Source organism: Brachyistius frenatus, unplaced genomic scaffold (genome assembly GCF_029030835.1).
Source record: "Brachyistius frenatus isolate BFR_SWC_R1_liver_20210118 unplaced genomic scaffold, ASM2903083v1 Contig_194, whole genome shotgun sequence".
Classification (NCBI taxonomy): Eukaryota; Metazoa; Chordata; class Actinopteri; family Embiotocidae; genus Brachyistius; species Brachyistius frenatus.
Genome location: NW_027210793.1, coordinates 170,001 through 452,500, shown reverse-complemented (window position 1 = coordinate 452,500; position 282,500 = coordinate 170,001). Strand labels below are relative to the sequence as shown.

At 42.6% G+C, this 282,500-nt stretch overlaps 2 protein-coding genes across 2 annotated transcripts in view; one reads left to right on the top strand and one right to left on the bottom strand.

Moving 5' to 3' along the window:
* The first annotated feature begins 46,249 nt into the window (after positions 1-46,249).
* ntrk3a (neurotrophic tyrosine kinase, receptor, type 3a) lies at positions 46,250-205,882 on the top strand. Its single transcript, XM_069718611.1, has 18 exons — positions 46,250-47,135; positions 77,817-77,891; positions 80,679-80,750; positions 103,060-103,131; positions 120,131-120,285; positions 121,286-121,425; positions 123,967-124,111; positions 130,402-130,514; positions 131,697-131,880; positions 133,818-133,838; positions 135,160-135,206; positions 136,857-136,959; positions 172,074-172,262; positions 180,557-180,687; positions 186,456-186,628; positions 192,910-193,153; positions 195,380-195,538; positions 200,754-205,882. Exons 1-18 carry the CDS (start codon positions 46,858-46,860, stop codon positions 200,937-200,939), a joined length of 2,487 nt encoding a protein of 828 aa, XP_069574712.1. The 5' UTR covers positions 46,250-46,857; the 3' UTR covers positions 200,940-205,882.
* Positions 205,883-230,441: 24,559 nt separating this feature from the next.
* The window catches only part of LOC138632784 (cytosolic carboxypeptidase 4), a 90,960-nt gene continuing 38,901 nt past the window's right edge, over positions 230,442-282,500 (bottom strand). Inside the window, 18 exon segments of the mRNA XM_069718605.1 lie at positions 230,442-233,216; positions 244,519-244,688; positions 246,778-246,891; positions 247,040-247,102; positions 247,232-247,363; positions 250,393-250,522; positions 252,719-252,899; positions 256,754-256,907; positions 257,711-257,843; positions 258,202-258,289; positions 261,675-261,823; positions 262,095-262,175; positions 262,331-262,414; positions 268,598-268,864; positions 271,004-271,091; positions 273,416-273,533; positions 273,535-273,615; positions 279,005-279,121. Of these exon segments, the coding sequence (XP_069574706.1) occupies positions 232,907-233,216; positions 244,519-244,688; positions 246,778-246,891; positions 247,040-247,102; positions 247,232-247,363; positions 250,393-250,522; positions 252,719-252,899; positions 256,754-256,907; positions 257,711-257,843; positions 258,202-258,289; positions 261,675-261,823; positions 262,095-262,175; positions 262,331-262,414; positions 268,598-268,864; positions 271,004-271,091; positions 273,416-273,533; positions 273,535-273,615; positions 279,005-279,121 (2,460 nt within the window). The 3' untranslated portion in view covers positions 230,442-232,906.

Below are 282,500 nucleotides of genomic sequence, written 5' to 3'. Positions count from 1 at the left end.
TCCACATTATTAAGCAGCAACAGTTCCCCTTCGATATGGAGAGGAAGAGACCTTTCTGAAGAAAAACAAAATAGAACAGTGCAATGTCTCGCAAGAGGCACGAAAACAACCAGAGATCATTAAACTGTCACAATATTTGACAAATCAAACAAATAAACAGTTTTAATAGAGCTGATGTAAGAAACGTCACTTTTGAGCAGCAAACTGAGAACCTCTGACCTGAGATAGTTCCAACTCACAACAACAACAACAAGGATCTTTAAATAGGAATATGCTGCAGTATGCAGGTGTGTATGGCATCATTTACAACACACACACACACACACACACACACACACACACACACACACACACACACACACACACACACACACACACACACACACACACACACACACACACACACACACACACACACACACACACACACACACACACACACACACACACAAAAACAGTTAACAGTCGTGCAGCTCTTTATGAGACAGTTGCTCGTTTGCTGCTTAAAAAATCAGATGCATAACTTATGAAGTGAGGTTAAAAGATGTTTTAAAGAGTTTTGTATGTGTGTGTCTGTGTGTGAGTGTGAGTGAGAAGGAAAAAGAGAGCGCACTAACACTAAGACTGACCAACCTAATCAATTATGAAGTTCACAGACCACATCTGGTGATATTGTATGTGTGTGTGTGTGTGTGTGTGTGTGTGTGTGTGTGTGTGTGTGTGTGTGTGTGTGTGTGTGTGTGTGTGTGTGTGTGTGTGTGTGTGTGTGTGTGTGTATCCCCTTCTTGGTCCAGGTCAATTGACTTTAGAGAGGACATGCGAAGTGAGACGAAGCTCAGTACAGTAGAGACGTCCTGCAGTCTCAGGTCAGCAGCAGTATTAGATGTCCGTCTCCAGCATGAGGAAGAGGACTAACTGCTGGGACTTCATGTATCGACAGTGTAGAAAACCACCAGCTGCTGCTGAGCAGGAGGTCAGTGATCCTCACGGATGCTGACTGGAACACTCGATGATTTTTGTCTCTCCTGGTTTATCTCCATCTCACAGTCAGTCGCTGTCTGGAGGCTCCAAGGATGATGTTTCTTCAGTCCTGAGCTGAGCTGTCCTCAAGTGTGTCAAACATTCATACATATTACCTTCATCTAATCATGTTATTTTATTTACATATATTTATATATCACGTCATCCGCCAAAATATCTGCAGCTTTAATTATTCTATCCAGAAATCAACGTGTTTTTGTGTCCTCTGTTTAACACACTGAATAAACACACTGATTCTTCTGTCCAGCAGCAACAGTGAAAAATAAATGATTTTGTGTTCAGGAACAGCTGCAGCTTCCTCAGATGCCTTAATTTGAAAATCCTTTACTCTGTTGGCCCCGCCCCCTTCCTCTACATAGCCAAGATGGCGACCGTTTAGGGTGGAAAGTGTCCAGAGTTTCACACTTCTCTTTTGGACCGTTTTGAGTGCATCATCCTGGTACTTGTAGTGTATTGATGTTTCTATACTGGACAGTGTGAAAGCACTGATGCACTCAAAATAGTGAGAGTTAGTACACAAGTAGAACATTTTGAACACAGCACGAGTCTAGTTTTAAAACTAGATTAAAGGTTATGACGAGAGAGTTCATGTTATGAGGTGGTGGTTGTAAACTGACCCAAGCGCATACACGCACAGCAGAATATTCCAACCAGGAACATTTATTCTCTCCTGAATCGAGACAATGAATGACTACCACACAGAATGTTTGAGTTCACAGGTGGTGAGGCACCAATAGTCTTTGATAGTCTTTCTCTCTCCTCCTGAGTCGAGGGAAAGCTTGACTGAACTCTCACCGGGAGGAAAACCGGCTGGTGCGGCCACATGAGCCGGAGACGCATCCCCGCTCTCAGCTCTGGTCCGGGCAGGATCAGGGGGGGCTGTGAACACTGCGGACAGGCAGGCAGGCAGGCAGGCAGGCAGGCAGGCAGGCAGGCAGGCAGGCAGGCAGGCAGGCAGACAGACAGGTCCTACGTAAGTAGGAGCAGGTCTGTTGTGTGGTTTCCCGAGGTCCGACACAGGGACATCAGGCTGGATCGACTGTGTGGAAATCCTGAGGTCCGTCAGAGGATAGCGAGGCAGGGTCGATTGTGTGGCAACCCGAGGATCGACACAGGAAAGCCGTCTTCCACTTGTCCCCCCCACGTATCCGAACCAAGTGACAGGCATTGCGAAGGTCCAACTTCGTGAAGATGGTGGCCCCGGCTAGGGACTCGAAGACAGAGCTAACTTCAGGCAATGAGAGTGACAGGCGGGACTCCAGCCGGTGATTCTACCCCCGGCCCAATCGATCTGAGGGTTGTGTTCCATGAGCCAGGGGTGGCCCAGAACCAGGGGTGTCTGGGGTGTAGGGAAAACCTAAAAACGAATCTCATGTTGATGATTGCCGGACACGAGCAGGGAAATGGGTCAGGTCCGGTGGGAAATCCTGGCCAGTGAGCTGCCATCCAATGCGCTCACCAACAGAGAGCCTTAACGGGGATCTTATGTTCAGCAACAAAAGTTGAGTCCAAAATGTTCTGTTCCACACCAGAGTCTATGAGTACCGATACGGGTAGAGGACCTGATGGTAGACACAGAGTCTCCGGAAACATCAGGCGAGACTTGGGACGGGGAAAACCTTCAGAATCACTCGCCAGTATTCCCACTCTTACTGGAGAGCTCCTTCTTTTGGCCAAATGGGGCAAACAGGAAGACAGGCAGACAGACAGAGAGGTCCTACTTGAGTAGGAGTAGGTCCGCTGTGTGGTTCGACACAGGGACAGCGGGCTGGAGTGACTTGTGTGGATTGCCGAGGTCTGACACAGGGGGCCAGCTGGGTCACTGTGTGGTAACCCGAGGACCGACACAGGATTGCCAAGACATCAACAGGAGTACACAGAGGAACGATACTGGATGTCTTCTTTGTGCTGGTGAAATCCAAGGCTCAACATTGGACGGCAGTTAAGCAGGAGACAGACAGGGAGTCAGAACCAGAACTTCTCACTGAATGAACAAACAAACTTACGAGGACTTGGGACCAGGCCGGTAAACGGACGGAGTATATACAGTGGGTATGGAAAGTATTCAGACCCCTTTAAATTTTTCACTCTTTGTTTCATTGCAGCCATTTGCTAAAATCAAAAAAGTTCATTTTATTTCTCATTAATGTACACTCAGCACCCCATCTTGACAGAAAAAAACAAATGTAGAAATTTGTGCAAATTTACTAAAAAAGAAAAACTGAAATATCACATGGTCATAAGTATTCAGACCCTTTGCTGTGACACTCATATTTAACTCACATGCTGTCCATTTCTTCTGATCCTCCTTGAGATGGTTCTACTCCTTCATTGGAGTCCAGCTGTGTTTAATTAAACTGATTGGACTTGATTAGGAAAGGCACACACCTGTCTATATAAGACCTTACAACTCACAGTGCATGTCAGAGCAAATGAGAATCATGAGGTCGAAGGAACTGTCCAAGGAGCTCAGAGACAGAGTTGTGGCAAGGCACAGATCTGGCCAAGGTTACAAAATAATTTCTGCAGCACTCAAGGTTCCTAAGAGCACAGTGGCCTCCATAATCCTTAAATGGAAGAAGTTTGGGACGACCAGAACTCTTCCTAGACCTGGCCGTCCAGCTAAACTGAGCAATCGTGGGAGAAGAGCCTTGGTGAGAGAGGTAAAGAAGAACCCAAAGATCACTGTGGCTGAGCTCCAGAGATGCAGTAGGGAGATGGGAGAAAGTTCCACAAGTCAACTATCACTGCAGCCCTCCACCAGTCGGGGCTTTATGGCAGAGTGGCCCGACGGAAGCCTCTCCTCAGTGCAAGACATATGAAAGCCTGCATAGAGTTTGACAAAAAACACATGAAGGACTCCCAGACTATGAGAAATAAGATTCTCTGGTCTGATGAGACCAAGATTGAACTTTTTGGCGTTAATTCTAAGTGGTATGTGTGGAGAAAACCAGGCACTGCTCATCACCTGCCCAATACAATCCCAACAGTGAAACATGGTGGTGGCAGCATCATGCTATGGGGGTGTTTTTCAGCTGCAGGGACAGGACGACCGGTTGCAATTGAAGGAAAGATGAATGCGGCCAAGTACAGAGATATCCTGGAAGAAAACCTCTTCCAGAGTGCTCTGGACCTCAGACTGGGCCGAAGGTTCACCTTTCAACAAGACAATGACCCTAAGCACACAGCTAAAATAACAAAGGAGTGGCTTCGGAACAACTCTGTGACCATTCTTGACTGGCCCAGCCAGAGCCCTGACCTAAACCCAATTGAGCATCTCTGGAGAGACCTGAAAATGGCTGTCCACCAACGTTCACCATCCAACCTGACGGAACTGGAGAGGATCTGCAAGGAAGAATGGCAGAGGATCCCCAAATCCAGGTGTGGAAAGCTTGTTGCATCATTCCCAAGAAGACTCATGGCTGTACGAGCTCAAAAGGGTGCTTCTACTCAATACTGAGCAAAGGGTCTGAATACTTATGACCATGTGATATTTCAGTTTTTCTTTTTTAATAAATTTGCACAAATTTCTACATTTCTGTTTTTTTCTGTCAAGATGGGGTGCTGAGTGTACTCTAAGATGGCGCCGCGCTAGCGGCAGCCTGTCGCAGCAGCTCCCCTCCCCTTGTTATTAGTATTTTAAACCTTTCTTCTCTCTTCGGAGTTGTTTTTGTTTTTTTCTTTCTCTCGTGTTCAGTTAACGGACCGTAATGGACCGTAATTTTTCCACGTTTCTGGCTGGGGGCTCTGTTATTGTTTACTCGCGTGATCAGCTGATCGTGCTAAGTAGCCCTCGACTGCTGCTGCCCGGAGCGAGGCCTGAGATCCCCGTTGAACTTCGGAGAAGACGGCGGGGTTGCAGAGCCGGAGCTAAGCTAAAGGCGGAAAGGAGGAAATACAAGCCAGCGGTACCGGCGATCTTAACGGGGAACGTGAGGTCGTTGGTCTGATACGGTGGTCAGTGGTACTGGAGCTCCTCAGGGAACTGTTCTGTCTCCCTTTCTGTTCACCTTGTACACAACTGACTTCCAGTACAACTCAGAGTCCTGCCATCTGCAGAAGTTCTCTGATGACTCTGCAGTGGTCGGATGTATAAGGGACGGACGGGAGGATGAATACAGGGCAGTAGTGGAGGACTTTGTGGAGTGGGCGGGAAGAAATCACCTGCTCCTGAACGTGGCCAAGACCAGAGAGATGGTGGTCGACTTCAGGAGGAAGACGACGGCTCCACAACCGCTGAGAGTTCTGGGAGAGGAGGTGGACATGGTGGAGGAGTACAAGTACCTGGGTGTGTCCATCGACAACAGACTGAAATGGAAGACCAACATTAACGCTGTCTACAAGAAGGTGATGAGTCGACTCTTTTTTCTGAGGAAACTTCGATCCTTCAATGTGTGCAGCATGATGCTGGAGATGTTCTACCATCTGTTGTGGCCAGTGCTTTGTACTTCGCTGGGGTCTGCTGGGGGAGCAGCATTGGAGCTGGTGACACCAACAAACTCAACAAGCTGGTTAAGAAGGCCGGCTCCATCATCGGCTACAAACTAGATAGTCTGGAAAAGGTGGTGGAGAGGAGGACGCTGAACAAACTATTGTCCATCTTGGATAATCCTGTCCACCCTCTCCACCACCTGCTGCAGGGACAGCGGAGCACTTTCTCTAAAAGATTCCTCCAGCTCCGCTGTCACAAGGACAGATACAGGAGATCATTCCTGCCCACTGCAATAAGACTGTACAATAACTCACCTCTGGCAAAATCCATCACAGTACAATAACACTGTTGACTGTGTTTCTTGGTTTCTTGCTTGTATATTATATGTATATTATATATATAGATATATACTGTACCGTATGTATATATATATATATATATATATATGTTGACTGTGTTTATTGGTTTGTTGTATATAATATATATAGATATTTAATGTACTGTATATATACTGTATGTACTGTGCATTTTATATTTTATATTTATATTTTTTATTTTATTGCTTTTCTATTATATTATTCTATTTTATTATTATTTTATTATTATTTTATTCTATTGTTTCTATTATTGCTCCTGTATGTATGCTGTTGTGGTGAAAAAAATTTCCCCTCGGGGATTAATAAAGTATATACCTACCTACCTACCTACCTAATGAGAAATAAAATGAACTTTTTTGATTTTAGCAAATGGCTGCAATGAAACAAAGAGTGAAAAATTTAAAGGGGTCTGAATACTTTCCGTACCCACTGTATACCAGGTGGCGGTGATCACAGGAATGCGAATCAGCCACGCCTACAGCGAGGGCGTGGCGGTGAAGCGAAATCTGAGGGGGGTACTGCAAGGAGACAGGGCCCAACAATAACAGACAGGGGAACGACAAAACCCATGAGGAGAGGTGATCGGGGGAAAACAGAAGTAAAACACACCAGGGTCAGACAGAGATCCTAACAGTTCACGTCGCAACAAAAAAAGTGATATTAAATGGTTGTTAATTCTAATAAAGTGATGAACCATATTATTCTCAAATGTCATGGCGGCATCAGTCAGTCATGAATGAGCGTGACACATCTCTTCCCTTCATCCCTCAGCCTACGCTGACAGTGATGAATCCCCTCCCTGTACCTTCACTGTGGTCCAGTCTGCTCTCAGCGGTGGATCTCCATGTTGAAACAGGATAGCTGAAACCCAGCGCTCCCCGACAGATGATGAAGGTCAAGGGCTGGGGGTTCCCATGTGAAAGCAGTACTTGTATCAGTGAGCTGATGCTCCTTCGGTGATCTGACTACGGCGCCAGCAGCCGCCCTGGCAGATGCTGGAGGTCAAGGCTGTCAGGACTCTTGTCTGTCTACATGTGACCTGCGATCTCTGAGGCTGCTGGTAGACTTTGCATGCATTTGCCAGTTTATTCAGTACCTTAGATAATACTAATCCAGTCTATTACGACTGTCTTTTAGTAAATCTTCCCTTCATCAGTGTTAACATGCTCAGTTTGTGTTGAAACAGTTGTAGAAACGTGTTTGTCTGCAGAGTCGTACATATAATAAATAATCAGAAAATATCCAAAGATGGACAACGTTCTGTGTTACGTGCATAATGTTAACAGAGTGATTTTCACACATGCACTCCCATTAAGAGAAGGAGTACTGTGCATGTCTTTTTCAGGGGATCTGGTGTCTCCATCTGGACCAACAGGCAGCTGAGACCATCTGCTGCTGCTGACCTGGAGAACCTGCTCCGTTAAAGACACAATAAAAAGGACCACAGGCTGTAATGTGGAAGGGAGCTGAGGTCACTGATCAATACCTGCGACTCAGGACTTATTTATCTGACTTTAGAAATTCTTCTTTCAACAGAAATGTTGATAAACGAGGTCATCAACACCTTTTTGTGTGTTTTGATGGTGGCGAAGATGATGTCTGACATGTTCCTCAGAAATCTGCCCTCATCAGGGGTTTCTAAAAAAAACATTGAACACACTGGGGTCATTTTGTTGTGAAGGTTCTTTTGTAACAGAATACACAGAAGTCAATCAAACTACCCTGACAGAAAAATTACATGAAGTTTACACGTGCAAAAGCACATGTGATCACATATGATCACATACTCACGTGATTGTGCACATGTGAAATATTTTAGAGCATATGTTAAACATGTATTTTACCCATGGGAAATGTGGTTTTGGAACATTTTCATGGAGTAATGTGGGAAGTCCTTTCCATGTGAAACCTATGGGATTACATGCAGGAACACAATAATATCATGTAAAACGCATACATGCACACATGTAAAACCCCATGGATTATATGTGAAACCCAGTTAAGTGCCAGAGAAAGAAGCTGGTGATGGGCAGAGTGGTGCCGAGGTGTTCTGGTCCAAAGAAGTTTCCAGCTGAACTGAGTGAGCAGGGATCCAAAAGTGTGTGAAGGGCAGCGGGGGAGGGAGACGAGGGAGGGAGACGAGGCAGGGCGCAGTCAGGGAGGACATGACTATAGGAGGAGACGAAGAATCAATTAGGTCGCAGAAAGGTCAGAAACAAGAGCAGAAACACTGAGCATGTATCAGGCTGGACGTAGTAGCACTAACTGTGATGCATTAATGGCCTGGCAGTGTGGAGAGGGCAGTATGTATAGGTCTTGATTATTGTGATTAGGTGCAGCTGGTGGCTCCGCCCCCTCTGACCACAACATACCTGCAGACCCATCACGCAAACAACTGCTCTGAGGGGGACCTGAGGTTACTGCGGGTCAGAAGAAGAGGGCAAAAAGACTCAACTGTTTCTGTTGAGCCATGATCCATGTGTGATATTAGAGTGATGTCATGCAGCGATACTTCTTTGATCTTTGAGTACAGACAGCAGACGACCAAATGAAAATCTGCGAACCTTAATGTTTCATACTCTAAAGTGGTGGGCTGGGCATTGGCTGCTGTGAGGCTGATTCAAAAATATATGTTGACAGAAATTTGAAGATTTGCTGCACACTTTTTATGGCATGAATTCTAATACTGGGGCTCAGTCCAACAAACTCTCAAACCTGAATGACTTTACAGCTGGTTTGTCCCTTTGTCTGAATACGTCCCATAGGATCATACCATTGGCTGGAGATATGCCACAGAAAAACTTTTAAAAACCACTGTTGAAAAATGAGTAATTAACCGTTTAATAATGTAAGAAGGTAACAAGGTTTGGTTAGATCCAACTAGGTTAGGTTTAGGTAAAGATCAGGGTTTGGGTTAAAATTTGTAAGATTTAAAAAAATAAATTTTATTGTTAGGGCTACAATAATAAATAAATAAACATCAATCAAAAGTTTTATAGACCCATCTCTCAACCCCAACCTCCTCCCTGTGCTGGATTTATGTCAGTTTAACAACCCCTCTGTTCCAAATCGCATACTATTTATTTTATTTTTAATACATACCAAAGCTACCTTTAAAAAAGATGTACTGTTGCATGTAGTATGTTTACATAATGCACCTTGAACTCTTTGACCCACTCAGTCATATCCATCAGATCTGTAGCGCAACATTTGAAAAAGAAAAAGGAGGCGTTTTGGAACAAATAGGCTTCCTTTTAATGTCTTCTTCTTCTTCTTCTTCTTCTTCTTCTTCTTCTTCTTCTTCTTCTTCTTCTTCTTCTTCTTCTTCTTCTTCTTCTTCTTCTTCCTTCTGTGGGCAGAGCATTAGCACCACCAACTGTCTCGGAGGCTCAGTCGAGGTGACTTATCTTCCGCCACGCAGAGGCTTGTGGGTCAGAACGGCCGGAGTAGCATGCTGGGCTGCAGACTGCCAAATACGACCTGATGTAGTAGAACATCCTGATACTTTTGGCATCCTACATTTAACAATGTATATATTGGGACATATTATCTATTTGTGGCATACTAACTAGCGTGGTAGTGTGGATGTTGAAATGCAGGGAAGGTCACCTATCTGCCTCCTACGCCCCTCAGAGTGATTAGTATGGCGAGTAGAGGGTGCTATCATGTGAATGTTAATATACCGTATGTCGTTTCAGTGTCATGTGACTTCCGACTGCGTTGTCCCAGTGCTCTTTCTGCTGTAACAACCAGTGTCGATCCAGTCCTACACATCAATCACTGACAACTTCCCTCATCCGTTACAGTCAGTCGCGGCTCCTCCTCCTGGAGGGCGCCAGCTGCAGCTGAGACGTTTATGATACATAACAGCGTCAGAGAGGAGAAAAGGCTTACTATCAGCTACACTGGTCCATACAGTGTCCTGTGGGACACCCCGTCTCTGTCTCTGAAAGATGCAGCTCCTTACTGAGGACACTGAACTCTCGTCTCAGGGATGTGGGACTTCTTCTTTAGGTTTACAGTTTAAATTAAAGACATGTTGGCTGCCAGAAATATCCCTCTCATTAAGTCCAAACCATGTCAGTGAGTTTCCGGATTAATCCTGAGAAGAGTGTCGTGTCTGTGTTTATAAAACCTCCTCTCATCTACGTGCTGCCAGTTGTCCTGAAGAGAGTGAACAAGAAGCCTGCGTGTGTGTTGTATTCCAAATAATACATCCTTCTATTACTGTGAGCAGGATATGTCATTGTGATGACTTTATTAAGGGACAAAGCCCTGTGGCTTTTCCATTAACCACACACACACACACACACACACACACACACACACACACACACACACACACACACACACACACACACACACACACACACACACACACACACACACACACACACACACACACACACACACACACACACACAGATGTGATGCGTGCAGCAGAGAAGGTGGCCTTTAGTGTTGTAATTTATCTAAAATCTCTCTCTCTCTCTTATTTTGTGTCTCTGGCTCTTCATTCATTGTGGCATTAATCCTCCTCTGTCACCATCACTCGCTACATCTCTCGTTCCCTCTCTATTTTTGGCTTCTCTCTTATTTGTTTAACCCACGTATTAAGGACCTGAAGGTATTGGACTTAGCTGTCATTGTGTTTACTAATCTCGCAGGGGGCAGCTGGGGCCTCGGTGGCGTACTGAACGGCTGCTGGTTCAATTCCTGGAACCGGTGATTTTGTTTGGCCACGTGGGGGCAGCAGAAACAAGTTGTAAACACAGACTTCACAACATCAACTCTGAAGATGATGAAGCAAACCTTTTAACAAACAGTTGCAGCAGTTTATATAAAAATATTATCATTTAATAGTTTATTTCTGTTAAACCTGCTCAACAACTCAGTAAAAGGTGTCTCTGTAGAATCGCCTCCATGAAAAACACCTTTCTCGTTGTTATTTGGCAATTTAAATAATAAAATACTGATTTACTTTAAGGTCTGAGAGGATCCAAATCATAAAATATATAAGATAATCAACAAGCACAAGATTGCCGAAGAGCTGTTCAAGTAGCTCCAGGGTATTTTCTTCCATTTAAAGTGAGTGACTGCAGTGATTGTTGGTGTCTGAGCACTTTGAAAATGCCGGTGACCTATAGCTCAGTATACTGAGCCTGAAGGCCTCCTGTAAAGATACAGATAGCTCAAGAATCAAACGAGTGACTCATCGGGTGACCGTTTCACAAAACATGAAATAGCCACGCTTTGGCCTGTCGAGGTGTGACAGTTACACGTTTTCCTGCAGTGGACGAAAATGAAACCTACTCCATGCGTAGAGCCATGTGATTTACAGAAAAATGAAACTTATAGCTACAACACATGGTTGGGGTTAGGAAACAAAAAAGAACTCAACAAAAACATTGTCACCCCTTAGATTCGAACTTCATCATCTCACATAGCAGTCTGTGACTAAAGCCACCAAGCAACCCTTCCTACCTCCTAATCCTGGCAAAAAATGTCCTTTATTGCCTCTGTTGTGGGTCACATGATCCCGTGTCACATGACATTTACATCTGTATAAGTTTCACGCTTTAAAAATGTGTAACTGTCATGCCCAGACAGGCCAAAGCGTGTCTATTTCACATTTTGCTGTGATACAGGGTTGGTTTACATCTGGATTCTTTTCCATCACGTGTCCAAAGAATCCTGGCTGTTTTCACAGCTGCTCATCTCCTGCTCTAAGGTCTTCTGTTAGTACTTGAGCACTCTGATAACAGCGGTGGGACATTTCTGTTTTAATAAAATGAAGGCAACATCAGACCAAAAAAAAAAGAAGAGACTTGTTCACTGCAGATGATATGAGTTGGTATTTTCTTACTCACGCACAGTAGAGTAGCTCTGTTCTGTCATAGGACTTGAACTGCATCTACGCCAACTGAACATTTGGTAAATAGTGTTTTCAGAAGCCAGCTGTTTTGGTGACTGCATTTATGATGCTAATAGGTTGTAGCATCCACAGGAACAATAACGGGGCTGTCGGAGGCATTTGCTGGCCCATCAGCAGAATTTGACACCCATCACTGGATGTCTGAAGGGCTCTGAGCAGCTGCCCATCCCTCATGCTGACCACGATGGAGGTAAAAAAATCTAATATCTGACAATGAGTGACCACACATGCGAACACTGTTGCTGTGTTCCAGATGTTGTACTTATTACACTCACTATTTTGAGTGCATCAGTGTGTTCACACTGTCCAGTACAGAAATGTGCAGTACACTACAAGTACCAGGATGATGCACTCAAAACATCCCAAAAAGAAGTGTGAAACATTGGACACATTCCATCCTAAATGGGCACCATCTTGGCTGTGTAGAAGAAGGGGCGGGGTCACCGGTGCTACGAATTTTCAAATCAAGGCGTCTGAGGAAGTTGCAGCTGTTCCTGAATGCAAAAGTTGTCTGTTGTTTTTTTTCACGACTGCCGTTGGCAAAACAAATCTGTGTGATTATTGAATGTGTTAAACAGAGGAAACAAAAACATGTTGATTTCTGGGTAAAATAATTAAAGCTGCAGATATTTTGGAGGGTGATGTGTTCACATGTAGAGGTTATTTGCGGTCAGTGCAGAACAGCAGTGTGTGATCTAAAACAACACTACTTCCTGAACTACACAAGGAAGAGTCCTGACATGGAAGAGCACTATTTATTAGTGTACTGAGGGAAGTATGTCATCTGGAACACAGCAGTAACTGTTTTGTTTTTGGAATTTTATTTCTGTTGCTCAGCATAATCTGGTTCTTCGAAGTAAACTTTCCATTTATTTAATATATTAACATTTCAGTTCTTTTTGTTCCAGGAATACATTTCAAAAAATACGCCCTGAAACAGGCATTTGAAATAGGCCACTTTATCTACCAGCAGCAGAATGATGCAGAGTGCAGTTTGAAAAATTATTTTTAATTTTCTTTATTCAGAAGTGTAGCTGTTAATTAAAGTATCTGCGAAGATGTTTGTATTGATAATTTTTCCAGCTTCTTTTTATACACCGTACAACACAATTACAGCATGGAAGAGATCAGAAGGGAGCAACTAAGAAAATAACCTTAATGCAGGTTTAATAGAGACATAGACTCTAAAATAACTTCAGATTGGAGTCATTTCCCTCAAATTTATTTCTTTTAATTCCTGAATTCTAAAGAAAATGTCTCCTCTTACTTCAGAGAAGGATGACATGACTACACTTTTAAAAAGGGAATTACATTTCTATTTATAACAGAACCTATGGACAAATATCTGTTTATCATTAAAATAATAACAGGAAGAAAATCAGTCCATAGAAAATATATTATAATGGTAGCCTTCAGAAAGCACTGCAGTCACAGAAGCAGACAGAGTGACACGTTCAGAGAGCTCCAGGGTTCCAGGTGATGGTCTGCATGGTGTAATAATGTGAAATTGTGACCAGTGCATTAGCGGTGGTTTGGGATGTGAAATGTGCGGTGAGACTCAGAGTCTTACACGGTGACTGTGGAATGCTACTTTGGTGCCATGAAGTCACAATGACCCACCAGAAACAGGCTCTAATGCCACTTAGTGGGCCATTGTGTGTGTCTGTGTGTGTGTGTGAGGAGGGGGTTGTTGTGCTGAGGGCTGCTGACTCGTGGGCTTTTGTGGTGAAGGAGCATTAGTAAATTGATGGGAAGCATTAGAGTGAACAGTTAGAAGTTCACAGTGGGATTTAAAACAGCGCTGGATCTGCGGTCGGCCTCCATTAACGGGGCTGAACGGGGAGAGGTGAGTTATAAAGTTGGTTTGGGAGCGTGTATGCTATGAGACATTGGTGGGTATGAAATGTGTGTGTGTGTGTGTGTGTGTGTGTGTGTGTGTGTGTGTGTGTGTGTGTGTGTGTGTGTGTGTGTGTCTTCGGTTGAGGCACAACATAACACGCCGCCTTGTTCTAACCAACAACAACCACAGGGATACAAGGCCTTATTGCCGACTTAAAAGATAAAGTTACCACAGATAATCAGGTTATCTGGGATTGATTTACGCCTCCATCTGCACTTTGGGCAATTTTGCAAAAAACAAAACATAAAAAGATCAATTTATTTCAAAACTGCTGGCTAATATATTTGAAAATCAGCAAGAAACTGAATACAGTACATTACTGGTTTCAAATTAGTGCGTAGTTATCCTTTAATGTGTTGAGATTGAGCGTAAAATCCATTAGAAGAGAGCAACATTGAGCTTTAAAATTAGCTGACATCGTCAGGTTTGAGGAAATGGTTGTTTCTGAACTCAGAGGTGATGAGAAACCGCCTACAGTGATTGAAGTGACTCAAAACATGTGAAAACAACGAGAAAAAGGGAGAAATGAGGCATTTAATGTCATTTTTAAGTCTGATGAAGTTCTCCCACTGAGAAGCTTTAAATGGCAGACAGTATAACAATAATCTACGAAGGCTAACAAAAATGTTAGCATTGTGAACACGAATATGACAGGTGTGAAAGCATTGTAGCTGGTCAGAGCATGGCAAGAACGAGAGTAGAGGTGAAACAAGTTCAAAGTTTTCAAAGGATTACATTTGCCACAGCAGCAAAGAGAGTGCAGCGAAGCCAACGAGTACACCGATAACAATTGTTTGATTGGATAGATAATGTGCTCCACACATCACTGATGTTGTGGTGTTAATAAATGAACTACATTGGGAGCGTTGAGTGAATAATTTACTTTCCAATCATTAGTTAAATGACCTTAAGCTGCTGTGTGTAAACTGCTTTCACCATTTGTGAGTAAATGACAGTGTCACCCTCTGTGCTCTGACACAGCTGGTAGATTATTAAACCAGATGAGTGGATGAAAAGAATTGTTACGCCTTTATGTATAATTTAATTACAGTTCATTTGTAGTTAAGATGAGTGTCTTTTATATTTTATGGCAGAGATTGGCTGCTGCATCATGATTTTTCACATGATTAACTGAATCAGAAGTTTGCATAAAAAAAAAAAAAAAAAATGTATGTAAATGGGATTAAATACGTAGAACATCCACCAAAAATGTCGGTATGATTTTGGATAGGTCTGTTGAAAATAGCTCGGTCAGTTGTACTGAACTTAGACCCCATGTTGCACCGTCCTGCCATCTCAGCGCTATCAGGTGACGTTGAACTACAAAAACCTCAACTTGGCTCAAGGGTGCAAAAAAAACAAATGCCAAAACGCCTGGATGTGCACTGCACTTGCGATGTGCGGGGTAAAGTTCCTGAAATGTAATGCAGTAAGAAGAGAAGATCACATGTCGAGTACGCCACCATAACATCATTTACTTAAAAATCGTTACTGGCCCAGTGAGTTTGGTTCACCTCTGACATGATGGACATGGTACAGTTTGATTGATTACATATTTACTGCAGAGTGGATCAATACACAGACCATGATGGAGTTGATTGATTACATATCAATTGCGCAAAGAATCTTTATCATATGTGGGAGGGCCTCAACATGAACTGATTTTTGGCAACAGTTCGACAATGGCCAGTGTGAATTTTACTGTGAATTATTACTATTATTATTATAATTAGTTTAATTTTTAATAGTAGTAGTAGTAGTAGTAGTAGCATTATCTTTAGTATTAATAGTAGTAGGATAGTGTTCCCTTTCAGTGAAGTCCCTCATTGCATGAATTGCTTGAAAGCCCTGTAAATTCTTTATCTCTGATAATAATGAAATTCACTTTAACAGTGAAAGAAGACAAGAAGTCCCTACGAGTCTGTGTCCAAAGTGACAATCCGACTGTAATTGGCTGTTTTGTGAATTTTGGGGATAAAGTGCCTATAAGGACTCGACAACGACAGCCCTCTTTAAATCCTCTGCAGCATGTATCACTGATTCCCCTCTTTATGGTCTAAGAGCCACATTGATGTCTCTGTGTGTCACATCTGAGATGACCCCTGGGAGTATTCAGACTGCAAACCATGGGCCAGTTTTATTACTGTGTTTGTGAGGACCTGCCAATGACTATATTTCTCCATTCACTGAAGCAACCTGCAGTGTGCAAAAAATGCAAAGCATATATAAGCATGTATTTTAATGATGACATTTAAGCTCTTAAATATTATCTGTGGGATTAGTACTGGCAGTAAGAGAGTGTTATTTATAAGACATCCACTGTGCTATTTCCTGACAGTTTTTATTCCACCAATAGAACCTGCCAAATTTCTACACAGCCACCATAGCAGCAACTGAATATGTTCACACTGATATGATATGAATGGCTCACCCACAGCCAGGCCAGGTGAAGCCAGAGAGCAGCTCTGATGGAGAGGAAGCTGGAAGCTGCAGCACACAAAGGTGCCACACAGTTGGGCTCAAAAACAGATAAAAACATGGCAGATGAGTGAGCTTGATGTCATGTTAAAAAATCTTAGATATTTATGCAGAGAGGCTTAACGTTTGCTCATTGCTGAAAGGAAACCAGGTGTAAAAAACAATATAGTTCTCAGATGCTTTCTATAGTTGCGAAAGTATTTTTCTTTTATTAAAGCAAAAATAACAAAGACTAATGTTAGAGCCCTGGACAGTTCCTGGTGGTGCAGCTCATCAGGAGTGTGGAGGCTCCACCCGCAGCTCATCAGGAGTGTGGAGGCTCCACCTGCAGCTGCTTCTTGGCACAGCTGACCCTCTCTCCAGTGATCAACACTACAGTAAATCTACGTCTTATCCAAAACGCCACCTTTCGTTCAAAATTCCTTGGTGGCAGATTGACTCAATTTTTGCATGAACTATTTACCTGTGTTCCAGACTCAGTCGGTGTGCGCCAGTCTGCAGTGTCAGTCTCCATTCAACTGTGTCTTCATCAACAGATCTGTACTGCCCAGCCCGTCCAGCCCAGCTACAATCACTGGTGACCACCCCTCCCCCCTCAGCGAGCCCCTGCCTGTTATCTTTCCTTCGGTTTTCAGTAAATCTCTAAGCTTTTCCCTGTTGTCTGCATGCTGCATTTTGGTCCGCTCGACTGCACTCATAACAACCAGATGCTAAAATAATAAGAAATAACAATTAAAACATAATGAATAAATGTATAAAAAGCAATCGATATCCAAAACAAGAAGTCTTTGTGTCTCTCATGGGAAAAAATGTGAATGATTGTGAACAAAATAAATACAAATAAAATGGAAACTAACAGAGAGATTAAACGCTACATATATTGTAATAGTTTAGACTTTGGGAAGATACTAGTGTTGAAGACATCCAGAAATTCAGTACAGATATGTAGGTATAAACACAAACATTAATTTAGAATACTCAGCCTGAATAGTAATTATACAACAAAAGTAAGGCACGCTTAAACCCAATAAAGTCCAGATTGTTCAGTAAAACAACATTCAGGCAGGAGACAGACGGACAGACTGGACCGTCAGCACAAATGAGAGCTGACTGTGGCTGGAAATGCCAATCTTGTTATGAGGCTTAGTTAATCCAGGTGACAAGAAGAAACTAATCAGTCCTGCAAGCCTGATGCACGGATGAAAAAATGAAACGCTTTTCCCTTTGGGATATCCAGTCTCACGGGATCAAAAAGATTATGCTGCTCAATACGATTATTGATGACGGCAGACATTTCAGGATGAACGGTTCTGGTTGGGGAGACATTTACAGACACACAGTCTCCTCCTCTGATTATTGAAAGACTATCAACAAATGGAAAGAAGAAGAATCGAGTCGTCAGAGCGGTAAAATGTCACTATTGTGACACGGAACTTAGAGGAAACCAGACTTATGAAAGACTTTATCAATAAATTGTAGAAATTGTGACTCAGTGACATCTCTCTCTGTTCCTACCTCGTAATACTCCAAAAGTTTCTTTTCAACACATATGTGTTCATAGAGATGACCTCACATATCATGTGCTGCTTAAGAAGACTGAGCATGTCCTCAGAATTAAGGCTACTCAGTAAGAAGATGCAGTGAAGCAGAATTTATCAGGATGGTGAGACGTTCGTCAGCAGACACTTAACAAACCACAACAGCGGTGGAGGGAAGTTTGGAAATTCTGAAAGATAAAACTGAATTTGTCTGTGAATGTAAATTTAGACGATTTGTCAAAATTCTTACCTTTTAGCAAAAGTTAGGAGTAAGTCCATCAGTCACCGACATCTTCATCACATTCACATCAGACTAATTAAAAGCTGTCAGTTAAATGATCAGTAGCGTCTATTAATTAGAGAGATAACAGCTGGCCTTGTCCTGAGCAGCAGTTTGACGCCTACAGGCCTGTAATATGGTGTTCTCATGGAAACATCAGGCTCCGGGTTTCAGGACCCAAATGTAGTCGAAAACATCTCTTTTAGTGTGCGCGCGCGCGTGTGTGTCTTAATGAAATAGATGCTGACCCAGGCTCCAGAAAAAGCTCCCACAGGAAGGAAATTGATCTTAATGGGAAGAGAAGAACATTTACTGGGAAAAAATATTCTTGATTATGGGTATAGGGCAGCCGGCACAGCCACCGCTTTATAAATCAAGCTGACCGACAGACACAGAGCTCATGTCTACTGCATGGACAAAAACATGATATCAATGAGATTAGGAAACTATGGCGGTGGCTGACTTTTTCAGTACTGGCTCTTATTTTTCTTATTTAAGCTTTATTATACTTGATTGTATTGTTTTCTCTTACAAAATATATTCATATATATGTTTATTTATTTAAAATGACTGCAATTATTTCACAAATTCGTGTCATTTCTTTGTCACTCAAAACCCTCAACTGTCTTTAACAATGTTCTGTTGTCAAAATGTTAAAAAGGATAAAAGGTTTTATTATTCGTCCGTGACAGTCACAGCCGGCAAAAACACTCACTTGGTACCAATAATGAACTGAAAAGAGTTTGGTGGTCAAAGGTCAGTGTTACCTCACATTGACACATGCTTGCGAACACAATGTTATTTCTTTGAATTTGTAACCATACTTACTGTTATAATTTTGTGATACAAATAATCAGAATAATGAAACAGAATCATTTAAATTCCCAAGAGACCATGAGTCATTTTTTTTTTCTACTTCTGAGACATTCTACAAAACAAGTTTGGATCAGAGTGTTCCTAGTTAAAGAGTAATGATAACTCAAGGTAATTCAATGTTTTTTGATCTCCACTTCAAGGAAAGTTCTGAAACATTAGTGTTTCAGATTGTTCGAGCTCCAAGGTCAGATGACGCAGGCGGAACCCTGTGCAAGGGCTTCATGGCCAAAATCACAAAGGCAGGTCTGTAACTGATGGAAGATGATTCTGAGAAGTTGGGAAACAAGAGTAAGGCCAAAACCTTTTGGAAGCATACTTGGCTCTTCATGGACCACAAAGGTAGTGTTGCCAGACTCTTAGTACAGCAAGGCTGTGTTCACAGACAGTGGTTTCAGGAAGTGTTTCTGAGCCCATGCAGTGATCTCCACCACATAATTATGTCTGTTTTGATTTCAGTGCCACCTGAGGGCCCAGAGATCTCAGCCATCCAATATTGGCTTTCAGCCTTGTCCCTTTCTCCAGATTCTCTGAATCTTTTAATGATTTGATGTACTGTGGATGATAAAACCCCCAAATTCTTGGGGGGATTGTTGCACTATTTTCCCCTGCAGTCTTTCACAGAGTGATGAACCTCTCACCATCTTCACTGCTGAGACTCTGCCTCTCTAGGATGCTCACGTTATACCCAATCATGTTACTGACCTGTTGCCAGTTAACCTGATTAGTTTTTAGATGTTCAATCAGGTGTTAATTTTTAGCGTTAAACAACTTTTCCAGTCTTTTGTTGCCTCTGTCCCAACTTTTTGGAAACATGTTACTGCCATCAAATTCAAAATAAGCATATATTTTTCATAAAACAATAAAAGTTCCCAGTTTCAATATTTGATATGCTGTCTTTGGTCTATTTTCAAATAAATATGGGTTTACGTGATTTGCAAATCTTCACACTCTATTTTTATTTACATTTTGCAACTTTTAAACTTTTTTGGAAACGGATTTGTAAAAGAAATAAAATCACTAAATCTGATAGATAGCAGGTAAAGACTGAAAGTATTTTTTTCTTTCAGGCAGGGGTTTCCGGTAAGTCCATCGCTGTATTTTGTGTCCAGTAACCTGCAAATGAGCCGTGTCCTCCAAATTCACTTCCAGCTCTGTCCCTGCTGCTGTCGTCTTTTCCCGTCCTCTGTCCTCCCTCACAGTGCCGCTGCTGCCTGGAAAGAATTAAAGAAACAAACGCCATAGGGAGCCCGACACTGGCTCCTAGCCTTCCCTGCACCCATCCATCACCTCTCTATACTTAGACCGCGGCTGGACAGCTTGCCCCGACCGTCCAAAACGTATGCAGCTCAGCTGGGCGGGTGTAACTTGGCCTCAGGTCTCGGCTCTGTGCCTCGATCTGTCTGCACCACTCGTGTTTTGCCCGGGAAGATCTCAACACAGGAGTGCTGCATTTTACTGAGAGCGGTGGCCAAGTCCAACATGCAAAAACAACTTTACACAACACACGCGAATTAAACACAATACGAGCCAAACAAAGTAACTAAGAACAAACTCAAATACAAGAAATCCTCTTTTCTTGTGTAACCGACCAAGCAAACACGTGATTGTTAATTCAACAGCGCTGCGAGCTCCCGTGTCCTCTCACAAATTATTTTGTGATCGAATTGCTTGCTTTGACGTTACGGCCGGAAACAGCCTGAGGGAGGAGTGCAAAAAGAGGAGGAGGAGGATGAAGGAAGGGCGATATAGATGAAGATGAAAAAATAAATAAATAAAGTTAACCTGCTGTGAATCCAGGATTGGAAGAGATAGGCATCTGGATGATGAAGATGATGATAATTAGGAGATGTAGGAGGAAGAGGAGAGACTCTGCGGAGGAAGGAGGAGAAAAAAACAAAGGAGAGAAGTCAAGTCAAATCAGAGAAGTTTTAAAACCAACATGTTGACCAAAGTGCTCTGCACATATGAATCAGATTATTTAATTACAGTCCAACACATACAGACATAATAAAGAGGATATTAATAAATACAAAAATAAAATGAAACATCTCCATAAAATCATGTGAATGATACGGTGGCCCTGAGGGTCAAACACACATTTTGTTTTGTTTGTTCTGTGAAATGTTTGCGTTCTGTGAAATGCTTTTTGTGTTTGACCTCCAGGTCCACCATATGAATGATGATGTGTAATTAAAAACAAAACGATGAAAACCATCCACGAGGACTACTGAAAGGCTGCAGTGGGTCTTAGTTGGTTTTAAAGTAAACTCCTGGAGGTTTTCACAGAGGACTGTGAGGAGTGTTGCTCCAGCATTTGAAGCTGCTGCATGTGTGATGAAGTAAGACTGAAGACAGACGCGAAGTAGTCGAGGCAAGATGGAATAAAAGGCTGAACTATGGTCTCCAAGTCCTTTTTATTCAAATTAGATTTTAAATGCAAGCGATCTAAGATAGACGGAGCTGCTTTTGAAGAGCAGATTTGATTTCACTGAGGTTTTTATGAGGGAATTTACATTCGGTGACAAAGGAGTTCTGCAGGGTTGAAGATTAGGACCTCCAGGAATCTACATCCTCAGTGCAGCTCAGGAGGGAGTTCAAACGGGTTGGATCAGAGTCTCACCAGGAGGTGTCCTCTGTGGAATAATGGTAGGAGAAATTATACGAAGAGGACAGAAGAAAGATGTGTGTGTGATTTTTTAGAGATCTCTGCTTGGTGGTCTGGTCCATAAAAACCCTGTTAATGGCTAAAGGCTGATGGGTTTTACCGCCAGGGGCACAGCACACTCAGTAATAGTGTTAAAAGTGTGTGTGTTTCTTTGTGCTACTGTGTGTGTGTGTGTGTGTGTGTGCTCTTTTTGACAGAACAAATCACAACAAGCATAAGGGCATTACGCCCTAAATGGACTCATCTGTCCCCCCAGCTCCTCACTCTCAGATAGAGAGTGAAATAATCCAATAGGCTGGATATAAATATATTTGTTTGGGCTAAAAGTATGAAGAAAGCTAACCAGATAGCAGAGAGATGCTCTGGCTTTATCTCACTCCAGACTCTCAGTGGTCACGGGCTCAGGGAAACACAGTTTGTACTTTGTGCTTTTATCCAGGACCATTTTAGGAGGAAGATGTTGGCCATCTTCATCAGAGACACAGATGGAGATCCATATCAGCTCTGTGTGTCCAGGAGATCAACAGATGGACAACAGAGTGTGTTTAGCTTAGCTTAGCATTAAGCCTAGAAGCAGCGCAGCGCCATCAGAAATTTGAAATACTTTATTGTGTATTGAACATGCAGAAATGAGTGACATTGATGTTTTATGTATATAAATGATGAACTTTGGAACTGTTTATATGCTTTACTACAACAAAAACTCTGATATACTGATCCCTCCAGCAGTTCTATTAGATCTTTCCGAGGGACCCTTTTATTTTCTGATAGCTTTAATATCTTAAACTATTTTAAAGTAGTTTAAAAACACATCATGTGTGTAACTGAGGTCAACTATTTTGCTCTTATAAAACATGTATGAAGTTTATTTTTATTTTTTAAACTGTGCATTGTTTATATTCACGGCTTCTTCTTCTCTGTCTCTGCAGGGGATCCGTGGAAACCTCAGGGATAATCTCTATCATCAGATCTCTGCCTGAATCCAGGATGTGTCGGCTGCTGGACAACATCTGGGCACCAGGAACACTCTAGTTTTTGTTTTTGAATCCACTTGTAGTTTGAGGAGTTTTTAAAACGTACTTTTAAAACTTGATCTGTGTTCATGTACAGACATCAGTTTGTAGAGATCAGTCATGCCTTCGTTCTTACATCCGGACAGATTCTATGTACCTACTGGCACATGACAGAGGAAGTTTCGGCCCGGACGTCCGTTATCCAGATATCTGACAGCCCGTTCTGTTTCATTCAGTCTTAAATCAGCTGTGAGTCAATGATTCCTTTGATCAGCATTAAAAAAAAAAGTCCTCCTTCCATCCATGATATCCACACACACTGTAATCTGTAACACTCGGCTTCCCCTGTCCTGCTGTTAATACACATGTTTGGACTCTGATCCAAATTTGAATTCACCTGCAACCTTCAGCTTCACCTTCAGCTAACAGCTACAGTTACTGGTTATACTGCATCTAAATATCGCTTAGCAGTTGCTAATGTTAACACTGCTTGTCAAGCTACTGTAGGAGTTCAGCGAAGAAGTCTCCCTCATAAAATAAGACAAAACATAAAAAACATAAATAGGACTTTATTAATTCGGCATTGTGGAAATGTAATCGTCGCAGCAGTTCAGGAATACAGGTAGGTAAGTATACTATAAGAGAAAAAAATACAATTCACACACAATAAAAATATAATTGATAAAAGTAAACCATGTATGAAGTTTAAAGTCAGACTTTATAATGCCAGCATATCATAATGTAGCTCTGTATGTCACAGACCAAAGGTGTTTATTTTTTTTATACGATGCTTTTATCGTATCATAGACTGATGTTGGGACAAACGAGGGTGCTGCTGCTGAAGGAGCTGCTCATACCTCTCAGACGTGTTACTCAACATCGTGGTGAGCAAAGTCAGTTTCCTTCTCAGGTTACTCTTCATCCATTTGTCAGTAAGAACAGCTCGTCTGTTAATGCCTCTGAATAATCAAACTAATCTGTTTGTTCGCCTCCTCCTAAATCTGTCAGATACACAGCAGACGTCACATTGATTTTCAGGGTGCTGCATCCCCTGTAACCACGGGTTACGGTGTTCAGCCTCCAGCCAAACTCGAGTCATCTCACCCTGATCAACTCAGCTGCACTCCGATGTCCTCTGATCGGATTTAAAAGGTGCCAGGACTGAATTGACCTTCACTACGAACGAATCGGCTACCTTTAAAGATCACCAAACAGCGACCACAGCTAAAGATACTTCCCTCCACTTCTCTCCGCCTGGTTATCACACACACGCAGGTACAGCAGGCAGCAGAAGCACAGCTCCACTCACACCAGCAGTAATTGACTGCCACAAACAGAGCAGCTGACAGGCAGTGGAGCACACACAGCGCCCAGTGTGGCGGCAGTGGAGTGCCACAGAGCGGCCTTCTCTGTCTGCGAGTGTGTTTGTTGTAACAATGAGGCTGCCCGCTGCTCGCAACACTCCTGCACCATCTGCTGTACAGCAACACGCCAGAAGAACATGGCTTCTCTCCCGGCCGCCGTTTATCCTCCTCCTTCGTCCGGAGGCTGCGGGTTCCACATGAATCTCATTCTTTAGTCTGTTCCACAGTTCGGTGCACCCTCCTCTTCATCATTCACCAGCAGTAAACATATTTACAGACCTCTTTTCTGTTTCATACGTCTGCAGTGATCATCATCGGTTCATCATCCACATGTCGTCACCCCGCCGGGTGATTGTAGCTCCACAACCTGGCAGGGTGAGGCTCTGTACAGGAACTGGCTGTGTGACAAAGGGGGAGCACACTGTTGATGTACAGTCACACCAAAATAAGACCAGTAAACAATTCCTGCCTCAAGTGGAGATGAGACAAGGGCGGCTGCACTGAAATAGTCTCTCTTGTTTGGCTGATATTGACGAAGCCGACTGTCCACCTGCACGGAAACTCTGCTCCACACACCTGCCACTTATTTTGGTACCTGTTCCCGGGCACAGATAACATGGATGGTGGATTCGATGTGTGTGAACACAGCCGTGAAGACTGTATAAGATTTATGATTGCTGCGGCCACACGGTTCTGCACACAAACCAGGCAGCACTCTGCCTCTGCATATAATTAAGTATGCAGTACGCAAGCGTGCCGATAATGACGTTAAAGCGCACCCTCTGGTGTAATATTATGATTATACAAGTTACCGACTAAATAAAATATGTAATCTAAATGTATTCATATTGTTGGGCAATTCGCTCTCAAAAAATGAAACTTTTTGTTAGTGCTATCTCCGTTTCCACGGCAACACTTGTAAGCCTAAGAACTGGAAAACTAATAGTCTCGACTCAATCTCAGTAGACTCTTATATAATGTGTGCAATGTTTACTACTCCAGGAAGTAAGGCCGACCCTTAACAACGACCCTAGCAACGGAGATGATTTATAGTCCGTTTTATTACTGAAAAAAGACATCAATGGACTCATTTGTTTTTAAGATTTTAGCACCATGTCATGTGTTAAAACCAAACCGGTCCAGCTAGCCGCCGCTAGGATTTGAAGTGCACGATTGTCCGTGGTGTTACGGTTCGGGTGCTCGGAGGGACAAAAACTAGGTCATATTTAATAGACCTATCACAAGTAAAAACAACATTATATTTATTATTATATGAAATTCAATTCTAATTATATATTACCATTGAGGAGACGGGGTGACATTTCCAGTGATGAGCAGGATGTGATGTCATGATGATTTGAGCACGTTTCAAATGTCCTGTCGACCAATCAGATCTCTGGGTCTGAACCACTTGTTGTATAATAAATGAGGTATCACTGATATTTGTTCTGTGCTCTCTGGTTTCTCTGTGACGCGGTCCGAACCCACCTCACACTGTGATGAGTGGATGACAGTCTGAATACAGCCCATGTTTTTCACTCCCTGCAGTGTTATGTGAGTGTGTGTGTGTGTGTGTGTGTGTGTGTGTGTGTGTGTGTGTGTGTGTGTGTGTGTGTGTGTGTGTGTGTGTGTGTGTGTGTGTGTGTTAATGCAGTCATGTGTGTACAGTTTGTGTGCTAGGGGGTTTATATTTAGACCGGTGTAGCTGCTGTGTAGCCTGCTAAGCACTGGTTGATGGAGTAAGAAGGGCATCAGTGGGAAGTGCAGATACTCGGCTACCTCTCCTCCGTTTACTGCTGAGAAGTGTCACGTTTTGCATCGTCATGAATCCGATTGAATTTTTCATATTGTTGACATTTGATCTGTGATCGCATGAAACAGTTGGACAGATGATTAGCTCAACGACAGACAAATGTAATGTGCTCGTGTGTCGGCTTTCATCCATCTGTCATGAAGGTTGGTTTGGTTTTAATTTCTGTGCGGAGGATCACAGGTGATTATCACCACTGAAAGAGTGCAACAGCAAACAGATCATCTACTCCTGCATTGATCACAGGTACATTGTGACCCAAATCAACAACAAACTGGAATGATCGACCAATTCACATGTCTTCATAAATGCATATAAGTAAACAAATCAAGTTACTAAGTTTCTGTCCTGTTTAAGTTCATCGCTGAGGCCTTTTGTCCACAGCTGTATATTTCCTTTAGTTCACTTACATGTTGGTACCACAGACTGTATGTAAAAGTGGACGTTGTTTTCGGAAAAATGAGGCTGCTGCAGAAGCGCCTTAAGCTGCAATACCATCGAGTGCCACTAGAGGTTGGCTCCAAAAAGCCTCTGGCGCAATAGACTCCCATTCAACTAGTCTCAATAAAATGATTCCTTGAGTTATCTCGGTGCTATTAGCTAAAATCACTCCTTCTTATTAGTTTTCTTGAGGTCCATCCGAAAATAATCCATCAGTAATTAGAAAAAAAGGCTTTAAAAAGATGTGTTTTTAGAGGGAGGTCTGTTTGATTGACAGGCCTGTGGTGCAGTCAGGTTACGGCTATTGGTGGGCGGGACGTAGAATCGGTGGGTTTCCAATCAGATTAATCCTTTGTCATTCTCCATGCAGCCAACAGATGCCCTCCGACCAGTCATCTGACGTCCGCCTCCACCGGCTCACCTGTTCTTCGTTCTCCAAGCAGCCCTTGAGCCCTTAAACCCGTCATTTTCCACCTGTTTTTAATCAACCTGTATTTCTGTCTGTTTGTTTTGAACCAATTTGTTTTGTTCTATTTCTGAACTCGCCTGAAAGCCTGAAAGTCATTTTTCTCATCATTAAAGTCACCGAACTCATCTGGGTCCACCATTCTGCACTTTTTCTGCTCTCATCACATTTCAAACTTTTATAAAACACCTGCTCAGACTGATTTAACTCAGTGTGATCAACAGGGACAGGACTAGGGCCCGTTTTGTTGTTCGGTCTCAGTCTTTCATTGAGCTTGTTTTAATTTGGTCTTTAATCAATCCTAAACTACTCTGACTTGTCTTGGACTTGTGCCGACCACTTCGGTTGTGTTCAGATTTGTTTCTCCAATCAGATCTTTAGAACAGACTGTCCACACTGTTATTTGCAAGTGAGCAGATCAGATTTGGTGTGTCCAGACGTTGCCAGCCTATCTGCATGGGTTGCTGTGGCAACGACGTACGCGCAACTACACTGGTGACGCAGCTTTCCAAACACAGAAGCTGCCGGCAAAGAAGTGCTAGCAGACAGTTTATCTCGGCTTCTGTCCGGAGAGTGTTGTTATCGTTGTCAACTATAGCGTGAAAATCAACACTTTCAATACCGCTCTGCTAGCGTCAGCATAGATTCTGTCACACTGTTTCTCTGAAAATGGCATCATCGTGCGTCGCGTTGTGACGCAAGAAATCTGATCTGAGCCAGCAGAGTGTCCAGACTGAGATGCATCTGTAGAAATCTGCCTGGAATCATATTTCAAACCTCCTCCAGATGAGGTTTGGACCTCGATTGACAAAATTACATTTTATGTTGTTTTTTTGCTATTCAGACTTTCAAAAAAAAAAAAAAAAATCAATCTAGATATGGCAAAGATCAGATTTGGGTTGACAGTCTGAATGAGGACTTCCCGTCCTGACATCACTTTGTTGTAAAGGCTCTTCACAGCAGGAGTTTCAGCTGGTCTTCAGTCGTTCTTGTTGTGTAGGACTGATGGAAGTGTGAGACGCTGGTCTGGTGCAGATCAACACAAACGGTTACATGTCTAGCAGATGAATGAAAGAATAAACCTGTTTCATGACATATTTCATGTGATGCAGCTGTGTTTTTTTCTGTCTTTTAAAAACGTTGTCACACTAAAGTCAAAGTATTTAAAACAAGTGTTTGTTCGAGCCGTTTTAAACTCAGACGACTGAATTCTTTTTAAAACTCAAAACGCACTCTAAAGCTGTCACAACCAGCTTTTAAGAAATAGCACTTCTAAAGCAGAACCAATGTGATTTTTATTTCTTTTTTAATGGGAGGCAAAACTAATTTAACACCTTATTATACGGGTCGCCCATTTTAGGCTATTACCTGCAGTCCGGGTGTTTGTTGGCTTATCTGCTATTACACAGACTCAGGAAGGCTTTGGGAGCATTAAATGGATGATTTCTTCGTGTAACCTGCTCCGGAACGGGATGCCTGTGGCGCCTATTTTTGACCCATGACTGACTAGAAATCAGAAAAAGGAGAGACACAGCAGAGGTGTTTCCCTTCACGACACAGCCTGAGCAGTAAATACTGTTGGATTGATAACATGTAAACTTTAAACCACGACTCGGACTGATTCAAAAGTCCATTTTTGACACCACATTCGTCAGCAGTTTGGACCATAAACACACGGCAGAGTGCAGAAGGAACGCTTCAACGACAATGGTCATCTCATGACGTAGTGGTGAGTCTCCACCACAGAAACCTAATTAAGACTAATTATGAGAGATTTACGGAAACATTTCATTTGCAGCCAAAATGAAATGCAAACAATTATCCTACAAAACATATCAAAATCCAATTAAATGATGAGATTTTAAGATTCAAGTTTTTAATGATGTTTTTTCAGTGCACATCGATTTTTTTCCCCCCAGTACAAAGTGTTTTAATGCAAATTATTAATTATTTTCAGTTTCAGGTTTTGTTTTTCAATGCTGGACTTTAATGTCACTGTTCGAGCCCCATATTTCTCTGCCTGTTTAAAACACTTGAAAAGCGACAGTCATGGAGCTGAGTCCATTCATCATCAGCAGCACTACAGGAAACAGTCAGTAAAATATTAATAGTGTCGATGCCTCGTGACTTTTGGTAAACAGCAGAGTCTATAAACTGCATGAACAACAGAGTTACATCATCCACGGTGAAATAAAAGAAATGGAATGAGCTCTGCACTTTAGAGGAGAGCGTTTTACACCGTGACCCACTGCACATTAAACCAGTTCTGCATCAAAGACGGTGGTTTTAAATGCATGTGGTTTCTGTCCACGCCCTGATGTGGTTCTTTTTAGCATGCCACAGTCCATTGGCACAGAACCACAGAGGACCCCGAGGACAGATGGAGGGCCCGGGACAGGCAGGAAGCTCATGTTTTACTACCCCTTTAAAAGGGAATAGACCTCCATTAAAAAAAAATTGTGTGCGTGTGTGTGTGTGTGTGTGTGTGTGTGTGTGTGTGTGTGTGTGTGTGTGTGTGTGTGTGTGTGTGTGTGTGTGTGTGTGTGGTTTCTATAGAAATAGTGAGCTCGTATCTTCCACTCTTAAAAGAAAAAACAAATTCTTTAGAGCTTTTTGACACAAGAAATTAATAATAAATGTGTAGTTCTTTGGTTATTTAATGTCAAATGTACCATTTTAATAAAACATAAGGGAATGAAGAAACATCAGCTGCTAAGTTGCTTAAACTAGTTTCCCTGAGAATAATGTTGAGTAGTAGATATCAATAAATGTAGAAATATTGAAGTCTATATCCAAACAGAAGCAGAACTTTCCATTTGTGTTATCACAGTGACTACACTTTAACAATAGTTGATATAAATCAGTGCCATAATGAATAAAAACAACATTTTAACATCAGGGATTTATCTGCACGATTAGTTTAAGTTGTGAAATAAAATGTGATCAAATTTAGTTTTGTCCAAAAATGTAATTACTGTGGGTACAAAAGAGCAGATACGTTTGTTTATGTACTAATATATGAATGCAATAATCATGATGGGTTATCATGGTTTCATCTGTTTTAATAGATATTTCATCCACATTAGAATTATGGTAATGGTAACCATTGATGGTCATGTTTTTTTCTTAATTAAACTGCGGAGGCTAAAACGTTCTGAATCCAGTTTATCTGAAACACACTGATTGTGTTGATGCTAATAAATTAAATAATCACATTCATTACACAGATTTCATCATCCTTCATCGGAACATTCATAGCCTGAAACAGAACTGTTCCTTTTGTCTTCCTTTCCTTATGAATTTTCAGCTTCAGCTCTTACAGTCACCGGGATCAGTGATGTTATCTTTCATTCTGAAATTCACAAAGGAAAGAACCAGTGGAGCATCTAATTTTATTCCTAGTATTTCAGTGCAGTGGGAGTTGTTCTTAATTTTGATCGTAAAGAATTCCTTCATATGCTGCATTTGTGGACCTCCACATAAATACTGTGATTTTCAACAATAGTCTCGACTGTATCATGTGGTTTTGCAGATGCAACCTTGTGAGGAATCATGCCATTGATTATTTGGGGCTAACTCCTGGCTACATGAGTCACGAGGTCAAGCTCACTCACTGAGGAAGTGTTACTGTGCAGGTTCGGACGCGATGAGTGAGAGCTCAGTGGGAACTGTGAAGGGAATGAATCATCACGACATAGCACCATCGTCCGATCGTCCTCGGGGAGTTGAAATATGTACAACCCAGTAAAACGTCTGTAACTCAGCTCGACTCAGAAACAATCAGCCGGGTTTTAGTCACACTCCAAAAAAATCCAATCCACAGAAGGAGAACTCGTTCAGTGGTGATCGGGCCGTGAAGTCCAGCTGGGCCGTTTGCCATCCTGGGGGCCCGACTCAACAGGGCCTCATCAAGTCCTTATGAAGTGAAGGATGGCAGGTTTTTAAAGTTTCAAACATGAGAATGAAGCTTTTGCTACATCCGCCACTCTAACGGTTATCATCATAAGAGCTGACAAAGACAAACGAGCCCACAGGAGCGACACCTGTGATGGAAGAACGGCTCGTGGTGACTCAGAAAAGACAACCGACACACGGGAAGACATGTAGGGTCAATTTTCTGAACATTTAAAACACTTGGAAATAATAATTTGAAGAAAATACTATGTTGGTGAATGTCAGCTGGAGTCGAAGAGGACTCAAAAGAAGAAGCTCGACTGAGTGCAGCCCCCCTTTTCTGTCCTTTCCCTGTAGATACATGGATCTGAACCACCATCTGGACCGGAGATATGCTTGCGCAGACTACACAGAGTCTGGCAGGACTAACAGTGAAGTGAATGAATGATTTCCTCCCAGCGTGGTGACTGTAAACGGCCTGTCTGTATTCATCACACAACTCATGCTGCAGGCTATTACTTCGTGTTGGTTTAATTCATTTTTAAATATAATTCTTCCGGGTTGTGTCACAATGCTGAATTTAATTGTTTGATTGAATTAGTGAAAGTCATTCATTGTTTATCATTGTTTTCGCCGACAGTACATCAGCAAATAAAAGCTGGTCGTGAAATACTGGCTGAGGTTCAAAGAAATGAATAAAGGACAAGTTAAAAAAAAAAAGGGATAGCAGGTGGAATCACCTGGATTTCAGTGTCTCTTCAGGTAAACTCAGTGTAATGTAACAGTCCTGTCATACCCCCAACCCCTCCCCCTGCTGTGACAGATGAAACTCCAACAATTAAAGACCAACCAGCTGACATGAAAAGGACCACGATATGTCCTCAAGTGCTTTACAGTCTCTGACGGGTGACGTCTCGACAAAAAGCACCCATAAACAAAACAGAGCGTCTCGGAGACAACACAACCAACCGACTCACTGACATCTCTCCCTCCCAGCCTGTAATACGTGATTCCATAGCAAAAAAACATAAAAGTCAAAAAGTAACTTTTGTTAATTAAAGTAAGATTATGTTTGGAAACAATGATTACTCAGTCATTCTTACAATTTATAGCTAACGGGACGAAACTTTTACAACAACAGAGAAACAAAAGCGATGTAGTTAAAGAGGCTCACACAGTTTGTAGATATCACTTTAATTCCCATCCCGGATTCATTTTTAACCTGAATAGTTTGTTTCTGAGCAGAGTATTGGTCTTGTGTCACTTCATGTCATTTTAACTGGTTTTGATCACAAAACCTTCTGTCTCTTCAGCAATCCACTGGACAGAGGATCGTCTGCTGATTGAACAGATCCCAATTTCTGATCAATGATAGTGGATGATCAGTCATGGTCAGCAGGCCAGGCACTCATTTAAAGCAACAGCCTGTTGGGCCGGGCAGGCGGGCGTCGCGACAGCTGGTCTGTCAGTCAGTCCTACAATTTAAATCATAATGATGGCAGTGAATCTGAGAGGACACTGCTCACATTTCATCCAAATAATGTGACATTGGTCTATTTTTAATTGAAACAGGCCAGGTTGAAATAGAGTACAAAGACAACCTATTGAATAATGAAACTGATACAATTATATTGTTTTATGAAAAATATCGGCTCATTTTGAACATGATGCCAGCAGCATGTTTCAAAAAAGTTAACGCTAAATAACAGCTGGTGGAACATCTCACACCTAATCAGGTTAGCTGGCAACAGATCAGTAACATGATTGTGTATAAAAAGAGCATCCCAGAGAGGCAGAGTCTCTCAGCAGTGAAGATGGAAAGAGGTTCACCACTCTGGGAAAAGACTGTGTGGGAAAATATAGCAACAATTTAAGAATAATGTTCCTCAATTTAAAACGGCAAAGAATTTGTGGATTTCATCATCAACGGTACATAATATTATTAAAATATTTAGAAAGTCTGGAAAAAAACTCTGTACGCAAGGGATAAGGCTGAACACCAATTTTGGATGGTGGTGATCTTCGGGCCCTCGGGAAGCACTGCATTAAAAACAGACACAATTCTGTCCTGGAAATCACTGCATGGGCTCAGGAACATTTATGCAAACCATTGTCTGTGAACACAGTCCATCGCTGCTGGTTAGAATCTTATGTAAACATGATCCAGAAATACCGCTGCCTTTTCTGGGCCCGCGCTCATTTAAGATGGACTGAGGCCAAGTGGAAAACTCTCCTGTGCTCTGACAAATCCAAATTTGAAATGCTTTTTGAAAATCACAGATGCTGCATCCGCCGGGCTTAAGAGGAGAGGGACCATCCAGCTTGTAATCAGCGCTCAATTCAAAAGCCAGCATCTGTGACGGTACACGGAGGCATTAGTGCACATGGTGTGGGTAGCTCGCACATCTGGGAAGGAACCATGAAAGGAAGCATTAATGCTGAACGATATATTCAGGTTTTCGAGTAAAATATGTGCCATCCAGACAACGTCTTTTTCAGGGAAGAAGTTGCTTATTTCACGTAAAACAATGCCAAACTACATTCTGCTCGTGTTACAACAGCGTGGCTCTGTAGCAGACTGAACTGGCCTGCCTGCAGTCCAGATCTGTCACCCATTTAAAGAATTTGATGCATTCTGACGCGGAAAAAACGACAAAGACCGTGAAATGTTGAGCACCTGAAATCTTATATCAGGCAAAAATGGGACAACATTTCACTTTCAAATCTCCAGCAACTGGTTCCCAAACGTTTACAGAGTGTTGTTAAAAGAAGAAGTGATGCAACACAGTGGTAAAAATGCTCCTGTCCCAACTCTTTGAGATGTGTTGGTGCCATCAAATTCAAAATGAGCATATATTTTTAATAAAACAATACAATTTCTCAGTTTCAACATTTGATATGTTGTCTTTTGTCTATTTTCTATTGAATATGGGTTTGCATGACTTCCAAATTGTCACATTTTGTTTTTATTAACATTTAACTTTTTTAGAGATGGTGTTGTAATATTTTTAAGAGAAATCTACAAACCCTCATTCATTTAAATCATGAAGCTACGATCAGCTGTCAGTTAGCATAACGACCGGTAAAAGGGGGAAATACTAATCTTTGTTGAAGGATGAAACATATACCAGCTTGTCTGAAGGTCACTGACTAGCACATCTTGTTAAATTTATCTGCACAGATATTGAAGATTAAAACTGACACCGTGTTGGTTTATCAGGGGCTTTTTTCTGGACTAGGACCAGTGTCTTCCTCAAGTCTTTCTGTCACCATGATGATCCAAGCGAAGAGGTTTTCCCTTCTGGACAATTTCAGCCAGCTGTTTCCTCTGTTTCCAGTCCTTCTGGCTGCAGCTTCAAATTTAACAGGCAGACATGAGAGTGGTATTAAATAATAAAAAAAGAGCATATTTCCCATTTTCCCAAGATGACTATTCCTTTAAATGGGCCAGCTGCTGCTGCTCCAGTGTCTTCGGTATGATACCAAAATGAGCACCAAGAATGGACTGAGCCATCTGATGTGAACGCAGTGTCTCAGTACGGTTGGTTCAGCATTACCTTCAGAGCTACGGATGGCTTCATAATGTTCTAATAAAACATCTGAAAACTGATGCACCCCACAACTGGAAATGACACTTATTTATGAACTCATTAGGTCATGATTTCATGCAAAGAGTTAAAGAGTGTAAAGCACCAGTATCCTCCCCTCTCTGCACCACTGCTGTGGATAGTTCATGTATGTTTGTCCTTGTTTTCTGTGTCCTCGTTCTGCGGTGTCACTTAAGGAGACCCAGGGATCCTCCAGGATTTGATGGTGACACTTAATTTACTTCCTCCTGGTCAAGCCCAGCTGAGACTGATGCCAAATCAGTTTATGCAAGCTGACTTCAGCCAGCAGCAGTGTGAATAACATCAGAGGCGTGCAGCACTGAGGAATGTGCCTCTGAAGTTTCAAGGCCACAGCATCAATTCACACCGAACGCTCTAACAAGAATGCAGCCCGAGTGCGACTTTACTCTCCAGGTACGAGCCGAGACGTGACAAGCGAGCGCGGACCGGCCTCCGCCAGTTAGTTAGCACTGCAGCCGCGCTGAAGGAGAATATTTTGGGGTGCGATCACACTCTGAGATGAATACACGTGTAGGAGTGACGGAAAACCAACTTGACCAGCTGTCAGGAGATGAAAACCTTTCACTTAACACAAGGCAAAGGACAAAAGAAATGCTTCTCGCAGACCGTCTCGTCTCAATGCTGATTCTACTGAAAACAGTGCTGCGTGTCGAGGGAAAGAAATCAAAGCAGCTGGCTAATGTGTGCTGAGTACAACTGCTGGTTCAGAATAAAAGATTCAAATGTGATTTTGTAGGGAAGAGAAATCTTGACTTCCACACCTGAATTTAACTAAATAAATTCACTGATCACTTTGTGTTTTCAGTGCAGAGACTCAGACCGCATTGTGACTGGGCTCTTTGTCGTTTCCATACTTTGAATCCTGACTTCCATGTTTTGCACCATCTTGCAACAGCAGTCGTGCCTCAGTCTCACCAAAGGCTTCAGCTGTCACGTTGTCCTGCTGTGAAATAATAGAGCGCCGTATTCTTTATGGTGCTCTGAAGCTATTTTATTCAACTTTGCAACTAATGACAGAGTGTGCGTTGTTGTCTCCGCCCCCCTCCCTCTCACAGGCAGCTGTGTTTCCACCCCGGCACTTGTCCATCATCCTTGATGAGCTGTCAGCTTCGCTAAGGATGCAGCGAGCAGCCGGGTACAGTGAAGCATCCGCAGGTTGGACAACACCAGTCGTCTCTCATTCTGTTGCTTGTGTGTTTAACTTTGAGCAGGATCAGTCGGCCTCAGTGCCATGTCCCCTCAGCTCTCTCCATCTCTCTCCGTGTCTCACTCTGTCCTCTATTGTCATGGTAACCACACCGGCATGAAGCTGTCGGAGAGTGAGAGCTGATTTTGTTGACAGCGAGCATCCTCGTTCACAACTGCCATCGATCACACGGTCTCTATAACGACCGGTCTTTTCTCTGCTCATCACTGTCATGCTGTCTCACACACACACACACACACACACACACACACACACACACACACACACACACACACACACACACACACACACACACACACACACACACACACACACACACTGGGAGTGTTACAGCACACATTATTTTTATGCTTTGTTTTACACCTCGTCTCATCAGACATGGTAATTATGACTGAACAGAGGAGTCGGCTTTACTCTGTTTGTGGCAATTTGATTAAACTCAAATTTATTTCAGAATATACTCTGTAGAGCATGCAGCTGAAATATTAAATTTATTAAAGTAGTTTTACATGATAAAGTACACCAACATCGTAGAATAATAGAGACACTTTAAAGAACTAATCATTTCAGATTTTATTGTTCCTTATTGCAATCCACCCATAATGGGCCCATAAAGGTCTTTGTAGCAGTTTCATGTATTGGTGGCACTAGGGAATCAGGCATGGGGAATTAGGAGGGGGGAGGGGGCTTGTACATTAAAGTCCCAGCTCCCTGCTGGCCAGTCCGACTGGGGTTTTACCACAGACTGTATGTAAAAGTGGACATAGATTCCAGGTCTGAAAAATGAGGCCAATGTGGAAGCGCCTTGAACTGCAATACCACTGAGGGTCACAAGGGGTTGGTCTCTGGCTCCATAGACTACCATTCACTTCACTCATGAAATACAAAGGTATATATTGTTTCCACAAGTCATGGTGTCAGTCACTAACATCCTTCTTAGTTTTCTGGTGGTCCATCTGAAAATAATCCATCATTAATTAAATATTAGGCCTCAAAAAAGCATGTGTGTTTGATTGACAGGCCCATGGTGCAGTCAGATTTCTGCTATCTGTGGGCAGGGCGTAGTGTTCTCAGAGATCGAGTCATCGCTCCTCCTCTCCAGTTTGTCTAAATATGGTCACTTCTGGCTCCAAAACGGCAACAAAATCCAAACTCGAGGCTTCGCAAAGCTCACAAACCAACAGGTGACGTCACTGTTCGTTGCCGCTTGGGTTTAACACACAGCCACAATTACAAAGAAGACTCTTCTCATCTTGGTAAAACTCTGTCAACCGTATTTGACTCGATAATTACAATCAACTTTCCCATGAGGCCGACATGTTATTGTCACTGCTGTAGTCAGACTGGGATGTGCAGCAGAATAATGTGTGATTAGAGTAAAACCAGCAGAAAAAGATCAAAACAAACACGTCACAGGACTAACAGTGACTCCTTCACATCGAGCTTTAGCTCCTGTGTGCTATGGAACGGAACTGACGCAGGTGGCATGGGTGACCATCTATCAATATAAAAAGTGTATCGGTAATATCTGAGTTTTTGTGTATTGTATACTGCCCAGAAAAATAACAATTTTGTTTGTGATTATATTTTTTAAGGCAACCTTCCCCGGGCCTCTAATTAGCGCTGCTCATGTTTTATGCCACATGCATCCAATTTTGTTGAAAAGTCAACAAAAACAACAGCTGCGTTAGTCAGGCTGTCAGTCAAGCATGCTCCAAAAGTGCCTCATAAAATTAAAGAGGAGGAATTTAAAACTCAGTAGAAATTAAATTAATCGATCTCGATAAAGTGAGAATCTGGTGACTGTAACAGAACTCTCTGCATCAGCTTCTATTCAGTCCTCGTGTTTGACTCACGTAACAAAGGTCCTACTGCACATTCAGAGGGTTTACGGACTGTTATTTCCTCGTGTAGCGATCTGATACTGAACATCTAAGACCTTTACACTTAAGGTGGAAAAAAATGAATTGAATTAAACTACATTTAGAGACTGATGCTGTTTACAAACTGCAGTGAACTTTGTGTATTCATAGACCTGCTCATGGATTATTTGCAGTGTACTCAAGGATCCCATATTCCAGCCTCTCTCCTTCTCTGTCTTTTGCCTCTGGAACACATTTCCTCACTATTTCTCTGTTTGTTAGGTGACATCATCCAACACTACTGGGTTCAAGGGAAAAACAGCAAATATACACTATCGTCAATGTCAAGTCTTATGTTTTTAAAGTCGATACATTTCAGCTACCTGTTACTTCCTGGTTTGATCCATGGGAATCAGCATATCCAAACATTCATAACAGTATATGTTATCTTCTGCCTTTCTAATCTGTTTACCTGAATCTGTCTGTTGTAGTATAGTTTGTTGTTTGTTTGCAGCCTCAGTGATGCTCCAACAGTTTTCCTCTCCTGTTTATTGTGTCTCTGAGAGTTAGTCTTCTCTAACGAATTCCTGAGAGCTCACGTAAAGTGTTTTACAGTCACAGAGGAAATACATTTCTAAAAACAGAGAACCAGTTCAAAATCAGTCCTCTATTTTTCTTTTTTTCAGAATAAATCAACGAGGTATTATCTTAGTATATTTTACTGGATCAGAGTATCGGGCCAACAGGACATCCAACAATCTTTGTACCCACACTCGTGCTGAGAGGTTGAAAACGTAGCCGGTATAAATGTCAGTAATGAACTGCAGGAGGCCAGTACAAAGCAAACAAACAACGAAACAACACAGTAACCTTTCAGAGGGAATTACAATCCAAATTGGATATACAGGGTTGTGTGTGTCTGTGGACTTGTACAGCTTTGTTTGTGATGACCTGTTTGAGTTTTAGACAATCGAAGTGAGAACATTTTAGACCTGTCGTCTCTTTCTGAAACATCTTTCGAAGGGTTAAGACTAGTTTTTTTAGGCTTAAGTTAGAATTTCGGTTTGGTTTAGGTTGACAGTTGAATGCATTATGTCAGTGAATGTCCTCGCAAAGACATATAAATGTGTGTGTGTGTGTGGGGGGGGGGTGGGGGTGGGGGTAGGGGGGGGAAGAGACACAGAAAGAGAGGCTCGTTTCTATCCATCTATCATGAAACCACAGCCCAGTCACATGCAGTACATTAACTCACCATTAGGAATCAATGGTTCATCCATAATGCATTATGGTCATAGGTACATTAAGAAGTCATGACATTAACATCTGATTGATGTTCTCTGAATGGGTGGGACCAAACCCTTTTAGCCCAAAAGCTCGGTGGAATAAATATAGCTGCAGCGGCGGTGCGGAGATTTACAGTCAGGACGAAGTGAGAAAGAAACAGGAGCGCCAGTTTAAACACAATATGGTGATAAGATGACGCTCATTCATACACGACTGTCACTGTTTTCAAATCTTCTGTCTTTTTATTTTCCAAAGGTGTCTAAAAAAAGGCCCTGCATCCCAACTAGGGCAGTTCTAGCACCATTACTACACTGGAGTTCTTGCAGTTTTTGACTGTATTTCTGAAGACATTTCTCATCGTGTCTTCTGTCTTGTCCTCAGTGTTTAGCTTTTGTCTGTCTGCCTTTTAGGTTTTTCATGTTCATTTCCTGTTTTATTTTGGCGACTCACCTCTTGTCTTATTTGTTTTGTCTTCTCATATTTTCCCACCTCTGTGATTGTCTCCCCCGCCCTGGTTGTCTCCACCTGTGTGTAATGAGTAATGCCGCGCCCTGGTGTGTATAAAGTCTGCGTGCGCCTTACTTCCTGTGTCAGATCGTTGTTGTGTCAAACGTTGTTGCAGTGGTCTTTCTTGAGTTTTGTGAGTTTGTGTTTTGCTTCCTGGACTTTGTTTCTTTGACATGTCCTCTTGTGCCTCTGTGGTCTCTGTTCTTCTGCCTTATAGATTCTGGACTGCTTGTGGACTGCCCTTATTGATTTTGGTTTGTTTTTTTGCATCTCTTATCAGTAAAAGAGTGAACTTGTGTCGTACACTTAAGTCCCATTTCCTGAATCCCTACAAGGCGAAGTTAAACAGAACAAAGACCTCAGTCAGTCAAATGTTTCATTTTTCATGTTTCACAATGGGAATTTAAAGTGGTGCAATATAAAAGAGGAGGCGGCGGTCACTGTGACCGAGTTCATTACCTCAGATCAGCGTGACCTGTCACACATCTGAATTGTAAGTTTCCTCATTTGGCTCAAGTCTCAGATTTCTGAGCTCCTCACGGCGCTTGAATGCTCCATGACACCACAGAATAAAGATTCTCCTTGTCGACTAATAGTTGTTGGTTTAAAACAATAGTCGGCTCATCATCAGAGATTTATGATACTTATTTAAATATATATTTTGGGGGCTTCAGAAAATGGTTTAGGTTGCAGGGCTTTAATATAGTTAACAGTGTGCGACATTAGAGAGAAAAACAACACTGTAATAATGAGCAATAATGAGCATTGTGTGCCACAGGCTGTTGAACACAATGAGCTTCCTCTTCAGACCTGCAGCCTCTGACTCGTACAGAGTTGGGAGGATTTGTATGTGCAGCATGACAAATGTGCACCTGCAGATTTATACCCACAACACCAGTTCTGGACTTAAAAGTTTGACTTTGTATTTTTCTTGATTTGAGCAACAGTGCACCATTGTCAAAGTAGATTTTTACACCAGTTATTTTACAGTTCTATTCCAGGGGTTGAGAATATGTTAAATTACAATACAAACAATTTTTTTTATTTTTTTTACCACCTTGACAGAGAAATGCAGACTGACACGTTGAAATTTGTATTCTTATTAACTTCTTTCCTGATCATAGCTATGACTCGGACATTAATGTAAATGTTATTTACAAGATGGACACAGGTCATGACAGTAATATGATGGGAACGGAGGTTTTCTTACAGAAATAAAATGACCCTGATGACATCACTCTGACATAATCACAATTATTTTCTCTTTTGACAAAGTGACATGAAAGTTTCAGATGGCATCGCTTTCACCGGCTGAGGACTTGTTGTGATTGAGTACGCTGCCTTGATGCCGATGATTGGTGGAGTTTCCCTTTAAAAGGACCTCATGTCACACTCCACATATAGAGTCGTCAGTCTTACAGAACTGAAGACGGAGATGTGCTGTAAAGTGTCACAGACCGACAGTAAACAAACCTGCTGGGCCTCCTCTTCCTGCGGCGCGCCTCTGATGAAACAGCTCCCGCGGGAGCACCGGTGGGTGTTCCACAGGAGGAGGCAGCTCCCTTTTTCCTTACATCAAATCCTCTGAAGGAGCTTAAACACTCAGCTTGCCGTGAAGCTGCTACTGAAACACAGTTAGGGTTGAGTCATGTGACAGCTTGGGTTTTGAAGCAGTGTTTTTTGTCTAGTTTTAAAACCTTAAAGAATTTTTTTTTCTTGAATCATATTTTCAGACCCAAACAAACCAATCAGTCTTCTTCCTGTGTGCCACAGAGCTCCAGACGCACACATTGTGACTCGGACTGACGGACACCGTCCTGCTGCCCAAAACAATCCACAGAGCACCGAATAAAGATGAATCATGCTTCTGGAAGTAGTCTCAAATAAATTCACTATTTCCTGTTGTATCGGTAACATTTGTTAGTTGGAGCAGATGATGCAGCAGTTTGTTACAGAGGCTAAAAGCTTTGTGCCGCAGCAGAGGAGGAGGACACGTTTCTAGTATTTTGGGACCAGCAGTAACTTCCACATCACACAATTAATTGAATCAATGCTAATATCAAAATATTTATTGTATCAATTGAACCAAAGTTTAGACCAGGACCTTACGCTGACCTCAGCACAGTGTCCGTTGACTTGCATCACCATACTGTAGTTCTTTGTACACCTACTGAGGCAAGAGGTTATTTTAACAACACTGAGAATAAATGTTCTTATGGATTGTAAGACAGGATTTTACAGAGTTGTGTAGAAGTCTGCCATACTCTCACTATGCATCCTTCTACACAACCTCATCATCCTGAACAATATAAAACCATGACTGCCATTAGTCCGCCAGCAAGACATCTATTACTATGGTCCAAATGCATGCTACATAAAACCTGCAAATATTTTATTTATTCATTTTCTGTTTGTTATTGTTGAGCAGTTTCGTACAAAAGGACTCGAGCTTTGCAATCCAGTTTTTATGGTCGTGTTGAGAGTTTGAGTAAATTCTTCATGAGGATAAACAGCACACTAACATAGTCTAAATTTAATCACATTTCTATTTCACTGTGAACACCAAACTATCAGGGCCAGGGGATGCAATGCAACACAAAGTAATCAATACATGTAAAGACAAGCAGAAAAGCAAAGGTAGCTGATGTAATGTTTACTCCTGCTCTGTATGCCGTTTCTCTGTCAAATAGAAAAATGAAACTTGGGAACGTTTCATTTTGTTAGGAAGAACCTGATTTTTTCTCCTGAAGGTGAGGAACACACAGAGTGAATGTTTGAGGTTTATTGTCTCACCTAAAGAGCGAGACTCAGACGTGGTCTTCTACACTATTATATTCTATATTTGAACTGTGTAACTCTGACGATATGCAAGTTACACGCAAGCTGCAGTGTTGATGTTAATGTGATGTAACAAGAGAATCGAGTTGCAGTGAGAACAACTGAGTTGAAATTATGTTTGCTTCAAAAGACAAATGAGAACCAATCATTTAAAATCTGAACGTGTCACCACATCAATACAGCAACATCTTAGACTTAAGGTGACAGCTTTCACACAGATCCAATGCTCGTGTTTGGGCTCTGGTGTATCTGATATTCAGTAGAATTGTCTTAGTAGTCGTGTATCAAGGCTCTAGTTAAAAAAAACATTTCCCAAAAAGTTGGGATGCTGTGTAAAATGTAAACAAAACAAAAAATGCAATGATTTGTAAATCATGCAAACCCATATTTACTCAAAAATAGACCAAAGACAACACATCAAATACTGAGAAATTGTATTGCCAACAAAAGACTGGAGAAGTTGTGTAACACAAAAAAAAAACACATGGTGGAACATTTCACAACTAATTATGTTAACTGGCAGCAGATCAGTAACATTAGTGGGTACAAAAAGAGCAGCTTCACCTGTGGAGATAGTGATAGGTTCACCACTTTGTGAAAGACTACGTGGGCAAATAGTGCAACAAATAAGAATAATGTTCCTCAGCATAAAACTGCAAAAGATTTGTGGTTTTCCTCATCTACGGTTCATAATATCATGAAAAGATTCAGAAAATCTGGAGAAATCTCTGCACACATGGGACAAGGCCGAAAACCAATTTTGGATGGCTGTAATCTTCAGGCCCTGAGGAAGCACTGCATTAAAAGCAGACACGATTCTGTAGGGGAAATCACTGCATGGGCTCAGGAACACTTCTGAAAACCATTGTCTGTGAACACAGTTCATCGCTGCATCCATAAATGGACAAACTCGACCATGCAGAGACGAAACCATACATAAACATGATACAGAAGCACCACCGCCTTGTCTGGGCCAGAGCTCTTCTCAGACGAAGTGGAAACTGTCCTCTTGTCCGACAAATCTAAATCTTTGATTCTTTTTGGAAATCATGGACTCTGCATCTTCTGGGCAAGAGGAAAGGGACCATCCTGCTTGTTCTCAGCACACAGTTCAAAAGCCATCATCGGTGATGGTATGATGGTGCTTTAATGCACACAGCATGGGTAGTTTGCCCATCTGGAAGGCACCATTACCATGGTGAACGATATGTACAGGTTTTGAAGCAAAATATGCTCCCATTTGTACAATGACTTTTTAAGGGAGGGTCTTGTTTATTTCAGCAAAGCCAAATCACATTCAGCATTTTAATCTTGATTTTTCTATTTTTATTGTGTGAACTGATTTGAAATCTCTATACTGTGTGGTCACACATTATTACATAGACAGATTTCCAGTTGAGTTTCATACCACATGGAAATGAAATGCAACAATGGTTGCTGATGGGTAGAACATGATGTGATGGTTGTAAATAAGTTAACATTCAGATGTGATTTATTATAAAATGATAGACCAAAGGCACTGAATAGGGTCTGATGTGAGTTCATTTTCTCATACATTGAGTTCCAAGCAGTTCCAAGGCTGTAAGCCAAGCTCAAAGTGTGTGTGTGTGTGTGTGTGTGTGTGTGTGTGTGTGTGTGTGTGTGTGTGTGTGTGTGTGTGTGTGTGTGTGTGTGTGTGTGTGTGTGTGTGTGTGTGTTTAGTGTCTCCCTTCCTTAAACTGAACATCAATCTGTTTGCTGAGCCTACAGGTGCACTGTGCTCACAGTGCTGTGTAGTGGGGAGGAGTTTACTTTTATGCTTAGTTTAAGTGGAGCTTTTAAACAGCAGCAGCATCCTGACGAGAGAAACACACACAGGGAGATGAAAAGAAGAGGGAGTGACTCAGGTTTCTCTATGTTTTTTTCTGTTTTATGGGGGTGGGTGTTTGAAGTTACAGGTCTGTCGTGTTCACAGTTTGGTCCGTTGCCCCCAGGTGGACAAAAACATCCATTACTTCTGCTATGACATGTATCCATTGAGGACCAGGAATACACAGTGAAAGATAAACCATCATCAACTTGTCGACCAGAATGCGACATCAGGACCAGTCCTCCCATTAAACTGAGCCTTTTGGCTGTTTGGGTATCTATAAATGCTGCTGTAGCTAAACATTTTTCCCTTGGGGATTAATAAAGTAAGTATCTATCTATCTATCTATCTATCTATCTATCTATCTATCTATCTATCTATCTATCTATCTATCTATCTATCTATCTATCTATCTATCTATCTATCTATCTATCTATCTATCTATCTATCTATCTATCTATCTATCTATCTATCTATCTATCTATCTATCTATCTATCTATCTATCTATCTATCTATCTATCTATCTATCTATCTATCTATCTATCTATCTATCTATCTATCTATCTATCTATCTATCTATCTATCTATCTATCTATCTATCTATCCATCCATCCATCCATCCATCCATCTATCCATCCATCTATCTATCCATCCATCTATCCATCCATCTATCTATCTATCTATCATCCATCCATCCATCCATCCATCCATCCATCCATCCATCCATCCATCCATCCATCCATCCATCCATCCATCCATCCATCCATCCATCTATCTATCTATCTATCTATCTATCTATCTATCTATCTATCTATCTATCTATCTATCTATCTATCTATCTATCTATCTATCTATCTAACAGCTTGCTGGCCTATGAACTGCAGTTATGTTCTGTTGTTAAGATATATCTAGTGGTCAAACCTCAAAAACAATATGTGTTCTAGGAGACAAGATCCTCTCATGGCCATATTATCTGTGAGGCAACTAAAGAGGAAGTCAGGAGGTTGAAGTGGACAGACGATCTGATAAAATACTTGGCTTTTACATGAGAGACCACAGTTTGTTTCCCATTTCAATTAACTGCAATTTCATTATTTACATGTTCAGGAAGAAAAATCAAAGTACTTATTTTAACCCAAACCAGATCCCAACCTAACCTAGCCCTAACTTAATCCAACCAAAATTAGCCTAACCTGAACTAACCTAATTTAACCCAACCTAACATAACTTAACCTAACCCAACCTAACCCAACCTAACCTAAGCTAACCTAGCCCAACCTAACCCAGCCCAACCCGACCTAACCTAGCCCAACCCGACCAAACCTAAAATAACCTAACCTAAAATAACCAAACAAAACCAAACCTAACCTACCCTATCCTAACTTAATCGAACCTAACGCAACCTCACCTAACACAACCTAACCTAACGCAAACTAACCTAACCTAATGCAACCTAACCTGATCTAACGCAACTTAATCTAAAATAACCTGACCTAATGCAACCTAACACAACCTAACGCAAACTAACCTAACCTAATGCAACCTAACCTGATCTAACGCAACCTAATCTAAAATAACCTGACCTAACGCAACCCAACCTAATCTAATCTAACCCAGCCTAACCCAACCTAATTTAACATAAAATAAACAAAACAAACCTAACCTACACTAACGTTACCTAAAATAACCTAACCTAACCTAACCTAACCTAACCTAACCTAACCTAACCTAACACAATCTAATCTAATCTAATCTAATCTAATCTAATCTAATCTAATCTAATCTAATCTAATCTAATCTAATCTAATCTAATCTAATCTAATTTAACCTAAAATAACCAAACCAAACCTAACCTAATATAACCTAGCCTAAACTAACGTTACCTAAAATAACCTAACCTGACATAACTTACCCTAACGTAACGTAACTTGACCTACCTAACCTAACCATGTTGTTTTTCTGCCGATAACAAACCTTTAAGGTTTCCAGCCGTCTCATCATGAAGCCGTTAGTTCTTCATGTTTACTCTGATGGAAGGCCGATATGATGGTTTGACGAGACTGAACCTCGTGTTTCATGTGTGAGAGTTCGCTCAAAGTAATTTGACAAAAAGTCACCAATAACTTGTTAGCTGTCATATTCTGTGAACAAAGCCTGTCAAAAAACAAGACAGTTCAACACAACTTGTATTTAAGCCTCATCGATATGCCGGCAACCAGTTCTTATCTGGTGAACTATGGCGTTTGGAGCTCCGGGAGGTGTGTGGCCCCCAGGATCTCTTATTTAAACAAAAATGATGTAAAATACTCGTGTGTGTGTGTGTGTGTGTGTGTGTGTGTGTGTGTGTGTGTGTGTGTGTGTGTGTGTGTGTGTGTGTGTGTGTGTGTGTGTGTGTTAGTTTCCAGTGTGCCCAGTAGGGGGACCTGAAGCTAGGAGGATGCAATCTTTCTCTCTCTCTCTCTGCCTCCCAGTGTGTCTTTACGTCTCTCCACCACTCCCAACGCCTGGTGGCAGCAACAGCGGGAGAGAGGGAGAAAGAGGGGGGGGGGGGAGAGAGAGAGAGAGAGAGAGAGAGAGAGAGAGAGAGAGAGAGAGAGAGAGAGAGAGAGAGAGAGAGAGAGAGAGAGAGAGAGAGAGAGAGAGAGAGAGAGAGAGAGAGAGAGAGAGAGAGAGAGGTGACATAAAACGATGCAGAGAGAGGATGAGGAGGAGGAGAGGAAGAGAACAGGATTGCGCGCACTGAGACCCCTTCATGTCACCTGGAATATTTTCGGGATTATTCCTTTTTTGTTCCTTCAGGCGGTGTGTGTGTGTGTCTTTTCTTTCTCACCGAGAAGGAGGACCGTGACTGGCATCATTAAAACCCTCTGACACCCCCTCACACACACAAACACACACACACACACACACACACACACACACACACACACACACACACACACACACACACACACACGCTCACACACATACACGGACATAAAGGAGAGATGCTGTCTTATCCTAACATTTGGACTGCTCTGACAGAGACACGGTGAAGACACCGGTCCTCCACCCACGGACGCGCGGAGCGGACTTTGAACCGGAGGATCTGACTCATTTTTTTGTATTTTTTTTTGCTGCTGCTGCGCCTCGAAGTTGCGAACAAACCTGGGGACTTGAGTCGTGACAGCATGGATGTACCGGGAGCGTTATTTGGCGCATTCGGCGTGCGTCGCCCGCTCAGGATATGGTGCTGCTGGAGGGTTCTCCTTCTGCTCAGCGTTTTCTTTCACAACTACCTGAGCTCTTTGCTGGACTGTCCGCCCACCTGCACCTGCTCGCCCACGGAGATCTACTGCAATACGTCCGACAAGAACAAATTCTCCCCGCTGCTGTCCTTCCAGGGCACCGGGAGCGCGGGGAATAGCACCAGGAGCATCGAGGACCTTTTCCAGAACATCACCTCCATGTAAGTGCTGCTGGAGATCACAGCTCATTGAGTCGATGGTTTTTAACTGCAGCTGTTTTTGTCTGCTCAGATGAGGTTACCGTGATTTAGCTACATGCACTGGATTTTATTATCATCAGTTTTTAGGCGGTGAGAACCTTCACATTTTTTTTAATCTGCAGAACAGTAAGAACCCTTCATGAGAAAATGAAGAAATGAGATCCCTTTGGTTCAAAATGTGCTTTTTTTTTTTTTTTTTTTTTACAATTTTATTAACATTTTTAACTAATGTACAAAATGTTGTGGAGTGAGGTGGTCTCAACAGGGCCGTACTTTGATTTAAAATAACTATGACATTACAATAATGAGAATTATGGTCATATACTTGATGAAAATGTGGGATGCCGTCCAAGAACACCTGAAAATAATTAAATTATTGGAGGTCGCTGGTAAATATTGTGTATTTACCAACTTCTGATGAGGCAGCTGTCCTCCATCTTAATCTCCTCACCAAACTTCAGTGTTGTGTTTCTAAATGCAGCTCAGTGAGCCCAGTCAGGGGTTAAATCATTATTTGGGGGAACAAACAGTGCAGACTAGTCTTTTAATTTTGATGATTTTTATCTTCTTAAATCCACTCTCACGAATTCTCTGTGAATTTCATGAAACATCTGAGGAGGTCTGAGAAGATGAAGGATTCTGTTAGTCAGGTTTAGACTTCAGAGCCGGTCTCACCTGAACAGTAAACAGCAGTAAATTGAGACTGAGGCTGTAAATACGAACACAGGAAGAACACAATATCTGTTTTGGTTTCCATGAAATGATTTCTTCTGTTTAAAAGCACTCAACACTGAGGATATATTGTGAGTATACTGTATATATATACTGTATATATTGTGAAGCTCAAACAATAGCTGAACTCTTTAGGAGGAGGGTTTACTTCTGTCTACATTCCTGCTAATAATATCTTTCTTGAATGTTCAAACATCTGCATCACTAAATCAATCCATTCATAACACATTGAAAATCTGAAAAGCAGCCGGAGGATGATCTGAAAGGCCCCAAAACACACACACACACACACACACACACACACACACACACACACACACACACACACACACACACACACACACACACACACACACACACACACACACACACACACACACACACACACAAATCCAGATTTTGTCCCTTCAGTTGTGATTATTTGTCCCCCAGCACCCGCTGCAGTATATTCCTAAACAGCTCACTGATGGCAGAGAGCTGCTCAGCCTGAGAGGTAATAAACCCAGACATCCCCAAATAGCTATTTTCACTGGATGATAAAAGCAGTTATGACTCAGTTCCTCATAAGCACAAATCTCAGTCTGAATGTCAGTTTTTTGGGGGGGATGAGCAACTAACAGTCCTCCAAATATCCATGACAGACGGATATTCTCTAACTGGGTCTTGAATAAAAAAAAATACCAAAGACCCAGTTCAGTTTCATATCCTCTTTTCTGTGAGAGCTGAAGGTCTCCAGAAATCCCTCTTCCTTTGGATGAGATGCACAAAGAATCTGAACCTGAAGCCCGAAGGCTTCGATCAAACCGATGTCCGCCTCGTGAGGCCGTGTGTGCGTGTTTGATGCATCTTTGTGACACCTGCTCATCTACAGTACAATGTTGTGTCACATTTGAACCCATTAAGTAACACTGAATCTTTAACTGCCTGCTCAGAAAAACTGATGCAGGATTTAGGTTTAAAGGGTCAAACTGGGGAATATTTTTTCATCTTATATATTATCTTCTTCTTCACCTGCTGCTGCTTAGAAATCCCTCTACAGCGGTCAATTTATTAAATCTGATTGTTGGCAGAAATCAGTTTAAAGATCAGAAGCGGTTGTAACATCAACGTGAGAAGGTTCAACACTGCAGTAAATGTGGTGATTTTATCATGTAATGTTTGACCTGATGCTGCTGCTGTTTCCTTCCTATTCAAGAACTGTGGAGCTGATGCAGTTTGTGTCATTGTTCCAGATATCAGAGCTGTTTTTTCAAACTGAATATTTAGGGTGGAGCTAGTGGACATCCGGCTCAGGGAGTGGCACCGCGGTCGCTCCGATCAGAACATACACAACCATTGTGATGAACCTAAACATCAAGTCTCCACTCTGACACGTGATAACGCAAGTTAGAGTCTTCCTGAAGGTTTTCTTCCTCATTTAGTTTCAATATGTTCTGCTAAAATGAGCGTTGGGCTGTCAGACAGATGAAACTGCATCTTATTGTTGTGCGCTGGATTATTCCTGATGTTTTGTGTCTCTGCTCCATTGCTCAGCAGGTAAACTGAGGGAGTTTCATCCTCAAACTTGAACTGGAGATGAACTCTTGATTTGACTGTTGGTAAAGAATGAGGACGATGATTTGATACTCTGTAGGGACCCGTAGTTACCCTGTGGAAAGATATACGGCGTGTGAAGGTTGGATTCACGATGGACTTGAAATAAATCTGAACTTATCCTTCAGTTATAATCAAGAATAATCCCGTCATTAATTAGAAAATAAGCTTCCAAATGTTTTTGACGGCGTGTCTGTTTGATTGACAGGCCTGTGGTGCAGTCAGGTTACGGCTATCGGTGGGCGGGACGAAGTATTGCCAGGTTTCCAATCAGATCAAGTCAGGTCCCCCACTATCCCCCCCGGACCTCCCCCCCCCAAATCTCACCCAAATATGGGCAAGATAGTGCCGGCCAAAATCCGAGCTCGAGGCTTCATAACGGGCGTTCACAAACCAACGGGTGACGTCACCACTTGCCGCTTGGGTTTCACTGTATCTCATTAAAAGCTGCGTGTTGTCTGGCGTTGGGTTCAGGGACCTGCTGTTTCTGTGCAGCTCTGACTCACTGAGCTGAGCTGTGGTGGCGTCAAAGTAGAAAGCAATGTTGACAGAGTGTCGAGACAAAAGATCAACATTTTACATGAATTTCCTTTCGCCACCTTGTAGTAGCGTGTGTGTGTGTGTGTGTGTGTGTGTGTGTGTGTGTGTGTGTGTGTGTGTGTGTGTGTGTGTGTGTGTGTGTGTGTGTGTGTGTGTGTGTGTGTGTGTGTGTGTGTTTGTGCTTGGAGGGCTTTGCTACATTTTACCCAGCAGCACTCTGCAGTCCATCAGATCCTTGTTGTGGAAAGAAGTGGAAATGGCTGCTGTTGTGTTCTTGTGCTCTCTGCTCCACACTCTCTTATTTAGGCTGCAGAACACACACACACACACACACACACACACACACACACACACACACACACACACACACACACACACACACACACACACACACACACACACACACACACACACACACACACACACACACACACACACACACACACACACACACACACACACACACACACACACACACACACACACACACACACACACACACACAGGCAGCCTCCACTCGTCTCGTTGGTTTTCCATCTCCCGCTGCATTCTGCATCTCAATAGGACCAGCGGTCTCAGTGTGAGTTGCTTTAGATGTCAGCCGCCACTGCTTCCATGAAAAGCAAAAGTCCTGTGTGTATTGGAGTCGGACCTTCTCTCACATAATCTTTCCTGAGTGTGGATTCAGACTTGTTGCTGTTCACAGAGAAATGAATGTCCTGCTTCTACATGGTGATTCAAAACAGAGCGGTTTCATCGAGGGGCCGGCAACATGTGCTCAGATACGGAGTGCACACAAAACTAGCATTTAAAAACATCATGTCGGGCTGATTGACATATTTCACTCTTTTTTTTGTTTGATACATCTTTTTATTACTTTCAAACTTCCAGAAAATGGTACAGACATAAGATAAAGATAAAAAAAAAAAACTAATAATGACAGTACAATAACAAAAACATAAACAGGTCATAAACTACGATACATAAATAAAGTGCCTAATGCAATAGCTTAAGATGTATGAGGCTGAATCGGGCACAAGATGTGCTTTTACATTTTAGAGATGATGTCACTTTTGTGTAGATTTAAAGAAAGCAGATGGACCTGTGGTTGTCGTGCTGGGGATGAGGGAAAGATAGAAAAAAATTGTGTTTTATTTGAAACTATCTGAAGGGATATGATGGTGGTTCATATGTAGATGGTAAATGAGAGAAACTGGAGAACACCTCATCTACAAACACATCTTGAAAACCCTTAATACCATTTCTGTACCGCTGAAAAATGTTTCACTCTTGATGAAAACATCATCATGTGATGAGATAAAATATTAATGTTATCTGCTGCAGAGCTCTACAGAAAAAGGCTAATTTAAGGGATATATCATATCTGTATCAGATTATTTTGATTTTTTTTTTAAATTCCTAATAATTGACATCAGCATCAGGTTAAACAAAGATGGTGTCTACATTAATAATACAATTATTACAACAGTGATACCTTTGACAGTGAGCAGTAGCCTAAATGTAACCATGTTGGATTGGCTTTCTCAAGAAAGAATATTAATAAGAATGAACTAATTAACCTGGTGTGGGGCTTTTCTGGCACAGCAGCCTTTAGTAAAGAGGGAACACCGAGGTCAGTGTGGACCTTTGCATACATCATCGGTCCATATGTAAACTGGCCGTGTGAATCTGTGCTAGCAGCTTTACAGTGTAGTTGTTAAGAGATTTTTTGGACGGTAAACTGAGATGATTTTCGTGGCTCCTGCTGTCCTCCTCAGTGTTCCTCTCTGCTGCTGCTGACTGAAGCCTCTGAGTCACATCGCAGTGCATCAGCATCACACCGCACGGGAGCAACTGCAAATAAAAAAAACAGCAATTACTGTCAATTCAAAACCTGTGCACTGAAAACGAGATCAGTTTCATTATCGATACGACTTTACAAGAAGGAAAACAGAGAAATCAGAGAAACGGTGTGACAGACGGAGACTATTTTCAGAACGAAACCTCACTTCATTATTGATCTGTTTTGCTGCTGAGAGAAAAAAAAAGCTGCTCGAGCAGTGAATCCCGACTCCGGTGTCCGTCCGGAGAGCCGAGCGGTGCTGCTTGTTTCTCACACCGGGCAGAATTCAGAGAAAGGAGTGCAAAAACCTGGAAAATGAGAGTAAGCTTTGTTATTTAATGTCTGCTGATGCTGCTGGATATCATAGAAGAGAAGGACATATGAGATATGAAAAGAGGGAGTGGAATAAAGCTGGAAAAGCACCTGTTTGAAGTCGTTCCCCCAGGACAACGGGACTGAGGGGAATTTGGTTTGTGATCCTTCAATTATTGCAAAATACATTTGACCTTGTTGCGGACACTTTGACTGGAGCGATGTTCTACTGAAGGAAAGCTACACGCAACAGAGAGCTCCCCATAAGTCACACAGCTGTTGAGTTATTTCTTATATTCTTTTTGCATAATTCACATCCTTTGTTCGGCAGCAGACGTCTCCAAAACTTCATGAAATAAAAAGTTTGCATTCAGTGTTTCTCTGTCAGTAATGCTTTAACACTGAAGACAGTTCAGCTCAGGAAGTTTCACATCATGTGTGATCATGTGAAGATGTGCGTTCAACAGGATGTTCAGATACACTTTTCACGTGGTGTTGTGTTGTTGCTATGGTAATTGTTGCCATGATAAAAATTCGGTGGTAAAAGGTTGACTTGGATCCTCACCACCTCCCAGTCACCGTGTGTGAGTGTAGATGATGAAGTCAGCCTGGCGGAGCATGAAAGCCTCATAAACTGTTACATAATTCAGGTTTATGATAATAAACACGGTGGGTGTTCAGTGTTTCAGTCACCTTGGCTTTGTTAAAAAAATAAATGTTTGTGGTTGTTGTCGTTGTTGCCTTGGGGCACAAACAGAATCAATGAGCCACTCTGCTCAGTAAATGTTAAAATATCCAATAACATTATCGGCCATTATGTAGAACGTCAATGTGACAGCCCACATTGTGTGTGTGTGTGTGTGTGTGTGTGTGTGTGTGTGTGTGTGTGTGTGTGTGTGTGTGTGTGTGTGTGTGTGTGTGTGTGTGTGTGTGTGTGTGTGTGTGTGTGTGTGTGTCTGTATGTGAAGGATTAGACAGTGAACAGAAGACTGAAATATATAAAAAGACATTTTGCAATTGTGTAAACCATTTGTGTCATTCTTATTTAATTTTTCATTCAAGTTGGAAATAAAAATGAGAACAATTCTATCACCACTTTGTGACTTTAGTTAAGACGTACCAGTTAAACTACATGTGAATGTGTTTTAGCCATCAGACCAGTCCCTCCTGATGTATGCTGGGATATGCTCCAGCTCTGTGTGACCCTGAACAGAATAAATTAGAGATGGAGGGAAGCTCGGTTTCCTAAATGACCCCTATCTGATTCGAGATGATGGCAGGTGTTGCTGCTGCTGTGTCACTGGGTCGCTGCATTGATGCTAATCGGCGACAAGCAGCTGGTGGAGCAGGAGGCTGCAGTACTGAGACCGACCACCAGGGGCTGAAAAAAGTGCAGGTCTGACTGCTGTGTGCTGCCCTTTAAAAAAAAAAAATGCAGTCCTTCAAAGGTGCTTAATTCAAGTGATCACCTTCAGGACTATTAAATAACTATTGGTCATGTGATGTGTCAGAATGCCCTTTTAACTCCGCCCACTGGTGGTTTATTTGTGATTTTGTTGTGGATGTTTCTTCTCAGATAGATATGTTGGTTCAACAGCTGGATGAAAGGCTCAATATCATTCTGGAGTCTGAAACCTAAAGACCCCGGCGGGTCATGAGTGATGCCACAGAATCAGTTTGCAGTGTTTATGGTCAAACTACCAGGGTGTCTGATCATCTTTAAACCTGGCCCGTCCTCAACCAGCCCAAGAATCTCCATCAGGGGGACCGTCAGCTCCATTCAGAGATCCAACCGCAAGCTTTTTTTTTTTTTTTTTTAACTGCGATGCCTTTAAAATGTGTCATTGGTGGTTAAATGACCACAGCTGCTGGCTCCAAACTTCCTCTCCAATGGATCCTGGGTAAAGGATTCTAACTACAGGGGTTGTTGTTATTTTCCATCACTGCCTCTCCGAGTGGGGACGTGGTAATTTGCTGCCTTCCTTGGATGTGGTCGCTGTTTCTCAGACTGACTCAAAGACATTCATCCTCACCTTAACAGAGCCGTCTTCAAAGAAAACGGTGCAAACACCAAATATTATTATCTTTAGGTTTTTTTATTTACTGCAATGAAGACAACTGATACATTTAAATTAATATATACAGGAAAAACCTTATGAAACATCAGAAATGATAAAGATCCCCATCAAAACTGCCCCTATTGGTAGACCCGTGGGTTATATTAACCCCTCCCACCCTGGAGCTTCCTGTACTGGGACCATTTATTCAAATCTTTCTTTCTTTTGCATCAGATTTGTAGCTTTTTTTTTTAGAACAGGTTTATTAATATCAGTGTTGGCTGACTCATTGGCATTTACTCTGTAATTTACCATTTTCATTATACATCATTTTCATGTGGATTGTGCTGACAGGTCATCATTGTAAATGAGAATTGGTTCTCAATTGATTTTACCTGGTTAAATAAAGGTCATATATACAGAAATGAAAATGTCACCTTTTGCTGGACTTCTTCAAATCTCACTGAGCTTGTGAGATCATGTGTCTGTGATCCACTGAGCTCAAAGTGTTCATTTTGGCCCCCTGAATCTTTGGATGCTTTTTCAGGTGCAACTTAGAAAAAAAAAATGCAAAAACAAAAAATGTCTGTTATAAACAACACAGAAATTAAGACACTAATACGATGAGTCTGTTTTTAGGTCAGTTACAGTCACTGTGTTGGATGTGAAAGAAGAAGAAAACAAAGACAAACTGAAAGGGAGATGATGATGGTGAGAGAGAGCACGACAGTGAGGAACCAGAACAATTTGAACATTCATCATTTCCTGAGAGCAAACCAACACGTGTCAAACAGCAGCTCTTCATCTGTTCAACAAGGCCAAACATTAAACACATGACCGTGTCCTCTTTTTCAGCCTTATGTGTCTAATAGAGCTGTTTATGAAATGCATCATGACAGAACATCAATAAGTGACAATCAGTACTGGGCTGATGTCGATATTAAAATGCTGTCAATTATGACAATGGAAGAGAAGTCGATATTGTCTTCAGTAATGCATGGCTGCTGTCTGAGGATGTCAATAATATCTAGGCGTATTGATCACACACAGGTCAGAGGGATGTCTGATGTTTCAGTGGTTACAGGGCCGACAGCACAGCCTGCGACACAAGGTGGGCTTTCACTCCAATCACCTGGTTTTAATAGATGAGCAGCTTTTAAATAACCTTTTAAAATTACAGGCAAATTTGGCTAAAAAGCCTCGTCAAGACTCTGACTCTGAGGCTTTACTGGTGAGTTATGTCAACACTGTATACATTGTTTTTTTTTGGTGGTGGTCAGACGAAGCTGTTTACTGAACCTGCTGTGGTGGTTGTATCTTGAAGTTGGTTTACATTAATCGAATCACAAGAATCTCAGCTTTCTACAGACATCTCACATGAGTTAACTGTAGACGAGAAAACTGAGGAGAATAAAACTCCTAACGGCCCATGAGCGGGTCGTCAGAGGGTAAGAAAGAACTGCCTACTGACCAATCAATTCTCTCGGAATGATGTCATCACCAATCGGAGAAGATCCGGTGGAGCTTGGTACGCCTACTTATGAGATCTGACAATAGACCTACATCTCACTTTGAATTATTATTTTTTTTTAAATGTATTTCTTATTTGCTCCTCAGTCCGTTTGACACCTCAGGGGCTGCAGGTGAAATGATAAAACTAAAACATTCATACACATCATGAGAATAAATCTAATAATAGGAAATTAATTTAATGAAATATGCAAATTAGACCAATCTTCCTGTGCCTTTATGGTAAGGTGATACTTCGGCTACACATTCACACAGGTGGTGATTTTTTTTTTTGCACATCCTTCCATCATTCAGCAGCTGCAAATGAGCTGCTTTCAGTGTGGATGATGTGTTTAACTTCATGATGTTTTTTTTTTTTTATTATAGTTTGCTCCTTGTTTAAAAAAATATGTGGCTCTGCTGTTAGTTCGCTTGCCCAGGTTTGGGATTGGTCAGATGCTGCATGTGAACGCGCTGAGAGCTGAAACCGGAAAGCATGTTAACGGAGAAAGTTGATAACTACAGTTGAATAAAAGCACTATACAGAGCTGATCGTGTGTATCGGTGTCTGTATGTATCAGTGTGTATCAATGGGTATCAGTGTGTATCTGTATGTATCAGTGTGTATCTGTGTGTATCAGTGTGTATCTGTATGTATCAGTGTGTATCTGTATGTATCAGTGTGTATATCTGTGTATCACTGTGTATCTGTGTGTATCTGTGCGTATCAGTATGTATCTGTGTATCTGTGTGTATCTGTGTGTATCAGTGTGTATCAGTGTGTATCAGCATGTATCTGTGTGCATCTGTGTGTATCAGTGTGTATATGTGTGTATTTGTGTATCTGTGTGTATCAGTGTGTATATGTGTGTATTTGTGTATCTGTGTGCATCTGTGTGTAACTGTGTGTATCAGTGTGTATCTGTGTGTATATGTGTGTATATGTGTGTATTTGTGTATCTGTGTGCATCTGTGTGTATCTGTGTGTATCAGTGTGCATCTGTGTGTATATGTGTGCATATGTGTGTATCTGTGTATCAGTGTGTATCAGTGTGCATCTGTGTGTATATGTGTGTATATGTGTGTATCTGTGTATCAGTGTGTATAAGTGTGTATCAGTGTGTATCTGTGTGTATCAGTGTGCATCTGTGTGTATATGTGTGTATATGTGTGTATCTGTGTATCAGTGTGTATAAGTGTGTATCAGTGTGTATCTTTGTGTATCAGTGTGCATCTGTGTGTATATGTTTGTATATGTGTGTATCTGTGTATCTGTGTGTATCTGCTCTCAGGTCCTTCGGTGCACAATTGTGAGCACACTGTGTTTGTGTAAGAAGTACAAGTTGGTCTGGTGTCTTCGTGATCACCAGTTTCACTAGTGTATGTGTGTGCAGAAGGTTATGATGTTTATTGTGTGTGTGTGTGTGTGTGTGTGTGTGTGTGTGTGTGTGTGTGTGTGTGTGTGTGTGTGTGTGTGTGTGTGTGTGTGTGTGTGTGTGTGTGTGTGTGTGTGTGTGTGTGTGTGTGTGTGTATGACTGAGACAGTTTGAGCAGGTTACTCTGATGTATTCCTTGTGGTTCTTGGCAATTAATCACTTCCTGTTGCAGCCCACACATAATGAAGTCACACACACACACACACACACACACACACACACACACACACACACACACACACACACACACACACACACACACACACACACACACACACACACACACACACACACACACACACTGTACCGGTGCAGAGACATTGATTACGGTGCTCTGGTCTGTGCTATCAAGTCAGTGTTAATAATGGAGGACAGTGACAGCGCTGTGATGTAAAGTGAACCATAAAGCTTCCATTATCCAGCCGGTCGGTGTTCTCTGTTTGTTCCACTGGGACGATATAGATTCTCCTGCTCTGGAGATGTGTGATGTGTTAGTGGGACGGAGCGCCTGCTGCTGGTGAGGACTGACACTCAGGAATGAACCAGCGGCCACCAAGAAACTAACGTTTCTAATGTGATACGTGTCTGTTCTCACGTTCTGGATCAGGTTTGTGTTTCACGATGATCTTTTGAAACTGTAATTTTCAGAATTTCTGGCCTGAAACTGGTCACACCATGATAATAATGATCTTTTCATAATCCTAAACTCTCAGTGATTACAAGATGGTGTATCATAACTGCTTTGTCTCTGCTGGTCGAATGTCACACTGCTGTGATGCTTTCATAGACCACTCAGGCGTTAACTGACCACAAACATATCGGTGTGTGTGTGTGTGTGTGTGTGTATGTATGTGTGTGATGTGCACATACATTCACATATTGTGTCCTTGGAGGGCCCTTCATGACGGAGAGAATGAGGCTGGTGGAGGCTCTGATTGCCAACACATCATCTTAACAGTGTGTGTGTATGAGTGTGAGAATGTGTGTGTGTGTGTGTGTGTGTGTGTGTGTGTGTGTGTGTGTGTGTGTGTGTGTGTGTGTGTGTGTGTGTGTGTGTGTGTGTGTGTGCAGTCTAATCACAGCGAACAGAGAAGGCAATTTGTTCAGCCAGAGCCCCCGTTGTGTTGATAAACTGGTCACCCCCCAACCCCTATCATCCCCCCACCCCCCCACACACACCCTCCACACCCCTCACCCTGTCTGTCTGTCACCCATCTGAGCTTCCACTGTCTTCTGTTCCAGTGTGTTTGGTTCCACTCTGTTTGGTTCCGTTGTGTTTGGTTCCAGTGTGTTTGGTTCCTGTGTGTTTGGTTCCAGTGTGTTTAGTTCCTGTGTGTTTGATTCCTGTGTGTTTGGTTCCTGTGTGTTTGGTTCCTGTGTGTTTGGTTCCAGTGTGTTTGGTTCCTGTGTGTTTAGTTCCTGTATGTTTAGTTCCAGTGTGTTTGGTTCCTGTGTGTTTGGTTCCTGTGTGTTTGGTTCCTGTGTGTTTAGTTCCTGTGTGTTTAATTCCTGGGTGTTTGGTTCCTGTGTGTTTGGTTCCTGTGTGTTTGGTTCCAGTGTGTTTGGTTCCTGTGTGTTTGGTTCCTGTGTGTTTGGTTCCTGTGTGTTTAGTTCCTGTGTGTTTAATTCCTGTGTGTTTGGTTCCTGTGTGTTTGGTTCCTGTGTGTTTGGTTCCAGTGTGTTTGGTTCCTGTGTATTTGGTTCCTGTGTGTTTGGTTCCTGTGTGTTTGGTTCCTGTGTGTTTGGTTCCTGTGTATTTGGTTCCTCTGTGTTTGGTTCCTGTGTGTTTGGTTCCAGTGTGTTTGGTTCCTCTGTGTTTGGTTCCTCTGTGTTTGGTTCCACTGTGTTTGGTTCCAGGCTGAACATGGCTGCAGAACTGCTGAGTCAGCCTGCAGCTTCCAAACACATGCATCACTGTAGAGAATTGATTTCCTGTGTATCTGCTTCATGCTAGTTTGATGACTTTGGATTTGACCACTTCACGGTTGAAGACCGGTATCTCCGTAGTAACGCTGCTAAAGCTGAACCTGTGTAAACTGAGCAGCGGGTCTTGAAGTCTGTTGTCTGCCGCGCTCACAGTTTCTGACACTTCAACTCCTCTCAACTGTCACACAAACTGTCACCGAACAGTCAGCTCAGCATTTTAACGTGAACGGACTTGTTTGAAACTCGCACTTCATTTCCTTTCAGTGCTTCAGCAACATGGACGCTTCCTCTCTCACCTCCACCAACGATCCAGATGACTGATCAGCTCCTTTCAACACATTCACCTGACACTTTGCAAATCTGATTTGCCAGTTAACTTTATTTAAATGCCACTTTCATTCCTTTCAGTGGTGCAGCTACAACTTTAATTCCTCTCAGTGTGTCAGCGTCTTTTAAAATTTCCACCTCATCAGGCATTTTTACTTAAACTGCAACTTCAGCCTCTCACATGGCTTCAGCTTTGACGACTTCCATTATTTAGGTTTAAACTTTCACTTGTTTTTCTTAAGTTGATCAAAATCAGGGGAGAATTTAGGAACACTGCTTCCGTCTATTATTTCCACACTCACAACAAATATCCACCATGTCTCTGGTGATGTTTTGACTTCCTGTTTTGAGCTCTCTCAGGAGGTGACTCTGTTTTGGTCTCCTTTCGTGAAGACTTCTCCTCCGCCTGCTCTGACAGGAATCTTAAACCTTTCTGCTACAGTGATTCAGCATTTTCCAGCATGTGGCCTGTCTTCCCCCCACTCCCCCCCCGCCCCTCCCTCCCAGCCACAGGAGATTCTTGTTTTATTCAACTGTGTTTTTTAATTTGGGCTCATTAAGGGACGTCTTTGCTTCGCTCTGAGCGCGAGCGTGGTCCAATTACACTCCTATTGTTCTGTTTTAGCATCCTGAGCTGTCTGCAGTTCATCCTGCCGTTTGTCATCTGTGCCCATGCTAAACGTATTTGAACAGAGAACAGGCTCTGGTGTGTCATCTTTAAAACTGTACTTTCCTTTTTTTCTTTTCACTTCCTCTGAACATTGAGTGGAAACAGAAGAATATCTCAGCAGAGTTCTTTCATGTAATCCAAACCAGCATCATAAATCCTGCACTTCTATCAGTTTAGAGCTCATGAATCAACTTCTGATCAGTTTCTCAGGACACTGTCCCCAATAAAGCCCTTCGTGGTGTGATACCTCAGGAACCAGCTTCTCCGTTCACTCACAGGAATCAGGATCAGTGAACTATAGCTTGTTTGTATGCTGCGCAGGTTCATCTCCTCTTTGAGCCTCCTCAAAGATGTTTTTATATCTTTAATTCTAGTTTAAAGCTGCATTAACAACCATCGGAATGTGCCGTTTTCATTTACATCGTATAACCCTGGTCACACGTCACATCCTCTGACCAAACAAAGATTTACTTGTGTTAGGAGGACCGTTGCTGCGTCGAGGGTTTCTGTTGACGATTCCCAGAGTTTGACACAAACTTTGATGTGATCTCTCGGAGAAATCACAGACACACCCGCTCATAAAAGCGTGTGTGACTTTGATCAAGCGATGAAACTTGAAGTACTTACTGTATTCGCGCAGGTTGCAGCTTGTCACGTCCAGGAACAGGAGCCGTATTTGAACTTTTTCTTCCTCCTTTGTAATTGGTGTGTAATTTGTCCTGAATGACTTATTAGGAGAAACTACTCCATTCCAGGTTTGGTTCCTGCCGCTGTCAGTCACTTCCTACCGTAAAGGCTGTTTCACGCTCGGTACTCCGTGCAGTACTCGATTACATCTGAGCCCAAAGTCCGGTATGTTTGGTAAATTTGAACTTCACCATACACATGCAAGGTACAATCTGTTTGGACGAGGTGGACTCGGGTCTCTGAAGTCACTCCCGTCCTCTTCCTGATAGGACACCTGGGGTTTGAAGACAGACGAGTGTGTCCTCCTTACATTTTAATGGTGCCTGCAGTGGAGCTGACTTCAAACACTGCAGCTAATGAAGAGTTCACAGTCGAGTTTGTCGGTTTGTTGGCAACACTGAGCGAATTCTTCACAAATAGGGAATATGATTTCAGTCTGTGGATGCACGGCTGTCTGTACAGCAGCAGATAAAGACAGTTCCTTGTTGCTTGAAGATCAAGTTGACTTAGTTGAAACCTTTTCTGCTTCCTCAAATCTATTTGTGCATCGGTTCAGTGTTTCTGTGTCCAGCTGCACTTTTCCACTGGATTTTGTCAGCAACTGTGCTGCTTCTACACTGACATTAATCATCGTAACAGCACGTTCACAGCTTTACCAATTCTAAAGGATTCCAATATCAAATCCTCCGGGAGCCACAAACGGCCCCGGCAAAGGCCACGGTCATCTGATGAATCGCTGCGGAGATAAATTGCTCTGCACCCTTGAAAGACGATCAGTGTTTTTATGGCTAAAATAATCACATTCAGGAGGGATAATATAATATATAACACATTTATCTCTCAGCCATTCAGAGTGAGACGCAGAGAAAAGTCCAACTTTGTATCAGCAGTCTTTCAGCATCATGTCAGACATCTGAGGGAGAAGTGTAGTAAATCTGTACCAGGCTGTAAAGAAAATAGTTGTAGATACGGAGACATGTTGGTGTCTGAGCAGGTTGACGTCCCGGAACGAGACGAGGAGCCTCCGAGCTTCAGCTGCTGACATAAAGACACGTTAAGAATTCAAAACAGCGTGTCCTCCATCATTAACGCAACAACGTGTAGGCTGTCTTTTATGGACTCCTCCGAACATCTGTAAACACACACACACACACACACACACACACACACACACACACACACACACACACACACACACACACACACACACACACACACACACACACACACACACACACACACACACACACACACTGCTTCACAGCTGAAGCAGATCAGATCACATTCAGAGTATTTGTCAGCTACACAACAGATTAAAGGGGAAATTTTGAGATTTTCTGTATTTTTGTAAAAGTCAAGAAATCCCAATAAAAGAGCAACAATGAATGTACAGTGTTAGCAGAGGTTCTTCTGTATCAGAACTCCATCACTGTCCAAAAGCTACGGAAGACACCTCAGTGAGTCACTCTGCTGCAGTGACACGGTCCTTCAGTATAGAAAATATATGAGCACTATAGTTTATTTAGAAACGGCTTCATTGATGAATACCAGCTGTCACTGTCACAGCACCGGAGAGGGACGTCCTCACCGCAGCTGCACGGGATGTGTTCATATCATACAATAAAAAAAGGATTTTATTCAAACGAGATTCATGAATTTAAATTAAGGCAATGACAAAATCATTCATCGATCATCTTGATTTTTGTGATTATGATATACATCACCAAATTCTGCAGGCACAATTCACAAATCAAGAAGACATCTTTTTTCACTTAATAATGAATGGATTCATCCAGCAGGGCCACGGATCCTTTGAAAAGAGGAGACCGATGAGACGCTGACATACCCTAATGTCTCCTGCTGCAGGAGCATGTCTGCTCCGAGGTCTCTGAAGACCGATGTGAGGGATCCTTCTCTCATTACTGCTCATTTACATGCGTGACGCCTCGGGCGCTCCCTGTAACATGTAACATGGCGCTGACCCGCCTCTGTGTCTGCTGAGCTCAGACACTTCTTACCCTTTTAATGGATTTTGAAGTACTGTTGAACAGTCGCTGCAGGATTTTGTGGAGTTTTTTTGTGATTGTTGAGATCAAAAATGTTTGATTTTTGTGGCGGACTTTCCTTAAAAATTGCGATTGAGTTTGTTTGCGTAAAATTGCGGGAGTTAGAAAAAAATTGAAAGTCGAGAAAGACAAATGCAATTTTTATGGTATAAATATGTAATCGCTTTATTATACACAGAAATATTTTAGTTCTAATATTTATTTATTTTTAAATAAGAATGCTGTTTAATTCATGTTAATTCAACACATAAGTCTGCTGTAATACTTTCAGCCAAGCTTCTGCTGACGAAAGTTTTTGCGTAAAAACTGCGTGAATTTTGTAAAAATTGCAACCTCCCGCAAATATTGCAGACCTTGCTTTGTGTTTATTATTGTGTTGGAGTTTCTTGGAAGAACTTATTAAACTATTAGAATAAGACGACGGCTGATGTTTGAATTCATGTGTGTGTGTCAGATGGATCTTCCGTGGATGTACTGAGTTCAGTGGATTTTGGAATAAGGCAGAATATCAGACACACAAAGGAGCTAAGCACGATATATAATTCATATTATTCTGTGTGCATCATTATAAACCATATAATTCATATTTCTTAAACACTGGTTTGTGTAGAAACTGGTTAGAGGACGGTGAAATGCTGTAGATAGGATTTTTAAGGCTTAAAAGATGCCTCCTAAGATTCCCAGCATCCTCTCGTCATCCTCGGCCTTCCAGCTAGCTCGGCTTCTCTCTTCTGGAGTTGTTATTTCAGAGCTGCGTCCCGGAGGGAGCTGTGATTTTGATTTCAGTTTTTCCCCTCACTTCTGCCCACCGGCTGCTACAAGATAAATTAGTTGCTCTTAAAAGTCCTTTTCCTCGTGATTAAGGCTGTGAGTCTGTAGTCGTAGCTAAAGTCCAATTCATCACAAGTTCACTGCAGTTGCAGTTTACTGCTCGTCTGGTTAATCTATAATTATACTGAAGGTATACTTTTAGGACTTTAAAGATACACAGAGCAGCAGGGAGTGGATTGATAGAGAGGAAGAGGAGGGAGGAAGAGGAGGGAGTGGGGCAGCTGAGGATGAGAGAGAGATGGACAGAGATGTGAGGGAGGTGAGGCGATGGAGGAGTTCAGGTTAAAGAGATAAAGGTGACAGCGAGCCGGAGCGAAGGAAGTGAGCCCTTAAATTGGACTGTAACTTTGAATTACTGATTTAAATGTTTTAAAAGCTCCTGAATGGAGCTAAAATCTGCCGCTATTACATTGAAGACTTGTGGCAATTATATTTTTAGAGCCCTAGTGATTATAGTGCAATCACAGTCATAGGGCTGCACACACACACACGGATGAAACTTAGAGGGCACACACACATTTCAGCCTCGTCCTGCCGGCTCTGTGTGGACTGTGGAGAGACTTTATCCAAGTCAGGAAGTGAACCCTAGCTTGGTTCGGCCGACTGTCGCTCACAGCTTCAGTTTTCTCCACTGTGATCACAGTCCAGTGAATCGGCTTGGTTCGGCTACGGCAAACGATTTTCTATAGAGGGCGACCACACCCATATTCACGCAGTGAAATTGGGTACTTTATTACTTTATTCAGTGTATCATTCATCATCAGTGTTACATTTAGACCAAAGACTGCACCTTGACTTTACAAAGAGTTTAATCTGCAGGATGACAGATTCGATGAGTTACGGACGTGCGAGTCATCAGCTGTGTACCTCTAACAACACTCAGCTGTTACTAAAGTAATCAGAAAAACCAAAGTCAAACCAGGACACACACACACACATCACATACATGTTAGTGGAAGCAGCTCCACTTCCTCTTTCAGCCTCAGCAGAGTGTCGAAGGTTTGTTATTTATGTCCACTGTGTCCATCCGTCCAACACGTCAGTCCTGAGCAGAGATTAAAATGTGTGTGTGTGGTGGGGGGGGGGGGGGTATCTGAACCGCAGGTACCAAACTGATTTACACAGTTCTTCTATGTCTCGCACAACACAGATTCAACAAAAGCCCAGAGAGCATACAGTGCCAACACATTTAGAAATGTGTTATACAGTTATGGTCAGGAGAATATCTCAGTAAATCAACTTTAATTAAGGGTTAAGATAGGGAACAAATACATTTTGGTTAAAATAAGCTGTTAGTACCTTTGTCAAGTCAAAGTTTCCAGTTCAGAACAGAATTATGTAATAAGTATATTACTGTTAAATTTACTGAGCACATTGGACACATTAGACCTCTGATTTCTCAGAGGTACTCCAAGTAAAATCGCTGATCTGCAACATCCACCCTGAGCCTGTTGATTGTCCCGCTGGAGTTCGTTCTGTGTATGTGGAGTAGAAATGTATTCAGAATTATTATAATGCTCATAACACATTAACAGGTTTCTCAGAATGACAAAGCTCCAGATGGTCAATGAGCGTAATTAAAATCACACGAGTTTCACAAACTCTGCGAGCCAGTAAATATGTTACTGTGTGAGTGTGCAGGAATATTTAACTGCATTTATTTTGGTCTGGGCGTGTGTGTGTGTGTGTGTGTGTGTGTGTGTGTGTGTGTGTGTGTGTGTGTGTGTGTGTGTGTGTGTGTGTGTGTGTGTGTGTGTGTGTGTGTGTGTGTGTGTGTGTGTGTGTGTGTGTGTGTGTTCCTCATACTAAAACATTACAGCTCGGTCGATCAATAATGTTTTGCATTTGAGCGTTGAATATTCAGAACATGCAGCTGTTGACTTCTTTCATGTTGAACTCCCAAATGAGACGCGTGTGAAGAAGATGTGGGAAGACCGATTGTTACTTTAATGTTAAGAGCTGCTTAAAAATCTGTGTGTGTGTGTGTGTGTGTGTGTGTGTGTGTGTGTGTGTGTGTGTGTGTGTGTGTGTGTGTGTGTGTGTGTGTGTGTGTGTGTGTGTGTGTGTGTGTGTGTGTGAAGACTAGAAGAGTTTTTAATAAGCGGAAATGTAAAAAGCACATGTGGAGCCCACTCAGACATCCACTGACACATGCTGCAGACAATAGAATAACCATTATACTCTGAAACAGGTGTCGACCTGGTGGTGAATTGCAAGTCACTTAAAATAATGTTTTAGAAAACAAGAGCCAGTAGCAAACCAGCATCACGGCAAATATGCACGCCAGTCCACTGCAGCAAAACGTGGAATAGCAACAGCTACACGTTTTGAAAGCGTGAAACTTAAATGCATGTAAATGTCATGTGATGCAGCATCATGTAAACAAGATCCAGCAACAAAGGGCATTTTTTTGGCGGTATTAGGAAGAAGAAGGGGTGATTAGGTGACATTAGTCGACGATGAGGTTCAAGTCCAGGAGGTGACAAACATTTTGTTGAGCTGTTTTTGTTTCCTAACCCCAACCACGTGTTTTCCCTTTAAGTTGAATTCTTCTGTAAATCACATGTCTCTAAACATGCAGTAGGTTTCATTTTCATCCACTACAGTAAAACACAGTAACTTTCACGCCTTGACAAGCTGAAATGTGCTTATTTCACGTGTTGCTGTGGTGGACTGGCGTGTCTATTTCACGTTTTGACATGATAGCGCCTTGGATATAGTCATACATACACACATACAGTGGACTCAGTGAATGACATACTGACATGTTTTGAATCTTTATTTTTGATATCTTTTTCCATTTTTTTTATGTTGAATTTTATCTTGAATTTTGTATGTATTCTCTCTTTGTAAAGCACTTGGGTGAGCGCCTGCCTTGCCTTGAAATGTAGCTATCATTAGAGTGCCTCGCTTCACCCTTCAGGTCCTTCTTAACGTGATCTGACTTTCGGTTTCCACCACTGTCACGGCCACACGGAATGTTTCTTAAAAACAGGAGTCTCTGACTGAGATCAGGTGATTTTAGCTGAGAAAGAAAGTTCAGCTATGTTCTTATGTAACAATGTTTACAGAGATATTTTTTTTTAGGCCACCCTAAAAAAAAAAAAAAAAAAATTGAAAAAAATGGCATCAGTTGTTTCAGAAAGTCCTCAAAACTTTGACTCCCGAGAGTATACAGTGTGATGTTTTTTTTTTCTGGACGACATACAGTACGTGTATGTCTTTGGTTAAACTTCCTTTTGTTGTGAATTTGATTGCAGTAGAACTGAAATAGTGTATCTGATGACACATGATCCCAGTTTGACAGTATATCACAACATTCACCCAAGTAATTATACAAATGTGAATGATTATTGAAATGAAAAGTCTGATGATGTTCTACATATCTTGTGGTCATTAGTATAAATCCAATGACTCAAAGCAACAAGTCAATTTTATTCAGGTGATCCAATTAAAGGAAACCATTGTTAATGTCATAGTATACTGCACATCTGTGCTTCTTCTGCTGTGTGAAGTGTAAAGGTCAGCTGAAACAGAACCCGACAAACAAATGTACCAAGCGTGAGTCTCAGTGCCAAGAACATCTGACTCATCGGTACCATAGAGCTCCTCTGCTGTCCAAAAACTATCAACGCATCGGAGAGCCCCAATATTCCTCTGGTTCACATGTTCATTAACAAAATCAATCAAAATAGTCCTGAGTACAGATTAAGGTTGAGTTTTTTTTTTAAGGCCTCATCCTTTAACTGAGCTATGCATCTTTTGGACAAACATGTTCGGACTTCTGGTACTTTTTTTTTTTTTTTTTGGTTGCTTGAGGAATGACGGAGGCTTCATCTCTCCCGTTCAGTTAACGTCCTTAAGAAATCTGTTTGACAGAAACTCAAAGAACGGGAACAGTGAAGTCTCTCTGTGTGGAAGCTGTGTGGGTGTCAGGTGGTTATCCCGAGAGAGCCAACTGAAAGAGTTAATGAAGCCAGCGATCGCTGAGTGGTCATGAATAATGAACCATCAGCTTCATTACTACAGCAGACCTGTCTGTGTCTGCCTGTGTGCATTTAGACAAAAGCGAAGAAGGTCTGAACAGTGATGATGATGATGATGATGTGCAGTTTTATCTGGACGTTAGGGCCTGCTGGTTTTTCTCTCAGTTGGTCTCTGCTCATATCATCACACCCTTCAGTGAAGTGCCAGTTCCACCGCTCTGTACCGGTCTGTTCCTGTTGCTATGCAGTGATTTGGTTACTTTTACTGTGGAATCGAGGGCTCATCCTGCAGAAATGAGCAGAGGCTGCTTCAGCACTGGACAGCTCCCCCGGCTACGTCTCTGCTGCTGAATACAAAGTAACTGTGGAGAACAGCTCAGGAGATGTTTACGTGGGTGCGTAATGGTTGCCATGGATACCCCAGCTTCAGCCCGTGCATTTGTCCGACTCTACTTTACACCGAATCCCGGTTGTTATCCTGTTGTTTCTTCTGATAGGCTGTTTATTGAGCCCTCATTCATGCATGATGCATCTGACCTGTTGGGTTGTTGTCGTCTCTCTGTGAGCAGACTCCACTGTCAGTTCGGTTTGAGAATGAGGAGTGAATATAAATCACAACACCTTTTCAGGCATGAACATTTGTTTGTAACCAGCTGTAAACTAGGGATGGGACTTCATTTTAAAATAGTCTTTATAATATAAAAAAAAAATCACTTGGTATGACCAACTATCGTTCTTCCTTATTTCCCCTGTTTTTACCGTCGCCTTGTTGTAATGCGTTACTCCCGTCAGAAGGTGGCGGTAATATGCCTAAAAGCTGTCTGCCATTAAACAACACAAGAAGAAGAGCACGTTGCTGCCAGTCTCCAGAGCTTTGCAGGTAAAACTGTTTCACGGTGCGAACAGGAGAAACACACAAAGACGACAGCAGCCGTCAGAAAGTTCTCAGGAGCTCCTTCAAAGAAATAAACGAAGACAAGGGGCAGAGTATCTCATGGCGTCCAGTCTAATCTATTAAAACAAATGTTTAGAAGAAAATAAATCCTGTTGTCTATGGATGTCCAGTCTACAACGAGTGGAGGAAACCTCGTACTCTTAAGCACTGAAAGTAGGGATGTAAACATCCCGACTGTAAACATCACCCTTCACTCATCAGCTTTCTGAGCGAGGCATCGACACGTTCAGACATTTCCCTGCGTTTGGTGTCGTCCACGTTTAAACAGGAATCATTTATTCTTTCTTTTCTCTTTGAAATAAGTTGGACTCGTCTGGAATGTTTGTGTTCAGCAGTGTGACTGCTTGTCCTCTCGACTCGACAGACTCATTTCTAGTGGTGTCACTGTGCTCCCAAGATCTAAGCTGCTAACGAGGTCAGTCCAATGTTAGAACAGCTGATACAACAAACTCTGAATTCAAACTTGTCTGCAGAGTTCACAGACGTGCTGCCGCCCGCTGTGAACTCCAGCTTCAGAGATCTCAGGAGGATGTGAGCCTCCTGATAACTGCTGAGTGTCTCTGGCGTTATTCAGCGCCCTCGTGTGAACAGGAACTGGTTTACCCCCGTTTAGAGAAGCAGACAGCGAGCGCCAGTGTGGTTCCAGGAAGAGATGGAATCACACAGCTGCACTGCAGAGATGCTGCTGGCCTCATTCTCTCGGCCGCTCTCCCTCACACACACTTCCCCAACATCTCACCTCCGTGTGCTTACACTCTGCAGAAGGAACACATCCTGCCTGTGTGTGTGTGTGTGTGTGTGTGTGTGAGAGAGTGTGAGTGTGAGAGTGTGTGTGAGTGTGAGAGAGTGTGTGTGTGTGTGTGTGTGTGTGTGTGTGTGTGTGTGTGTGTGTGTGTGTGTGTGTGTGTGTGTGTGTGTGTGTGTGTGTGTGTGTGTGTTGCCTCCAGCCCTCTGTCTTCCTCCCACTTCACCTATTTCTTCTAAATTAAAGCTTTTCATTATTAATTGAGACGATTGCTGGAAGCATCAACCTCCTGTTCTTTTACATATATCTTTTTCTTTTATTTTTACATATTTTCAGTTTTTTTCTCAACATTTTGAATAATTAATAGTTTCAGTCACCAATGGGACCTAAGTTTAGCCCAGTGTAGTGAGGTGGCTGTGTGTGTGTGTATGTTTCTTGTCATGGTATTTAAGCCTCTCCACCCTGGATGTCCCTGGACCAGGCATGTGGCAACCAACAGTGACATCATCGGTTGGTTTGTGAACGGTTGTTCCAGTTCAGATCCTGTCCGTCACCATCTTGCTAGTTCTGATCGATTTGGAGCAGGAAGTGACCATATTTGGACGAGCTGGGAGAGGAGCGAGATTTGACACCTTTGATTGACAGGCCTGTCAATCAAACAGACATGCCCCCAAAAACACAGCTTTTTGAGGCTTATTTTATAATTAATGAGGGATTCTTTTCAGATGGACCTCCAGAAAATGAATAAGAAGGAGTAAATTTAGCTAACAACAACGAGATAACTCGTGGAGAAAATGTATTGACTGAGAATTTTATGAAACAAGTGGAATGGGAGTCTACGGAGACAGAGGCTTTTTGGAGCCGACCTCTGGTGGCACTTCTGCATCGGCCTCATTTTTCATCCACTTTTATATACAGTCTGTGGGACCAGGACAAAACCTGCTGCCATGTTGAGAAGGTTACAGAAGTGAGCACATTCAGTGCAGAGGACTTATTTTCTGTGGCATTTCTGTTGCAGGTTCAACAAAATCAGAGTCACTGACTCATTGTTAGGAGGATATGATTCACCCCCTCAGTTTTTCAGATGTCGCCCTGACCTGCTGATGAGGACGAGGAGACTTTATGTGTTTAAAAATTCTCCCAAGTCCATTGGCTTTTGAGCAATTACTGAGTGAAGGTGTTTTTTTTTCTGGTGTATATTGAACAAGAAAATAGCCTCAGGCTTAAAGGGTTAATGTATAAACTGTGTAATGTGGAGCGGTGAAGAGAGGAAACACACAGATGGGATTTGGAATGTAAAAATGTTATACTTATAATCTGCAATATAACATCAACAGGTAAAGTGTCATTTCTGATACATTTTCATCCTCTGTTTGAGTTGAGGGAGGATCATGAATGAATGCCCTGCCAGTGCAGCTCATCGTCACAGCTCTTCAGACACCTGACCCTTCATCATTAGTACCTCTAACCTCACCAAACTCAGTCTATTTAAATGAAGAAAAAAAAGATCAGTCACATGAATGGCGTGCATTCATTACACCTTTAAATCCATCAGATCAGAATCAGGGTTCAAGATCAGGTTCCAGTGATCAGAACCTCCTTATTGATTGACAGGTGGAAAGTATCTGATTCAAACCTCTGACATCGAGGCTCTGCTGTTCTCTGTGCTGTTGAAGTGTGCGATGTCATCGTGCTGAGATCTAAAGAGCTCTGAGGCCTTCAGAGAAAAAGTCGTGGATGTCTGCGAGTCTGTCGGAGATTTAAAAAGATCTCCAGGTGATTAGAAATAAATCGTTCCACTGTGAGCAGCATCATCTACAGCCGTGTAGGTTTCAGTAGACTGACTGCTGCAGCAGATTCAGACCAGAGCAGACGCTTCGACTCACAAAGACGCTCCAAGAAGACAAAACGTTATCCAGGATCTGCAGGGAACTCTGCAGCCGTTGGTGTTAGTGTCTCTAATCAGAGAGAGATCGTGCTGATCTGACCTGCAGGGATGCGGGACAGGAAACAGACTTTCAAAGTAAAACTGCAGTCTGTCAGGGAACATCCAGACAAAGAGCCTTTAGAAATATTGTCTTCTGACGGATGGATGATGGATTGAGGCGTTTGTCCACAGCAACAGGAGACAAGTTGTTGGTGTTTCCAGGAGAAGAAACTCAGACCAGCTGTGAAGCACGGTGGTGGTAGTATTATGGTCTGTTGTTGCTTTGCTTTGAAAAGCCCACAGATCTGTCTTAGAGCTCTGCGGTAATAACGGGCTCTTCTGAGGGCTCCATCTGTTCTGATGGGAAATCACGTTCCCCTCGATTCTTCACTCTCGTGTCACGCAAACCCATCAAAGACAAATTAATAGTCAAACACTCTGTCTGTTTTCCACACACACAAACACACACACACTGATTTGTTGGTCTCTTTAGCGAGTGGAGTGTCATGAATGTTTAATGTGCTTGAAACTAAACACGGCGATCAATTGAAGCCATCACACATCAGACACACAGAACAGCAGAAAACACACGGACAATCACGACTTCTATCTCTGCCAATTTTTTTTTCTTCTTCCACATTTCTGTCGATCCTTTCTTTCTCTTTTCTATCTCTCTCTGCGAGCACCTCTGTCTGTTTGAATGTAAATAGCATGTGATGGCTGAAGATGGTGGAAGCAGCTCGTTGGCCCCAGGAGGCCCTTCTTCCTCTTAATGACAGGTTGGTTTTCAGAAAGCATGAATACATTAGTGGAGAGTGGTGTGTATGTGTGTATATATATGTGTGTGTGTGTGTGTGTGTGTGTGTGTGTGTGTGTGTGTGTGTGTGTGTGTGTGTGTGTGTGTGTGTGTGTGTGTGTGTGTGTGTGTGTGTGTGTGTGTGTGTGTGTGTGTGTGTATGTGTGTTTGCAGACATACAGAGAGAAACAGGATGAGACCAAATCTGAAAAGGGTTTCTGAAGGACACATACAGAACATATTGATGTAAAGAGCAGCGGCTGCAGTGGATACCGACTCAGATCCGACAAATTCACCCTGACTTCTAAAGACCAAGGATGAACGTAGCAGAGCAGGAAGTCACAGTTTTTGTATTGTACATAAAATGTAAAAGAAAAATGTACAAGTAATTCAATTTAAGAAATAAGCTTCCTGCCACTCTGAACACAGAGTTCACAATTAGCTGACGCATTGCTGCTTCAGAAACAATTTAGTCCGTCCTCTGACTTTTGTTCTGTGTCCCAGATGACATACTTCTCGAACAAGTAGTGCTCTTACATGTCAGGACTCTTACTTGTGTGGAGCAGGAGTTTTGATAGAGTATTGTTGTTTCAAATCGCACACTGTTGTTCTGCACTGACCGGAAATAACCCCAACATGTGAACACATCACCCTCCAAAATATCTGCAGCTTTAATTATTTTACCCAGAAATCAACGTGTTTTTGTGTCCTCTGTTTAACACTCAATAAACACACTGATTCTTCTGTCCAGCAGCAGCAGTGGAAAAGAAACACTTTTGTGTTGAGGAACAGCTGCAGCTTTCTCAGATACTTTTAATTTGAAAATTATTTACATCAGTGGGTCCGCCCCCTTCCTCTACAGAGCCAAGATGGCGACTGTTTATGGTGGAAAGTGTCCAATGTTTCACACTTCTTTGTTTTTTGACTGTTTTGAGTGCATCATCCTGGTACTTGTAGTGCACTGCATACCCACCAGAGGTCCCCAGTGTGTCTCTGTTCGTCCAGCCTGCCCCGCCCACCTCACCTGCAGCCACTCTGCAATCAGCTGCCTCAGGTGTTCCTAGTTCCTCATTTAACTTCCTGTCTCTGGTTGTCTTGTCTACTTTAAGTTTGAAGTAAAGTTTGCTTTTGATTTTACAACCTACATGTAGATCCTCCTCCATGTGTGAGTATCTCAGCAACATATCAGCTGTTCTTTGCAGCCCTGACAGACATACATGTTGTGTAGCTCTCATGCTGTTGTTTTGCTTTGACATACAGAGTGTGGGGGAGGAAAAACTTTGGCTTTTATTTTTTTGTGGACGTTATAAAAAGGGTAGCTGTGAGGTTTGCTTTACATTTACAGGCCATGAATGTGTGTTATAGCTGTCAGACCGGCCTCAGGTGGAGAAACCCACCGTGGATTCAGATGTTGTGCAGTTAGGCAGGTCTTCTTGTTGTGTGTCTGCTACAAGCGGCAACCAACAGTGACGTCACCCGTTGGTTTGTTAACGGCCGTTATGAAACCTCGAGTTCGGATTTTGGCCAACACCATCTTGGTAGTTCAGAGCGGTTTGGAGCAGGAAGTGACCATATTTGGGAGAGCTGGGCGGAGCGAGCGGTCGATCTAACTGATCTGATTGCAAACCCGGCGATACTACGTCCTGCCCACCGATAGCTGTAACCTGACTTGTCAAAGGTCTGTCAATCAAACAGACACGCCCCCAAAAACACTGATCTTTGAGGCTTATTTTCAAATTAATGAGGGATTATTTTCAGATGGACCTTTCGAAAACTAATAAGAAGGAGTGACTTTAGATAATAACAGAGACAACTGGTGGAGACATTTTATTGACTGAGAATTTTATGAGAAGTTGAATGGGTAAGTTTTTGGAGCTTACCTCTAGTGGCACTCGGTGGTATTGCAGCTGAAGGGACTTCTGCATCGGTCTAATTTTTCAGTCTGTGGTCTGGAATGGTAGTTGATTTGTTGAATGTGTAGATGCAGTCGTTAAACACTTTGCAAACTTTTGCGTTGCTACAATACATTTAAAAATAGTTAATTATTAGATGGTTGTTTGTCCAGTAATGTTTACAGTGACCAGGTGATAAAATCTTATTCCAGTCTGATAATAGCAATGAGATCACAGCAGCGCTACAGGAACTGATCGCTTTTCCTTCTCTGTGAGGTTGTGCAGTTAAAAACCACCTGCGAGCATCTCCCTCGGTCCTCAGTTCTATTTTTTCTCTGTCAGCATCGCCGCTTCCCTCACTTCACCTCCGTCTCTCCGGCTCTTCACACTTTGGAGGCAGAGTGCGTAGGAGGCTGCTGTAATGTTGCCGTTCCCTCTCTGTCCTGGCAGGCAAACATTGATGGTTTGTGTGGGTTAGAGGTCTGAGTCTTCACACTCTGCCAAGACGAGGAAATAAAGAGAAGAGAGGCAGTGGGAGGGAGGGAAGGAGGGAGGTGAGGACAAAGGCGGTGCTGGCCATTAAAACACGTCTCCACGTAACGGCTGGGATTTCATTGAGGAACAACCTTGTTGGGTGTTGTGGTACCGATCGTGTCTGTTGTTGGTCTCCACTAACTTCTTGGAAAAAAAAATCTCTTCAGATGATAAACCTGCACGTTCACCAGCTCCCGTCGGACTGTGGACTCCAGCTGTTTCACCACAAACAGCTGGAAACAGAGAACTGCGGTACTGAACGCAAACACAAGCCATGTGTCAAAAACGAGAAATTCTTCATAGATCAATCCACGTAGCTTAATCACTACGAGAACATCACACTTAACGTTAATTGATCCATAATTTATTTGGAAAACATGAAGTTGAGCTCTGAGTGATGGTCGACTCCTCTCGTAGGACTACATGGAAATACTCGGTGGTCCGACTAGCTGTTGCTTTTGAACTTCATTTTCTTGATAATAGCAAAATAACAACACCCTTTTGGATGATTAGTCGTTTTATTTTCACAATTTTCCCACGAAGTCACAATGTTCAGGAATCTGTGAGATTAGAGGGCTGCAGGCCGTCCTCTGCTCGCTGCTGCTCTCCTTCTCTGCAGAATCACAGAGGCTAGATGCACAATTTAGATGCTCAGACTGCCTGTTAGGACAGGCGAGATGCTTCCGAACAGGAGCAGCTTTATTGAAGTTTTATTCAATGGAAGGAAGTTTTAATATTTTTCTGCTCTGGGACACTTCCAGACAGAATATTTTACAGTTTAAAGGGTCTGTTTTTTTTCTTGGGTATTTTCATGGGTTCATTTGAAAGATGAGGTTTATACTGATGGATTTTATTGAACTCAACATCAAGAAGAGTTTTAATGTTTATGTCCCTTGTACTGTCAAGGACAAGTGATTGAGTTTACTTTTTACAAATGCTGGCTGGGACAGATGATCAGTGATGATCAGTGTTTCGGGCTGTTTGTGATCGGGGCTTTCAATGCTCTTTGTTTTTAACGACCCAGCGGCAGATTACAAAGACTTGAAAGCACTATTCAGTTGTTTGTCAGCTGATTGATGTTGTTCACACTGACAAATATGGACTTATGACAATAGTTGATGTACTATGATTGAGAAAATTCTGAATAACTACATAAATAGGAAGTGATCTTGTCGATTCTTCATTGTAAAGGGTCAGTTCAAACATTTTGTCACCTAAAAGAAGTGGTACAGTCTTACCAGCGTTCTCTGATGTGAACAAATCTCAGATGGATCTGGTTTCATCTGGAGTACTTGTTAAAGTACTGATTGTAGAGATCTTCTGCGTGTCGGGTTAAACATGTGTGAAGCATCGTTTGCTGCCATGGCAACATTTGTGTTCTATCAGTCAGCTTCATTGGAGTCATATATTTTATGAGTCTGACAGACATGGATGGAGACTGACAGCTGACTAGTTGGAGGTGACATGAACCCACGACCAGGTGATTCCAAACAAAATCTCTAGTTGGGTTTTAAAACATGAGAAGGATGTTTTGTTTTTCTTTATTAGAAAAAAAAATCTCTTTCTCAGCATGAATTTGATTGGCTGCAGTCAAAGCTGCCTTTTAGTGCGAGCTGTATACCAGAAGGCTGCAGTGTGTTCGTTCCAGCCTGTAATCTGTGCTAAAAAGGCAACTTTGTAGCTTCAAGCAAGAAGGATTTAATTTATTACCAAGCAAAGCTCCTTTTTTTGACACTGGCCGTTCTATAAGTGAGTGATTTCATATTCAGAGATGAAAAGCTGCTTCACAGAGCCACGCAGGGAGAAGTCATGGAGGACCTGTTGAATTTTAAATGTTTGTGTCTACGGATGGGGTGTGTATCTCTGTGTGTGTCCGGGGACCACTAACTAGTTAGTTACTGCCTGTTTAGACTTTGAATTGGAGATTTGATGGTTCGTTTTTTTGAGTAGATCGGCAGACTTCAGACGGTCTTCCAGGTAAAAATGAGCTCAGCCAATAGATGTGCAGCTCTGACTGCGTCTGACAGTCGTCATCCTCCATCACAGGCTGCTGTCGTCCACATCTGGATGTCACTGTGTGCTGAGAGCATAAAGTGATCGTATGAACGCCAAACAGTGAGACACTGATGAAAAGAGTTATTGCGCAACGACTGGCAAAATGTCTCAAACAAATTTCACAATTCAGATGTCCTCTGAAAAGTTGGGCTGAACTTCTCTTCCTGTGTGCTCCAAATATCTTTCTCGTGATTTAGCGCAGCAGGGAGCAGCGGTGCCCTCAACGCCACCGCTGTACAACATGGTGGCCTAAAAAAACACAATGCAGCGGGGCTCAGTCAGAAACAACAGGTGGACTGATGGGAGAAAATCATTAAAGAGGTTTCTGATATTTTTAGGGTCATAGTCCTTTAAATGTGGCTCCTGCACTGGGACACAGCTTGTGGATACGAGTGTGTGTGCGTGTGCGTGCGTGTGTGTGCACATGTGCATGTGGTCTTGTACTGAATGATTAATACTGCGGTAGTGTTCTGGATGTTTGGAGATTGTTGCTGCTATGTGGTGTGCAGGTCTGTTTTTGTGCTGATGTGTTGAATGATGAACAAAAGCAAGCAAACATGCAAAGGTATTCTGGCGATGAAAAAAAAACATCACATCTCCCTGATCTTACCATGCATGCCTTTGTCATCACACACACACACACACACACACACACAGTGGGAGGGGCTCTCAGGGGTAAACAGATGTTCAGTGCGATGTGATTTGCGCGTTTTGATTCGCTGCCATCCGCTGCTGGATCCAAAATGGGCCACTGTGCTGTTTGTGCTGCGGGGCTCCCACAAGGCCGTGCTGCAAACTTTCACGGCCAACAAGCCTCAGCGGCCGGTGAATTCAGAGCAGGTCTGCAGGAGCCGAGAGCTGTGAGGGGCCACAGTGAGGTGTGATGAAGCACTGTTTGCAGTGTTTACTGTCAATGAAGAAGTGTTTCTGAAGAATAAAAATGAACTTGTTTCAAAAGAAAAGTTAGTCTCTGGTTTGATTCTAATAACTGGAGTAATGAATGCTGTATTAGTATTAAATGTCAGTGACACTGAACAGGGTTGAAATGTTCTTTCTTTACATCATGTTACATGAAATGTTTTAGGGTTTGGACAATCAATCAGACAAAACATTTGATGACATCACTGAGATGGACATTTTCTGTCATTTTAAACATCTTATCGATAATTTAAAAAAAAAATCGTAAGTTACTGTTGTACTAACGTGTGTGTCTTTCTTTCCAGACACATTGAGAACTGGACCGGCCTGCAGACGTTGAGGGATGTCGACATGGAGCTCTTCACCGGCTTACAGAGGCTGTAAGTAGAAAGGAAGTCCGTCGTGTGTCTGTTTGTTCGTGTATCATCATTAAAATGTCTCGCTGACAAGAATATTTTCCTCCATTCCCGCAGATCAGACTAATGCCCGGAACACATTTCTGTCACAGCAGTATAAACATAAAGAAAGAAACAACCTTCATCACAAAAACAGAGTAAAATTTATGAGCTATTACCAAATAAAGGTGCTACAGTGTGTGAGTTCATATGTGCAAAACTAAGTTCAAGTTTTTAACCCCTTTTTTTGGTTCAGTGATAAACAGTGATGCCCCCCCCCCCCCCTCAACACTGCACTGTTGAGGGGGGGCATTAGTGCACATGGCATGGTTAGCTTATTTCAGCAAATCAATGTTAAACCACAATCTGCACGTATTCCAACAGCATGGCTCTGTAGTAGAAGAGTCTGGGCGCTAAACTCCTCTTTAAACTCCTCCTGCAGTCCCGACCTGTCACCCATTTAAATCATTTGGAGCATGATGAAACAAAAAATATGAAAAAGGAGACCCTGAACTGTTGAGCAGCTGAACTCCTATATCAGGCAAGAATGGGATAACATTTCACTTTCAAAACTTCAGAAACTGGTCTCCTCAGTTCCCAAATGTTTACAGAGTGTTGTTAAAAGAAGTGATGCAACACAGTGGTAAACTTGCCCCTGTCCCAACTGTTTTCAGATGTTTTGCTGGCATCAAATTCAAAATGAGCATGTATTTTTCGCAAAACAATAAAATATCTGTTTCAACATTTAACTTGTCTTCGGTCTAATTTTTTATTAAACATGGGTTTTTACATGAATTCCAAATCATTAACTTCTGTTTTTGTTTACATTTACACAGCATCCCAACTTTTTGGGAAATGTGGCTGTACAACCAGAGGACTGAAACCGAGCTGCAGCTTATTTTTCTGAATGTATTTAAATTTGATGCCAGTGGTTTGATTTTGGTTTTCCAGCTAACAAATAAAGCAAAGATCCCATAAATTAAGAACAGAACAAATTTACAACACTTGTAGAATCCAAAAATCCAATCTGGTGAATAGGGAGTAAGAAACTATAGAAAACTGCTGGTGAGTGGACTGTCAAAGTGATCTACTTCCTCTCCTACCTCCCATTTTCTCTTTTTGTCCTCTGCAGCTGATTTCTTTTCAGCACATTGTGCATGTGTCCTTCAGCTCCATCCAGCTGTAATGACATTCAGGAGGAGGGTGGGGTGGGGTGTAGATTTTAATTGAATTTGATTTGATAGGGTTAACATTCAAACTGCAGAGTTGGCTGCAAGGAATGAAATCCATTCTATCCTGCAGTGAGTTTCAGCCAAGCAGCAACCCTGACCTAAGTTCCTCTATTATGCACTTCCTCTAACAGCCACTAGATGGTGTCTCCAAAAAAACCTTTTCATATGCAAAGAATTGTTTTTCCAATAGAAGTTAGTGGTTGAAATACCAAGTCCTCAAAGTGTGAGTGAGCGGTGGATTGTAAAGATTCCCCCTGCAATGTAGTTTTAAACATCCTTCACAGGTTAAACAAAAGGAACAGATAGAAGTGAAGCAACTGATTTGGGAGTATTCAGACTTTTAGCCCCCAATACAGCCAACTTGAAACCATTGACATTTCCCAACATTTTTACCTCTCCCTGTCTACTAAACCAGGAGGGGCGTGTCTGTGTTGATTGACAAGGAATCTCTGTATTTATTTATGTATAAATGTGTGTTTGTCCCTCGCATATCTCGACAACCATTTGTCAAATCTGCTTCAAACTTGTGTGCTGCTGGGGACATGGGGAGGTGGGTTGTCAGATTTAGTGCGTTTTGGTCACGTAGCAGATTTAAATTAATAACCATATATTAATACATTTTCAGAAAAAGGCACTCTAAGCCGCATCGGTGGTTTTCTCCTGTGAGGAAAAAGTGTTGTGAAAAATGAGGAGGACATTTTTGTAATTTTTTTTTAATAACAACAAATTCTGCTTTGTAGTTCAGACTTCTGCTCTTAAATTCTAGATACTGGATTAAAGGATAAAACAAAGCACCACCTACTGATTAATCAATTCCCTTTATGTCTCCATGTTTGTGATTGGTCAGATACTGTGAACCCCGCCCCTTTTATGTTAGTGAGCTCATCGCTGAATTGGGAAACCCTTTAGGTTTAGTTTAACCAGATAACATATAATTGTCTCAGTCTATTGCAATGCTGCAATCCATAATTTTAGTCACCCATAATTTTAACTGAAATATTCTCTTCAGTAGTCAAGTATCTAAGGCATTTTTCCTGATACAGCAGAAAAATAATTAGTTATTTCTGTACTTCTGAAAAAAAGTGTTGTGTAAACGGTAACCAATGCTTCAGCTTAAAGGTCTGTACGCTGATTACTTTTCTTAGGTTTCTGAACCCTAGAAAAGGTTCATGTCAGCAGGTTGTATGTTGCCAAAACACTTGCTTGTACTGTTAGCGACAGACAGGAGTGAGTTTTGATGTTCATTTGTAATATTTCTCCAGAATTTATCAACATTTTTGTGTACGTAGTTTTAAAAATAAATGCGGTTTCTCTCCTCATCCCTGTCGTGCAGTTTTATCTCATATTTCTGGGTTCATTTCCTATCTCGTGTCGCTTTATCTATTTCCAATCTTTCTCTCTTAGTGACTTTCACTCCTTTTTACACATTAAATTGTCTTCTTTGATAATTGTTCCAATCTTCTCCCCTGAACTGACTGTAATTCAGAGCGGTGAAGCTGAAAGGTATTTGATGTTCTTTTTGTCTTTGTGTGTGTTATAGAACCATCACACGGAGCAACTTGTACTCCATCCAGACTCGTGTTTTCTCCAAGAACCCCCACCTGCGCTACATGTGAGTACCGATCCGAAAGCGGTTTCGCTTCCCGAGATGATATTTCTTCATAATCCTATGATATAAAGAGATGAGTGACTGTAGGTGGAGGATGTGGTGGTAGAGTCGCTGATGAACTGAACTGCTGGGATGCAGCGTGATTGGATGTTTGTGACCAATTTTCTCAGTGAGAGGGAGATGGGTTCAGCTGTGTTGTGTGTAATAGAGAAGCATCGCTGTGAGGAAAAATCTGTCTTCACGAGTTCCACTTATTTAACGTAACATCTCATCAGCTATTTTTTTTGCTTTTGACAACCTGGTGATCATGTTTGGTTTATGTGAAGCCGACTCTGAAGAGGAAGGTTGAAGGTTTAAAACTGTGGTATTTATTGTTGTATTACATAGCACAGGTGTTAAAAACATTATTTTGAGTTGGCAATAATATATTCAGTGCTTTTAATGTAACATATATTATAATAGTGCCGGATGATTGGTTGATTGAAATATCTTTTAGACATAATTTAAAGCCACAGCAATAAAAAAAAAAAAAAAAAAATCATCATATTCTATGTAGTGAAAGCTGACGTTGGTCAGAGGTCGTAGATGTTCTCGTGGATCTACTTGACTTGTGTGTTTCCTGTCTGTCTTCTGTGTAACATGAATCCAATATGGCTGCCAGCCTGTATCTGTCATTTTGAAACTTTAGTAAGCATACTGTTTCGGTGAAGTCTGCTGCTCAGTGAAAGTCTTTTACTCGGAGAAGCAATATGTCAGTAAGGCTCGACATGTAAGGACACTATTTTAAGCAGGTTTGTTTAAATCAGCATTAAATGAATGTGCTCCAGGATCTCTGGTAAACATCTGTAACAGGATTCTGTCAGTATCGGTTGTCCTCAGCTGCTTTGTTCTGTATGAGAACTTCGGTTTATGAAACCGCTAGAGTCTGAAGGCAGCAGGACACACGCTGGTAATCCTGCAGCATCACACATGACTGTCCAGTGTTTACCTTCATAAATCACGCACACACTCACATAGCTCCAACCGCATCAGACGAGTTGTTCTCTGATCTGTCAGCATGTCATTGGTTTGGTTGCAGTTCTGTTTTCTGCTGCACACGCTTCACAGTGCCGTGACTGTGTTGAATATCCAGCCTCGTGTGCAGTATGGGACCTGGGAAGGTCAGAGGTCAAGTTCATCTGCAGTACAAACGTGCAGTGAGAGAGCTGATAAAGTATCTTGCTCAAGGACACTTCAGTACGTGGATACTTAGTGCCGTGAGCGTTTAAACGCCGCGTGAAGGATGGTCTCGCTAACGACGAGGCTAACCTGCAGCACCTACATACATGTGTGGCGTTACACTCTCTTTGTGTTTGTGTGCTGCACAGATTCATGGTCCCCTCCACTTACCTGTAGAGCAGGCAGCGGTAACGTTCGTCAGGGCCGCCCTTGTGTCGAAGTAAAGAAGCCTTGTTGAAGGTGAGGTGGCCCATACGCCGGGACTTAATCTGCTGTGTCAGTGCTGTGGAGGAGCTTTAATGGAGCGCTGCAGCCGGGAGTCACTGGAGGGATGTCCGGGATACACGTATACATAATGAACTGGTGTCGATGCGTCAGCTGCAAAATGTACACGCTGAGAGGCAGAAGAGGCATCTTCATCACAGATTCAGAATCAGCTAAAGTCCTGTCATAGAGGGCTGTCAGGTAGTGGTCTCAGGACGAGCAGCGTCTCTACTCCACCTCTCAGGAGGGTAAACCCGTCAGGGGGAGGGCGGAGACATTTCAGTGAAAGACGGAGAAAAGTCAAATTTACTGCTGAAACCCAGTCAGAGACGAGTGTCACTGATCCAAAACGGCACCTCGAAGCCGAAGTACTAAACCCTCACGGACTTCACTGACATCACAGCACAGCTGCAGAGTGTGTGTGTGTGTGTGTGTGTGTGTGTGTGTGTGTGTGTGTGTGTGTGTGTGTGTGTGTGTGTGTGTGTGTGTGTGTATATATATATGTTTGAATTGAATTACAAACGCGTAATAAATAATGCTCTCAGTGCTCTCACTGCTTCTGAGTGGATTTCTTCTCCACCATCCGTGCTTGGTTTGTTCACATTTTGTGGGGGGCGGGGCAACCTCATGGCCATGTTTTATAGGCTTTGTTACCAGTTACCCTATGAACTATGGGAAAGTCCCTCAGGAAAGTCTGCAGATATGCAGATTCACAGAAGTGTGCGTAGAGGTGCCAGAAAGTCTGCGTGGACTTTAAGACTTGACATTGGGACAGCAGCCCTAAACGCTCGCAGGTTTACCGCGAATGCAACTCGAAGTTGGCGAGTCCGTGAGCGTGTGGTTTGTGATTGGGCCAGATATCTTCTGGTAACACTACAGCTACACACCATCGTTACGAATGTCTGTTATGCAATATCGTATTTTACCGTGTCATGTTCCAGTCTGGCTGTAATGTGCAGAAGACAGCTACACATCGGGTCCATCATATAAAGCAGAGACAGCCTGTGATGGTGGGTGAACACACAGAATCCACTGCAGATGGAAGTCCTCAGAAAAAGTACACATCTTATTAAAGCTGCTTCCCTGTGAGCAGTGTCTGGGTCAGCTCTGTGTGCAGAGAGAAAACTCCATTATGAAACACTTGTGGAAGAAATATTAAAAAGTGTCGACTCATTAATATTGTAAAGAGGAGGCTGTGTGGTGGAATCAAAGTGCAACCGAGAACAGTAATGATTTGTCTCTTTTCATTAGTGCTGCTGTCATACATACAGCGTGGAGACAAACAGACACACCAGACATTATTAATCATTTAACACACTGTAACATCACACACACACACACACACACACACACACACACACACACACACACACACACACACACACACACACACACACACACACACACACACACACACACACACACACACACACACACACACACACACACACTACATCAGATATATAATGTGCATCGCTCTGTGCTGTGCATGTCTATGTTTCTAAAAGATAACTGTAATAAAGACTGAATATTCATGTTGTGAGAAAGACTGAGCAGACTGAAACTAATCATTCTCAGTCTCTCCAGACAATCTTGCCATCGCAATAATGAACGCAAATTCAAGCTAACTGCGTTATTTGCGGGAGCTTGCAATTTTACGAAATTTGCGCACCTTTTTTTTTTTCTGCAAAAAACATCATCGGCAGAAGCTGTGCTGAAAGTATTTAATGCATGAAGTAAGTCTTTTTAAACAAAACTCATTTTGTTAACAAAAATAGCTCATTTACAATCAGAAAGGCTCCACTCCTGTTGCTCCAGACCGTCTGTTCTGTAAAGCTACATCACTTTTATGATCATTTGTTTTGTTGTTGTAACTTTTAGCCCAGTGGTTTTCTAAGTAAATAAATAAATACAAAATTTGAACTAAAATATTTATGCGATGTGCAGCAGGATTATTATCACAGGAAGTGATAATTAGGCAGTGCTCAAAACACATCACATTTTACTTTCTAAACTTACAATTTTATTGTAATTCCTGCAAATTTATGCAAAAAAACCTCACTTAAAACTGCAAATTATATCCCAATTTATGAGAACACCTGCAGCAAAATAGAACATTTTTGATTGCAACAATCAGAAAAAAACTCTACTGATGAATTTATGAAGCTTTGCATGTGGATAACTTCCCTTTAAAAGACATAATTAGATGTCAGAGTCAGACTTGGAGACGGATGGACAGAGAGACGGATGGACAGACATACTGATAGATCTGTCTGTACAGTAAAGTATGTTGTTCTGACACTCAAGTCATGATGCATGTAAAATACTACATCTACTGAGCACACAACTGCTGTGAGAAAATCAATAGCCGCTCCTCTTTCCACGACTTGGCAGCTTGTATCTTTTGGCATAGCAACTGTCTCCAAGGAGGAAATAGTGGCCAATCAGGGCTACAGCCGGCTCTACATGGGGGCGGCCATCTTAGTGCTGCTGAGACTTCCTGAACAGCAGGAAGTGGGCAGATGGTGTTTGTTTCTCTGTGTGTGTGTGTGTGTGTGTGGGGGGGGGGGTATGTGGACGTGTGTGGATTTGTAAATTTGTGTGTGTGTGTGTGTGTGTGTGTGTGCTTCTTTGTGTTGCTAGGAAACTTGGACCTTTCTCAGTCCTCCACATTCGTCTACAAACAAGGACCTGCTTCATGAATTTAACTGAAATGATGTTAATGACGGCGAACCGGAGAAGAATCTGACCCCTGATTGAATTAATCATGACTTCATTAAAAATGTATTTAATCTTTAGATTTTGATGTTTTTTGTTGTAAAAAGAAGACATCGTGCTGTTGAGGAAATATGAAGTGAAATATGAATGAAAGTGTTCGCTGTGAGTTTAATGGCCTGACTGTTACGTCGTTGAGTGACTCGATCAGACACTGCAGGGAGCTGTGGTGTGGACTAGCTTGCTGTAGTGCCAGTGTGGTTTCATCACGTTAATATTCCTCATTACATATTCTCAGACTACCACTCTGCTTAATCGTATGCATATTACCTTTTTTTATTCATGAGTCTGCTCCAGAAAGACGTCCTCTTGTTTTCCCACCTGCTCCTCTTCTTCGTGCTGTCAGAGAAGTTTTAAAGCATCTTCCTCATAAGAAGAATGTATTTTAAAGCAGCTGCAATCAATATTTTATATAACCCATACCGTACTACATGCATGTGATCGTAGAAACACGCCCACAGAGAATTCGCAGCTGATACCAGACTCTTCTGGTTTTCCAGACTAAAACTTCTCCGCGTGGATTCAGTGTCGCGGCTCTCACAGTGTCTCTTAGCTGCGGCAGCAAACGTCTTCAGACAGAAGCAGCAACAACAGACCGTCAGAGACGAGCCGGTGAACAGAGCAGCTTTAAGCAGCTCCAGAAGCCAGAAGATTCTCTTTAGTGAATGTTGGGGGTCCATTCATCAGGTGGACACAAACAGGACAAAGGGATGATACAAGGGTGGATCGACAAGCTCAGAGACTGCTCCTGTCGCAAATGAATGACGCGCAGCACTGCGAGGTGCTCGGAGCAGGAAGAAGGTGTAACTGTAATGACTCGGTGTCACAGGTTTTAGCACTTGTTGAAAATCATCACCTGAGTTACGCATACTTTTGTGAGCTCAGCTGCTTCCTATAGCGCACATCAACATTTTTGACAAACAGGACAGAAAGAAGCAGCGGGGAGTCAAATCCGGTGAGTAGATGTGGTGAGCAGCGACATGGTGTTCAGAACCTTGTGGGTTTTCAATGTACGGTCAGCGGCGTGTTATCATGCTGGAGAACTCTGTTGCCACGGTTCCACAGTTCAGGTTGTTCTCAGCGAATGTTTTCCCTCAGAAGGTCCCAGTGGAACTCGGTGTTGACAGTCGGACCCTGGGGGACGAATTCACAGAGCACAAGCCCGCCAAAGTCAAAGAAAACCAACCTGCTGTCTCCTGACCTGACGCGCCTTCTTCGATCTTGGACAGTGAAGCTCCGCCCCTTTTGAAACACGAATGTCCCTCAAAACAACTCGCCCAGCGCATTTAGTCATGACACGCGCACACACACACACACACACACACACACACACACACACACACACACACACACACACACACACACACACACACACCCACACCCACACCCATAGCACAATCGGTTGGTGCGCACAACTCATGACAACTGTTGATTGACAGCTGGAACAACCAGAGACTGCAGTGTGTCACACCCACACAGACAAAATGACTGACAGTTTTCATTACCATGGCAACACCTGTCATTTCAGGGTCCAGTCAGTTGTTCTGAAAATAGCACATGCTAATCAAGTGTGGCTGCATGTGTGTGTGCATGCTTGCGTGCATGTGTACATAAGTGTGTGTGTGTGCGTGCTAGCGTACAACCGTACGTGTGTGTGCGTGTGTGTGTGTGCTTGCATGTTTGCGTGCGTGTGTTCATGTGTGACAGTCATTACAGATAATAAGTAGAGACTGTGCTATAATTTATGGAGTAATAAGAGTAAATGAAGAGATACAAAATAAAAGGCAGCAGTCCGTTTGAATGTCACGGTGATGGTGTTGATGATGATGATGATGATGATGATGATGATGATGATGATGGCAGTGGAAGCGATGATAATGGAAGTATCTGTGCTTCCATTCATATTTCAGTCCCATAAACAGGTCGGGGTCGTTATGTAAACAACATGTAACAGTTTGGAACCAATAACATTTCAATGATATTATATTAGGGCAGTAAATGTAAGTAATGAATAAGGTGGTGGTTGAAACACAATCAGCAGGCAGCACCAGCCAGTCCATTTATCAGACAACACTGTGATAAACAACATTAAAGACTGTTTCCATTCATAGTGACCTTTTTAAATCAAATGCATGATAAGGTCGACCGCTTCATTGGTCAGCCCGATAATTCGTTCAACTCAAACATCATGAACTAATAAATGGCTTGCCATAAAACTCTGTTAACGTTCAGAGGATGAATGAATTTGACAATCTGCTGTAGAAACACATTTAAACACATTTATTTAGACACTATTGTTCTGACGTTGGATTGAAGCAGTCGTGCGATTTTCCGGGTGAATGAAATATAAAAAGACGTGATTATCTAAATGTTTTCAGATCTGTAACAGATATTGGATGGATTGACATGAAATGTGCTTCACACTCGTGCTGCTGTCAGGATGAACTGAAATAACTTTAGTGACCCTCTGACCTTCAGCTCTGTCAGAGGTCAATATATTAATGACATCCCCCTCAACCTCAGCTCGACCTGTGTTTACTGCTAGTTGGCAAACATTAGCATGCTAATATGCTAAGCTAAGACGGTGAACAACCGACTACCTGCCGACATCAGCATGTAACATCCGTTCTCATCAGACGTTCAGTATATTTACAGAAGTGATCTGATCGAAACTGATTGCACTGCTGTGAATGGAAAACGTTCTGCTTTGTTCTTGTGAAGTCCAGAGAAGTCTAGACTGGAAGGAGGAAGGTGACAGGAAGCAGGAGGAAGGGGACAGGAAGAGGGAGGAAGGCGACAGGAAGTTGGAGTAAGGGGACAGGAAGTGGGAGGAGGGGGACAGGAAGTGGAGGGTCAGATGAAATAGGACGTGACTTTTAGGATCACTTGCTTACAGATGATACCTCTGTATTATTTGGAGTTGTCAGATTCAGAAAGAAACCCACAGTCAGGTGGATGCTGAGATGTACCGCTCTGCTCACACGTCGGCTCGGAGCCCAGTTCTCCTCCGACAGCCGTGACGGCTGCCCAGAACAACAGAAATAGAGATGTACATGAAATGTGTATATTTCTTGGCCGCTCTTCTCTCCTTTCTGTCCTGAGTGGAATACTGATGAGGGCCATGAACTCGACATGAATAATAAACACATCATCGTTACATCAGCAGCAGAAATGCGAGGAGAGCCTTAGATGGAGGATGTATGAACACAAACACACACAGGCTGCTAAAATTCAACCTTTTTCTGCTCATTTCAAGGTCTAAATTCAAATATTAAGGAAGTTCCTGCTTTTAGCTTCTTTTTTGTCAACAGCTTCTTCATCTTTTTCATCATAGGAACTTAAACCAACATTTATTTACAACTGGATTAATCTCTTCCATTGTTTTCCTTCGTTCAGATGTTTCTTTCCACCTGTATCGCAGTCACACAGTTATTACTGAAATCGTTATTACATTATTCCAGGGACATGCTTCAAAATGCTTCCAGAGTCTGTTAATCACGTCGGGCCTAAATGAGTTTCTAATGAACGCTCGTTCATTCAATTCATTATACTGTAAAACAAAGTTAAATATCACTACACGACTCGTGCTGGTTGAAAATGGGAAATGTAGGACAGTCCTCCAGCGGACATTTGAACCGTGACGGAACTGATGGGTCTGTGGCGCAGCCGGAGGTGATTGATGAGACAGGACAGATGAAAGTTGTTGCTCTGCTGCTCACATTTAGTTTATTTTTTTCTTCACTTTTCTGTTCTCTTTCCTCAGCATAGTTTTTCTTTTATAAGCCACTGACTGACAATCAAATATGTATACAGTGTGCATATATTATACACAATATGTATCTAAATCCTGACAGTGCTTGATAGCATTTTTTTTGTTTGACGTCAGTGAAAACAGCATGCAACGCATCATGATTCATGTTAGTTTTGGATGACATAAAGGAAAAACGGATTATCAATACATTATTTTCACTGAGGTGTTGGTATCCTGAAATGGTTGCATTTGTGCTGTTAAAAAATGTAAGGGAACACTATCTGTGGATTAATACGACACTGAAAGTCGTCCACCACAAATGTATTATTTCCTTCTGTTGAGCAGTTTTTGTGAAACTTACAGTGACTGTACGATCCTGTTTTTCTTGATTGTGTCTCGTTGCAAAGAGAACCATTGCTGCTGTACTTTGCAGTGCAATATTTATTTCATCTTGCTGCCAGAAATATACTAAAGATCGACATCATCAGAGTTAGAGAGAGGCTGCGGAATACGGTGTGCAGACGTACACGTGATTAATCACTTTTTAACATCAACTCAAAAAATGACACCTGTCTTTGCTCTCCCACCAGGTGAGCTGTCAGTCCACATTCCTTTGTGTCGTGAACGACTGTAGAATTACAGAAATCAATCCAAACCCCTCGGTTCAGTTCGCTGCCTGCTGAAGCTGCTGCTGTTTTAACATTTCAGGTTGAAAGATGATTTCAGTGTCACGTAGGCCATTCTCACAGGAGAGAGCACACACCGATGGACTGTAGGTCTCTTTAAGGAGCAGTGAAGATGATTTATGGGCCTTCGTCCTGAGGGGGTTACTGTCATCTTTATAATGTCTCCCAAGAAGTGGCTGAGTGTAAATGGGATGAAAATAAAAAAAAAAAACAGAACGAACACATCGTCCTCCAACACAGATATGGGAGCTCTTAATGTTCAATGTGAGAGTGAGAGTGAGTGAGTGAGTGAGTGAGTGAGTGAGTGAGTGAGTGAGTGAGCGTGCGTGCGTGCGTGTGTGCGTGTGAAAGAGTGAGTGATGGCCTCAGCTCTTAGTTGGTTAAAATTAAAGTTCTTTCTTTGGCCTTGCACTAATAGCCTCACTGTCACCATGGTAACAATGGTAAAGGTGGAGATAAATGGAGTGAAGGATGATGTCTGTGTTTCCCTGTTGCATCTAACAGGTCATGATCATTGGAATTTGGATCACATTTTTCTGTTTCAGTGTAAAAGTTGTTTTTATTGTTTTTATTAAACTTCAAATTTATTATTAGAATAATTGCTGATTCATTTTCAGTTATTTGAAGAGTTAATTAAACTCTGACCCAGCAGAACTTGGATACTTTTAAGGCACCAACCGACTATGATCAATAGTATATAGCATCAAAAGATGCTTTATCATGTTTTGCCAAATTCTGATCCCGACACTGTTTTCACACCAACTCGTCTTTGTTTTACAACACACAATGTTCGCTGTGTTCACAGGAGTAGATCTCATCAGTCAGTACAACAGCCTCTTCTCAGACGGTCTGCTCATCAAATCACTCAGTTTCAGTGTATGTAGCTTAAATCTCCTTATTTTTCTTTTTTCAAACGTAGTTTTTGGCCACGCACCTGTCTGAACTGCGCTGATGCAACAGAAAGCTTCTCTGTGTGCAGCTGGAAGGGCTAGTGTCTATACTGAGCATGCGAGGCGTTCATGGGACGTCTGTAAATTGTATCACCAAGCCACAGCTTCTATGTGAGGCGTTTAGGGAACATCAGTAAAATATGTCATTTAAAATAACTTGAATGTGAGGTGATTAATCTGTTGAACTCGGTTAAACTCTCCCCCTCTAAAATGCATGAAAACTGAAGATTTGCGTCATAATGAGTCATTTCTTCTTTCTAAAAATAGATTCAACAAAATTGTCATTGAGTAAAAGTACCATTATCAAAGTGAAGGTATCGGTACCGGTACCAGCCCTCCCCCCTGCACTACACAGCAAGTCCATACGGCTTGGTCAAATAAGGTGATGCCTTTGTTGCACCTGTAGCCACACCCACCAGTGATGTCACTGCCCTGACACACTGTGGAGTGAACACCGTGCTAATCAGATCTCCCATTGGTTTGAAGGCTTTAAAAGGCCTTGATTTGCGTTGCGACCAATGAACGTGGATCCACATGCCCTTCAACAGCTGAAACATGCATGTGTTTCTGAACACGCATGTTTTCAAAGCTTGTTCTTTCTCCACAGCTGCCTGTTAAATTCTGTGTGGGAATAAACGACTGTTCACAGTCCCTTTGAAACGAGAAGTCATGAATTTTAATACACTTTTTTTTTACTGATTCTGTCAGTCAGGTTTGTTATGAAGAGGTGTGTGTGTGTGTGTGTGTGTGTGTGTGTGTGTGTGTGTGTGTGTGTGTGTGTGTGTGTGTGTGTGTGTGTGTGTGTGTGTGTGTGTGTGTGTGTGGTCGGAGCCCCCCCGTGGAGAGTCAGGTAGACTGAGGCAGACTAAAACCGGTGATGATGCATTTTTTTTGTTTGTCATCAGAGGATTTTGAAGTTGTCGTTTGAAGTGCTGTAGAAATGTTTGAATCGCTGAAAGCTTCAGTGACGCTGGCAGCAGAGGCCACGGGAGGAACACACCTCTGCTGCAAAATGACTCTTTATATCCATTATTTATTCACTGTTTATAGCATTTTGTAGCATGCATATCACCAGCACACTTACAGTATAAATGCAGGTACAAATGCTAAAGATACCATTAATATCTGCTCGTATTTTAGAAGTTGCAGGTCATTTTGGATTAAAAAAAAAAGCCCAGATCCATCAATGATGACCCCTCGAAGTTCCATCTCCATGTTTTCTATTAATTAAATGTTGTGAAATAATATATTGACCTACAATGTCTGAAGCATCGATGTGAGCATTATCTGAGTTTCTGTTGTTTTTTTATGAACTCCTCCTCTGCAGCAGAGGGACTCGTCTTCTTCCTCTCCTCCTCATCAGAGACACTTTGACATAATGCAGATATAATACAACGCCCTGAACGTAACTCTAAAACGTACTCTTACTTTCACCCTCAAATAAAATCTGAACTTTTTGGGGTACAGCACTTTGTGGTCAAATCCTGCAAACACAGTGGTCTCCCAGTTACTTACAAATATAGAAAAACACAAAGCACGGGCACTGGCAAAATACAACAAACGACAACAAAAAAACACTATTTAAACGAGGCAACGACACAATACCGCTCATTAATCTGCTTGTTTTAACCATTGACTGTATAGAAAAGTGTTTGTTGCTTCCAGGTCTGTAAAATGAGGCTGATGCAGACGAGCTTTAAGCTGCAATACTACAGAGTGCCACTAGAGGTCGGCTCCAAAAAGCCTCTGGCTCCATAGACTCCCATTCAACTAGTCTCATAAAATTCTAATTCAATAAAAATCCTGCTCCGAACTAACAAGATGATGCTGGCCAAAATCCGAATTCGAGGCTTCATAATGTTCACAAACCAACGGGTGATGGCACTGTTGGGCACCGCTTGGTTTTAACATATGCAGAGATTCACCTTTACATCGTTCGTCTATTTTATTATATCTCACACATAACAACCACACACACACACACACACACACACACACACACACACACACACACACACACACACACACACACACACACACACACACACACACACACACACACACACACACACACACACACAGATATGCAAACAGAGGACAGGGTATGCTAATAACATGCTGAGGGTCGAGTCCTCATCATGCACATCAGTCAGAGGCTCTGTGATGATCTCTTATTAAGGCTGAGCTGAGCTCCATGTGATATGCAGAAAAGAACAGAGCAGAGAAGACTGGAATTATTTCTACTTGGTAGGTTAGGTTAGGTTAGGTAGTTACTTTAATAATCCCCGAGGGGAATTTTTTTCGCTACAGCAGCATACAGGAAGCAATAGATAATAATAGAATAATAGAAAAGCAATAAAATAGCAGTAAATAGCAGTACAAAATATAAAATATAAAATGCACAGTATATACAGTATATACAGTACAGTATATATATCTATATATATTATATACAAACAACCAAGAAACACAGTCAACAGTGTTATTGTACTGTGATGGATTTTGCCAGAGGTGAGTTATTGTACAGTCTTATTGCGGTCGGCAGGAATGATCTCCTGTATCAGGAATGATCTCCTGTATCAGGAATGATCTCCTGTATCTGGAATGATCTCCTGTATCTGGAATGATCTCCTGTATCAGGAATGATCTCCTGTATCTGGAATGATCTCCTGGATCAGGAATGATCTCCTGTATCAGGAATGATCTCCTGTATCTGGAATGATCTCCTGTATCTGGAATGATCTCCTGTATCAGGAATGATCTCCTGTATCTGGAATGATCTCCTGTATCAGGAATGATCTCCTGGATCAGGAATGATCTCCTGTATCAGGAATGATCTCCTGTATCTGGAATGATCTCCTGTATCTGGAATGATCTCCTGTATCAGGAATGATCTCCTGGATCAGGAATGATCTCCTGTATCAGGAATGATCTCCTGTATCTGGAATGATCTCCTGTATCTGGAATGATCTCCTGTATCAGGAATGATCTCCTGTATCAGGAATAATCTCCTGGATCAGGAATGATCTCCTGTATCTGTCCTTGTGACAGCGGAGCTGGAGGAATCTTTTGGAGAACGTCCTCCTCTGTCCCTGCAGCAGGTGGTGGAGAGGGTGGACAGGATTATCCAAGATGGACAATAGTTTGTTCAGCGTCCTCCTCTCCACCACCTTTTCCAGGCTGTCCAGTTTGTTGCCGATGATGGAGCCGGCCTTCTTAACCAGCTTGTTAAGTCTGTTGGTGTCACCGGCTCCAATGCTGCTCCCCCAGCAGACTGCTAGAAGTACAATGCACTGGCCACAACAGACTGCATAATGCAGCGAAAAGATAACCAGAAAAGATAACCAGAACGGAAACATAAATGCAGGCTAAAAGCTCGATGCAACACAGCATATCACAGGCATATCACATGTATGTGTACGTAATAAGAACAAAGGTGAGTGTGTGCAAGTGTTCATGTATGTGCTTGTAATGTTGTCTGACGAGAATGTCAGAAAACAAAGAGGAAATGTGTTCTAAAACAGGGTGCAACAAAGCCTCCGATTACAGTTATCATGTAAGGAAGAATTCAATTCATCCCATATTATCCCATATACGCATATATCGTCGCTATCTTGCTAGTTCGGAGCGGTTTGGAGCAGGAAGTGACCATATTTGGACGAGCTGGGGGAGGAGCGAGCGGTGGATCTGACTGATCTGATTGGAAACCTGACGATACTACGTCCCGCCTACTGAAAGCCGCCAAAAACACGTCTTTTTGAGGCTTATTTTCCAATTAATGACAAGATCATTTTCATGTTGACTGCCATAAAACTGTGTCTTTAGCTAACAACATCGAAATAACGGAAACATGTATTGACTTTGAATATAATGAGAGAAATTGAATGGGAGTCTATGGAGCCGGAGGCTTTTTGGAGCCGACCTCTAGTGGCACTCGCTGGTATTGCAGCTTAAAGCTCTTCTGCGTCAGCCTCATTTTTCAGTCCTGGAAGCTATTAACACTTTTAGAAACAATCTATGATCTAAACTAATGTTAGAAATGGGAAAAGTGTAATTGCTAAGTCACTTTACAAAACTCTGTTACTCTTGTGAAGCAGAATAATACTTTAAAAATAACATTGCAGTGCATTTCATTTCGTAGCACCTGACACTTTCTCTCATTCCAAGCTGTACTTATTTATTTTTTGTATATATAGTTTGTGTGTTGTATTTATTCATTGGTATTTTTTTTTAAAGCTTTTTTTATCTATCTTATTTTATTGTACACGTAATTGTAATTCTTTCGTATTGTGTATTCCTAAATGTGTTTCTATGCTTCTGTGACAACTTTCCCCACTGTGGGATTAATAAGGTCTTATCTATATATTTTATCTATCTAAAGTACAAGAAAATCATACTTAAGATGACCGGGATGACATCATCTGTGTTATCTTGAATTTAGCTTCAGACTTTAGTTTTCTAACATCATTGTTATGAATTTAGGAAAGTAGATGGACAGAGGTGGACATTAATCAGGCAAGAAGGGTCACATGAAAGACTTTACTTAGTTATAAAATCTGTCTTTGGTGAGTCCCTCATCCTTTTGAGAGGAGATTGTAAATTGTTGTAGTGTCCCTTTAATGCAGCACACACTCACCTCCCTGACACAACACACAGCCTCTTCCACACAATCTGACTACACACTGCAGTTCACAACAACAGTCGGAGGGTAACGGGTGGGAGCTTCACTGTGCTGTGACTATTAGCATGTCATAATATGTGAGTGTGTGCATGCATCTGCCTGTGTGTGTGTGTGTGTGTGTGTGTGTGTGAGCTGTTTTTGGACTTTGAGTGTTACCACACTGACCTTCATAGCTGCAGGACTCAAACACACGCAGTTACACGCAGGCTCGCCGTGGTCATGCATACACACACTTACACACCCACATGTGCAGACACACACACACCCCTGCATAAACAAAATAAACACAGAGCCTCTGACCTTCTCGCAGTCATGACTCACTTCCCTCGCTGCTCATTGTAAATTGTAATAACACATTTGGTGTGTGTGGAGTGTTTTAAATACGGAGGCTGTCCTTTTCCTGGCTGATTGTGGTCCGGCTGACCTTTGCAGAGGACGCTCTCTGCATGCGGAGAGGACGGCGTGTGCGGAGGCGCCGGGCTCTGGGACTGTGAGATCCTACACACAGCCTGTGTGCCATTTAGTAACATGCTTTTGATCCACAGAGCCTCCCAGCGCCACGAGTGTGTACATTTATAGCAGCAGAGGGCAAAACTGGAGCCCTCCTCCTGGCGCAGGCAAGACATGACTGCCTGCTCGCCAGCCTGTCAGTAAAGACATCTGCATAGAAAAGTATTGTCACCTCTGGCCCTCTATGCAGCACCACTCATAGCTGTTATTCTTCAAGTGAACAGTTCAGGGAAGATCCCAAAAGTATAAGTTATGTGAAGGTGAACTTTTTAATTAAGCAATATCACACAAGAAGGTGTGCTTTAACTCCAGTGTACTATTGCAACCATACAAGTTACCAACAAAAAAATATGTAATAAAAAAAATGTATATTTTGTTTATATTTTTTCTCAAAATATAAAACGTTTTGTCAGTGCGATCCCCGTTTCCATGGCAATACATGGGTTGTGACTAATAACTGGAAAACAACAGGTCAAGCCAGTAGACTCTTATGTAAAGTATGCAATGTTTACTACCCCAGGAAGTAGGCCGACCCTTAGCAACGACCCTAGCAACGGAGAGGACTTCTAGTCCATTTTATTGCTTTCTAGAGATGGTTTCTCAAACTGAATAAATACAACACATAAAACACTAAACTGCTCAGTTTCAGCCAGACTGAGCTAGGTGAGATATCTGATGAAAAAAAAAAAATCAATCCGTGGACACGTGTTTTTAAGATAGTGTCACCCACTGACTGACACAGCTGATATGATCCAAACCCTAACAGGCTAACAGTTCTCCAAACCATGGTCAAATCCAAAAGTCATAATTCATTGAAAAAAGATGGATGTAATCATTGTTAAAATTCACAACATATCTTTATCGTACAAAATATTCTGCTTCAATGATGGTGGAGTGATATTTTCTGGTGATTTGAGCACTTTCCAAATGTGCAGTTGACCAATCGGATCTCTGGGTCAGATACTTCTTGGATAATAAGTTGTTTTTTTGAATTTGTTCTGTGTTGTTTGTTCCAGAAATCCAATCAGCAAAACAGCTGAAACTCACACCTCTGCTGGAGTGACAGACGGCAGAGAAATGTGCTGCTTTTCTTTGGGCTGTGGGTCAGCAGGGTGCCGAGCAAAGTGAAGATTCAGTTTCAGCCACAAAACTGTTTTTAGTATATTGTGCCTGTATAAATAATACGTGTTTACACTGATGTTGAAGATCAGTGGATGCACTTCTCCCTCTCTATCTTTACGTAGCCACTTGTTTCAGTCAGACACAAGTGTTTCACCTTGTTTGTAAGAGGCTCCGGTGTTTGATGGAGCTTTCAAGAAACACGAGCAGCGACAAGGAATCTGAGAGAGAGCCGATATCACCTCAGTAAATGTGGAACATTACAGTAAACTACGTGAAGAGTTGAATGCATAACGTATACGGTGGTGTGATGGAGGAGTCGGGTTGTAATGGCAGCTCTCCACACCGGTGAAAGTCGGATCGGAGCAGGTGAAGCTGATCAGTCGATGTCAAGTTCGTGTGTGTTTCATCCCACATCATCATCATCCTCTCAACAGTTTGATGTGACTCTCCTGTCGGCCTCAGCAGCTGCGAACGAGCCAATATCACCATGGTTACACACTGAACAAAGATGGTGAATATTTTAAAGATCACACTTGCTCATGGGATGCTGAGTGAACGACATTTTCCACCCAGGAAGGGTCGACTGAAAGATGCCACTGAGTTGCATTATGGGAGATTTAGAATTCTGTGTTTTTGGAGGTGAACGCTGCAACATCCTCACATTAGCATGAACACTGTTAGCACTTACCTCAAAGCCCTTCTCTACCTGATTACAGAGCTGCCAGCGTGGCGTGTTGTTTCTATAATGATCTTCTTGTGTGATGGCGGCGATGCATTTTAAAAACTTATTTAAAGAGCATCTGAGGAGCAGCTGAAACGGTTTCTGTTGACCTTCAGGAGTTTAACTCCTGCTGCAGTGCTGAGGAAGTTTAATCAACTATACACCAGGTAGTCATAGAGTCACAGAGAATACAAGCACAGAAGAACATGTCAGAGGTTCGCTGCAGCTGCACACACAGAGTGACAGTCAGCACCATGGACAGCAGCCCTCCCCGCATCCAGCTGCTCTCTGCTGCTTCAGCACACCTCACTCTTCTGTAACCCATCACCCTAATAATAATACTAATAAACGGACTCTCAGGTCTGCCTGTAGGAATCAAGTGGCCTGTGAGGGTTTCTCGTTATTTCTCTGCTTACTGCATTTCACCCTGAAGGCTCTGAGACTTCCCTCACCGCAATAACAGCCCTCTCTAGTTATTTGTACGGCTGTGTGTGTGTGTTTGTGTGTGTGTGTGTGTGTGTGTGTGTGTGTGTGTGTGTGTGTGTGTGTGTGTGTGTGTGTGTGTGTGTGTGTGTGTGTGTGTGTGTGTGTGTGTGTACGTGTTCCAGCATCTGTAATGAGTGTCCACATTAAGCTGCAACAGTTTTGTCAGCGCAACAGCGAGATGACATGCAGAGCAAGCTGCGTCTCCATGTTATCATGCAAATGATGAACGGCAGAGTTAAGTGCCAGCATGCTTATTCACGACTGGATTACACTTGGAATTATGAACACACACACACACACACACACACACACACACACACACACACACACACACACACACACACACACACACACACACACACACACACACACACACACACACACACACACACACACACACACACACACACACACACACACACACACAGACAATCTTTCCCCCTGAGGACTGAGAACGTGTTCAGATATCAACTGTGGAGAATGATTCATCTGCTTGTGTTTGGAGTCATTTGGTCTCAGAGGTTTGAACTCATTTTCATAAATGAAGATCACATGCATGTTATGCGAGATGCCCACACATGCATTATGACTCACACACATACTTATGCATTGGTCTTTTTTCACAACACATTCACAGGAGACAATCCAAATCATACACTCAAAAGTAGGTACACACAATCAAAACACAAAAGAGAAATACAGACAACACACCGTAAAAAGGAGCACCAGATCATTGATGAGTACATGACTGCTCCCTCCTTAAAAAACTCTTCCTGTTTGAGTTTTTAACAGAGTGGTGTTGTTTCAAATCACACACTCCTGTTCTGCACTGACCGGAAATATCCTCATCATGTGAACACATCAAGCTACAAAATATCTGCAGCTTCAATTAATTTACCCAGAAATCAACATGTTTTTCTGTCCTTTGTTTAACACACTCAATAAACACACTGATTCTTCTGTCCAGCAGCAGCAGTGAAAAAGAAACACTTCTGTATTCAGGAACAGCTGCAGCTTCCTCAGACAACTTAATTTGAAAATCCTTTACTCTGTTGGCCCCGCCCCCTTCCTCTACAGAGCCAAGATGGTGACCGTTCAGGGTGAAAAGTGTCCAGAGTTTCACACTTCTCTTTTGGACCGTTTTGAGTGCTTCATCCTGGTACAGTGTGAATGCACTGATGGAACTCAGAATAGTGAGTGTTAGCACACAAGTACAACTTCTGGAACACAAGAACAACATCTGGAACACAGCACATGTGTCACTGCAGTCTGAATGAGAAGCAGAACCCCTCTGAACTGAACTGTATGTGCAGAGTGGAGCTGCCGTCTGCTCCCTCGGGTCATCACACCGCTTGATTCTGAACGACTGATAATCTGACGTCTGTTCAAACATCGGACCTGAAAAGATGATCAGCGAGAGGATTGATAAGTCTCACCGTGTTCGGTCTTGAAGTCGCGTTGCTGCGGCCTCTCGCTGAGACGCTGATCACACTCGCATCGCATGGAACCGTCGTCCTTTAGTTTGAATCACACTGTTTAGACGATGAAGCTAAACTCAAGTCTCACTTCATCTTCATCATGTGAGTCTGGATGTGAGCGGTGTTTGTGTTCCCGGTCGGCAGTCGGTGATGTGTGTCCACGTCACGCTGCACATACGAGCACGGTTCCATGTTCATGTCAGCGGAGGGGTGATGTTCCAGCTGCAGTCTGTTTTAAAGATGATGTTTCTTCTTCTGCTACCAGGACAGCTGCTCATTTGGTGTCTTAGTGCACTGGTTAGCTCATGGCTAATGTCCTTTTTGGTTTATTTTGGTCCCTTAAGGGCAAAAGATGGTGAATATCAGTCAAATATTTGTTGTCTTCATAGAAAAATATCTCCTCTGCTGCTGAATGCTCCTCTTTCTTCACCAGCTCACGAGTTGCTGCATCTGTCTGATGCTTCTGTTGGAAACCAGTCTGATCAGAGCATTTTGGGATTTTTTTTTTTTTCCTACATTTTTCTGGCAAATATAGATCAATAATTTGACCTTTTAGGGCCACAAATAGATATTTAAATGAAACTGAACTGGGAAATGTCTCGTCTATGTGGAACGGCTTTTAACTCAGACATCTGAAATATGAGCTGGAGCCTCAACTGCAAACTATTTGTTTGATCACTTCCCAGGGTCAAAGTTCAGGAGCCACCAGTTTAATCTTTAAAATCTGTTGTCACATTTAAATCTGTAACTACAATTTATAGTAGCTGTTATACTTGTTTAGGTACTGCACCATATTAAGGTACATATACTCAGTATTTACTGTCCACTACTGCTTGTAATATGAAGATATGAAATTAATATGAGTATAATATGAAACTGGGTCACAGACGTACTTCAGGTCTGACTGTTTTTCAGTCAGATGCAATCAAAGGAATTATTTTGGAGCCCTGCATCGTTCCCCCGACACAGAGAGGACATTCATCCTGTTGTCCCCATGATGTACTAACACTGAGAGACAATTTGTCACTCTGTGAGTATGTGTGTATGTGCTTGTGTATGTGTGTGTGTGTGTGTGTGTGTGTGTGTGTGTGTGTGTGTGTGTGTGTGTGTGTGTGTGTGTGTGTGTGTGTGTGTGTGTGTGTGTGTGTGTGTGTGTGTGTGTGTGTGTGTGTGTGTGTGTGTGTGTGTGTGTGTGTGTGTGTGTGTGTTATCGGCTCATCTCCTGTTGTCCATGTTTGAAGGTGACTCTGGAAAGACGCCATGCATCTCTCTTGTTCTCCCGTGAGTCTCTTTCTCATTCGCACCATCAGCTTCACCTTTTCCTCCTCCTCCTCCTCCTCCTCCTCCTCCTCTTGTTCTTGCTCTTGTTCTCCTCCCTCTGTTTTTGTCTTCCACTCATTGTTTTCTATTTCTGTCCCTCTCTGTCTTCTCTCTCTGACCTCTGAGCTGAGAAGGACGGCAATCACTATCAACTGCTCTAATTGTGTGACACCAAACAAAAGCTCTGATGAAAAGGAGAAAATATACTGCAGGGCTGTGTGTGTGTGTGTGTGTGTGTGTGTGTGTGTGTGTGTGTGTGTGTGTGTGTGTGTGTGTGTGTGTGTGTGTGTGTGTGTGTGTGTGTGTGTGTGTGTGTGTGTGTGTGTGTGTGTGTGTGTGTGTGTGTGCTTGTGTGTTCTTTATTTGAATAGATTTATTAGTTGTGTTTTGTTGATTTTCTTGAGGGGGAAACATTTACTGCGACTTCTTTTCTTGTCAGTTTGCAGACAAGAGACTATTGATGTTCAGAAATAAAGACAAATATATAAAAGGTTAAAGTGTGTTGTGGTTGCTAACTTCCAGTTTGGTTGTTTTTTTAAACCTTAAGTCAAAAGATAATTAACACATTTTCTCAAGACACCAAACTTATGAATTCTATTATCTAGTGGTAATAAATCACAATCATTAGATAACGAGCTGATGAAAGTTATTGACGAGGCATTGCATGAAGCATAACCATACGAAGTTTAACAGGACTTAATACAACAATAAAACAAAACACATTTTACCGTATTCCTATATTGTATTGTTATCTTCTAGAAAAGCACATTTAACGATACAAAAAAAAAAACTGCTCAAAAATGAAACTACATATTTATGTAGTTTCATTTTTATTTTGTTTTCAATATTTCCATAAACAGCTGCCTGTCAGTGCAGAGAAATGCTGCAAACTATTTTTGGATGAATCCATATTTGGTGCTGGAGGGAGTTTATGTGGCAGCAGCATGTTGTATGAGTCAAACAGTGCGTGTGTTCATGCTAATGAAGGTACACGTGAGCAGCAGTGGATCACTGACAACTACAGAAGTCTGTGGTTCGGAGGAAGAAGATACGTCAGGCTGTGATACACAGTGTTCCTCAGGAAGACACTTTCAGTGCTGGTTTGATCAAAGGAAAGATGATGATTGACCACAGTTGTAGAGTAAATTGTGCATGGGAAAACAAATCATCCAATACTGTGTCAACACTTATTAAAAGTGATGATTGATCAGTTTATGTCTGTGAAGTGGAGGACCTGCGGTCTGTGTGACGTCATCAAACCACCAGGTCATACTGTAAAATCTCACTGCTGTAACCAATGGCTGTTTATAAAAGTGTTCGTAGCTTCCGGGTCTGAAAAATGAGGCCGATGAGGAAGTGCCTTAAGCTGCAATACCACCTGGTGCCACTAGAGGATGGCTCCAAAAAGACTCTGGCTCCAAAGACTCCCATTCAACTAGTCTCATGAAATGTTAAGTCAATAAAGTTTCTCCACCAGTTATCTCGGTGTTGTAAGCTAAAGTTGTTCCTTTTCATTTGTTTTTTGGAGGTTCATCAAAGGTTACACAAACGCACACGCACGCACACGCACACACACGCACACACGCACGCACGCACGCACACACACACACACACACACACGCACACACGCACACACACACGCACACACACACACACACACACACGCACGCACGCACGCACGCACGCACACGCACATGCACGCACACACACACACACACACACACACACACACACACACACACACACACACACACACACACACACACACACACACACACACACACACACACCATCTCAACACAAGAGGCTTTAATCTTTTTCTTCCTGAAGTGCTTCAGATTCCAGTGGTCATCTCTCCTCTCCACACCAGCACCTCTCCATGGTTTGCTTTACGTTGCCATGGAGATGGACACCCGCCTTTTTGTTGGGTGTTAATGCGATCACCTCGGTTACAAAGGAAAGGATTTCTTACTGTGTGTGTGTGTGTGTGTGTGTGTGTGTTTCTTGTCTTGCTGATGTTGACATTTACATCACGTTGTGTTGTTGATGTCACCAAGCTGTTTAAAAAAATGTCATTATGTGTATGGAGACAGTCTGTAGGTGGAGACCATCTGTAGGTGGAGACAGTCTGTAGGTGGAGACCGTCTGCAGGTGGAGACCGTCTGCAGGTGGAGTTCTCCATTACACAGTAAACAGTTATGAGATGATGTAAAGTCACTTGTGGACATCTAAACCTCGCTCAGCTCACAGAGCTTCATGCAGAGCAGCTTTTCCACCTGCAGCTCCTTGCTGCCACGTCCAGGTGAAGCTGCTCGTCTCTCTGACCTCTCTTTCTTATCTTGTCCCTCAGAAACCTGTCCAAGAACCCCATGCTGACCACGCTGTCCTGGCAGATCTTCGACCAGCTGCAGCTCTTCGAACTGTAAGTCGTCCTCCTCTTCCTCTCACAGCACAGCCGCACTCTAACCGTCCTGGGTGGAGCTACGAGAACGTGGTCCGGTCTGTAGTGACCAGAGGCGGCTGCTTCACCCTCTGGCACAAACTCTGGTTCTTTTCAGGTTCTTTCACACAAAACTCTTCAACCAGACGATGCTTGAAAGGCGACGTGTGTTAATGTGCAGACCTGGCTGAGAGAGAAGTGCTGCAGGAGGTGGCATCTGGCTGTGTTCACCTGTATGTGGTTATGTTTGTCAGTGAGTTGTTAGTAGCATGAATCAGGGAGGAGCTGACGTCACCTGGAAGCATGCGGGATATTTATCATAGTCAGGATCGGATGTTTGGATCTGAGTCACTATGAAATGCGTTTAATACCTGATGTTGATTTAGTTTTGTTTTGCGGCTGCTACTTTTCCTTCGAGCTGTTTCGTTGCAGCTTATTGTCTCATCTTTGTTGATGAGTTTAGTTTATGAATGTGTTTCTTCTTCCAGGAAACAGATTCATTTTTCACATTAATGTCAGGCAGATGAATATTTTTCTTATTAACAGCAGTACAACAGATAAACTGATGTCTGAACAGGAGCTGTGACTGACTGGTGGAGGAACGTGTGTGTGTGTGTGTGTGTGTGTGTGTGTGTGTGTGTGTGTGTGTGTGTGTGTGTGTGTGTGTGTGTGTGTGTGTGTGTGTGTGTGTGTGTGTGTGTGAGAGACTCCACTGATGCTGCAGGTCACTGAACAAGACTAAAACAGAAGTTAGTTCATCTGGCAGGATGTCTGTCCTCATCATTGTTGTTTAGTTTGAATTTGTGGACTAAAACTGTGAATCATTTTATCCTTTTTATTCAGTTTTTATTGTGCTTTTGTCATTAAGAAATAGGTCAGCAGGTAGCGTCGGTATTCATGTTGTCAGCTGTGGTTGATGAAGTGAACCGTGTTAAAGACAGCAGGCAGAATCTGTTGAGACATGAAGGTGTTGTGGAGCTGCTGGTCCGGATCATCTAAAAGCATTTGATCACATCCAAGCAGTCAGTTTCAAGGCATCACCTGGAAATAATTACTGCAAACCTAAGAAAATAAACCCGTGACATTTTATATATATTTATATAGTTCCCCGTAAAACTCATCACACTGGATGAATCAGAATAGCTGACTGTGTGTGAGGACCGTTCGTGTATTCTGCTGCTTCTCTTCACCGGTACGTGCTGGTCCCTCTGCTTTTTTTAACAGTGAGTTTTCAGGAACGCAGTTTTAAATGAGACTGTGGATGATGTGACAGGAGCCCACAGCCTGTGAATCAACGTGTAGGTCTGATACGAGTGCTCCATCCTGTTCTGTCAGCGGGAGCCTGTGAGCGCGCTCCCTCGCTGCTCGAGCTGAGGTATTTAAAGCACGGCCGCTGGGATGCTAATTGTGTGATATTTCAAGCTGTGAGCTGGTTCGGGCTACCGGAGCTGTTTGCAACAGTGTGTTGTGTGGGAGAGAAATACACACACACACACACACAAAAACACAAACACACAAACACACACTCCTACTGACACAGGCAGTTGTGTAAATGTGTTTAGTTGTGGAGCTGCTGGAGTTAATTCAACAATCAATCAGCGTGATTAAAGAACCATTCCACACATTAGGAGGTTTTTAAAGCTGAATATCATACAATACACAATATTATATTTAACAATATGCCCATGAATGCCTTCACTCTCTACCTCTTTTTCCTTTTCATGTCTCTTGTTTTTAATTCAGCTGCCAAACTCAATTTGGTGAAACCATTTTAAATGTCATAAATAATTAAACGCAGCTCTCCGTCAGAAAGGTCTGAACCAAACAAGTGAAGCAAATGTCATGAAAAATACACCCTGCAGAAATATGAAAAGTTTGGAGTCCTTTGAACACATATGAGTCGGCCGCCACTTTCTGTAAATTTCAGACGTGCAAGTTTGAGGACAGCAGAAAAAGTGCATCTTTGTGAGCAGCCTCGGTTGTTGTTTCACAGATTTGGACACAGCGGCTCTTCACTGAAGCTGCTGCAGAAGTACACAATCTCACCAGCAGCACCCCTGCAGGGGGTCAAACAATTCAGCGGCGAACGCACGGTGCCTTCACCGCACACATGCTCCTCAGATGGTAAAGTCATGTTGATACATGGTGTGTGTGTGTGTGTGTGTGTGTGTGTGTGTGTGTGTGTGTGTGTGTGTGTGTGTGTGTGTGTGTGTGTGTGTGTGTGTGTGTGTGTGTGTGTGTGTGTGTGTGTGTGTGTGTGTGTGTGTGTGTGTGTGTGTGGAGGTGTATTTTTGTCGATCAGAAGCAGGACAGCTCCTCAGAGAAGAATGCGTGCGATCCTCTGTGCGAGATGGACACGGTTGTTGTAACAGACACACACTGACCTGGTTGTAATGACACTAAACTCATCCAGAGGACAGTTTGTGTGATCAGGCGGCACCTTCTGTACAACTGACAGCTGCTCAGTCGGCGTTTTCAGGCTTCTAATGGATCCATTTATTTGCACTGAAAACTGATTGTGAACGTCATCAGTCCAAACTGCACTTCAGGAAGACAGTTTGGTATGAAGAGGACAGAAGAGACATCCTTTCCCTGCATGATGCACCGAACACAGTCCGTCACATTTAGTCGGCTTCATATCCCACCTGAGTGTGGTAGAAGTGTTTTATCTTCCTTCCTGATTTGGTCATGTTTCCTTGATTTCTGTGCTTCTGTCGTGGTTAAACGTTGATAAACGGCTTCTTTTTTAAGTCCGTTGTGTGTTTATTGTTGTTGTTTCCTACTTTGTGCTGCTGACTACAGACAAATTTAATCAGCCTGCCGTGTTTTAGTGATTAAAACATTAATCCTCCTCTTTATTGTGTAACTATTTCACATACCAAAGCCGGAAGCAGGAGGAGAACGCATTTCTTTTCCAAATTGAAAATCGCCAGGGTAGACGGTGATTCAGAGATGTGTTACGTGATTGGGTGTTTTACTTTGAAAATCGACTGGAATTTTATTTCCTTTTCTCCGACTGACTTCCTGCTCGACCGACCCGCTCTGTTCAGCTCTGTCAGAAATAGACTCACCGCCTAGCAGAGGCAGAGCAGCGCGGCGACCCGCTTCTGGGACGCTGGTCGAGACGGACCAGCGCAGCCTGTGGGATGTGAAGCATCGACTTTAATGATGGCGGTTCACTCCGTCAGCCGTGTAGCAGATGGAACTGCTGGTAAATAGCCGTCGGTGTAAGGCCGCAGATATTCCTGCTTTTGAGCTACGCATTTGCGTTGACAAACGTCGCTTACATACTTTCATCTGTACTCTGCCTGTTACTGAAGGACTCCACTAGAGGGCGCACCAGAGGAACAAGGATATAATTAGATAGGTAGGTAGTTACTTTATTAATCCCCGAGGGGAATTTTTTTTGCTACAGCAGCATACAGGAAGTAATAAGATAATAATAGAATAATAAAAAGCAATAAAATAGCAGTAAAAAAATATTAAATATAAAATGCACAGTATATACAGTACAGTATATATCTATATATATTATATACAAACAATCAAGAAACACATACAACAGTGTTATTGTTGTGTGATGGATTTTGCCAGAGGTGAGTTATTGTACAGACTAATTGCGGTCGGCAGGAATGATCTCCTGTATCAGGAATGATCTCCTGTATCAGGAATGATCTCCTGTATCAGTAATGATCTCCTGGATCAGGAATGATCTCCTGTATCTGGAATGATCTCCTGTATCAGGAATGATCTCCTGTATCTGGAATGATCTCCTGTATCTGGAATGATCTCCTGTATCAGGAATGATCTCCTGTATCTGGAATGATCTCCTGTATCAGGAATGATCTCCTGTATCAGGAATGATCTCCTGTATCTGGAATGATCTCCTGTATCAGGAATGATCTCCTGTATCTGGAATGATCTCCTGTATCTGGAATGATCTCCTGTATCAGGAATGATCTCCTGTATCTGGAATGATCTCCTGTATCTGGAATGATCTCCTGTATCTGGAATGATCTCCTGTATCAGGAATGATCTCCTGTATCTGGAATGATCTCCTGTATCAGGAATGATCTCCTGTATCTGGAATGATCTCCTGTATCAGGAATGATCTCCTGTATCTGGAATGATCTCCTGTATCAGGAATGATCTCCTGGATCAGGAATGATCTCCTGTATCTGGAATGATCTCCTGTATCAGGAATGATCTCCTGTATCTGGAATGATCTCCTGTATCTGGAATGATCTCCTGTATCTGGAATGATCTCCTGTATCAGGAATGATCTCATGTATCAGGAATGATCTCCTGTATCTGGAATGATCTCCTGTATCAGGAATGATCTCCCGTATCAGGAATGATCTCCCGTATCTGGAATGATCTCCTGTATCAGGAATGATCTCCCGTATCAGGAATGATCTCCCGTATCTGGAATGATCTCCTGTATCAGGAATGATCTCCCGTATCAGGAATGATCTCCCGTATCTGGAATGATCTCCTGTATCAGGAATGATCTCATGTATCAGGAATGATCTCCCGTATCAGGAATGATCTCATGTATCAGGAATGATCTCCTGTATCAGGAATGATCTCATGTATCAGGAATGATCTCCTGTATCTGGAATGATCTCCTGTATCAGGAATGATCTCCCGTATCAGGAATGATCTCCCGTATCTGGAATGATCTCCTGTATCTGGAATGATCTCCTGTATCTGGAATGATCTCCTGTATCAGTAATGATCTCCTGTATCAGGAATGATCTCCTGTATCAGGAATGATCTCCTGTATCTGGAATGATCTCCTGTATCTGGAATGATCTCCTGTATCAGTAATGATCTCCTGTATCAGGAATGATCTCCTGTATCAGTAATGATCTCCTGTATCAGGAATGATCTCCTGTATCAGGAATGATCTCCTGTATCTGGAATGATCTCCTGTATCTGGAATGATCTCCTGTATCAGGAATGATCTCCTGTATCTGGAATGATCTCCTGTATCTGGAATGATCTCCTGTATCTGTCATTGTGACAGCAGAACTGGAGGAGTCTTTTGGAGAAAGTGCTCCACTGTCCCTGCAGCAGGTTTACCTGATGTCAACAATAAACACGGCCATGATCGATGGGGTCGCCGTGCACGGACGTAACGGTTTGAGACTTGTTTCCATATAGTGTTGCGGGTCTCTGGCCCTGTCACACCTCCATACTGCCCCTACAGATCAGATGTATGTTGAATCCGTTGACTGTAAGTGGACAGATTTCTGGCTCTGAACTACTTAATACATGTTAACCATTCACAGTGTGGCACAGAAAACAGCTCTAGCAAGAAGACGAGCAAGAAGACAAAGAGAGACAAAGAGAAAAGAGGTCTTCAACCAGCAAACAGTAACATTGGTTTGTGCATGTGTCCCATTACATTATGAGAGGATGGAGAGTGGATGAGTGGTTGCTGTGGCAACAGGCGTAAAAACAGCATTGTGATTCTCGTATTGCTCCAGTACACTTTGATCTACCGTTAACGAAGACGTAAAATTATTTCCAGAACATTAAGGAAAATGCAGCAAAATGGAAAATTAGATTTTGAAAGATGAAATACAAACATACAAGAAGTGTAAGATATATTATTTTTACTACAAAGATAAACCTTTGGAACAATTTAATGTTAAAAAATGGGAATTTTGGAAAACAACCACCACCTTCGGGAAAACAATGACAAAAAGGACACGGACACTAGAAAGTTTCACAGAAACGCAGCGGTTTGTGGGAAAGGGACAGTGTGGGATGGCTGGACGGGACAGTGAGACAGAAAGTGTCCTCATGACTGATGTTGAGTCCCACAAACACTTTGGGATGGTTTCAGGTTACAAACCTCAAATGTGGGAATACTGACTCACCAATAAGCTGCTATCACTCCTTCCAGTCTCAGGATGTGAACTTTGACACTTGTTCAGGACTACAGTGAACGCACACACGCACACGCGCACACACGCACACACACGCACACACACACACACACACACACACACGCACACGCACACGCACACACACACACGCACACGCGCACACACACATTGCCGCATGTCGTTAGTCTTCCACCCATTAAAGTCTGTCACAGCCACAATCACAAGAACCAACAAACAGCCGCAGCCACAGTGACAGCTCCGCCACCCCACGGCTCCAGCGCTAATCACAGCAGCAGACTGTCTCAGTCAGACGCAGCAGCCGTCCCTTCCAGCCTAACAACACACAGGAAGAAGATGCTAACGAGCGCTGCTCGTCATCTGCTTTTTCTGACTGCAGTGACACAGTTTGTGGCCGAGAGCCAGAGCTGAGGGGCCGCCCACTCCTGCTGCGGTCACAACCAGCGACAGACTGATGTTGCATCATAATGCAACAGGAGAAATTTCCCACCGTTTTCTAAACCTTTCCAATCAAAACTGGTCAAACTTCTCTGAACCGTGTGGTTGTTCACCAAAGCACTGCTGTCACTGTCACACTCACTTCGACAAGTTCTTGTTGATTGAGCAGCTCAACACGTTTCACTCTGAAGAGACCATGAAATGAAATCCTCGTGCTGAGGTCACGGTGACAGCGAGAGAGATGAGGTTTTCATCATTTTGTAGACAAATATATCCCAACGCATCTCAGTGTCACAAACTGAGCGGCTCGTCTGTTCTGAAGTCTGAACCATAAAGTGCTTCATCAGAACTGGGGCTGATGAGGGTTTCTGGACCAGGAGGTTTACATGAAAGCATCAGAAGCTTTGATCAGAACAGAAGCATCAGTGTACAAATAGCCTCAGAGGGATTACAGTCACTTTTCTCTTCAATCCTCAAACTGTGCGATTTAAGCTCATAAGAGACTGAAATCCAAATGTTGCACACAACAGATTAATATGGAAATGAACTGCTGGTGTTTTAATCAGATCAGTTAATCCAGAGATTTAATTAACCAGGTGGTGTTCAGTTCAATTCCACCTGTCAGGTGTGCCGACCCTGTGTCAGCCCAACACAGCTGCGTGTTAGTAAAGCAGAGATTCTCCTCCATCCAGCCCACATTAACCCTGCTGCTTCTGCTCAGACTCCTCACAGTGGAAACGCATTCAGTTTTCTCACACCTGCCCACCGTCCCACTGTGAATGAGTGACTTCATACCAGACCAGGCCTGATGGAGAGCAAAGACCACTCACCTGCACACTGTGCAGACCTCCTTCCTCATTACACCCACCGAGTTCAACGAGTCAACTCCTGCAAACACCGTCACAGAACGATGGCTGCAGCTTTTTAAAGCGCAAAAATCCACACTGCATTAAAGATACTTGGTGAGCTGACAGACACGACATGCAACGTAACGCGACGTAACACAACACGTTGCAGTGTTTCCCCTAGGCAGACAGCCTCGGGGGTGGGGGGGAGGGTGAGGGGTGGGGGTGAATGGATGGATCGCAGGGGGGTGAAAAATGTTAATACAAATGTTGATATTCTGATGTGGTTAGAAACAGATAAATTATACTTTCAGTGACTAAAACTGCATGAGCGACTCACACTATGTTGAAGTGAATCGGGTGCATAGGAACTATATAAATAGATAGTAGTTACTGGACGTTACTGCAGTTCTATGTTTATTTTCCTATTTTGTTTCTTTCAGGGGGGCGGGAGGTCCCGTTGGAGCCTGCTCTCGGAAGACAATGTTAGGGGAAACACTGCAGCGCAATGTCTCTTTATGTCTCATTATTTTTCTTCAAATCCATCTTGGATTTCTTTAAAGAGACTCTTTAACTGCACAGGTGCAGTGCATGTCATCGACACAATAAAACAGCTAAGCAGGGCCTGTATGTACCTAATGGACAGAACCGGCAGAGGTCATCCATGTTGCCAGACGATTCGACTATGACACGTTCGTGCAAATGTAGATGGATGACCCTGTTCTGCCCCTTTGAAAGCTCTCTGTAATATCATGTTTAGTAGATGAAAAACAAACTATATTTTTAGCTGCCAGTATTTATCTGTGTGTAGCTCAAAGCGGTGTGTTTCCGTGAGAGGAACCTGTTCAGAGGAGCTCGGGTTGCAGAAATGTGTCAGCTTGGTTCAGAAGCAGCAGCTGTGATGAGCACAGCTTCAGCCTCCATGTCTCCGCAGCTCTTCAACATCAGTGCAGGCTATCATTCCCCGAATCTGCTGGCTGACATCCGTCTATGAGGTCAGGCTCTGCTCGATTCATGTTCTCGATCAGATCTCAGGACGGATGTGGATGTGGTCCACAGGCCGGCCTGCTGCGCCGTGAAGGATGAAGCCTCGTGACAAACATCCACAAAAAAGGTCAGCTGGTGATTACTTCCTGTGCTCCACACACACATCAACCCACAGCGTGTTTCGGTGAATGAGATATCATTCCATCAAAACATGCTGTGCACTGAATCAACATTACACAAGAGGGTGTGCTTTAAAGTCATGACTGGCACGGCTGTGACGCAGTCAGGAGTGCAATTTTGCGATTATACAACAAGTAACGAACTAAATAAAATATGCCATTGAATTGTATTCATATTGTGGGGCAACTCGCTCTCAAAATATACAACTTTTTGAGTGCAATCTCCGTTTGATATGACTAAGAACTGGAAAACAATAAGTCGCGTCAGCAGATTCCTATGTAACGCATGTAATGTTTACTACTCCAGGAAGTATGCCGACCCTTAGCAACAACCCAGCAACAGAGGCGAGATCATTTCTCAACTGAATAAATACAGCACATAGAAACACTAAACTGCTGAGCTAGCTCAGTCTGGTTGTAACTAAGATATCTGCTGAAAAAATATATCCATCGACTCATGTATTTTTATGATTTTAGCTCCTTGTCGTGTTAAAACCAAAACCGGTCAAGCGAGCCGCTGCTAGGATTTTAAATGTGGGTACGGGTGCTTGGAACGACAAAAACGGACCAAAAAAAGACCATGTTTTGCAAAATGGGTCACATTTAATATAACTGTAAAATGTTATATTGAATATTATATGAAATTAAATTCCAATTATATATTCTCATTGAGAAGGCGCAGTGATAGTTCTAGTGATGACCATGTAGTGATGTCATGCTGATTTGAGCAAGTTCCAAATGTTCAGTCGACCAATCAGATCTCTGGGTCAGAACTACTACTTGTATAAATCATAGTGTGACAGCAGGTCAAAGACTGAAAGAGTGTTTCTTCTGAAGTGGAAAAGATTTCACTTTATGTTCCATAGATTTCTCTGAAACTGGAACTGAACTCTGAATCGTTGAACGTCTGAGTTTTTCAATTAAACATGAACATCCATCTGATGCCAGTTTAACATGTCAGCTTCATGTCTGACCTGAAACATCACACCTGACACATGGCCTCACAGAAGGTATACAAGGTATACAAATGAGCTTCATCTCAAAAGCTCAAAGAAAATAAAGTTGTCACACAATTGAATTCAATTCAATTTTATTTATATAGCGCCAAATCACAACACAGGTTATTTCATGGCACTTAACACATTAAAGTCCTTACAGCAAGACTTTACAATATTATACAGAGAAACCCAACAATTCAACAATTCCCACGTAAGCTAGGAGGGAAAAAAAACTTCTCTTTAAGGGAGAAAAACCTCCAACAGAGGGAAGAAAAACTCCCTCTGAACAGGAAGAAACCTCCAACAGAACCAGGATCAGAGGAGGGCGGAGCATCTGTTAACAGAACCAGGATCAGAGGAGGGTGGCCATCTGCCTCGACCGGTTGAGGTGAGAGGAGAGCAGAGAGAGAAAAGGACAGCATAGAGATAGAAGAGAAGAACTGTTGGTGGAGACGACAAGCGCAGATCAGAGACATGCAGCTCCATGACGGGACATCTGGAAAAGAAAGAAGAGAAACTGCGTGAGCGAAGGAACTGAATGGAGACAACAGACAATAAGAAAAAGCTATGGGAGAGAAAAAGATGGTGAGGTATGAGTCAGTTAAAGAGTAGGAGGAAAGAAAAGAAGCTCAGCAAACACATATCAATAAATACGGCATGTACAACCACAGCTTTATTCAGACCAACACTCTTTGTATTTTCAATCTTAACTCCAGCTTACACGGATGAATAAATGAACATCCTGTGAAGCTCTTTAGCTACAGCCCGTGAGCCAGGAGTGAAATAAGAAGCCCAACTTGCTCGTGCACTGTCACATATAAAACAGGCAGGAGAGTGTGCCTGGAATAACATTAAAATTGGGGAAGCGGGGCTCAGCATCCCCCACGCTGCTTATGGTTATGTACTGTGACTGTTCTCTACTTTTGCTTTGAAAAAGTGCTGAATAATGTTCATTATTTCCACTTTAAATTGTATAAAAGAGCATAGATACTGTACGTATACTCTTTATGACCCTCCGGATTTTAATTTATGGGATGTTTTCGAGGAGTAAATCACTGAATCCAATATTTAGTATGATTTAAAGAGCCATGAAAGACGAGTCCCTTGGCATGCTGGCTTCATATATCTTCTCTCCTCTCGCTATTTTTGACACTCTACTGAACAGTGTCCCGTAAATGGGGAAGTGGCATAAAACCATATTGAGCAGAAGCACCATAAATTAGTTGGCGAGGTAAACGTGACACTTTTCCTACTCTCTTCTCCTACACACACACACACACACACACACACACACACACACACACACACACACACACACACACACACACACACACACACACACACACACACACACACACACACACACACACACACACTCCATGAAAAGTAGGGGTTATATTAATGAGGGAGAGGTTATCTCTACTACAAAGTGTAACAACCCATTTACATCCCGTTCCCCCGACCAGGTAGACGAGGGACTTCATTAAGTTTGTGTCAGAGGAGCAAAGATTGCCTTTGCCGCATGTCGTCAGATAAACTCAGATCAACCTGAGGGAAGGGGGTGGAGGGGTGGGGGGTTATTGAATGAAACACCAGTTGAGAGCAACCACATGAGTTATATTAATATGTCGGTGAGGATGTGAGCGGTCGTGTTTTAATCACCACCTCCACACGGTGACTCAGTAACTTCATTGTCAGTCTCACAGCTTCACAGGAGAAACGGTCATAAACAATACAAAATAAATCCCGATCTTGCAATAACAATAATTGACGCTAATTCAAGCAAACTCTGCAATATTTATGGGAGTTTGAAAGTTTTGTCAGCAGAAATATAGATTAAAAAAAATAGATTAGAACTAAAATATTTCACCAAAGGAAGTGATTAAATATGTATTCCTTTATCAGGTAATGTTTAAAAAAAAAAAGAGCTAATTTTTCTTAACCCTCGTGTTGTCCTTGGATCAAAATGACCCGCAGCTGTGTTCAATCACGTTCTATTTTATTTTCATATTTTTTGGGATCATTGGTGACGAGGAGGCTGTGAGGGTTTCTTTAAAGAATGATGACCAATGATCCCAAAAAATATAAAAATATAGAAATAAAATAGAACTTGGTTGAACACAGCTGTGGGTCATTTTGACCCGAGGACAACACGAGGGTTAATGGACTTGCAATTTTTTCTAATTCCCACAATTTTATGCAAAAAGTGATGGTAGAACTCCACAAATTACATCACAATTTTTGACAAAATCCACCGCACAATCAAACATTTTTGATTACAACAATTAAAAAGAACTCCTGGAGGACTGATCAGCTGGTCCCCCCCCCCCCCCGCTGCATCTCCCCACCACCTCTTTTGATTTCCTTCAATATATAATTCTTTTATATTTATCATCTATCCTCCATTATAGCCTCCGTTTCAGTCAGCAGAGGATGAGGGCTGTGATTGGCTGCAGTGAAATGTTGTTGTAGCAAGGTTTGTGCTACCGGGGTTTCTCCTGGACACAGATGACTCGCTCAGACACATGTTCGGGTATATATGCTTTTATTCGCCCTGACCACACACCATTGTCTCTGTGCCAACGCTTTCCTCCAGCCTCCTGCTCCCTGCTCACTTTATAGGGGAGTGCTCATCAGTCCACATTCGGCTCAGCTGTGCTCATTGCACCTTCCCGGCACCGTTCCCTGAACCACTCCTCCCACTCCCTCCCCCCTGCAGCTGAGCTAACCACGCCCCGCCACCACAGTTGTCATATTGTTCATGTTTATGTTGACAGTCATGCTCCCAGAGTTTCCACCTGACCACCCCATCACTGACCCAGTCTGCACCACGACAGATTAAACTCACACACAATAAAACGTATTCAGATGATGACAATAGACCGACTCTTTACAGCTGCTGAAGAGAATCATAACAAATTCATTATCAAAGATATCAGGACGTCTTAATCCGAGCCAATCCTCCTCCTACAGATAACGCTGATGACTGAGACGCTGCCTCCTTATGTCATTTCATAAGCTCACTGTTGTTTGTCTGCCATGAAATTGTAAAATCAAGTAGTGTCAAAGCACGCTACAGCTCCAACATGCTAATGAGAGCGACACACCACCAGACTGAGAAGAATCACACAGCGGCACTTTGATCCTGAGAAGAACCAACGCGCTGCAGCTTTTGTCTTGGCTGAGATTCAACCTGCGAAGTGTGAACGTGTGTGTGTGTGTGTGTGTGTGTGTGTGTGTGTGTGTGTGTGTGTGTGTGTGTGTGTGTGTGTGTGTGTGTGTGTGTGTGTGTGTGTGTGTGTGTGTGTGTTTGTGTTCTTGGATGGTGCCAGCTCAGGTGCTATTAGAGGCAGATCCAGCAGTTTTATCTTCTCCTGAGCAAAACGCTTCTCTGTAAAAAGACATATGGGAAAAGAGTTTTCTTCCATTCTGAGAAATTAAACTTTGAGGAAGGAGACTCTTTTATTTTGTTATTCGGGATCTCAGTCTGTTTTAATTCAGTAAATTCAGACTGTATTTCAGTCCTCAGGACGAATCCAGTTTGCTGTATTTATCAAACCCGTGGCTGTAATAATGCGCCTATTGATCCCAAGGTTGGCTATAAGCAGGGACTGCCTGTGTGTGTGTGTGTGTGTGTGTGTGTGTGTGTGTGTGTGTGTGTGTGTGTGTGTGTGTGTGTGTGTGTGTGTGTGTGTGTGTGTGTGTGTTTGTGTGTTTGTATGGGTGTGCAATCAGCTTGGGGTTCAGATCAACAATTGTTCATTACTCTTGCCCCTTCCCTTCAGCAGCAAACACACCAACACACACACGCGATAGGTAGCATTCATCATAGCCCGCCTGCAGGGTGGTAAAGAACTACTCCATCTCTGCTCTGCTGTGTGTGTGTGTGTGTGTGTGTGTGTGTGTGTGTGTGTGTGTGTGTGTGTGTGTGTGTGTGTGTGTGTGTGTGTGTGTGTGTGTGTGTGTGTGTGTGTGTGTGTGTGTAAATACAGCAGTGAGTCTGCTACATGTGTACAGAGCCCTGAAACTGACCAAAGGGACCAGAAGGTTGTGAGAGAAGCTGAACATTAAATGATTTCTATTTGAGATAATTACAGTGTCATGATCAATGAAGACTTCATACTTTTATCTTTATTTATTCCTTGATAATACTGATGTACAGCGTGTCGATGTTTTGGATCGGTCCAGCGTGTTTGTGCATGTATGCGTGCCAGTGTGTGTGCGTGCAGATTTGTCCATGAATGCTTCAAAAGAGCCGTATAATGTCTGCTTCTACGACTCGGCCGTGTTCCAATTTGTCCCAGTGGTCATTCAAAAACATCCTGCATTGGATGCAATGGAACATTCATACTGCACAATTCTTTCCAATAGTTAACTGATGTTGGTCGGATGGGTGCTCCTGTCTTTCATTACACAATTTCTCCGTTTTTTTATGTTGTTCAGAATGGGTGCAGCTCCATACCTGTGGGTGCCCGCGGTCAGTGATGGAGCAGACAGTTAAAGCGTGGATGCAAGCGTATTTGTACCAATTTGATACAGTGCAAAGGGCTTTTTTTTTTCACCTGTGTAGAGTTTTATTTTTTTGTTGCTTGACATGAACCCGGCTACTCTAAGATGGGTGGAATGACGTGAAAAGTGGTGTGTCTGTAATTTTGGTGTCTTAAAAAAAATAAAAAACATCTTTTTTGCGAGGGCTATTTTGGGCAGGTTTGGTCGATGTTCTATGTATTGCATCCCACTTACATAAATACTTAAAACAATATTGTCGATTGAATTGGATGTAAATCAGGCAGTTGATGTGTGTCATGACACAGCAGCCGACCTCAGCTGTAAAATATAAAAGGCATTCAGATTAACTACAAATGAACTGCAATTAAAGGTAAGAAAGAAAAAGCCACAGAAAAGTTGCTTTGTGAAAAATAAGAAACGTATAAATGATCAAATGTGTGCAAATTCCAAAAACTGGAAAACAAAAGAGTTGGAAACTAAAACGAGCTACAGTCAGATGAATATGAGTAAAATAAATGATGGTGGTAAAGACAAAACGTCCGTGTGTGTCGCCACATGTTGCTGTGCTGACAATCATTTGTACTGTGTGTGTGTGTGTGTGTGTGTGTGTGTGTGTGTGTGTGTGTGTGTGTGTGTGTGTGTGTGTGTGTGTGTGTGTGTGTGTGTGTGTGTTTCTGTGTGTGTGCAGAAGGTGATTGTCCTTCACCTGCAGTTGTTTCCAGTAAACGGTCCAGACGCTTTGATTTGTCCGTCTGTCCTTTCTCTACGGACCAATCAACTCGAGTGTAACTTGTGTCACTGCTGTAAAAAAAGAGATGCTCCGTCGTTGCTTCTCTCCGTCCTCCACGCCTCCATCAATTTCAGATGTGTCGCAAATCTCCCGTCAGCCACAAACACTGACATGATTGAGCACGAGCGGCAAAATAGCTGCACACAAATCACGAACGGGACAACATCCAGCAGAGAGCGGCTGAGGAGGGATGTAAATCAATTCAGGAAAAATAGAAGGACCATAAGTAAGAGTGCAACGTCTGATCAGCTGGATGGAGGTCTGAATTCAGGTGACTGTGACTTCTTCTAAGAATCTTTGAGGAATGAACCTCGTTACAGGGAAGTTATGTATGATGACTATTAGTCATGACATCATTTTGCTTACGTACCCCCACAGTAGGGACATTTGTAATGTTATGAACATTACAGCTCCTCGGTGATGGAGCTGAATGATGGACAGAAACATGATGTCACAGTGAAGGCGATCTTTGACCCTTTGGATATAAAAATTCATCAATATCATTTTCAGACATTTGTGTGAAGTTTTGTCATGATTAGTGTTTGAATTCTTGAGTCGTGGACACAGTTGAGTTTTGTGAAGTCACAGTGACCTTTGACCCCAAATCTGATTATTTCATCCTTGGAACAGCGTCACATTTGTGCCAAATTTGGAGAAATTCTCAGAAGCAGAGCAACTGGTGCCATGACAGAACTGTCACAGGCTGATGAAGCTGATGTCAGCATCTGTACATGAGTATTAGTCCTGTGGTGCTCATGACTGTGGCTGTGTGGAGGAAGCTTTGTGTTTAGTAACCAAATGAGTCGAATGAGTTTTTGAAACTATTCTCACCAGAAAACGACAGCACTGATTCACACACTTTCTAACAGGCAACGGTGGGGCTGTGTGAGTTCTAAGCCGTACTCAATGAGGCAAGACAAAACTGTTTTATTTATCGAGAATATTTAGTTACAGGTTAACTCAATGTGCTTCATGTTAAAATACATACAGCAACAAGTGGATTTACAAAAAAAACCAAGATACAACAAACAAAATATCGTCCACTTTCCAAGACAGAGAAAAAAAACAGACAAGTTTTTAGTGTGTTTTTGAATTGAGACACAGATCTGAGATCATCTGGTCAGTTAAAAAAACCTCCACCTGACACCACTGTTGGCAGCGAGCAGGGTGAAGATGCACCGGGGAGACCAACAGCTTAGCAACATATTGGGCTTTTTGTCTCCGCCTGCTGAAGAACTGAAGAAGTTTGAGCCAACGTAAGAGCAGAAGTAGAACGATACTGTTATGTGACTTCTGCTGGGATACGGTGTGGTACCACTGTACAGCAGTACAGCTGGCACAACAGGTCACACCTGACCAAAAAGACTTGAGGCCGATGCAGCTATTCTTCCTCTCCAACCGCCACGAGTCACATGCAAATGAACTAGAAACTTTCCCAGCTCAGACTTAAGAAGTTTCTTGTGCTGAGTTGCAGCCAACAGGATTACTCATAAGAGTGTGTGAAACACACAGCTGGGAAGCAAAAATGTGATAAAAATGTATTCGTATTGTCAAATAATTGAGATCATTTTTTATAGAAAAAGGTGTGATGCCAAAATTCGGAAACAGCCTACCATGATGATATGATGTGAGCCTGTTTTTTCCAGCAGTAACTTTTTGGTCCACGTCAAGTTTTTACAGTAGAAACCAATAGAAACTCTAAAAACTGGAAACAGAAATAGGATAGGAGCCCATTGTTGGGCTAATTTAGTTTCAAATGAATTAGCGGCCCTTATTTTCTGAAGCCAGTCATCTTGTGTGGATTATTGCTGTAAACATATAAATCTCGTATATTCAAGCCATGTGTCGAGGCTGCTTACTTCACCGGAGGCTGGTTTTATGACCCGCTGAGAGCTTTTTTCTGCTGCCAGAAGGTTTCCAAAATATCTGATGAGGATGCTGTGCTGGAGAGGAGTTACTAGGCTGACTCATCTCATCAGAGTGAAAATGCACAATCCACAGAATAAAATAGACCACTTGGGTTGCAGTGTTACATAATCACCGATCTGTGCGTTACCATGGATCCAGGACTCCAGGACTGCAGGGTGGATTTTGAGTATTTGACGTCCACACCGGGGAACAATACACATCCTGCACATTCAGCTGTCTCAGTGTGTGGATCCCTGTGGACCTCCTGAATGTGTCCCACTTTTGTTTTACCTACCAAGTGCTGCTTAGATGTCTTCATGTCATGTCCTGTTCTTCTTTATTGAGTGTTTTTGAAGTGACGAACACGCCTCCTTCCCGCCGCTCACACTGTCGATGCTCTTTTTCTTTCCAGGCATTTAGAGGAGGTGGTGTTTGCCTGCGGCTGTGAGATCCGCTGGCTGCAGCTATGGCAACAGAGAGGAGAGGCAGGGCTAAGCGGCCAACAGTTACACTGCACCGACAGCTACATGGAGATACCGCTGCAGGATATGAACATCAGCAGTTGTGGTAAGATCGGAGTGTGAAAATTAGCACACAAACATGCACAGCTGATTTTGCCCACTCTGGCCTCGATGATTCTGAATTCTCACTGCTGATACAATTTTTTTGCTGTTAAGCTGATAAATGAAATGAGCTGAGGTCACACTGTGTTTGTCTTACTCTGAATAAGTCCTCCAGACAGAAACAACACCAGCAGCAGTGTTAGTCCGTGTCTCAGTACTTGTTCTACCTCTGCTTCTCAACTCCAAACCCAGTGATTCCTACTGCTGGTCCGGGCTTCATACATGTGGAAATGATTAATAAATATAGTTTCACTTAAAAAAGGATCTGTTATGTCTGAAGAGCTGGTCTCTGCAGGAAGATAAAGTGGTGATGAAGATTATTTCATACAGTATTGTGTAATAATAGATACATTTAATATTGTGTGCTCATTGGATCTGTGTATCACAGAGGGATGAAACAGATGAGTCTTTGTATACTGAGGCTGTTCACACCTCTGACATCAACATGTGTTCTGGGTGATCAGATCACTCGTGGTCAGCTCCATGTACAGGTGTGAAGGCAACCAGGACACGGTGAGATCCGATCTGCTCAGACCACATTCAGAGGTGGTCTGGGACGCATGTGTGAACATGAATGTGTCCTGGGACCACATTGGACCACCTACACAGCTGTCGTCCCCTGAATAATGAACAGAATTATGTAAAATCTAAATCTAAACAGGATCAGGGGGCTGGAGCCTTTCCCAGCTGACTTTTGGGACCCCCAGACAGGTTCCAGTCCATCACAAAAAGACAGACTGAAGACAAACAACCATTCAGCCTCACGTTCACACCTACGGGCGATTTACAATAACCAACTAACCTACCATGCATGTATTTGGACTGCGAGAGGATGCCCATAGTATTGCGCGTACTGCACAGAGTTATTATGTAGTGTGAAATGAGGACAGAGCACCAACACTTGGGCTGTTTTTTGTGATTTGTGGTCTCTCTTTGACTCCCAGACCTGCCAGACATCAGCGTCAGCCACAGCAACCTCACGGTCGTCGAGGGCGATCGAGTAATAGCGATCTGTAATGGCTCCGGAACCCCGTTACCTGAGGTGGACTGGCCCGTCAACGTGCACTCCATCACTACACAGATGGTGGGGAAGACACACACACACACACACACACACACACACACACACACACACACACACACACACACACACACACACACACACACACACACACACACACACACACACACACACACACACACACACACACACACTCTCTCTCTCTCTCTCTCTCTAGTAGACTTGTCAGTGTTGCAATATACACGTGATAGCAGCTGGCTGTTTTTTCATTAATAATTGATGTGTGTCTGTTGGCATCAATCATTGACATGATTTCCAGCAGAAACACACCATTGTACTGCAGTGCAGTTTTTCTCAGAGTGGAGGTGTAGGAGTCTTATTTTATTGATTAGCTGTAGCTGTTACAAGAGATCATGGAGGACAAAATGTCAGTTTGTCTTCTTTGACAAATGTGTAAATGAATCATGTAAACTGGATTAATATTCATAAAGAATAAGAAGCTCTTTGGTTGCTTCAGCTGTTCTTCTGATTCTTGCTGTCCAATGAGTTTTGGATATGTTTGGCTGAATCTGAGCACACAGAATGTTCCTGTAAACTTCTACATTCAACCCATTGCTCCCATCAACAGTGAAATCAGCATTATACAAGAAGTAGTTTCGACCCAGAGATCTGATTGGCAACTGAACATTTGGTAAGTGCTCAAATCAGCATAACAGCAAACCCTCCGGTTTCTTTTTGTTAGCTTTTAGGATGTTAAACTCAGCCATTCTGTTGGTGAGTCCTGGGTTTGCATCTTGAAGTGAATCCTCTGATGTTCAGCTCCTGCAGTCTTCTGTTGAAAACAGGCCTTTTTCTTGAAGTCTTGTCTACATCCTGGAGAGCATTCCTGACTGTGCAGTCATTCTTCACCATGCTAATCAGACTACAGCACATTTACCATTTTCTAGTTTTCCTGTGAAGCCTCAGCCTGGAATAACCAGACCCAAATTCACCCTATGAATAAATGTATGCGGCCAGGCTCCACTAAGGATAGTTTCCAGTTGTTGCGTCCTAATAGGTGTAGACCTCAGGTTAATTTTGAAACTGCTGGAGCAGCCTTTAACCCATCAGCATTGATCACCGTATTGTGTATGTTGTGCGCCGAAACTCTACCATCACTGCCATTGTTGGAACTATACTTCAACACCATTACACTTTGGCGCCCCAACTGGTTGCTGATTGGTTCCCCCTTTAAAATGAGTGACCAAAACTTAACACAGACGGTGTTTCTAGACATATAATCAGAGCAAAGAATGAAGCTGTGAGCACCAAAATTAACCCAGCTGTTAAATTTGGTTCATTTTTGGGTCTGATAGATTATTATTTTTATTGCTTTTGAGCTTCATCCTCAAACCCGCCAGTGCTGTTGCCCAGGAACTGAATGTTAATTTTCCACTATAAACCGTCACCAATGGCGTTTCTGAGAATTTGTCAGTCCATCCAACTGACCTCACAACTGCAGACCAGGTTTAACCACACTAGACCAAGTGTAACCACACCAGACTAGGACCACCTCACCAGACCAGGTGTATCGACACCAGACCAGGTGTAACCACACTAGATTTAAAAAATGTCCCCTTGGGGATTAATAAAGTAACTACCTACCTACCTACCTACCTACTAGATCAAGTGTAACCACACTAGATCAGGTGTAACTACACCTGACCAGGACCGCCACACCAGTGGCTTCACCTCTAAGATGGTCTTTGACCAGCTGCCCACACAGCTGATGCAACAGCTGGTTTGAAGAAACTGTCAAGAACCATCTCAGTGAAGTTCATCTGAGCTCTCGTTGTCTTTACCTGACTGCAGTTCATCATAACGGACTGGACTGGTTAAATATTCTCCAACATCGTGATGAAATGCCGAAGCCTGTTGTCGTGTCATTCATCCAACGCCATCACCTCATGCAAGCCCGAATCACGGCAAAATGTGAGATAGCAACGCCTGCTGCTGTGTATGCGTGACACTTACACGTTTTGATGCAGCGGATGGACGTGTCTGTTAGAAGCTTTGGTCTGCAGCGACTTCTAGGGAAATTAAACTAAGTGCAAAACCACGTAGTTGGTGTGTTAGGAGCAGAAACTAAACAAAAAAAATATTTTGTCACCTCCTGGGTTCGAACCTCATCATTCTGCATGACAGTCTGTGATCAATGCTTTCAGGAATATCAGGTTATTAAGTCTGTATCATTGTAATTTTTGTGAACTACATACCTTTATCCATGTGTCAGTTACATAACCTCCAGGTAACTTTCTGTGTACTGACATAAAATCCTGACCAAATAGAGTCCAATAAAGTAACTCAAAAGGACTATAGTAATACAAGATTTTAAAAGACATTACGTGATGTAAAAAAATGAGGGTACGAGGATACCAGTCAAAGTAACCAAGCATGAGCCCTGAAGTTGGAACAAAGTCAAGAACTCCTATCCTGCCAACGCTACATGAAAACAGACGCCAGCTTTTGCTAAATGAGCCCGTTGTCCGCCACGCTGCACTCTTCCTGACATGTTCACTCCTTCATTTTCTCACGCCTGCTGGTTTTATGCTGCTATCCCTCCAGGCGAGCGTCTACGACAACAACACCATCCATTCCATCAAATTAACTCTGGTCAACGTGAGCAGAGACGACAACAACTTCCTGCTAACCTGCACCGCCACCAACGTGGTGGGCATGACCAACGCTTCGGTTCAGCTCACCGTTCACTGTAAGTAGACACACACACACACACACACACACACACACACACACACACACACACACACACACACACACACACACACACACACACACACACACACACACACACACACACACACACACACACACACACACACACACACACACACACACACACACACACACACACACACACACACACACACACACACAGAGGAAGACAAACAACATTCACTCTCACCTTCACACCTCTCCACTCGACCGGCAGCTTCAAACCGAGTCTTTGTACTAAAATTTTATGTTCGACATTACGAGGACTTCAATCTCATCCCCAAAAGGAAGTTGAGTCCCCACAATGTGACTTTGTCAAGTCCACACACACTATTCACAATACAAGTACACACACAGGTCAGATATACTGTGTGGGGGCTGTAATGATGATGGATGGACCCTTTTATCAGTATGAAAACACTAATAAGTACTTTCCTTGTGTTGCCATAAAATGGAAAGTACTCTTTGTGTGTGTGTGTGTGTGTGTGTGTGTGTGTGTGTGTGTGTGTGTGTGTGTGTGTGTGTGTGTGTGTGTGTGTGTGTGTGTGTGTGTGTGTTTGTGTGTGAAGGAGAGAGAGAGAGATGGGGTTCGCTGCGTTTATATTCATGTGACCTACAAACGAGGCTGTTTGAATGTGTTGTCAGACACACATGAATTATCCCGTCACAGCGGTTTTAACAGCATCACTTCCAGCCCTTCGGGTCCAAGAACCTGCCGGAACAGAAGGTATCTCCCAGACTGGATTTGACCCCGTTACCAATCAAAATCTGGAAAGACATTTTGTGTAATATTTAATGTTATCTGCTCTGATTCGTTTATTTTCTGTTATGGTTACTTTTAAGTCCACTGTTTACCTGTTTGGATGGTTTTAAATCTGATTTAATCACTCAGGTCTCGCAGTGACACCTGAGGTGTGTGGAGTTTACTGCCTATAATGTTAGCATGGTTTGAACCTCAGTAAGGAGGAGGGAACTGGTAGATGTCAAAAAGACAGTAACATTAGTTGATTTGCTTCAACATGGTCGGTCAGTCAGACCCTCAGGTGTTTGTTCAGATCCACAGGATGGTGATAACAGCAGCTCAGCAGCATCACGGCTGCATGTGTAGTTTACTCAAGTGTCAAATGCCCGTAATTCAGCTTTGTAGAGAAATAGAAAAAAGAGTTATTAAAAGTTTTGAGGTACATGCAAGCAGCAGCCAACAGTGATGTCACCCTTTGGTTTGTGAACAGTTGTTATGAAGCCTCGAGTTTGGATTTTGACCGGTGACATCTTGCTAGTTTGGAGCGGTTCGGATCCGGAAGTGACCATACTTGGACGAGTTTGGGGAAGAGTGAGCGGTGGATCTGACCCGGTGATACTACATCCTGCCCACTGATAGCTGTAACCTGACTGCACCACAGGCCTGTCAATCAAACAGGCACACCGCCAAAAACATGTCTTTTTGAAGTTTATTATCTAATTAATGATGGAATTATTTTCAGATGGCCCTCCAGAAAAATAGTCAGAAGGAGTGACTTTACCTAGCAAAACTGAAATAGCCCCTGGAAAATGTACTGACGGAGAAATTTTATGAGACTAGTTGAATGTGAGTCGATGGAACCGGAGGCTCTATGGAGCCAACCTCGAGTGACACTGCTGCATCGGCCTCATTTTTCAGAGCCAGAAGCTACTTCTACATTTATATATCTGTTTTTCTCCTGATACATGTGACTGACTGTTTCAGAATAAGAGTGAACAGAGCTGTTTGTTGTGCGTAGATGCTGTGATGAGCTCATCAGAAAGAGAGCTGCAGGTTGTAAACAGCTGTATCTGCCTCCACCTGCTGATTTTCAGTGATTACAGCTCAACGCTCTGATTATTAAATGTGAATGAATAATGCTTTGTTTGTGATGATAGTTAGTTCTGACCTCGGTGTGGTCACAGTGTGTTCAGGCTCTATGGGGGCAGCAGCCTTTCTGTGCTCTGGTCCTCCTGATTTTCAAATGAAGCTCTGATCACATCTGTAGTTCATCATCAAGGGAAGTGCTTCATCTCAGTGAAACAAACAATAACCTGGTGATTCATTTCATGTTTTAAATAGCTTTTTTGAACTATGTTTTGTTTTTTAAAAATGTATTACATTACACAGAAAAATTCTTCCATTCTGAAGCTTTGCCATTTGCTGTGTTATTAAGTGACCGAGCTGTCTGTGGCTGAGTGTCACTCTTCAACTCAACGTCACAGGGACCACCGCTTGGATCTGTGGGAAGTGAAGGCTGCAATGGCCACCTGTCACAACAGGTGCAGCAAAAAGAATGCAGATCTTTAAGATTGTAGTAAATTCTGCATCTACTGTGGACAATTTTCAGCTGTGAATTATTATAGATTTGGTGGTTGAGTGAGATTTTGGGGGGCAGCAGCACAGTGCAGGTGTCAGTGAGTCAAAATAAACTCCAGTTAGTGTGTTTGTTGTGTCGAGGAAACCATGTCAGCAGGACAACAGTGGCTGAGTGATATGATTTAATAGTGTTTGGACAACAGTGGAGCTCTGCAGCAATGAGGAAGAAGACCTATCTGTCGGAAGGAAGTTGAAGCCTGAAACAGACTGACCCGAATGTGCAGGAACAGTTTGGAGGAGGTTTATTGAAGAAGCTTACAGGCAGGAAAACAAAAACCAGAGAGCAGACGGGTCAATCGGGTCAACACTAGAGAAAATACAGCTGAAGAGCTTTGCAAGTGCACGAAACACTCCGGCAAGGATGTGAAGAACAAGAACAGTGATTGGACAGTTTCTGGGAGGGGTCGGCGGAGATCTTGGCTGGAGTCAGTCCTCGTCCCCGTCAGTGGCAGCAGCGTACCAGACAGTGATGAAGGAGGTGATGGCGGTCTAGAAGTACACCATCACTGATGGCGGGTTCTCGGTGGAGTCAATGTTCTGCTCCCAGTGGAGGTTCTGGGTGATGATGGAGTCTTCGACCAGCTCCACGGTCTTCAGGCTAGTCGTTTGTGGCTGTTTTCAGTCTTTATTATCTAAGCTCCTGACTGTGATTCATACTCACCGTACAGATATGACAGAGGTATCAATCTTCTGTGTAACTCCCGGCGAGAAACCAAATGAGCATATTTCCAAAAATATTGACCTGCTCCTTCGACTGGAATCATATTTTGTTAATACATCAGAATAATAAAATATGAAAGAAAAATCAGACACTAGTCGGGAACAAACTATCTAACAATATTAATATGATAAATTCATCTGAAGGGCTGAAGACAAAAGTGTCCATGCAACAAAACTAAGTTCACTTCTACCTCCCTATGTTGTTCATTAGAACAGATTTGGAGTCAGGAGCTGCAGACTAGAGGTCACAGACATGTTGACACACATGAATATCCTGGTGTGTTCACTTTATATGATCAGAACCAGAACATCAGTGTTTACGAACACACTGCCTCATCTCTCAGGCTTGTTGAGTTTGTATTTGCGGCAACGTGTCTGTTGACGTGGTTAGGGTCGACTGTTTCTGTGGACTAACACAGGTGTCTGTGTGTGTGTGTGTGTGTGTGTGTGTGTGTGTGTGTGTGTGTGTGTGTGTGTGTGTGTGTGTGTGTGTGTGTGTGTGTGTGTGTGTGTGTGTGTGTGTGTGTGTGTGTGTGTGTGTGTGTGTGTGTGTGTGTGTGTCGGGAGGTCTTCTTGTGGAGTCGCTGTCATTGGTTGCTCTTTCTCTTACACGTTGCCTCATCTCTGTCTTTGCTGTTCTTATTATTTGGAGCACAAAGGGGACATCACACCCGTTGCACAACGATAATCCATCCTGTGTTCTCCCTGCACGAGTTCCATACATCAACCCACCGAAGCGCTGGCCGTGCCATTGTACTTCTCCAGACATGAAGCTGACTGCCGGGCTGCTGCAGTTCCATCCCATTCATCCACTTGGGCTCATCGCCAATATTGTTCTACTTATCGATTCAGCAGAGAACAGAGAGGCGCGCTGCAGAAAGTCGCTTCCACGGAGGGCGACTTTATCTGTCTGAAAATTAAATGATAATAATTAGAATGATGCTGTTACAGATTACATCATAATTTATGATTATGGTAAAAAACAGACAAATACAGAAAGAACAAACAGGGTTTCTTTAAATGAGGGATCACATACTGAGCTAAGTGGCACCATAATTTCCTGTTTGGTTGTTTTTTATTTTGTTATTTGGCACAAAGTCACCAAACAAACATGCAAACAGAAAGTCCTGTTAAAATAACACAAACATGTAAATAAAACTGATTAAAAATGAGCATTAAAACAGAAGGTTCATAAAAGATATGACTTTACTGTGACAGACTGTGCTTATAAATTCATAGATGCACTCTTAAAAACATTGCTGCACAGACTTCCACCATATAACTGTCCCATTCTTAGATTATGTGATGAACAGCGCTGTGCAACCTTGAGATTGCTGGGAATGTTTACTGAGCACCACCATAATATCAAATTATCACTCTAATATCAAAATCTATTACGATACGAAATGGTTTCTTGGATAAGTGTTGCTGCATTTAATAGAATTCTTCATTTTGGACAAAACATAACATTATTATTAAGAAACATACATTTACGATGTCAATGTTTGAGTAAAAAGAGACTGAACTGCACATACAAATAGACATTACATTCCAACACTGAAGACATATTGCACGAATGGGGCTACATTTCATAGCCTAAAAAAAACAGCAATGTATACAATTAAATCTATGTATAATATGGCCTACTGCATTTTTTTTTTATAAATACATTCAACATCTTGGATATTGCTCCCATTGCACCATTAAAGACAGCAAATTAGAAAAACATTCCATACTAACAGAGTCCCCTGTTTAATGGCTCCTTTATCATGAACTATACCTTCACGTTACATACATTTTACATTATATATTCCCTTTTATTGAACGCTACACCCAGAGAGATATCGATATAGATGTATATAGAGAGAGTTCGGCAGTGGGCACTGTGATGACCCTCCTGCCTTCGAGAGGCCTGCTGTGTGTCTTCCACCTTGTCTCGCTCTGTGTTGACTTATTTCCTGGTAGGCGGAATTAATCAGTCCACATGACCCGCCCTTCAGGAGTTTTAAAATCTGTCTGTCCTCTCTTATCCTCTCATTCCCAGCATCATGCTTCTATTTTAGTTTGCTAATGTTAATGCCGACGTACGTTTGCAGCTCCAACATGCTGCACTCGCCATTCAAACACTCAGTTGCATGCTAACACTGCTAACACTGACGTTAACATGTCATAACTGTAAATTTGATTTTGGGATTATACTTTGAACAATAAATCCGTTGTGACAACACAGACAGGTTCAGACATGTTTGTGAAATTTTATTTTTTTCTGATGTGACAAACAGAACAACGCTGAGATGAGTGAAGCAAAATTGTAAACATGTTAAAAGTGACAGAAATATGATGTGCTGCAGGAAGCTATGAAGGTGAGAAGAGCAGGGACGATAATCTAATCTGTCATCATGACGATAATTCATTTTAAGAGTCTCCAAAGGATCTGTTACTGTCCGGTCTACTGTAGCCAACGTTAACCTCAGGTGCTTCAGTCACTTTATTCTGATATCTACTGATATTTACCATGGAAATGATTTTTGATCACATGTAGCCTTGTTGACATCTCCTGTTGTTGTTGTTGTTGTTGTTGTTGTTGTGTGTGTGTGTGTGTGTGTGTGTGTGTGTGTGTGTGTGTGTGTGTGTGTGTGTGTGTGTGTGTGTGTGTGTGTGTGTGTGTGTGTGTGTGTGTGTGTGTGTGTGTGTGTGTGTGTGTGTGTGTGTGTGTGTGTGTGTGAATGTGTGTGCATTGTTAAAAGGATAAATTCCATTTGTGGAAGAGTGGCTATTAAGCTGACTGTCGGTGCTGGTTTGAGTTTCTTGCAGCTGACCGCTGTAAGACGATAACACGCTGCAGCAGCAAACAGACAACTGTGTTTGCATTCAGACGGAGTTTTGTCAGTCAACAGAAACACGAGAGCAGCAACACACTCGCTCACCGCAGATCGATGGCAGAAGATCGTGATGAGAGCAGTGTATTAGAATGATAATGGAGGTCTCCCTGCTTTATTTCTCTGTATTTCCTCCCTTCTTCTCCGGTCCTCTCATGTCACAAAGGAACAATACATCAAGTGTAAAGTCTGACAATAAGAGCTTCACTCTGCTGCTGCAAGTCCAGACACAGAGAAACTTCCTTCTGTTTCAAACACAGTGACCACTTCTGTCTTTTGTCCCTTCAGATCCTCCCACCATCGTAAAGCTGAAGGAGCCAGAGCGCCGCCATGACACGTGCATCGAGTTCACTGTCCGCGGTTCTCCCCACCCGACTTTGAGGTGGTTCTACAAAGAAAAGGTGTGTTTGGTTTTATTCTGATCTACTGCACAGCTCAGATGTTGTACGTGTATGCTCTGCTCAGGTGTTTGATTACTGAATGTTAACTTTGGAATAAAAAATTCTGTCCATGAAAATACCTTCATTCACATGTGTTCGTGACCCGAAGGAAAATTCTGATATTAACTGAATTGGAAGAATGGAAATAAAAGTCTGAAACAAATTTAAATATAACACAGGAAACAACATAAGTTGCTACCAAATCTGAATAATAATGCAAGTAACTCAACAGAGATGACTCACAGAGGCCTTACACATGGAGCATATGAATAAGGATTAACTTTCTACATGACAAAATAGATTTCCATCAGTGTTACTATAATGGACCCAGCTGGTAGGCGAGAGGAGTCACAGCTATTTTCCCCAAGAAAAGGTTTTATTTACCAAAAAACAAAACAGGACAACATAAAACAAATAAAAAACAGGACATTTGTTCTTCCAAAAAGTGCAACTAAACTTCTGGGCCCATGATAGAGGTCAGCTTACCAGACCTCAGCTCAACTTCATCAATACAACAAACTGAACATAACAAACAGGGCACAGTGGGGGACACGTATACTGTCTCACCAGACCCCTGAGAAACACACAAACACCAACAAACTACCAACTGAACTACAACTAACACAGATCCTGGAATGACTAACTTAATTAGAATATTTACCAAATTAAAATATACCAAAACCTACACAACTACTATACACTAAAGAAACACACAAACAAACTGAGAAATACATCCCACCCCATGATGTGTCAGGCGATTGGTACGGTTTTACTGGCCACTTCCTGTATCTAAAAGCGCCACTTCCCTGAGCACATCTTTCACTCAGACCTCTCAAGATGTCCTCTAGCAGCACTGGGAACTCAAATACAGAAAATTGGAACTTTAAGAAAACCTAATATAAATATGTTTTAACTAAATGTGGGTGCTTCTATACAAAAAATAATGTACTGTCCAAACTGATAAATAAATTGTCAGTAGGATGATTGAACAAGAATGTTTCCAGCTCTCAGACAGACAGAAAAAAGCTGGCAGCTCAATAACACGATGTTTGGTCTCTGTCAGCAGCTTTTCTTGAACTCAGAGTTTCCTGACATGACGTCACCAATCATTCCGTTGCTCTTCTGTCCCTCCTCCTCTTTCAGGAAATTTCCCACACCGAGTATGTGCGTCCTGATATGGATATTTACCAGGACGACATCGAGGGCTGCCTGACCTTTAAAGACCCGACGCACCACAACAACGGCAACTACACCCTGGAGGCCACCAACTACCTGGGCGTGGCCAGCAGCACCGTGTACGGACACTTCCTGGACAAGCCCTTCGAAGGTGAGGCGGACTCTGAGAGGCCAGCTGTGTTCACTGCACGTTATATTACAGCCACACTACAGAAAATACATCAAACATCTGTGCGGATTCCTTTCACGTGAAATACGTGTGTTTAACCGAGGGATACACGACAACAGCAGACATGTTCATGTCATGGGTTTGTGTTTGGCCTGTCGTCATGGCGTTAGGTGGGATTTAGTCGTGTGACCTGTTCATGTCTGCAGGCTGGCGTCGGTGACTCTGAGGGTGTTCTGTGAAGTAGGGAGTAGTTTTCAACCCTAAGCATGCCGTCACAGTTTTTCATATTTCACATCATGAATGTGTTGACTGTTGTCAAAGATGTTCCGCACATTAATCCAGGTTACCGTAGTGACTGCCGACACTGCACCCAGCACGCCTTGTATGTCATGTTCATGTAGAAAAATCAATCAACAATATCAGCCCCATTAAATATAGGTTTTTACCACTAATACTTCAGTCACCACACTAACAAAAAGTATTCTTCATGTCAGGACTCTTACTTGTGTAGAGCAGGAATTTATACAGAGTAGAGTTGTTTCAAATCACACCCTGCCGTTCTGCACTGACTAGAAATAACCTCATCATGTGAACACATCATCCTCCAAAATATCTGCAGCTTTAATTATTTTACCCAGAAATCAACGTGTTTTTGTATCTTCTATTTAACACACTCAATAAACACACTGATTCTTCTGTCCAGCAGCAGCAGTGAAAAAGAAACACTTTGTGTTCAGGAACAGCTGCAGCTTCCTCAGACGCTTTAATTTGAAAATTCCTTATGTCGGTGGCCCCGCCCCCTTCCTCTACGGAGCCAAGATGGCGACCGTTTAGTGTGCCCAGCAAGTCACTGTTCTTTTTTTGGACCGTTTTGAGTGCATCATCCTGATACTTGTAGTGTACTGCATGTTTCTGTACTGGACAGTGTGAACACATTGATGCACTCAAAATGGTGAGTTTGTACACAAGTACAGGAGACACAGAAGGGGGAGACGCAGGGAGGCCGGGGCTTCTGAACTGCTGCTGACCCAACAAAATGAGCAAGCTTCTTCTCCTCAGTAGGCCCCAAGACCCAGCTCTGTGAATCCATCCCCAACAGAAGAATACATCTGCCAGGTCTCCATCCGCTGTCAGTTTAAATACTGCGGCCTGAACTCGGAGACATTGTTAAAACAGTTGATGCGGGAGGTTTCCTCCTCCATCCTGCTCGATGTTTACATCACTCTCCAGATCAGCGTGACCCTGACAGACCTGAGACATATTAGCAAGCATATTAGTCTTTTCTGCAGGGACACCAACACACTGGATCACTGTTACACCCTCCTAAAAGATGAATCACCCTGTTCTGAAGGTGAGCGGGACTCCGATCACTGACTCCTGTGGAAACTATAATTTAAAATGATCTGATTCATCAAATCAAGCAGCCTGTCAAAAAACAAAGTTGGGGTTTCCTGTTTAACTGTAACAGAGTGTTTGATGTAGTTGATGCACGGTTCATCTCTCAGGTCGACGGTGTCACAGGTTCTTCAGTGCCTCATCAGCACTCTGTGTTCGTGAGGATGGAAACTGTGAAATCAAACCTGTATTCAGTGAAAGTGTAAACGAGATGTGGAGAATATAGGCGAGCTATATTCAGACGTGTTGATCTTGTTAACAGTATTATTTCTGCTCTCTCACACCTCACACTTACTTTTCTTTATGTTCTCAGTCAGTGTGTGTGTGTGTGTGTGTGTGTGTGTGTGTGTGTGTGTGTGTGTGTGTGTGTGTGTGTGTGTGTGTGTGTGTGTGTGTGTGTGTGTGTGTGTGTGTGTGTGTGTGTGTGTGTGTCTTCCTCTGTTGTCAATATGAACACCAGGACATGTGACCTCACCTCTCTGTGCAGTGTGTCTCACAGTATGTCTCCTCTTCTTCCTCCACAGATCTGGAAGATTATGATTATGGTGAGAGCTTTTATAAGATTATGTCATTAAAGTATTTTGGTATTGATTGGAGTTAGTTCTTCATTATGACATCCTCTGCTCACATTACAGAGGTTCACGCTGACTTTATACGATTAGCTCGTGTGCACATTGTGATTGAGTTACTGAAACAGACCAAAGACAACATATCAAATGTTGAAACTGAGAAATGTTATTTTTTTATGAAAAATATACGCTCATTTTGAATTTGATGGTCGCGACAAGCTCCAGAAAAGTTGGGACAGGGTCAACAAAAGACTGGAAAAGTTGTGTACAGCTAAAAAAACACACACCTGGTTGAACATCTGACAACTAATTAGGTTACCTGGCAGCAGATCAGTAACATGATTGGGTATAAAATTAGCATCCCAGAGAGGCAGAAGAATCTCTCAGCAGTGAAGATGGTGAGAGGTTCACCACTCTGGGAAAGACTGTGGGCAAATAGTGCAACAATTTAAGAATCTTGTTCCTCAACCTAAAATTTCAAAGAATTTCATCATCTACTGTACATTTTATCATTAAAAGATTCAGAGAATCTGGAGAAATCTCTGTATGCAAGGGACAAGGAAGAAAACTATTATTGGATGGCCGTAATCTTCGGGCCCTCAGGCAGCACTGCATTACTAACAGAGACAAATCAAAGTGGACGTAGCCTTTGGATCTAAAAAATGAGGCAAATGCAGAACTACCTTAAACTGCAATACCAGCGATACCACACTAACACGTAGTATCGTCAGGTTTCCAATCATATCAGTCAGATCCACCGCTCGCTCCTCCCCCAGCTCGCCCAAATATGGTCATTTCCTGCTCCAAAGCACTTTGAACTAGCAAGATTACGACATCCAAAACTCAAACTCGAGGGTTCATAACATTCACAACCCAACGGGTGACATCACAGTTGGTTGCCGCTTGTCTACATCTGACTACTGATGACATCATTCTTAAATCATCGATGCAATCAAACAAACCAAATTCGATTAGACTTTGAAGCAGTTACTGAAAAGGAGCCGAGCTGTTAATGTACTGTCGGCGCTAACACTGATGGAGGTCTTGTTTTATGACCTAAAGATGTGGTTACAAAGATAATGCATGTATCTGGGAAGCAGATATCCTACAGCTGAACAAGACTCTGAATGCACCACGTTACTTTCCAGATCTATTATCTCTTCAGTTTAAGGGGGAACGATGTGATTTGGTTCTCATCATGTAAAAAAGATACTGTGGTCACTTCCAGTTTATTCTACACAGGGTGGAGGACAGTGAACTGCTGTGATTCTCAAACAGTTTTGTGTTTTTCTTCCAGTGACACCGACTGCAGAGACGCGCAAACCTGAGGAAGATACTTTTGGGGTGAGTGACTGAATATTAAACATGCTGATCACTTAGGTAGAGTAACACAAACTCACATCAGCGAGTGGTTCAGCTGAACTCAAGCTGCTCTGCTCTCAGTCCCACAAACATGAACATTTCATTATTATTCACTGTTCTACACCACAATGCTTGTGAGGTTTCTTTACCGTGTGAGAACAACCACTTTCTTATTTTAAACATGTTTTATTCTGAAATCTGTGGGAAGATTTTTTATTTTTTTTATTGCATTCCCTTATAATAAGATATTTTTCTTACATACAGTAAATCAAATGTAAAATGTAGTTTGGGAGCAAAAATGCTTTGCAAAAAAAATCCCTACAGCCTGGAACTATAAACCTTCAGAGGGAGGAAGCTGAAATTCACCATGTAAAGGGTTTGGAGTCCTCATTTAAAATGGAGTTGGTTTTCCTCTGGTGTCCCAGGACTGTGGGTTCAGCCCTGACTCACCAATCAGCCTCCCAGACCATTTAAACGATTTGCATCAGTTTGCGCTTGTCTTTCAAATATAAAACACCAAACCATGGTACCAAAGAAAGGATAAAACAGACTCAATACAAGCATGATAAAATAATGTCTTCATGGTTTTGTCAATGTGGAAGAAAGATAGTTTCCTTAAGCAGAACAAGTATATACTACACTGTACTGACAGAGGAGGCTGAAGCAGAGTTTATTACTGTCATGACATTACAGTACAGAAGCTGCACAGTTCAGATCAGAACTAAAGAGATGGCTGTGCCAACACACAGTCACACGACTCGCACATGGACACACATTTACCTCCGTTCATTGTCACATGTGGATACTGTCAGTTATGTAACATGATGATCTTTTCAATCTCTGATTTGTTCAACACATTTTTCATCTGTTCTACAGATTCAGATTTACATTCATAACATCTATTTTTCTTTTAAATTATTGAGGCATCCTGTCAATTTAAGGGTTGAGAGTTGAGATGGCAGATGTGCGTCTGTGTGCATACATGTAAAGACTCTGGAAGAATCCGTCACACTGAATGTGATGTGCAAAAGGAAGAAAGAGACAGAAATGCAACAAACGAAAAAGATAATAAGAGCTCAGGAATCTATCCTTTTCTGCGCTCGCTCTCAGCTGTTTGCCGAATCCCCCGGGGGCCGGTGAGCCTGAGAGATGGTTAGAAATGTAATTGAGTTCATCTTTTCCTGTAATTGACCGAGGAACAGATAAATGTGCGTGCGGGCTGTAGTTCTGAAGGAGGATCGTGGGTTATTAAACATGTGTAAATGCTTTGGGTTTTTTTGTTCCGCACACTTCACCTCTGCTCATGTCTTCACATACATATAAATGACTGTGTTCATACATCTTTAACTTTAAAGTGAGTCTGTATGGATAAATCTTGTTGAGTAGGTTCGTGGATCAAAATATGAAAAAGGTGATGTGTGCTTGTGACCATGAAAATCTGACAATGAGAGCCAGCGTTCAGTGAACCGAGTGTTTGTGAGTGTCTGACTGCAGCACAGTTGTAGGAACATCTCGGTGTCTGGTGTCCTGTCTGTCATTCATAACACTCTGTTTTAACTGCACACAAACTGTGTGACTATGATGATGTGTCTAACTTCTATTTACCCCTCAACCCACCCGCCTCCTCTGCAGGTCTCCATCGCCGTCGGCCTGGCGGGGTTTGCCTGTGTGATGCTCGTCGTTCTCTTCCTTCTCATCAACAAGTACGGACGGCGGTCCAAGTTCGGCATGAAAGGTAAGAAGACGTTTCTCGGTGTGTTTGCTCTGTCGTTGGTCTTCAGTGGAGCTCACGGTGTGTGACTGTGTGGAGCTGGAGGAGGCCGGCACCTGAGTGTGCGTGAACGAAGAGACGGAGCTTTGCTTCTGTGTAGCATTCAAACACTGATACACGGTATGGTGGACTGAAGGATCATGGGAGCCAAGAATTTCTGTCATGCCAGTTGTTACAGCTGCTGTCTGGTGAGACACCCCTGCACTGGCTGGATGAAGTCATACTGAGCATGCTCTGTGGGTGGAACATGACATCAGAGACTTCCCCTGACTGTACAGGTTAGCCCTATGCTAACATCAATGGGGATAAAATAGTTCTATCATGCGGCTCTTCCAGACTTTCCAAATGTAATCAGATTCTTTATAAAGGCTTGGTTCTTCTTGGGCTTCTTTCTTCCTCTTCCTCCTCTTTTCAGTGTTCGTTTCAGTTTGGAGGAGAAAAGAAAACTGTTTTGAGGATTCCTGGAATGAAGTCAGCGTTGAACTGAATGTTTTATCTGATAAATAAGTGGTCACATTAAGTGTCAGTACTTCCTGTTTATAGCCGTCTCTGTGTTTCTGAGGAGTTCGTGTTGTTCCCTCTGAGGTGAACTCCACCGCTCTGATTCATTCTAATAAATCTGATGAGTGAGATCTGGAAGAATACAGTGCTCTCGACCTGTTGGCATCCATAAAGCAGTGCAGTGTTGCAAAGAGCACTTCGGTCCTGTTTGTATCCCACAGAGCGGACGTCTTCACCCTCTGCTGTGGTCCATGTGTGCAAAAAGATTTGCTGAAGTCAAATATAGGTTATTACACTCTTAGCCAATCACAGTTCAGCTCTGAAACAGGTGACAGTGGTGCATGACAGCAGGAGTTCAGTGAGTGAAGGTGGTTCTTCTATAAATCATGCAGCTGTCTGCAGCGAAGTACAGCATGAAGGCTGAACACGGAGCTGTGAGCCGTCTGAGGCCAGCAGAGGAGCGGGCGCTTGATTTGTAGCAGCCTGGTGTCACTTGTGAGCAATTCATCCTGACCTGTTTCATACTGACCTGCACTTCAGCTTTTGTAGAACGAGTCACTAAACAAACACTCAGAGGGGAAAAGTGACCTGCTGACGAGGCTGGTTAGCTGCTCGGCTAACCGGCAGAAATGTGGCGGTGTTTGGAGATGACGTGTTCCTCAGCGATGTGACAGGTCAGCTTCATGGAGGGAAGCTTGTTAAATGATAATGTGTCTTACATTCTAAAACACACACACACGCACGCACGCACGCACGCACGCACGCACGCACGCACACACACACACACACACACACACACACACACACACACACACACACACACACGTAATGCCACATATTAACATTGTGTTTACGACAAACTTTTCATCCATATTATATCTTTATCTTCATCTTTAATAAACTTTAAAGATTGCACAACAAACAGGAACAGTGCACATACATTATTTGTTTGAGAAAATGTATAATTCTGCAAATAATGAAATATTTAAAGTTTGTCTTCCATGTGTTTCTTATTTAAAACCTGCTGAATAAAGCAGTCATGCATCCACTGCTTTGACCCGATCCAACAGAAACTAACTACAGATGCTGTTTGTTCTTCACAAGAGGAAACATCACAATTTTTCAGGTTCAGATGGATAAAACGTCAGAAGTAGACATAAGCAGTTCGTTATTATTCCACGAACATGTTGGGAAGCAGATGTGATGTTTCCATACATTATTTTATCTCCTTGTATTATTTGAAGGAGCTTCTTTGGAAATATTTGTGGGAGGCAATTTAAAGAAGCCAAATGTTGGCAGAGAAAGCTTCAATACAGAACCAGAAAACATTCTGAGTTTATCCAGAGAAAGTGGAGCAGCAGCAGCAGCTCCAGCTCCAGCAGCAGCTGGACCTGCAGCAGAGCACCAGCACACACTCCCAGCTGAGTGGCTGCAGCAGCTCCACCAGATCAGAGGAGATTAAAGCTGCAGCGCAACCACCTGACACGCTGTCCCCTCCAGAGGTGAGCGTTTTCAGACTTTTAGAAGCCAGAGATGGGGAAGGTAAACTGCCCACAGCATTCATGTTTACCAGCCCGGTTCCTCCGTGATGACTCATATCAGCACATTCAAAAAGGATGAGAGATGTCACTGAGTGGAAGCCACTTCCTGTTGCAGGACCTCGTAAAGACACAAGTCATTCATGCTTCAGCTCTGAATTGAACATTTAATAAGAGCACAAATGACTTTAATGCATTTGTGTGCTCAGTTAGGACTTTATTTCTAATTTCTCCTGTTTTGTTGTCATATTATTGTATTGTGTTGATTTAGATCACAAGCAAAGTGCAGTAACGTAATGTTGAGGTGAAAGCTGATGGTCAGAGGTTGAGCTTCTAACAGGTCGGCAGAAGCAATCTGGTAGAGAACCCAGGGAGGTGAGGAAGGAGAAGCAGCAGGTGGGTGTGGGTGACTCCATATTTAATAAGCACATTATTTTGAGATGTTGGACTTTTCTCATCACCACGTGCAGATCAGGACAGGTTCCTGTGGTGCACATTACATGCACATAAAATAGTCCCTCCAGGATTTCGCAGAGTTTTTTTGTGATTGTTGGGATCACATTTTATTTATTTTGCGGCAGATTTTGAAAATGTGATTTTTTTTTTTTTGGCATAAAATGTAATATAGAAACAACGACGGCATCAGCTGTCAAAATAAGAGCTTTAGATGTTGTTTAATTCATGTTAATTCAACACATAGCTGTCACAAACTAAGTTGTGTGTATAAAATTATTTTAACATGCAGTAATATGTAATCCTTTTCTTTTACAATAATTATTTAATTAGATTTTCCAGCAAACCCTGCCCCGTCAGTTTTTTTCTGCTCATTCTGGTTTTCTCAGTTTTATTTGATGATGAAAAAACAGGAGCAGAGCCTTTCTGATTGTAAATGAGCAGTTATTTTTGTTAATAAAGCAAGTTATGTTTGAAAAGACATTGATAACCCTCCTTTTATTCATTTTAGTGCAGATTTAGATTCACATAAAACTAAAAACTGCCAACTCTCACTTGCTTTCTTTCGGTTGAACAACACCTGAAGCCATCAGCGGTGCACTGCAAAGCACAGCTGATTGTTTCATCCTAAATGTTTCTGTGACTGTGAAGCTCTCAGCAGTCTCGTTAACCTCCCATCCGATAAAACTGCTCCATGATCACCGGTGAGAAAGACTCTGATGTCTGACTGACGTACCGGCTGCAGTCAGCACGGCCTGCAGGTAATAGAGGTGAACTCTGAGGTCGGCCGGAGCAGCCAGAGATCACTTCACCTGCAGTGAAGCACCGGCTGCGGTGATGAGAGGTCAGGCTGCAGCTCCACGGTGACATCTACCAGTCATCTCTGAGTTTAACAATGACCAGTATGAGTCAGCAAATATCAACCTTACAGTGACAGTCATCTCTGAACCAGATCCTTGTGTGCGGTGCCTCTGGATCAGGAGCAGCTGTTGGAGATGTGGAGGAACTCTTAGATTGTAATTTCAAACCAACCTCGTAGCCCCCCTCCCCCCGGATTTCATTGCAACAGGAGTTCTTGAATTTGTGTAAAAATGTCCTCTTGACAACACTGTCTCATCTCTCACAGAAACACTCTTCTCCTGTACTTTTGTTGTCAGCTCTCTTGTCTCTTGTCACTCGCTGTTGTTGAAATACGTCATGCGCTGGTGTTTCTTGTGAACGGCTCCGCAGCAGATCAAACGCTGCAGCAGTGTTCAGCTTTACTGCTGCAAATGTCACACCAAGTAGAAAAGAAAACATGTGGGATCTTAAATGTTTTATTTCTTATGTGCAAGGAAACACGGCAGACCGGTGAGAAGGACATGAGTGAGCTGAGTCACTGACTGGACTGACTTAGTGTTGTGCACAATATACAAAATGTGAGTCATTATAATGCAGTTTATAATGCTTTCATTCTGTGGTAAAAGCTTTTCACAGCACGTGTCTGTTAGAAACTGTAACACGCAGACACACACACACACACACACACACACACACACACACACACACACACACACACACACACACACACACACACACACACACACACACACACACACACACACACACACACACACACACACACACACACACACACACACTCAGACCCCATGTCTTAAGGGCACACACAGAAACACCATATCAACCATCTGTTGATTACATCCATCTGTTCATTTAGTGCTGCTCACAGCCAACACAAATTACTGGCTGTAGGGTGACTACACACACACACAAACACACACACGCACGCACGCACACACACACACACACACACACTGACATTTGACGTGCGTCACACACAGATGAAGTGCGTTGATATGAGTCTCAGCTGCTTTTTGAGGAAGTCAGAAAACTGATGATTTCATTACATCTCGGCTCTTCATCATCTGTTTTTTCCTCAGGAGGAATATTGTCATCTTTATCCGACTCTGATCTCTTTTAGATCCAATCGACTTTTGCTGTCCAGAGAAGACTGAGACATGTCTGTCTGTCTCTGTTTCTTTATGGACATAATAGCATCAAGTTGATGCCTGAGACTCCACTAATACAGTGTAACATCCAGATTAGCATACTGTATACTTTGCATTTCTTCTACAGTGTATTATATTTATTTGAGTGAATTTGATGCGCCACCATTCTTAAGCCCTCCCAGCAGCTTGGTGTGATTTGACAACAGAGTGTATTTATAAGTGGATGTAGCTTCCGTATTTTAAAAATGAGGCCGAGTGCCACTAGAGGTCAGCTCCAAAAAGCCTCCGCCTCCATAGACTCCCATTCAACTACTCATAAAAACCTAGTCAATAAAATTTCCCCTGAGTTATCTCGGTTTTGCTAGCTAACTTCACTCCTTATTAGTTTCCTGGAGGTCCATCTGAAAATAATCCCGTTATTTGATGAGAAAATAACCCTCAAATAGCCCAGTTTTTGGGGGCGTGTCCGCTTAATTGACACGTTTTGGGTTTCCAATCAGATCACTTGGTTTTGACACTGATGTTAGCAGTGTGTGTGTGATTCTTTGGACTCCTCTCAGTATGTTCAGCCTCTACGGTGACGAAGCAGATTCAGGAAGATAAAAACATCTTGAACCTGCGTGGATGCATCAGTGCCTCAGTTTGACTCGCCCGCTGGATTTTTATTGCACTTTACATTCTATCTGATCACTAAGATCCATCTGACAGGTGAAATACCTTTAAATAAATGTGCCTGTATGATGTGAATGTGTCCTCGGTGAAAGGTAATTTTACAAGTAATAAACAGTCTATATACATCAGGTAGTGAATGGATATTAAGTTTGTTTTGTATAGAACATGTCTTCAGACTCTCTTTTTGCACCCGACAAAGCACTGACAGAAAACTGAAGGAGCATATTCATATTTCATTCAGTGATATACTTCAGGTGAAAGGGACGATTTGCACAAAACATAATACCGGATGTTATCCAAAGCTTCGAACTGGTAACTCATCATATACAGTGACACACCGATCAGCCGTAAGATTAAAAGCACTGACGGGTGAAGGATGGATAGATAGTTACTTTATTAATCCCACAAGGGGAATTTTTTTCACTACAGCAGCATTATAGGTACAGGAAAGCAATAAAACAACAGTAAAAAATATTAAATATAAAAAATGCACAGTATATACAATAAAATAGAATCTAATAAAATAGAATAATTAAATTAAATTAAAACTAACTAAACAATAGTGCAACGATTTAAACAAACAAGAAAACAGACAACCAACGGTGTTATTGTTGTGTGATGGATTTTGCCAGAGGTGAGTTATTGTAAAGTCTTATGGCAGTGGGCAGGAATGATCTCCTGTATCTGTCCTTGTGACAGCGGAGCTGGAGGAATCTTTTGGAGAAAGTGCTCCGCTGTCCCTGCAGCAGGTGGTTGAGAGGGTGGACAGGATTATCCAATATGGATAATAGTTTCTTCAGCGTTCTCCTCTCCACCACCTTTTCCAGACTGTCCAGTTTGTAGCCGATGATGGAGCCGGCCTTCTTAACCAGTTTGTTGAGTTTGTTGGTGTCTCCGGCTCCAATGCTGCTCCCCCAGCAGACCACAGTGAAGTACAAAGCACTGGCCACAACAGATGGTAGAACATCTCCAACATCTCGCTGCACACATTGAAGGATCAGAGTTTCCTCAAGAAAAAGAGTCGACTCATCACCTTCTTGTAGACAGCGTTGATGTTGGTCTTCCAGTTCAGTCTGTTGTCGATGGACACACCCAGGTACTTGTACTCCTCCACCATGTCCACCTCCTCTCCCAGAACTCTCAGCGGTTGTGGAGCCGTCGTCTTCCTCCTGAAGTCGACCACCATCTCTCTGGTCTTGGCCACGTTCAGGAGCAGGTGATTTCTTCCCGCCCACTCCACAAAGTCCTCCACTACTGCCCTGTACTCGTCCTCCCATCCATCCCTTATACATCCTACCACTGCAGAGTCATCAGAGAACTTCTGCAGATGTCTTGACTCTGAGTTGTTCTGGAAGTCAGTGGTGTAGAAGGTGAACAGGAAGGAGACAGAACAGTTCCCTGAGGAGCTCCAGTACCACTGACCACCGTATCAGACAGCACACTGCCCAGACGGACAAACTGTGGTCTGCCTGTCAGGTAGTCATTGATCCAGGAGACGGTGGGCGCGTCCACCCCCACCACCTGCATCTTCTCACTCAGCAGCAGTGGTTGGATGGTGTTAAATGCACTGGAGAAATTAAAGAAAGTGATTCTCACAGATTCACCGGTTCCATCCAGGTGAGACTGAGCTCGTTGCAGCAGGTAGATGATGGCGTCGTCCACTCCCACACGAGGCTGGTACGCAAATTGCAGCGGGTCCAGTGAATATTTCACCAGCGGCCTGAGGTGGGCCAAGACCAGCCTCTCCAGCACCTTCATCACATGAGATGTGAGAGCAACCGGTCGGTAGTCGTTGAGGCCAGATGGAGTCGTCTTCTTGGGGACAGGAACCAGGCAGGACGTCTTCCACAGCACCGGGACCTCCTCCTGCTTCAGGCTCAGGTTGAAGAGGTGTTGCAGGACCTCAGCCAGCTGGACGGCGCAGGTCTTCAGGACCACGGGGCTGATGCCGTCAGCCGGTGGAGTCTCTCCAGCTGTCTCCTAACCTGGCCAGTCGTCACAGAGAGGGGGGGGGGGGGGTCATGGCATCGATGGTGGAAGAGCCCTTTGAAGTTGAGGGCTCTGTGTCCATGCAGCTCACCAGGGGGGATAGAGGGGGAAGGGGGCAGCAGAGGTGTTCGGGAGGTGTGAAGTGTGGATGAGACAGATGAGGGTGGTGAATTAAACCTGTTGAAAAAACAGTTTAGCTCATTGTTCCTCTCCAGGTTCCCCCTGGTTGTCTCTCTCTCCCCTTGAAGCCAGTAATCTCCTTCATACCGGTCATCACCTCCCTCATGTTGTTCTGCTGGAGTTTGGCCTCCAGCTTCCTCCTGTAGGAGTCATTGCACTCTCTCTGTCAGGAGTCCTGTTTTCCTCCGTTTTGCCCCCGATCACCTCTCTTCCTGTGTCCCCTCAGTCCCCTGTCTGCTTGTTCTGTGTCCTCCTCTCCTCACCTCCTGTGGCCACGCCCCTCACCAGTCCCAGCAGCTGCAGCCACTCACCCCGGATCACCACCTGCAGGTGTGCTGCATCTCCCTGATCACCTCCCCGGACAATATGTACCCTGCCCCTGCACTCCTCTGGTGGTCAGTTCATTAGTTAGTCACCTGTCCGTCCTCCATCTGTTCTCTGTCCGTCCTGTTCCTCCAGCTCCTGTTCCACCTGCAGAACTACCTGTTGGAGTCACCAGTCGGTGGAGTTTCCCTCCCGACTCGGAGGATTATTGACTCTGTTTCTTCCAGCGGTCCTATCCGCTGGTCTGCCGGCTGCCCTGCCAGCCGTGTCTCCCTGGATCAGTCGGTTGAGTTGCCCTCCCGACTTGGAAGCAAGTGGACACTGTAGTTGCCACCTTTTGGTTTGTTTGTTCATTTGTTTGTTTTTTATTTATGGAAATAAATACTGTATTTTGGAACCGACCGTCTGTGAGCCTGCATTTGGGTCCTTGTAAAACACCACCACATAACATTCTTAGCTTCTCCTTCAGGTGGCGCTGCACTCTCCTGAGCTCCTCCCTGTCCCCAGACCTGAAGGCTGCTTTCTTCTGATTAAAAAGAACTTTCAGGTCACTGGTGATCCACGGCTTGTTGTTGGGGAAGTAGTGTCCAGTCTGGGATGGTACGGTGGTGTGTTCACAGAATTTGATGTATTCTGTGATGCAATCCGTCCTGCTGTTGATGTCCTCCCCATGTGGTCCACACAGCACATCCCAGTCCGTGGACTCAAAGCAGTCCTGCAGGGCACCTTTAGCCTCCTGTTTCCACCTCCTCACAGTCCTGGTGGTCACAGGCTGCCTCTGCACCAGGGGAACATACCTGGGAGTCAGCAGGACCAGGTTGTGGTCTGACCTACCAAGGGGGGGGAAGGGCAGTAGTACTGTATGCATCCATGGTATTATCATACAGTAAGTCCAGAGTTTTATTGTTCCAAGTGGGGCAGTTAACATACTGGTGCAAAGTTGGCAGGACTTTATCCAGACTGGTTAAAGTCTCCAGTAACTAACAAAAATGCACCGGGATGCTGAGTCTGAAGTTTGGACACAGTGGAGTGGATGGTGTCCACTGCTGCCTCTACGTCAGCTGATGGAGGAACGTACACAGCGATAACAATGGAGGACGAGAACTCCCTCGGCAAATAATAAGGGCGCATCCCCACGGCTAGAAGTTCAATGTCCGAGCTACAGAAACGTTCCTTCACACACATGTGGTCGGGATTGCACCACCTCTCGTTCACATAGACTGCAATCCCTCCACCTTTCTTCTTGCCGCTCCGAACAACATCTCTGTCCGCCCGAACAGTCCTGAAGCCGGGTACGGCCGCGCTGTGGTCCGGGAGATGTGAGTGCAGCCATGTCTCGGTGAAACACGTGATGCTGCACTCCCGGTACTCTCTCTGGGTCTTTACCAGCACGCCGAGCTTATCAGTCTTATTGCCCAAGGACCTCACGTTCCCCATTAAAATCGCCGGTACATAACGATAAAGTGTTATACAGCCCCCCAGCAGTAAATACTCCTTCATGAGCGTCTTAATGTTCAGCTGTTGTTCGAGCTGATTGAGAGACGTGTTGATTTATTTCAATGGTTGTTCTGGAGGCTTTCGTTTGTGGCGCTGCTCAGTTGAACTGTACTCAAATAGTCATTACTCCTGTCCTCTTCCCTCTGCTGCAGGTAGAGGCAGGGAAAGTGGTTTGGGAGGGGGGCGGCCGTGTCAGACAGCAGCTATGTTCAATTTACTAAAAACATGTAATACACACGCTCATCCACAAGAAGTGAGCGTGCCAGCGTCACGTCTTTGCCTCGTGAGCGTAGACTGTATATAAAAGTGGACGTAGCTTCCGGAAGTCTCTTAAGCTCCATAGACTCCCATTCAACTAGTCTCAGAAAATTCTAACTCATTAAAATGTGTCCATCAGTTATCTCGGTGTTGTTAGCTGAAGTCACTCCTTCTTATTAGTTTTCTGGCGGTCCATCTGAAAATAATCCCTCATTCATTAGAAAATAAGCTTCAAAAAGCTGTGTATTTGGGGGTGTGTCTGTTTGATTGACAGGCCTGTGGTGCAGTCAGGTTCCAGCAATCGGTGAGCGGGACATAGTATCGGCGGGTTTCCAATCAGATCAGTCAGATCCACCGCTTGCTCCTCCCCAGTTCGTCTGAATATCGGTGATGTCGCTGTTGCTTGCCGCTTGCTCGTGAGACATATCAGTGACGCGTGAAAACCGAACCATGAGGAAACCCACATAGTTACAGAAAAAAAAATGTGTCGCCTCATGGACCCGACCCTCTCAGGTGGAAGTCTGTTAGTTACACGACCAAGCCACGCCTCAGACTAGTAATGTTTTTTACATGACCTTGATCATGTGACCTGCATCTGCTTGAATGAGTTCTTCTTATGGACGGGAGTGTGTATTACTGTGTGGTGATTCTGGGATGAATAAACGTTACAAACTGAGCTGGACTCAGCAGACATTTCTTTGTTCTCTGTGTGGGAGCGGCTGACAGTGTCACTTCAATGAAAAAGTTGGTTTACCTTAAAGGTCAAACCACCTTAATTGAGCCTGGACAGATTAGACTCCTGCATTGTTGCTATCTTCGGGGTAACCCTCTTCACTTTAATCAGCTGGTGGCAGGTGAGACGCGGGATCTTGTTTCGGGTCTCGAGGAGTTGTTACATCGATTCGCTGACAAACAGCCCAAACTTTACACACACTGCGCTGCCCAGTTCACACAGCTTGTGAGGGGCAATCAAGCAGTCCCGAGACAGCTGCTGCTGCACACAGACAGAGCGTGCAACATCGTGACGTGCACAAAGCAGAGGAAAGCAATAACCTTCCTGAGGAAATATTCCGACTTACATCTCTTGATTAATATCACCGCCTGAGTTTCACACGTCTCTGTGGGCAGTGGTGCGTGCACAGTTGTGATTTCTCCGTGGACATGAGCAGAGATTTCACATCAAATTTTGGAAATCGACAACAGAGACCCTTGAAATACTTCAGAAAGTCGAAAAATCAAACGGAAGGCTTCATAACGGCCGTTCACAAACCGACAGATGACGTCAGCGGTCCTGCTTGTTTGGAATCTGCTCTTATGTCACTTCTCTCTGTTGTGTGGAAGTCTGTGACAGCAGCTCCTACTTTTCTGGTTTGCACTGTTAAAATCTGTTCAAGCATGTTTTCAGTCTGGTGACATGGACCCCTCCGGCCTCCTCTGGCCCCCTCTGGCCCCCTCTGGCCCCGCCGTCCATGAAGCCACTCTGCTGGAACATTCAGGACACAAACAATCAACAGCCAGCAGTACAATCAGCCTGTTGCTGTGACAACTGAGAGCCTTTCCCCCTTGAGTGTTTTAGGCTTCTATTTACATTTAATCACCGGCTGTGTGCTCATCGCTCAGCCCACCAGTCAGGACTTTTACTGACATTTGGATTCTCTCAGAAAAAGAAAATATCTTTATAGGGGAGAGATTTTTCATCTCAAAGGCAAAGTCAAGAAGGCTGCTCACAGTTAAATCTAACATTCACAGTCTAATGTTGCACTTGCAGTAATGGTCTGACAAAGTAAGTATTAAATATAAATCATAATCAGAAGTTCATGTATTAAAGCTCAAATTGAGCCTTGAGATGAAGTCATGGCTCAATTAACCAGTTGGGTCGTCCCAGTCGATATTGATCCTGCTGGGAGTGTGTGCCTTGTCATCTTCTTTTGCTGAAATACTCATGTTATTTCCAAAAGTGTTGAACTATTTGTTTTATTTTTATTATTCCCTAACCTTTTGTCAGGCAGTCAAAAAACATGCTTTAGGGGCTGATTGGTGTTTGTCAGGTCTAAAATTCAGTGTTATGTTATATGTCTTACTGAATGAATCCGATGAAGGTAGGTGAAGAGATATAATGTGCTTCGACTTCAGAGGGTAAAAACCTGTGGCTGCTGGGGTGAAAATTTGCTGCAATCTAAAATTTGCTTGATTCGACTCAATGACACGAGCTCATACTGTTCTGACCGTTGAAATACTTTTCACAGGAAACGTGATTCCTTCTTATACTTTCCTTTCAGCACCGAATTTAAAGTTGCCAGGAGTTGCAATGCTGCTAAAGTGCCCACTACACTGAGAAGACTTGAGTGGAAAGAAGTAGACTGAAGTGGAGTGAAAGGCCAGGCAGTGAGAGGGGGAGAATTCACTAACAGATGTGTGGGGTTGTTCAGGGATGCAGATTGTGATGGGAATTGTTGAGCTGGTCTTTTCCTCAGAAGACCGTCTGATGTCTTGGGCAGAAATATTAACTGACATACTCGATGGAGGAGAGTCTGAATAATAAATGTTAATCTCTTGAGTTCCTCTCTCCATAGGTACAGTTAATACACTTAATACTGTCCTCTTGAATGTTCTACATTTGCAGAAAAGGAAAGGTGTCAGTCACATCCTTGAAACCTAGATAAATTTGGAACAACAAGCTGTCTCCTTCTGTAGCCAGAAAAAACATTGCTCGTATCTTTATCTTGAAAAAACAATGATGAAGGAAAATTCCTATTCTCAGGATGTAACTTCACAGTTAGCATGCAGCTCTTCTGAACGGGCACTGCGGAAGCTGTTGAGCTTGAGTCGTATGTTGAGTCTTTTCATTGAGAGAAGGAGAGTTTTAGATTCTCTGTGCCTGCCTGTGAGAGGTTCAAATGTTACTATTACTTTCTTTCCTGTTGCGACTGTGTGAGTTTCTGGCCTGAGGCAAAACAGACTCGCTAAGGATATTGCCAAAGGCTAGCTGGACTGTGAAATATCACTGGAACAAACATCAGAGTGCACCAGTGGACCTGAGGAGCCCATCATTAAAACATTCAGACTCTAAAATCCTGGAACATCCAGCCTGCCTGGATTCAGCCTCTCGGAGACGGATTTTCTTGCTAATTAGCTCTGTCTCTAATTAACATCAGGTCAGACCACTGCAGAGCGATTAAAGAGCTTCTGTAGAGAATTAAAAAGAGCGTCAGACAATGTGATATGCAACTATTACATTAATTATTGTGATGGGAAACAAAACACGTATGTAGAAATAACCTCATTAAGAGGGTTGGGATTGTAAACCACATCACAGGCAGTACTATCATTATTCTGGGTGAGCAGAAGGTTTCTCTTCAATCTTTCAAAAAAAATATGTCCTAAACTTTAGTCAGTCCTAAACTTTATTGTCCTAAACTTTAGTCTGTCCTAAACTTAAGTCAGTCCTAAACTATGGTCAGTCCTAAACTTTATTGTCCTAAACTTAAGTCAGTCCTAAACTTTGGTCAGTCCTAAACTTTATTGTCCTAAACTTTAGTCAGTCCTCAACTTTATTGTCCTAAACTTTAGTCAGTCCTAAACTTTATTGTCCTAAACTTTAGTCTGTCCTAAACTTTATTTTTTTTATTTTTTATACACTTTATTAATCCCCGAGGGGAAATGTCTTCACTACAGCAGGGGGCTCTCAGGGGGGAGCTGCTGCAGCAGGCTGCCACTAGCGCGGCGCCAGGTAACCTGACCTGAGGTGCATGTTGTTGGATGATGGGAGGAAGCCGGAGAACCCGGAGAGAACCCACGCAAGCACAGGGAGAACATGCAAACTCCGCACAGAAAGGCCCAGGACCGGATTCGAACCCAGAACCTTTTTGCTGTGAGGTGACAGTGCTAACCACTGCACCACCGTGCCGCCCTATTATTTCCTAAACTTTAGTCAGTCCTATACTTTAGTCTGTCCTAAACTTTAGTCAGTCCTAATCTATAGTCAGTTGTAAACTTTAGTCAGTCCTAAACTTTTTGCATGTTGGGTTTTGGTAGGTTGTCTCGTGGTTCAATTTGAAGCAGGTTTAAAGCTTTGGTTCTGGGAAGACCTCTACGCTGTGGCCCCGCTGCTAACGGTCCATACATTCACAGCTCTTATTATTTTGTAATTGGTGAACTTTTGCTCACTCCTTCACCAGACCTCAAGTTCTTCATAGATCCGATGTTCTTGTGACATGACTTGTTTTCTTTTACTTCGTTACATAAATTTGACATTTGACAATTTGAGGGCGGGGCTGGGGACACATGACCAGCATAATTCTGAGATCCCGGTGACAGACTTACAGCAGTGGCAAATTTCAACTCACCATCAATGAGACCGGTCCGTCCATGACTGGAATCTTACAAATAACAGCAAAAATAGTTTTCAGTCAGAGCCTGTTTTAGTTTTACCAGTGTTGATGTGTGTCACAGAAAAGTACACTATATTGCATAATGACCACATTTCTACCCAACGTGTGTGTGTGTGTGTGTGTGTGTGTGTGTGTGTGTGTGTGTGTGTGTGTGTGTGTGTGTGTGTGTGTGTGTGTGTGTGTGTGTGTGTCCCAGATCATCCCTCCATCTGCTCTGGTGTTTTATTAAAAATCAAACAGCGTCCTCAGGGCCCGCTTTACTTATTCACACACACACACACACACACACACACACACACACACACACACACACACACACACACACACACACACACACACACACACACACACACACACACACACACACACACACTCAGTAACATAGCTCAAGCTGGGATCACTTATACAGATTTTTCATTTATTTATTTATTGTTCAAATTTGAGTCATTTCTGTCTTTCATCTAAAATTATTTTTATTTTTTTTATTCCCAGTTTTGATTCTGAAAAACATCAAACTTTAACGTATGAGAGCACAGTTTGTTTCTTGTTTTCTACCAATAGTCAACTAAGATTTACTTCCATAAACTTTAACATGTATTATTGTAACCATGGCGATATAGGGCCACTAACCTGAACGAAGCCTTTACTAACATTTTATATTAACCCAAACCACTATCTTTCCCCAGACCAAAGGAAAGTGCCTAATCCGCGTCTATTATTATCAAGTTTCTGATTTAAAGAACATTGAGATGCCAATGATTTTATGATCCTTGACATAATTCCAAAGCAGCACGAAACTTATTCAAATTAAACTTATTCAAATGAGACTGTAACGATACAGAAAGCTGCTTCTCCACAGATGTGTCCTGACATGTAAACCTGCAGTGGACTGAACATATACAGTGTGTGTGTCTAATACTCTGAGAGAACACACCCGACATGTGTTTGACAGTGATCAGATTCCTGCGTGGAACAATATTCTGCGCGTTACATCCGACTAATGAATCAATTCTTCTTCTAACATGTTCTTTGATTATGAAAATAATTTAAATGCAGCCTTCAAGTTAATCGGCGAGGTGTCGGGTGAAATTACTGTTCCGCTCAGGAGGGATCTACATTCAGTGAGAGGTTACTGAAATATAATGTACTGATGGAAAATAATTATATTATCCAATTTGACTTTATGCGTGTCTCGGTCTGGCAGATGGTGATGTTCGAAAGACAACACAGCAGGGCTCATCAAAGCTCTTGCCACGTTGCATTATGGGAAACCTAAGATCCTGTGTTAGTGGGCCATAAGTCAGAAAAATGCACAATATCCTGCACACATGTTGACCATTCCTTCTTTTTAATTTGGTACTTATTAGTCTTCCAGCTTCAGGGAACTGCAGTACATGGGTTTTCGCCTCACGTTACGACTACGGCTGCTCAAGTTTAATGTTCTAAACTCGCGTGGGCATGAATTTGCGTCCTTTTGCGTCTTTGCATAGACTTCGTATGTAATAGCTCCGTGGGGAATAATTCGCTTTGCGTTTGGTCTGAAAACACCATTACAGTGGATGAGTCGTACCTCAACTCCTCAATTGGCCATTTGTCAATGACAAAAGTGTTTCAAATGATGAGCACATGATTGTTCTCTCAGCTGCTGCCTCTATGTTAGGGTTCATATGAATACAGTCACCTGCTACTACACCATCCTGCTGTCCTATCGACGGGTTAACAGTACCATAGACATGTCACACTTAAGTACTTTTGTACTAACGTAACCTCCATATTCCACTGAACACGGGTCTGTCATGTTGCGTGTGCGCCGGGATTTTATTCCGTCCTCTGCGCGGGTTCCTTGTTTCCTTGATTTCTGTGTTTCTGTCGTGGGTAAACGTTGTTAAATGGCTTCTTTTTTGTCAATTTTGTGTTTATTGTTGTCATGTCCTACTTTGTGCTGCAGACAGCAGGCAAAGTTAATACAGCCTGCTGTGTTTTAGTCATTAAAAACATGAATCCTCCTGTTTATTGTGTAACTATTTTACATACCGTGTCTGTAGCAGGAAGAGAATGCATTTCTTTTCCAAACTGAAAGACTGCGGGGGTAGACGGTGATGTACTGGTGTGTTTATGGGTCGGGAGTTTGCACATGGGTGTTATATTTTTAACATTGACCTGGATTTGATTCTATTTTATCGACTGACTTCCTGCCCAACTGATCTGCTCTTTTCAGCTTGCCGCGATTTCCGAGCGGCTTCCGTCAAAAGTAGAATCGTTGCCTATCTTTAGCGGGATGGAGATGGAAAATAGCCTTAAGAGCAACCTTAAACTATGTTCTTGGACTTTTTTCAATAAGGAATGAAATAAGTAGGGATATCAAGACATGCCATTAACTCTAATACATTTGGGAAAGGTGAGATATTATTATGAAAAAAACCTTTATGAATGACGTTTGATAAATCTGCTTCTGTTTCCCAGCAGCTGTAATTAAGAAATGATTTAGGTGGCAGACAAGAGAGACACAAACAAATGAGAATGAAGGGAGGACCAGGAAGCGCTCCACTACACGTGTCACATGAATGAATGGATTTATCCCGTCCACGTTCCCTAAAGGAAGCCTCTCCACGCTCACTGTTCATTACCATTTAAATGGGACCATCAAACATAAACACACTCACAGCTTCTTTCATTCTCTAATGTAGATTTAAATATGGCTTTCTTCACCACAAAGACAGGCACTCTTCAGAAAGCCTTTACGTGGACTTAATTTCATTGGTTGGAGGTTTATAACCATGACTGCTACTTAACTAACCCTTACCGTTATCTAACTTACCTAAACCTCACCCTCACCGTAAACCACGTTGTCATGTTAAAATTATATTGAGTTACATTCAGGGGACTTTGTTTTTGGCCCATAGAGGGAGGCGGGTCCCCACATGGTCACTGGGTGAACTGTGTATGTCCCCATAACGTGAGTAATACAAGTCGACACACACATACGTGGCGTATCTCCCTCAACTCAGAGCTCACTGGCTATAATGCTCTCTGTAGTGAAAGCCTGTGGGAAAAGGAAGTGGCTCATTACAATTAAAATAAGAGTTATCATCTCTCCTCATGACAGGCACATGAAAACATTAGCAGGGTTCAAAACGAGGCAATATGGAATCAGCTTGTCTTCTTTTTGGCTTTCTGGCACATAACAGAGACTTATAGAAACCCCACAGGGCTTCTGTCCTTTTGATATAGTTGTCTGGCTAATAACTTGGGTAAATGAAAGGCAGCAAACACTCGATGTGACAGAATTTCTTGGCTTCAACCTACAGTGGAAACCTCTGGGAATGACGCCTACTTCAAAACAAATTACTCAGTTTTGTTCCATGAAATATGGGCAGTGGGACCGCTCAGTATGCATGAATACCAATGAACAGTATCCATAGCTAAAGGGCTGCCTTGACTTTTATAATTTGATTCTATGAATATACATCCCCACATTTTTGTACATGCAAAGTATTTGTTTGTTGTCGTTTGCTTGTTTGTTTCTGTCCATGGCTCCAGTTTGAGTCCATTTGAGTTTATTCGGAGGCTGTTTATATTCACGGGGCTCATTTTTGTGAATCGCAATACAAATGCAGTTCAAAGTTCTGTGACAGAAGGAAATGTAGGTGTTGCCAATGTTTTGGTAATTTGGTCAATACGATAGCATGCACATCTGCGGTGTAGAGATGAAGTAGGAGGAATAGATATTTAGAAGGTGTGTCACAGGTGACTTTGAATAAGGCCAATCAAATCAGCTCCTCTCGTCTCCTTTAAAACCACTGTGTCACAGCGTATCGTCAGTTTGTAATGACTGAAGAAGGAGCAGACCGACACCATCCAAACTTTATACAGGAGGAAACTGACATACTTGTCTGGAGGTTCAGGCTCTAATCACTGAATTCATGGTAAAACGAGTCGGTCCACGGACTGATGACGTTAAATCAGCTTTGAAGAGGTCGCTAATATTATAAATAACTCTTCACTGGTATTATGAGAACCGCTGCCCAGTGAAGGAAGATGTTCAATGATATAAGACAAACGCCGGTGTCTTACAAACACCAAACATTGGAATTAATTGACGGTCAATGTGAACAAACAGTGAAATCAGGTGCTGGAACAACGTTGAGGAGTGAGCAGAAGTAAATTATTCACACTGCAAGCTCCCAATGCGATTCATTTATTAACAACGCTGATGAAGAGCGATGTGCTCCAAACATCACTGATGTTGTGGTGTTAATAAATACACTGATGTTGTGGTGTTAATAAATAAACTGATGTTGTGGTGTTAATAAATAAACTGCATCGGGTGCTTTCAGTGTGAATAATTTACTTTCCAATAAATAATAATAACCCAAGCGGCTGTGTATAAACTGCTTTAATCTTTTGTGTGTAAATGTCACAGCATCTTAAACAGCTGGTAGATCACTAATCCAGATGAGTAGATGTAAATACTTTAGCATATTTACCTCTTAATGTGTGATTTAATTACAATTTATTTGTAGTTAACCTAAGTGTCTTTTATTTGTATGGCTGAGATCCGCTGCTGCATCATGAAGCGCACCAACTGACTGATTGACTTCCAATTCAGTAGACAATCAACTTCATTTTTAATATGATTAACTAAATCAAAAGGTTGCATTCATGATTAATTATTTATGTAAGTGGGATTAAATTCTTAGAACATCCACCAAACCTGTCTGTTTGATTTGAATTGATCGATTCATGTGCGCTGTGAACACTGATGCCCTGAAAACAGCTCTCTGCCGGTTGCACTGCACTGAGACCTGGTCTGAACTGATGGAAACTCGGTGTGAGTGTAGAAAAAAAGCTCCTTGCGCTGTACCAAAAGGCATATGCATCTGCATCTGTGCTTAGACCAGCTTTGTGCCAGTACAACAATAGGGCCCATAGAGTCATTACATGATTAGATAAGTGGAAGAAGAAGAATACAACCAGTTGGCCATACTTTTCACTCTCTGGTCCACAGAGATCTTAGAAATAAATCTCATAATCTATAACTAAAAAAAGGCATACACAACTACACAAAATAAAACAATAAAAATCAGAGCAACAGTTGTGACATCAACATCTTCTCATCAGAATAAAATGCTGCGCAGGAAATACTGCAGTTACTTTTCTTCTCATTTATTAACTGATTTGAAAGTTAGTTCGATAGTTTGCTCCTAAAACCCCCCAAAAAACACAGCCTCACTGCCACACTATTACTATTCATTCATTCATTCTAAAGCTAAAACATCACCTAATCTGAGAGGTGCTGTTTACATAAAACGTCCTATCAAGGCTTTTAACAGCTCTCATGAACCTCCACGTTTGATCCGAGTTGAAAATTGTTACATCAGTTTAATCTATCCAGCATGATTTGTGTAAATACTGTCAGTTCTCTATTATGAATATAAAGCTGCTGAAACATGGACGGCTGGTTGGAGATTAGTTGCAGCACACACTCCCTCAGACTGACGGTGGAATGGAAGCAGTGGGTTGAGTGGTCGACAGGCTGTTTTCTCACTGCGGCCTGTAATGAATTAAACTGACAGCAACGTACAGAACAGGCCTCCAGATAGCAGCACATTTACATAAATACATGTAGGAACGTCTCTGGGTGTGTATTACAGCAGGTGTTTGTGGGAGTGGGAATCAGTTCACAGCATCACTCAACCTGCAGGACATGATTGTTTAGCAGGAACTGAAATTTTTAACATTTCAAATGGTTTCAGCTGCAGGGGTCTGATTGTTCGCACTAAAGTTAAAGAGCTCTCTCCCATCGACTGGCATACTGGTAGTTTCACACTTTACTAAAAATACATTGTAAAATATAACTTTTAAAGGATGAAGAAATCAAATCATCACATAAATGTATTCAGCTACAGTGCACAAACCTTTTTATGCTTCCAGGGAAAATGCATCAGTCACCAGTCGGATACAGAGTTAAGGTGCGTTTTATATTCACTTTCTTTTTTAATTATTTTATTATATCATCTATTTTGAATTGCAAACAGGAACACATGAAGCCTGGTCAAAGCTGGGTAAGAACACATTTCACAGCCTGATCTGATCAGCAAGTCTCCGCTGGTCCAAGTGTGAGATCACTTTTTAAAGTTTTCTGCCTGAAAAAAACAAAATCAAGCAGCAGCACAACGACTGAGACCAAGCTGAACAACCCAGACTGCATGGAGAGAAATACAACACATTTCAATGTTCCAATCACCAGGCCGGAGTGAGAGCCAAAATAACTCCAGCATAAAGGCACATTTTCACTCAGAAACTCGACTCTGATGCTGTCGATGCAACAGAAATGAAGCACAATCAGTCTTTCAGTTTGTTTGCTGACTAGGAGTCCATGTTTGTTTGCTTCTTCAGGCACTTCTGTATCATTTAGCACAAAGTCAGCTTTTTTCTCACGTTCAGAAAAAAACATCATGAGTGAAGTGGGACTCTGATAAACCTGCTCAGTCCCTCATGAAGTCAGCACAATGTCAGACTCCTCCTCTCTGCTCTGCTTGTCATTATCAGACTCTTCGTCCTTCATTCCTCCTCTTCTCTGTTGTTTGGTGCAGTTTGGTCCTAAACTGTTGGATCACTGCCAATCAGACTGACCGCTGGGATCAGGATTGTTCATTAGCTCTTTTCAAACCGGTAAATTCTTGGTTCTGCACAGTACCTGCATGTTGACACACACAGAGAGTATGTATCAAAGGTTATGGATAGATTTTGCGCTTCGATTATTGGGCTGACATGAAGAGTTGTGTTGTGTTGTGTTGTGTTGTGTTGTGTTGTGTTGTGTTGTGTTGTGTTGTGTTGTGTTGTGTTGTGTTGTGTTGTGTTGTGTTGTATTATGTTGTGTTGTGTTGTGTTGTGTTGTGTTGTGTTGTGTTGTGTTGTGTTGAGTTGAGTTGTGTTGAGTTGAGTTGAGTTGAGTTGAGTTGAGTTGAGTTGTGTTGAGTTGAGTTGCAGCTGCAGTTGCAGTGTTTGTGCTGTCAGAGGTGCACAGAGGAGAGGAAAGCTCTGCTTTGCTTGGCTTTACAGTGGAAACTATAATAGAGGTTGACTCGTAGATAACCTCGCTGCCTTACTGTCAGTCTTCTCGTCGCCCCGCTCTCCCTTTTGTCTCTGTTCCTCCCATCTCAAATCTCAAATCATAAAAGCATAAGTAACGCTCCATGTGAGTACCTGCGTGTGTCTGTGTGCCTCGCTATGTACGAGGGTAAACAAAAAACAAGTGCCTGCTTTATGGTAACTCATCACTTGTCAGACCTCAAAAATACTATACTGATGGGTTATTATCAAAGAGAAACATGTTGATTCAATGGTAGGACCTGTAGCTGCAGCACCGCACTTGACACTCACAAGCAAGCAAGCAGCAGCTAAGACGTGCGTCAGAGGTAACGCACACGCCAGGCAGGCAGTGTGTTCCAGGCCTTAAAACCCGCATGTATCTACAGGATACACACTGAGTCTTTATTTCTCTCCGTCTCCCTCTCCCAGACCTTTAGATGAATATTTCACAGTGGCGTCTTGTGATTACACAACTATTACCAGTGCTGTGCTGAAAAATTCAAACTGTCACTCATCAAATATTCACTGGCTTTCCTCTCATCAGTGGCCTGCATGAGGAGAGAGGGAAGAAGGGGTGAAGGAGGAGATGAAGGAGGAGAGTGAGGGGTCACTGGGAATTCAAACGCCGTCTGATATCTGGAAGCTGTCAGGGCGGATTTTAGTAACTGCACTTCCTGTTGAAGTGTCGTTGAGCAACACCCTGAAGGCCCCGCAGCACTCGTTCTCTCCTCTAAAGGTTCAGCTGCACTCTGTGAATGGAACAGAGGGTGAATATGTACGCAGAAACAGAGAGAGTAAATGCTGCCTTTTATTTATGTAATGTGGAATTATTTATCAGCAGTTTACAAGATATCGCCACAAAATAAAGATATGTTAACGAGAGAAGAAAACTGACAAGAGGCAGAAGTCACATGTGCTTTTAGTGTTGAGAACAGTGACCGCTGCACGTCTCCATAGCGACCTATGAATTGCAGACGGTAGTAATCCATCTAGCTTCAGGTTGGACTGAATGATTCCAGCATTGACCCCTCGGCGGGTGTGGCTCTTCAGGAAAGCAAGGCACAAGTAAAAAATGATGACGTTATTTCTTCATCAGCCAAAGATGGTCTCGTCTCAGTTTAGGCAAAAGAAAAAGTCATTTTGGCGATATTAAGGAAATTAAATCCAAATCTGTCATTTTCCATTCTGCCTTTCCAGTTCAGTGCTCCATAATTCACATAAAGAGACTCAATCTGTGAGTCTGGCTCTGTCTGCAGCCGTCTGTCTGTCTCTGCTTAGCTGCAGAGCAGCCGGGCTTTATCTCTGAGCTCTGGGATCTGTGCTGGTGTCTATCACAGTCTGAAGCTTCACTGCTGGGAGATAAGAGGAGGAGGAGAGACTCACTCTCTCCCTTCACTTCACTTTATTTGATTTGATTTCTGCTCATTCTCATTTTATTTAAAGCGCTGAAGAACATCCACATTAAATCATCTAGTGTTGCAGTAAACAACTCCTACAGTACAAATACTTTGACCTGCTAATGAAATATGCTGAAGATATATAAATAAACAGAAAAAACAGAGAAGTGTGCTGCAGACCTGATGGATCAACGTGAGCTGATCTTATATAATAAAGTGACTGTATATAAATACAGTGTGAAGTTACACTTCCATAGCGAATACATCGATGCATCCATGTACCAATCATTTGTTTTATAAAACATATACTGTATGTAAAAGTGGACGAAGCTTCCTGAAAAATTAGGCAGATGCGGAAGTACCTTAAACTGCAATACCACCGAGTGCCACTAGAGGTCGGCTCCAAAAAGCCTCCGGCTCCATAGACTACCATACAACTAGTCCATTAAAATTCTCAGTCAACAAATGTATTATTTCAGTGTTGTTAACGATAGTCACTCCATGTTATTAGTTTTCTGGCTGTCCATGTAAAAATAATCCAGTCAATAATTAGAAAATAAGCTTTAAAAAGATGTGTTTTTGGGGGCTTGTCTGTTTGAGTGACAGGTCTCTGGTGCAGTCAGGTTACGGCTATCGTTGGGTGAGACGTAGTATCGTCAGGTTTCCAATCAGATCATTTAGATCCACCACTGGCTCCTCCCCAGCTCATCCAAATATGGTCCCTTCCTGCTCCAAACTGCTCCGAACTAGCAAGATGGCGCTGGATAAAATCGGAACTCGAGGCTTCATAACGGCCGTTTACGAACCAACGGGTGACGTCACTGCTGGTTGCTGCTTGGTTGCACCTCTTAGTAAAAGGACCTCAGATACGACCTGTGAACTTTTAATGTAAACAAACAGAATCTCTTCATACATGTGCATCCCTGCACATTATGAGTGGTGAAAAACTTGAATCAGTGCCAAAGTACCCTTTCAGGTGATATTGTGCTTGAATGTTCTGCATATTTCTGTTCTTGCATACATTTACATTTACAGTATATCAATATATTATACATTTGCACTGGAAGTAATGTGAACATGATTATAACCGATCAGCTTAAATTTGAATCATTATTAAGCACCCAATATTATGTTGAAATATTGGATATCGTAGAAACCAGATGAAAAGTTGTTGTTGCTGAATTCAGCTGATAGATTCAGTATTGACATTTTGCTGCTTGGCAGACAGTGATCTAAAGTATTTCCTTTTTCAGTGTTTAATTTCTCCCAAAACCAGTTAATGGTTTCAGAGAAGATGCTTGCGAATGTAACTTTGTGCTGCAGAGTCAGTGCCGGAGTGCTGAAGTTGGTTTGTGATGGAGAACATGTCGTTTGTTCAGTGTGAGTGTGTCAGCCAAACTATCCTGCAGCCATGACGTTTGGCTCAGTTCAAACTTCTTGGATTCACGTGTTGATTTGAAAGGTTAAATCAGTAAGAAGCAGGCACAAAATGTTTCATCGGCATGAAGCAGAGCGAGACGATCAATCCGACTGACAGCTTTCATCTGATTTGACTTCTTAAATCCACATCATTCAGGGAGGGGAGACGGAGAGAGGAGGTAGGATGAAGGCGCCAGCTCTTCCATTTGTGCAACGTTCATTGTAAGTCACCATCATTGTGTTTTTGTGTGTGAAATGTTACTGCAGAGTGTCATCTCTCAAATGAAACACTGACACAAAGCCTTCATGGGTCTCTGCAGGAATAAACTAAGCTCATTAAACATGTGTGGAAGATAACAGTCAGCACACCATTAAATATCGTGTGTACGACATCCTGAAACACTCAGAATCAGGGAAAAAGAATGCTGAATACTAATGGGCCCCAGCCGGTCCGGTACAGTGACCATATTACTGCCACTTCCATGCCCAATGACATGAGAAGCTTTCATTTCAAATTAAAAGCCCTCATTTTAAATTAAAAGCCCTCTTTTCAAATTAAATCCCTTGTTTCAAATTAGAATCCCCTGATTCAAATTAAAAGTGTTTCAAAACCAATCCAGGATTTTGACTTTGATTAGTTTTAATACCTTCAGCTGCCCCTCAGTTGAGTTTGTGCAGGAAAACATGTGGATGGAAACAGTACCTGAGGAAACATCTTCACTCAGCTCAGCCCTTTTCATTTTGTGAACTCTGCGTTGCTTCCACTAAAAGTCGGTCAGTCATCAGGCTGTGCCGGCCAGCACCAACCAGCCAGTGTAATTTTTTCTTGTTTGTTGGTTTCTCTTGTCTGTCTACACAGCATTACTTTGCTGTCAGCCTTTGTGACATCCTCCTTCTGCCTCCAACTCCCCCTCCCCCTCCTCCCCAAGCCCCGAGCAGCAAACCAATTATGAGTGGGTGAGAGATAGGAGGGTTGGGTGTGGGGCGGGCTGGTGCTCAGAGCTCTTAGATCAGCATGCTCTGCCTGCCTCCGTCATTTAACATCACAGAGGAAAAGAGCGACACACAGAGAAGATGGGTAGCATAGGGAGAGAGAGAGAGAGAGAGAGAGAGAGAGAGAGAGAGAGAGAGAGAGGAAACAGTGGACAGGCACAGGGAGAGAGGAGGTGGAGTCGGTGGAGAGGGATCAGAGAAGGAGCACTGAGCAAACGAGACTAAAAGAGGCTGTGAGAGTCTGCAGGGAGCTCAGGACTCTCCGCTCCTCGGAGACCCGGAAGTGTTAAGGTGAAGTAATTAGAAGCCATCATTTAGCAACGCTGTACAGAGCCCACACTGGATAAATGATGTGCTATCAATTTACACACCCTTCCCATCCCCAGGGTGTGTGTTTGTGTCTGTGTGTGTGTGTGTGTGTGTGTGTGTGTGTGTGTGTGTGTGTGCGTGCGTGCGTGCGTGCGTGCGTGCGTGCGTGCGTGCGTGCGTGCGTGCGTGCGTGCGTGCGTGCGTGCGTGCGTGCGTGCGTGTATTCCTGCTCTATCTCTGAACCAGCTGGAGCTTTTGAGCGTCAGACTGGAGATGAGTTTTTGAAGAGCAAAGCCTGTTTCAGAGGTTTTATTTAGAACAAAAGGTGGCCAAGTTCTCTGTCACACAGCGGGAAGCTTAATACCTGAATAACTACAGATTGCCGTGTAGAAGTCAACATAGAGCTCAGTACAGGAGCAAATGGAGAGAAGTTACTGGTTCCAGACATGCTCCCACCTTCCAGTTTACCACTTCAGTTTCCTGCGGACGATGTCGTCAGTGTTACACCACATAGAAACACGAGATGATAAACTGTCTGGCAGGTTTAAATTTGAATGATCTCAGCTTTGTTTCTGAGAGATCACGTTTTATGCCTCAGCTGTGTAGTGATTCCAAACAGAGATTCATTGAACTGAACTGATTTCACTCCAGCATGAGTCTCTGAGCTCCCACAATGCACACACATTAACATTGATGTCAAATTTCTCACTGACATATAAGTCAGCGTATTTTCACACGATGTTCACATGTTTTTTTTTCTAAGTTAAAACTTAACAAAGGGTTCAACACAAACATCGGCCCGACGGCCAGTAAAAGTCTACGCCGGAAAAGATGGTTGGCAGCTACTGGCCCGAACGGGTCTGCAGCTGAGTGTCCGTAGATGAGCAAGACTGTGTAAACTAACTCGTGTTGGCGACTCTTGACGTTCAGGGCAGAAAGTTAAGTTGTCAGTTTGGCTGAAGAAACAAAGACTTTGCCATTTTGATGGGTAGAGGTAACAAGAGAACTGGGAAATATTTGGTGCTCTTTAATTATCTGCTGCTGGTGCATCTAAATGAAAAAGTTTGTCCTCTGTACGCAGCATCTGCCGACAGTCTGTGAGGCGTTCAGGGAACACCAGTAAATTGTTTGCAGCCGTTAAAGGCTCGTCAATAAATTGTGGGTACAGTAAATAACCTGTGTTACACTCTGCCCCTCTAAACTACATAAGTCTTTGTAAACACATCAGTCACAGTCACTCAACTGTGAAACTCTGAGATCTCTTAGTTATGTCTCAGTTATTGACACGAGATTTTTTTTTATGAAGGTCATCCAAACTCAGAGATGTTATGATCATAAGTTCTGTTCTTGTATAATCACAACCAAAACCAAAAGGAACATCACTGTTGAATGTATTGTGTATAATAAATCTCCAAAATTATGGGGAAAGCATTACTTTAGTTTTTTGGTTGCCGGGCCAGTAAAACTCTGATTTCACTGGCCAAGTGTGCCAGTGAGGAAAATATGATTCCATTTTACCCCGAAGCTGAAGGTAAGGTCAAGTGAATGTCAGACATCTTGACAATGGAGATTTCTCACAAGCATCCCAATATAAAATGTGTTTGTGAGTGACATGTTGATGCCTCACACACTTGAAGGATGCTGCTGTGTGATAGATGCTGCAGTCATTCTGCCGCCTCATTTACATCCTTCCAGAACAACTGAGACAGTGAGACCAGATAAGATGATACACTCATGTCATGACATCATTTATTTGTGTGTGTGTGTGTGTGTGTGAGTGCGTGCGTGCGTGTATGTGTAAAGTGTCTGTCAGTTCTGTGATTTACAGGTTTTAGTGAGACATTGAAGGTCTGAGAGGACGACAGCTGAGAGATGGAGAACAGTTATCACAGAGCTCTGAAGGAGAAGAACAGTTTATTCTGCCTGAGCTGAAGCTACCGTCCATCATCTGTGAGAAGAGTTACACACACACACATTAACACAAACACAGAAACATCTAATACTATACAGTGGTGTGAAAAAGTGTTTGACCCCTTCCTGATTTCTTTTTTTTTTTGCATGTTTGTCACACTTAAATGTTTCAGATCATCAAACAAATTTAAATATTAGTCAAAGATAACACAAGTAAACACAAAATTCAGTTTTAAATGAAAGTTTTTATTATTAAGGGAGAAAAACAATCCAAACCCACATGGCCCTGTGTGAAAAAGTGTTTCCCCCTAAACCTAATAACTGGTTGGACCACCCTCAGCAGCAACAACTGCAATCAAGCGTTTGCGATAACTTGCAATGAGTCTTTTCCAGCTGTGGATGAATGTTGGCCGACTCATCTTTACAGAGTTGTTGTAATTCAGACACATTGGAGGGTTTTCCAGCACCAACCTCCTTTTTAAGGTCATGCTACAGCATCTCAATAGGATTCAGGTCAGGACTTTGACGAGGCCACTCCAAAGTCTTCATTTTGTTTTTCTTCATCCATTCAGAGGTGGACTTGCTGGTGTGTTTTGGATCATTGTCCTGCTGCAGAACCCAAGTTGGCTTCAGCTTGAGGTCACGAACAGACGGCCGGACGTTCTCCTTCAGGATGTTTTGGTAGACGGTAGAATTCATGGTTCCATTTATCACAGCAAGTCTTCCAGGTCCTGAAGCAGCAAAACAGCCCCAGACCATCACACTACCACCACCATATTTTACTGTTGGTATGAGGTTCTTGTTCTGAAATGTGGTGTTACTTTTACACCAGATGTAACGGGACACACACCTTCCAAAAAGTTAAACTTTGGTCTCGTCAGTCCACAGAGTATTTTCCCAAAAGTCTCGGGGATCATCAAGATGTTTTCTGGCAAAAACGAGACAAGCCTTAATGTTCTTTTTGCTCAGCGGTGGTTTTGGTCTTGGAGCTCTGCCATGCAGCCATTTCTGCCCGGTCTCTTTCTTCTGGTGGAGTCATGAACACTGACCTGAACTGAGGCAAGTGAGGCCTGCAGTTCTTTGGATGTTGTCGTGGGGTCTTTTGTGACCTCTCGGATGAGTCGTCGCTGCTCTGTAGGGGTAATTTTGGTCGGCCGGCCGCTCCTGGGAAGGTTCACCACTGTTCCATGTTTTCTCCATTTGTGGATAATGGCTCTCACTGTGGTTCTCTGGAGTCCCAAAGCTTTAGAAATGACTTTAGAACCTTTTCCAGACTGATAGATCTCAATTACTTTCTTTCTCATTTGTTCCTGAATTTCTTTGGATCTCAGCATGATGTCTATCTTCTGAGGATCTTCTGGTCTACTTCACTTTGTCAGGCAGGTCCTATTGAAGTGGTTTCTTGATTGAGAACAGGTGTGGCAGTGATCAGGCCTGGATGTGGCTAGAGAAATTGAACTCAGGTGTGATAAACCACAGTTAAGTTATGTTTTAACAGGAGGGGCAAACACGTTTTCACACAGGGCCATGTGGGTTTGGATTGTTTTTCTCCCTTAATAATAAAAACCTTCATTTAAAAACTGCAATTTGTGTTTACTTGTGTTATCTTTGACTAATATTTAAATTTGTTTGATGATCTAATCTGATCTGATTTAAATTTGTTTGATGATCTGAAACATTTAAGTGTGACAGACATGCAAAAAAATTGGAAATCAGGAAGGGGGCAAACACTTTGTCACACCACTGTATGTGTTAATATGGGCACTTTTAAGACCTTTCTTTAGCAGTTTGTGTTTCATCAAGGATTTACTTCTTTCTTTTGGTTTCATTTCGATAGAGTCAATATCACAGCAACACCAATACCAAATGCACTTGAACATATATACATACACGTATACACAAAACCACACATAAATTTGTTGTATTGACACTTGGTTTTGATTGCAATCCGAGATACATTAAACTCCTTTGTCACGTTCTCGTTTCTTCTTATTTCACTGCACTGACTCAAAACTTATATAAAGTAATTTAAATATTCTTGAAATAAGATTAAATTAAATATCATACTTATCTGAATTTGGAAAAAGTAATAAGATAGGTTATATCTGACAGTATTGGCTGACCAAATTTAAATTACATTTTTCCAAAGTATCCATTAACATTTCATGCTCAACTTAGCTTTTTCCAGATTTTACTTTACAGATCAGTTGACTCTCATGCATATTTTATTTATTGCATCAATTAAAACCTAAATTCTCTCCTGCTGTGCTTCAACATAATTCGTAAACATGTTTCAACAATCTAAATGTAATGTGTTTAAACTCCATAATTGATACAAACTGACTGTTGAATTATTTACGTCCTCATATGGGAAACAGGTAGATGCTTTCATATTCAACAGGTCACACTGGGGACAGTTCCTGGTACTGAAATTAATCCCAAACCTCATAGTTAAATAACAAAGAACAAATGAAAACGCCTCATTTAATTAAACAGTATTGATATTCATCCTTTTATTTTTTAATTCACATCACTAACCAGAAGAGACACACGTCACACATACAACACAGAGGACATTAGTGTCTGTTGTCTGTCTGTACTTCTGCATCACACACAGTCTCAGTGTCATCCATCATCAGCTCCCATCCGTCCTCCACCGGTACCTGCTCACCTGTACGGTGTGCACCGTGCTGGTGTGAGGACGCTCACAGAGAAGCAGCACGCATGTTCCAGATCTCAGAGCTGGCAGAGTGACGCTAACAGCTGCTCAGGTGACTTATAGAGCTAATAAAGTCCGACTGACTGTGTGAGCCAGTGAGAAGCAGGCACTGATACTGGAGGCTCGTTAGATGAATGCTAGTAATAAAGTGAGATTGAAAGACTGTGGCGCCGGTCGCCTCCTAAAGAAAACGGAGGAGTGGTTGTGTTGTAAAGTCCAGCGTGGATCACTGTGACCTCAGGATACGTCGTTTATTGTACGAGTGGGCCGACATGCTCTCAGCGTTCCAGTAATATAGCATGTAATTTGGTGCCGAAGCCTTTGAAGAGCTCCATATTTAATGCTGTGGTAGTTGTTTTATCTCGATCGATTTCATTCACACACACGAACAGTTTCATCAGAGGCTTTTTCTTTGTGTGTCAGTAGCCTCATATTTCTACCCCCGTCCAGGACGTTTTTTTGTGATTGTTGCGATCAAAAATGTTTCATTTTGCAGCGGATTTTCTCCAAAATTGGGATGTAATTTGCAGAAATTTAAGTGATTGGTTCTTTTGTTTAAATTTGTCCCGCCTTTCGTCTGTCAATCAAATGAATATTAACATTTAGTTTTTAGGACTTGTTGGCATAATTGATCAATTTAACACATTAGAAAAGTAATTAAATGTACTAAGTTACATGACTTTGATGATGTCATTTAAATAGTAACATTACTTATTACATTTCAACAGTAACCTACCCGCAGTGATTTTGAATCAGTTATCGACGTCCTGTTATTTCTGCGACTCAGTTCTCTTCACGTCTCCCGTGTCAGTCGTTGAAAGGCAGCAGCTTCGTGCCGGCCGTGCTGTCAGAGAGCCGTGAGCTTCGTTCCCAGTCCCTCAGTCTGTCTGACCTTTGGCCCACCGACACCGTTCAGCATCTGACCTTTGAGCTCCCTGAAAACTGTCCACCTGACAGTTTCTGGCTCCATTCGTCTTCCCCCCTCGCTCTCACATCACTCCCTCACGTGTCGGTGTCACTCACTCGCTCTCTGCGTCCTTGCTTGTCCATTACCGGCTGACCGTTCAGCCCGCTTGTCACCTTGTCTGACACATGGCCTAAATATTAGCATAGGTTGTCCAGTAACTGACAAAGGTCACAGGTCCGATCGCTGCAGCGGCCAACATGTCCATCATTCTTTTTTTTATTTCAGCAAATCCGCCGTGTGCACCGAGTCCCTGGAGATCAAAGAGGCTCAGCTGGACACGATGTGCAGAAACACAAGTCCGTTTGATTGTTCTTTTGTTTAAACAGCAAGTCGGATCAGTTTGATCAGATTCTGTTCAGAGCCAGTTGGGATCACATAATCCTTTATTTGTTTGCTTTTACAGGTATTAGGATATCTATTTGAAATTATGGTTGCTGTAATGAATCATAAACATCACCAGTTAAATATTTAGGGTCGGTGGATGTAAAGATCATCTGTCATTTCTGGTAACAGTCTCATTTTTACAGGCAGTTTTCAAACATTCAGTATGGCACAATGATGCAAAAATATCTTATATCAGTTCTTTTTCATACAGCTCATAAATATAGGCATTTTAATGTATAATATTCCCATAAACCTCCATCAGACAGAGTCTCTCCATCTCACAGTAACCAGTCATCAATCTGAATACAGGTCCGTCTGTGTGGCTCCTCAGTTTAATTCAAACAACGTAAATTTTCATTTAGTTCTTTTTTTTTAGTTAATGTGGAGTGAAAAAAATATATAATAGCAGAAGAAATAAGTCCAGTTTCAGGAGAGTGTTTGAATAGCTGTCATAATTACCGACATTAAAATCTAAAAGTAATGAAGCTCATAATAAAAAGCTCATTCATGCGTTCCATTGAAAATGTGGTTTCACAGCTTGACAAAGGTCAGGGGTTTAAAAGACTGAAAATTGGAGGCCCGTTTTCAGACGGAGCTGGTTTGAGTACACATCCAGCTAATTTTACATTTCGGTGCATTTTGGTGGCTCAACATGAACACGGCTACACAGAGATGGATGGAACAGTGAATCGCGGGGTGTGTCAGGAAATATGCACTTTATTTCATTTTCATGAATGTGGCTGCAGCGCAAACGCAGGTCTAAGTTCTGTTTGCTGGGAGAGCATGTAGGTGTGGCCGACTTTTTGGCAATATGTTGAATGCAAACGCATCTGTGGTGCAGTGGTGGAGTCGGAGGAATAGATAATTAGAAAGTGTGTCACAGTACTGAGGTGCAGAAAGAGCAGACCAAACAATGTCATCCAAACTTTACACGGGAGGAAACTGACATACTTATCATTACAACAAAAATGTTGAGAACCTAAGTGTCCAGATATTTCTGTGATCTACGATATGCTCATCATCATCATCACTCTCCTCATTAGCTAGTATATATATATATATATATAAAACCACAATATTTGAATTCAACTTCCTGAAATTGTACCATATAATCATAAAAATCACAAAAAACTCATCAAATTGCAAAATGTGAGAAAAACTGCTCCAAAATCCAACTCTGTGGATCGTAATTATCAGAAAAAAAAAAACAACCAAAAAACTTGAAGGGACTGAAAACTGTCATTTGTTTTAGGTCAGCAGATCAAACTCAAACGTCAAACTTCATCAAAGTCGACTTGGATACCAGATCTCAGCACAGATTTACTGCACCTGCAGGAGAAAACCCACAGATCAACAGGGTTTGGACTGAGATGCTAGAAATGCTTCCATGACTCAGCTCTTGTTATTTGTATTGAATTTAAGAAGGGAAGTCAGTCTACCACGGCTGCTCCCTTTTCATGCGTTACTCTCCTGCTGAGATCAAGTCTGCCCATTCGTCACCCTGCCTCCATCCTTCCTCCACATTTCACTTCCTGTTTCATCCTTTTCTTCATGATCTCAAAGGTTGCTGTAGTTTATTCCTTTCTTCCCTAATCACGTCCCCATCCATGTTTCCCTCCTTCCCTCCACCTTCACAGCCCTAACGCTCCCTTGTATGTCTGTCAGCTGTGAAGGTTGACCGTGTCACTCGTATTAACAGCAGCCTGATGTATTCGGTTCCACCCGGAGAACATTGACGACTCCACATCGGTGGCTCTCAGCTGCCGTGTGAGTCTGCGGTCCCCGGGGAGGAGGCCTGTATGTATACAGCACGCAGCCTATACAGCCCAGCTATGACAGACCCGTAATAATCCTCATGGGGAGATTTCAATTACTGCAGCAGAACACCGTAACAGATTACAGCCAGGGATAAAATTGAATAGGGAATAGAGAGATATAAATATCTCAACAAGAACAAGCTAATGAGAATTACATCAAATCTCCAACACATGCAGAGCGGAGCAGGTGAGCAGAGAGCCGAGGAGGCGGGATCAAGGTCAGTGCAGGTATTATTTCTGCAGTGCAGTCGGAGACGTGCTGCATGATTTCCAAATCATAAATAAAGTGTAATATCAGTGAGTGAAGTGACTGTGGTCAGGGAGGGCAGCAGCGAAGGTATATTAATATTACATATGAATTCAGGCAAGCACGCCAAATGGACAACGTGTGTTTAACTGCACATTTGAAAGACGCAATCCTCACTGCGCGTCGTTATTAGATCTGCTTGGACATTTTTTTGCGGGTGATGTGAAGTTTGCACGTGATTTTACACACGCAAACCTTTAGTAAATGAGACTCTAAGTGTGTTTTACAAAATACCACATTTACTCTTAAAATATGGAGACATTTCCCCAGAATTACAAATAATAACAAAGTAAAAACCAGCCATCATTTTAAACACTGAATCGTTTTACTGAGAATCAAATCAATATTAACTCCAAAAAACATTACAGCAAAGACATGTAAAGTTAAAACAATAATGCATTTATAATATATTTATAATCCTACCTGTTAACCTCTAAACTCCACTAGTCCTTTAATATAGTGGTGCCAGTTATGAACAGTAAATTAACTGCTGATAATGTAGTTACAAATGACTTAAATATGTATTTACAGCGTTTCTACCAGAGATGCACTGAACTCTGCTGATGACATCAGTCTGCCTGTGTGTAGTGTGACTTCAGTGATCGGTGCAGATGTTAACCATGTATTCTGTGAGCAGTGAAAGAGGAGGTGGTGAAGGCTCTCTGACTGGGTTTTACTCAGATCCCTGCTGATGGTTCTGTTCTAGTTTCAATCAGTGAGCCTGGAATTGGACGAGTGTGTCGTCGAGCTTTATGTCTATTAGTGAGGCAGTCTAGTCATCAAAATGTCTGTCTGTAATGTGACATCTGTGCAGGCAGTAAAGCACAAACTATATAAACTGTTCTGGGTGGAGATGAGAAGGTAGAAAGTGAGATGTAGCTTCTGGACCAACAGAACCAAACGGACCCATGAACCTGGAGGGAGTGATATATTTCCCGACCCGTCTCCTGCCGACGGGGTTAACTGGAAGCCAGTGCGAGCTGAGACACAAATATGTCAGTAAAGGTGTGTCTGGTGGAGAGCATCCCGCCTCTGTTGAACCCACATCTTCCCTTCTCTCCTCCAGTCCTCCGCTCTGCTTCTGAAGCCCGTCTCTTATCTTTAAACCTCGTCTTCCATCTCTGGATCTCACCGTCTGCATCTGATGGACCACTAAAGCCTTCTCCTATAATCCTCTAAATCTACCTCACAGTTTCTCCAAACTCTTCTCGACACAGACAGTAACTCACCTCCACACCTCCTCCACTCTGTTTGAAATTCTCCGTAAAAGAACACTTAACTCACAGATATTTGTGTTGCTCCGAGCTGGAGATGCAGCACATCAACTGATAAATATGACCAAAACTGTGGAAATACAAGCCAGGTTTTAGGTTTTATGAATGTTTGAATCCTCTGTTCAATACAGATGTTTTTGTTAGCGATAGTAAGTCACTGCCTGCATCTGGAGACTGATGGAGTGTCTTTTGCTACAGCCCAACACTAATATATTCTCACAGAGTGAAAGTGTTTTTTACTCTGTAAATGAAATAGTCACTAAGTAGTCGGAATGACCCACATCCCTGTCATAGAGAACCCGCAGTACTTCAGACTTTGTATTTCTGACCTCGAGTTGCATTCTGGTTAAAAACGAACCCTTTTCAAGGACACAGATCTCTGGTTGGTTCTAAATATATTCACAATCAGCTGATTGATGAAATAGATGACGAATTACTGACTGAATAATTTCCTGCTTTAGTGGAAACATGATTTACTGACTGGGAGTCTGTGAAGCTGATGAACGATCAGCTTGGATGTTGGTTGTTGAGGCCAGAATGTTTTTTTGTCACTCGGATGAAACTCCGTTTCCCTCCGCACCACACCGCTCCCTCTCCTCGTCCCTCCTCGGACATCTGGATGGAGGAAGTGAGATGTTCATCCGGTCTAAACGTGCCTCTTCTGTGTCTTTTAGGTCCAGTAGCTGTGATAAGCGGCGAGGAAGACTCCGCCAGCCCCCTTCATCATGTGAATCACGGCATTATCAGCCCCTGCACGCTGGACGCCGGGCCGGACGCTGTGGTGATCGGAATGACCCGCATCCCCGTCATAGAGAACCCGCAGTACTTCAGATACGGACACAACTGCAACAAACCCGCCACCTGTGAGTACAGACCTGCATGCAGCGCGCTGCATTCATTCATTCATTCATTCATTCATTCATTCATTCATTCATTCATTCATTCATTCATTCATTCATTCATTCATTCATTCATTCATGTTGTGGCGTATTCATGGATCCTGTTTTGGTGTTGTCGTGTATTATGTGTAGTTGTGTTTCGATGTGTAACTCTGTTCCTCATCTAAAAGTGCATCAGACGCTGAAATCCTTCCTTATAACATACAGAACATGTTCATGTTTAGTCATTATCTTTGTGTTTCAACCTGGTACACTGTAGTCCCTACAAACAGTCTGTTATTATTTAAAATATGAATACATCCATCCTTTGACCTACTTCCCCAAAACATCCTCAGCACCAGAGACACAAACTTAAAGCGAGTCGGTGCACAGGCAGGTCGCCTGACGGCAGCATGTAGTCCAGAGGAATCCCGAGCTCCGCACAGCAGAGCTCAGGTCATGTGATCCTGCCCGTCTGACTCTCACTGCTCCTTTGATATGATGATTGCTGAGATCAGAGACATCAGTGTCTGGCACAGGGATGTAGGAGAACGAAGACAGATGATGGGGGTTTGTGGTCGGGCTGGACTGCTGCACCTCCTCCCACACACACCTGCAAGGAACCATATGAGGTGGAACCGCTCTCAGCCACTCATCGGATCTCCTACAGACACCAAATAAACACACGAGCAGCAGTAAAAATGCTGCAGAGGTTGTTGGCAACTAGAAGTCCAAATCAAACTTTGTCCTCTTTCTGTGCGCAGAAAAGGTCAGAAGAATCAGGGTGAGGATGGAGGCGCAACTGGAAACTTTATCTGGAACTGCAGAACAGAATCAGATTTTACAGCTGAAATGAGACAGACAGAGCAGCCAGTGGTGCAGTGGGAGGAGCCAAACGCATCAGCTGTTAGAAAATAACAACAACAACAATTCTAACAATGATAATACTAATACAGGCATCTGCTAAATGGCTGTTTACTCCATGGACACCTTGTCAATGAATAATAATTATGAAATATTTTTTCAGCTAAATCAATTCCCATCATTCATCACCACATTCGTGTAAAAGGAGCTGAAGATACTCAGCTGATCCATCTGCAGCTCCTGTTTCCTCTTTCTCTCTGGCTGAGTTCCAGATGACGAACTTCCCTCAGTATACGAACAGATAGCACTCTGATATGTTAGTACTCCTACATGTTAGCACTCTAACTTGATAGTACTCCTACATGTTAGCACTCTGACATGTAAGTACTCTTGACATGTTAGTACACTTACCTGTTAGTACTCTTACATGTTAGTTCTCTTACATGTTAGTATTCTGACATATTAGTACTCTGACATGTAAGTACTCATACATGTTAATACTCTTGACATGTTAGTACTCTGACATGTTAGTACTTTGACATCTTAGTACTCTGACATGTTATTACTCTAACATGTGTAGTACTCTGACATCTTATTACTCTTGACATGTTAGTACTCCTACATGTTAGTACCCGGACATGTTATTACTCTGACATCTTAGCACTCTGACATGTTAGTACTCTGCCATATGAATACTCTGACATCTTATTACTCTGACATCTAAGTACTCGTACATGTTAGTACTCCTACATGTTAGTACACTTGACATGTTAATACTCCTACATGTTAGTACTCTGACATCTTAGTAGTCTGACATCTTAGTACTCCTACATGTTAGTGCAGGGGTCTTCAATGTTTTTCAGGCCAAGGACCCCCAAACTGATAGAGAGATGGAGCAGGGACCCCCTACTATATATATTGTATAAAATTGTGTTTTATATGAATCTGGGCCTAGTGCCATGTATAAACATACCTTGTTGTTGTGCAATTCAATACTAAGCTATTCAAATAATACACAGGTTCATACACAGCGATAAGGGCGGTCCCTCCTCTTTGTGTGCAGGAGGCTTGGAGGGAGGTCCAGGCTCGTCTCACGCTATGAGTGAACTGGTGCCCAGCTTGAGACAGCTTGTGTGTTGCTGAATGTGTGCATTTCTGACTGAAAGATAACATCTTCTGCCTCCATTTATCCATTTGCTACAATATGTTGGATTCATTTTAATGTGTATTTAAAGACATTTAAATTTGTGGAAAAAATATTTTAAAAAATATGAAAAATTGTCTAATTAACCATAAATTTCACGACCCCCTGTTGAAGACCTCTGTGTTAGTACTCTGACATATTAGTACTCTGACATGTTAGTATACTGACATGTGTAGTACCGTAGTAGCCGTTTTGCACTGACTGTAAATAATCGTAAACACATCACCCTCCAACATATCAGCAGCTTTAATTATTTTACCCAGAAACCAACGTGTTTTCGTGTCCCGTTTAACACACAGTAAACATAATGATTCTTCTGTCCAGCACCAGGATGGTGATACTTAGTGAGAAATAAATACTCACTCAGAAGTAATTTCCAGGAGGTGCAGCTTCCTCATACACCTTAATTTGAAAAATCCTTTGCGTCTGTAGTCCCGCCCCTTCCTCTGCATAGCCAACATGGCAACTGGTGTCCACCGTTTCACACTCTGAATAGAGATTGTTATTACGTCAGTACATCATTGGGAAAACAGCACCTTTTCCTTTTCCTCCAGGAGTCTCTCCACCTCTTTGTCTTTATTGAACACAGAAAGCACTCTGACACAGCAGCACAGCAAATCACTGCTCGACTTTACAGCCACATAAATCTCAGCCAATCCCCGGGAGACAGTACACACTCACACACACACACACACACACACACACACACACACACACACACACACACACACACACACACACACACACACACACACACACACACACACACACACACACACACACACACACACACACACACACACACACACACTGCTGTTGCTGTTGCCAATGGCGATGCTGATCCATTACAAGAGTCACCTTGTGTGATTATCACCAGCCATATATTTCTACAGTTGCTGTGTGTGTGTGTTTGTGTCTGTGTGTCTGTGTGCGTGCGTGTGTGTGTGTGTGTGTGTGTGTGTGTGTGTGTGTGTGTGTGTGTGTGTGTGTGTGTGTGTGTGTGTGTGTGTGTGTGTGTGTGTGTGTGTGTGTGTGTGTGTGTGTGTGTGTGTGTGTGTGTGTGCTCAACATGCACAACTCACACCATTAAAATGTTGATGGGTTAATGATCACAGACACATGAAAAGAGTACAGTAGTACAGAAGAGATCTAAACAGACAGACACACACACACACACACACACACACACACACACACACACACACACACACACACACACACACACACACACACACACACACACACACACACACACACACACACACACACACACACACACACACACACACACAGACACACCCTGAGAGCAGGAGTGACCGTGTGTCTGGAGACTTGATATTTCCTGTTAGTTTCATATTTCTATAATGGACATATGGTCTTTAATTTTGAAGCACTAACATTTAACGCCTGTATTTTACATCATTGCTGAATTTTTTTTTTTAATTTTTTTTTTTTTACATAATTTAAAGCCATCTCAAAAAAGATGAAAGAAGATCTTAATTCAAACAGAATAGTTCTGTTTCTTTCCACGACTCAACCGTTCTGTGAGCGTGTTGTACGTGTTGCCTCCACCTGTAGCTGCTGGTCTCAGTTGGTTTGTCTGTTTGTCAGCAGAATTCACTGACGGCTGAAGAACACCTCAATGTAATTTTGAACGGATCTGAGTCATGGGAGAGATACACAAATCATTTCTCTCTTATATTTATATATAGCGAAAAAAATTCCCCTTGTGGGATTAATAAAGTAACTATCTATCTATCTATCTATCTATCTATCTATCTATCTATCTATCTATCTATCTATCTATCTATCTATCTATCTATCTATCTATCTATCTATCTATCTATCTATCTATCTATCTATCTATCTATCTATCTATCTATCTATCTATCTATCTATCTATCTATCTATCTATCTATCTATCTATCTATCTATCTATCTATCTATCTATCTATATCTATCTATCTATCTATCTATCTATCTATCTATCTATCTATCTATCTATCTATCTATCTATCTATCTATCTATCTTAGCAAGAGAAATACTACATGCCATACATCTGAAAATCCAGTAGAGGGCAATAAAGTTTGATGAAGACAAAAAATATTGTAGAAATACAATGACTCTATATTAGAGTCAGATGTATTAATCTACCTTTGAGTAGAGCAATAATGGAGAAAGTTTCAACCTAAATTCAGCAAAGCGTTGCTTAGCGTAATTTAATGTTTAATGTTTAATACAGCTGTACAACATTGCACACTGACACTGCTTCTTCTGTTACCAAGTGATGTTAATAATCTCCATGTGTTTGTTATGTGATTATAAAGCATCAGAATCAGCCGTTCAGGTGAAGAGTTACTAAAACGAGTGAAGGTTCTTCTCTCGTGCAGTTTGCTGTCGTCTCCTTCCTCAGACTCTCTGCAGCAGCTGTGCGTGTGTGTGTGTGTGTGTGTGTGTGTGTGTGTGTGTGTGTGTGTGTGTGTGTGTGTGTGTGTGTGTGTGTGTGTGTGTGTGTGTGTGTGTGTGTGTGTGTGTGTGTGTGTGTGTGTGTGTGTGTGTGTGTGTGTGTGTGTGCTGCTTAATGATGGGAGTCCCAGAGCTCATTACAGCCGCACTAATTGAACCCAGCAGTGGAACGGTCAGCTAATTCAGCTAACCTGTGTGTGTGTGTGTGTGTGTTTTGCTCCTGGATACCTGCTTGCTTGTTTATGGTTTTCCATGTGTTTTACTGCGCGTGTGTGTGTGTGTGTGTGTGTGTGTGTGTGTGTGTGTGTGTGTGTGTGTGTGTGTGTGTGTGTGTGTGTGTGTGTGTGTGTGTGTGTGTGTGTGTGTGTGTGTGTGTGTGTGTGTGTGTGTGTGTGAGACGAATAGTTAAAAGTTGGAGGTCACAGCTCAGAACCACAGACTGTTTATAAAAGTGTTCGTAGCTTACGGCTCTGAAAAATGAGGCCGGTGCGGAAGTGCCTTAAGCTGCAATACCACCAAGTGCCACTAGAGGTTCGCTCTAAAAAGCCAACGGCTCCATAGACTCCCATTCAACTAGTCTCATAAAAATCTCGTCAATAACCTTTCTCCACAAGTTACCTTGGTTTTTCACTAGTTTTCTGGCCGTCCATCTGAAAACAATCCGTAATAAACTGTTTTTGGGGGTGTGTCTGTTTGATTGACAGGCCTGTGGTGCAGTCATGTTACAGCTATCAGTAGACGTATCTTTTGGGTTTTCAATCAGATTGAGTCAGCTCCACCGCTCGCTTCCCCCCAACTCAATTCCTGCTCCAAACCGTTCTGAACCAGCAAGATGGCGACGGACAGAATCTGAACTCGAGGCTTCATAACGGCCGTTTCCAACCAACTGGTGACATCACTGTTGGTTGCCTCTTGCTCAGAAGGTTCAGTCTGGGTTTTATGCACCCTCTGCTGAACCTTAGCTCTACCCTCATCCAGTGATTGTCTTTCAGTCAACAGTTCTTCAGTTTCTCTCAGACAGACACTCACATACGTTTCTGAGGAATATCAATGTGAAAGAAATCAAGACAACAGGAAAGAAAACAAAACTCCACTTTGGAAGACATAGAAGCTTTATTGCTGGGACCTGCTGACACACTTGAATATTAACTATAACACACTATTTAATATGATAACAGGAACAACCTTTAAAACTTCAGAGGAAGACATTTTAACTAATACATGTAATAGAATCTACGGTGGCCTTCAGGTAACAAAAACATAAAAGTGCTTTCAGAGTTTGGTTTGTCCTTGAAAGACTCATTCTAAAGAAACAAAAACAGGATGGTATTAGTTTTAGGTGATTTTACACTAATGAAAACATCATTATACATATTATATCATATTATATTCCATGTCTGCCTATAGATCGTTCTGAAAGCTGCACACAGGACCTTTAAATGAGGATAAATATGTAAACGTTAAACATTTCTACTCCCACCTTCTCATCAGCACTAGATTTCTGAGGGCTGTGAGTGCCAGAGGTGACCGAACCTCACCAGGCAGTTATTTTACTCTGCACGGCGTGCCGGTAAGTGCAGTAATTAACTCGGTATCCTGTCCTCCCTGCATTCTACAGGATCACGTGCTCACAGATCCAAAACGCTGCAAGGACAAACCGATTCATACGGTCAGAATCTGTTGTCCCTCTGGGGCCCGGACACATAAGACCTGCTGCTGCTGCTGCCGTCCTGCTGGGACCTCAGCTCAATACTGTGTGAACTAATTCATACATTTCAGTGATGTTATCATGTAAGGGGCAGAGCAGAAGGATGTCAGCCAAAGCAGTGCTAAAGTCATCATGAATCTGAAATGTGGACTGGATTTGTTTTTAGGCCTCTTCAGACTGCTGGACGTTTGTTTGATTGTTTTGCATCATTTTTCAGGACTCATAGTGAATTTAGGACAATGTCAGGACTCTTACTTGTGTAGTGTAGGAGTTTTGACAGAGTAGCAGTATAACCTCAACATGTGAACACATCACCCTCCAAAATATCTGCATCTGTAATTATTTTACCCAGAAATCAACGTGTTTTTGTGTCCTCTGTTTAACACTCAATAAACACTGATTCTTGTCCGGCAGCAGCAGTGGAAAAGAAACACTTTGTGTTCAGGAACAGCTGCAGCTTCATCAGAGCTTTAATTTGAAAATGATGTATGGCCCCGCCCCCTTCCTCTACGCGGCCAAGATGGTGACCGTTTATTTTTTTGGACCGTTCTAAGTGCTTCATCCTGGTACTTGTAGTGTTCGGATGTTTCTGTACTGACAGTGTGAACACACTGATGCACTCAAAATAGTGAGTGTTAGTACACAAGTACAACATCTGGAACATAACAAAAGACTCCACAGGATGCATTTTACCTGGATTATCATGTAAATGACCAAAAAGTGTTTTCATGAAGTAAATACATCGTACACTGAAAAATTCTATATGTAAATTTAATGTTGATACTTTGATGTTTATGTTGTCGTGAAAAACTGAGTCTCTGTGTGTGTGTGCGCATCTGTGCGCGTGTGTGCGTGTGTGCGCGCGCGCGCGTGTGTGTGTGTGTGTGTGTGTGTGTGTGTGTGTGTGTGTGTGTGTGTGTGTGTGTGTGTGTGTGTGTGTGTGTGTGTGTTACAGCTGACAGGTGACTGCCCCCGCTTCACAGTGTTAATTACAATATTAACCCTGGCTATTTGTAACTGCACTAATTAGCCTGTGTGGTATACACACAGACATGCACAAACACACACACACACACACACACACACACACACACACACACACACACACACACACACACACACACACACATTTGCACACAGTCAATTAGAATAACAATTACACACACACACACACACACACACACACACACACACACACACACACACACACACACACACACACACACACACACACACACACACACACACACACACACACACACACACACACACACACACACACACACACACATATATAACAGACAACCCTGCACCTTGAATCAGTTCTGCTTCACGGAAATTTATATCCAACCCTCCTTGTCCCTCCAGTTGTTAATATGAACATGGTGAGATGTTGTGGATTGATGTGAGCTGCTGCTAAACTCAGAACATGTTGGATTCAGCTTCAACTGATATTTAAAGGAAAAATTGTGAGCTTGAAAAAAAATCCAGACATTGCTAAATGACAAAAAAACAAAATTAAATTCCTGACCAGTGTTGCTCTAGTGAGAAATCTATCAGATTCATCTCAACATATGGTCTGCTCTTATACAGCACTTTATCACCTCAGTGGTGTCAAAGCACTTTACACGGTTTCCCACTTAAACACACATTCACACACAAAGCTGCCATGAAAGCTGCTGCCTGCTATCAGGAGCAACTTTCAGGTTCAATGTCTCACCCGAGGACACTTTAGCTTATGGACAGGAGGAACCAGGGATAGAACCGCCAACCTTATAATTACTATCGTCTCAGCAACTGCCTCAACAGGTGTCTGATCTTTAGTTCAAAGTAGATCCAATAAAAACCTGTTCACTGTTTGTAATGTGTCTGAACTGAATGAAAGGATTCATGTGACCCGTCGGCTTGACCTCAACGGGACATAATGTGAGCAGTGCGGAGGGTTATTGGGAAGCTTTATTCTAAGAGGCAGTGTGGTAGTTTTTATAATGTTTGTTGACTCACTCCCTTCCTGTCTCTGTCTCTGTTCCTCTCAGATGTTCAGCACATCAAACGGAGGGACATTATTCTAAAGAGGGAGCTCGGAGAGGGAGCCTTTGGAAAGGTCTTCCTGGCTGAATGTTACAACCTGAGTCCCACCAAGGACAAGATGCTGGTGGCTGTGAAGGTGAGAGATAAAAACTGTGTAAACCTTGTAAACCGTGTCAGCTGCTCTTCTGAGGAGACTCAGAGGAAACGTGTGTGAGGAGACTGAGCCAGCTGATGGAACAAGTGTGTTCAGGAAACAGTCAGCTGCATTTTAGAGAGAGATGCTGACGAGTATGATCTCCTATGAAACACACACACACACACACACACACACACACACACACACACACACACACACACACACACACACACACACACACACACACACACACACACACACACACACACACACACACACACACACACACACCTTGTCCTCTGTCCTGCATTATGTGACTCAGCAGAAGTTAACTTTCTTTGCATCCTTGATGAAAACTGATTCTGACAGACAATGAAAGTGTTAGGTTGACAGTGTGTGTGTGTGTGTGTGTGTGTGTGTGTGTGTGTGTGTGTGTGTGTGTGTGTGTGTGTGTGTGTGTGTGTGTGTGTGTGTGTGTGTGTGTGTGTGTGTGTGTGTGTGTGTGTGTGTGTGTGTCTCACAGGTTGTAAAGATAGCAGAAAAAAAAGCATAATGCAGCAGAGGTCATTAAATCCTGCGGGATTAAAAGGGTTCCAGCAGTAATCCTTTGTATCCTCAGTAAGACTACCACCAGTCTGCTGCAGGTCAATACTTCAGCCATGTTTCCACTAATCAGTGCTGCTGTACTCTCAACAGATCCTCTCTCTTCACCGTACAACACGTTGATGCTTTATCAGCCATGTATTAGCGTGGGAGTGAGAGTTAAAGTCACAGTGTGGCTGGACAGATGTCATACGCTGAGATTTGTTTTATCACTGCACGATTTATGCTCTGAACTTTCCATTCAATCCTTCTATTAAAAATAGATGATTTTGATGGTGTGTATTAAGGTGTTAGTTCAGAAACCAAATGTTGAATATTGATGGTTAAATAGCAAGATGATTAAAAAAAAAAAAAAAATGAAGCTAACTTTTAAACTTCTAACGGGTTCGTGTTGCTGTGTAGGTCGGGTGAGAAAAGCTGCAGCACTTACACAGAAACACAGAGATACATCCTCCATCCTTCACCACTCTGCTGTTGGTATGACGCTGCGTTATCACACCGTCGGTGCAGAAACGAGTGTTCATGAATGACTAAACAGACGGCATCATTCACACGTATGTGAATCTGTTCATATGAGTGATAATATTGGATTGTATATGCAAAGATAACTTGCAGAGATGGAGGTTTGTAAGTGAACTGAATCCACATTAGATGCTTCCTGCCTCCATCTTCCAACCTCCACACCAACAGTATTTTACCTTTCTGTTCTGCGTTTGTCGTCTCCAAACCGAGCTGAGTTGTCGGATGCTGTGTACGAACCAGTAAATCAATGTTTACATGTCAAATCAGCACAGAGCCCCTTTAAGTTCATTTGTGACATATGTTACGTAATAAAACATTTGAATGAGTCCTGAAGGGTCGATATAATTTAATACTAGAAGGACTTTTAATTTGGAAGTAATATCGAGACAGTGGTCATGGTATTCAGAGGCAGAACACTTTTACTCACTCTCATCTCTGTTTCTCAGACAGAACCAGGAGATGATGTGTTGGTGGATGAGTGGAAAAGTTTGTAGATTAATGTCAGAGTGAAGGTTCACGTTCTCTGTTCTCTGAATGAATCATCAAGGAAACAAGGTTTTTTTTACTTCCTCATGTTGCGTGTTAAACTGTAAACATCACAGAGTATGGTCATGTTAAAACACTCTGCACCTCATGATTGATATCATATAACATGAATTGTTGTGTCTGTTAGTGAAAGGAGGCAGAACATCAGGTCAGGACGGATATAAAAAAAATCTCAGTCAAGGTTTTATGGAGATCCTGATCTTCCTGTAACATCAACCCTCCTGTAGTTTCATGTGCAGACACACTTCAGTTCTTGTGACTTCTGTTGAGTTCAGCTGCGTTCTGAAGTCAGGAGCTTGTTTATTACAACCCTGTAAGGTCCAGTCTGAACCTCCCTGCACACAGCATCTGCTCTGTATCTGGTTTATATCTTGGATAATTTAATCAGCGATAAGAGAAGCAAACACTGGAGTCTTTTTTATGAAATTCAAGTTCAAGAAGTCATCGCTCTCCATTAACTGCCTTTACAGATCAAGGTGCTTCTACAAATATAAATAACCTTTGTATACTTATTATGGTAATGACGGCCAATGAGTATGTTTATGCACGACAGTTTAATTGGTAATTTGAATAATTGTGTGACAGGTTATTTCCTTTCTAAGGACCACAGCAGTACGGTCCGATCCCAGCTCTAATTACTAATCACTGACTGCACACCTGAGCAGAAGCCCCGCCCCTGACAGGGTGACCTTTATACACCCTCCAACCCTGAACAGAACCAAGGGACTCCTCAGGTCCGACCTCAAACAGCAGTCAGATTCATACTACAGTAGCTTTTACTGGCTTTCACCATCTGAGGTGTTCACGGCATATAAACAATCTCCTCCTATTAAAGCTCTATGAAACAGGAAGAATGGTTCTATGGCTGTTATTTTTGTAGCAACATTGCTGCACAGAGAAACGAATAAGTCCACGCACACACAGATTTTAAAGGCACTGACTTTGGGAGGTTTGTTTCTTGCTGTGAGGGATGGAGGATGTCAAAGTACTCCATCTGGGGAACACAGAGCAGCCATGACATACATCATGTCTGTAACGCTTTGTGTCAGTTAAGTGATATTACACTCGTGGGTGGGCTTTAACGTCATTATTGGCACGACGGAGATGCGGTCCGTAAGCATCATTGAAGTTAAAGCACACCCTGGAGTGTAAAACAACAAGTTACCAATGAAATAAAATATGTAATCAAAATGTGTTCATATTGTGGGGTAATTGCTCTCAAAACATTAAACTTTTTTTGGGTGCAATCTCCGTTTCCATGGCAAAACACGGGGTATGACTAACAACTGGAAAACAACCAGTCATGTCAGTCGACTCTTATGTAATGTGTGCAATGTTTACTACTCCAAGTAAGCTCACCCTTAGCAACGACCTTAGCAATGGAGACGAGATCTAGTCCGTTTTATTGCTTTCGAGAGATCGTTTCTCAAACTGAATAAATACATCACATAGAAACACTAAACTGCTCAGCTAGCTCAGTCTGGTTGTAACTAAGATATTTGTTGAAAAAAGATATCGATGGACTCATGTATTTTTACCATTTTTACGAGTGTCGTGTTAAAACCAAACTGATCAAGCTGGCCGCCGCTAGGATTTTAAGTAAGCAATAATCTGTGGTGTTACGGTACGGGGGCTCAGAGCAACAAAAAAGAACCAAAAAAAGACCAGATTTGACCAAATGGGTCACATTTAACACCTATAACAAGTACAAACAACTTAATATTGAATATTATCTGAAATACAAGTCCAACTATATATTGCCATTGAGAAGGTGGAGTGATATTTCTAGTGATGAGCATGGTGTGATGTTATGACCATTTGAGTACGTTCCAAATGTACAGTTGACCAATCAGATCTCTGCTACTTGTTCTATAACAGTAATTATTGGATGGTAACACAGAGGACTGCTGCAGAGTTTCTGCTATTCAGGTCCCCACTACGCTCATAAAGCAGAACGCTTAGCTGGATGGAGGCGGTCCAGGTCTGAGTGTTCTGTTTGTTATTGAAGGCCAATTAGGACATGAACAGAGATTGATTTGAAAACATTACTTTCTTGTTTGATGACAGGATCAGAAACAGCACAACTGATTAATTTTCATGGTCACATCATTTTGCTCCTTCCAGGATTCACAGCAGCTAATTAATCCTGTTAATCTGAATAAAACTGACGCTGCACTCCGTCTTCTGAGACACACAGACAAGCTGCATGGGATCAGTGAGTCTCTGCTGAGGGACAAACATTCATACAACCGTACTGATGTAACAGATATGTGTATTCTCACCTCATAATGCTCATGTTTATGTCCTGAGAGTCAAAGAAATGCAGTGACTCGTGTCATCTGTGGCCGCGGTCCAAACAGGAACTGAAGCAGCATGACTTCTCAAAATATGAATCTATTCATCTCATACAACAAAGAAAAGTAACACAGGGGAGAAAAATCTATAAAAGTTGACATTATTGTCTTGGAGGAGCAATTTTGGGGAATATCAGAGAATCTTTAAAACTCTTTTCCAGATATGGAAAGTCAGAGGATTTGATAATTTGTTGGGCCAACTCATGGAATATCAGGAAATGATGTTTGCATGTTTAAATTTTAGTTGCTATTGACAAAAAAAATGAATATTTTCCATGTTTTTTTTTAAATTTTATTACCTTATTTTATGTGTTCCCCGTATTCAGTGAGTAGATTTATCCTCCTTCTGTCTGTGAACAAGAGGCCGGCACTTCAGTAAAGATACACCTTTCCTTGTCGCTGCTTAAGAAGGCAAACATGCTGAAAAATTTTGCTTTAGCTACAAAATGATGAGTTTAAAGACTGGGTGATAAAAATAGACGACAGAAAAGATAAATGTAAAGTTTGTAAAACTACTATAGATCTATCAAAAATGAGAAAGAGAGCGCTTCGCAGCCACACCACAGCCGTTCCCACGGGGGAAAAAAATGTGTTTATGTGGGTGCATGTGTCTGCTCAGCCTGTTTTTCTGTTCATTATAGGTCATGGAATTCAACATTCGAGTGGAAACCCTGATCTATGGATAATTACAATTATCATCATCATCCCATATTAACCAAATTAACAAAGAAGACAAAACGACTTTGTTTTCTTTCATTATAATAATTAACTATTAACTGCGGGCCAGATGAGAGTAAATCATGTCATTTAACTTCCCTCGAGCTGCTGTTAGAGTCTGGAAATGCAACAAAAACCAATATCCACAGCTAAAGGTTCAAACCTTAATCACACCTAAGTTGATTACTGAGGCTTTTCTTCAGAAGAGTGAGAACGCACACGGAACACCAAACGTTAGATCACTTTGAACGTCTTTTAGTTTGCCCAAAAATCAATGAAATATGAAGGATTTCTAAGAATCAGGAAATTGCTCAAACACATATCTAATCTACCGTACTTTTATCATGTAAGTAAATTAGATCAGATTAAAAGACATCAGATTAGTGTGTGAAGATTACAGCAGCAGAAGGTCTCTGTGCATTAACAAAGGCTGAGATGAGGTGAGCCAGAGGTGAAAGAGAAGATAGAAGAGGGAGATAAACAAGAAGGTTACCATGGCAGCAGCACTGCTGTTAAAGCTATTAACAATAATCGGGACATTTCAGCCCATTATTGTCATTGAGTGAAGAAGAATGTCCTCCGTCGGGCTTCTCATCCTTTCTGTGTCATGAATGGATTTTTTTTTTCTGAGCTGTGTTTATCTCACTCGTCTGTGACCCCGAGAGAAAACTGAACAGTCTGCAGTGACATGAGACAGATGATAACTGAGAAAAGAAAACTGGAGGTAAAAGTTCAGGTGGAAGGAGACTGGAGAAGAAGAAATATTGTGTTTACTATTTCAACCTGCTTGTGGTTCTCTTCACTAGATTGCAGTTATTGTTACTACAAAATAACTGTCATTTTTATTTATTTATTTATTCATTTTTCTTCGCAAACGACATCTTCACAACCTCGATGGAGCGACGTGTCCATGTTTCTACTGCAGGCTGACCACAGGAGGGGACGGCTGTCGCCATGGCGACCATGGTGTAACCTTTGACCTGGTCACGATTTCGATCACGTAATGAGAACCCTCTCTCCTTCCAGACTCTGAAGGATCCCACTCTGGCTGCCAGGAAGGACTTCCAGCGAGAGGCCGAGCTGCTGACTAACCTCCAGCACGAGCACATCGTCAAGTTCTACGGAGTGTGTGTGGACGGAGACCCTCTCATCATGGTGTTCGAGTACATGAAGCACGGAGACCTCAACAAGTTTCTCAGGTGAGTTCAGCAGGTGGAGGTGAGTGCATCTGAGGTGACTGTCCTTTCGTCTCTGGGGGTCTTTGAGTGTCCAACCGGAAGCTAAACGTTTGTTTTTTCAAAGCAATCCTCTGTCTCTTCACATAAAACCTCAACACGACATTTTCAGTTTCACCTGTGAAAACCAAGATTTGTCTTAATATTAGGTCTTGACACTAAATACTCAACTTCCAATGAATTTTTTATTTTCCACCCTGTAAAATACTTTATGCAACTAGGTGATTGAATGTGTGTGATTTCCTGTGATACTGGTCTGCACCATCACAGTTGGCGAGCCGCCTACAGAGACTGTTCCATGATTCCCTGTCTCTCAGGAGCTCCATACTCTTGTGTACTAAGTTGATCCGAGAGCATGGCATGACCTCAACAACAGGAGCTACTGTCAACGTGTTAACTGCACAATCAGATCACACCCTGCCGTCAAAGCGGCCCCCTCCTTCATCTGGCTGCACGAAGATGTGAGAGCGCAGGAAAAAAAAAAAGTTATTTTACATTAAGTCAGTGATTGAGCAGTGAAAAAGTCTCTTTCAGCTCTGTGGCCTGCGTGACAGCCGGAGCAGAAAGTTAGCTGCCGGACACTGAGTGATGGATGAGCCTGTCTCAGTCCAACACTGCAGAGTGATGCCTCATTCTCAACTCTGTCACCGGACTCTGACCAGCCGCTTGTTAAAGACCGCTACTTCTTCCTTCACACCCTCTCCTCCCTTCTTTAAAGGTGACATCCCCCCACCTTCCCACCCGTTGACTGATGCCAGTCCGCTTAAGAAACTGTTTTCAGCGAGCTGCCTGTAAGAAATGTATAAATATAAATGGCAGACTTCACGCCGCTGTGAAATATTGTCACCGTGGTCGCCGTGCCTCGCTGTGAGAACCCTGTTCAAGTGGTCTCGTTTGCCAAACAAGTGTGATCTCCAGTGATTGATGAATGAGCCTGTCTGATGGAGTGACAGGCTCGCACTGCAGCTATCCTCCCACGGCATTATGTAAAATACAGTCAGCGTTCAGTAGAAATCAGACCCAGGTGGGTGATACAGCCGGGAGCTGTTCAGAAAACAGACACATGCACAGGTACCTCTGTGGAGGAGATCAACATGTGCTCAGAGAACTGTGAGTTTTCCTAATTTTCCTCAGATCCACTGTGGACATTCATGAACTATTTCATTATTTCAAACTGTCACCTTATACTTTAGAAATAATTCAATCAAACGAGCAGATTTGATTGATATTTACTGGGCACATTGGCTTTGTTCAGACTGCAGACAAATAGGATTTGTTTCTCAAATCAGATCTTTAGGATTGACTGTCTGCACTGTTATTTGCAAGCGAACAGATTGGATTTGGTGTGTCCAGACATCACCAAACTATCTGCACGGGCTGCTGTGGAAACGACACACACGCAGCGACGCCGGTGACGCGACTCTCCAACACGGAAGCTGCCGGCACGGAAGCGGCAGCAGACAGTTTATTTCAGCTTCTGTCAGTGAACTGTTGTTGTTGTTGTCCTCCACAGCGCACAAATCTGCACTTTCTGATAGCTGTGTGCTAGCGGTAGCAGAGATTCTGTAACTTTGTTTCTAAAAAAGACGTCACCGTGTGTCGTGTCGCAAGTGACGCCAGGAATCCCATCTGAGCCAGCAGAGCATCCGGACTGAAACGCGTATCTGCAGAAATCCAATCAGAATCACATTTCAAACCACCTCCAAACCTGGTGTGGTTACACTGCACTGTTCAGACTTTCAAAAATCAAGCTGGCTGACTTGAGATGCTTCCATGAGCTTTAATCTAACACCGCCATCGAGCTAAAGAGGGTTGTACAACAGGTACAACAGCTAAATTTAAAGGATGTATTCAAACAGCGGATGAAGGATGTCTCTGTTAAAGAGCACATCACTTTTTTCACCTTGGAGCATCAAACAAAAAGATGAACTAAAGTCAAGTTGCAAAGTAAGAGTTCAACATGATGCACATTCAGCATCACAAATCAGTGTTTGTTCTTCATCTTCACTGTGGCTGTTTAGAAAGTTTCACCTCATCACTGATTGGGGTTAATTAACCCGAGCACACATTATCATGCGTTACTCACAGTCTGTAACTGAAACTGAAAGAGCTCCATTCAAACACAGATCCAGCTGTGTGTAAAACAGCAGCTCATCTCGGGTGAGTGTGAGAGTGTGTGTCGTTGCAGCCGCCGGTGTGTGAAGTGACTGTCCACTGACAGTGATTCACTTGTGGTTTAATATTTGCCTGAGCTCAGTGGGGCTCAGTAATCTCTCGTGCCTGGTGATGAAGACTGACTGCTTTCTTTGTGACAGACAGTCAAACATTCGATCTCAGGCGACACCATCAGGTCTGATTGTCCTGCTGTCAGCCTGTTTAAACCCCTCAGACGCTGCAGCTCGAAGGTTCACAGATGGACACAGGAAGCTCAGTGTGTGCACGACGCCCAGAGTACATGAAACATTTTTCATTACATTATAGTGTGTGAATCAAAGTGCCCTGATGGATGGCATGTGCAAAATTACAGTCTGACCTGCAGACACACACGTCGCTTTCACACCACGACATCATGATATGACTTACAAATAATAGCAGACTTGTGAAAATAATAAAAAAGGAGAGTTGGAATCATTGAGGCCGGCAGTCTGTCTCTGCCCGACGGCTTCTCAAGAAACAGAGATGAACTGAACTTCACCGAAGCTCGAAGATGAAGCCGACCACGAGTCCAGCAGACGGTGATGTTCTCTGTCCAAGGTGCTGAACCTTCAGCCTCCATGATGCAGAACTGTCTGACTGCCCGGGATCATCGTTCCGGCTGTACTGAAAGATGCAACCAACTTTTTTCATTTCAAACATCAGATTTCTTTGACAACATTTTTTATGCCTCTGGACTGGCAATGTCCAGAGGTATTATGTTTTCGGGTTGTCTGTCTGTCCGTCCCCTTCTCAGGAATTCTTCATAATTGGCAAAAAGATTCACTCGATAATGAGAATGAACTGATTTTGTTGGTCAAAGGTCAAGGTCACTGTCACCTCACATTGACCCATGCTTGTGAGCACGATATCTGGGGAAAGCCTGGAAGGCATGCCTTTAGATTTGGCACAAATGTTCACTCGGACTCACTTGAAGTGATTCGATTTTGGTGGTGAAATGATGAGAGAGCTGTTGAGGAGCAAAGATCACGATTGATTTGACTCTAAAACCAAAAGTCTTACCAGATTTAACGGCAGAAAGTTTGTGATGAACTGAGATTTTTGTTAATCAAGTAAAAACACCAGCAAACTCATTCTCTTCAAGACATTTTTAAAAATCTCTCTTTTCTCCGTCTCCTAAAAGAGAAGTCTTTTCTTTAAAGAACTGCAGCTTCACGCTGACATCCAGTGAGGATACATGTTCAAAGGTTGTATGAAGATCACACAGAAGACACTTCTGACTTCAGTATCCAGTGGCCCAGTCACTGCTCACTCTACTTCGGTGGTTACAATAACAACAGCCTCATGTTTCATGCTGCGGATTCAATAAGATGACAGGAGATGTTTCCACCAGTCAGAGACACGGACACTCACCTCTATCATTCCAGCCCTGTCCCTGAGAAAGTAAAGTTAATCAAAGCAACGTTGTGAAATATATTTTATTCACTCTTTTAGGCACCAGAAAATGTGTTTGAAAGACATAAATTGTTGGCTTGGTTATGATTATTTTAGCTACATAACAAGGAAAACTCTGTCCTCCATACAGGGCTGACCCATTCATACGTAGATATTAATGGATGATATTTCTGAGTGTCCTGTCCTGTCCTGAAAATCCATATCTCTGGCACTCTGTGGCACATGCAGAGCTTCTTGTATAATCCTGTAAATGAAGACTTTAACTTCTGCTGAAACAGTTTTGGATTGTAAGTCAGCAGCTGTGCGTGCAGCACGAGAGGTGTCATACTACGGAAACATCAGTCATCATAAACAGGACTTTAATTGCTCTGTAATATCTAATGGATTGCTCTGTGCAGGCACCATCGTGAATGCTCTGGTTTCTCACATTGTGTTTGGACTATGAATAAACGAACAGTGTGTGTGGATGTGTAAGACATCGCACGAGACTTTTGTTCAGGAGGTCCCGAACTGAGTCCGACTTCGCAGCACTACCTGCTCACACACCGAGGCTCCTCTGGATGAGAGCACAAGCTAAATGCCTAAATTGTAAATTGTGGTTGGTTAGCTAATGAGCTGCATTATGTCTGCTGTGATTAGATGTTATTTGCTCCCAGGATGCTTTGCTCTGCAGAATAGAACATTGGTACTTAGTCTGTCGCCAGGAGGTGAAGTCTGCCAGTGCTTATGTATGACTGTGTGTGTGTGTGTGTGTGTGTGTGTGTGTGTGTGTGTGTGTGTGTGTGTGTGTGTGTGTGTGTGTGTGTGTGTGTGTGTGTGTGTGTGTGTGTGTGTGTGTGTGTGTGTGTGTGTGAGAGTGTGTGAGAGAGTGTGAGTGTGTGTGCACGCGTGCGCTTGTATGGGACAGCGTTCTGTGCTTTGGATGCTAATTTCAGCTCAGTAATTGTGTTTCCATTAAAGTGCTGGCATCAATTCATCCAGGACACACTACTAATTTAGCCGGCATCCATTGCCCTCCAAACTACCACCACACACACACACACACACACACACACACACACACACACACACACACACACACACACACACACACACACACACACACACACACTGTAAAAGACACACGCTGAGCTGCCACTTCACTGGCATCACTTTCTCCATTAGAGACTTAATAGTCAGTGAAGCTGAAAAGACACACACACACACACACACACACACACACACACACACACACACACACACACACACACACACACACACACACACACACACACACAGTGACTAGTGGTTCACACTGCATTTACGACACAGGTCACTCACTCTTTGCCCTTCCTCCTCTCTCTCTACGTCACCGCTCAGAGGTCCTCCCTCCATGATCGTCTGTTCTCTGCTGCTGCTTTTAGTTTCCAGTTTATCTTCAGTATCCTGAAAAAGGTCTGCAGCTCACCTCTGTTCAAGTCAGAAAAGTTAAATCCATACTAACACACACACACACACACACACACACACACACACACACACACACACACACACACACACACACACACACACACACACACACACACACACACACACACACACACACACACACACACACACCAACAGCATCCAACAGAACCTGCCCACGCTGAAATCCACTGCAGCAGAATGATTCACAGGGCAGTTGGATCGAAGGCATCACCCCTGTGTGTTTGCTCTCAGCTGCTCGGTCCTCGTCGGTCGTGACACTCGTCAGCCGTCTGCTTGGGTTAAAATAAATACGTCTGAATATCTGAATCACTCAGAACTCTATCAAATGTCTCCAGAACATCCTCTGCACTCATATTTCCCGGTTGGAAACCAAGCTAGCTGCAGCACACGAAGAGAACAAGGCTTCGTTGTGGTGCAGCACGTAGAGCGCCCCCTGGCGACCCAGACGCCTGTAGCTCTTCCTGCCACCGACTACGTCACCTTCCGATGACGGAGCTGCTGCAGGAAGAACAGCAGCGTCTGCAGCTGCTCCCCAGAAACACACAGAGCGGCTGTTGAGGAGTTTATTGCTTCAGTTGACCACATTTACCATGGACACTGATCAGACATTAAAATGAACATCTCTCTGTCCTGTGATGTGTGTGGTGGAATGACTGTGGGTGATGTTGTAAAGTTATGTGTGTATATGTACAGGTGAATATGCTGGTGTGAAACAGGTGCGACCTGCTGGTTGGCTCTTTCAAACTATGTGATGCGTCCTGATTGGAAGAAGCTGAAAGAGCTAGCCCTTCGTGGGGGTGGGACGAGTGAGGAGGTCATAAAGAATGTTATGTCCAGCCGTCCCGTGGACAGGAGACACAACACTGACCTCAGGATGTGTCAGTAGTTGTGGAAGCTGTGAGCTGCTACTGGTCAGACCTGTTCCAGCAAATCAGAAGACACGCACAGCTTCCAGTTCGCTGGTGTTACTTTTGCCATCTTGAAAAACAAAGTGACTGGCGCAGCATTTAAGGTTGATATTAATATTAAAGAGGAAATCTGATCAAAACATGGTAAGTGGTTTTATAGTGGAACAAAACAAGTGTTATAAGAATGTGAGACGACCAAAATGTCTTTGGTCAGACGTGTCCTCAGTTCCTAACTCACAGTGTTCCTGCCTCCCTCAGAGCTCACGGGCCAGACGCCATGATCCTGGTGGACGGGCAGCCTCTGCAGACCAATGGGGAGCTCGGTCTGTCCCAGATGCTCCACATAGCCAGTCAGATCGCAGCCGGGATGATCTACCTGGCGTCCCAACACTTCGTGCACCGTGATCTGGCGACCAGGAACTGCCTGGTGGGGAACGGCCTCCTGGTGAAAATAGGAGACTTTGGCATGTCCAGAGACATTTACAGCACAGATTACTACAGGGTAAGAACACAGTCCTGCACACACATTACAGCTGCTGCAGTAACGGTGGTTTGTTTACCTCGACCCTCAACCGTACAAGGCAGGAAGACAGTTACGCAATCAGCAGACATCAAATAACTGAAGGCTCTGTTTGATTTGACCGTACACACTGTGAATATGAATTAATTATTTTCATGAACAAATTAGTGTTTATGGTGCAGAATGACATATGTGAAGCCTCTTTTCCACCACTTGACCAGTGTTACAACCATCTCGCTCGTTCAGAGCGGAGCAGGAAGTGACCATATTTGGACACGCTGGGGAGGAGCGAGCGGTGGATCTGACTGATCTGATTGGAAACCCGGCGATATTACATCCCGCCCACCGATAGCTGTAACCTGACCGCACTGCAGACCTGTCAATCAAACAGACAAAAACACAGCTTTTTAAAGCTTATTTTCTCACTACTGACGGATTATCTTCTAACCTCCAGAAAACTAATAAGAAGGAGTGACTTTAGCTAACAACACCAAGATAACTGATGTACACATTTTATCGACTGAGAATTTTATGAGACTAGTTGAATGGGAGTCAATGGAGCCCGACACTTTTTGGAGCTGACCTCTAGTGGCAGTCGGTGGTTATGCAGCTTAAGGAACCTGCGTATCTTCCTCATTTTTCAGAGCCAGATGCTACGTCCATTTTTATATACAGTCTATGTTTACAGCTCTGGAGCTGTGGTTAGATAGTGGAAAATCACACACCATAGCCCACGGAGGTGGCGTCCAACTCTCCTCTCCCCATCCACATCGGCTGATTCAGGAAAGATAGATAGATGTGGGTAACTACTGTGTTCTCCTGTTCTGCACATGCTCAGTAGCTGCAGCACAGGCTGCTGCCATGACTGACCGTCACATCACATTTCACTGTACAGTTTGTCCCAAATATTTGGTCCACAGACAATGTTGAATATTCTGACATGGGTCCCAGATGGAGAGAAGGTCTGTCTTCAGGGTTGATGGCGGCCGCGGCACACAGGGATGTTCAGGAGACTCTCTCCATGGTGGGAGATAACTTGTATTTGGCAGTAAATGTCAACGACTCCGCTGAGTCCCATCCACTGAAGTAGCTTCTGTGGGCTGTTTTCTCTTTAATGGCCACTCCAACATCCCAGCAGGCAAATCTCTTTTAATCTAAAGCTGCAGTGTAAAGATAGATTAAGGAGTATCTATTGGCCGACATTTAATATTCATAATTCTGTTTTCATTAGTTTAAAATCACCTGAGACAAAGAACCATTGTGTTTCTGTGACCTCAGAGTGACTCCTTCATACCTACACAGGGAGCAGGTACTCCTCCATAGAGCCGCCATGTTTCTACAGGAGCCCAGAAGCACAAACCAAACACTGACTCTGCAGGGGCACTTTAGTGTTTTATGTTACCTGAAATTCTTTTACAAATTGTCACGGAAGGATGAGGGGACGGGTGTTCACTCAACACATGTTAACCTTCATTGCATTAATACATGAAACCAACAGAGAATATTCCTCTTCTGACTGTTACAGGTGGACTGCAGCTCTTTTAATGGGCAAATCTGAGTTAAAACCACAATAGAGCCTGATAATCATATTATTTATATTATAGAATTGCATTATAAATACAGTACACCATTTAAGTAATCCAGAAGAATCTATGTATTTTGTCTTGTTGAATTGCTCTGATATTTCAGTGATTTTATATCTGTGTTTCTTGGTTGTTCGTATATAATAATATGTATAAAGTTTGTATATAAATATAAATATATATATATACTGTGCATTTTATATTTAATATTTTTTACTGTTATTTTATTGCTTTCCTGTATGCTGCTGTAGCGAAAAAATTTCCCCTTGGGGATTAATAAAGTAACTACCTAACCTAACCTAACCTAACCTAACATAACATATAATATTTAATATAATAATATTAATGAAAAGTCAGTCCCACCTCTTGCAGGTAGGATCCTCCAGACTTAACATTCACCTCTGACAGGGGAAACAATGGTGCTGTGGAGTCCTCATATAAGTTTGACTTGTGCGTGTCCCCTGGAACTCAGAACACATGTGTCTGTGTGTGTGTGTGTGTGTGTGTGTGTGTGTGTGTGTGTGTGTGTGTGTGTGTGTGTGTGTGTGTGTGTGTGTGTGTGTGTGTGTGTGTGTGTGTGTGTGTGTGTGTGTGTGTGTGTGTGTGTGTGTGTTTCTTTGTGCAGGTGGGAGGTCACACCATGCTGCCTATCCGCTGGATGCCCCCAGAGAGCATCATGTACAGGAAGTTCACCACAGAGAGCGACGTGTGGAGCTTCGGAGTCATTCTGTGGGAGATCTTTACGTACGGCAAACAGCCGTGGTTCCAGCTCGCCAACAACGAGGTACACGATCACTGACACACAATGTGTACTGTGACTGCATGGTGTGAGTCTGTGCTGACCTTCCCCGCCACAAACTAATCAAAAGAGTTTCCTGACTGCAGTTTTTCAAATGTTCAACATGTGCAGTTTAATACAACTAAATCAAATAAAGTCAAATTAAGTTCTTGACAGTGTAATGAAGGAATACCACCTTTATGATCTATAGAGCTTCGTCGGTGGCTGGTCAATTCATTAAAGCTAATTTAAACACAGAATATACAAACACTTCAGCATAAAACAGACTCTACATGAAACATGTCAAAAGAAATAACCACTCTATCAATTCACCTTATTTAAAGACCTTGAAGGGGAAAAGTACTACGCTAATTTCTAAGGAACGGATGGACCTTATACGCCGTAAATGGACTTCGAATGAACAACTTAAAAAACTAGATCACAAATAACCTACCGTTTGCCTTACTGTAATCTCAACAAAATGTATACATTAATGAAAGTTACACAAATAAGTTGCCGATGTGCCATATATGTTATCAGAGGCCTGTCGCGTCTACGCGGATATGACATAGTAATGTTTATTTTCCCGTTCATCGGAATCGATAAAAGGAGGGAAGTGACGTTCCTGTGGGAGCGCTCGGATGGGTGATGTGTCGGCATCAGGAGAGCATTATTTGGCAGCGTGTCCAGGGAAGTTACAAAGGGATACTTCACGAATTTTTGATTATTCTGGACAGTCAACAGTGATGAAATTTGCGTGGGCATCAGGTCTGAACGTTCCTTAGAAATGGCCGTTGTACTTTTCCCTGAATGGTCTTTAAATAAGGTGAATTGTTACATTCTGACCAGAGTATGTCTAAAATCCTGCTGGTCAGATCTGTCAGTGTTGATGAAATGATTAAACTATGTAATAAGTTGTAATGAACATGGATGAAACCTGGTCTCTCCTTCATGAGCTCCCACACAGTCCTGATGATTCCGAACAAAAGGAGCTTCTGGTTTGATGTAGAACTGACTGAACTTGACCTCTGCATTCTCTCAGGACTGTTCAGCTAATAAAGAGACGAACTGTAGTCCAAGTCCACACCTGCCTGAAGAGCAGAGCGGCTTGTTTTTACCTCTTGTCCTTTCTCTTTTGGAAATGTTCTCTCAGAGGCAACAGGCGCGTCCTCCATCACCGAGAGTCCTGACATTTCAGTGAATGAGCGCTTTTTGTTCCAAAACAGAGGACGGAGCAGAGAGAGACAGGAAGCTCAGCACCTGGTAATAACAGTGGAGTCAGGAGGTATCGATCAATGAGCCTCAATCCCTGTAGAGTCATTACGGTTTATTGGCGCTCCGGGGAAATAAAAAAGGACTTAAGGTTGTTATTTCAACCAAAAGTGGATTTCAGAGTTGGAATTGTGGAGAAATCTCCCAGAGATCAGCCAGACATCCAGACCTACAGAGGATGAAGCACACACTGATGTAGAATCACACTTTTATGAGTTGTCTATCCCTTGCAGACATCATGGAGCCTGTTTTGATATTAATGTGCATCCCGGCTTATGCTGCATTATTTGACAATGTGAATGAGATTTAGGCGGATTCTGTTTGTGCATCAGTGGTGAGAGTTAGTGTGTGTGTGTGTGTGTGTGTGTGTGTGTGTGTGTGTGTGTGTGTGTGTGTGTGTGTGTGTGTGTGTGTGTGTGTGTGTGTGTGTGTGTGTGTGTGTGTGTGTGTGTGTGTGTGTGTGTGTGTGTGTGTGTGTGTGTGCATGCAGTAAAACTAAAATCAAAAATCAAATGAAAGAAATCCTCACCTGAAAACTAAATTAGGGCTCCATATCATCATCCACAATAGTAATCGTAGACGGAAAGTTGCACTTTGTCATTATATAGAAACAAGAATCCAAAGAGGCAGACTCAGTATTAGAAACATGACTGTTCATCATTTGTGTCTCTGTGAATTACTCTGCCATAAAAGAGAATTTTATATATTGTTAGTCTCCACGAGCTCCAGGTGAAACAGCCTAAGGGAAGAGTCAGAGAGGCTCCTTTAAACAGCTGCACAGAGGAAAAGAAAATGTAATAGAACTTTTCTGACAGCAGCGAGCAACAGATGTGACTGACTAAGTCTCACACTGTGTTATTAATGACATATTTCTCTTAGTACACGAACAATTAGTGCTCTTACATGGTAGGACTTTTGTAGTGCAGGAATTTTAACAGAGTAGTGTTGTTTCAAATCACACTGCTGTTCTAAGCCGACTGGAAATAACTTCATCATGTGAACACATCACCCTCCAAAATATCTGCAGCTTCAATTAATTTATTTAAAAATCAACGTGTTTTTGTGTCCTCTGTTTAACACTCAGTAAACACACTGATTCTTCTGTCCAGCAGCAGCAGCGGAAAATAAACACTTTTGTGTTCAGGGACAGCTCCAGCTTCCTCAGACGCCTTAATTTGAAAATCCTTTATGTCAATTGCCCTGCCCCCTTCCTCTATGGAGCCAAGATGGCGACCGTTTAGGGTGGAAAGTGTCCAGAGTTTCACACTTCTTTTTTGGACTGTTTTCAGTGCAACATCCTGGTACTTGTAGTGTTCTGGTGTTTCTGTACTGGACAGTTTGAACACACTGATGCAGTCAAAATAGTGAGAGTTAGTACACAAGTACAACCTCTGGAACGCAGCATCAGAGAAAACACTGTTTAAAGATCACTGAGTTCACTGTCCTCGTCCACTGCACATTCACTGACATCATGTAATCATTCAATATATCTCAACATTCTGTACTCTTATTTTATAAAAGGCTTCATGCTCAGGTTAAATCACTGATCATTACACGCGTGAGGTGTTGTGTGTGTTCCCTCTGCCAGACACACGTTTATCACCGGAGTCCGTCGACGCTTTAAACGTGACTTCATACTGATTTGTAACTTTTATGGAAGTACAGGATCCAGATTGCTCCACGACCGTCCTGGTTCTCCATCAACATGGCCTCACGTTTGCAGTCCAGTTCACAGAGTCATTTCTACATCAAATAGCAGCTACTGTAAATGTTTAGAGACAAAAACGCACCTCAAACGATTTTTTTTTTTTCAGCATTTAAAACAAAAATCTCTGTCACTGTGAGGTCGATGTCACGCAGCTGTGTGGACTTCACTCAGTTGTCCACTGCGGTCAGTCTCATGCTGCAGTTCTGCTTCGGAACCAGAGAAAGACATACAGTCATCCGAAACAACAGATGCTGCAGACATATTTTCATTTTCAGAGTTACAAACCTCCAACATCAGGGGAAGTGAACCATCAGATTACTGTAACAGTAGTTACACGTCTTCATCCTGGTGTCTGCATTTGTTCTATCTGTAATGAAACAGAACCACTGCTGTTACCTACAACCTGCATATACCAAAAATATAACCTTCACATATTGTACGTCATGTGTCTTTATATATTGGAGCCTTTGGACACAATTCAGAAAAATCTGAATCTTTTCAAAGTTTTTTTTCCATCAGAAATAAAAAAGAAGAATGAGCTGTGGGTTTGATCATCGTCTTGCATCTGATCAGGACCGAAGCAGTGAATTTAGAGGTTTTAATTGGAGCAACAACCGTGCTTGTTGAGTTGTTGAGAAGTTGTGACTAAGCAATAATTCCAGACAAATGAATAACTCCATTAATGATATAATAAGTTGCAGCACTGAGTTGGCACCTCAGCCAAGAATATTAACAGAAAAGTTCCTGTTTTCCACCCTCACGTTCAGTTCTGTTTCTCAGCAGCGTGTTTGGTCTCCTCTGTGTTTCCTGTATAATTTCTGTGTACATGAGGTTAGAAGAACTCTAAATAAAGCAGTAGCTGCTTGTTTTTCTTGGTTTTGTGTGTAAAACTAACATGAGCAGGAATGTGTGTAGGCAGCCGGCCTTTCCACGCTGCAGCTCATTGGAGTGTTAAAGAACTGCGCGGTCGATGAAGGCGGGCACTGCTACAGTTTCTCAACCCTGCAGGCTGTTTGGAGCCAAACATCCCATTAGCTGCCTCTTGTTGCTACTGACAATAACGACACAAAAAATAATTGGCTGAGGTGTTGCGGACCATGAATTGTATATGTTTACTTGAAGCGTAGCAGTGTTAGGCCAGTAGCAGGTGTTGAAGTACTGATGCAGAGTGTGGAGTAATGGAGGTGGATTCAGGAACACCAGGAGTCTAATTCAGGGAGATGAGTTTAATTGGAAAGAAAACTGTGTAATAGCCCTGGTGGATACTCTGCATGCCTCAGCCAGGAGACGTGCCGGGTCGGGTTTCTGCGCACAAAACCTTCACATTCAGAACCGGCCTGCAAGTGTTGGTACATCCTGAACATCACCCAGTGAAATCTCCCTTCTGCTGTCATCTCCAGGAAATCCAAAGTACAAACAATGAGAGTTTGCAATCAGATGCAGTGCAGTTCAAACCAACTACACATCATAGTATTATGATTATAAATGAATGAAATAGTCCACAGTGTTACCTCACAAAAGCAACATGATAGAGAAACCAGAAGAAAAGAGATTATGAGGAAAGATTTAGTTTTCACATTCACCAAAAAAAAAAAAATCATTATATGCCTTTAGAAAACCCATCACGATGTAATGACTTAGAAAAATGTGCAAATGCTGACTTTAATCAGTTTTCCTACCTGCTGAGAAACAGTGATTGGAGAAACAGTAGAAGTGCTACTTGGGTTTCATTTGTATGGAGGATTTCTGAATGACTGACCTGACTGAAGCAGAACTTTAATGGTAGATTATATATTTTGCTGGAAACTGTATGACAACGTGGGAAACACACCAAAGCAGCAGCGTTTGACTTCTCCAATGATCTGTAGCCACTGTTTTTTTCATTGAAAGCCTCGTGTGTCAGGATATGTTACAGCCAGGGGGACCAGATTTTTTTTTTAAATAAAAAATCTGGGGCAAAGGGTATGTTTGTGTGGGACACGCTGCCAATGGTGAAAGGTAGTCTAAAATTGGCATTTCTATCTTCCATAGAACATAAAAACACATGATATACTTGGTATATCTGTCAGGTCTGTGGGTTTCAGGATCAATGTTTTTGTTGTAGCCGTCATGCGCATGTTGACGTGTAGCTTAACGCAAGTAGATCTCCGGCCTTGGGTTGCATAACCAACATTGTTGTGTTTTCTTGAACAAGGCCATACGACATGTCTTGTTTAACCCCTTGTGTCTGTGTCTTCGCAGGTGATAGAGTGTATTACTCAGGGCAGGGTACTGGAGCGCCCCAGGCTCTGTCCCAAGGAAGTCTACGACATGATGCTGGGCTGCTGGCAGAGGGAGCCTCAGCAGCGCCTCAACATTAAGGACATTCAGAAGATGCTGTTTACTCTGATGAAAGCCACTCCAGTCTATCTGGACATACTGGGATAAGAACGGATCCTCGGGGAAGGGAATGGGATGTGTTGGACGCGATTATCACTGGAACAGAACTGGGTCAGAACACAATGGATTTCCTCGGAGCAGAAGTTTGGTCTGGACTCGCAGCATGATCTTCGATGGAACCATGCGGACTCAGATCGGGAACGAACTCTTCCTTGCATCCAACTGCCCAACGTATACGGATTGGAATGAAGTTGCTTCAGTGGCGTGATGTGTATTTAACTGGACCAGAACAAACTGAACGACACTGCGATGTACCATTACTTCGAAGGTGGGACTGGGCTCGTGTGGTCCCGACGTTTTCATATGAAGCCAGACCAGAAAGACTTGAAATATGAATTGCGTCAAACTGGACTGAACTGGATGGACCTGATTGTCCTGGTCTGGTATGGTTTAGTTTTCTTACCCTCATTTCCCAGCTTATGCATCTGCCCCTCACCCTGTCTAGATCATTGCAGCCCCGGTTCCATTCGGGTCTTCGTGAAACCTGACCTAGCCTGGTACAGTTTGGCTTAGCTTGGTGATAGTTCAGATCTCCTGCCTGAGATTATACTGATCTCACCCGTGATCTCAACATGTGTTTATGTGTGTCCTGGTATATCAGGCATACATTGGTGTGGCTCAACCTAGCTCAGTTGCACAAATCCTCAGTTAGGATTACTCGATCATCTCACTCACTAGGCCTCATCTGGCTTGTATGTTTGCCTGCTCTCGACTGATGGGATGTGAAAGACCTGCAGCTCCTTCAGAAAAGGAAGTTGTCTTCCTGGATATCTGACCCGGGTTCGTCCATGTGGCCAGAGCTTTACTCCTCTTGGGTTTGCCTGGTAGACACTCAGATTCCACTCGATACCCTCTACGTAAAGCTTTCGGCACAAGTGACAACCATTCAGGAACATCAACATAATGCGAGAAGGATGACGACACTCCCACGATGTCAAAGTACGAACACATCTGTTTTCTATTTCTTATTTGATGGCCGGTGTGAAACGGAACAGAACTCTTCTCTCTGAATGACGATCATCATCTCGACATGCGAAACCTTGTTGTAAAACGATGAAGAGAGGAAATGAACTGCTGCATCGTTTCGTGGAACCTTCCATGGCCATGACTACTCCTGAAACCAGCAGCGTTCTCATGGCTGCGATCACGATCGTCCTGACTCAAAGACAAAGGAACCCCACCAAGTTCTACAGAGCAGCAGGAGAACCGGGCTGAGCTTTAAGGAAATGTTCCGCTCACAAGACCACGAGTGTCCTTTCTGTTGTTCACTGACACACCAAGGAAGCATAACAACAAAAAAGAACAACGTGCATAAATCAAACAGGTCATGTGCAGCAGCGACTGTGTTTTTAAGTGTTGGTTCACTGTCAGCACGCTTTATTGTTATCATCTGCTGAGTCATCAGAAACACTTCTTCCCTTCCTGATCTCATGTTCGCCCACCGATCTGTTTACTTCTGCGAGAACCTGCCAGACCTTCCAATCCTGAGCCTGGGAGCATGGCCCGACTGACCGTCTGTCGCCATAGAGATGGACCTAAGTGCCTCCTACTTCTTTCTTAACACTGGGAACTCAAAAAAAGCAGTCTTTCAAAATAAGAGCACTTTTACATTTTGTTTACCTGCTTAAAAAAATGTACACTAGCTGTAAACTGTCCTCATTTTTCTTACAACAAACAGCACTATATGTATTGAAAAAAAACAAAATCTCAAAAACAAAAATAAAATGGAAATTATAGAAATATAAAACCCCCGGGGGGGGAAAAAAAAAAAAAAAAGTGAACAAAAACCTTTTTATACCCTTTGCAGTTTGACCAGAGAGTCAAACGACCCAAGATGAAGTTACATTTTCAGTTTTTTCTTAAAAAAAAAAAAAAAAAAAGCATAATCTATATATTTTCTATTTATTTTTATTTAAAGTCAAAGAGTAGACCTCTGCCATTCTCCAAAGCCATTGGAACCTTTTGCCACTGGGTGGGAAAAAGCTGATCAGCATTAAAAGAGAAATGATTGGCTGAGAGGAAGCCTTGAAGGATTCATTAGACGAGGTGCGGTTTATCTGGATCCACTCTGACCTCAGATCTCAACAGAAGTGAACTGAAACCATAACGAGTCCATGAATCCAGTCAATGAATAACATTTATTAAGGATGTATATACTGTAAATCTCCATGTCTTGAGATATGTTAACTTATTTGCTTTTCTCTAGTTTGATTATTTTTGGCTTCTTGATGTGCTGTTATAATGTTAAGTGAAAGCCAATAGATATTTTGATAATCTTTCTTTCCATTTGGAAGTTACTTTGTTTAGTCATAAATTGTCTTTCCATCATTTTAATAAGATAAATTAGAAAGATGTCAGTTCATTTTCTTTGATCACTTGATGTTAATTTAGAAGTCAGGACAATAGAAGAAAGCTGTGCAGTTCTTGGGCCAGTTTGTTTTAATCTGAAAGAAACCGTTCAACAGTTTGAGATGAAGTTCTCGTTTCTGTTCGTCACCCAGAGACATGAAATGATCCGCTTCATCTCTGTGCGTCTGTAAATGGTGCGTGATGCCGGCCTCCACATGTGACATGTACCGTTTAGTCTAGCTTAGCATAAAGAGCGCTATATATAAGAAATATATATAGATATAAGGTTTGATCACTATGATTTAAAAACACACCCACTGCCACCGGTCCAGTCTCACGGGGGATAACAGATCAGTGCTCTGGTCTGATATTCTGCCCAAACACATCGAGCAAAGATCAGATCACTGAACCTGGAGTAACAATCAGGAATCAGTCGTTTCCTTCCAAAATTAAAGGGCATCACGCTGTCCGTTAGACCGCTACATGAAACTATAGTTTGAATCTGACGTGCATCCTCGCACGGCTTCTTGTTCAGAGAGCACATCTCGATCAACACTTTGTGTTGCATACAGTACATAGTATGTTTTCTTCATCAATGTCCTCCAGGAAGTTGTGTCTGAACAATAAGGTGTCAAGAGGACAGCTTCATGAGAACCTGAGTCTGTGCATCACTTTCTATGGACATGGCTTAGTAGACGTGTGCACTCTCATAGGCCCCAAACATCCTGAGTGTAAGGACGATGTATCTTCTGTCAGAATTAATTTTATTTTTTTCCAATTTAACTGAGAATTTAAATTCAAATTTAAAGTAATAATCTCAAAGATTTTAAATGAGATAAATGTCTGTACAGTGCTCAATCACCAAAGAGGGAACACGTTCAACCGACAGCGGTCTTTTCCTTCAGAGAAAGTAGGCGGAGCTAATGCATCAGGCTCGCTCCTCAATTCGTCACACAGGTGACGCTGTTTGGATCTTTGCGAGGTGAAATCCAAAAACACAGCTGCGATTACCGTTTATCACCGTGTATTACTGTTTATCTGTTTATCAACGTTTACCAAACAGAACAAAACTGAGATATTTCAGGTTGTAACTGTGACGATTAACCGTTCATTTTTAATGTTTAATTCATTCTAATGTGCTCATGTGGCTACTGAAAAAAGTTGAAATGTGACGTGATTTTCTCAAACCTGAAACTTTGTCACAGCTGAGAACAGCTGCTGTTTGTCTGTTGGCCTCCATGTTTTCTGTTTGCAGCACGTGCTGGTTTGTATTGAAATTATTATTCTGTTTCATATGTGCTTCGCCCTCTAACGGGCACCTCATAGAACTGAAGTTACATTGTGTGATGACCACTTGTTGCCTCAGAGGCTGCTGTTGCTGCTTAACTACAGTTACATAGTGTTGCTTGAAGAAGTGTCCATATGTGATTCTTACCATCATACATCACTGGAATGATTCTACAGCTGATACCAAGAAAGACAATCATTTAGTGAATGCAGTGAAGTGGCAGAAAATCTTGGAACTGATTATTTTATGTCCCCCACACTCCGCATGTTTTACATTAAAAACTGCACAAAGACAAACTGAAATGTAACATCCTGTGTCAGCAGTCCACGAGTAAGGCTGCAAACTCACAGCCAATGAGATAGATGGAATTAAGTGAAAAGGTACTCTGAGAAAGTCGGCTGTTTAGAGTCACCAGTGTTGCTCTTGTGACACCCAGGAGGTCTTGTGGGATAGAGAAGCCGGGCAAACCTGCGGGTTGGTCAACATGATGCTGCTCACTGACCTCACCCTGCGTGTTAAAGAACTCTTAACACACAAAATTTACTGACAAACTAGACTTTCTTTTGTCCAAATATGAAGAATAGAAACGGTTTGCAAAATCCATGCAGAAGGGAATTTTATCGGAGGTCAGAAACATTCACCGGCTCTAGTTTTTCTGATTTCTCCTGTTTGCTGCAGATGTGATTCAGTTTTGGACACTTTCCTAAAATACTACATGCAAACTTCCTGGAGGACAAAATCCATCCAAGTGTCATTCAGAACAGACAGCCCACAGCTGAAATGTGTCCTGTATGATCCAGCCTTCATCTTTTTGTGACTGTCTCAGTCGTACACTTCAGGCCTGCTGCTGATTTCAGGTTGAAGTGAAGTCGTTGTTTGTTTCTCTCTGTTGGCTCCTGACGTTACATTTATACTTATTGATTTTTTTTTCTCCCATTTTTCATTTTATCAACATCAGTGCTCATTTGAGACATTTAGTCTTTTTTTTTTTTCTTTCGAGTTACTCAATCTATCCTGCACATGTACCCTTCGACTTCTCTCCTCTTCCTCAGCTGTTTTCCTGCATCATGTTTCCCATACAAAGTATTTAAGCTGAATATGTTAAATCCATCAGTATTCATGTCTCTCTCTTCTGTTCTCTCTCTCTCGTATTGTATATCCATCTCCATACATAACACTATGTATTAGAATAATTTGACAACTTATATAATGTCTTTCTAAAAAGCTGAGATGTGGTGAACTTTTAAGGTGGCTCTGTGTACGATTCTGACTCATTAAAAGTTACTTCATTGAATTGTTGCATCCTCTCTGTTTGTATTTTGTACTTACTCTTTTATGGAAGACTTAGATTTGCCAATAAATATGGCCAAATTGTAGTGCTAACGACCTTCCATACAAAGAGCACTAACACCATCTGTTTTGTAAGTGTATGAGTGTGTGTAAATGTAGATCAATTAATCAATCAAAATGTATTTGTAAAGCACATTTTAAAACACAACAAAGGTTGCCCAAAGTGCTGCACATAGACAAACAGTCATACATTCGAAAAGACTGGATAAGTAATGTTAAAATCGAGACAAACTAACACAAATCAGACAAAAGTGCCAAGTTAAGATCAAAGTGTCCAGTGAAAATAAATAGGTTTTTAAATGTCTTTTAAACTTTGGTAAGGTGGATGATGTTGTATCCCCAATTGTTTTCCCCGAGTCCGTTGATAGAAGCAGTCTTTAGGCAGTTTCCGTTCTTAGCTTATTTTTATTAGGCACCGAATACAAGATATCTTGGAGAGCCCAACATCAACCAAACATCTCTTTGTTGGATTCTAACTTCCCGCTTTCCGGCACATACACTTATACTATTGGAAGAGGCGTGACCTATAATGTGGCGGGAACATTTGCATATGTTTGTCTCAGTACTTTTCCACTGTTCTCCGTTTAAGCCACACCTCCTCTTGCCTGATAGGGAGTTGCACCTCACGTGACCCGTCCGCACAGATTCCTGTTTTCTTTGATCAGACAAACAGTCAACACATTCAGTTCCCTTGTACACATTTCATTTCCTAATATGATGCACTCATTGCATCTTACATTTGGCCATATTTCATACACGTGATATGTTCCTGCATAAGCAATGTGTTCTACAATGTTTACAGTCAGTATATATTTTGAGCGTACAGCATGTGAGCCCTCATATGCTCTAAGCAGATCTATATCCCACAATGACAACCTAATATGAAGGGGAAGGTTGTTCTAGAGTTTAGGGGCAGCAACAGAAAAGGCACGGTCGGCCCGGGTCGTCATTTTTGTTCTAGGAACAACTAAAAACTGTTGGTCGAGACACCTGAGTGAGCGAGGGGGGATATAGGGCTGCAGCAGGTCGGACAGATAGGCAGGGGCAGCTCCATTTAGACACTTAAAAAACACATTAAAATGTTCAAATTAATTCTGTACTGGACTGGTAGCCAATGAAGGGATTTTAAGATCGGTGAAATGTGTTCATGTCTGCATGTACCAGTTAAAAGTAAGATGTGTAGATGTATTAGTTAGTAAAGAGAAAAAGGGACAAGTGTTGGTAAGCAGTACTTCAGCCGTGCTTGTGAAGCGTAGTATTTACAGTACTTTCATCTCGCACGGACCCGATGCATGGACTTTGTTTGTTGGTCACCGTCCTGCTCTTTTCACTGATTAAAGTATAGATTACTGGCTAGGGTTGTGTAATATATCGTTGATGATAATACTGATATACTTTTTAATACGATAGAAAAAAAAAATCATATTGTTGACGTAATGATGTCATACCATTACCAGTAATGCGATTGTGTAAAAAAAGAGCACTCCAGAGAGGCAGAGTCTCTCAGCAGTGAATATGGTGAGAGGTTCATCACTGTGAAAGACTCTGTGGACAAGTAGTGCAAAAATTAAGAATAATGTTCCTCAATGTAAAATTGCAAAGAATTTGCAGATTTCATCATCTAATATCTTTGAAAGGGACCAGGCCGAAAACCAACATTGGATGACTGTGATCTTCAGGTCTTCAGGCGGCACTGCATCAAAAACAGACATGATTCTGTATTGGAAATGACTGCATTGGCTCAGGAACACTTGTGAAAACCATTGTCTGTCCTAACAGTTAATTGCTGCATCCACAAATGCAGGTTAAAGAAGAAACCATATATAAACACGATCCAGAAACTCCACCACCTTCTCTGGGCCTGAGCTCATTTAAGATGGACTGAGGCGAAGTGGAAAACTGTCCCGTGGTCTGACAAATACAAATTTGAAATTCTTTTTGGAAATTATGGACGCCGTGTCCTCCCGGCCAAAGAGGAGAGGGAGCACCCAGCTCGTTATCAGTGCACAGTTCAAAAGCCAGCATCCGTGATGGTATGAGGGTGCATTAGTGAACATGGCATGGGTAGCTTACACATCTGGGAAGGAACCATTAATGCTGAACGATATATACCGGTTCGTAACAGATGTTTGTTACCACAGTGGGTTTTCTCAGCACAAATGACACCAACCAGCTCCGGTATAGTTCACAAGGTGTTTATTTTTACCACAGTATCGCTCTGTCACAGTCTGTGTGCTCTCTTGCCTTGCCTCCGAGCACCCAGTGTCTGCCTCCCCACCACTCTGTCCTGCGTCTCCAGCCTTAAGCGCCCTCCGGTGTGTCCCTACTGGTTTTTATGGGGCGAGAGAGACACTCAGTGAAATGCATCACCTGGGCTAATCACATCCCTCCCTGGCACCGTTCCCTGAACCACTCCCCCGGTCAGTCCCTGCTGCAGCTGAGCCAAACCATGCCCCACTACCACAAGGTTTTAAAGCAAAATATGCTGCCATCAAGACATGTTGACTTGTACAGGTCACAACAAAAGGTTCAGAGGAGACAGGTGCGGTGCAAACTGCAGCTTCTTAGGACATGTTTGTTAACTAATGTGACTTTGACCCAGAGAACATAGGTTAAAACCCACTCTAATCTTTATACTGCATCTAAGCTAATGGCTTCCTGGAAAGCTCGTGGACTTTCAAAAATCTTTTCAGCATCTGCTCCTAGCTAGCATTGCAGTTGATTTACTTTACTCCTATGTAGAGAATCCTGCAGAAACCCTATTCAGATTGAAAGTAAGGCATATGTTCAGGTAAAGTGTAAAATGTATTGGCAAGTCGATATATATTTTTGCATAGGTTAATGTAGTTGTCCAGTGACCATGTTTTATACCTTTAGAGACTCTGTATAATCTGGCCTGTTACAAGATGTCAAAGACATGGGCAGCAGCTGGATTACTTGGGCTGTTCTGCTTGGCTACAGATACATGCAGATATTTATGGAAGATATTTCTACTTCTATGACCAGACAGAATCCCATTCCTTGTAACCTTCAGTTTCTGTGAGCAGCTGTTATAAGGCCACCAGTATGTTCCAACAGTTCTCCTTTCTCACATTTTGCATGTGTAGCACCAGAGCAGCTTGTATCTACATGCTCTTCTGATGTACTTTATCGTATTATCCTCTTGTTGCTGTATCTGCTGGAGCTCCTCACCTTTGTAATGTCAAAGTCATATCTAAAGCTTAGTTTGTCTGCATTACTGACTCTGTTTGTAGCTTGTGAGTAATAAAATACTACAGCAGCTGAAGGTCACAGAATTATGTGGATGTGGCAAACAATGTTAGCCAGTATCCAGCATCCCATGAAGAACAGAAATTCTTGCATAATCACTGTAGACCTCCTCAGAGGTAAAATATTAATAAAGATAGTTTGAGGTATACCAGGAAGTCTGGTGTTTAATTAAATGAAAGTATTGCTAAAGACCCAAAGTTTACATTTATGGATAAACTAGAACTACTGAAGGTACCTTGCAGCTTGTATCATTTTTCTAAGTACTGGCCATCATTCCTGCTGTCAGTAGACATTCCATTATCTTCAGCAGACTCATAGCTGAGATGTGTGAAGAAGCCAAAAAACACCAGCAGTCAAATCAGACCGGTTAGAAACAAACTTGAGAAAATAAAAGTCAACAGTGAAATTGTGAAATCTTTTGTTGGCAGCAGCGATCCCATTTTGAGGTAGTTATCTGTTGGCCAATTTAAATTGCTCCACAGACCAAACTTCAATTGTTTTTTTTAAAAGACACCTGGCCTCACTGTGGATCAAACTAATTAAGAATAATAAGAAGTCCTTCCTTCCTGTTACTGTGAAACCCTCTTGTTTCAGCCTGTTCTGCTACAGTTTGTCTCCTGCAGCACGTCCTTATTCTGCCAATCAACAGTTTTTTGTAGTTTTGGTGGATTACATGTTTTTGACTTTTAATGCAATTGTTCTAAGTTCTCATTGAGTATTTGCACACACTCTTTTCTCTTTCTTTATTTCTGTAGTTGACTCTTCTGGCCTCCTCTCCTCTGTCTCCCCCCGTTTTCCCTCACTTTCTCTCTGGAGTTGTTTGGACAAGTACATAGGAGGATTCAGCCTTAGAAAATGAGATTTGAAAGGCGATGCCAGCTTTTTAAGGGAGTGTGTGTTTGTGTGTGTGTCCATGCGGTTAGCTAGAGAACAGAGAAAGGAAAGGTGACCTCTGGGAAATGAGTCTCTGTCAGGGAAGGTTGGCCAATTTGCTGTAGAAAGAACTGTGTGTGTGTGTGTGTGTGTGTGTGTGTGTGTGTGTGTGTGTGTGTGTGTGTGTGTGTGTGTGTGTGTGTGTGTGTGTGTGTGTGTGTGTGTGTGTGTGTGTGTGTGTGTGTGTGTGTGTGTGTGTGTGTGTGTGTGTGTGTGTGTGTTTGTATGAGACAAAAAGTGCTGAACAATAAAAGAAAGCAGTGGAGGGGATGAAGACAGAGAATGGAAAAGAGGAAATTAATGAATAGAGAAAGGAAGCGAGGCTGTTGTCAGTCTGACCCGGGTGAGAGAGGAGGCATCGAGTTGTGAGAGGAGGTAAGAGAGGAGGCATCGAGTTGTGAGAGGAGGTAAGAGAAGGAAGCATGCTTGAGACAAGGTAGGAGAGGAAGGGTTGGGCTCCAAGAGCAGGAGGTAAGGGAGTGAGCGTCAGACTCAGAGAGGAGGTAAGAGAGGAGGCGTTGGGCTCTGAGAGGAGGAGGTGAGAGAGGAGGCGTTGGGCTCCGAGAGGAGGAGGTGAGAGAGGAGGCGTCGGGCTCTAAGAGGAGGTAAGACCGGAAGAGTCGCGGTTCAAGAGGAGTTAAGAGAGGTGGTGTCGAGCTCCAACAATCACGTTGGGCTCAGATTAGAAGAGGAGAAGAAAGTGAAAATCTAATTTTCGGTTATTTCAAGATAATTTGCTTAAGTTATTAGCTATACAGTATATACAAAGATAATTCATACAACATGATGAACTTTGACACTGCCTCCAGCCTACAGGGGAAAAAAATGAGTTGAATAAGACAGGAGGGAGCCCTCCCACACAGGAGGACACTCCAGCTGTGGAACCAGCCCTCAGCAGTAAGCGGCCCTTGATGCAAGGGGTGAAAGAGTAGTCCATTAGTGGTGGAAGTAGCAGCTCCCAGCAGGACACATTTGTACACAGTATGTTTCAAGGAGTCCATTTTAAGATAGTATGTGGCAGTTTTATAATATCCTAGTGATATGTAGCTATGTATTCTCTGTACAATTGAGGAGGAAACACTAGTGGCCCACGTACACACTGCCTCATAGAGTGGTAACAGTGAAATAACATGTCAAACACTGGGATCTGTGGCTGCTGATCATGGATCAAACAGATCGTTCATATGTGGTATCCTCTCAGGTGGAGGCCCTGATGACGAGAAGCTGTCTGTGTACTCAGTGAGAGCTTTCTGGGTACACTTACACCCATTTCAACACAGACAGTAACCGTGTGGACTCTCAGCTTGAATTATGCCCTATAATGAATGTTTTGTTTCTGCTGCTATGATGTTGGGGAAGAGGGAATTCGAGAGAAGTAATGCATTCATTGCACAACGAACATCGTTTTTTTTTTTTTACTCGTTGCAGCCAGCAAAGCAAATGAATACATATCATATTTTATATGATTAACTGAATTAGAAGGTCTTTATTATTTATGTAATTAAATCCATCAACTCTGTATTTGAGGTTATTGATAGATGTTCATGTGCACTCTGCCCACTGAAGCCATGACAACAGCCTTCCGTCGGCTGCACTGCACCTAGACCTGGTCTGAGCTGCATCAACTTCCAGAGCCCTACATGTTTGCACAGTTCTTTATGTTATAAATGAGACACAGAATAAAATGTTAGTTTAGGACCTGGTGCTATTAATCACACCAGCGTTATGTCACATGGTATATGATGGAAATGTCCTGTAAAGGATGGGAAGCAAGTAGTGATGCAAATAGTTAAATTACTCATTGTTTTTTTTTAAGAATAGAGAATTGCTAAAAAAAAAAAAAGGGCAGAATGAAGAAAGTAATTTCATTAGAATTGAGTGGGGACTTTCACTTGTGTTATATTTACTTTTTTAATATTCGGTAAATATTCTTTCTACATCGTCAAGCATGAAACTGGTCCCTAAAAGTCACACACACACACACACACACACACACACACACACACACACACACACACACACACACACACACACACACACACACACACACACACACACACACACACACACACACACACCAAGAAGACACACCAGATCTATACAGGGCGATAACTGAACCGATGATCTTAACTGTGTCAGGTTACTTGGTAAGAGTCTGTTACACACTCACACACACCGCTCTCAGTGACCTTTTAGTATAGAGTTGCAGGGTAAATGGCTGCCTATCAGTGGAACAAATGGTCTGGAGTGAATTTATCAGCAGCAATAAGGGAGGGGTCTTTTGGTTTCATGAATATTTAACGGAGCAAGCAGACAATTGACTGACCACAAAAGAGAGAAGGCAGCTGAGTTCACAGATCATTTCAGAACCAGATTTACTGGAGGTACAGGAGCACACGCAAAAATCGACTGAAGTCTGCCTCTGTGCGTGTGCGTGTGTGTGTGTGTGTGTGTGTGTGTGTGTGTGTGTGTGTGTGTGTGTGTGTGTGTGTGTGTGTGTGTGTGTGTGTGTGTGTGTGTGTGTGTGACTTTTGGGGACCAGTTTCATGCTTGACAATGTAGAGAGAATATTTACCGAAAATTCAAAAAAGTAAATATCACACAAGTGAAGGTCCCCATCCAATTCTAATGAAATGACTTTCTTCATTCAACCCCTTTTTTGCGATTCTCCATTCATAACATTGAGTAATTTAAACTATTTGCCTCACCACGCACACTCACTCTCACTCACTCACTCACTCACACACACACACACACACACACACACACACACACACACACACACACACACACACACACACACACACACACACACACACACACACACACACACACACACACACACACACACACACACACACACACACACACACACACACAGTCATAGATATCAATGTTTGAATTGGCTTAATCGTACAATGCTGTCTTCTCTTTATTGTAAGTGGTACAATAAAGGTTTGAAGGTTGGGTTTAGTGCTTGTGAGTATCTGAGGAATCAGTAGAGACTGAATTAACATTAGGATCAGATCAGTGTGTAAAATGTTCTTTTTACTTTTGTCTTGCTGTTTTCAGAGGAGTCAGTGGTTGTCAAGTGTTAGAGTCACAATTAATCATTTCCTAATGAGAAAGTTATCCACATTAAATTGGTGTGTCTGCATGAAGCAAACATTGCAGTTCTCTTTTTTTTATTCTTTATTGTTTGGATATTATTCCTACTTACTAAATGAGGGGTCTGTGTAGAGATGAGTGTTGTCTGGGATGAGCTTCATCTACAACACAGGTAGAGAGCGTAAACTTAACATGACCCATAGTTACAGTGACCAGGAACTTCCCTTCATGTTGTCATGGGAACGGGTGGTTAATTAAGCCTTTTAAAGGAATAACATGCTGCTCATTTTCTCTTCTTTCTCATTTATTTGTAATTTTTTTTCATTCTTTCTAAATCAGCTATTTGTCTTTGTTCCTCTTACTCACCCTGTTTTATGGTTGTTAAATCCATTTACCACATTTATCTTCCCATCTCCAATGGTGTGTGTGTGTGTGTGTGTGTGTGTGTGTGTGTGTGTGTGTGTGTGTGTGTGTGTGTGTGTGTGTGTGTGTGTGTGTGTGTGTGTGTGTGTGTGTGTGTGTGTGTGTGTGTGTGTGTGTGTGTGTGTGTGTGCGTGTGTGTCCGTGAGGGCCTGCCTTGTCAGTCTTTTAATCTCTACTTTTCTCTCTCTTTCATCACACCACCTCTTGGGAGTCTCTTTGCATCAGTGACACACAATGTGATCAATTGGACCACCACACACACACACACACACACACACACACACACACGCACACTAGAATGAGATCGTCTGTGAACCTGGCAATCTGCCTCTTAAAAGGGAAAATATCAAGTTTTCATCTTTGAGTGTGTTCAACAAAATATCACTCTTATTTGAGTAATCTTTTGTCGTGAAAGAAATGTGTATTTATTTAAACACATTTGTTCTTGAATTAAAATTGTTGAAATATATCCTTTAATTTATCAAAAAAGAAGAGATAATCAGATGTCTCATATTGCCTTTATGCTTTTAATGGGTTTCTTAATATGATGTAAAGCCCATTTTGAGTTGTGATATCTGTTGATATAATTGATTAATAATTATAATCACAACATAACTGATCTCAGGGTGCTCAGGGAGAAAAGGAGCACATGGATGAAAAGGCTTGGGAACACCACTTCCCATTCAAAGTAATGCCAGGTGACTAGTTTCGTCACTGAGTTGGAAAAGTCGTGAGTGGGCGTGGCCAAATGGCTCGCTAGCGCCCCCTAAACAGATGCCCCGGTGGCTACATTTACCTACATGCATGAAATTCGGGGGACATGTGTCACACCGAGATGTAAAAAAATTCCAATGCACCATTACGTCAACTCAACAGGAAATCCGCCATTTTGAATTGAGTTGCCATTTTTGGCGATTTACACATATTGTACTTTAACTCCTACAAATTTTGTCGGACTGACTTGAAATTTATTCTGTGCACTCTTAACATGTTTGGAATTAAAAGTTATCATAAGAATTTGTTTTCATCGATCAGTGTGCCCGTGGCCTGGTGGCCAAAAAGTGACCCAAAAATGAGTTTTGGGTAAATGTTTGCTATATAATGACTTTTCTTTCATAATTTGGATGACATGCTACAGTATGATTTTTTTTCTTTAAGTCATGACAGAGGGTGGGATTAAACCCATGATCTTCTCTCTGAGAGGCAACAATGCTAACCACTGCACCACCAATCTTCCCTGGAGTTAGACAGCATTGTGACAAATCTTTGACTCACTGCAACCTGTAACTCCACTGTCCAAAAATATGAATTCAAATGTAACCAAAATTGCCCCAGACATTCTTTGGATAGTATATAAACCTGTTTTCAAGGGGGTCTGCAGTTATATTAAATATCTTCCTGTAATGTGTAGTGTATGTAAAACCTTTTCAATTTCTCCAAACGTTTCAACTTCACTAAAAGTTGAATCACCATCGACAGGCCAAGGTGGAATCTGAACCATTAATAGCAACCTTGGTGAAGTAGAATCTTTTACCTGTTGAGTTAACCAGGTTGAGTCACTGGAAAGCTCAGAGTGAACTCCAAGAAACACTTTCTCCGCCACAACTCATTCTCTGGCGCCGAAGATAGCCCAGCGGTCTACAATGCAGCTTCAGAGCTGGAAATGACCTCATGAGAAAGCGGGTTTGAGTCCCTCTAAGGGTAAGCTAACCAAAGGTCAACAATAATACGAAACAAAATTCTATAACAAATCAAAAATAAAAGTCAATAACAAAAAATATAGTATGTCTTCTTGGATTTCTGTCCGAACTACCCAAATATCCCCAAAAATCTCATTATAACTTTTTTTAATCATATTTCGGACGACATGCATGATTTATTTTTTTTCATAATTTGAATGACATAGTATGACTTTTCTTTTCATATTTGACATGCTAGATGTAACCCACATTAGTTTTACCAGCAACTAAAGGGTTAACTCACACATGCAATACTGACGTTTACCAGAGAGGCGCTGTGGTGCACGTCGGTAGATCAAAGCCTTCTCCCGGTAGACAACCCTTTATGTCTCCCAGTGTCATGATCTACACCATGAAGAATCTCATTTGGTTGATTTCTGCTCACTGCTGTTGAGGATCTTTATTTATTTGGTCGTTAACCAGACCGACTCCGAAGGAAAAAGTTTCTTTTAAGTCTGAGAAGAATCTCCAGTGAGTGACGAATGCGTTGCTCACAGTTAGCCGTTTGCTGTACAGCTACAAAGGAGGACAGTTGTAAACAGTTGTTTAGTTGGGCTAAAGATACCGATCAGGAGAGAAGAGAACAATAACCAGTCGGAGATAAATATTAATTTGTTGATGAATATTATTTTACGTGGTTGATATCTGTGATTGTGGAGCTACATGTACGCGACGGGGCTATCTAAGCGCTGAGGGTTAATGCGTCGGGACCTGTTGAGGCGAGCGGGAACGATGACGCCGTACACTAGCGGGTAGTAGACTGAAAGACAAGAGACTGAAACTGACTGACTGTGGGAGAAATACCGGTATTGGGGTTATTACTTGAATTTGTTATTTTTCTTTTATGCTGTTCCCTTGATTTTCTGTGTTAATAACTCTAATAAATTGCAGTTCAGTTCCATGTTTTAAACTGCAAACATTTGCTGTGTTTCATTCACTCCCAGGGCGACCTAAAGACAGACCTAAACTTAACACAGGAAATCTAGTGTTACATAGACTACATATAGTAAGACATTTTTTTGTCATATTTGGGAAGACATGCCAGTGGTGCAGAGGTTAGAGCAGTTGCTTCACAGTGAGAAGTAACTGGGTTTGATCCCCACTTGAGGCATAAATGTCAGTTCAGAAAAAGGTCATACTCTGAAAAGTGATAAAAAAAAAATTCAGTGTATGTTGTCCAAAATATTCAAAAAAAAGTCATGCATGTTCAAAAAGTTATAAAAAAGACATAGCACATCATCCAAAAAGTGAAACAAAAGTCATTTTTGTATATAGTATAGCCAGTGCGATGCGGGTAAACGATGCTCCAAATCTCACGAAACTTGCATCAGGCACCAACTTTCATGGGTTTTTAAAGATGTTAAAGCCACCAAAAACAGGCTACTTTAAAAAAAAAAAAAGCACAAAAAAACCCCAATAAGGAATGAGATCGAGAAAAAAATTACAACTGCAAGGGGGAATATGCGCAGCCTCGCGTTCTGCACGTCGGGGAGTTGGCGGCCCCAACCTGCTGGATCCCCGATGTGCAGCGTGCGAGGGCCCGCATATCACTGCTTGCCGTTTTAATTTTCATTGGTGTTACAGTGTTTCCCATAACATTGCCATGGGAGGGCGGCCGACACGCCCAATGGGGCCTCCCGCACGAACATACTCATAAAACTGCAGTTACGACCCATCCGGTCCCCACAAGGCTGTCTGCCTATTGGGAAACACTGTATTATCATTACTCCCCTTGTAGCGCTGCCTCTCGAACAGTTCACTGCAAAGATTGCTTCTGAAGCTGAATGCAGATCCACCACAGTTGCTGCTCATAATTATTCTTCCATGAAGCTTCCAGTGTGTCTGCAGGTTAATTCTCATTCATCAGAGCAGCTGTGAAAATAAAAATTAGCACGGCACTTATCTTACGTCTAAGGACACACGGGTTGTCCTAGCCTGGCTGCGCCGACTGTGACTCACAGCTGAAGTTTTCTTCGCTGTGAATGAAGTCTGGTTACTCGGCTCGTATTAGCGTTTGCACAGCCACTCTGAAGGGCGGACCAATTAGCGAGCAGTGTCAGTGGTTAACCGCGTTTGTCCCACCTCTCCCTCACTGTGATTGGACGGCTGGCGAGAGGGACAAGCGCAGTGCTAATATTTTTTAACGCTTGCTGACAGGAAAAAAAAATCTCCAAACGTTGAGCGCCGAATAAACGCTCAGCACCTCGTCAACCTGCTGGCGTTCATTAAAACAATAAAAAAAATGTGAAGTACTCAGGAAAAAACACTGGTGAACACGGGCTGTAGGTAGTTGCAGCGGTGGCAGAGTGTCGGCCGATTTCAGCACACGCTGATTGGTTAGAAAAACAAAACAAGGTCTACGCCCAATAGAATAGAACAGCTGCAAATGATTTACTATGGAGGGTGACCAGACCTAAATAATCATGCGGTGGAATTAGGTTCGAGTTCGCACCAACAGTTCACTCCGACATTAACAAAGAATACAATAACATTCAGAAACTCTACTGCCTCTGTGAATGGTTTGACTAGCCTTGATAACCATAAAGTATGACTTCATAGTTCTCTTCATATCAGTGGCTCTGTCACTGGGGTTAGGCAGTATTACATTTACATGACTCACAATACCCCTTGGCAATAGGTCTTACCGTAGTTAGAAGGGCTTTCAGACTACTAAATAATTCACTGTTCACAAATCGTAGAACAGATTTCATACCACATGCTCCAGTTTCATATTTTGTTTTGGTAAAAACTTGATATCAGTGATATTGTGCCTCTGAGGAGCGTCCTCCCGTGTCTCTCTTTTGGCTGTCTATCTTTTTTCTGTCCTGCCTTTACTTTCCTCTTCACTCTGTTTCCCTGCAGACTCTATGGCCGTGGTAATGTGATGCCCACAGTAGTACAGCATACTGTGTGTTTCTGGGGATTCTGTGTCTTCACCCCCGTCACCCACCCAAACTCCATGATGTGAGATAAAGCTTCTGTATTTTGACACTGTAGAACTGCATTTTGTCCAACTCATTCAAATGTTTGGAAACTTTCTTCTGAAGATCCTTCAAGTGAAAGTCTCGTATCTAACTTTGGATTTGATCGTCAGTCAACACCGTGATGCACCTTACTGTTTTACAGCAATATCATTTAAGATGAGACATCATCATTTTGTCCATCGATAATCTGTTTTTTTAAGGGTTTTATGTGTAAAATGTTGCTTCCCTTCTATTTATGCAGCAGATCTGCAACAAGTGAAAAAAAAGTCCATTTATTTTCTGAGTCATCAGAAACTCCCACATTGACTTAATAAATCTGAGATTAGAAAAGTTTGCTGCACTCCATTAAGTCATCCAAAATAAATCTGAATCACCAACTGATCTGAGTCTGACTGAGCCACAAGGCTCTAGGCTCAACTGTGTGTCAGCTGCTTGGTGCAAATGAAAACTGCCAAATAATAATGGAAATGATAAGGATCTCAAAAGTCCTGCCCAAAAGTGGGTCCTGCTGGGTAAATGTCTTGGAGGGTGTACTTCTCAACACATTGCAGAGAGGATGGAGGCATCTTCCACTGTTGTCACTGCATTTCAAACCTTGATCAGATCTAGTTTGATCCATCCAGCCTGGCTCTCTCTCCAAGAAGTTTCATAATCCTAATAAGTGTCACAGCTTTACTCGGGAAAAATGAGAGTCACGTCTTTAAAGCCTGCGAGATGGTAGAGTTAGAAGTTAGTTGTGTTTGTTTGTGTGTGTTAATCTGGATTGACCAGACAATGCTCACCATGATCAGGGAAATGCTCCTGAAGAAGGAATATACAGGACTGTTCAGTCTAGTTTCACGCTGGTGTGAGTGGACAGGGACAACACAGCAGTAAGAAGGACGGAGGACTTCCAGCCATCTTTGTTAAGTCCATGTGCCGTGGATGTGGACATGTAACGGTGAAGAAGAGTGTCTAGGCCTTGTAAATGCCTCAAGTGTTCCCTCATATCGTTGTGGTTGTTGTCTACATCCGACCACTCATTTAATAGTAGTAGTGGCGTCACATGTTCGTGACATCACTCGCAGGATTACAGACACAACAGCCAAGGACCTTCATGACAATCAGCAGAGACGTCTACCATGACAAACGGGCAAACAGCTCCATGGCCCCCAATTTAGAGGGCAAGACACAAAGGATCAGCGCGATGGAGGCGTGGGATGGCACAAAAGGATCACTCGACATAAACAATTGGGATGAATCCACTTTTGGTTGTTTTTATGTGGTCTTTTCCACTCGTGTACTCAGTAGTGAAGCAGAGTATTTATAGCCAGAAGTTATCCGGCTGTTCTTGCAGCACAGTGCTTTGTGGGTCCTGCGGTTTTCTGTATAGCCTCCCTTTCTCACACGTTTACACACACAGCCTGAAACAGTAGCTGTGTTGGTGAATGGGCCTGAGGGATTGGGCAGCTAAACGACCAATTAACTGAGCCGATCAATAAAGCTCTCTCCCGACCAACCTAATTAACTGGTGCTGTAACAAGAGAGCCATTACAGCTCGAGACATGTTTACTGTCCGGTTACATGGACGGCAGGGAACTGTTTTAAAAGAGGGTAACACCACTTTCTTTTCACTAGAAGAACATTGAAAAACACCTCTTTTGATATTTAATAATGCTGTGCTCAGTGAGTCGTTCAAAACACATAAAAACGATCAGAGAACCAGGCATCATGTGCTGTTTGGGAAAAGTGTAAAACTAAATACAGAAAAAAACTGATGCTTTCTCTGACCTGTGAGTCCTCCACTGCTCTTCATCAACGTAGTCTTCGGTTCACGGTGGCAGCACAAGCAAAGGCTTTGACTGCAGCCAGTCTACTTGTGACTGATTTTAAGCGTCATATGACACAATAATTCTCTGCAGTGTGTCGTGTGTTCACACTGAACCTGTAAGAACATGAATCGTACCGAAGAAGTCAGTCTGCATTAATCCTGAATTGTCAGTGCAGTTCTGCTAACATCAAATGGTTCTGTATGGCATGGCACGTTTGATTCAGACTTAAATATCTGCAATAACTGCATTGAATGCCAATAAATTTGGTCCACATATACATTCAATTCAATTCAACTTGATTTATATAGCGCCAAATCACAACACAGGTTATTTCATTACATGTTGAACTAAGGATGGTCTCAATGACTTTGGTCACTTCTAGGAGCTCTTTAGCACCACCAGCACGTCAACATTTTCCGTTTTCAATATCTCAGAATCTACTGTATTGGCTGGCAAAATAAATCTCCACCCAGAGAATGAAGAGTGAGGACTTCTTCTGGCCTCTGACTTTATGTATCTTGTGCCATTGTCATCAGTTAGCCCCGTAATGTGGTTTCTGACTGTATATTTGCTGATGACATCACCATCAGACTCAGCTGCACCTTGAGTAAAAAAAGTAGCAAAAGTTCTGTCTGAGAAACTTGCTGCACTACTGATAACTTTGAACAACATGAGAACAGACAGCAGAATTATCTCCAAGCTCCACAACCAACTAACCAACCAACCTGATGTACTGACCGCGGCTATAAAAGTCCTATTCAGTCAGAAAAGATAAACCACCCACATAAACTGTGAAAATAATCCAAGTTATAAACCCTTCACAGGAGTGCTCCAGGAGGAGATTTTCAGTTCAAAAGAGAAATTCTCCAATAAACAGTAACAAATAGAAAATTAGCTACAGACGACAGCTGACATTGAAGTTTCCCCCTCTGTTCATGTCATCATGATTGGCCACATCTCTCTCTCCATCTTTTCCCCCGGATTCAGGAGCTATATGAAGGTCAGAGCTGGACCTGATGGAACCAATCAGGGGACAGATTGGCAGGGTCAGACGGTCAGCGGCGGCTGATGACTCGGCGGTCTTTCAGGTTTTCTCTCTGTTGTGTTGCATCTCTTTTTTTCCTTTCCTTTTTCTGTCATTTATTTTGTCTTTATTTTCTGGCCTCACTGAGAGTCACTCGACTCCTCACTTCTCTCATTCCACCTCCTCCACCCCCTCTCTGATGATGATGATGATGATGATGATGGCATGATGACCTCTGTCTAAAGCTGTAGTCTTTCATCAACAGACAGAGCATCTAATCTTCAGCATCCTCTCTATTGGTTTCATGATCTCAGGGTTCACAAGTGAAAGCCTTTTTACTCCTCTGAAGAGACCTCCGAAGCTTCCTGTGGTTATAACAAGGATGACTTTGGGATGAGTTAAATTGTATCTTGAGATATTTAGTGCTTAAAGCTGCAGAGTGTTTATGGGATGTTTGCTGCTGGTCCATCTGTCTGTCTCTGTCTGACAAACATTAATGACTAAATATGAGTTTACATGATTTATAAATCATCACAATCGGTTTTTACATTTTACACAGCGTCCAACTTTTTTGGACATGTATATTTCATAAAAAATATATCATAATACATTAATCAATCAGAAAATTGAAAATGACATCAATAAAAACAACATAAATTTAGTATATAAACATCTTTCGTGCTCTTAACAAGTTCTACGTACAACATACCCAAGTGTGTTTTCAAGACCATTTACTCTGTGCTACTTTTGCAATGGTATGCATGACCATGCCGCTGTAATGTGTTTGTTGGTACATACCATATACACACACACACACACACACACACACACACACACACACACACACACACACACACACACACACACACACACACACACACACACACACACACACACACACACACACACACACAAAAACTCACACACAGAAAGAGAAACCTTTGAAGCTAATTGTTCTTCACACGGCTCACAACTATACTATCTCTCACATACATGCTCACAATTCAGATACTGCGCGCACACACACACACACACACACACACACACACACACACACACACACACACACACACACACACACACACACACACACACACACACACACACACACACACACACACACACTAAAGTAATCTATAATTCAGAGCATTAATAATTGAAATGCTTGTCCAGGATTATTGATGTCTGTGGATGCAAGTTGGCTCCGTGACTACGCTCCTGTACCACAGTCCATTATGTGTGTGTGTTCATGTGTGTCTGTTAGTACACTGCTGCATGTCTGTGGGACTGTCTCACTGTTCCACACATATGACTGGGTTTGTATTTTGGAAGAACACCTTCAAATCAGAGCAGCATAAAGTGCTGAAACAGGTTTACACACAACTGCAATAAGATGAATCAGATGAGATGAAACTTTAATGATGCAGAGGTAAAGTTGGCTCTTTTCAGCACCCAAAGACACAGAAGTGGAAACACTCCAGGTGCTGTGTCTTCTTCTCACTATGACGGACTTCTTATTGGTTTGAAAGAATGTAGATTGAAATATCCTATGTTGGAAAAATGTTTTGTGGACAGATGACACCAAAATATAATTTACTGGTTTAAATGAGAAGCATTGTTTGGAGAAAGGAAAAAAACTGCAGTCAGGCAGAAGGACCTGATCTCCTCTGTGAAGCATTGTGGTGGTAGTGTCATGGTTATCCTCTCTGGGAAGCATGGAGGTGGTAGTATCATGGTTATCTGTGAAGCATGGTGGTGATAGTGTCATGGTTATCCCCTCTGGGAAGCATGGTGATGGTAGTATCGTAGTTATCTGTGAAGCATGGTGGTGATAGTATCATGCTCTGGGAAGCATGGAGGTGGTAGTATCATGGTTTTCCCCTCTAGGGAAGCATGGTGATGGTAGTATCATGGTTTTGGACCCAGTTTGCTTCGTCAGCGTTAAACACCAGTAACATAAAGTAACTGGCCCAAGGCGTAAGATAGTCACCCGCACATATTTCATATCTAAAGTCTTTTTCCTGGCAGCGATGCAAATTTGCAACGCTTGTTCAGAAAAAGGTTTGAGTAGATCAGCGTCAGCTCATTATTCAGAGAACTGATGACTCAACATCATCTGGTGATGAAAGATTTGTCCTACTCCTCACTTATTGTAATTGTAAGTCGCTTTGGATAAAAGAGTCAGCTAAATGAAATGTAATGTAACTTAACAACAGGTTGGTTGATGCCTTTACTTATAATTTGAAAAACAGCCACTTTTTCACTGCATAATATTCTGTTTAAAAGTACAAAACAACTGCTCAAGCATATAACCACACAAATTAACCGAATTAAAAAGTATGCAAAGACCTTAAGAATGGGTCATCTTTAACAGCTTGTCAGTTTAAAGAAGGTTCTGCACAATATACAAACCAGGACTGAAATGTTTGCACCTTTTTCTGACAAGTACAATTTGGTATTGAATCCAAAAATAATGGCTGAATTTGCTCTGGTAATTTTTCAAATACACGTTGCCTAAAGACACAGAGGAATGGACTTTAAAATGGTTTGTACATGTGATAAAACCATTTGGTGAAGGACCAGTAAAGGCCAGTCATAAACATGACCTCAGCCTTACTATAGATGAGCTGCTGTTTGAGAGGAAACCATCCCAGCAGGAGGTCCATCTTGATGTTAATAGTTTCTGACTGCACCCCGAGCAAATATAACCTCACAGTTGGTTTCTCAAACACAGTTTAAAATCTGAACCACGCTTAAAATAGCCGATCAATTAATGTTACATGGCAAGTTTTACAGGAGTAAACCGATTCCACAAAGGCACACTGTTTGGAGGAATAAAGGTTTGTGCATGACAGATGGACAGTGCCTGACAGTTAAGACTACAGGGGGTGATGAAGAAAGAGACAATTTGATGAAGTGTGAAGAGGAGGGACCGACTGAGGGAGGAAGGAGCACAAAGAGGAGGAAGAGGCAACGAGACGAGAGGAAGAAAAGTAATCTAAGAAAAGAGAGAGCAGAAGAGAGGAAGAAAATCTCTCCGGAGGCACTTGGATTCCACAGCTTCTTTCCAACCGTCTGTCAGCTGAGCCAATGGAACATGAAATTGAATTAGCTTCTCTATACGTTACAAAGTCAGCAGAGCTGAGAAGGGTCCAGGATGGGTGAGAGTGAGATGGATGGAGAGAAGGAATAAACTTCTGGAGGAAGAAGAATATTCTCTCTTTGTGGGTCCACTGGCTAATTCCATCTATCCATTTCAGTTCTAAGTAATACGTCATGTGTAATACTGATCTTCAGAGTCATACGTCATGTGGACACAAAATCCGGCCAAACAGACAGAGCTTGAAATTACATTATTACCATGGAGGCAGATCCGACAGAGAGCAGACACTGGAGCAACTACGGAGCATAATAATGAAAATCTGGAAACATGGAAACTGTCACAGTGAATGATCAGAAGCTGACAGAGTGTACGGCCATGTGAAGAAATACGTGGAAATACGTAAGGAGACTGTTGGCTTTTTGACATAATTAGATAAGCAAACAGAGCCCCCAGAAACAGTTGATGTACTTAAACAACAGCAGAAGGAAAAATACTTCTTCAATCATTTATTTAAAAAGAAAACGGATTGCTGGAAGTTCCACTGCAGTATGGGGAAAGTTGCATTTCAACCAGGTCTCGCTCAGAACCAGGATGCAAAAGTTCTTTGTGCCTCACTGCCATGTTCTCGGTCTTCACTTGTCAACCTTGTTGGAAAGTGATGCTGTGCATAACCAATGAAACTACATGACTTGAACTTTCCAACAATGTCAGTGTCTCGTCTATGTCAAGAAGCGTTGCATCAAATTTAATGATCCTTACACTCCGCATTTAACTCCCCATCCATCTTCACACCCACTACTCTTAACTGAATAATTCCCAAAGTCACAATCGCTTCACAACGTGCCACATATAAAAAATAAACAGCAGAGCTTACTTTTTCTGATTACATCCGTTGTTTCTCTGTTCGACAAAGCATTTTCAGCTAATCTGGTATTGAAATCACTGCTGACTTTTGCATTGTCTCCAACATAAGGCTGACATAACATCCCACTTTGTTTGAAAAATAAAAGTAACACTACCCGATAGCCGAGTTTCATGCAAATCACAGGGCCGTATGCCCTGAGTGTGAGTCCCTGGTTTGGACCCCTAGCCACCTGCAATCAGAATAAGGTAAACAAATATACTTTGATGTGGAGGGTTCATACCGTAATGCAATGTACATTTATATGCATTTTCAGCTATGGATTCTTTCTTTTCTTTTTTTTATGTAGATTACATTGAGCTTGCCATTTTAGAAGTAGCTCACAAGCCAAAAAGATGCAGACACCCCTGTTTACATGAATGAATAGTATTAGTATTATTTTACATGTTGTCATGGTGAAGACAAAGTTACTCATCTGGTAAATACACAACAAACAAACAGCTTTAGCTTCCCCCTGTTGTTTTTGACATGCTCCCTCTGTGATGTTGGTTTTGTGTTCTGGACCTTTTATATAAAGTTTCAGAAAATGAGTCAGTTCACTGAAATTAGTTTTTTAGAGGAGCTCAGTCTGTTTTCATGGGGGTGCACAACATTTACAGAAAAATTCAGTTTATGAATTGTGTTTTTTAAAGCAGCAGTTTAGAATTCTCTTGTTTGCATTTGTATGCCGGCTCCTTTCTTTGTCGTCTGCTGCCTTCTTCCTGGTGTTCTTGATACTTGGCCCCTGATGAAGGCTCCTATCGGTGCTCTGCTGAGGCCTTCATGGACAGATGCTTGTGATCTTCTGGGCCTGAGATTCCCAGTTTGCTGTGCCAAACCCATGATGAGGGTGGGTGTGAAGAGCGAAGTGTTTTCAGATGGTAAAGGAGCTGGAGAAACTTGACCTGTGTCAGGGGACATCTCCAGCTCTGTCTCATCTCTCAGCAATGCCAGAGCAAATCTATATCTTCCTCTAGTACATTAGAATATATCAAAATGTCTAAACTAGACTCAGTTTCTCCTCCTAAAGAGCAACATTCAATCTTAGGTCTTCACGAGAGTTTAGTTCAGTTTAGTGACAGGACTTAACGATTCACCTTTTTAAAACTGCTATAAAGAGTTTTGTTTTCTTTTTGGGTTGGTTTCAGTCCCTTGATTTAGCTAAGTGGGTAATTTATTAGTATTTCAAGAAAGTTTATGAAAACGATTATAAAGATTGACGATTCAAATTACTCTGTACTAAAATGCAATCATTGCTGTGTAACATGAAACAGTGGCCCTTGCGCCTACTAGGTAGGTATGTGATTTGTTGGTAGCTGCTGCACAGATGAGTGCCCCTTAGTACATTTACACATGAAGGCCAACAGACGCACAAACACACAAAGAGAGTTAGAAAAAAAACATTCAGTCAGTATTTTAAGACCCATGCTGAGTGTTAGACTAAAATCTTCCACTTCCATAGTCCTCTTTTACATCATAACTGCACATAAGGAGAAGAAGCACAGACATGCATTTACGTTGTGCAGTATATGTATAGAATTAATTCATCTGCTACTTAGAATTTTTTTTTTACACAAACATACTTCACTCCTAAATTTGATTGTGCTCCCAGTTAAAACATTTTTTTATTATTATTTATTTAAAAGCAAACATGCTCTTTGGAGATTATTAGTTGAAGGCTCCATTCTCCATTACTGCCAGAGATGTTCTTCTCAAAATAAAGAGTTCAATTCAATTCAATTCAATTCAATTCAATTCAATTCAATTCAATTCAATTCAATTCAATTCAATTCAATTCAATTCAATTCAATTTTATTTATACAGCGCCAAATCACAACATAGGTTATTTCATGCCACTTAACACATTAAAGTCCTTACAGCAAGACTTTACAATATTATACAGAGAAAACCAACAATTCAACAATTCCCATATAAGCTAGGAGGGGAAAAAAACCTCCTCTTTAAGGGAGAAAAACCTCCAACAGAGGGAAGAAAAACTCCCTCTTAACAGGAAGAAACCTCCGACAGAACCAGGATCAGAGGTGGGCGGCCATCTGCCTCAACCGGTTGGGGTGAGAGGAGAGCAGAGAGAGAAAAGGACAGCATAGAGATAGAAGAGAAGAACTGTTGGTGGAGACGACAAACGCAGATCAGAGACATGCAACTCCATGCAACTCCATCTGGAAAAGAAAGAAGAGAAACTACGCGAGCGAGGGAACTGAATGGAGACAACAGATAATAAGAAAAAGCTATGGGAGAGAAAAAGATGGTGAGGTATGAGTCAGTTAAAGAGTAGGAGGAAAGAAAAGAAGCTCAGCATGTAACGAGGTCCTCCAGCAGCCTCGGCCTATAACAGCATAACTAAGGGTTGGTTCAGGTCTACCTGAGCCAGCCCTAACTATAGGCTTTATCAAGAAGGAACGTTTTGAGTCTAATCTTAAAGCTAGAGAGGGTTTCTGCCCCTCCAACACAAACTGGGAGCTGGTTGGTTCCACAGGGGAGGAGCCTGAAAACTGAAGCTCCGCCTCCCATTCTAGTTCTGTAAACTCTGGGAACCACAAGTAGACCAGCGTACTGAGAGCAAAGTGCTCCGCTAGGATTATATGGTTCTATAAGATCTCTGAGATATGATGGAGCCTGGTCATGTAGAGCTTTGTAAGTCATCAATATAATGTTTAATTCTATTCTTGATTTAACAGGAAGCCAGTGAAGAGAAGCTAAAACTGGAGAAATATGATCTCTCTTGCTAAATCCCATCAGTACTCTTGCTGCAGCATTTTGGATCGGCTGCTGGGTTTTTAATGAGTAAAAGGTTGGTTGAAACACACTAAATTTCATTGTTGTTTTTTGCTGTGGTATCGGGATGCTGATGGTTTCAAATACAACAATTCGGGTATGGTGACGACTCTGTCAGAGACTCGCTCTATGTTTAAATTAAAGAACATATCCTTGTCTTAAGTTCATAGGTTCATCACTGCAGCACCGTAGGCCAACCCGATGATCTTCAAAAGTCACCTTCCAGCATGATGATGCAGCAGGTCACAAAGCAAAAGTCCTTTGAAACTAGTTCCATGGACATGATGGTGAGTTCAGGGGACTTCAGCGGCCGTCCTGGTCAGCTTCGAGATGTGATGGACTGAAAGCATGAATGTGCCACTGAAGAAGGGGTTAACGTGGAGCAGAGTCTCCATGAACTCAAGCTATGAGAGCGCAAAGAAAGATCCCACCCTGGTATAAAAAGTCATTGAGTGCACGTGTGTGTGTGTGTGTGTGTGTGTGTGTGTGTGTGTGTGTGTGTGTGTGTGTGTGTGTGTGTGTGTGTGTGCGTGTGCGTGTGCGTGTACCAAACAACCATTACACAGCATTTTTTTCTTATTTACGTTTTAAAATAAAGATGACTGATAAAAAGGAATTAAAATGATAAGATGAAGATAACAGCCATGAGTAGAACATGATGGACAAAAGGCAGAGTGGACATGAAGCCGAACAACAGAAAAAGAGACAAAGAGGGATGCTTTGAAAAGTCAATTCCCTGAAAAACAAGCCACTCTTTTTTTTCACTGCAGAGCAATTTGGTTTTCCTGATAAAGCTCAGACTGGGTCTGCTGTCATTAAAACACCAGGACTGAGCTTGGTAATTATATGGCTTAATGATTAGCTCCAGCAATTTCATCTGGCTTGTTTAGCTGATAAAGGAATTGGAATGAATACTCCACCTCCCATATTAACAAACAAACACACACACACACACACACACACACACACACACACACACACACACACACACACACACACACACACACACACACACACACACACACACACACACACACACACACACACACACACACACACACAGACAGAGTTTAACATGCATGCACATACTACATGTTATGTATACACACGGTCTGACATACTGAGGATACTGATATTCACTTAAATATACGGACATATAAACTCATTCACATACTCATGTTACGACTGTCAGCCGATATGTTTGGGCTGAAATTCCGTTTTCATGCAAACGCTGACTCATTAATCCTCAGCCTGTTATCTGCTTAAATTTCTCCTCTGTGAGCTTCAGGAGACGTAGATGATGTAAACTATTGACTACATACCATAGGATTACATTTATATGAAATTTTGGACGACATAATATTATATGACATTTTATGAGATTTTGGGTGAAAAACTATAGTATGATGTTTTAATGACATTTTGGTTGACATACTATATTATGAAAATTTATGAGATTTTGGACAAAAAAACTATAGGATGACGATTTTTAGACATTTCAGATGACATACTGTAATATACTGTAACATTCGTTTGAAATTTTAGGCTATCAACTATAAAAGGACATCTTCATGACATTTTGGACGACATACTATTGTATGACTTTTTGGACAACATGTTATAGTATGACTCATTCTGACTTTTTTTTCATACTTTGGACGACATGTTCAGAGTTCTCTGAGCTGCACTGATATGGGGGTCACAGTTCATCCCGAGAGCACATTTTATTGACGCAGTCTTCCACTACAGTGTATGATACACTGTGCTGTGTGTAAAGCTGAGATTGGTCCTGAATGTGGTGTGAATAATGATTTTATTGAAGGTATTGACCTGGTGATCAGGAGAGAATCGGCAAAGGGTAACACTAATGTGTTCAAACAGGCTGCAACCAAAACACATGACGAACACACATTTAAATGACTGAATCAATCTCACATCACGATGTTCACTTGTTTGGTATGCAGACCGGGGCACTATAATTGCATACATATGATGAGTTGCTGTAGCTCTGTCCACGCACTTTGTCTCACTTTTTCCTGTCCTTGCTGCTGCAGTCGTCCTGCAGAGACCCTCTGATGACAGTTGTCCACTTTCAGCAAGCTCTTCTACTCTGAAGATCCCCGAACAACCGTAGATCCTGCTTCATAGTACAGACCTTTAGGCTCTGTAAAGTGTCTTCAGACTATTTCAATTGTTATTAGCACTATATAAATTATCTGAATGGAAATTTAATTGATACAGTGACTATTAATAAAGGTAACAGACTTGAACAAATGATTAATAAAATGGACATTTTGTGGTTGTTTTCATAAAAAGAAACAGAAATCATGTCAGTGGCACAGCTTTCAAATGACTGACAGTTTGTCAAGTTCGCAGGAGGAATGAGGACCGAGGTGCACCACACTGAGACATGAGGACAAACAACAAAAGCACTTTATTTAAAAGATGACAGGAAAATAAAATAAAGTGCATTCACCTGGTGAAAACACGAGGGGTGGGGGGGGGGGGCAGGTGGAGGGAAAAACAAGATCAGGCCATGACAGAAGATTAACAGGATCCTCAGCACACAAACAAATCCACCACGTATCAAATATAAGAAAAGGATGAGTCAAAGCACAGATCTGAATCGATGTTGTGGGGGACAATTGAAACAGGCAAAACATGCAAGAAAAGGAAACGCATACTAGATCCTAATTAATTTAGCAACAACCACTAGCTGCTGATTGGTCTACCCTTCAGAGTGGCTGTGCAAGGGTTTCTACATTGTAATGACAGCAAAGAGAACTAAAGCTGTAAACAATAGTCTGGCGGAGGCAGGCTTGACGGCAAAACTATCTTCTGATGCAGAGACAGGAAAAAGAGAGCAGGAGAAAAGGTTGAAAGAAACTCAGCTGCTAAGGGCATTGTTTCCTGTGTGGTCCACACACTCACCACTCACACATTTACTTGCCCCCTACTAATATCAAATAATACAAGCATGTGGATTTCCAAAGTTCACACAATAACAAGAATTAAGTTCAGTTCAATCTGCTAACTAGCTACTGACAACCAAAGCACGAGCTATAGCTGCATCAATGCGCTGTAAATCTATATAAACCATAAACTGTGCATACAGGCTGAAATAAATCAGAAGTCACAAAAAACCATCTGGATTTAAGTATTTTTCTTTTGTAACACAAAGTTGTTTGAAGTGTTAGAAGTTAGCTTGGTAGTACCTAAATATTATACACAATGCCAGCTGCTGCAGCTTCTTCATTCTCACCCAGTGATGAAGAATAAATACAGAACATATTTCTGTGGTTTGCACTGTTTGTTTGAAAGATAATTTTTTTTCAGTAAAATATAACTGGAACTACTTTCACGTCAAAATATATGCCCGTTTATTGGTTGCATAAGACCAGTCCACACCATTAAGACTTGTGCTGACCACCCATAAAACACGTCTGAATGGATCCTTAAGAAGCTGCTTCATCCCGGATATTTTAAATGTAGTCAGTTGACCTGCATTGACGCTAATGATAGCATTGTTAGCTTTCCTCACTAACAGCCAAGTTACACACTTATTATGATTTCAGAACCCTGTTTCCAAAAAAATGTCAACCCTGTATAAAATGTAAACAGAATGCGATGATTTGCAAATCTCATAAACCCATATTTAACTGAAAACAAACTTAAGACAACATATCAAATGTTGAAACTGAGACATTTTTTTTGTTTTATGAAAAAAACATGCCTTTTTTTAATTGAATGCAAGAAACACCTCTCAAAAAAGTCTGGACACAGGCCACAAAAGATGGGAGAAGTTGAGTAATGCTAAAAAAATAGCATCTGGTGGAACATTTCAATTAATTACGTAAATCTAGCAACAGATCAGTAACATTATTGGGTATAAGAAGAGCATGCCAGAGAGGCAGAGTCTCTCGGCAGTGAAGATGGGGATGGGTTCACCACTCTGTGAAAGACTGCGTGGGAAAATAATGCAAAAACTTATTAACATTTTTCTTTACTGTAAAATTGCAAAGAAGGTTAAAAGTCTACCATGCAAACAAGACACCATATATAAACATGATCCAGAAACACCGCCACCTTCTCTGGGCCTGAACTCATTTAAGATGGACTGAGGCAAAGTGAAAAACTGTCCTGTGGCCGCGTACACTGGGCTAAAGAGGAGAGGGACAACCAAGCTTGTTATCAGCACACAATTCAAAAGCCAGCATCAGTGATGGTACAGAGATGCATCAGTACACACGGCATGGGTAGTTTGCACATCCCGGAAGGCACCACTAATGCTGAATGATATATACAGGTTTTGGAGCAACATATGCTGCCATCCAGACAACAACTTTGACAGGGATGAAGGTTCTTATTTTAGCAAATGACTTTCTGCACATATTACAAAAGCATGGCTTTGTAGTCAGAGAGTCCAGGTGCTAAACTGGCCTGCCTGCAGTCCAAAACTCCAGCAACTGGTCTTCTCAGTTCCCAAACGTTTACGGAGTGTTGTTAAAAGAAGAGGGGATGCAACACAGTGGTAAACATGCCGCTGTCCAAACTTGTTTAAGATGTGTTGCTGCCATCAAATTCAAAATGAGCATACACTTTCCACAAAACAATAAAGATTTCTCAGCTTCAGCTGTCTTTTGTCTATTTGCAATTTAATGTTTTTTTTCCTGATTTGGAAATCACTGCATTCTTCTTTTATTTCCATTTTACACAGTGTCACAACTTTTGTGGAAACAGGGTTTAGTCTAGAGTGAAATGATCCTGTTGTTTCTTTACATTTCATGGAGGAAAACTTACAGCGCATAGAAAATCATTCAGACAGTAAATGAGGCTCTCGTCTCCATCTCTTGTGACAAAATAAAGAAATATTTCTTTAACCTATGATCTGTCCATTGGTGACATTCACACTATTACACATGTTTCTCTTCTCACTGAGCACTTCGATGGATGCCTGCCTGATCTGGGAAGGTAACAGGCGACCCTTCATGTTTGACTGCTGTGATTGGCCGACGCAGCCTTGCTGACGTTTTGCTGCACTGTGTCCTTCGTCACCCTCCTCCTCTTCACCAGCATTGACCATGTTGCAGTTGACATCTGAGTCCAGATCAGCGCCTTTAGGCATGGGACAATACGTGGAGTACTCGATCTCCTCAACACATGGAGGCTCGTCATCTTCAAAACAGCTGCATGAGAGAAGAGATGCTGAATTAAGAGGTGCTCACCAAAACACTGTTTCCTTGAGGTCAAACAAACATGGTGACATGAAGAGTTAAAGAGAGGAGAAGTGCATCATGGGTGGTCCCCCAGCAGCCTCTACAGCAGCAGACCTGCAGGATGGTTCAGGGTCACCTGAGCAGCTCTGGAAACTTGATCAAACAGGAAGTTTGAATGTTAAAAGTAGAGATGGAGTTGGCCTCCTGAACCAGAACTGGGAGCTGTTTCCACAGGAGAGGCTTCTGAAAGATCAAGGCTCTGCCTCCCATTTTACTGTTGGAAACTCTGGAACCACAAGCAGGCAGCACTCTGAGAGAGAAGCTCTGGTTATGATGATCTGGTTCTAAAAGATCTCTGAGATCAGATGGAGCTTGTTCATTAAGAGCTTTGTAGGTTTAAATTCTATTCTTGATTTTACAGGAAAACAAATCTGATCTCTCTTGTTAAATCCTGTCAGGACTCTCACTGCAGCATTTTGGATCAACTGCAGATTTTGAAAGAGTTACTGGGACATCCTGACAACAAGGAGTTCCAGTAGTCCAGCCTGGAAGGAACAACAGCATGGGTCCCCATCACGCTGACGTGGGATGTTCCTGATTTCATTCATATTACAGAGATGAAAGAAAGCAGTCCTACAGACTGGATCTGTGTGAGTTCAAGGACAAATCCTCATCACCGAGACTCCAAGGTTCCTCACAGTGGAGCTGGAGGTCAATGTTCTCGAGACGAACTCTGTGGTTAGTGAGAAAGGTGTTCGAGTGTTCAGGACCAAATGCAACAACTTTAGTTTGTCTGAGTTTAGAAAATTACAGCTCATCCAGGCCTTTATGTCTTTTAGACATTCTTCAAGTTTCGTCAACTGATTTATTTCATATGGTTTCATGTAAATATATAGCAGGGTGGCATCTGCATAACAAAGGTTTATGCAGTGTTTCCTCATAATATCACCTGATTGAAGCATGTATAAAGTGAGGCCTAACATTAAATCTTGTGGAACTCTATAACTCATTTTTGTGTATGTGGAAGAGTCATTGTTGACATGAGAAATAGATTAATTGAACCAACCTATTGCAGTTTCTTTAATCCCAATGACATGTTTCAATTTCAGAAATGAAACGTTCTGATCAGTGGTGTCGAAAGAAACATTGACATCCAGCAGGACAAGATAGATGTTCCACATGCGTGCTGTATACAGTGCATCCGGAAAGTATTCACAGCGCTTCACTTTTTCCACATTTTGTTATGTTACAGCCTTATTCCAAAATGGATTAAATTATTTGTTTCCCCTCTAAATTTTACACACAATACCACATAATGACAAAGTGAAAAATGTTTGTTTAAAATTTTTGCAAATCTATTAAAAATAAAGTATTCACAGCCTTTGCTCAATACTTTGTTGAAGCACATTTGGCAGAAATTACAGCCTCAAGTCTTTTTGAGTATGATGCTACAAGCTTAGCACCTATTCTTGGGCAGTTTCTCCCATTCTTCTTTGCAGGACCTCTCAAGCTCCATCAGGTTGGATGGGGAGCGTCGGTGCGCAGACATTTTCAGATCTCTCCAGAGATGTTCAATCGGGTTCAAGTCTGGGCTCTGGCTGGGCCTCTCAAAGACATTCACAGAGTTGTCCCGAAGACACTCCTTTGTTATCTTGGCTGTGTGCTTCGGGTCGTTGTCCTTTTGGAAGATGAACCTTCGCCCCAGTCTGAGGTCCAGAGCACTCTGGAGAAGGTTTTCATCAAGGATGTCTCTGTACATTGCTGCATTCATTTTTCCCTCCATCCTGACTCGTCTCCCAGTTCCTGCCACTGAAAAACATCCCCACAGCATGATGCTGCCACCACCATGCTTCACCGTAGAGATGGTGTTGGCCAGGTGATGAGCAGTGCCTGGTTTCCTCCAGACATGACGCTTGGCATTCAGGCCAAAGAGTTCAATCTTTGTTTCATCAGATCAGAGAATTTAGTTCCTCATGGTCTGAGAGTCCTTCAGGTGCCTTTTGGTAAACTCCAGGTGGGCTGTCATGTGCCTTTTACTGAGGAGTGTCTTCCGTCTGTCCACTCTACCATACAGGCCTGCTTGGTGGAGTGCTGCAGAGATGGTTGTCCTTCTGGAAGGTTCTCCTCTCCTCACAGAGTAACGTTGGAGCTCTGTCAGAGTGACCATCAGGTTCTTGGTCACCTCCCTGACTAAGGCCCTTCTCCCCTGATCGCTCAGTTTGGCCGGGCGGCCGACTCTAGGAAGAGTCCTGGTGGTTCAAACTTCTTCCATTTACGGATGATGGAGGCCACTGTGCTCATTGGGACCTTCAGTGCTGCAGAAATCTTTCTGTACCCTTCCCCAGATCTGTGCCTTCACACAATCCTGTCTCGGAGGTCTACAGACAATTCCTTGGACTTCATGGCTTGGTTTGTGCTCTGACATGCTCTGTCAACTGTGGGACCTTATATAGACGGTGTGTGTCTTTCCAAATCATGTCCAATCAACTGAATTTACCAGAAGGAGACTCCAATCAAGTTGTAGAAACATCTCAAAGATGATCAGTGGAAACAGGATGCGCCTGAGCTGTGAATACTTATGTACATGTGATTCTTTCGTTTATTATTTTTAATAGATTTGCAAAAAATTTGCCCAAAACCTTTTTCACGTTATCATTATGGGGTGTTGTGGATAGCATTTTGAGGGAAAAATTGAATTGAATTGAATTCTGTCTGAACAAAGTGTGAACAACTCGAATATGTAATGAGAGATGGCTGAAACCCATCTGACAACTTGTTGAATTATTTTATGTTCAGGCTCTGTCCTTCTCTTCACAGTGTGACCTTGAGCTCAGCCACAGTCACTGTGATTGACAACTGACAGAAAGCCCCGGTAACCAATAATCTGATTATACATACACACACATCATGGAGCTGTGTGTGTGTGTGTGTGTGTGTGTGTGTGTGTGTGTGTGTGTGTGTGTGTGTGTGTGTGTGTGTGTGTGTGTGTGTGTGTGTGCGCGTGTGTGTGTGTGCGTGTGTGTGTGTGTGTGTGTGTGTGTGTGTGTGTGTGTGTGTGTGTGTGTGTGTGTGTGTGTGTGTGTGTGTGTGTGTGTGTGAGCATGTAGAGACACACTTATAGTCCGTTGGGACAGACAGGATGTGACACGCACACTGATCAACTTACTGTGGCTGAAAGAGACAGAGGAAAGGGAGGAAGGTTGGGAGGAGACAGAAGGGAAAGACAGAGTGTGTCTTGTGTCTCGCATACTGATAGCACCAACTACGTGTTTGTGTGAGTGTGTGTGTGAGTGTGTGTGAGTGTGTGTGTGCAGCTTGTCTACAGTGTGTAGTCATACATCCTGATTGTCTGAAGGCCTGATGTGAAATTATTCTAAAGCAAATTTATACTTCTATTAATTAGATTTGATTGACATTTTTCATTCAGAAATTCATTAACTCAGCTGTGATATCAGTGTGTAAAAGGGGGGGGGGGGACTGAGGTTCTGGTTTAATAGTTGCTTTAGTGGGGTTTTCTTCAGTTGTGTGTCATGTTTACAGAGTTAACAGTTTGCAGTGTTGAGTGATGGGACATGACTGCAAATTCCATAAAAAAGAAAAGAAAATGAAGAAGTCTTCATTTATGGTCAGGAAAGTTCATGTTGAGAATTTGGGGGTCCATGGCATCATCCATTAGCTTGGTATTAATGGAACCCAACTCACTGTGGGAATATGTGAGTGTGGCTTCACAGCTGCAGTTCTCTTTGCTGTGATCACAGTCTGGAAACCCAGCTCGCATTAACATTCACTCAGCCACTCTCAAGGGCGGACCAATCAAACACCAGAGTCTGAAAGTTACGATAACGACAATGAAGTCAAGTGTCTTTTTCTAAATGTAGCTGCAGCGGTGGGAGAGTGTTGGAGAATTCTGATTGGTTAAAGCTGCTCCAATAGTTTCAAAAATAATCTGAGGTTTAAATCCAGCGTGATGCAATGACCCCCTGTAGTGTGCACAGACCAGATATTCATGCATGAGTCAGGTAACACCAGAACAGGTCAGCATTGACTTGTACACTGTATGTACATTATATGCGCGTGCGTGCGTGTGTGTGTCTATAAACTACAGACCTTTTCAGGAAGGGTGTGATGGTCACTGTTTGTTGACTGAGGTTAATTTAACTATATGGTGATCATGAAGGATGCTGCTGTTTTTAAACCTGCACTCACACAGAGGTGTTGATATATTTGTGCATCCAATTTAATTAAACAAGGGTTGAATAAACATTAATGAAGCGAGTAGGAAGTGACTGCATAGGTTTTAGCCAGGTGTGAGTAATAAAACTGGAAACTGAGTGTATTTATGAATGTCACTGTCTCTATTCATATGAATTTATCTGTTAAAATGAAATGAAAATAAAAATGAAAAATGAAAATAAAACAGGACGGCGTGTGCTCGTTTTAAGGCTGAGGAGTTTCAACATACGGTCACACAAGCGTGCAGGAGCAATATGGAGTTTCGTAGAAAGGAAACAGAAGATATAAGTTCGATACTTTGGCAGTGTTTGTGGCTAATGTGCCCTGGAGCAAGGCACTCAACCACCATGACTCCAGTGGACCTGCTCAGCAGCAGATAAGAAGTATAGCGGGCAACTGCAGCGACACGACTGTGAGTGGAGTCAGACTGCAGTGTAACTTTAGTCCAACAAAGCACTGCTCATTTGAAGTGCAGTTGAGCAGCTGAGAGAGGAGACGAGGGCAGAGCTGAATGGATCCCAGCGAGCAGAGCAGGTTGCAGGCCGTGGCAGCCCGCCAGGCTCGCTGTGAATCATAGTGCTGAGCAAGAGTTCCAACACGGTTTGTTCAAAGACACGAAGAAGCTCCTGTGGGTGTAATCAGAAAGAGTAACAGAAGCAGAGAGAGGACAAGCAGTGTAGATACAGAACACAAAGAGAACAAGAACAAGAAGAAGAAGAAAAGGCAGTCAGCGCGTTCTGTGGCTGATAGAGAGCACAGGAAGGGAAGGCACTGGAGGCTCAAACCGAACTCCACATTCAGAGTGAACAGCTCGTCTTTTCACAGAAATCTCTTTCATATTCTCCGGTCTGCTTCTGCCCAAAGTTTTCCAGAGCTCAAGAGTTCCTCTGCATCAATCAGCTGCTGAAAGCTGTCTGTAACATCAGTCCAGTTTTTTCTGAAGGCAAAAACATGAAAACCAGAGTCAAGAGCACGATGAGCAAATACGGCTGCTCTCAGGTGGATGCTGAGAGCCTGGTGGAAATATGTGTTACCGAAGGAGTATTTTTGAGACTTGTGATGACAGAGGAGGAGGAGACGGTTTGAATCTACAGTACAGTGTTCGAGTCAATGTGTGACTAGCCGACCTTAGCATAAAGACCAGCAGCAAGGACACTTTGAGACGGGACAGGAAGACAACCACACGACCTACGCTGCGATTAATGGACTCCACACCAGGCATCAGCCTATTAACATGGTAGAGTCATCTATAGCGATCTGAACCACAGAGCTGGACGCTGGACTCGGCCATCTTTCTGTTCAAGGTCTGTTTCATGGAAGGTGAGTAAAACTGCACAGTTGCGGATACACCTCGGATGTCCTCATATGTGCAGCGGGAGCATCCGATCAGTGCCATCGTGAAGGCTGATCTGCAGACAGATGTTTGTACAGAGGTTCAGCCTCATGTAGGGTGACCACATCCCAGCAGACCAAATGTGGGACAAAGATCAGGTGTGTGGTGGACAATCTGGGACAATTTACTGATGCTGAAAGGTTGTCTTAAATTTTAATGTTTACCAACCTTAGAACATAAAAACACACAATATACGAGGCAGGTTACAGGTCAGGCATTTCGCATGTCAAGGCCCAAACAAATATATCTTATCTGATCTTAAAAACAATAAAAGGATGCTACATTTTCACAGTAAGTGGTCGTATGTGGCGCTAGCTTTATGCCCGCAGTCTGCTGCCCTGCAGGATTCAAAATGCTGCACAGTGAACAAGAGTTACGTCAACCACTGTTTCTTCATCTGACTGCAGCCATCTTTAGGTTTCAGTGGGAATATTGCACGTCCACATTTTAGAAAAGTGTCAATCAATATGAGATATGTCATTTCACCATGTGGGACACAGAGATGAGTGCTGTGCAGTCCCACATAAAATGTGACAACTGGTCACCTGACTTCACACTCGTATACCATGCGGACCCCTGCTGTGACCCGGACACACGACTTTACGTGACATGCAACATTTGTTTGAGCTATTTAGTGAAGACCATACTAAGTTTCAAGAGGACACTTGTCAGGAAAATATAGGACATCTGTGAATGAACCAGACACTGGACCTACTGGCAGCGGACGGGGACAAATGAGAGTGGGGATGGGGAGTTAATTTGAGACCTGATATCCAGGTATGTTTCCTTTTTCAATGTTAATTAAAAGTAATTGTTAACTTTCAAATTGTTTTGTATAGTCTGCAGCCACGCAGCTTCTCTGAGGCTTTACCTCAACATGAGAAGCTGAACACATGGTCCCAATAATAATGCTAACAACAACACTGCTCACAATCCAAAGTACTGAACAAAAGAATATTTAAACCAGATGGTGATGCAGGTTGAAAAGTCAGAGTTTTCACACAGTGAATAAGATCGGTTCTCTGGGAAATCTGAATATCCAGAACAAATCCCTGGACTCTACTCTCTCTACTGTAGTTCTATCTGTTCTTTATTTGGTGCGGGTCAAACAGAGGGACAGACAGACAAACCCACACTGCCATCTAGGGGTCAGATTGACTCACAATATTAACCCATAGAAAATGAAGTATTAGATGAAGGTGTGGTATACTAAAGCTACATTTTCTTTACGTCTACATATATGAAAATCACATTGTTATTATATCTATATGTTGGGTTTCTGTAGCCTGGTCAGCCAAATATCAGTGATTCAGCGAAATGCAACAATACAACTGACTGTTTACTCTACAGAACACATGCGGTGTCCGACACAGTCACAGCTGCCAGCTCACACTGATAAAGTCCACTGGAACGAACAAAGACTGGTCGAAATGTCAGCGGCCACAGAGCTACTGTCATTGTGTCAACAGGGAGGGAACGTCACTGTGTGTGCTGCGATATTTCAGAGTATGGTGTCCCACAGTGCCACACAACACATTCCTCCCACCTTATTCTTCATTCATAGTTCAGTGGAGGAGTTCCAGTCAGCATGGAGGTGGAAAGGTCACGATCACCGCAGATGACCCTGCTGGCTGCCATGGAGACAGCATGTGAGAACATCTCAGCGGGACACCCGCAGACGGTGGATAGACCTTCCGAAAGATTCTGTCTGCGCTGCATTGAAAGGAGGATATCTGATGTGATGTGAGATGAGAATCCGACAGACAGGAATGTCGGGAGGTGTAGAAGGACTTCACTGTCAGGCGTAACTGTTACGCAGCGCTGCCTGCAGCTCCGCCTGCAGCTCCGCCTGAGGGGTGTGCTATATCATATCGTTTACTATAATACTGGTATCATTTTTCATACAATAGAAAAAAATCATATGGAGATGGAGACATTATTCTGACCTGTTGATATAAAAACGTCACACGCAGTGTAACCGTATGACATACTTTTGCAGGCTATTTCACAACCAGCATGGCTGAAAGCGTCAGCTCAGATTTCTGGGGTCTCTTAAAGAAATTGTTGGTCTCAGTTCTGTTCTGTAAATGTGAAGCTACAGCAACTGGTTAGCTTGACTTAGTATAAGGATTAGAAACTGGGGGGAAGCTGTAGCCTGCCTGTCAGGAGGTAACAAAATCCACTGCTCAAAGAACGACTGTTTTTTGGCTGTAGTGTTGGTTTCTTAAAAAGGTTTGATGAGTGGGAATTATTTAACAAAAGACTCTTTTACAAACAGAATGATAACTACAGTTTAGATTATTAAAGGGAGAAAATAATCAGCACTGCATCTTAGGGTTTATTTTGATCTGTTCCGTTCCTCCGCTTTCCTCTCTGCGTTTTACACTGGGTGGCTCCGCCCCCGCTCCACCCACACGGAGCTCCACACAAGGAGATCTGAATCTCACTTTGAGGTACTGCTGTCTACTAAAGAACTGAGATATGTTTTTTGTTTGGTTTTTACTGAATATTTGGAGACATAATGTTACATTTCTGCTGACATATAAATCTGTTACACTTATTTTGTTGAAATTGGATGTGATCAAAATTAATAATGAGATATTTTTCAGTATTTTGTCATCATCAGGAATATCGTTATCACAAAAATACCCAGATATGTGGTGATATTATTTTCAGGCCATATCTCCCACCCCTCACTCTGCCTGAGGGGTGTTTCCCAGTTTTACATTTCTAACTGTAGTTTCTCTTTTGTGCTGCAGCTTCTGTAAAACATTTTTTTTCTGTTCTGTGTCGCAGTGACCCGGTTTGTCAGAAAACTACAGTACAAACAAGAAATGTGAATCCTGTCCGGTGTTGCTATCAAATCCCACATCCACCAGTGTGTGGCGCTATAAACCACACACAAACTGACACAACTCACTGAGACTGACCGTGTGTGGATTAACTAAGTTTAAAACGTGTTCAAGTTACTGATGCATCTGAATTGACTTTTCTAACTGGGGTGGATGATGGTTCTCATCCATGACTGACTGATGTGTCACAGAACCACAGTCCAGTTTCTGTTTGGAGGAAGCCATCATGTTTTATAAAATCCATAATAAGTACAGCATAACCAGCAGAAATAGCAGCTCGTTGTTGTGTGTGATGAATAAAATATGAAATATGAAAGAGAAGACCACTTTATGACAAGACGTAGGCAGTCACACATCAGTGTCACAGGCAATAAGTGTTGCACACGCTGTATGTAATTATCCACACATGACATGAAGTCAGTGATGGACCTTCATTCAGTCACTTTGTGTGAGAAGACAGAAGAAAGACAGAGAACAAACCAGAAAGAGAGAACGAATGAGGGATGTGAGAAAAGTGAACGAGCTCACAAAGATAAAGATGAACAAGGAAAACGTGGTAACGTGTCAGAAGGAATCAAGGAAAGAAAGAAAGGATGAGAGGAGGAGACAGTGCAGGAAAGATGAAATGAGAATAATGCAAAAAATGAGTAAACTCCTGAGAGTTGGATGCAGAGCAGAGAGTGTATTCAACTGCAGACCTTCTCTCACCTCCACCTGTCACAACTCTCTGGAGAGATTGAACACTTGTCTGAAAATCAATGGAAGCCATTCAGCTCCACTTTAGATCCTCACATCAATCACTGCAGCACAGCATACCTGTGTGTGGGTTATCAAACAGAGGCGCTCACGTCTGGTGCTGCACACACACACACACGCACACGCACACACGCACACACACACACACACACACACACACACACACACACACACACACACACACACACACACACACACGCACACACGCACACACACACACATGCACACACGCACACGCACACAGTGAGACGCTGTACTAGCTTTCCATGAAGGCAAAACAAACTCATTCAACTTATTTTGTTGTAGATAAGTCTGTCAGTCTGTGTCCTATAATGAAGTCACTCTGCATTTCATCAGTGATTAAACCTCTGCTAGCAAGAACAAAGCAGCCTGATGAATAGTAAAAGTAAAGGGAATGATCTCTGTGACTGCAGTGAAAACAGTCTGCAACAAGTTTTTGGTGTCCTCACCGGACGTGTTCGGGTGTTACACTGACCTGTCCATCACATTCACAGCCAGACAAACAGCCACTGGAGCTACAGAGTAAAATGCAGGACAGTAAAAATGTGAGCTGCCAGTTTGGACTGGACTTGTTCAAACAGGAGAGGATCTGTTCTATGAGATGGACTGACAGGAACCTCACACACGTCCGTACTGTCACTAGCAATAAACACTGACAGCAAAAACACTTCTCAGGGCAGTCACCACATCCAGTCTGTTTGTCCCTTGTCTGGAGAGAGGGATAAAAATAGCATTGTGTTGTATTTGAAGCAGCTTTTATGAGCTCGAGTGTATTTGAGCTTTAAAACATCTGCATCGAGCTGGCAAAAATGATTTTCTAATTTCACTGATTTATGATGAGCCTCAACCTCTCATCCGAGTCTGCTCCAGGACGTCTTGTTACATCCTCGGAGGAGGCTTCTCGGTGCAAAGGGAGTACAACGTCACTATAGTAGTAATTAACATCAACATGCAGCATGCTGTTGGCTGATGATCCCACAGGTCAATGAGGAAGGATGAGGCCGATCTGCAGGCTGCTGTTCTGCCTTGAGGCTGCTCTCGGTGGAGAAACTGTGTGTGTGTGTGTGTGTGTGTGTGTGTGTGTGTGTGTGTGTGTGTGTGTGTGTGTGTGTGTGTGTGTGTGTGTGTGTGTGTGTGTGTGTGTGTGTGTGTGTGTGTGTGTGTGTGTGTGTGTGTGTGTGTGTGTGTGTGATCGATTTCTTGATGGATAGCAATCATATCTACAGCCTGGAGCCACCCTCAGGTAAACACGCGCCTGTTTCACTCTTCATTTACAACCCGAGGCTAAAAATACTCTGTGACAACTACAAGGTGGAGGAGACTGCTGTCGCACAGCTCCCACCGCTCCACCAACAACACCTACAGCTGCTTAATGAAACCTGCTCTCAGCTCAGCTCACACACACACACACACACACACACACACACACACACACACACACACACACACACACACACACACACACACACACACACACACACACACACACACACATGTACACACCTTGTATATTCCCTGGTCACAACCATTGTAAGTACTCTCCATGGGGGACATATCTGACTGAGCTCATGTTGAACTGAGAGTACATATTACATGCATTATTTCATGTTTGTCGGTGCTACATTGGAACTCCATTTGCAGGTAGAAACCGCGGACGGGTCCTGTTGGTTCCGTCCTTTATGCCCCAATGGAACATTTCAGAAACGTTTCTGTCTGCCCGCTTATTTAACTTCCATATTTGGTCACTGCCGCGTGATTTTTGTGCTTCTAGTGGTTAGACGTTGTTAAATGTCTGCGCCACGTCTGATGGGATATCAAGCAGTGACTAAAATAGTGATCGGTTCCAGCGGGCGTGTGGAGCCAGAACACGACGTGTTGAAACTGTGAACTGAGCCTGAACCTTCAGCTCCGGCCCTGCTGCATACAATCAGCACAGTAGCTTCACTTCAGAGGATTATCCATATTTTCCTGCCCCTGTGAGGGCATTTAGATAAACATGCACATGTCACAGGCTTACTTGTGAGAGTTGTGGTCCAGGATGTTGTGGTCCAGGATGTTGTGGTCCAGGTCGACGTGCTTGTTGACTCTCCTGGTGTAAAGAGCCTTCATGTCTTTGGTTAATGACAACAGACTGTAGCAGAACTTCACCCCCATTTCCTGCAGCTCCTTGGTTCCTGTTTGCAGGCCCTGCCCACACACACATACGTGCGCACACAAACACAGAGTCAAAAAGAATTGTAACTCTTTATAATGAGAGAAAGGTATCCACTCAGATCTTAAAACATTCACTGACACATTTTCTTACTGGACTGATGGTAAGAAGTATTCAGTACATGTTCAAACAAATCCTGACCAACAGAAGTCCACTAGTCACAATGAATCCCTTACATTACTGATTGAATCAGTACCTTTCAGTAACGGAGCTCCCGACTGGGGACTGAAAGATTTTACTGCTGAATTTTATTCCATTTTATAATTTCAATGAGTTGATTGGGAGTCTAAGGAGCCAGAGCCTTTTGCAGCAGGGAATGAGACACAATGAGACATCTCTGCTCACTGAGCCTCAATTTAATACTCCTTCTGTAAGAAATTCATTTCACGTTTGTAAATGTCTGAACACTCAAGTTTGTAATTCCCAATTTAAATCGTCAGACTCAACCCGATCACGTCGGTTCAGGCTTAGATTATTGAATTATTCCAGCAGATTTGAGAGGGTCGGGTTCTGCGCTGCGATGGATCAATGAACTGTGCGAGTGGGCGGAGCTCTTCCCCAGAAATTACAGATGAGGAAAAAGTTCATTGAACAGAGGTGTGAGCGGCTCGGTGGTCTCCATGGAAAATAACAGGAACCGTAAGTCTGTCACATACTTCCTATTGCACGTGAAGGCTTCTAAAATATTGATCCAAAACACATTTGATCATTAGGTGGGCGGCAGCAGATACGTGCATGTGTGAGAAAGGTGGTTGCTTAATAATTTCAAGAGAACGACAGGTTTACATGTGGAGCATAAGCAGATGTCCGTTTGCCTAAGAAACAAAATCAATGTCTCTGCTGTGTGAGCTTCAAATTACTGGTCACATCAATACAGTTTACTGTCCCCTCTCCAACAGCCTTCCGGTCAAAATCCCACATCCAAATATTCACCCAAACCTCCCATCTTATTACCATCATAATGACTTTGTGTTCAATACAAAATTGGAAGTTTATTCTTGAATGCTGAAAAAACAAAAAGTTTTGATCGTTGGTGAACAAGGACTGATGGATGGATGAGTTAACATCACTCAGAAAGAGCAAATTTAGTCAGCAAGACATTGTCCTGTTGGCAGTAACTATCCATTTATATTAGTTGTTCAGAGTTTCCCCAGACCACAAGGACTGTTCATTTCCCTCCACTCACTAAAGCAGATCTTTCTTATTAGTTTTCTGGCGGTCCATCCGAAAATAATCCCATCATTAATTTGATATTAAGCTGCAAAAAAGGGCTTTTGGGGGGGGGGGGCAGTTTGATGGACAGGCCTGTGGTGCAGTGTGGTTTCCGGTATAGGTGGACGGGATGTAGCACCCTCGGGTTTCCAATTAGATCGAGTCAGATCCAAATATATCACTTCTGGCTCAAAAAGGCTCCGAACTAGCAAGATATCAACGGCTAATATCCTTGGATGCAGAAATGTGTTCTGTGTTCACAGACAATGGTTTTCAGAGGTGTTCCTGAGCCAATGCAGTGATTTCCACTGCAGAACTGTGTCTGTTTTTAAAAACCTTATTGTATTGCACTGTGTCTTGTGACTTTATGCGGCTTTATCTCAGTTCTATTATTCACTGTTCATATCATCCAATACCATGTGTGTTCTGTTGTAGCTGGATTTTAGAGATGATTTCTCTATATGATGCAATATCATGTGCAGACTGTGTAATAACAGAAAGGTTTGTCATGAATGTGTTTGTCACAGGATGTGCTGTATTTTGGTCAGACTATTGCTAACACACTGAATAAGGGTGAGAACATTCAGCTTTGCTGTGTGGACATACTGTACTCCAACAGGAGCTGATGTTCACAGCACACACAGTAATATCACATACATACTATATATCACAGAAGAAATAAACAAACTGCCTTCAGCAACCAGTGGATGTCAGAAGGTTTCTATGGGTCTGTTTCACACAACCACACACACACACACACACACACACACACACACACACACACACACACACACACACACACACACACACACACACACACACACACACACACACACACACACATGTACACACCTTGTATATTCCCTGGTCACAACCATTGTAAGTACTCTCCATGGTATAACTTCTCAGCACACCCATTTCCCTCCACACCACCACGCGGGCTGTGGCAGACCGAGACTTCTCCACCTGACAAGTTCAAATCAGAGTTCAGTCTGAACACGGAAGCATCTCTGACATGATTTACTTTTAACAAAGATAACAAAGCGACCTATTCTGTGTAATGATAATGATCATAAAGAAGGATTATCATTATTAGAATTGTTGTAACTGTTACCAAGTAGTTGCAGCTGTTGAAAGAAAAGGCGGGTGCGATGCGATCCAGGGTCTTTGGGATGGTCTGGAGAGACAGAGAGACAATGACAACCCACAGCAGAAATACCAGCACACATTCATGTCCACTGGCTCTGCACATAAGGAGAGCATTTTAAAGCTAACAGTGTGAGTGTGTGGTGTCAGAGTGTCGTACCCTGTATCCAGGATCTTCTTTCAGTCCGACAGTGTCCACAGCAGAGCCAGACTGCCAGAGAGTCTCCTTAACACTGCAGCCATACAGGAACACATTCTTCTTTCTGGAGTGGCCGTGGTAGTCACAGAACACCTGGGGCACATGGAGACAGAGCTTTGTGATGCTGCGTTAAACATTTACACAAATAAACAGAGCACATTCAACTCGTAGTAAAGGTTTAAAGAGCAAATCCAAATTTAGAGAGGTAAACGGACTCCCACGGGTGGAGGATCCCGGAGGAGATTTTATCTGGAACTACTTGGAGATGTGGAGCATGAGCTCTGGGGAACAGAACAAATGTCACACAAATGTCTGACAGGATAGAATGATGAAGTGATGGCATTTTAGATTCAAAGGGTCAAAGGTCAACTTCACTGTGACATAATAATGTTTCGGTCCATCATTCAGCTCCATTGCTCCTGAACTTCGAGCTGTTCATTTCCAGCTGTGAACGGGGTCAATGGAAAAAAAACTGTACTGATCCACCTCTGACCGCTGGTGAGCTAAAAGCTGGATCCCCTGCAGTCCAACTATTGACCGGCGCATTTAGGAAAGTGATGCATCTACTTGCAACACAGATCTCTGTCACACTGCTCAGGGAGAGCTCGAGGGGGTGGGAGTAGATGACCACCTGGCTGCATGACCATTGACCTCCTCACCAAAAGTCAACAGTATGTTTAAGCCTTCAGGAGAGTCTGATGTGGTGTTCTGCAGCAGGGTATGGTGCACTCTCATTTTCTATTTAGACCCTGCATGACTTTAGACATAACAGAAGGAGCTGTCATGGAATCAGAAGGGAATGAACAGGAGTATAAGAGGGTCACTGAGGACTTTGTAGACTGCTGTGAGCATAATCAGGCCTAATATATTCACTGAGACTGAGACTGACCCACCGGAGCGACACTGTTACCAGCTACAAGGCCAGAAGTACCAGCAAACAAGATATGTGGGACACTCTGCTGGACAGTCTGGGCCCAGGAAGACAGTTAACAGTGGCCTAAGATGTTAATTAAATGGTGCAGCTACTGGAGCTTTCATTAACCCTGTAGATGAAGGCTGAGGGTGGAGGACAGGTTTACAGTCTGGTGGCTGCAGACCGGGAGCCGGTGAATAGGGACAAACTCGGTGGGAGGCCAAACAATCCAAAAGACTAACCAAAGACGACACCACGTATCCAACGGAGCAGCACAGCACCACCTGTTCAGATGTAGAGTGTGACCCAACAGGGCAGAACCACAGTGGGTCTGACCTGTGTCTTTATAATTGTAACCTCACCTAATTCAATATAAATTTCCTAAATTTGATCAAAGTGCCTCCTGATTTGGAGAGGATGTTACATACAGAATTTCTCCACACACAAAATCATCATATGGAATAATAGCAACATTACTGCTTGAAAACCAGATCTATTTATTATTGTCTGTCTATTTTTGGGTTGCTAATTTTTTTTATTTATATCTATTGTATATTGTTTAGTTATGAATGATTCCTTTATGTTCGATCCTTTCCTCTAACAAGGCAGAGAATTTCATAATGTAATGAAATCTCTTGGAGACTGAACTTTATTCTGTTTTGATCTCTCCTTCCACCCTCACATCCTTCAGAGATTTTTGTGGCTTTTTAACAGCAGCGACTGTTTGTGTCACGGTTTGTGTTCACACTGAGCGATCATAATGTGTCATCGAGGAGGGTCCTTTTTAAAGTCCACATGATTTTCACAGTATGTCAGACTACAACAACAGTTGGCAGTGAATTAATCTGAAAAAAAAACATGCCCCATTAATTAGGAAGAGTTAATTGAAGTTGATTTATTGAGGTCATTAAAGACTCATTACATTAAATTTCAGTTCAAGCCGGACACATACAAACACACACAAACTGACCGAGAACACACTCGGTCTGAATGATCTGTAGGTATTAGGAGGAAAAATTGGAGTAATCAGGCATTCAGTTAGCTGTTAATTGTGTTCCTATTGATTTGAAATCTCACTGATACATGTAGGAAAACCACATGAGAGTGACTGTGAAGAAAGAAAAAGTGTGGTTTTTCATAAACAACACAGCACTCAGTTCCAGGGAAATCGTCCCACAGGGTCAGACTGTCAACACCGAGTTCTCACACCGGTATCATGACAAGGCGTGAAATAGACACGCTCACCCACAACCGCAAAACATGAGATAGCCACGCTTTGGCCTGTCAAGACGTGGAAGTTACAGGTTTTCCTGTAGTGGATGAAAATGAAACCGACTGCATGCTTTGAGGCATGTGATTTACAGGAAAATTTAACTTATCGCAAAACCACGTGGTTGGGGTTATGTTTATTTTTTTGATGCAATATTTGATGTACGCTCTCTGATCATGTCCAAGGAGAAACAGTGGACGCGTCGGACGAGTGCTCACAAAAACAGGCGTAACTCAGGTGCTGATTTTGATCAAGTAAAGAAACCTGTAACACTTAGTCAGTAGAGTTCTACCTTCCTCCTGCTCCTTATGCTGTTCATCGTTCATATACAACAGGAGTAGTCTCAGAACTGATTGAGCCACCCTAAATGCTGCTCTTTTCTCTCTCTGCTCTCCCCTCACTCTTGATGCGGATGTTCTCCACCTCTGAGTCTGCTTTCTGTTGTAGGTTTCTTCCAGCTAAAAGTCTTTTTTTTTTCCTCCCAACTGTCGTTTCTGTGAGGATTGTTGAATTCCTCTCTATAATGTTGTCACCACGTAAAGTACCCTGAGATTAGTTCTGTTGTGATTTGGTTCTGTATAAATAAAAGTAAATAAAACCTTAAGAAGAGGTGTCTCTGTCTTCACCAGACACACGTGATGAGCACAGGTTTTTGTTTTGTTCTAAATACAGTTATGACGGATCAGAGCTGATAACCTCACTGTGTTGACATGACTTCAGGTGCATATTCCCTCCAAGTAGTTCCAACACGTAACATCCACCAGAAAAATACATGTTTTTTACATTCCTGTGTTCACAGACTAAACAAAGGAGATATGCATGCAAATTAATGTGCATTAGAGGTGCTGGTAGGTGTATTTATAAATTAAAGTCCCAAAGTGGGCAGACGGCTTGCAGGAGGCGCTTTCATCTCCAGTACAGAGCAGTACGTGTTCTCACCAGAGGAGTTCGTCCGATGCTGTTGAGGTAGTAGAGGAAGCCCTTGGTGTGGTAGATGGTTGGACTCAGGACGGGGTCCGGTTTACACCACTGACGATTCAGGTCCTCACTGTTAAGATCACAGCGATTCCTGAGGAGACACAGCAGAGACACGACATTTGTCCTGTGAGTGCTTTCATACACTGTTACCGTTTTGTTACTGTTTGGTATATTCACATAGTATGTGACAAAAAAAACAAACAAAAAAATAGATGGAATATGTAACAGCTGCTTTATTGAAAAAGAAAATAAATGCAATTTCTTACTGCAAAACTATCCCCCAAACACAAGAGAACATCTCTGTCCACTGGAAGCTGCCAGTAACAGAAAGGTAAACTCAATGCAATACCTCATTCATTATCAAAGGTTAAAGGTTCAGTGTGGGATTCGGGGAGATCTAGTGTCAGAAATAGACTATAATATTCATAATGTCACTGGCTCCACAAAGGTACCGTCAGGTTCTCACCAGTTTTACGGCCACCATAGATTCTCTTTACACCACTAGATGCCACTAAACCCTGAACACTGCTCCTTTAACACTCACCATCTTTTTTTTTTTTTACAAAAAAACACTAAAAGCTTGGAATCATTTTGCTTGTTGGTCACAGCACATAGAGGTTCACAGATCAAGGCTGTGCCCCTATAGAACAATCATTTTGCCATTTATGCACTCTTATTACAAAGTAAGGAATTATGGCTATTTTTTGTTGTTGTGGTATTTTTCTTTGTTTTACACTGTTTGAATTATGAGAAGAAATGTGTGTCAGTAGAAACTGAATTTGAAATGTGAGAACTGCATTTAGAGAGTTGAATCTTCAGTGACATTAAGTTTTGCAATTTAAATTAAAATACAAATGAGTCAAATGCAGTTTCTACTGACATATTTCTGCCCATATCTTTCCCTTTGACACAATGAATCATTTGTTTCAGGACTACACTGATATGATTGGAAGCATAGTAGCAGTGTTTAAAGGGTTAAAATAAATATGATGTCACACCACAATCTAAGCATTTCTACATGGTGAGCAATGGAGACATTTCCAAACAAAAGGAAAATGCATTTAGTAACTGGTTAACATATGATCCAAGTATTCCCTCGTAAATGATGCATTTCTCCATATGACAGTGGTCTGAGATCTGTGGGAATATTTCGAGGACTGAAACGCGTTAATTACATACATTCTTGTGGTTTCAAACTTCTAGTGGCACTGACATACAATAAGCATTCTAATGATTCAAACGCCTGTCTGCCATGAACTCTGGCTGCGGTTGTTGGTCTCATCTAGCAGTGATGCAGTCAGTCAGCTCCATCATGAATATTCACAAGTCGTCCTGGATATTACCCAACTTCAGGCGATAGGAGATTTTGGAGAGAGACGGAGAGGGAGGAGAACATTCAATTAAAAAACGACTTAATAAAATGTACAGGATACTGAATACTGCAATTAGAGTACTGTAGTGTTGATCAAGTAACATGTGACAGATGTGTGACAGAAAAAGGCAGACAGAGAGAGAGACAGAGGGGGAGGAGAGACAGGAAGTAATCAGAGAGATGAGGGCTCTTAGAGATAGCACACGAGCTGGCAGATGAGTCTGATAACATTTTGTTACACTGGGATGAGCTCCAATAGGAGCTGAGTGTTTCTGTGTCTTCCTGTTCAAACTGTAAAGCTGTAGTTCATTGCAGCTTTTTGTTTCAGCCCCCTGCTGCTGACGCCTGTTCTCCTCAGCTGTCCAGGGCAGACTCATCTACAGTGTGATCCACTGCAGATTACCAGCTAAAAGTTAACGAGGTGAAGAAAAGAAGGGGCTCTGTTTTCATCCATGACTGGCTTTAGGAGTAATTGTTTGCTCAGACTTAAATTTAAGACTAGTGTTTGTCCACTGTCCAAGTCCATTAAAACACAACTACGTCTCCAAAAAAGTAGGGACGCTGTGTGAAATGTCAATAAACAGAATGTGATTATCAAAAAATCATTCAAACTCTTATTTAGTTGAAAATAGAGAAAACAACATTAAATGTTGAAATTGAGAAATTTTATTGTTTTATGAAAAATATGTGCTCATTTTGAATTTGATGGCAGCAACACGTCTCAAAAAACAAAAGACTGGAAAAGTTGTGTAAGTTGGGCGCCAGTTAGCGAGTCTGACAGACATTCCAGAAGGAAAAGAGAAGTGCAGCACAGCGTCGAGAGTCTCCCGCCTGTTGCATTTCTTTTGAATACTAGTGATAAGAAATTATGCATACAATAATAACCATCAGTTACACACACACACACGCACTCACGTGCCATTGATGACTCCGTCCGGGTTGAGGATGGGGATGACCTTGAAGACGAAGGCCTCCCTCAGACTCTGGGCCACCAGATCACTGCTGCACAGGAACTCCAGCGTGCCCTTCATCACCCAGCTGGCGTTCGACTCACCGGGATGCACTCGGCCCGTCAGCACGATGCAGGGACGGTTACCTGCAGAGAGACAGACATCAGCACCACAGAAAACATGCAGTTCATATGTTGTGCAGAAACATGACTGCGTTTTTAGAGATCGGTTAACATGTGAGCTGTCGGTGCCTCATTAATCTACAAAACTGCATCTAAACTGTTGTCGAGTGTTTGTCTACATTTCCAGTTAGCTTTCCTGATCAGGTCTTTGATTAAAGCTGCACTGATTCTGCGTCCTCTACATAACAATCTGTCAGCGATAGTGGCTGCCAGCCAATTATGTAACAACCACAGGTCATGAAAGATGATGGTGATGCTGTCGAGGGCCGTGATGAACATCTCCGAGTGTCAGGGATTTCAGTGTAAATGGTGTACAGAGAGCGAGCCAACAGATGGAGAGCGTGATCAGTCAGGGCTGTTTGAGCTCAGAAGCAGTCTGCTGCTCAGAACGTACTTCATGTCGAGTCTGAATGAGCGCCGAGCCGACAGAGGATGCTCTGTCATAGTTCATTTACTACGACGTAAAGGGATTATTATTGCACTGCACTTATCCGTTTACAGCTTGTTTAGGTTGGCGAGCAACTGTTCAAATTCCACCGACAAGTTTAAAGAGAATGTACATCCAAACATTAAGACACAGATCAGGATTAAGTTCACCTACTTTCCAGAAAACATCGGGAAAAATAATCACTGTGCATTGAAGGTCGTTACACACCATCACAAATAAACAACAGAAAAACACTCGCAGCCAAATAATTCACATCACAACTCTTCATACCGGCAGCCACGTGAATTTGTGACAGTTTTCTAAAGAAAAGTTAAAATAGAGTCAAATCGTTTTTCAGAAAAAGACGATGGATTCAAAATGTCAAATTCTCTTTTTAAAATCGTCCCGATTGGGACTGTGAGCCATTCCCCTTTTTCCTTTGAGCAGGGCATTGTGGGACACCAGCCTCCATCAACAGCACACTCAAACACAAGGATTGCATTTTACTGTGTACACTGAATGTTTTGACTGTTCTTTTATTCTGACATGTTTCCTGTACAGACAGACTCTGTATCTGCTAATTAGAATGAATGTGTCATACAGAACTGGGGCACAGCATGGGGCTCCGAGGTTCATGACAGCATCTTTTTTCACAGCTTTTCTAACAAGTTTATATTTAAAAAAAAGTCTGTCAGACTGAATGTCTAATTTGCTATAATGAGAAAATGGAAAACATTCGAATATCAGGGACCTGTTTTACCACCCGGGGATGTTTCTAATGATTTACACTGGGTTTAACAGCACTGAATCAAACCGTAGTGCAGGATCACACGTTCAGTGAAAGTCTTTGCACCAGTTGGTCTGACTGACATTACGTTTGTGAACGTTTGGACCGAAGAACGCCCTTCACACACTCAACAACAACGGATCTCACTAGGAGTCATGTGATAGAAAATATTATTAGTATGGAAGTGAACGGTGCATGCATGATGCAAAAATGTGAGTTTCTGTGCAAGTCCTCAGAGTTGTATCTCAGAATACAGCCTCCGGTCTGTGCTGCATCCTCACATATTAATGAGGCATTAACAGTTTTATAGGACTGTGTCCCATGTATACTATGCTCTCAATGGCTGACAGCAACATATAGAAAAGGACACATGTTGTAGGATTTTCTGATACTAATCTGTAGTTTTATCCAGTGGGTAAAAACAACACTACTTTAAATCTATAATGTTGGACTTTCACATATAAATGAATAAGTTTGCTCAGTGCTGATTAAAGCACCAGGTAAATCTCTGTTTTTCTCACTGTACTGAGTTTTTAAATCTCCTGTCTGGTGAGACATCCCTGACTAGATTAATTCAAACTGAGCATGCTCAATGGACAGAGCATGTGCACGAGATACTTCCATTCTATATCTATGTTAACATTGATAGATTTAAAATATAAAAATCATGCTGCTCTTCCAGACTTTTCAAATATTATCGGCAGTGGAACGATTCACTGTTTCTATCCACCGTTTTCCAGCTGCAACAGAGCTGGCTGCTGCGGTGTCTATGGCCCAATCTCAATGTCCACCCTGAACCCTGAACTCCTCCCTGACTTAACGGACGTCACAGCTGTAGTGTTTGACTTCTTGAGGGCTGAAATGGTATAAAAGGCAAAATGGCTCCTGTCTGCGCAGTTTTTTGTTTGTTTTTTTGCACTTCTTGGTCCAAACAAACTGCAAGGTGCGTCTCATCATAATTCCTGAATAGGCTGACTTCATCATGTGAAAGATATATTTCTTCATTTACCTCCTGACATGATGTCACTTTGAGCTCGGCCTCGCACAGACATTTCTTACTACAGATCTAACAAACATCTATCAGGCAGCAAGGAAACTGTTGAGCATGCACGCCGAGGAGAATGTGTAAAAAATGTCCACATGAACAAGGGAAACACATACGAGGAAGAACCCAACGTTATCATATCACAATCCTTTTGAGTCAGAACACACAGCATCTCAGATATGATGTCACCATAACCTCAGTCTGCTCTGGGTTTTTTTTTCCCCTGCATGTTTTACATGCAGCCCAACTCATTAAAGTGTATTTATCCATGATTACTGGACAGAAAGGTGGTGAACTGAAATCAAGTTGTGACTGAAAACAGTTGGACTTTCAACATGTTGTACCACATACAGCAAACTGAATAAACATGAGCATTCATCTATGCCGACAGAAAAGAAACAGCACTGAGTGGATTAGTCACTGCCTCCTTTTACTGGCTGTAAGCTTGTGTTGCTCAGTCAAACAGAATATTATATGAACTGACTGATTCATGTTAACAGACAGAATCAATCAGAGACAATCAAAGATTCATGAAAACTGATGAATCAGAAGGAAAACACCTGTTAATGTGAACACTGGATCCACTTCTTGTGAGGAGCGAATCGACCACACGCTCATTTTAAACCTTTCCAATTAGACGTTCTCTTATTAACATGAATGAGGATCGAATGTGAAATCTAGCAGTTCTTTTCGACTACTGAGACGCCGACTGTGTTGGAACGTTTGAAGGAAAATAACAAGAAGAAATGGAATAATTACTATGCTCAGATGCCTGGTGTGTAACAGCAGCTGCAATAGGAAGCTATAATATTATGCTAATATGGATATGCTGTGATGAATCTCATATGATGTTCTCTCAAACAAATTATTTCCTCATATTTCCAGCAGCTAAGGATCACTGACTTTCAATTAACAACTGAAAATAAACAAAGCTTTGTCTGCCTGTGTGTGTCTGCTCTCTCACACACACACACACACACACACACACACACACACACACACACACACACACACACACACACACACACACACACACACACACACACACACACACACACACACACACACACACACACACACACACACACACCTGTCCAGACTGTGCATACACTGCACATGCTTCACACACCTGTACACTCTACACATGTCTTTCCATCAACTCTGTACACCCCTGTACACACACTGCAAACACAGTACACACTGCAAACACAGTACACAATGCAAAGAGAGAGAGAGAGAGAGAGAGAGAGAGAGAGAGAGAGAGAGAGAGAGAGAGAGAGAGAGAGAGAGAGAGAGAGAGAGAGAGAGAGAGAGAGAAATACACAGTACACAATGCAAACACAGTACATGATGCACACACCTGTACACACCTGTAAACTCTGCACACACAGATTCCATCTACTCGCTTAGAAAAAGATGCCTCCCTGTTTACATGATCTCCCCCACTCTGACCCTTTATCCCAGCTCATCACACACACACACACACACACACACACACACACACACACACACACACACACACACACACACACACACACACACACACACACAGTACTCACGGAGCTGGTGCAGGTCTTTCCAGCCCCTGCTAGCAGGACAGGCAGTGATGGTGACCACTGGACACGAGTTTCCAGCCAAAGTTTCACAAAGAATCTGCTGGCGGAAAAACACCTTGGCAGGATCCACAGACTTCTGCAGCACCGTCAAATGAGCCTAACAGACACAAAAACATGTGGCTGTGTGGAGGGACACAGAGCTTTTGAAAGGTACGGCGTGTCAAATATAATGAACTCTTTGCTATGATCAGTGTGGATCGGTGGCGGAGGGTCAGAACAGTTGGACTCCTCAATCTCAATATTTCTGTCACGTGGCCACCTGCAGGAGGACACCATGATGTTATTCAGCAGAATTACAGTTAGGGCCAAAACTCCAAAACTCCTGTCACATGGAATTCTATCGTATGAAATCATGTTTGACATCGGTCTCTGTCAGGACGTCTGAATCATGTCATCAGTTTAAAATCAGGCTAAAAAGCAGTTGTCCAACATCAGAAACAGTGATAAGAAAATATTTAAGGAGGTTAACTGCAAGGGATTCCTGTCAGCTATGTATTCAATGTCATCTCAGCCAAGTGTGTGAATATTATGTTCTCAACACAACAAACCTCCAGAACTGCACACACGAGAGGACTGATACTGCTGACTACTGCAGCGTCCACATGTGTGGACACAGTGAAGCCCACAGAGTCACACTGAACTAAGCTCTCTCCGTGAGACAGGCCAGAACTTCCTCCATCCTCTCAGACTCAGACCATGTCCACCACTCTTTCAGATCAACATACACCTGAAGTGACCGTTTAGTGATGTGTAGGTGGTCAAAGTGATTAAATCCTTAACTTATGTAAAAGTTACCATTCAACAAGTGCTAGAACTCCATTAAAAGTAGAAGCACTTCATTCAAAATCCTTCCAAAGTGAAAGTCCAGGATGTTGGTGTACAACACGTGGAGGAGAGTACCTTGAGAGCGGAGAAGGTGTAGGGATAATGATAGGCCAGGTAGCACACGTCCTCGTTGTGTTTGAAGGAGATGGTGAAGGTCAGAGTGTAGAACGTTGTTCTCCTTCTGCCTCGAGCCGGACAGAAGTGGTTTCTGCAAGAGGAAACAGAGAGAATGAGGACAGGTAGTTATTTGTGGAAAAACAGATCCACTGAAAGGTGTCCGTCTTCGTCTCCGAGCGCTCACTGCTGCAGCGCTCGGCTCTTCAAACAGAGGAGCAGCTTTCTTTAGTTGAAGTTTGAGCCTCAGCGGGTGAATCCAGATCATGTTGGATCAGATCATTCGATTCTGATTCATTCACACTGTCACACTGGTAAGTTACTGCAGAGATCACGCTGCTGTGCTCAACCTGTCACTCTTCTGGAAATCATGTATCCACAGACTTGATGAAGTCCCACTCTGACTGGACTGTTATTATAAAACGGAGCTCCAATCTTAAATGCATTCCTACCTGAAATAACAAATATCGGTTCCGGTTCTGACCCATTGTGGTCGACCTTCCAGAGCCTCCTTCACGGAGTACAGCACCGGCTGCATCCCTGCAGAACCAACACACACAGATGGACAGTGAGCCTCAGCGAGCAGCAGCGGACGGGTGTGTGTCCAGTCTGCAGACAGTCTGTGAAATTATTCTTTATTTATATTATAATATTTTTTTATTTACCTTTTAACAAAGATTTTAAAAGAGAAATTATGTATTTATACTGCATATATATAAATATATATATACATATATATTTACACTGCGGGCTTTGATGTGTGCAAATTACCATCGGCATCATCAACATAAATACTGAACATAACTTCCCACTTCATATATATGAAGTATCCTATTACATTACTCCTGCAGTATTTATTACACTTTTATGTTCTCGTTTACAGTTTCAACTCAGCTTGACTGAACTGTTGTCAGTTAGCTTCCTGTGAGACCCCTGCTGAGGCACGATCACCACCTCGTCTCTGATTTCTCATCATATCTCTTAACTTCTTTTATTGGCTTCCTGCAAAATCAAGACAGAAGTTAAAATCCCTCTATTTACATACAAAGCTCCTCATGACTGTATCTGATCTCAGAGATCTCCTAGAACCGGGTCATCACCACATACCTTCTTTCAAAGTGCTGCCTGCTTGTGGTTCCACAGTTTATAAAAGTAGAACCATAAAACTAAATTTCGTTATTTACATTTAAAGCATTGTGATGTTATTGCTGGTCTTGCTGAATGAATCAGACAGCAGCAGACTGACACTGTGTAAGAAACACACATGGTTCTGAAATGCTGTTCTCAGGGCAAACACACCTCTTCCACTAAAATAGTGTCCTCTACCTTTTGTTCATTACACGTATTAGTTATGTAGACATGTGGCAACATATATGTTTTATAGCTGTGTCATTTCCTTTTTTTGCACATCTGTGTTTATTAATGTCCCTTTTTATTATTTATAGTGGGCTGTCAGTAAGAAGTTTTAATCTCTCTCTCAGACCTCAGCTGGACGGCTCACTGCTGCAGTTAAAATAAAGTGAGTGGATTTAATCTGAATTGAAGATAAACTCCTTTCTGACCATTTCATGACACCTGTCTGTGGTTCATGAAGGGATAACTATGTACTCCTAAGAATGAAGCACGGGCCTCCATTCCTACATCTCCTGTATGTTTGCAACGGTCTGTAGTGCTATGTGTTGAAGTACTGGAGCACACCTGTGACGTGTGTGCACGGTTAAGTTGTGGCTCGTGTCTAGAGTTGTGTAACCACATGTTCCTACTTTGGCAGGTTTACATACAACTGTCAATAATGTGTAGTTCCATCATTTTAATTTAATCAAGTCAATAATATAATCCTGATGTTTCCAACAGTTATTCTGGATTAACATCTACAATGTGATCATCACAACACTTCCTTTCAAATGTTTCACAATAAAAGCATTGTTAAGGATTTCTATCCACTGAAATGAAAGAGGGCTTTTGATTTGAAACAAATAGGAAGTGCTGAGTTCGTATAAAAATGCAATGCAGTAACTTTAACAAGGCAAATGGTAGCGGACCAAAAGAAGGTTCACATTAAATGTCCACGCGATAACTTTGACTGTTTCATTAGTTTTTATCGTCTCTCTTGCAGGACACTTTAGAGATAATCGGATCTTGAAACACTTAAAAAATGTAAATGAATTTCAACCGGATCAAGACAACCGTGAACATTTTATTTACTCACTTGGAGAAAAAAGGGGCGGAGCATCGTTCCAGTGCAGCAGCTCTATAGATATGACACATCAGATGGCCCTGTGTTTCCTGTCACTCAGTCAACTTTGGCTTAATGGCAAAAAATGCAACACATCAGTGACCCAAACCTTCCCCCTCAGTATGCACAGTTTCTATCTGCAGAGGATTTAACTCTGTGGCTGGAAAAGTCAAAGAGCCTCTTAAACGAAGCAGCATCTGATCACCAGGTGTTGAAGACAGATAGCTGGATGGCTTCTGAGCCGGTCAGAAAATTGCAACCTTCCAGAAAGCTATTTCCTGTACAATGAGATACACACTATGTGGAAGAGCAACCACTTCTTCCATTAATTCACCTCTTCTCCATGATGAAACCAATTGCCTGCGTTAAAAAGCACTATTGTCCGGTACAGATGCCACGGCATGAATCCGTGTGGAGTATGTGTTTATGAGAGAGCTGAGATTGCTCCTGGAGACACTGTGTGTGTGTGTGTGTGTGTGTGTGTGTGTGTGTGTGTGTGTGTGTGTGTGTGTGTGTGTGTGTGTGTGTGTGTGTGTGTGTGTGTGTGTGTGTGTGTGTGTGTGTGTGTGTGTGTGTGTGTGTGTGTGTGTGTAATGAATGGTGAATGTATTGTGGTTGGGTTACTGCTGAGCCTGTAGCTGTAGGAGAATAAAAGAAAACACAGTAATGTCTGTTTCCTCGACCCTGACGCTGTATGTGTGAGCAACAGACTGAACACTGATAGTCAGAGAGACAAAGACACATGAAGAAGAAAATCCCACAGGTGGAGAGCCATTGGAGCTTCTGATGGATCCCATTCCTACTTTTTGCGTGGTTCAAGTTAATGAGGTCTGATTCACATCTAATCATGTCATTTCAAATGGTGTGACACAGATTTGCAGACAACTCAGAAGCAGTCTGTATATTTAGTCACGTGCTGGATTTCAAACTGCTATTTGTAAATGTCTGGTTTTGTGTGTCTACATGACAATCTAAACTGACTCACGTATTTACCCAGCAGCCATCACTTTAAAATGATTCAAGCTTCAACTTACTGTGACTCTGTGTTTGCTTTCTTCAACCACCAGTGTGTTCACTACCAATTATCGGATACCCAGCTGGAAAAGTAAGCTGACGACAGGAGGAGATACAGCACATCCTAGTGATGTCAAGACACAAAAACACAATGCATGGAGGGAATAAATCAGGAGGACACCCTCAATCCTCCCAGGATAAACTGCTAAAAGAGTACCAGCAGAACACAGAGGGTGATGAGGAGGAAGGGGAAATATCATGGAAGACCGAGCCCCTCCATTACGTGTATCATCAGGAGACAGAGGAAGTGGCCGACATCAAGAAATCCTATCAGCAGCTAGAAAAGGCCGGTCTGCAGGACAGCACAGAGGCTCTGATCACGGCAGCACCAGAACAGGCACAAAGCAGGAGATCTATAGAAACGAGAGTCTACCACGGCAGGCGGGACCGGAGGTAGAGGCTAAGCAAAGACACTCCTGAGACGGTCCAGCACAGGGTATCAGGGTGGAAGATGCAAATGCAAATTCACACAAGTATGTGAGCGCTCATATTCAAACTTTAAATTAAATGTATAGACGCAGTAGTGGGGAGTTGAATCCTGTAGATATAAAAACTGTATGAGTTTTTTAATGAGTAATACACACACACACACACACACACACACACATATCTCACCATAATTGAACTGGGTGTTGATCTTCTCACAGTTGATGACATTAAATCGGTACGGGACGTTTGCTACCATGTTGCTGACCTCAAAGTAAAACCACTGGGTGTGCTGGGAAGTGTTAGCATCTGCATTCAATATGAGGTCATATTCATATCTGTGAGAGGAGAGGAGAGGAGAGGAGAGGAGAGGAGAGGAGAGGAGAGGAGAGGAGAGGAGAGGAGAGGAGAGGAGAGGAGAAAGAGGAGAGGAGAGGAGAGGAGAGGAGAGGAGAGGAGAGGAGAGAAACTGGATTTATTCAGGTTACATAATGACTTACTGAGTTTGTACGGACTGTGTTGAAGCAACAATATCAGATGTGCTGTTCCACTCAGCTATGTGTGTGTGCGCGCATGTTTTTATATGTAGCTTTGTGTGTGTGTTCATACCTGCGGACCTGAATAGCCTTTCTCAGGTTCCCACATTCAAACTTAGAATAAAACCTCAGAGAGTCTGAGTGACTCTGCAGACTGACAGACAGACAAAGAGAAGGTCAGATGGATTTTTAGAGCACATTAGTTTATATTCCACAATAAAAATTGAAAACCTATAATTTTGTAAGCTTAAAGCTTTCAGAAGTTTCTGTGTGTGTATACTGTATGTACTGTATGTGTTGTTGACCCACCTGTTGTCTTCCAGGTCAAAGACTACCTGGTTGATGATGTCATCAGTATTCAAAAAACGTTGGACATCTTCGAACACCTTTTGCCTGACAAAGACAAACATATTCAGGCAGACAAATATTAACATTGTGGATAAATGATCCTTTGATGTTACATTTGCGGCAGCAGGAAAGTTTAGTTGTTACAGATGTGCAGGGAGTGTCAGAGGAGACCAGATGAGCAGCGGCGCTAAAGATATGTCCTCAGTCTATTAGTGTGTCGGAGAACGCACAAACCAGATCAGCCCGGCAGGAAGTCGGACAGACAAAAGCACAGAGCATCCGGTTAATTTACAAAATAAAACAACCTGTGCAGACTCCACATCACTGTCTACTCCTGCAGTCTTTAAAGTAAGACAAAATATTTATTAAGAGGATTAATTTTATCTGCAGGCTGCAGCACAAAGTAGGAAATAACAACATGTAAATACAAAATGGACACAAAAAAACCTGTCGAACAGCGGTTACCTGCTAGAAGCACAAAAGTTAGAACAGGAAGTCAAAACTATTTGCCTCTGAAACGCTCCCTGACGACCTGACAGACCCGAGCCCGGAGGAAACCACAGGTGAGGCAGGAAGAACTAGTTAATCACCATAACCGCTCTTCAGTCGTTCACAGCTTTTCTATCCACGTTACCTTTACTCATACCGTCAACAATGTTCCTGCCAGCAACCAGCAGGAGAAATAATGAAGTCTTTCACAGAGATAAATTCAGACACAGCAGTCTGACTGATCAAAAACTTTCAGATCAGTGAAAGAAAAGAGATGAAAAGAACAGAAGAGCTTTGAGAGACTCAAACGAGGGAGGGATGGATTTACGGGGGACACATGTTGGACCCTTGGAAACCACCACAACTTTTTATCATGATAAAACAAATGTTAGTCAATTAATAATGTTTATGAATGGCTGCTTCGACATCAGGTCCAGAAATATTCCAAACACATATGAATGGACAATGCTTCATATAACCTCAGACCTGCTGGTTAACAGAATTACACTTTCATCCAGACAAACAGAGAACACTGAGAGGAACCTGAAATATAAAAGGCATGTTGCAGTTGTGTTGATGTCTTCAGTTTTGTTAGATGACAGAAAATAGAAATAAAGAGGAAAATAGTGAAAAGGGAGCAATTCATTTCTTATTGCTTCTGTTATCTGACATACAAGGATAAATAAGTCTGTTCAATATGACTTTGGTTTGAATATGAATTAATAGAGTAAAATGTGAAAGGAGAACTAATTTAATGAAGACAACTCTAAAGTCCTGATGGGGTTGTGGGATTGACGCTTTAATGCACACAGCAGAAGCTCTGAACAAACAAGCACTGACATCAGTCTCACCAGTTTAAATGTAATGTTCAGTCAGTGGAAGCTGCTCAGCTCCAGGATAAAAAGAAAAGCTTCCTCTGTCCTTTAAACACTGGGAAAGTATTTTTCCCGGCGCAGACAGAGGCAGATTGGGCTGAACGGGAACATTTGGGTTTGAAGTCCGACAGAGTTTAAAGGTCTCTCACATTAATCTCATTCTACTAAGAGACAGTTTACTCACAAAGCAGCATTAACAAAACGGGCATTAACTTTAGTTCTGATGACAGGCTGAAGTCTCCAACGTTCTCTGTTTATATGAGCGACAGACAGGCAACATAATAAAATGAAGTTCAGAGAGAAATCACATCTTAAACATTTTAAAATGCCAGCGTCTGTTCTCAGCAGCAGTCGGAAGGTGAAAGTGCTGAGGAGACGTCTCAGAGGAGGGACATTAAAAACACACCCAAAAACACACACATATAGATGCAGATTCACAGTACAGTGAATGCAGTAATATAAATGAATATAAATATGATCATAAACACTGACACAGAGCTCATACAAACAGACAATATGAAAGGAGATGGAAGGTCTGACCACTGCAGCAGCTGCTGTGCACATACAGTTACAATTCTATATTTTTCTTAGTTTCTTAAAACATACAATGACCAGTTGTCTTCGGAAATGACCAAGTCTTTTTTTAAACTCTCTATTTGGGTAGGTAGTTACTTTATTAATCCCCAAAGGGAAATGTTTTCGCTACAGCAGCATTTATAGATACAGGTATTTGTGAGGCGTTTTTAAAGTTGTGTGTCTTCAGGAGGACACAGTCAGCTGGAGGCTCTCAGACAGTCAGGATGTACTTCACTCCAGCATCGGCTTCACTTTCCAGACCCAGAGACGACGTCCACTTCTATACACGGTCTCTATTCTGCACATGGGATTTGGTGACTGTCTTTGTTTTTAAATACAGTTCAATTTAAAAGCAGATTTTTTTTTCAGAGCCGCCAGCTACTTACAGGCTACCCAGAGAGAACAGCAGGGCAGTCAATAGGATTTCACAGGCATATATGATCAATCTGATTCAATAATAATTCATTTAGATAGTCTGTTGTCCAAGTCATGTTCCACACGGCAAGGAAAAGACAGTAACACACAGCAACACTGCTGCAGACACACACAGTATAACACACAGTAACACACAGTAACACTGCTGCTGACACATAATAGCACTGCTGCTGACACACACACACACACACACACACACACACACACACACACACACACACACACACACACACACACACACACACACACACACACAGTATAACACACAGTAACACTGCTGCTGACACACACACACACACACACACACACACACACACACACACACACACACACACACACACACACACACACACACACACACACACACAGTATAACACAGTAACACACAGTAACACTGCTGCTGACACATAATAACACTGCTGCTGACACACACACAGTTTAACACATAGTAACACACAGTAACACTGCTGCAGACACACACACACACACACACACACACACACACACACACACACACACAGTTTAACACATAGTAACACACAGTAACACTGCTGCTGACACATAATAACACTGCTGCTGACACACACACAGTTTAACACATAGTAACACACAGTAACACTGCTGCAGACACACACACAGTAACACTGCTGCAGACACACACACACACAGTGTAACACACAGTAACACACAGTAACACTGCTGCTGACACACACACACACACACACACACACACAGTATAACACATAGTAACACACAGTAACACTGCTGCTGACACACACACACACACACACACACACACACACACACACACACACACACACACACACACACACACACACACACACACACACACACAGTATAACACACAGTAACACTGCTGCTGACACATAATAACACTGCTGCTGACACACACACACACAGTTTAACACATAGTAACACACAGTAACACTGCTGCAGACACACACACAGTAACACTGCTGCAGACACACACAGTGTAACACACAGTAACACACAGTAACACTGCTGCTGACACACACACACACACACACACACACACACACACACACAGTAACACACAGTAACACTGTGACACACACACACACACACACACACACACACACACACACACACACACACACACACACACACACACACACAGTATAACACACAGTAACACACAGTAACACTGCTGCTGACACATAATAGCACTGCTGCTGACACACACACACACACACAGTATAACACACAGTAACACTGCTGCTGACACACACACACACACACACACACACACACAGTATAACACAGTAACACACAGTAACACTGCTGCTGACACATAATAACACTGCACACAGTGCTGACACACACACAGTTTAACACATAGTAACACACAGTAACACTGCTGCAGACACACACACACACACACACACACAGTTTAACACATAGTAACACACAGTAACACTGCTGCTGACACATAATAACACTGCTGCTGACACACACACAGTTTAACACATAGTAACACACAGTAACACTGCTGCAGACACACACACAGTAACACTGCTGCAGACACACACACACACAGTTTAACACATAGTAACACACAGTAACACTGCTGCTGACACACACACACAGTTTAACACATAGTAACACACAGTAACACTGCTGCAGACACACACACAGTAACACTGCTGCAGACACACACAGTGTAACACACAGTAACACACAGTAACACTGCTGCTGACACACACACACACACACACACACAGTATAACACATAGTAACACACAGTAACACTGCTGCTGACACACACACACACACACACACACACACACACACACACACACACACACACACACACACACACACACACACACACACACACACACACACACACACACACACACAGTATAACACACAGTAACACTGCTGCTGACACACACACACAGTTTAACACACACACACAGTACACACACACACAGTGTAACACACACACACACACACACACACACACACACACACACACACACACAGTATAACACATAGTAACACACAGTAACACTGCTGCTGACACACACACACACACACACACACACACACACACACACACACACACACACACACACACACACACACACACACACACACACACACACACAGTATAACACATAGTAACACACAGTAACACTGCTGCTGACACACACACACACACACACACACACACACACACACACACACACACACACACACACACACACACACACAGTATAACACACAGTAACACACAGTAACACTGCTGCTGACACACTGCTGACTGCTACTGTCAGGAGCATCAGCCTCTGCAGCAACATTTAAATGTGTGTTTATAAAATCAGATCAAAATAGCAAATGTGAACAAATCTAATGAAGTTGGATTAAGAGCCTTTCCTTGTTTACAAGAAGCTGCGGGCACTTTGGGACTGAAATGCACAACTTGAAGTTGACTCTAAAAAACAGTGGCGCTCAGTGTGAGCACCAATCAGCATATAAATGAAGAGGCTGCATTGAAATGCAAAGCGCAGAGCAGAGTTTCAGCTCTCCGTCTCCTCTGTCATCATCAGCCCATTCCTTCTGAGTTAGTGCAACATGCTCATCGTGTGCATCATGTAGAAAAACTGCATGTTGTACACATGATGCAGTACACACAGCTCAGATTAACAGGGACACACAACGAGCATTTATTCATCTCTTTAAGCTCCCGGGTCTGGAAACATACAGCTGTCGTTGCCGTCCATGTATGAAGACGGATAACACGGAAGAAGGAACGTAAGGAACCGAAAAGAGGGGAAACACAGCTCAGAATAAAGCTATCACGGCTGTCACATCTGCCGGAGGGGAGACGATGGTGTAATAAAGGAACAGATGGGGGAATGATGGTATGTGACAGGGAGACTGAGGAAGACTGCAGGAGAGTGGGAATACTGGAATGATTGAGTGGGGAACAAAAAAAAAGCTGGCAGCCGAGTATGTGGAAGGGAAGAGAACATGTGAGGAAGATTGACTGAGAACTCAGCTTCTTCATCGTCTTCATATGGGCTCAGAAGAAGCAGGTTACCAGTACTTCTGTCGTACCACCAGCCCAGACCCTGTCTTCAGCCTCTGTCCCCAATCACATCCATCATCATATCATGTCCTATCGTATGGTAGTGTTCCTGTTCCTGTTCCTGTTCCTGTTTTTGGTCCTGGTCCTGGTCCTGGTCCTGGCCTGCTTTTTATGACTACAACTTTGCTGTGAACTTTACTGAATAAACTGCCATCTTCCTTCATCTGCTGCCTCTGAGTGCTCAGCTCTGATTTATCCTCTGTTTTAGTAGATTTCACTGACATCACCGATGTTCCTCATTCAGTTTAATTCAACTAAGGTTCATGTGACATGAGCTGCTAACACGTAGTGATGCTGCTGTCTAAATTCCATGATATTCACTAAAAGAACGCATTAAGTTTCCACTGCTAAACAAATGTGGCGACAAGTGGCCCGGGCCACTTCTGGACGCGGCCTGAACAGATCGGACCTCAATGCGTTCTTTCGACCTGTACTTTTGCTGACCAGTTGTTATCCGACCTCGCCAGGCTGGATATATCTGGATTGATGTAGTGGAGCCACTACTGTTACATGTCTTCCAGAGTGTCAGCAGTGGAATGCAGCTAAAGGTTTCAGGAAGTGCTGAACACAGAGTCTGACATTTTAACATGAGCATATGTTGCTGGGGGTACAACTATCTTTAAACTTAAAGCCATCATTAATGAACTGTTTCCGGACCCTCTACTGTAAACATCTCTCCATGTGACATGAGCTGTACAAACTGTATACTGTATATACCTCTGTATGTTGGGTCTGCGCGGCGCCATAGGTTCATGTCTCGGTGGTGGGAGATGACCCCAGAAGTCAGGAAAGGCCAGGATACTGAACCCTGGGATAGACCTGGTTCTGGTAGCAGCAGCGCAGTAAAGCTTGGGTTGGTGGTGGGGGATACAGGCACCGTGTCTCTCCAACAACCGGTCTATCACGGTGCGATGAAGGGATCTCTCTGCTCCCTCTTCATCATCATCCTGCTCGTCTCCTCTCTGAGCTGAAGAGGCCTCTGCCCTACGAGCAGAAAACAAAGTTCAGAGTGTTAGGACCAAGGACAGATAAAAAGAGTATTAAGGACAGAATGTAAAACAGAAAATAAGCAAGAGTCCAGCTAAAGGGTGAAATGACTGCAGGAACAGAGAGACGGCTCGCTGTGCTTGTTGTGTGAGAGAAACTCTATGAAATCAGTCCAACAGACTGACACCAGGACACACTCCTCAAAGACAACCAGGACAACACACTCCTTAGAGACAACCAGGACACACTCCTCAAAGACAACCAGGACAACACACTCCTTAGAGACAACCAGGACACACTCCTCAAAGACAACCAGGACAACACACTCCTTAGAGACAACCAGGACACACTCCTCAAAGACAACCAGGACAACACACTCCTTAGAGACAACCAGGACACACTCCTCAAAGACAACCAGGACACACTCCTTAGAGACAACCAGGACACACTCCTACAAGACAACCAGGACACACTCCTTAGAGACAACCAGGACACACTCCTCAAAGACAGCAAGAACCCACTACTCAGAAACAGCAAGGACACACTCCTCAAAGACAACCAGGACACACTCCTCAAAGACAACCAGGACACACTCCTCCAAGACAACTAGGACACACTCCTCAGAGACAACCAGGACATACTCCTCAAAGACAACCAGGACACACTCCTCAAAGACAGCAAGAACACACTACTCAGAAACAGAAAGGACACACTCCTCAAAGACAACAAGGACACACTCCTACAAGACAGCCAAGACACATTCCTCAAAGACAGCCAGGACACACTCCTCCAAGACAACCAGGACACACTCCTACAAGACAACCAGGACACACTCCTCAGAGACAACCAGGACACACTCCTCAAAGACAAGTAGGACACACTCCTACAAGACAACCAGGACACACTCCTACAAGACAGCCAGGACACATTCCTCAAAGACAGCCAGGACACACTCCTCAAAGACAACCAGGACACACTCCTCAAAGACAACCAGGACACACTCCTCAAAGACAGCAAGAACACACTACTCAGAAACAGCAAGGACACACTCCTCAGAGACAACAAGGACACACTCCTCAAAGACGGCAAGGACACACTCCTCAAAGACGGCAAGGACACACTCCTCAGAGACAGCCAGGACACACTCCTCAAAGACAACCAGGACACACTCCTCAGAGACAGCCAGGACACACTCCTCAAAGACAACCAGGACATACTCCTCAAAGACAACCAGGACACACTCCTCAAAGACAGCAAGAACACACTACTCAGAAACAGCAAGGACACACTCCTCAAAGACAACAAGGACACACTCCTACAAGATAGCCAAGACACATTCCTCAAAGACAGCCAGGACACACTCCTCCAAACCAACCAGGACACACTCCTACAAGACAACCAGGACACACTCCTCAGAGACAACTAGGACACACTCCTACAAGACAACCAGGACACACTCCTACAAGACAGCCAGGACACATTCCTCAGAGACAGCAAGAACACACTACTCAGAAACAGCAAGGACACACTCCTCAGAGACAACAAGGACACACTCCTCAAAGACGGCAAGGACAAACTCCTCAGAGACAGCCAGGACACACTCCTCAAAGACAACCAGGACACACTCCTCAGAGACAACCAGGACACACTCCTCAGAGACAGCCAGGACACACTCCTCAAAGACAACCAGGACACACTCCTACAAGACAGCCAGGACACACTCCTACAAGACAACCAGGACACACTCCTCAAAAACTACCAGGACACACTCCTCAAAGACAACCAGGACATACTCCTCAGAGACAACGAGGACACACTCCTCAAAGACAGCCAGGACACACTCCTCACAGACAACCAGGATACACTCCTCAAGGACAGAGAGGACACACTCCTACAAGACAGCCAGGACACACTCCTCAAAGACAGCCAGGACACACTCCTCAAAGACAGCCAGGACACTCCACATCAGTTTAGACAGACAGGGAGGTGTTTTCTACTTACAGATTGAGACACATCCTTCATGCAGTAAAAACAATCAAACTTAAAATCAAAATAATGAATTCTTTCAGATTCACATGAGCCTGTTTCCTTTGTGTTACCACAACTTTAACACATGCAGATGAAATATCAGCTTACGTTGCCTCTTCAATCATGGTCCTGAAGATTGGGCTGGTGCTGAGTATGTTGCCACTACTGTGGGAATCACAGGTCTCCAACTGGGCAACTGCACAGAGACGACCAGAAAAAACATCCACTGAGTTTCATTTCTCACAACAGTGGTATGGTTTTTAAAACAGGGAGGACGACGGTCATGTATGTCTTTCATATGCAGAGGGTCTCCTCTGTCCAATGGAGAATTCATGACCAGTGTATAATGGACTGAGAATATTGCACCTTTGAACAATAATTAGCTACAGGCTGCTAAATGTGTTAAATTAAATCATAAATCATGTGATTACTGTTGCTGTGATTTATCTGTAACATTAAACTGAACTGACTCCGGCCTGTTTCATCAGTCATGTGTCATCAGTCATGTGTCAGATTGTCCAACACGGATCCAAACAAATTCAATGTTATTTATATAATGCCAAATCACAACACAATCACATGTCTAGCAGTTACCCTCTCTAATGCTCATAAAGTCTCACTGTTGGGTTCCTTTTTTTAATCTCCATGTGGAGCCATGTGTCCTTAGATAAAATGGTACAGCAGCAGTGTTCATAGTATTTTATATACTTGTTGATGCACTTCATTAGAAATGACAGTTGTCACTTTGCAGTGATCACAGGTAAACTGACTCTGGGGCCTGAATGTTTTCTATGTCGTCTATTTAACTTGTTGGGTTTTAATTAGAAGATCAAAGATGAGATCAAATATCGTACACTTCAACTACACAGTTCATTTACTAATTTAGTGCGGTAGATGTTGCCTAGCAACATAATCAAAATTGCTGGAGAACAGTAATAGAGCTCACATTAATCAAACAGGACTCTTCCAGCCCTTTGGATCTGTCTACATGTGCATGATAGGTGGGACATGAGATCAGTTCATAGTCATCTGCTGTGTTTCAAATGTACTTACAGTCTAACACTCACTATTCTGAGTGCATCAGTGCGTTCACATTGTCAAGTATAGAAACATGCAGTGCACTACAAGTATCAGGATGATGCACTCAAAACGGTCCAAAAAACAATCTTGGCTACGTAGAGGAAGGGGGCGGGGACACTGACGTGAAGAATTTTCAGATTAAGGCTTCTGAGGAAGCTGCAGCTGTTCCTGAACACAAAAGTGTTTCTTTTTCACTGCTGCTGCTAGACAGAGAATTAGTGTGTTTATTGAGTGTGTTAAACAGATGTTAATTTCTAGGTAAAATAATTAAAGCTACAGATATGTTGGAGGGTGCTGTGTTCAGGTGTCACGGTTATTTCCGGTCAGTGCAGAACGGCAGTGTGCGAACTGAAACCCCGTACTACACGAGTAACATGCAACTATTTATCATTTATTAGTGTACTAAGGGCCGTATTTCATGTGGAACACAGCAATCATCTTCTTCAGTGTGGTTGACGAACGGGCTCCATGTCTGAATACGACTTGTTCATATCCTGCTATATTTGGCATTAGTGCAATCAGGCGTTTAAATGATGATGGTATGACCTTTCCACTGTCTTCTATTGTCTATCTCTCTCTCTCACACACACACACACACACGCACACACACACACACACACACACGCGCGCGCACACACGCGCACACACACACACACACACACACACACACACACACACACACACACACACACACACACACACACACACACACACACACACACACACACACACACACACACACACACACACACACACGGCTGGGCTCAGGCCAAGCAGACACTAAAAAGTTTCTTTATAAAAGATATTATTTTCTCTATTGTCATTTAGCTTCTGTCCTGTATCTCAGGTTTCTTTATGAGGCCGTCATCAATCATCTGTTCATCTGAGCCCAGCCACTCTGATGTTGTTCAGCTGTATCAACTAATGATCTTATAGTTGATGAAAATCTTCTCCTGCTGAGGTATCCCAGCCTGATGCAGCTTTAGTCATTGTTGTTCTTAAATATTTTCCCTAACATCTCCCCCCAGTTTGTATGTCCTTCTAATTTTGTTGCATTGGCATCTCTGATGAGGTCACAGAAAACTGAAGAACCACCTCTTTTAAAGCTGACAGGTTGTACTTCAGTGTTCGGGTTTGGACCAGATTCCAGTGCCGGAGTCAGAGATAGTTCCAGAAATCTGTTTTCTGGTTTTTGTCTCAGTGTTCAGTTGGGCTCATTCTCCTAGCAGCAATAAGAAAACTATCAATCAGGCACTTGTTTTGCTCTAACATATTATTGAGAGAGCTACAACCCAGCTGTACTTTTAATGAGATGTATGTTTGTGTTATTAATCGCTTTGTGTCCCCTGAGAGGTGATACCATTATTCAGAGCTATAGTTCTGAAGGTTGTTGTTGTCTCAGTGTTAGACTGTCAGACTGACGTGTGTTTGACCTCTGACCTGGTGAGTGTCCCTTTATGGACGTTTCAGAACCATCGGAGGAGGTGGAGGATCCACTGTTGGCAGCCCTCCTCTTTCTGTCCATCCTGTCGAGCAGCACAGCTTCGTCATCATCATCATGATGATGATGATGATGATGATGATGATGATGATGATGATGACGATGAACTCTCCTCGGGCTCTGAACTCAGATCAAGATCCTGGAAGACAAAGTTGTTGATGAGCAGTCATGTGATCAACCAACAGGTCTTCATCTAACTCTGAACAAACATGAGAACAGCCACACCAGATGTTTCAATATCTTTGACCCGAGCTGGTATTGTGTAGTTCTTGTTGCCCCTCCCTCTTCTCCTGCAGTGGGTGTGCCCACCACCTGCGTCACCTGACCTGGCCCACTTGTACACCTGCTCATTGTCTCTCTGCTGTCTTAACAAACACACCAGGTCTGCGTTCCAGCCTTCTGGATGCAGTTTCCGATCTGATGCTTTGCAGTAAAGCTTTATCTGCCTCTGAAGACAGCTGCAGGCAGATACACTTTGTTTTTAGGTTGTCTGTACATCTGTCCATCCCAGTCTCAGGAACACCTCTAAAAAATGTCTTCAAATGTGCCACAAACATTAATTGTGACTCAACGATGAACTGATTACATTGGAGGTCCTTATTTGAAGCATCTTCTGCTGCCATGGCAACAACTATGCGATCTATCAGAATCATCTTTATTGGACAGATTCCTTCAAAGTCCTCACTACATGTATGATACAGTATAAGTCTGCACAGACAGGGAGGGAGGCTGACAGCTGACTCGTTCAACTTTTACATTCTTGTTTCTCACTCAGAGTTTAACAAGTGTGTTTGCAAGCAGCGGAGGAAATGATAAAGTGCATTACAAAAGGAGAAGCCTGCGTCTCTGAGGCAAAGTGGACTAATCTCTCAAGTATAAAAAACAGAATGACCGCCCGGTGGTTGTATGCCTCTGCTAACCAGTCACGTTGTAGTTTACATGCAGATCTGTCAAAACTCATATTGATGTTGCTGAAAAGAAGCAACAGATTCTAAAACCTGGATGCTTCACACACATCTTCAATCCTGACAGCACAGAAGATCTATACAACCAGCACAGTTTCTAGATGTCATAAATTTGAAATATGGTCACAATCTCTCTTTCTGCTCCTCAGTTATGGTGCTGAATAATGGACAGAAAAGAATAATAATCACTTTATCCGATTAGATATTTGCGTGAAATTTTAAGAAATTTCCTCCAGAGGTTCCTGAAATATCATGTTAACATGTCAACGTGAGGTGACCGTGACCTGAAAATCTTATTAGGTCATCGCCGGTACCAAGTGCATGTTTTTGCCAAGTTTGAAGAAATCCCCTTCAGCTGCTGTTGAGATATCGTGTTCGGGAGAAATGGGGGATGAAAGAAAGGGATATGAGGTCACAATGACCTTGAACTTTGACCTTCAGCCACCAAACTCTAATCACTTTATCCCTGAGGTAAACAATTGTGCCACATTTGAAGAAATTCCCTCCAAGCGTTCCTCAGATATCATGTTCATGAGAATGGATCGACCCTGTGACCACCAAAATCTTATCAGGGTTTGAAGGAGTGCAACTTCCAGGTCGATCCCCTCCCTCTCCTTTGCAGTTCAAGGATCCTCCCTGCAGAGGAGGCTGTCCTGCACACTCGGGTAACCATGACAACTGAAACCAGCCAGGTATACAACATGATGCACATACCGGTAAGAATGAAACTATAGCAGGGAGTAGTCAGAGTCATACAAATAGACCTGGTGGTGAAGAGTGAAGAGTTACAACACACAGAACCTCCGTCAGTATCTTCACTGCAACATCAACCACATCCACGTCATCCAGAAGAACAAACACACAACCAGAGCTCCGTGTACTTCACTGATGAGACACCTGTGTATGACAACATGTGTGAAGAGGCCAATTATTTTCATCTTAACTGATCAACAGTTTCCTGTATTTGTCGTTCGTCTGCTGCTGCTGGACAGAAGAATCAGTGTGTTTATTGAGTGTTAAACAGAGGACACAAAAACACGTTGATTTCTGGGTAAAATAATTAAAGCTGCAGATATTTTGGAGGGTGATGTGTTCACATGATGAGGTCATTTCCTGTCAGTGCAGAACAGCAGTGTCACTTTGAAACAACACTCCTCTGTAGAAATTACTGCACTATACAAGTACGAGTCCTGACATGTAAGAGCAGGAATTGTGAGTGTACTGAGGGAAGTACGTCATCTGGAACACAGAACAAGTCTCCTCGATAAAAGGTCTAGTATACATTATTTGACACGGTACCGATGAAGGAAACCTGCCTCTCTGAAATAATCTGTCACTATGTGCCCCGCAGTGCAAAGATCTGACGATGAACACCTTCCTCAGCTGCTTCACCCCTCATCAGATATTCTGGCCCATTAGCAGGAATGTTCTCCCTATTAGTCAGATATGATCACATTCATCATGAGAGGTCAGATGGTATCCTGTGTTTTATGACATGAAACATGATCATGGACTGAGCCACATTATCTGCCATCTGTCTCTGACTGGATCTATTTCTGCTCTCTGTCCCAGCACGCGCAGGCATGCAGGCACGCATGCACACACACACACACACACACACACACACACACACACACACACACACACACACACACACACACACACACACACACACACACACACACACACACACACACACACACACACACACACACACACACACACACACACACACACACACACACATATTCTGTCATCCACAAATCAGGAGCCACATTCAACACCACCCTGTTACAACACACACACACACACACACACACACACACACACACACACACACACACACACACACACACACACACACACACACACACACACACACACACACATGTTGTATTCATGAATATATTCACTCGAAGTGCATCCAGACCCTGTCCAGGTAAAAGTAGATACTGCAGCAGAGATAATAAACACTGACTGGATCCATCGTGTTGCATAACGAACATCTGACACTTTTATTTGCTGACTGAGCAGCTTTTTAATATTGCATTTGATTGGAGCTGACTTTAGCACCTCTACACTGTATATTGATTGGTAGTTTAATCAGTACACCCCTTTTTATTTGTTTGATGTGTGAAATCTTAATGAGCAGAGACACTGCCAGCACCAGCTGTCAGATAAAGTGTGCAGCAGAAAGCTCTAAATGTAGAGCAGTAGAATGAGAACATAAGAGATAATGGAAAAACTCAAGTAAAAATATTTGACCTCTGAACTATACATAAGGGAAGCGTTTCATTATGTTCCACTGAAAACTGCATTGAAAGAGCTAACATTGTGTGTGTGTGTGTGTGTGTGTGTGTGTGTGTGTGTGTGTGTGTGTGTGTGTGTGTGTGTGTGTGTGTGTGTGTGTGTGTGTGTGTGTGTGTGTGTGTGTGTGTGTGTGTGTGTGTGTGTGTGTGTGTGTGTGTGTGTGTATATGTATATGTGTATGTACATATGTGTATATATACAGCTCTGGAAAAAATGAAGAGACCACTCCAAATTTTTCTTAAATCAGCATCTCTATGTGTATGGCAGCCATTCCAATCCAGTGTCTGTTGAATTCCAATACAGGCACACCTGATTCTACTTAATGAGGTACTTATTAGGTGATCACCTGACCCAAATCTTATTTAATGAAGAAAAGTATAAAAAACAGTGCTGTGGTCATCACTATCCTCTTTCAATAGGACCAGCTGGATGGCAGAAACAGTGCTAGTAGTGCCTCAAAAGTAATTGGAATAAAAAAAAAGTGACTATTGACCATGCCAAAAGATTCAAAAAGAAAAGTTTTGAGTGAGGAAAAGAAGGGTTCAATTCTGGTTTTACTGGCAGAGGGATACAGCAAGCGTCAGGTTGCTTCCATCCTTAAAATTTCAAAGACGGCAGTTCATAAGAACGAGGTCAAGCAGCAGACATTAGGGACAACAAAGCTACAGACCGGCAGAAGACTAAAACGACTCTCCACTCGCCGGGATGACCACCAACGCATTCGAATGTCACTCAACAACCGTAGGATGATATCAAGTGACCTCCAAAAAGAATGGCAAATGGCATCTGGGGTGAAGTGCATGGTGAGGATGGTTAGAAACAGGCTCCTAGGGGTCGGGTTGAAGTCGTGCAAAGCCAGAAAAAAAATCCCTTCATCAACGAGAAGCAAAGAAGAGCACATGACAGCCCGCCTGGAGATTGCCGAAAGGTACCTGAAGGACTCTCAGACCAAGAGAAACTAAATTCTCTGATCTGATGAAACAAAGATTGAACTCTGGCCTGAATGCCAAGCGTCATGTCTGGAGGAAACCAGGAGACCATCACCTGGCCAATACCATCTCTACGGTGAAGCATGGTGGTGGCAGCATCATGCTGTGGGGATGTTTTTCAGTGACAGGAACTGGGAGACTAGTCAGGATGGAGGGAAAGATGAATGCAGCAATGTACAGAGACATCCTTGATGAAAACCTTCTCCAGAGCGCTCTGGACCTCAGACTGGGGTGAAGGTTCATCTTCCAAAAGGACAACGACCCGAAGCACACAGCCAAGATAACAAAGGAATGTCTTCGGGACAACTCTGTGAATGTCCTTGAGAGGCCCAGGCAGAGCCCAGACTTGAACCCGATTGAACATCTCTGGAGAGATCTGAAAATGTCTGCGCACCAACGCTCCCCATCCAACCTGATGGAGCTTGAGAGGTCCTGCAAAGAAGAACGGGAGAAACTGCCCAAGAATAGGTGCTAAGCTTGTAGCATCATACTCAAAAAGACTTGAGGCTGTAATTTCTGCCAAAGGTGCTTCAACAAAGTATTGAGCAAAGGCTGTGAATACTTATGTAAGTGTTATATTTCCGTTCTTTATTTTGAATAGATTTGCAAAAATTTCCAAAAAAAACTTTTTTCACTTTGTCATTATGGGATATTGTGTGTAGAATTTAGAGGGAAAAAATTTAATTTAATCCATTTTGGAATAAGGTTGTAACATAACAAAATGTGGAAAAAGTGAAGCGCTGTGAATACTTTCTTGATGTACTGTATATATATGTCTGAAAGCAAAAACAGCTCTGATTAAATACTGTCTTCATTGAATGCTGCTTTAAATTACAAGTAGAAATGAATAAATCAGAGCTCCTCACATTCGTCTGTTCACACTCAACCTGTTTGGTCAAATTTCATCTCCAAAGAATGAGACACTGTCTGATTTGTCCGATTAGTCACATCTGCCTCTGCTAATAGCCATGGCCACACACACACACACACACACACACACACACACACACACACACACACACACACACACACACACACACACACACACACACACACACACACACACACACACACCAGCTCACACACACACACACCAGCTATGTCCTCCTGCAGTAACATCCATGTCAGTCATGATGGTGAGGATGATGAAGGTTTCTTCTTCAGATATTTAAACATTTACTATCTGTAATGAGAAACACTGCAGCCTTGTATGAAGGGATATCTGTGATCTGTAGAAGAAAAAAAAAGACTTTACTGTGTGTACCTGGAAGTCATGTGAGAGTTCAGGACAGAGGCGGCTGTACTGCGGCAGCAGCTCTGCAGGTCTGTCTGGTTCGGGACGGAGACGTAATTTGTTCAGGTCCGTTTCAAAGTCGTCATCCTGTACAGAGAAACACACACACACACCTGGTCATTTTAAAAGAAACAAAAAATTAAATAGAACATGTATGACATAATTACAAATATATCTTTTTTTTATTTCAAAAGAGGGGACCATGAACCCTGAGCAGGTCTAACTATCAAACAGGGGACCTCCCAAGTCTGCAGTTACTGTGTACAGCTCTCTGAATGTAAACACAGAGTGAACTGGTACAAAGTATTATTAAAAGTAGCTTCTTCTCTCTCAGACCGAAATTAAAAAAGTGTAAGTAAAAGATCTTTGCTGAGAGAATTCAGACCAACAGTTTGTTTTCCACTCACGTTACTGATTCACTAAGAAAAAAGAACTACTGGAACAACTTCTGACAAATGGTGAGTGCAGACCGTGACTCTCGGCAATAGTTCCTGTCAGTCACCGGCGGGAAACAAAGAACATCGATCTCCTCCTGTCCATCACACACTGCCACACTCTGACTGCAGCATTAGTCATTCAGTGCATCCACACAGATTTGTGTAACTCCTAAAAGCAACATGTGCAGCTCCTTAAACAGTCGTAGATTTCTCTTTGTGCATCGAAGCGTCTGCTCTGGTCTGAATCTGCTGCAACAGTCAGTGCTGGACAAACCGACGGTCGCTTGAAATCTACACGGCTGTAGATGATGCTGCTCACAGTGGAACGATTTATTTCTAATCACCTGGAGATCTTTTTAAATCTCCGACAGACTCGCAGACATCCACGACCTTTTTCTTTGAAGGTCTGAGAGCTCTTTAGATCTCAGCACGATGACATCGCACACTTCAACAGCACAGAGAACAGCAGAGCCTCGATGTCAGCGGTATAAATCAGACAGGGTCCACCTGTCAATCAAGGAGGTTCTGATCACGGGAACCTGATCTGGAACCCTGATTCTGATCAGATGGATGTGACGGACCTGATTCATTATAAATTGAAAAAAGAATCAGAATCAGAACTACTTTATTCATCCCCACAGTAAAAGTACAACACCACACTCACTCACAGCTGCTCCAGGATAGAAAGAACAGAATAATTTATGAAAAACAGGTAATAAATATGATAAATATATAGTAAATAGCGGCATATAGAAATTACAATAGTTAAAATACAGAGTTTGTGAAAAATGTGTAAATCCTCAAAACCCCTAAAAAAACTCAAACTTTCTATAAGACCAGTCTATTGGCTCTATGGTGTGCACGTCAGTTGCTCTGAGGGAGGCGTTATCAAGTTTGATGGCCGCCGGCAGGAATGACCTCCTGTGATGCTCTGTGGTGCATCTGTAAGTCTGTTGCTGAAAGTGCTCCTGGCCAGCACATTGTGAAGCAGGTGGGAGAGGTTGTCCGGGACGCCACGCACTTTAGTCAGCATCCTTCTTTCTGACACTTCTGATGTCAGAGAGTCTAGCTCCACCGCAACAATGCCACCGGCCACCCAGCAAGGTGAGCGCTGGCCACCGCAGACTCATAAAACATCCTCAAGCATCGTCCTACAGATGTGAAAGGAACGACATGCATGGCTTTTATGATCAGAAGTGTAGAGGACAGAAGGACGTGGACCAAAGGACAGCAGAAGGGAAACGTTTGTCTCCCTTTCATTTCCCCAGCTCCCCTGCTCTTATTTTCTTAGACTCTTACCTCCTCTGACTTTCCCCAATTTTCTTGTTTCACTCTGCTGCCATCGCTGCAGCTTCCTTCATCATCTCTCCTCTTTCAGATTAGACTTTCTCATCATAAATCCTCCTCTCCATCCATTTCCCCCCAGAGACTGTATTTTTCTTTTCGTTACCCTCTTCTTTCCTGTTTTTTTTGTTTTGTTTTGTTTTTTATCATTCTCTTCCTGCATCAACTCCAACATATCATCATCAACCTCCTCTCCCCTCTGCACTCCCCCACCCCTCCTCCTCAACTCATTTAATTGTGCTGTATAATTTACTTTGACTTTTGCCCTACAACTGTTGCTCTGCCAGTTGATATGACATCCTATCATCACAGCCCTCGTATTTCCAGCGTTATTACAGGAAAAAGTCAGTGTGGTTAGACTTCAAATAGGCTGTTTAACATCACTTCTATCAACACGGCCTGGTCGAGCGGACACAGATTCTGATGTTGTGTCTTTATTGTGTGAGTTGAGGCAACATCAATGTTCTGGGTTTTGACCTTGTGGCAGCAGGGTGAAGCGCTGCCTCCCTGGTTCCCTCCACCACAGGCTGCTGGTACCCACCTTCTTTAACCTCATCCTGCAGCTAACAGAGCAGACGTGGAGGTGGAGATTCAAAGAGAGGAGATGGGTATCAGTTTTAAGCATTGATCCAGCAGGTTCTGATCATCAGACTCAGAAGCTGATGTTTCTCACGTTTAATGATCTGATTGTTCTCTGCTGATGAAGATTCGCCTCATTCAGTGAACTTATGAGACAGTAAAATCAGCTTTTCGACCTTCTGTTGCCATGGTTACACAGTAAGCTGCAGTGACAAGTTGAAGAAGTGCAATCATCATACACTGGCTGCACCTCTGGGAGAGCAGCAGCAGCTGAACTCCAAAAAGAAAAAAAATCTATAAAAAGAAGAAGATAATAGAAGCGACGGTCCACTCACGGTCTGAGAGCACTCTGAGGAAAAAAATGACATTTCTTTATTCTCTAAATGTCTAAAAGTTATGAAGAAGGTTTTCCAGCTGTGAGGGGTCAGAGGTCATAAACAAACCATCTCACAACTGCTCTTCGGTACGAACTCTGAGCTCTACACTCATCTGTCATCTGTCCTATAAAACTGGATGGAGCATCTTTTTCCAGGCTGTAGCTACCAGAGAGAAGCAGCAGAAACTTGTGACCGTCTCAGGTTTTGTCACCATTTTAAAGCCTAATTTAATTTACCTATGGATCTTTTTTTTTTTTCATTCAAATTTGATAACACATTTTTCTCTGGTGTGAAACTCTTAAAATGTGTTTTTTTTTGTATACTTCAGACACAACACAGTTACGCAAGTATCTCTTCTATTAACCCAATGGGCATGTTTGTGAGTCTGTGTGTTTAAAACTGACATTAAATGGGAAGTATTTTAATTTGAATAGCGGTGGAGAGTCTTTGCGAGTCTTCAGGAGCACCTTGTATTGACACCAACATAAACAACCTGGTCATTAGTCTCCAGTGATCAGAGGACTGTCAGCAGCATAGTGGCATTTACCTCCGGAGCACACACACACGTATTCTCCCACGTGAACATCTGGGGACTCTGAAGCAGCAGCAGGTAGTTGTGCGGTGATTAAGGAGCAGTGAAAATGTCAAGGATTACTGGGATTTGCACGTCCACAGCGCTTTTAAATAGAGAATAATAATAATAATAGTAATAATGACAAATAATGAAAA

Excerpts from the sequence above, each read along its gene's own strand:
- ntrk3a (XM_069718611.1), top strand. The coding sequence starts at position 46,858 with ATGGATGTACCGGGAGCGTTATTTGGCGCATTCGGCGTGCGTCGCCCG. Across the intron at positions 124,112-130,401 it reads GGTTCAGCTCACCGTTCACT|ATCCTCCCACCATCGTAAAG; the intron begins GTAAGTAGACAC and ends TTGTCCCTTCAG. Across the intron at positions 135,207-136,856 it reads CTGAGGAAGATACTTTTGGG|GTCTCCATCGCCGTCGGCCT; the intron begins GTGAGTGACTGA and ends CCTCCTCTGCAG.